At 46.3% G+C, this 250,229-nt stretch overlaps 6 protein-coding genes across 8 annotated transcripts in view; 2 read left to right on the forward strand and 4 right to left on the reverse strand.

Annotated features, from left to right (window-relative positions):
• Window positions 1-1,843: 1,843 nt before the first annotated feature.
• Window positions 1,844-55,759, reverse strand: LOC139390795 (transcriptional regulator ATRX-like). Its single transcript, XM_071138188.1, has 30 exons — window positions 55,603-55,759; window positions 49,165-49,322; window positions 48,792-48,939; window positions 46,298-46,407; window positions 40,795-40,862; window positions 38,688-39,182; window positions 36,989-38,577; window positions 34,548-35,675; window positions 33,247-33,313; window positions 31,444-31,568; window positions 31,151-31,318; window positions 29,745-29,983; window positions 29,012-29,197; window positions 27,852-27,993; window positions 26,492-26,561; window positions 23,256-23,380; window positions 22,968-23,132; window positions 22,498-22,745; window positions 20,204-20,389; window positions 18,653-18,794; window positions 16,678-16,747; window positions 13,499-13,623; window positions 13,209-13,373; window positions 12,733-12,968; window positions 10,399-10,584; window positions 9,420-9,561; window positions 7,845-7,954; window positions 6,284-6,430; window positions 6,015-6,192; window positions 1,844-5,923 (listed from the first exon to the last, which is right to left on the reverse strand). Exons 2-30 carry the CDS (start codon window positions 49,315-49,317, stop codon window positions 5,727-5,729), a joined length of 7,110 nt encoding a protein of 2,369 aa, XP_070994289.1. The 5' UTR covers window positions 49,318-49,322; window positions 55,603-55,759; the 3' UTR covers window positions 1,844-5,726.
• Window positions 55,760-63,275: 7,516 nt separating this feature from the next.
• Window positions 63,276-65,875, forward strand: LOC139391024 (transforming growth factor beta activator LRRC32-like). Of its 2 annotated transcripts, none has more exons than XM_071138491.1 (2): window positions 63,276-63,394; window positions 63,844-65,875. In XM_071138491.1, exons 1-2 carry the CDS (start codon window positions 63,384-63,386, stop codon window positions 65,762-65,764), a joined length of 1,932 nt encoding a protein of 643 aa, XP_070994592.1. In that variant the 5' UTR covers window positions 63,276-63,383; the 3' UTR covers window positions 65,765-65,875. The 2 variants fall into 2 exon arrangements, with proteins under 2 accessions (XP_070994592.1, XP_070994591.1); XM_071138490.1 differs by having other exon boundaries at window positions 63,281-63,394; window positions 63,869-65,875.
• An 8,597-nt stretch (window positions 65,876-74,472) lies between these two features.
• LOC139391142 (transforming growth factor beta activator LRRC32-like) lies at window positions 74,473-77,108 on the reverse strand. The gene is made up of 2 exons (XM_071138701.1): window positions 76,995-77,108; window positions 74,473-76,485 (listed from the first exon to the last, which is right to left on the reverse strand). The coding sequence occupies exons 1-2, from the start codon at window positions 77,106-77,108 to the stop codon at window positions 74,590-74,592; spliced, it is 2,010 nt and encodes a 669-aa protein (XP_070994802.1). The 3' UTR covers window positions 74,473-74,589.
• Window positions 77,109-77,892: 784 nt separating this feature from the next.
• LOC139390797 (tumor necrosis factor ligand superfamily member 13B-like) lies at window positions 77,893-84,158 on the reverse strand. Its single transcript, XM_071138192.1, has 6 exons — window positions 83,705-84,158; window positions 83,272-83,407; window positions 83,123-83,179; window positions 82,787-82,899; window positions 80,554-80,689; window positions 77,893-78,333 (listed from the first exon to the last, which is right to left on the reverse strand). Exons 1-6 carry the CDS (start codon window positions 83,885-83,887, stop codon window positions 78,218-78,220), a joined length of 741 nt encoding a protein of 246 aa, XP_070994293.1. The 5' UTR covers window positions 83,888-84,158; the 3' UTR covers window positions 77,893-78,217.
• A 15,791-nt stretch (window positions 84,159-99,949) lies between these two features.
• LOC139390796 (ATRX chromatin remodeler) lies at window positions 99,950-209,747 on the forward strand. 2 transcript variants are annotated; one of them, XM_071138190.1, is made up of 33 exons: window positions 99,950-100,353; window positions 107,545-107,693; window positions 107,970-108,117; window positions 110,463-110,537; window positions 113,194-113,303; window positions 121,486-121,553; window positions 121,904-122,407; window positions 122,756-124,560; window positions 126,906-126,972; window positions 129,683-129,810; window positions 129,936-130,124; window positions 130,431-130,681; window positions 132,504-132,689; window positions 134,289-134,454; window positions 136,223-136,332; window positions 139,925-140,071; window positions 140,182-140,359; window positions 140,447-140,584; window positions 144,287-144,462; window positions 145,472-145,589; window positions 148,898-149,028; window positions 151,928-152,022; window positions 161,637-161,773; window positions 166,723-166,870; window positions 169,300-169,400; window positions 183,853-183,961; window positions 189,929-190,106; window positions 193,153-193,344; window positions 200,379-200,528; window positions 201,721-201,840; window positions 205,808-205,903; window positions 206,515-206,643; window positions 209,270-209,747. In XM_071138190.1, the coding sequence occupies exons 2-33, from the start codon at window positions 107,550-107,552 to the stop codon at window positions 209,498-209,500; spliced, it is 6,525 nt and encodes a 2,174-aa protein (XP_070994291.1). In that variant the 5' UTR covers window positions 99,950-100,353; window positions 107,545-107,549; the 3' UTR covers window positions 209,501-209,747. The 2 variants fall into 2 exon arrangements, with proteins under 2 accessions (XP_070994291.1, XP_070994290.1); XM_071138189.1 differs by having other exon boundaries at window positions 99,950-100,349.
• Window positions 209,748-228,369: 18,622 nt separating this feature from the next.
• The window catches only part of LOC139391015 (fibroblast growth factor 16), a 24,824-nt gene continuing 2,964 nt past the window's right edge, over window positions 228,370-250,229 (reverse strand). The window contains exons 2-3 of the mRNA XM_071138478.1: window positions 237,296-237,399; window positions 228,370-229,721 (exon numbers count right to left, since the gene is read on the reverse strand). Of these exons, the coding sequence (XP_070994579.1) occupies window positions 229,476-229,721; window positions 237,296-237,399 (350 nt within the window). The 3' untranslated portion in view covers window positions 228,370-229,475. The remainder of the gene's footprint in view (window positions 229,722-237,295; window positions 237,400-250,229) is intronic.

Consider the following 250,229-nt stretch of genomic DNA (forward strand, 5'->3'; position numbering starts at 1 on the left):
TCGGAGAGGAACTCGAGGGAAGATGGGGAGAGAGGGTCGGAGAGGACCTCGAGGAGGGAAGATGGGGAGAGAGGGTCGGAGAGGAACTCGAGGAGGAAAGACTGGGAGAGAGGGTCGGAGAGGAACTCGAGGGAAGATGGGGAGAGAGGGTCGGAGAGGAACTAGAGGAGGGAAGACAGGGAGAGAGAGTCGGAGAGAAACTCGAGGAGGGAAGATGGGGAGAGAGGGTCGGAGAGGAACTCTAGGAGGGAAGACTGGGAGAAGCCTTGACTGACTGAAGAGTGAAAACAGGAGTGTGTTGGTGTGTCCCGTAGTGTGGAATGGTCTTGTGGCCAGCGGTGGGCTGGTCTGGTGTTTCCTGTTAATTCAAGGGCATTGCTGGGGCCTGGAGAGGAATGCCACAGAGGCCTCACTGGGTTGGAGAGGGACTGAGGAGGAGGGGCCACATGGTCTCAGTACCACAGGGAGCTACTCTTCTGGGGACAGTTGACTGACAAGGTAGGCACTTCCATATTCTACTTTTTGTTTCAGTCTAACACTCATTTCATGACCCCAATGACGTTGCTGTGGCAGTTTGGAACTCAGTGAGTTGCATTTGAGGACAGACAATTTTTATGCGCTACACACTTCAGCGGTCCCGTTCTGCGAGCTTGTTTGGCCTACCACTTCACGGCTGAGCCGTTGTTGCTCCTAGACGTTTCCACTTACAGTTGACTGGTGCAGCTCGAGCAGAGCAGAAATTTGACGAACTGACTTGTTGGTAAGGTAGCATCTTATGACGTTGAAAGTCACTGAGCTCTTCAGTGAGGCCATTCTACTGCCAATGTTTGTCTATGGAGATTTCATGGTGTGCTTGATTTTATACACCTGTCAGCAACGGGTGTGGCTTAAATAGCCGAATCCACTAATTTGAAGGGGTCTCCACATACTGCTGTGTGTATATTGTGAATCATTCTGGGGAAAAAATACCTGGATGTGTAGCTAGCTATGTAGCCGATCTGTGTATTGACCCAAACGTTTGGTATACATATTAGTTCAGAACCGAGCTATGAACATCAGCTATCATAGCCAGTTGTATCAACTTCAAAACAGCCTGAATGACATTAATGAAGCCTATGGATTGAGTAGAATATAATATAACTTTGTGCCAAGGATGCAAGTCGTATGTACATGTAGTTATTACCATGCATGAGATCCCCACATTGTGGCCTGTACATTTAATATATTCACTGATCATGTACTGTAGTTATTACCATGCATGAGATCCCCACATTGTGGCCTGTACATTTAATATATTCACTGATCATGTACTGTAGTTATTACCATGCATGAGATCCCCACATTGTGGCCTGTACATTTAATATATTCACTGATCATGTACTGTAGTTATTACCATGCATGAGATCCCCACATTGTGGCCTGTACATTTAATATATTCACTGATCGTGTACTCTACCTTGGCAAATAAAGGTGTGGTTCAGGTATGAATGTCTTTGAGATGGTTTTTCAGTCATATCCAATACCAGGAGTATCAAATTCCAGTCTTTGAATGACTCTGTCTACATGTATGTATTACAATTATAGACTTCAACAGTGTTTACCTCTCCTGGTCCTGGGACATCAATGGTTACTCATTGGAACTAATAGACTACAAACAGGATTGAACTAGTTAAAAGGCTGATTTGTAATTGTTTTATACAGATATATTTTAAACAGTACACTACACTTCCTATGTATGTAAATACTGTAAAACCGGTTCATCTCAATCCCTTCATCTGCATTGATATGATAAACACAGGATAGCTGGAGTATTTCATCAAATTAGAGACTTAATATCAACCAGTAGAGAATGTAGCATGCTTTATTGAAATAAGCTCATTATCCAAGTGTTATAAATACAAGTTTGATCTGTACTTCATTATAAAACAGAGGAAGAAAGAGGTGTAAAAAGACCAAAGGAAAGAGGTCAAACAGAGGAGCAGGGAAGGCGGCATATTATTAATGAATCGCAGTGCTACCTAAATATTCTCAGTTCATCACAATTACATAAGCATTTCTCGACAGCACAAAGCTTATCTTAAAAGCGGGTGAGGTGGCGATGATAGGACTGGGGGTTGGCATCCTGAGTTGATCAACTGTGACGTGCCGAGGGAAAAACAACAATGTGCCCCTCTTTTGAGTCCCCAGGACTGAGAACCACTGCTCTTCATATGTAGACAGGCTTTCATAGCTCTCTTTATCTGAGGACAGAAAACCTCCCAAGAAACACACTTCATTATAGTCAAATTACACCACACTGAATATGATGTTTCTATTATCTCTGTCCTCACTTCTAGGGCCAGGAACTACACACAAGTACCTGCTCTTTCCAGAATAGCCTCCTCTCTCACTGACAGTTGGGGCTGTTATCATTCACCCTCCATGGTTGTGAACTAGCTACCTACAAATTCATTTGGAGTTTGTTTTTTACAGTGATAAATACACCTAGCTGCTGATATTTAATTCACTTGGCTAGCTATCTATACAGTATTTTGAGTTAGCCTGCACTGTAGCTAATAATTCATCGTTGTTTTTTTTTTTTACATTTCTGAAATATATTTACTTGAATAGGTTATCCCAGCCATGGGGACAATTGAAAACAGGGCAGCAGTTTGTTCATCACCAGAGCGTTTTAGAGGATATTACTATCTACCCATTTAATAACCAGACCTTCATACAAACTGGCTCTGCTGAATTGTTGATGCACACTCGAAAATGTACCGCTAATATTTAAGTTAATGTTAGCTACTTCTGTGGCTTGAGACTGCTAGCTAACAGTAAACGGACGTATGCCAAACCACCGCTATCCATGAATCTCTAGTGACGTCGCTGATTTGAATGCAGCCTAACATGCTGACCAGACCGGACACGTCGCGTGCTCGAGCGTCGCAAAATAAATTTAGAAAGTCACGTTATTCAATAATTGCGCTCGCCAAAGGGCGTCTGTGACGCCAACGGCTAAAATAGAACTCATTCCTATTTCTGACGAAGATCGCGCTGAAAGTCCCGCCTCTCCCATCTCATTGGTTTATAGAAGCAGGTACCCACGTCTCATCTCCTCATTGGCTATACCCACGTGGGTGAATGAAAGACAACTGTTTTGCCGGTAGTCGTGGTAATACAATGAAAGTTTTGATGCGATCACCATAAACGATAAGACGGAGAGATGACTAGAAACGATTCGGTTGGCCGTTTTATGTGTGGATTAATTGTTGGAGTAGAGGTCCTTGTGCATTTCAGGTAAAATAACAACTCAATGTTTATATCCCAGGACAAATTAGCTAGCAACAGCAAGCTAGCTAAATAGGACAAATGAACGTTAGCTAGCAAAAGTGCAAGCTATCTAGCTAAATAGCCATACATGTTTAATGCTTTTCGACCTGTCCCCAAATGAATGTCATTGGTTCAGTTTGTTTTGATATTTTAACCTGCGTGTGTCGTGATCGCGTTTGGTGTTGGGGGGGGGGGACAAAATAAATGCATGACGACGCACCGAGCAGCCGGTTTGGGTTCCGTGTAATCCACGCTGTGTTCCAGTTATCTTGGGTTTGACGAGTCGCTAACTAACCTGCACCGAGGTTGACTGTACACCAACCTGTCCTTTAGATAGCAGTCCACTGGGGGTCAGTGTTGTCTGTGTCCCTAGGGCAGTCAAATGAGGGTTGTGTTGATGTTGTATGTCCCGGGTGTAGGCTGACAGAGCGGTCAAGGGCTGTGTGGTTATATTGAGGTTTTGTCCAAAGGTCAAAGCAAAGGTTATTGGTCGACTAAACAGTTTAGCAGATGTTATAGCGGGGCTGCGAAATGCTTATGTTACAGCGCCTAACAATGCATTAAAATGTCAAACTGGCACACAAATAATCAATTTAAAAAAGAAATGTCAGAAAGAATCTAATTAACAACCCAAATAACACTAACAGTAATCCATATGTATCTACACAAGATATACTATGAATGATATGTACAGCAGATATACTAATAATGGCAGGTATCCTAGTGGTTAGAGCGTTGGACTAGTAACTGAAAGGTTGCTGGATCGAATCCCTGAGCTGATAAGGTAAAATCTGTTGTTCTGCCCCTGAACAAGGCAGTTAACCCACTGTTTGGCTAAAGTGTATGTACACTTCCTAGGCCGTCATTGAACAACAGCAAAGGACCATGTGAAGATGCTGGAGGACACAGGTACAAAAGTATCTATAATCACAGTAAAACGAGTCCTATATCGACATAACCTGAAAGGTCACTCAGCAAGGATGAAGCCACTGCTCCAAAACCACCATAAAAAAAGCCAGAATACGGTTTGCAACTGCACATGGGGACAAAGATCATACTTTTTGGAGAAATGTCCTCTGGTCTGATAAAACATAAATAGAACTGTTTGGTCATAATGACCATCGTTATATTTGGAGGAAAAAGGGGGAGGCTTGCAAGCCGAAGAACACCATCCCAACCATGAAGCACGGGGATGGCAGTATCATGTTGTGGGGGTGCTTTACTGCAGGAGGGACTGGTGCACTTCACAAAATAGATGGCATCATGAGGTTGGAAAATTATGTGGATATATTGAAGCAACCTCATAAGACATCAGTCAGGAAGTTCAAGCTTGGTCGCAAATTGGTCTTCCAAATGGACAATGACCCCAAGCGTACTTCCAAAGTTGTGGCAAAATGGCTTAAGGACAACAAAGTCAAGGTATTGGAGTGGCCTTCACAAAGCCCTGACCTCAAACCTATAGAACATTTGTGGGCAGAACTGAAAAGGCGTGTGTGAGCAAGGAGGCCTACAAACCTGACTCAGTTACATCAGCCCTGTCAGGAGGAACAGGCCAAAATTCACCTAACTTATTGTGGGAAGCTTGTGGAAGGCTACCCGAAACTTTTGGCCCAAGTTACACTCAATTAGCATTGCCTATAAATTGTTTATGTAAACTTCTGACCCACTGGGAATGTGATGAAAGAAATAAAAGCTGAAATAAATCATTCCCTCCTATTATTCTGACATTTCACATTCTTAAAATAAACTGGTGATCCTAACTGACCTAAGAGACTTTTTACTAGGATTCAATATCAGGAATTGTGAAAAAAATGAGTTTAAATGTATTTGGCTAAAGTGTATGTAAACTTCCAACTTCAACTATATGTATGGGGGACAAAGGTAGTCATGAAAAAAATGGTCAACCCCTGCTATTTAACACAAGAGTCCATATAACTTACTATATTGAACAAAATCAACATGCAACAATTTCTAATATTTTACTGAGATAGAAAGAAAATTAGTCAATTTAAATTAATTAATTAGGCCCTAATCCATGGATTTCACTTGACTGGGCAGGGGCACAGTCATGGGTGGATCTGGGAGGGCTTAGGCCCTCCACCAACCAAAGAGGATCTGCAGAGAAGAATGGGAGAAACTCCCCAAATACAGGTGTGCCAAGCTTGTAGCGTCATACCCAAGAATACTTGAGGCTGTAATCGCTGCCAACGATGCTTCAACAAAGTACTGAGTAAAGGGTCTGAATACTAAATGTACTTGTGATTTTTCAGTTTTGTATTTTTTTATGAATTATCAAAAATGTCTAAACCTGTTTTTGCTTAGTCATTATGTGTAGATTGATGAGGGGGGGGGGGACTTTTTTAAAATCCATTTTAGAGAAAGGCTGTAATGTGTTAAAAGTCCAGGGGTCTGAATTATTTCCGAATGCCCTGTAGGCCAGCGGTCTGGATATAACAGGAAGTAACGGACATACACTCTATGAGGTTGTTCTGCAGCGGTGTGCCGGTGAGCACCACTCTCCGTCGGGTCTTGATGGAGTTCATGGCTTTAGAGATGGCCGACACCTCGTTCTTCAAGATGTGGCCCTCATCACAGATCACAAAGTCTGGGCCTGGGGAGGGAGACAACACAGAGCAGAGAGAGTTGAGAAGAAACTGGATACAAGAAATAACCATGTGTGTGTGTGTGTGTCCTCTACCTACCTGGGTCAACCAGGGTCTTCTGGAAGGTCTCTTTGAGTTTCTTGCTCTTGATGTTTCTACCCTGTGTGAGGTTACGGTACATCTCATAGCCAATGATCATGATTCCTCCATCCTCCTGCCACTGCTGCAGAGCAGACGCTCTCTCCTGAGGACGCTTCACCGTGGCCAGCTCCGTCACCTAGTGACAGACAGCGTAAAGACACACAGACAGCGTAAAGACACACAGACAGCGTAAAGACACACACAGGTATATGAGAGTAAGTGTGTACCTTTAAACTCTCCTTGTCCTTGAAGCCGTACTGCCACTTCTCAAACTCATTGAGCCAGTTGAGAACGGTGTTGAGAGGACAGACGATCAGAGCCGTGGAGAAGTCTAACTTTTCACACAGCAGTAGTGTGTGGAGTTGGGTTACCACCTAGTGATATAAACAGGGTTAGATACAGTATAGATATACACATAGAGAGAGAAGTCTAACTTGTCACACAGCAGTAGTGTGTGGAGTAGGGTTACCACCTAGTGATATAGGCAGGTTTAGATACAGTATAGATATATACACACATAGAGAGAGAAGTCTAACTTGTCACACAGCAGTAGTGTGGAGTAGGGTTACCACCTAGTGGTCAAAGTACATAATGAGGGTCAGATGAGATAAATGGTTGGGATTGGAGGGAAACATTATGCTCCTCCCACAACCCAGAAACATCCCGTTCTATAGGAAGACATCCGGCCAGAGACCCCAGTCCACCGGCCAGAGACCCCAGCAGTCTACCGGCCAGGGACCCCAGTCTACCACAGTCCACCGGCCAGAGACCACAGTCCACCGGCCAGAGACCACAGTCCACCGGCCAGAGACCACAGTCCACCGGCCAGAGACCACAGTCCACCGGCCAGAGACCCCAGTCTACCACAGTCCACCGGCCAGAGACCCCAGTCTACCACAGTCCACCGGCCAGAGACCCCAGTCTACCACAGTCCACCGGCCAGAGACCCCAGCAGTCCACCGGCCAGAGACCACAGTCCACCGGCCAGAGACCCCAGTCTACCACAGTCCACCGGCCAGAGACCCCAGCAGTCCACCGGCCAGAGACCACAGTCCACCGGCCAGAGACCCCAGTCTACCGGCCAGAGCTCCCAGTCTACCAGAGTCTACCGGCCAGAGCTCCCAGTCTACCAGAATCTACCGGCCAGAGCTCCCAGTCTACCACAGTCCACCGGCCAGAGACCCCAGTCCACCAGCCAGAGACCCCAAGAGTCTACCGGCCAGAGACCCCAAGAGTCTACCGGCCAGGGAACCCAGCAGTCTACCGGCCAGGGAACCCAGCAGTCTACCGGCCAGGGAACCCAGCAGTCTACCGGCCAGGGACCCCAGTGAGTGGTACAGACCAGCAGTGTTTTTCCCAGACCCAGACAGTGAGTGGTACAGACCTGCAATGTTTTGGTCCTAAGTGGTACCAAGAACGAGATTAGAACCTTGTCAAAGAGAGCAAACTGAACGATAATTTATAGCGAATGCTGTCTGGCTATGGGATACTCCTCTCTCAAGTAAAGTCTTCCTTTGTAATGTTCATAAGATCTGTGTTTCGTCATGTGACTTGAGATGGGTGTGTCTTGGCTATAAATGATACTAACAACTGTTTTGTAAGCACTCTCAGAGAATTCATTTATAGACACCGAATTGATCTGAGAGTCAAACAGGGCTATGGTGAAGCTCATATAGAATTAAAGATGGACTTTATGATATAACTCTGACTTGTGTGTGCTTTGCTCTCTCAATGTTTAGTAATACAGGAAATGACCACGACACAGGTAAAGGGATGAGTGGTACAGACCTGCAGTGTTTTTCCCAGGCCCATACAGTGAGCCAGGATACATCCAGAACCAGAGTTCTTGTTGGTTTTCTTCACCGACTCACAACAGCAGTCCCACATGAACTGGACCCCTAGAGAGACAGAAAGCTCAGACTACAGAAATCCTTCCATTGTTGGCAGCACTGAACCCATGAAGCATGGCATTGACTTGGTAAGTGAGTAAAAGACAAACACCCTTGTTTTCACCATAAAAAATCAACATGATTAAAGACAAACATTGATACTACTACTAGAACAACTATTACTACTACTACTGTTACTACTACTGCTACTACAACAACTACTACTACTGCTACTGCTACTACGACTGTTACTACTACTACTACTGCTACTGCTACTACCACTGTTACTACTGATACTACCACTGTTACTGCTGCTACTACAACTGCTGCTACTGTTACTAATACTGCTGCTACTACTACTACTACCACTACTACTACTACTGTTACTACTACTGTTACTACTGCTACTGTTACTACTACTACTACTACTACTGCTACTACGACTGTTACTACTGATACTACCACTGTTGCTACTACTACTACTGCTACTATTGCTGCTGCTACTACTGCTACTACTACTGCTGCTACTACTACTGCTACTACTACTACTGCTACTACTACTACTACTGCTACTACCACTGTTACTACTACTACTACTACTACTACTACTACTACTACTACTACTACTACTGTTACTACTGATACTACCACTGTTACTGCTGCTACTACAACTGCTGCTACTGTTACTAATACTGCTGCTACTACTACTACTACCACTACTACTACTACTGTTACTACTACTGTTAATACTACTACTGTTACTACAGCTGTTACTACTACTACTACTACTACTGCTACTACGACTGTTACTACTGATACTACCACTGTTACTACTACTACTGCTGCTAATACGACTGTTGTTACTACTGCTACTGTTACTACTACTACTACTACTACTACTGCTACTACGACTGTTACTACTGATACTACTACTACTACTACTGCTACTATTGCTGCTGCTACTACTACTACTACTGCTACTACTACTACTACTGCTACTATTACTACTGCTGCTACTACTACTGCTACTACTACTACTACTACTGCTACTACTACTACTACTACTACTACTACTACTACTACCACTGTTACTACTGATACTACCACTGTTACTGCTGCTACTACAACTGCTGCTACTGTTACTAATACTGCTGCTACTACTACTACTACCACTACTACTACTACTGTTACTACTACTGTTAATACTACTACTGTTACTACAGCTGTTAATACTACTGTTACTACTACTGTTAATACTACTACTGTTACTACAGCTGTTAATACTACTGTTACTACTACTACTACTACTACTGATACTACCACTGTTACTACTACTACTACTACTACTGATACTACCACTGTTGCTACTACTACTGCTGCTAATACGACTGTTGTTACTACTGCTACTGTTGCTACTACTACTACTATTCCACCTTCACCATGGGCTCCACTACTACAACAACATGTCTCTCACCGTCAACCTGGTGTGGTTTGAGCTTAGTGACCAGATTGCGGTGAACCTGCACCATGGGCTCCTTGGTCTCCTCGTCTACATCCAGCACCAGCTTGGTTGTGATTGGACAAGCCACGGCGGTCGCCTCCTCCACCACGAGTACCTGGTCGGGAGGGACATATAGAGTCTAGTCTAAAAGCATTACAGTCTGCACATAAAAATACATACATTTATTCTGCTGGTTGGGACAGGTTATGTTCCTAGGAGTATAGGGCAGCTGGGAGACTGTTCTGCTGGTTGGGACAGGTTATGTTCCTAGGAGTATAGGGCAGCTAGGAGACTGTTCTGCTGGTTGAGACAGGTTTAGTTCCTAGCAGTATAGGGCAGCTGGTTGGGACAGGTTATGTTCCTAGGAATTTAGGGCAGCTGGGAGACTGTTCTACTGGTTGGGACGGGTTTAGTTCCTAGCAGTATAGGGCAGCTGGTTGGTACAGGTTATGTTCCTAGGAGTTTAGGGCAGCTGGGAGACTGTTCTACTGGTTGGGACGGGTTTAGTTCCTAGCAGTATAGGGCAGCTGGTTGGGACAGGTTATGTTCCTAGGAGTATAGGGCAGCTGGGAGACTGTTCTGCTGGTTGGGACAGGTTTAGTTCCTAGAAGTATAGGGCAGCTGGGAGACTGTTCTGCTGGTTTGGACAGGTTATGTTCCTAGGTGTATAGGGCAGCTGATCTTCTAGTCCACAAGCATTCAAACCTTAATACTAAGGAAATGCTAAGCAACTTCCACTCTATTCAAAGAGCCCATTCAGTACATTTATGTGATCACCGTGGAAACATGGCATAGCTGGTACCATGCTCTTATCTGAACCACACATCCATCTGGCTCCTTAGCGAACCATCGGGCAGAAGGAGTAGTTGACTTATTGATAGACTGAGTCTAACTTCATTTCCATCCCATTAGCAGATGCCATGACAACAGCGCACACACAGTTGACTTTTACCTCTCTGAGTTTCTCCCTGAGCTGCTCCTTTTCAGCGATGCGTCTCCTCCTCTCCTCCTCCTCCTTCAGGGCATCCCTCGTTTCCGTCCTCAGCTCATCGTACTTGAGGATTTTTCTGATCTTCTTCCTCTGTCCTCTAGGAGTGTCTCCATCCTCCTTACCCGAGACGTCCTCTCCTGACCCACTCTGGAGGTGAGAATGAGGCTTAACCTCTCAACTTCAACCCCCAGGGGTCAACTGACCAATCCAATCACACATTGTGACCAATGATGTGGTAACAATCAAACATTGACCAATCAATGAATTCCAGACCAAATTCACAAATTTTCAATTGTTTAGGAGTGTCACGGCTCCTCATCTGCATTGCAGGGGCGGTTCCTCCTGCAGGTAGAGGAGGATCGTTAGTGATTGGAGTCACCTGGGATCAGAGTATTTAAAACTGTCACTAATCACCTCTCTCCGCTCCTCCAGGTATGAACCCGTTTTGTTTGTTTTTAAATCAAATTTTCATGAATGCATACATGAGTTTAAAACCACAGGGAATTCTCCAGTTTGAATTGTTGTACCTATAACTTAGATCTCTTGCATGAAAGCTCTTTTCTCTGTTTAGATATTCTAGCTCACTCTTGCTGTGATCTTGAAGTGCACGTAGAGGATTTAAACACTCTCTGTTTGTTGCTGGCCAGCCTTGCCTCCTTGCTGCAGGTCTCCCCCCTCATTCCCCACAGACAGGGCTTCCGCTCCCAATAGTCCAGGGCCCTGACATGCTCAGATGGGTCCACTATTTTGTGCTTACCGACAGTTGAAACACGCCTCCCCACACACTCTTCCTTCCTCGACTGATTTTCTGCTTCATCGATCTGTTGCCAGTCTGCATCCTTTTTGGTTTTGACTTTTGGGTGCACTTTAAAGAACACCTTGTTTTCGGCCAACTGGAGCAGGACTCCTCAATACCAAAACAGGCAACCATTTTTTTTGTCTTCTAGAATGTTCATGACTTTGGTCTTTTATGGAGTGATTTGAAGCATGTGAGCTTTGGGCCAAATAGCATTATTTGTCTTATAACGTCGGCGTCTATCTAATGAATTCCTTGACAAATAAAAATGCCATACTTTATTAGCACTACTAGAGGATTGGCTAGAGGCTGACCGCTCGGTCAACATTATCTAGTTGTTCTTGGCAGTCAACTGGAATTCCTGTCAGAACGCCAAGTCTGCCATGCTTCTCTCCACCCTGACAATCATTTATCTGTTGAATGTGTCCTTAAATGCTTTAAACTTGTCCCAGACAATAGTATGAGCAAATCATTTAGGATGTCCGGTTGGCTACATCACGGTATGGAATGTGTAATATATGCACTCTTATACCCAGGCTCATTCTACAGTATACTGTACCAACAGGACGGCTTTGGTGGTTAGAATTCCCTGTGGTTTTAAACTCATGTATGCATTCATGAAAATTTGATTTAAAAACAAAACGGGTTCATACCTGGAGGAGCGGAGAGAGAGAGAGGTGATTAGTGACAGTTTAAATACTCTGATCCCAGGTGGCTCCAATCACTAACGATCCTCCTCTACCTGCAGGAGGAACCGCCCCTGCAATGCAGAGGAGGAGCTGTGACAGGAGTAAGGAGAAAATCCTCTCCTTCCCTATTTTATTTTATTTGACCAGGCAAGTCAGTTAAGAACAAATTCCTATTTGCAATGACGGCCTAGGAACAGTGGGTTAACTGCCTGTTCAGGGGCAGATTTGTACCTTGTCAGCTCAGGGGTTTGAACTTGCAACCTTCCGGTTACTAGTCCAACGCTCTAACCACTAGGCTACCCTGCCTCCCCTCCACTCTAACCACTAGGCTACCCTGCCTCCACTCCACTCTAACCACTAGGCTACCCTGCCGCCCCTCCACTCTAACCACTAGGCTACCCTGCCGCCCCTCCACTCTAACCACTAGGCTACCCTGCCGCCCCTCCACTCTAACCACTAGGCTACCCTGCCGCCCCTCCACTCTAACCACTAGGCTACCCTGCCGCCCCTCCACTCTAACCACTAGGCTACCCTGCCGCCCCTCCACTCTAACCACTAACCAACCCTGCCGCCCCTCCACTCTAACCACTAGGCTACCCTGCCGCCCCTCCACTCTAACCACAAGGTTACCCTGCCGCCCCTCCACTCTAACCACTAGACTACCCTGCCGCCCCTCCACTCTAACCACTAGGCTACCCTGCCGCCCCTCCACTCTAACCACTAGGCTACCCTGCCGCCCCTCCACTCTAACCACTAGGCTACCCTGCCGCCCCTCCACTCTAACCACTAGGCTACCCTGCCTCCCTATACCTTGTCGTCGGATGAAGAATCCTGGGCCTTGATGAGGCGCCGTTTCTTCGTCTGGGCGTAGCTCCTCTTCTTCTTCACGGAGGAGCGCGTGGTCCTCCTGTGTCTACTGCCTTCCTTCTCAGACTCCAACTCCTCCTCTGACGACGATTCCTTCTCACTGATCTCCTCACTAACTCCTGACTCACTGCTGCTAGCTGACTCCTTAAAGTCTGAGTCTGCTGAGTCATCACTATCCACTGGAGAGGTGGAGGGAGGAAGAGAGAAGAGAAGACGGGGAGAGGAGAGGGAGGAAGAGGAGGATAGAGAGAAAGGCGGGAGGTTGATTGAAAACAGTCATCAGCTTGCAGAGTAGGACTTTCGTTCTGTTGCATAGGTGTTAATACACAGGCCTAGACAGACCAGGCCAGCTAGAGACCAGGCCAGCTAGAGACCAGGCCAGCTAGAGACCAGGCCAGCCCGCCAGACAGCCCTCGTACCTTTCCGTCTGGTCCTCTTGGTCTCCTTCTTCTTCCCCTTGCTGGCTGGTTTCTCCTTCTCCTCTCCCGACTCCACTTCGTACAGCGTCAGTTGGTGGCGACGCCCCACACTCGTCTTCACGTCCACATCAGAGCCAGAGCCCCCTTCATCATCATCGTCGTCGTCTGTTGAGGGGAACAAGCAGTTATTTCTACATCTAGTCTACTGACATAAACCATTAGTGGTGGAAAGAGGCACTGCAGAATCACTGTATCAACGAGTATGAAATGAAAAAGTGAATGTAGCTCACCCTCCTCCTGCTCCTCTCCTCCCTTCCCCTTCTTCTGTTCCTTCTCTTCTCCGTCCTCGTCAGAGCTCTCCTCTGCTCCTGAAGAGTAGTTAGCCTTGATCTGGGCCAGCATCTTCTTGGCAATTCTATTGAGGAAGAAATTTAAATCAATGTTATTTGTCACATGCTCCGAATACAACAGGTGTAGTGAAATGCTTACTTACAAGCCCTTAACAAACAATGCAATTCAAGAAATAGAGTTAAGATATTTACTATAATTATAGCAAGGCTATAAACAGGGGGTACTGAGTCAATATGCAGGGGTACAGGTTAGTTGATGTAAAGTGTTTATGCATAGATAATAAACAGCGTGTAGCAGCAGTGTAAATACAGCCTTTCAAAGCACTTCATGGCTACTGACGTGAGTGCTACAGGGCGGTAGTCATTTAGGCAGGTTTACTTCGCTTTCTTGGGCACAGGGACTATGGTGTATCTGCTTGAAACATGTAGGTATTATAGGCTTGGTCAGGGAAAAGTTGAAAATGTTAGTTAAGACACTTGCCAGTTGGTCAGCGCGTGCACGGAGAACACGTTGTGGTAATCCATCTTGCCCAGCGGCCTTGTGAATGTTGACCCGTTTAAAGGTCTTGCTTAAATCGGCTACGGAGAGCGTGATCAAAGTCGTCCGGAACAGCTGGTGTTCTCATGCATGCTTCAGTGTTGCTTGCCTCGAAGAGAGCATAAAATGCATGAAGCCCGGCTGGTAGGCTCGCGTCACTGGGCAGATCGCGGCTGGGTTCCCCACTGTAGTTGTAAATTGTTTGCAAGCCCTGCAACATCCGACGAGTATCAGAGCCGGTGTAGTTGGATTCAATCTTAGTCCTGTATTGAAGCTTTACGTGTTTGATGGTTTGTCTGAGGGCATAGCGGGATTTCATATAGGCGTCCTTGAAAGCGGCAGCTCTAGCCTTTAGCTCAGTGCGGATGATGCCTGTAATACATGGCTTCTGGTTGGGATATGTACGTACGATCACTGTGGGGACGGCGTCGTCAATGCACTTATTGACTGAGTTGGTATACTCCTCAATCCCATTGGATGAATCCTGGAAAACAGTCCTCTAGCGTAGCATTCGCGTCATCTGAACACTTCCGTAATGAGCAAGTCACTGGTACTTCCTGCTTTAGTTTTTGCTTGTAAGCAGGAATCAGGAGGATAGAATTATGGTCAGATTTGCCAAATGGAGGGCGGGGGAGAGCTTTGTATGTGGAGTAAAGGTGGTCTAGAGTTTTTAAAGTACCCAGCCAGCAGGAGCACAGCATATTCTTGTTTGCTTATGGCCTTATACAACTCGCTGAGTGCAGTCGTGAACGGTACCGTTGTCATCATCTGACACTAATTAGCATAACGCAACGGACATAAATCTTCCTAGAAAATATTCCTATTCATGAAAATCACAAGTGAAATATATTGGAACACAGCTTAGCCTTTTGTTAATCACCCTGTCATCTCAGATTTTCAAAATATGCTTTACAGCCAAAGCTAGACAAGCATTTGTGTACGTTTATCGATAGCCTAGCATAGCATTATGCCTTGCTAGCAGCAGGCAACGTTGTCACGAAAATCAGAAAAGCAATCAAATGAAATCGTTTACCTTTGATGAACTTTGGATGTTTTCACTCACGAGACTCCCAGGTAGATAGCCAACGTTAAAAATATTATTTTTGTAGGCGAAATTAGCTCCGTTTGGCTGAGAAATCGACCAGAAATTGCGGTCACGACAACGCCAAAAAATATTCCAAATTAGCTCCATAATATTGACAGAAACATGGCAAACGTTGTTTATAATCAATCCTCAAGGTGTTTTTCAAATATCTATTCGATAATATATCAACCGGGACAATTGGTTTCTCAGTAGAAGCGATTGGAGTAATGGCTACCTCTGTATTTTACGCGAGAATTTCTCTGGGAGCCTCATGTGACAACTTGCGCAATGAAGCCGCTTACGGGTATTCTTCAACATAAATGCGTAAAACTACGTCACAATGCTGTAGACACCTTGGGGAATACGTAGAAAGCGTAATCTGGTTGATAGGGCATTCACAGCTCAATAGGGACGCATCGGAACGCAGGGCTTTCAAAAGATGAGTCACTTCCAGACTGGATTTTTCTCAGGCTTTCGCCTGTAACATCAGTTCTGTTATACTCACAGACAATATTTTTACAGTTTTGGAAACTTTAGAGTGTTTTCTATCCTAAGCTTTCAATTATATGCATATTCTAGCATCTTGTCCTGACAAAATATCCTGTTTAATTTGGGAACGTTATTTTTCCAAAAATGAAAATACTGCCCCAGAGTACCAACAGGTTTAGTACCCAGCCACCAGGAGTGCAGCATATTCTTGTTTGCTATTGGCCTTATACAACTCGCTGAGTGCAGTCTTAGTGCCAGCATCGGTTTGTGGTGGTAAATAAACAGCTACGAAAAATATAGATTAAAACTCTTGGTAGATAGTGTGGTCTACAGTTTATCATGAGGTACTCTACCTCAGACGAGCAATACTTCGAGACTTCTTTAATATTAGACATCTTGCACCAGCTGTTGACAAATACACACCACCCTCGTCTTGCCGGGCTTAGCTATTCTGTCCTGCCGATGCACGGAACACCCAGCCAACTGTATATTATCCATCTCGTCGTTGAGCCACGACTCTGTGAAACAAGATATTACAGTTTTGAATGTCCCGTTGGTAGGCTAGTCTTGAACGGAGCTCATCCAGTTTATTCTCCAGTGATTACACGTTGGCCAATAGGAAAGATGGATTACCCACTCGCAGACGAATTCTCACAAGGCACCCAGATCTCCACCCCCTGTACCTACATCTTTTTTTAACACGAATTATGAGGATTTGGGCCGTTCTCGGAAAAGCAGTACATCCTTTGCGTCGGACTCATTAAAAAGTCTTTGTCCAGTCGAGGAATGTGATCGCTGTTCTGATATCCAGAAGCTCATTTCGATCATAAGAGAAATAAGTTACAATGTGAAAAAACACAAAATAAAACAACTGGTTAGGAGCCCGTAAAACAGCAGCCATCCCGTAAGGAAATAAGGAAAAGGATTGAAGGATGTTCGTCAGCTGGTTGAGAAGCATGCAGTTCAGGACATATTTGGTTTGTCTTGAATGAAAATACTTTGAAATACCTGTTCTCAGGCTCATCATCATCGTCCTCCTCATCAGCCATCTGGGAAGCGTCATGGTTACCTTCATCTCCTTCAGACACACAGAGAAGGGTCAGGGGTTAGAGACCGTGTTTTCCCATAAGAGACGGATGTCAGTTACATTTTCCACTTCAGATAAACTAGGATACTTTTCATTTAAGTCTTAGTTTGCCAGTCTGTAAGACCGTCTCCTGCTATATATAATAATATGCATCTGCTAGCCATCTATTGATAGGATAGTCCTGTCCATCACAAAGCGAGAGATAACACGTCCCGCCCCCAGGTAACACGTCCCGCCCCCAGGTACAATTTCTGCACACTGTGGTTGCAGTTTAATTTCCTTACAGAGCTGGTGAATTAGAATGTAACGTAAATGGTCATGACGAGTGAAAATCCACTTGGCCTAATTGTTTTCTGGCACATTTATTTTCTTTGTCCTGTTTCACATAGCAAACCACGCAGAGTCACGGCGTTACGGTAGTCTGTTTACTGTGCTTTGACAACTGACCAGCAAGTGTTGACTATTTTATAAAAGGTGTAGAACTGAATAAAGTTGATCTCCTATACGCCTTTGCCGTTTATAAATCATGCAACGTGGTTATATGTCCATGGTATTGCTAGGCTCGCCGCTAAACAGGCTCGCCGCTCAACAGCCTCGCCGCTCAACAGCCTCGCCGCTAAACAGCCTCGCCGCTAAACAGCCTCGCCGCTAAACAGCCTCGCCGCTAAACAGCCTCGCCGCTAAACAGCCTCTCGCTAGGTTCACCATAAACAGCCTCTTGCCAGGCTACTGCTGCTGCTGTTACTACCACTGCTACTATTGTTACTGCTACTATTGTTACTACTATTACTACCACTACTAATACTACTGCTATTGTTACTACTATTACTACCACTACTAATACTACTGCTATTGTTACTACTATTACTACCACTGCTACTGCCGCTATTGTTACTACTATTACTAACACTACTAATACTACTGCTATTGTTACTACTACTGTAACTACTATTGTTACTGCTACTACTACTATTGTTACTACTACTACTAATGTCACTACTAATGTTACAACTACTACTATTGTTACTACTAATGTTACAACTACTACTATTGTTACTACTAATGTTACAACTACTACTATTGTTACTACTAATACTACTACTACTACTACTACTACTATTGTTACTACTACCACTACTAATACTACTGCTATTGTTACTACTGATACTACTACTACTACTACTACTACCACTGTTACTACTACTGTTACTAATACTACTACTATTGTTACTACTACTGTTACCACTAATACTACTACTGCTATTGTTACTACTACTACTGCTACTGTAACTACTACTACTACTGTAACTACTACTATTATTACTGCTACTACTACTACTACTGTAACTACTACTACTACTACTACTACTACTACTACTACTACTACTACTACTACTACTACTACTACTACTACTACTATTGTTACTGCTACTACTACTACTACTACTACTACTACTGCTACTTCACCATGGGCTCTACTACTACTGCTACTACTACTACTACTACTACTGCTACTACTACCACCACTGCTACTACTGCTACTTCACCATGGGCTCTACTACTACTGTTACTACTACTACTACTACTACTGCTACTACTACCACCACTGCTACTACTACCACTACTACTACCACTACTGCTAATACTACTACTTCACCATGGGCTCTACTACTACTACTACTACTACCACCACTACTGCTAATACTACTACTACTACTGCTACTTCACCATGGGCTCTACTACTACTGTTACTGCTACTACTACCACTACTGCTAATATTACTACTACTACTTCACAATGGGCTCTACTACTACTACTACTAATGCTGCTACTACTACTACTCCTACTATTCCACCTTCACCATGGGCTCCACTACTACTACAACATGTCTCTCACCGTCGACCTGGTGTGGTTTGAGCTTAGTGACCAGATTGCGGTGAACCTGCACCATGGGCTCCTTGGTCTCCTCGTCTTCATCCAGCACCAGCTTGGTTGTGATTGGACGAGCCACGGAGGACGCCTCCTCCACCACGAGTACCTGGTCGGGAAGGACATATAGAGTCTAGTCTAAATGCATCACAGTCTGCACATAAAAATACATACATTTATTCTGCTGGTTGGGACAGGTTATGTTCCTAGGAGTATAGGGCAGCTGGGAGACTGTTCTGCTGGTTGGGACAGGTTATGTTCCTAGGAGTATAGGGCAGCTGAGAGACTGTTCTGCTGGTTGGGACAGGTTATGTTCCTAGGATTATAGGGCACCTGGGAGACTGTTCTGCTGGTTGGGACAGGTTATGTTCCTAGGAGTATAGGGCACCTGGGAGACTGTGCTGCTGGTTGGGACAGGTTATGTTCCTAGGAGTCTGTGCTGCTGGTTGGGACAGGTTATGTTCCTAGGAGTATAGGGCAGCTGGGAGACTGTTCTGCTGGTTGGGACAGGTTATGTTCCTAGGAGTATAGGGCAGCTGGTTGGGACAGGTTATGTTCCAAGGAGTTTAGGGCAGCTGGGAGACTGTTCTGCTGGTTGGGACAGGTTATGTTCCTAGGAGTTTAGGGCAGCTGGGAGACTGTTCTACTGGTTGGGACAGGTTTAGTTCCTAGGAGTATAGGGCAGCTGGTTGGGACAGGTTATGTTCCTAGGAATTTAGGGCAGCTGGGAGACTGTTCTGCTGGTTGGGACAGGTTATGTTCCTAGGAATTTAGGGCAGCTGGGAGACTGTTCTGCTGGTTGGGACAGGTTATGTTCCTAGGAGTTTAGGGCAGCTGGGAGACTGTTCTACTGGTTGGGACAGGTTTAGTTCCTAGGAGTATAGGGCAGCTGGTTGGGACAGGTTATGTTCCTAGGAATTTAGGGCAGCTGGGAGACTGTTCTGCTGGTTGGGACAGGTTATGTTCCTAGGAATTTAGGGCAGCTGGGAGACTGTTCTGCTGGTTGGGACAGGTTATGTTCCTAGGAGTTTAGGGCAGCTGGGAGACTGTTCTACTGGTTGGGACAGGTTTAGTTCCTAGGAGTATAGGGCAGCTGGTTGGGACAGGTTATGTTCCTAGGAATTTAGGGCAGCTGGGAGACTGTTCTGCTGGTTGGGACAGGTTATGTTCCTAGGAGTTTAGGGCAGCTGGGAGACTGTTCTACTGGTTGGGACAGGTTATGTTCCTATGAGTATAGGGCAGCTGATCTTCTAGTCCACAAGCATTCAAACCTTAATACTAAGGAAATGCTAAGCAACTTCCACTCTATTCAAAGAGCCCATTCAGTACATTTATGTGATCACCGTGGAAACATGGCATAGCTGGTACCATGCTCTTATCTGAACCACACATCCATCTGGCTCCTTAGCGAACCATCGGGCAGAAGGAGTAGTTGACTTATTGATAGACTGAGTCTAACTTAATTTCCATCCCATTAGCAGATGCCATGACAACAGCGCACACACAGTTGACTTTTACCTCTCTGAGTTTCTCCCTGAGCTGCTCCTTTTCAGCGATGCGTCTCCTCCTCTCCTCCTCCTCCTTCAGGGCATCCCTCGTTTCCGTCCTCAGCTCATCGTACTTGAGGATTTTTCTGATCTTCTTCCTCTGTCCTCTAGGAGTGTCTCCATCCTCCTTACCCGAGACGTCCTCTCCTGACCCACTCTGGAGGTGAGAATGAGGCTTAACCTCTCAACTTCAACCCCCAGGGGTCAACTGACCAATCCAATCACACATTGTGACCAATGATGTGGTAACAATCAAACATTGACCAATCAATGAATTCCAGACCAAATTCACAAATTTTCAATTGTTTAGGAGTGTCACGGCTCCTCATCTGCATTGCAGGGGCGGTTCCTCCTGCAGGTAGAGGAGGATCGTTAGTGATTGGAGTCACCTGGGATCAGAGTATTTAAAACTGTCACTAATCACCTCTCTCCGCTCCTCCAGGTATGAACCCGTTTTGTTTGTTTTTAAATCAAATTTTCATGAATGCATACATGAGTTTAAAACCACAGGGAATTCTCCAGTTTGAATTGTTGTACCTATAACTTAGATCTCTTGCATGAAAGCTCTTTTCTCTGTTTAGATATTCTAGCTCACTCTTGCTGTGATCTTGAAGTACACGTAGAGGATTTAAACACTCTCTGTTTGTTTGCTGGCCAGCCTTGCCTCCTTGCTGCAGGTCTCCCCCTCATTCCCCACAGACAGGGCTTCCGCTCCCAATAGTCCAGGGCCCTGACATGCTCAGATGGGTCCACTATTTTGTGCTTACCGACAGTTGAAACACGCCTCCCCACACACTCTTCCTTCCTCGACTGATTTTCTGCTTCATCGATCTGTTGCCAGTCTGCATCCTTTTTGGTTTTGACTTTTGAGTGCACTTTAAAGAACACATTGGCCAACTGGAGCAGGACTCCTCAATACCAAAACAGGCAACCATTTTTTTTGTCTTCTAGAATGTTCATGACTTTGGTCTTTTATGGAGTGATTTGAAGCATGTGAGCTTTGGGCCAAATAGCATTATTTGTCTTATAACGTCGGCGTCTATCTAATGAATTCCTTGACAAATCAAAATGCCATACTTTATTAGCACTACTAGAGGATTGGCTAGAGGCTGACCGCTCGGTCAACATTATCTAGTTGTTCTTGGCAGTCAACTGGAATTCCTGTCAGAACGCCAAGTCTGCCATGCTTCTCTCCACCCTGACAATCATTTATCTGTTGAATGTGTCCTTAAATGCTTTAAACTTGTCCCAGACAATAGTATGAGCAAATCATTTAGGATGTCCGGTTGGCTACATCACGGTATGGAATGTGTAATATATGCACTCTTATACCCAGGCTCATTCTACAGTATACTGTACCAACAGGACGGCTTTGGTGGTTAGAATTCCCTGTGGTTTTAAACTCATGTATGCATTCATGAAAATTTGATTTAAAAACAAAACGGGTTCATACCTGGAGGAGCGGAGAGAGAGAGAGGTGATTAGTGACAGTTTAAATACTCTGATCCCAGGTGGCTCCAATCACTAACGATCCTCCTCTACCTGCAGGAGGAACCGCCCCTGCAATGCAGAGGAGGAGCTGTGACAGGAGTAAGGAGAAAATCCTCTCCTTCCCTATTTTATTTTATTTGACCAGGCAAGTCAGTTAAGAACAAATTCCTATTTGCAATGACGGCCTAGGAACAGTGGGTTAACTGCCTGTTCAGGGGCAGATGTGTACCTTGTCAGCTCAGGGGTTTGAACTTGCAACCTTCCGGTTACTAGTCCAACGCTCTAACCACTAGGCTACCCTGCCGCCCCTCCACTCTAACCACTAGGCTACCCTTCCTCCCCTCCACTCTAACCACTAGGCTACCCTGCCGCCCCTCCACTCTAACCACTAGGCTACCCTGCCGTCCCTCCACTCTAACCACTAACCAACCCTGCCGCCCCTCCACTCTAACCACTAACCAACCCTGCCGCCCCTCCACTCTAACCACTAGGCTACCCTGCCGCCCTCCACTCTAACCACTAGGCTACCCTGCCGCCCCTCCACTCTAACCACTAGGCTACCCTGCCGCCCCTCCACTCTAACCACTAGGCTACCCTGCCGCCCCTCCACTCTAACCACTAGGCTACCCTGCCGCCCCTCCACTCTAACCACTAGACTACCCTGCCGCCCCTCCACTCTAACCACTAGGCTACCCTGCCGCCCCTCCACTCTAACCACTAGGCTACCCTGCCGCCCCTCCACTCTAACCACTAGGCTACTCTGCCTCCCTATACCTTGTCGTCGGATGAAGAATCCTGGGCCTTGATGAGGTGCCGTTTCTTCGTCTGGGCGTAGCTCCTCTCCTCCTTCTTCTTCTTCTTCACGGAGGAGCGCGTGGTCCTCCTGTGTCTACTGCCTTCCTTCTCAGACTCCGACTCCTCCTCTGACCACGATTCCTTCTCACTGATCTCCTCACTAACTCCTGACTCACTGCTGCTAGCTGATTCCTTAAAGTCTGAGTCTGCTGAGTCATCACTATCCACTGGAGAGGTGGAGGGAGGAAGAGAGAAGAGAAGACGGGGAGAGGAGAGGGAGGAAGAGGAGGATAGAGAGAAAGGCGGGAGGTAGAGTTGATTGAAAACAGTTTGCAGAGTAGGACTTCTATTCTGTTCCAAAGGTGTTAATACACAGGCCTAGACAGACCAGGCCAGCTAGAGACCAGGCCAGCTAGAGACCAGGCCAGCCCGCCAGACAGCCCTCGTACCTTTCCGTCTGGTCCTCTTGGTCTCCTTCTTCTTCCCCTTGCTGGCTGGTTTCTCCTTCTCCTCTCCCGACTCCACTTCGTACAGCGTCAGTTGGTGGCGACGCCCCACACTCGTCTTCACGTCCACATCAGAGCCAGAGCCCCCTTCATCATCATCGTCGTCGTCTGTTGAGGGGAACAAGCAGTTATTTCTACATAGTCTAGTGACATAAACCATTAGTGGTGGAAAGAGGCACTGCAGAATCACTGTATCAACGAGTATGAAATGAAAAAGTGAATGTAGCTCACCCTCCTCCTGCTCCTCTCCTCCCTTCCCCTTCTTCTGTTCCTTCTCTTCTCCGTCCTCGTCAGAGCTCTCCTCTGCTCCTGAAGAGTAGTTAGCCTTGATCTGGGCCAGCATCTTCTTGGCAATTCTATTGAGGAAGAAATTTAAATCAATGTTATTTGTCACATGCTCCGAATACAACAGGTGTAGTGAAATGCTTACTTACAAGCCCTTAACAAACAATGCAATTCAAGAAATAGAGTTAAGATATTTACTATAATTATAACAAGGCTATAAACAGGGGGTACTGAGTCAATATGCAGGGGTACAGGTTAGTTGATGTAATTTGTACCAGAAGGTAGGGGTAAAGTGTTTATGCATAGATAATAAACAGCGTGTAGCAGCAGTGTAAATACAGCCTTTCAAAGCACTTCATGGCTACTGACGTGAGTGCTACAGGGCAGTAGTCATTTAGGCAGGTTTACTTCGCTTTCTTGGGCACAGGGACTATGGTGTATCTGCTTGAAACATGTAGGTATTATAGGCTTGGTCAGGGAAAAGTTGAAAATGTTAGTTAAGACACTTGCCAGTTGGTCAGCGCGTGCTCGGAGAACACGTTGTGGTAATCCATCTTGCCCAGCGGCCTTGTGAATGTTGACCCGTTTAAAGGTCTTGCTTAAATCGGCTACGGAGAGCGTGATCAAAGTCGTCCGGAACAGCTGGTGTTCTCATGCATGCTTCAGTGTTGCTTGCCTCGAAGAGAGCATAAAATGCATGAAGCCCGGCTGGTAGGCTCGCGTCACTGGGCAGATCGCGGCTGGGTTCCCCACTGTAGTTGTAAATTGTTTGCAAGCCCTGCAACATCCGACGAGTATCAGAGCCGGTGTAGTTGGATTCAATCTTAGTCCTGTATTGAAGCTTTACGTGTTTGATGGTTTGTCTGAGGGCATAGCGGGATTTCATATAGGCGTCCTTGAAAGCGGCAGCTCTAGCCTTTAGCTCAGTGCGGATGATGCCTGTAATACACGGCTTCTGGTTGGGATATGTACGTACGGTCACTGTGGGGACGGCGTCGTCAATGCACTTATTGACTGAGTTGGTATACTCCTCAATCCCATTGGATGAATCCTGGAAAACAGTCCTCTAGCGTAGCATTCGCGTCATCTGAACACTTCCGTAATGAGCAAGTCACTGGTACTTCCTGCTTTAGTTTTTGCTTGTAAGCAGGAATCAGGAGGATAGAATTATGGTCAGATTTGCCAAATGGAGGGCGGGGGAGAGCTTTGTATGTGGAGTAAAGGTGGTCTAGAGTTTAAAGTACCCAGCCAGCAGGAGCACAGCATATTCTTGTTTGCTTATGGCCTTATACAACTCGCTGAGTGCAGTCGTGAACGGTACCGTTGTCATCATCTGACACTAATTAGCATAACGCAACCGACATAAATCTTCCTAGGAAATATTCCTATTCATGAAAATCACAAGTGAAATATATTGGAACACAGCTTAGCCTTTTGTTAATCACCCTGTCATCTCAGATTTTCAAAATATGCTTTACAGCCAAAGCTAGACAAGCATTTGTGTACGTTTATCGATAGCCTAGCATAGCATTATGCCTTGCTAGCAGCAGGCAACCTTGTCACGAAAATCAGAAAAGCAATCAAATTAAATCGTTTACCTTTGATGAACTTCAGATGTTTCCACTCACAAAACTCCCAGGTAGATAGCCAACGTTAATTTTTTCCCAAAATATTATTTTTGTGGGCAAAATAGCTCCGTTTGGCTGAGAAATCGACCAGACATTGCGGTCAAGACAACGCCGAAAAATATTCCAAATTAGCTCCATAATATCGACAGAAACATGGCAAACGTTTATAATCAATCCTCAGTGTTTTTCAAATATCTATTCGATAATATATCAACCGGGACAATTGGTTTCTCAGTAGAAGCGATTGGAGTAATGGCTACCTCTGTATTTTACGCAATAATTTCTCTGGGAGCCTCAGGTGACCAGTTGCGCAATGAAGCCGCATACGGGTATTCTTCAACATAAATGCGTAAAACTACGTCACAATGCTGTAGACACCTTGGGGAATACGGAGAAAGAGTAATCTGGTTGATAGGGCATTCACAGCTCAATAGGGACGCATCGGAACGCAGGGCTTTCAAAAGATGAGTCACTTCCAGATTGGATTTTTCTCAGGCTTTCGCCTGTAACATCAGTTCTGTTATACTCACAGACAATATTTTTACAGTTTTGGAAACTTTAGAGTGTTTTCTATCCTAAGCTGTCAATTATATGCATATTCTAGCATATTGTCCTGACAAAATATCCCGTTTAATTTGGGAACGTTATTTTTCCAAAAATGAAAATACTGCCCCCGAGTACCAACATTAAAGTACCCAGCCACCAGGAGTGCAGCATATTCTTGTTTGCTATTGGCCTTATGCAACTCGCTGAGTGCAGTCTTAGTGCCAGCATTGGTTTGTGGTGGTAAATAAACGGCTACGAAAAATATAGATCAAAACTCTTGGTAGATAGTGTGGTCTACAGCTTATCATGAGGTACTCTACCTCAGGCGAGCAATACTTCGAGACTTCTTTAATATTAGACATCTTGCACTAGCTGTTGACAAATACACACCACCCTCGTCTTGCCGGGCTTAGCTATTCTGTCCTGCCGATGCACGGAACACCCAGCCAACTGTATATTATCCATCTCGTCGTTGAGCCACGACTCTGTGAAACATAAGATATTACAGTTTTGAATGTCCCGTTGGTAGGCTAGTCTTGAACGGAGCTCATCCAGTTTATTCTCCAGTGATTACACGTTGGCCAATAGGAAGGATGGTAGAGGCGGATTACCCACTCGCAGACAAATTCTCACAAGGCACCCAGATCTCCACCCCCTGTACCTACATCTTTTCTTAACACGAGGATTTGGGCCGTTCTCAGAAAAGCAGTACATCCTTTGCGTCGGACTCATTAAAAAGTCTTTGTCCAGTCGAGGAATGTGATCGCTGTTCTGATATCCAGAAGCTCATTTCGATCATAAGAGAAAGTAGCAGCAACATGATGTACAAAATAAGTTTTAAAAAAAAGTTAAAAAACACAAAATAAAACAACTGGTTAGGAGCCCGTAAAACAGCAGCCATCCCGTAAGGAAATAAGGAAAAGGATTGAAGGATGTTCGTCAGCTGGTTGAGAAGCATGCAGTTCAGGACATATTTGGTTTGTCTTGAATGAAAATACTTTGAAATACCTGTTCTCAGGCTCATCATCATCGTCCTCCTCATCAGCCATCTGGGAAGCGTCATGGTTACCTTCATCTCCTTCAGACACACAGAGAAGGGTCAGGGGTTAGAGACCGTGTTTTCCCATAAGAGACGGATGTCAGTTACATTTTCCACTTCAGATAAACTAGGATACTTTTCATTTAAGTCTTAGTTTGCCAGTCTGTCAGACCGTCTCCTGCTATATAGAATAATATGCATCTGCTAGCCATCTATTGATAGGATAGTCCTGTCCGTCACAAAGCGAGAGATAACACGTCCCGCCCCCAGGTAACACGTCCCGCCCCCAGGTAACACGTCCCGCCCCCAGGTACAATTTCTGCACACTGTGGTTGCAGTTTAATTTCCTTACAGAGCTGGTGAATTAGAATGTAACGTAAATGGTCATGACGAGTGAAAATCCACTTGGCCTAATTGTTTTCTGGCACATTTATTTTCTTTGTCCTGTTTCACATAGCAAACCACGCGGAGTCACGGCGTTACGGTAGTCTGTTTACTGTGCTTTGACAACTGACCAGCAAGTGTTGACTATTTTATAAAAGGTGTAGAACTGAATAAAGTTGATCTCCTATACGCCTTTGCCGTTTATAAATCATGCAACGTGGTTATATGTCCATGGTATTGCTAGGCTCGTCGCTAAACAGCCTCTTGACAGGCTACTGCTGCTACTGTTACTACTGCTGCTGTTACTACCACTGCTACTATTGTTACTACTACTGCTACTGCTACTATTGTTACTACTATTACTACAACTACTAATACTACTGCTAGTGTTACTACTATTACTACCACTACTACTACTGCAACTACTATTGTTACTACTACTACTAATGTCACTAATGTTACAACTACTACTATTGTTACTACTACCACTACTAATACTACTGCTATTGTTACTACTGATACTAATACTACTACTACTACTATTGTTACTACTACCATTGTTACTACTACTACGCATGTTACTACTACTGTTACTATTACTACTACTACTACTGTTACTTCTACTACAACTACTGTTACTACTACTACTATTATTACTACTACTACTACTGTTACTACTACTACTACTGTTACTTCACCATGGGCTCTACTACTACTACTACTACTACTACTACCACTACTGCTAATACTACTACTACTTCACCATGGGCTCTACTACCTACTACTTCTACTACTACTACTACTGCTACTACTACTACTACTGTTACTACTACTACTACTGTTACTACTACTACTACTGTTACTACTACTACTACTGCTACTACTACTACTCCTTCTATTCCACCTTCACCATGGGCTCCACCCCTACAACAACATGTCTCTCACCGTCGACCTGGTGTGGTTTGAGCTTAGTGACCAGATTGCGGTGAACCTGCACCATGGGCTCTTTGGTCTCCTCGTCTACATCCAGCACCAGCTTGGTTGTGATTGGACAAGCCACGGCGGTCGCCTCCTCCACCACGAGTACCTGGTCGGGAGGGACATATAGAGTCTAGTCTAAAAGCATTACAGTCTGCACATAAAAATACATACATTTATTCTGCTGGTTGGGACAGGTTATGTTCCTAGGAGTATAGGGCAGCTGGGAGACTGTTCTGCTGGTTGGGACAGGTTATGTTCCTAGGAGTATAGGGCAGCTGGGAGACTGTTCTGCTGGTTGGGACAGGTTATGTTCTTAGGAGTATAGGGCAGCTGGGAGACTGTTCTGCTGGTTGGGACAGGTTATGTTCCTAGGAGTATAGGGCAGCTGGGAGACTGTGCTGCTGGTTGGGACAGGTTATGTTCCTAGGAGTATAGGGTAGCTGGGAGACTGTTCTGCTGGTTGGGACAGGTTATGTTCTTAGGAGTATAGGGCAGCTGAGAGACTGTTCTGCTGGTTGAGACAGGTTAGGTTCCTAGGAGTATAGGGCACCTGGGAGACTGTGCTGCTGGTTGGGACAGGTTATGTTCCTAGGAGTATAGGGCAGCTGGGAGACTGTTCTGCTGGTTGGGACAGGTTATGTTCCTAGGAGTATAGGGCAGCTGGTTGGGACAGGTTAGGTTCCTAGGAGTATAGGGCACCTGGGAGACTGTGCTGCTGGTTGGGACAGGTTTAGTTCCTAGGAGTATAGGGCACCTGGGAGACTGTTCTACCGGTTGGGAAAGGTTTAGTTCCTAGGAGTATAGGGCAGCTGGTTGGGACAGGTTATGTTCCTTAGAGTTTAGGGCAGCTGATCTTCTAGTCCACAAGCATTCAAACCTTAATACTAAGGAAATGCTAAGCAACTTCCACTCTATTCAAAGAGCCCATTCAGTACATTTATGTGATCACCGTGGAAACATGGCATAGCTGGTACCATGCTCTTATCTGAACCACACATCCATCTGGCTCCTTAGCGAACCATCGGGCAGAAGGAGTAGTTGACTTATTGATAGACTGAGTCTATCTTCATTTCCATCCCATTAGCAGATGCCATGACAACAGCGCACACACAGTTTACTTTTACCTCTCTGAGTTTCTCCCTGAGCTGCTCCTTTTCAGCGATGCGTCTCCTCCTCTCCTCCTCCTCCTTCAGGGCATCCCTCGTTTCCGTCCTCAGCTCATCGTACTTGAGGATTTTTCTGATCTTCTTCCTCTGTCCTCTAGGAGTGTCTCCATCCTCCTTACCCGAGACATCTTCTCCTGACCCGCTCTGGAGGAGAGAATGAGGGTTAACCTCTCAACTTCAACCCCCAGGGGTCAACTGACCAATCCAATCACACATTGTGGCCAATGATGTGGTAACAATCAAACTTTGACCAATCAATGAATTCCAGACCAAATTCACAAATATAGAATTGTTTAGGAGTAAGGAGAAAATCCTCTCCTTCCCTATACCTTGTCGTCAGATGAAGAATCCTGGGCCTCCACTCTAACCACTAGGCTACCCTGCCACCCCTCCACTCTAACCACTAGGCTACCCTGCCTCCCCTCCACTCTAACCACTAGGCTACCCTGCCACCCCTCCACTCTAACCACTAGGCTACCCTGCCTCCCCTCCACTCTAACCACTAGGCTACCCTGCCGCCCCTCCACTCTAACCACTAGGCTACCCTGCCACCCCTCCACTCTAACCACTAGGCTACCCTGCCTCCCCTCCACTCTAACCACTAGGCTACCCTGCCACCCCTCCACTCTAACCACTAGGCTACCCTGCCACCCCTCCACTCTAACCACTAGGCTACCCTGCCTCCCTATACCTTGTCGTCAGATGAAGAATCCTGGGCCTTGATGCGGCGCCGTTTCTTCTTCTGGGCGTAGCTCCTCTCCTTCTTCTTCACGGAGGAGCGCGTGGTCCTCCTGTGTCTACTGCCTTCCTTCTCAGACTCCGACTCCTCCTCTGACGACGATTCCTTCTCACTGATCTCCTCACTAACTCCTGACTCACTGCTGCTAGCTGACTCCTTAAAGTCTGGGTCTGCTGAGTCATCACTATCCACTGGAGAGGTGGAGGGAGGAAGAGAGAAGAGAAGACAGGGAGAGGTTAATTAACCTCTTGAAGCTAGGGGGCACCATTTTTATGTTTGGAAAAATTACGTTCCCAAAGTAAACGGCCTATTTCTCAGGACCAGATGCTAGAATATGCATATAATTGACAGATTAGGATAGAAAAAACACTAAAGTTTCCAAAACTGTCCAAATATTGTCTGTGAGTATAACAGAACTGATATTGCAAGTGAAAACCCTGAGGAAAATCAAACCAGGAAGTGGCTTCTATTTTGAAAACTCCATGTTAAATAGCCTGCCTTTGCTCCATTTTAAAGGGATATCAACCAGATTCCTTTTCCTATCGCTTCCTCAAGGTGTCAACAGTGTTTAGACATAGTTTCAGGCTTGTATTTTGAAAAATTTGCGAGAAAGATAACATCGCTTCATTGTATGGCCGGGTGCCAGACAAACGGAGGTATTTTGGATGTAAAAATAATCTTTATGGAACAAAAGGAACATTTATTGTGTAACTGGGAGTCTCTTGAGTGAAAACATCCGAAGATCAACAAAGGTAAACGATTAATTTGATTGCTTTTCTGATTTTCGTGACCAAGCTACTTAATGCTAAGTGTACATCATGTTTTGTCTAGTGATCGATAAACTTACACAAACGCTTGGATTGCTTTCGCTGTAAAGCATATTTTCAAAATCTGACACGACAGGTGGATTAACAAAAGGCTAAGCTGTGTTTTGCTATATTGCACTTGATGAATATATATAAATGAATATAAATATTTTTTGTAATATTATTTGAATGTGGCACTATGCAATTCAGCGGTTGTTGATGACAATTATCCCGCTAAAGGGATGTGTAGCGTCAAGAAGTTTTAAGGGGAGTGGGGAAAGAAAGAGGGGAGAGAGAGAAAGGCGGGAGGTAGAGTTGATTGAAAACAGTCATCAGTTTGCAGAGTAGGACTTTCATTCTGTTCCATAGGTGTTAATACACAGGCCTAGACAGACCAGGCCAGCTAGAGACCAGGCCAGCTAGAGACCAGGCCAGCTAGAGACCAGGCCAGCTAGAGACCAGGCCAGCTAGAGACCAGGCCAGCTAGAGACCAGGCCAGCTAGAGACCAGGTCAGCTAGAGACCAGGCCAGCCCGCCAGACAGCCCTCGTACCTTTCCGTCTGGTCCTCTTGGTCTCCTTCTTCTTCCCCTTGCTGGCTGGTTTCTCCTTCTCCTCTCCTGACTCCACTTCGTACAGCGTCAGTTTGTGGCGGAGCAGTCGGTGGCAACGCCCCACGTCCACATCAGAGCCAGAGCCCCCTTCATCCTCATCGTCGTCGTCTGTTGAGGGGAACAAGCAGTTATTTCTACATCTAGTCTACTGACATAAACCATTAGTGGTGGAAAGAGGCACTGCAGAATCACTGTATCAACGAGTATGAAATGAAAAAGTGAATGTAGCTCACCCTCCTCCTGCTCCTCTCCTCCCTTCCCCTTCTTCTGTTCCTTCTCTTCTCCGTCCTCGTCAGAGCTCTCCTCTGCTCCTGAAGAGTAGTTAGCCTTGATCTGGGCCAGCATCTTCTTGGCAATTCTATTGAGGAAGAAATTTAAATCAATGTTATTTGTTACATGCTCCGAATACAACAGTTGTAGTGAAATGCTTACTTACAAGCCCTTAACAAACAATGCAATTCAAGAAATAGAGTTAAGATATTTACTATAATTATAACAAGGCTATATACAGGGGGTGCCGGTACCGAGTCAATATGCAGGGGTACAGGTTAGTTGATGTAATTTGCACCAGAAGGTAGGGAGGGGTAAAGTGTTTATGCATAGATAATAAACAGCGTGTAGCAGCAGTGTAAATACAGCCTTTCAAAGCACTTCATGGCTACTGACGTGAGTGCTACAGGGCAGTAGTCATTTAGGCAGGTTACCTTCGCTTTCTTGGGCACAGGGACTATGGTGTATCTGCTTGAAACATGTAGGTATTACAGGCTTGGTCAGGGAAAAGTTGAAAATGTTAGTTAAGACACTTGCCAGTTGGTCAGCGCGTGCTTGCCCAGCGGCCTTGTGAATGTTGACCCGTTTAAAGGTCTTGCTCAAATCGGCTACGGAGAGCGTGATCACAGTCGGCTTCTGGTTGGGATACGGTCACTGTGGGGATGACGTCGTCGATGCACTTATTGATGAAGCCGATGAATGAGTTGGTATACTCCTCAATCCCCATTGGATGCATCCTGGAAAACAGTCCTGTAGCGTAGCATTCGCGTCATCTGACCACTTCCGTATTGAGCGAGTCACTGGTACTTCCTGCTTTAGTTTTTGCTTGTAAGCAGGAATCAGGAGGATAGAATTGTGGTCATATTTGCCAAATGGAGGGCGGGGGAGAGCTTTGTATGTGGAGTAAAGGTGGTCTAGAGTTTAAAGTACCCAGCCAGCAGGAGCACAGCATATTCTTGTTTGCTAATGGCCTTATACAACTCGCTGAGTGCAGTCTTAGTGCCAGCATCGGTTTGTGGTGGTAAATAAACAGCTACGAAAAATATAGATTAAAACTCTTGGTAGATAGTGTGGTCTACAGCTTATCATGAGGTACTCTACCTCAGGCGAGCAATACTTTGAGACTTCTTTAATATTAGACATCTTGCACCATCTGTTGACAAATACACACCACCCTCGTCTTGCCGGGCTTAGCTATTCTGTCCTGCCGATGCACGGAACACCCAGCCAACTGTATATTATCCATCTCGTCATTGAGCCACGACTCTGTGAAACAAGATATTACAGTTTTGAATGTCCCGTTGGTAGGCTAGTCTTGAACGGAGCTCATCCAGTTTATTCTTCAGTGATTACACGTTGGCCAATAGGAAGGATGGTAGATGCGGATTACCCACTCGCAGACGAATTCTCACAAGGCACCCAGATCTTCACCCCCTGTACCTACATCTTTTCTTAACACGAGTTACGAGGATTTGGACCCATTCTCGGAGAAGCAGTATATCCTTTGCGTCGGACTCATTAAAAAGTCTTTGTCCAGTCGAGGAATGTGATCGCTGTTCTGATATCCAGAAGCTCATTTCGATCATAAGAGAAATAAGTTACAATGTGAAAAAACACAAAATAAAACAACTGGTTAGGAGCCCGTAAAACAGCAGCCATCCCGTAAGGAAATAAGGAAAAGGATTGAAGGATGTTCGTCAGCTGGTTGAGAAGCATGCAGTTCAGGACATATTTGGTTTGTCTTGAATGAAAATACTTTGAAATACCTGTTCTCAGGCTCATCATCGTCCTCCTCATCAGCCATCTGGGAAGCGTCATGGTTACCTTCATCTCCTTCAGACACACAGAGAAGGGTCAGGGGTTAGAGACCGTGTTTTCCCATAAGAGACGGACGTCAAAATAAAAGCCTGAAACTATGTCTTGTGACACTAGACACATTAGGGAAGCCATAGAAAAAGGAATCTGGTTGATATCCCTTTCACTGCTCAATAAGAGGTTTCTAAATAAGAGTCACTTCCTGATTGGATTTTTCTCAGGCTTTCGCCTGCAATATCAGTTCTGTTATACTCACAGACAATATTTTTACAGTTTTGGAAACGTTAGAGTGTTTTCTATCCTAAGTTGTCAATTATATGCATATTCTAGCATCTGGTCCTGAGAAATAGGCTGTTTACTTTGGGAACGTTCTTTTTCCAAAAATGAAAATAGTGCCCCCTAGTTTCAAGAGGTTAAACAGTAACCAGAAAACGGAATTTGGGAAATAACTAAATGGAATCAGACAAAAATAAAAAACACATTTTATAGGGTCCAAACTAATGATCATTTCAAATGAATTAAGGATATGTAAAATCAGAACGATGCAACCTTAATTTTTGTATTTTTTATGATGTGGGCAACTTAATTAATATCTTGTAGTAACACTTTAAAGACATTTAAACTCAAGAGAAGACAGGTTTAATTGAGTCTTATTTAGAAAATAATCCTGATCATATAGGCCCAGATCATATTCAAAACAACTAACAATAAACTGAATTCATACAATTCATTTAAATTGTAGTCTTTCGTTACCAGAGCTCTCGATCTCTGTTCCTGGAGAGCTACAGGCCTGTAGGTTTTCACTCAAACCCTAATCTAGTGCAACTGACTAATAATGAACTGGTTGATAAACTGAATCCTGTTAGGTTACAACTGAGGTTCGAGTTACAACCTACAGGAGGGTATCTCTCGTGGAATAAAGGTTGGAGAGCCCTGTTCTACACAAAACCACAACTAATGTTTCCAATCTGGGAGGTAAACTCGATAAGGTATAAAATAATTTCACTGTCTATTTCGGATGGAATCTTCAGACATAAACTCTTTGGCCAAAAAATGTCAAACCCTGCGGGTCAAGCCTCAGACCCCGGGGGCGCCTGGCTGGCTACTCTATGTACTTGTGGAAAACACTGCAGAGGCCAGGTGTTAAATCAGTGGAGTTTAGGTCGAGTTGTATTGACAACACAGTGTACCGTCTGCCTTGTAGAAACAGAGCGCTCAATATACCGCTTTCAGAAACAACAGCTCTACTCACCTGAGGACTGGTGAAAGGTTCCCCTCCCTGCTACCAACGTCTCCTCCACGATGGGTTTAATCTTCTGCTGGTCTCCACTCTCCTCTCCAGACCCTCCTCCCTCCTCCTCGTCATCAGACGATGAATCTTGCTGCTTGGCTCCTCTACTTCTGGCTTTGCGTTTCAGTTCGTATGACCGTCTCCGATCTCCGCCCTTGTTCTCCTTCTCCTCTCTTTCTTTCTTCACACGGCTGCTCCTCCGTTTCCCCGTCGCCAGTTTGCTGAGTCCATTCATCTCCTTCTCCAGGTCCGAGTCGGAGTTAGAGGAGCCGTCCGAGCCCTTCTTCTTGGATGTCTTTTTGGCAGAAGCTGTGGAGGACTTCTTCTTCTTCTTCGCGTCTTCGTCTGAGTCGGACTCTGAGTTGTCTGAATCGTCAGCTTTCAGTTTGCGTTTGGCCGCCAGCTTCTTGTCAGTCTTCACCTTGTCATTCTCCTCCTCCTCTCCATCTTTCTTGCTGAGTTTGAACAGGCACCTTTTGAAGCTCCTGTTGCCCTGGTTACCATCGGCGTCCTGATGCGCATCCTCGTCCGAGCTGTGTTCTGCCGCTGCAGTCTGGAGCAGGATGTCCAGAACCTCGTCAGAGTCCACTTCTTGTTTAGAAGGGTCAGCGGTCACCTTGGAGGAGGCATTTCTCTGCTGCTCCTCCTCCTCCTTCTCACATTCCTTCTCCGAGCTGCCTTTGGTTCTATTCTTCAGCCTGCTGGGACTCTTGCCCTCTGAGTCGCTGTTCTCCGGAGAGGATTCGGCCATCTTGTTCTTCCCGGCCGGTGACTTCCTGAGGGGTGTGGTCTTTGTGCGGCTGGAGCGGCGGCTGTCCTCCTCAGAGCCCCCACCTTCCTCCACACTCTTCTCCCTCCCTCCATCCTTACTCCTCTCCTTCTCCTTCCCTCCATCCTTATCCTTGCTCATAGACCTGGAGGTGCGTGTGGTAACCACTGGAACAGGCGTCAGCTTCACGATCGGGTTCTTCACCTTGGGCATGGCCTTCTCCTTATGGGTTTCAAGTGACTTCCTGTTTGAGCCGGCGGCGGGGCTCTCGGATTGGCTAGCAGCGGTGGTTTCCATGCCGTCGTTGCCGGGGTTTAACCCTGCGGAGTCGATAATATATCAACCGGGTCAGTTGGCTTCTTAGTTGGAGCGAGAGAAACAATTTGTCTATTACGCACAAATCACTCAGAGCCACCAGGTGACCACTTACGCAATGTTGTCGCTCACACTCATTTTTCAAAATAAAAGCCTGAAACTATGTCTTGTGACACTAGACACATTAGGGAAGCCATAGAAAAAGGAATCTGGTTGATATCCCTTTCACTGCTTAATAGGGACGCAGAGGTTTCTAAATAAGAGTCACTTCCTGATTGGATTTTTCTCAGGCTTTCGCCTGCAATATCAGTTCTGTTATACTCACAGACAATATTTTTACAGTTTTGGAAACGTTAGTGTTTTCTATCCTAAGTTGTCAATTATATGCATATTCTAGCATCTGGTCCTGAGAAATAGGCTGTTTACTTTGGGAACGTTCTTTTTCCAAAAATGAAAATAGTGCCCCCTAGTTTCAAGAGGTTAAACAGTAACCAGAAAACGAAATTTGGGAAATAACTAAATGGAATCAGACAAAAAAAAAAACACATTTTATAGGGTCCAAACTAATGATCATTTCAAATGAATTAAGGATATGTAAAATCAGAACGATGCAACCTTAATTTTTGTATTTTTTATGATGTGGGCAACTTAATTAATATCTTGTAGTAACACTTTAAAGACATTTAAACTCAAGAGAAGACAGGTTTAATTGAGTCTTATTTAGAAAATAATCCTGATCATATAGGCCCAGATCATATTCAAAACAACTAACAATAAACTGAATTCATACAATTCATTTAAATTGTAGTCTTTCGTTACCAGAGCTCTCGATCTCTGTTCCTGGAGAGCTACAGGCCTGTAGGTTTTCACTCAAACCCTAATCTAGTGCAACTGACTAATAATGAACTGGTTGATAAACTGAATCCTGTTAGGTTACAACTGAGGTTCGAGTTACAACCTACAGGAGGGTATCTCTCGTGGAATAAAGGTTGGAGAGCCCTGTTCTACACAAAACCACAACTAATGTTTCCAATCTGGGAGGTAAACTCGATAAGGTATAAAATAATTTCACTGTCTATTTCGGATGGAATCTTCAGACATAAACTCTTTGGCCAAAAAATGTCAAACCCTGCGGGTCAAGCCTCAGACCCCGGGGGCGCCTGGCTGGCTACTCTATGTACTTGTGGAAAACACTGCAGAGGCCAGGTGTTAAATCAGTGGAGTTTAGGTCGAGTTGTATTGACAACACAGTGTACCGTCTGCCTTGTAGAAACAGAGCGCTCAATATACCGCTTTCAGAAACAACAGCTCTACTCACCTGAGGACTGGTGGAAGGTTCCCCTCCCTGCTACCAACGTCTCCTCCACGATGGGTTTAATCTTCTGCTGGTCTCCACTCTCCTCTCCAGACCCTCCTCCCTCCTCCTCGTCATCAGACGATGAATCTTGCTGCTTGGCTCCTCTACTTCTGGCTTTGCGTTTGAGTTCGTACGACCGCCTCCGATCTCCGCCCTTGTTCTCCTTCTCCTCTCTTTCTTTCTTCACACGGCTGCTCCTCCGTTTCCCCGTCGCCAGTTTGCTGAGTCCATTCATCTCCTTCTCCAGGTCCGAGTCGGAGTTAGAGGAGCCGTCCGAGCCCTTCTTCTTGGATGTCTTTTTGGCAGAAGCTGTGGAGGACTTCTTCTTCTTCTTCGCGTCTTCGTCTGAGTCGGACTCTGAGTTGTCTGAATCGTCAGCTTTCAGTTTGCGTTTGGCCGCCAGCTTCTTGTCAGTCTTCACCTTGTCATTCTCCTCCTCCTCTCCATCTTTCTTGCTGAGTTTGAACAGGCACCTTTTGAAGCTCCTGTTGCCCTGGTTACCATCGGCGTCCTGATGCGCATCCTCGTCCGAGCTGTGTTCTGCCGCTGCAGTCTGGAGCAGGATGTCCAGAACCTCGTCAGAGTCCACTTCTTGTTTAGAAGGGTCAGCGGTCACCTTGGAGGAGGCATTTCTCTGCTGCTCCTCCTTCTCCTTCTCACATTCCTTCTCCGAGCTGCCTTTGGTTCTATTCTTCAGCCTGCTGGGACTCTTGCCCTCTGAGTCGCTGTTCTCCGGAGAGGATTCGGCCATCTTGTTCTTCCCGGCCGGTGACTTCCTGAGGGGTGTGGTCTTTGTGCGGCTGGAGCGGCGGCTGTCCTCCTCAGAGCCCCCACCTTCCTCCACACTCTTCTCCCTCCCTCCATCCTTACTCCTCTCCTTCTCCTTCCCTCCATCCTTATCCTTGCTCATAGACCTGGAGGTGCGTGTGGTAACCACTGGAACAGGCGTCAGCTTCACGATCGGGTTCTTCACCTTGGGCATGGCCTTCTCCTTATGGGTTTCAAGTGACTTCCTGTTTGAGCCGCCGGCGGGGCTCTCGGATTGGCTAGCAGCGGTGGTTTCCATGGCGTCGTTGCCGGGCGTTAACCCTGCGGAGTCCGCCAGACTCTCTACCATTTGGAAGAGCTCGTCAGGGACGGCCGGCCCGACGGACACAATGTCTTTATCCCGGTCACCCTCCTCCTCCTCTCCATCCTCCTCTTCTTCTTCTTCCTCCTCCCCCTCCACTGCTGTCTGGTCTTTGGCCTGGCTGTCTGTCTCTGTGTCTGAGTGGTCCTGAGGCGCGGGGGCGGGGCTCCCCTCCATCTCTGCGTCCTCTGACAAGCCCCCATCCTCCTCTAGCTCCTCCCCATCCTCAGTGTCGGCCATTTTATCCTCTTCTGCCTCCTGTCCATCCTCAACTATGTTGTCAATCTGATCGTGGCAATCATGGCCGTCGGTGTTGGAAACAGCATCCCCGTTCTGCATCCCCTGGTCCTGGGAAGTGAACTGTGACTCCAAGTCCTCCTCTAGGGCAGCATGGGCCTTCTTCATATCAGCCAGAACAGACCTAGAGAGAGAGAGAGAGAGATGGACGAATGGATAGATTAGGCAAAAGAACAGAATTGGGTTGCCTCACTTACTTTGTAGCAGTCATAATATTAACATGTGTTAGGATACCTGAAGGCCTTGAGGTGTCTGGTCCCGCTGCCACCTCCTCCTGCTCCCTGCTCCTCCTCAGCCTGCTGGATGAAGGTGCTGTTGAGCCCTGTGGTCGTCTCAATCAGCTTCTTGGTCCTCTTCACCAGCTCCTTGAGGACCTTCAGGGTCTTATAGGAGAAGGTGAGGGTCCCTGACCCGTCTGAATGTTCCTTACCGTTCACCACAGCTTTACCATGGTGGTGGTGACCTTTACCCTTACTGTGCCCTTTCACCTCCTTCCTCTCTTTCTTGCGTCCCGTGCGCCAGAAGCTCTCCAGCTTGGTCAAGATGTTGGAGCAGTTGGAGGCGATGTCTGAGAGAGGCTGAGGCCTGCAGATGTAGCAGGACCATTTACTGTCGTCGTCGGTGATCATGGACAGCTCCTTGCGCCCCAGGTTACGCAGGACGCACTTCTTACAGAAGGCGTTGTGGCAGTAGTCACAGCAGATCAGGTTGCCACCTTCAGCACACCACCTTGGGGCGTAGTTAAGATAGCAAGGAAAGTCAACTTCTAAACGTGACGTATCTTAATTGGGATTTGCAGCTGTTGTTGGGAAGTAATGAATCATTCTAAAAAATGACAAAAATAGTGCACTATATAGGAAATAGGGTGGCAGTTGGGACGTAGCCCCTGGCGTGGACTAAAATAGGTGCCGGGACTCTTCGAAAGTCGGTACTCATAATCAAGAGCCAATATTGTACAAGAGGTGGCGACACTCAAGCAGTAGAACAGGGACCTTACGGCAGCTAGAACAATGGCGACCGTTTGAGGGGACCTACCTGCACTGTTCGTCCATGTTTCTGTGTTCTGTGAGGGGACCTACCTGCACTGTTCGTCCATGTTTCTGTGTTCTGTGAGGGGACCTACCTGCACTGTTCGTCCATGTTTCTGTGTTCTGTGAGGCGACTTACCTGCACTGTTCGTCCATGTTTCTGTGTTCTGTGAGGGGACCTACCTGCACTGTTTGTCCATGTTTCTGTGAGGGGACCTACCTGCACTGTTCGTCCATGTTTCTGTGTTCTGTGAGGCGACCTACCTGCACTGTTCGTCCATGTTTCTGTGTTCTGTGAGGGGACCTACCTGCACTGTTCGTCCATGTTTCTGTGTTCTGTGAGGGGACCTACCTGCACTGTTTGTCCATGTTTCTGTGTTCTGTGAGGGGACCTACCTGCACTGTTCGTCCATGTTTCTGTGTTCTGTGAGGGGACCTACCTGCACTGTTCGTCCATGTTTCTGTGTTCTGTGAGGCGACTTACCTGCACTGTTCGTCCATGTTTCTGTGTTCTGTGAGGGGACCTACCTGCACTGTTTGTCCATGTTTCTGTGAGGGGACCTACCTGCACTGTTCGTCCATGTTTCTGTGTTCTGTGAGGCGACCTACCTGCACTGTTCGTCCATGTTTCTGTGTTCTGTGAGGGGACCTACCTGCACTGTTCGTCCATGTTTCTGTGTTCTGTGAGGGGACCTACCTGCACTGTTTGTCCATGTTTCTGTGTTCTGTGAGGGGACCTACCTGCACTGTTCGTCCATGTTTCTGTGTTCTGTGAGGGGACCTACCTGCACTGTTTGTCCATGTTTCTGTGTTCTGTGAGGGGACCTACCTGCACTGTTCGTCCATGTTTCTGTGTTCTGTGAGGGGACCTACCTGCACTGTTCGTCCATGTTTCTGTGTTCTGTGAGGGGACCTACCTGCACTGTTCGTCCATGTTTCTGTGTTCTGTGAGGGGACCTACCTGCACTGTTTGTCCATGTTTCTGTGTTCTGTGAGGCGACTTACCTGCACTGTTCGTCCATGTTTCTGTGTTCTGTGAGGGGACCTACCTGCACTGTTCGTCCATGTTTCTGTGTTCTGTGAGGGGACCTACCTGCACTGTTTGTCCATGTTTCTGTGTTCTGTGAGGGGACCTACCTGCACTGTTCGTCCATGTTTCTGTGTTCTGTGAGGGGACCTACCTGCACTGTTCGTCCATGTTTCTGTGTTCTGTGAGGGGACCTACCTGCACTGTTCGTCCATGTTTCTGTGTTCTGTGAGGGGACCTACCTGCACTGTTCGTCCATGTTTCTGTGTTCTGTGAGGGGACCTACCTGCACTGTTCGTCCATGCCGTCCTCGTCTTTATTGATGTCATCGCTGGTGTAATACTTATAACACGACTAAAGGGAGAGGAAACAACAGTGATGCACAGATATTACGTTTTTGGCTGATACCGATATTGTCCTTGCCAAAATAAAACAATACCGATAACCGATATTTAACATTTTAGCAGCCTTTGAAGCATTTTAGCACAGTTAAATAGTTGCAGCGGTCTAAGGCACTGCATCTCAGTGCAAGAGGCGTCACTACAGTCCCTGGTTTGACTCCAGGCTGTATCACATCCGGCTGTGATTGGGAGTCCCATAGGGCGGCGCACAATCGGCCCAGCGTCATCCAGGTTTGGCCGGTGTAGGTCGTCTTTGTAAATAATAATTTGTTCTTAACTGACTTGCCTAGTTAAATAAAAGGTTACACACACACACACACACAAAATATACACTAATTGACGTGCTTGTTGACCAATCAGGACCTGAATATGAATCTAGGCGTTATCTAATAATTTAACCATAAAAAATATATGTAGTTACTACACATTGATTATCACTCATGTGTCACAGCGATTCATCGATACGCTTATGATGCTGGTCAAGTTGTCTCGCGCACCTACGGTGCTGGACATAAAAAAAGCTAGCTAGCTGATGGAGGCAAACAATGTTCTAGGTGTCATAAAATAACCCAAATGTATTTAGATTAATGGTGGTCTGACTATATAGCTAGGTGACTATATAGCTAGGTGACTATATAGCTAGGTGACTATATAGCTAGGTGGCTATATAGCTAGGTGACTATATAGCTAGGTGACATCATCTAAGACAGTTCTTATTTGATTAATGGTGGTTTGGACCAATCTATGTGAAGCTAGTCACAAAAAAGATTAGCCACAAGTGGAATTTGCGGTTAGCCTTCAAAATAAGGGTATGGCATAATTCTACTATTTGTATTAATTTGCATCACTGTCAATTACATACTTTTATTTTGAAGTCAAAACACAAATTCCACTATTTTGCATAATCCTTATTGGGGCTAGCTAAACAACACAGAACTCAGACTGGTCGAGCCTCGCTAGCTGGCTGCTTATAACGTTATATCTTTCCACGAACTGAAGTTCAATTTCAATTGGCGAACCCCAATACAACAATACTTACTCACAAGGATTCCTAAATCATTGCTAAGAATAATAAAAATGACTACAATTTCTACTGGTCATTGTTATCAGGCTGGTTGTATTGGTGCTAGCTAGGTACTAAGCTAAAGCTAGCTACCCCAGAAGTTGCGGTCGAACAAATGATGCTTTATTACCAATGCGGTATTGTAAACACACCGTTCGTGGCCGGTATTTGCTTGTTTGCAGACGTTTTAGTACAGCTTTGACAGTGCTACTGTATCTTTTTTGACAGGCAAAGACCCAAACGGCGTTACGCTATTAATGTGTAACTCCGGTAGAGCAACATCTGAAAAAATAGCGCACTTGGTAGTGTGTACCGGTGATCGGCCAGTCGGCGAAAGCCAACACCACCCACGACAGAGAACGGTTGATTGTCAAGGGCAATGAATTCCATTATCTTGGAGTTTAATGGATTTCGCCTTTGAGTTGTTACTCTTTCAAATGAGGGTTGATCCACACAGCAGACATTGTGGGCTTCAGTTAGTAGTTCAGGAATGCTGTGTGAACGTATAGAGCAACATTTTACGCACCGTCATCTACCTACGTTATATAGGTACGTACCGTCATTACGTCATCTACCTACGTTATATAGGTACGTACCGTCATCTACCTACGTTATATAGGAACGCAGGTCATTACGTCATCTACCTACGTTATATAGGTACGGACCGTCATTACGTCATCTACCTACGTTATATAGGTACGCACCGTCATCTACCTACGTTATATAGGTACGTACCGTCATTACGTCATCTACCTACGTTATATAGGGTAGGCACCGTCATTACGTCATCTACCTACGTTATATAGGTACGTACCGTCATTACGTCATCTACCTACGTTATATAGGGTAGGCACCGTCATTACGTCATCTACCTACGTTATATAGGTACGTACCGTCATCTACCTACGCTATATAGGTACGTACCGTCATCTACCTACGTTATATAGGTACGTACCGTCATTACGTCATCTACCTACGTTATATAGGAACACACCGTCATCTACCTACGTTATATAGGTACGTACCATCATTACGTCATCTACCTACGTTATATAGGAACACACCGTCATCTATCTACGTTATATAGGTACGCACCGTCATTACGTCATCTACCTACGTTATATAGGTACGCACCGTCATCTACCTACGTTATATAGGTACGGACCGTCATTACGTCATCTACCTACGTTATATAGGTACGCACCGTCATCTACCTACGCTATATAGGTACGCACCGTCATCTACCTACGTTATATAGGAACGCACCGTCATTACACCATCTACCTACGTTATATAGGTATGTAGGTCATCTACCTACGTTATATAGGTACGCACCGTCATTACATCATCTACCTACGTTATATAGGTATGTAGGTCATCTACCTACGTTATATAGGTATGTAGGTCATCTACCTACGTTATATAGGTACGTACCGTCATCTACCTACGCTATATAGGTACGTACCGTCATCTACCTACGTTATATAGGGTAGGCACCGTCATCTACCTACGTTATATAGGTACGCACCGTCATTACACCATCTACCTACGTTATATAGGTACGCTCCGTCATCTACCTACGTTATATAGGTACGCTCCGTCATCTACCTACGTTATATAGGTACGCACCGTCATCTACCTACGTTATATAGGTACGCTCCGTCATCTACCTACGTTATATAGGTACGCTCCGTCATCTACCTACGTTATATAGGTACGCACCGTCATCTACCTACGTTATATAGGTACGCACCTTCATTACATCATCTACCTACGTTATATAGGTACGTACCGTCATTACGCCATCTACCTACGTTATATAGGGTAGGCACCGTCATTACGTCATCTACCTACGTTATATAGGTACGGAGGGGGCTTAGGGGCTTAGTGTGAGGGGCAGGGGCTTAGTGTGAGTGGCAGGGGCTTGGTGTGAGTGGCAGGGGCTTGGTGTGAGTGGCAGGGGCTTGGTGTGAGGGGCAGGGGCTTGGTGTGAGGGGCAGGGGCTTGGTGTGAGGGGCAGGGGCTTGGTGTGAGGGGCAGGGGCTTGGTGTGAGGGGCAGGGGCTTGGTGTGAGTGGCAGGGGCAGGGGCTTGGTGTGAGTGGCAGGGGCAGGGGCTTGGTGTGAGTGGCAGGGGCAGGGGCTTGGTGTGAGTGGCAGGGGCAGGGGCTTGGTGTGAGTGGCAGGGGCTTGGTGTGAGGGGCAGAGGCTTGGTGTGAGGGGCAGGGGCTTGGTGTGAGTGGCAGGGGCAGGGGCTTGGTGTGAGTGGCAGGGGCTTGGTGTGAGGGGCAGGGGCAGGGGCAGGGGCTTGGTGTGAGTGGCAGGGGCAGGGGCTTGGTGTGAGTGGCAGGGGCAGGGGCTTGGTGTGAGTGGCAGGGGCTTGGTGTGAGGGGCAGGGGCTTGGTGTGAGGGGCAGGGGCTTGGTGTGAGGGGCAGGGGCTTGGTGTGAGGGGCAGGGGCTTGGTGTGAGGGGCAGGGGCAGGGGCTTGGTGTGAGGGGCAGGGGCTTGGTGTGAGGGGCAGGGGCAGGGGCTTGGTGTGAGGGGCAGGGGCTTGGTGTGAGGGGCAGGGGCAGGGGCTTGGTGTGAGTGGCAGGGGCAGGGGCTTGGTGTGAGTGGCAGGGGCAGGGGCTTGGTGTGAGTGGCAGGGGCTTGGTGTGAGTGGCAGGGGCTTGGTGTGAGTGGCAGGGGCTTGGTGTGAGTGGCAGGGGCTTGGTGTGAGTGGCAGGGGCTTGGTGTGAGTGGCAGGGGCTTGGTGTGAGTGGCAGGGGCTTGGTGTGAGTGGCAGGGGCTTGGTGTGAGTGGCAGGGGAGGGGCTTGGTGTAAGTGGCAGGGGAGGGGCTTGGTGTAAGTGGCAGGGGAGGGGCTTGGTGTGAGTGGCAGGGGCTTGGTGTGAGTGGCAGGGGAGGGGCTTGGTGTAAGTGGCAGGGGCTTGGTGTGTGTGGCAGGGGGAGGGGCTTGGTGTGTGTGGCAGGGGGAGGGGCTTGGTGTGTGTGGCAGGGGGAGGGGCTTGGTGTGTGTGTGTAAACAGAGGAGGAAACGAAGTGAGAGGTTTCACTCTCGCCCAAATCTGTTCAAAATCATCCCAATGTGTTTCTATGGGCGTATTTTGGTCCTAAGCTTGTCGCCTTTGGGACGACTCCCATTGTTAAGGGGACATTAGCATCTCATCATTATATTCAGATCTCTGGTGTAAACGGGAAGGAGACGAGAGAAAAAAGACATGAGAACATGCGGACATAAACGCTAAAAACTATTCTTGTGATATTGGCATTTCAAATCAAATCAAATTTTATTTGTCACATACACATGGTTAGCAGATGTTAATGCGAGTGTAGTGAAATGCTTGTGCTTCTAGTTCCGACAATGCAGTAACACACACCATTTGGAATATCTCGCAAAAACATAAATTCAAATGAATCATATATATATGGCCCAACCCTAAAGGAGCATGGTGGAGCTCAGACAGAGAGAGAGACAGGCAGAGAGAGAGAGAGAGAGAGACAGGCAGAGAGAGAGAGAGAGACAGGCAGAGAGAGAGAGACAGACAGGCAGAGAGAGAGAGAGAGACAGGCAGAGAGAGAGAGACAGACAGGCAGAGAGAGAGAGACAGACAGGCAGAGAGAGAGAGACAGACAGGCAGAGAGAGACAGGCAGAGAGAGAGAGACAGGCAGAGAGAGAGAGAGAGACAGGCAGAGAGAGAGAGAGAGAGAGAGACAGGCAGAGAGGGCCGTCAGTCCCATAGGGCGGCGCACAATCGTCCATGAGAGAGACCGGCAGAGAGAGAGAGAGAGAGAGAGAGACAGGCAGAGAGAGAGAGACAGAGAGACAGGCAGAGAGAGAGAGACAGAGAGAGACAGGCAGACAGAGAGAGAGACAGAGACAGACAGGCAGACAGACAGGCAGACAGAGAGAGACAGACAGACAGACAGGCAGAGAGACAGAGAGACAGAGAGACAGAGAGACAGAGAGACAGAGACAGAGACAGACAGACAGACAGACAGACAGACAGACAGACAGACAGACAGACAGAGAGACAGAGAGAGAGAGAGAGGCAGACAGAGAGACAGGCAGACAGAGACAGAGAGAGAGACAGGCAGACAGAGAGAGAGAGACAGGCAGACAGAGAGAGAGAGACAGGCAGACAGAGAGAGAGAGACAGGCAGACAGAGAGAGAGAGACAGGCAGACAGAGAGAGACAGAGAGAAACAGACAGAGAGACAGAATTTGATAGAGAGACAGACAGATGGATGGAAAGATGTAGAGCCCGATAGGAGACAAATAGACAGATGGAAGATAGACAGAGAGGGTGTTGCAGGTGTATCTACCTTGCAGAGGAGCACATGGAGCATTGGGTGCTCAAACGCTGAGTGGCGCTGGAAGTGGTTGACCTGCTGTCCACAGGCGGTGCAGTCTATCCTCTCCTGCAAAGTGGTATCTGGATATAAACAGAGGAAGACCGAGAGACAAACATGTTTAGTTTACATCCAATATCAATCCCAAACTGAATGATTTCATTAAACTGGCAGCGGGTCTGGATATTAGGCTGTAGGAAGACAAAATCCTGGTCAAAACCTTTTATTTAACGATGGGAGGATTCAAACCGTTTATCTGACTATTCCCTATATAGTGCACTACTTTAGACCAGGACCCTATGGAACCCTATTCCCTATATAGTGCACTACTTTAGACCAGAGCCCTATTCCCTATATAGTGCACTACTATAGACCAGAGCCCTATTCCCTATATAGTGCACTACTTTAGACCAGAACCCTATGGAACCCTATTCCCTATATAGTGCACTACTTTAGACCAGGACCCTATGGCTCCCTATATAGTGCACTACTTTAGACCAGAGCCCTGTGGCTCCCTATATAGTGCACTACTATAGACCAGAGCCCTATTCCCTATATAGTGCACTACTTTAGACCAGAGCCCTATTCCCTACATAGTGCACTACTTTAGACCAGAGCCCTATTCCCTATATAGTGCACTACTTTAGACCAGAGCCCTATTCCCTATATAGTGCACTACTTTAGACCAGAGCCCTATGGCTCCCTATATAGTGCACTACTTTAGACCAGAGCCCTATGGAACCCTATTCCCTATATAGTGCACTACTTTAGACCAGAGCCCTATGGCTCCCTATATAGTGCACTACTTTAGACCAGAGCCCTATGGCTCCCTATATAGTGCACTACTTTAGACCAGAGCTCTATGGCTCCCTATATAGTGCACTACTTTAGACCAGAGACCTATGGCTCCCTATTCCCTATATAGTGCACTACTTTAGACCAGAGGCCTATTACCTATATAGTGCACTACTTTAGACCAGAGCCCTATGGAACCCTATTCCCTATATAGTGCACTACTTTAGACCAGAGCCCTATTCCCTATATAGTGCACTACTTCAGACCAGAGCCCTATTCCCTATATAGTGCACTACTTTAGACCAGAGCCCTATTCCCTATATAGTGCACTACTTTAGATCAGAGCCCTATTCCCTATATAGTGCACTACTTTAGACCAGAGCCCTATTCCCTATATAGTGCACTACTTTAGACCAGAGCCCTATTCCCTATATAGTGCACTACTTTAGACCAGGGCTCATTACTCTCAACAAGTCTTTCACCACCACATAAACCTTGAACATCAACTCAGAATAAACCAGCAACAACAACAGTATCATCCACCTTGAACATCAACTCAGAATAGACCAACAACAACAACAGTATCATCCACCTTGAACATCAACTCAGAATAGACCAACAACAACAACAGTATTATCCACCTTGAACATCAACTCAGAATAGACCAACAACAACAGTTATCTACCTTGAACATCAACTCAGAATAGACCAGCAACAACAACAGTATTATCTACCTTGAACATCAACTCAGAATAGACCAACAACAACAACAGTATTATCTACCTTGAACATCAACTCAGAATAGACCAGCAACAACAACAGTATTATCTACCTTGAACATCAACTCAGAATAAACCAACAACAACAGTATTATCTACCTTGAACATCAACTCAGAATAGACCAACAACAACAACAGTATTATCTACCTTGAACATCAACTCAGAATAGACCAACAACAACAACAATATTATCTACCTTGAACATCAACTCAGAATAGACCAACAACAACAGTATTATCCACCTTGAACATCAACTCAGAATAGACCAACAACAACAGTATCATCCACCTTGAACATCAACTCAGAATAGACCAACAACAACAGTATTATCTACCTTGAACATCAACTCAGAATAGACCAACAACAACAACAGTATTATCTACCTTGAACATCAACTCAGAATAAACCAACAACAACAACAGTATTATCTACCTTGAACATCAACTCAGAATAGACCAACAACAACAGTATTATCTACCTTGAACATCAACTCAGAATAGACCAACAACAACAGTATTATCTACCTTGAACATCAACTCAGAATAGACCAACAACAACAACAGTATTATCTACCTTGAACATCAACTCAGAATAAACCAACAACAACAACAGTATTATCTACCTTGAACATCAACTCAGAATAGACCAACAACAACAGTATTATCTACCTTGAACATCAACTCAGAATAGACCAACAACAACAGTATTATCTACCTTGAACATCAACTCAGAATAGACCAACAACAACAGTATTATCTACCTTGAACATCAACTCAGAATAGACCAGCAGCAACAATATTATCCACAAAGTGTAGAAATGCACCTTCTGGCTCCACAATGATATGAAGAGGTATTAAAACACGTGCTGGCCCCAGGTCGTGGTAGACCTTACCATCTGAGGGGTTGTCAGAGGCGCCATCTTCCTGTCCACTCTCGTCCGAGGTGTCAGACTCATTCCCTCCGGTGTGCTTGGCTGTAACAGCAGGCTTCCTCTTGGTGTGAGAAGAGGAGGGTCTCTCAGTCTCTGCTGAGCTCCCAGGCTGAGGAGTAAACAAGAGTCAACATGAGTCTAATGACAAACCTCAGAATAGACCCTGAGTGATCGTCCTGTTATCTGCTACAGAAGCTACAGTCCAGCTGTGTCCCATATTGCACCCTATCTAGTGCACTACGTTCAACCAGCTCTGGTAAGACATTCATGAAGTTCACAGGTGGATACATCTGAAAAAGTAAGCAGGTAAATAGACAATCTGATGTTGACCTACCTCCTCCTCCTCCTCCTCCTCCATCTGGTCTGTAATCGGGAGTTGACCTACCTCCTCCTCCTCCTCCTCCTCCTCCATCTGGTCTGTAATCGGAAGTTGACCTACTTCCTGCTCCATCATTTGGTCTGTAGATTCAGCTGAGGTTATACTCATTTAACCTGCCAACAACAAGAAATGCCACTATTAGGTCGGACATTAGACAATTTAAAAGGACGGGGGAGATGAAGAGCGGACTAAATTACCAGGTTACAGGCTCTTTCCTTGTTGTAAGTAAAAGCAAAACAGCCTGATCTTAATCAAAATCTAGGGCTTTGTCCCAAATGACACCCTGTTCCCTATAGGCCCTGGTCAAATGTAGTGCACTATTTAGGGAAAAGGGTGCGAATTCAGATGCAACACTAGATATAACGTTGGCTGTTAGAAACTAAGTTCACTAACAGCAAGGCTAGAATCTAAATTATAACTACTGTTCACTGTATTCAGTACAGTACTCAACAAGCAGCCCAGCAGCACTAATGGAGCAGCCCAGTAGCACTAATGGAGCAGCCCAGCAGCACTAATGGAGCAGCCCAGCAGCACTAATCGAGCAGCCCAGCAGCACTAATGGAGCAGCCCAGCAGCACTAATGGAGCAGCCCAGCAGCACTAATGGAGCAGCCCAGCAGCACTAATGGAGCAGCCCAGCAGCACTAATGGAGCAGCCCAGCAGCACTAATGGAGCAGCCCAGTAGCACTAATGGAGCAGCCCAGCAGCACTAATGGAGCAGCCCAGCAGCACTAATGGAGCAGCCCAGCAGCACTAATGGAGCAGCCCAGTAGCACTAATGGAGCAGCCCAGCAGCACTAATGGAGCAGCCCAGCAGCACTAATGGAGCAGCCCAGCAGCACTAATGGAGCAGCCCAGCAGCACTAACGGAGCAGCCCAGCAGCACTAACGGAGCAGCCCAGCAGCACTAACGGAGCAGCCCAGCAGCACTAATGGAGCAGCCCAGCAGCACTAATGGGAGTTTGAGTGGAACTTTGGCTCTATTAAATTTGGTACATATTCATTATCCCCTTACACTGTGTATAAGACAGTAGTTTTGGAATTGTTAGTTAGATTACTTGTTGGTTAATACTGCATTGTCGGAACTAGAAGCACAAGCATTTTGCTACACTCGCATTAACATCTGCTAACCATGTGTATGTGACAAATACATTTTACTTGATTTAGACTAACAGTGAAATGCTGACTGACGGCCCTTCCCAACAATGAAGAGAAAGAAAACAGAGAAAAAATAGAAAAGGGAAAAAACATAATAAAAGTAATAATAAATACACAATGAGTAACCTGACTATATACACAGTACTGAGTCAATGAGTAACCTGACTATATACACAGAGTACCAGTACTGAGTCAATGAGTAACCTGACTATATACACAGAGTACCAGTACTGAGTCAATGAGTAACCTGACTATATACACAGAGTACCAGTACTGAGTCAATGACTAACCTGACTATATACACAGAGTACCAGTACTGAGTCAATGAGTAACCTGACTATATACACAGAGTACCAGTACTGAGTCAATGAGTAACCTGACTATATACACAGAGTACCAGTACTGAGTCAATGAGTAACCTGACTATATACACAGAGTACCAGTACTGAGTCAATGAGTAACCTGACTATATACACAGAGTACCAGTACTGAGTCAATGACTAACCTGACTATATACACAGAGTACCAGTACTGAGTCAATGAGTAACCTGACTATATACACAGAGTACCAGTACTGAGTCAATGAGTAACCTGACTATATACACAGAGTACCAGTACTGAGTCAATGAGTAACCTGACTATATACACAGAGTACCAGTACTGAGTCAATGAGTAACCTGACTATATACACAGAGTACCAGTACTGAGTCAATGACTAACCTGACTATATACACAGAGTACCAGTACTGAGTCAATGAGTAACCTGACTATATACACAGGGTACCAGTACTGAGTCAATGAGTAACCTGACTATATACACAGGGTACCAGTACTGAGTCAATGAGTAACCTGACTATATACACAGGGTACCAGTACTGAGTCAATGAGTAACCTGACTATATACACAGAGTACCAGTACTGAGTCAATGAGTAACCTGACTATATACACAGGGTACCAGTACTGAGTCAATGAGTAAACTGACTATATACACAGAGTACCAGTACTGAGTCAATGAGTAACCTGACTATATACACAGGGTACCAGTACTGAGTCAATGAGTAAACTGACTATATACACAGAGTACCAGTACTGAGTCAATGACTAACCTGACTATATACACAGAGTACCAGTACTGAGTCAATGACTAACCTGACTATACACACAGAGTACCAGTACTGAGTCAATGACTAACCTGACTATATACACAGAGTACCAGTACTGAGTCAATGACTAACCTGACTATATACACAGAGTACCAGTACTGAGTCAATGACTAACCTGACTATATACACAGAGTACCAGTACTGAGTCAATGACTAACCTGACTATATACACAGAGAGTACCAGTACTGAGTCAATGAGTAACCTGACTATATACACAGAGAGTACCAGTACTGAGTCAATGAGTACCCTGACTATATACACAGAGTACCAGTACTGAGTCAATGAGTACCCTGACTATATACACAGAGTACCAGTACTGAGTCAATGAGTACCCTGACTATATACACAGAGTACCAGTACTGAGTCAATGAGCAACCTGACTATATACACAGAGTACCAGTACTGAGTCAATGAGTAACCTGACTATATACACAGAGTACCAGTACTGAGTCAATGAGTACCCTGACTATATACACAGGGTACCAGTACTGAGTCAATGACTAACCTGACTATATACACAGAGTACCAGTATTGAGTCAATGAGTAACCTGACTATATACACAGAGTACCAGTACTGAGTCAATGAGTACCCTGACTATATACACAGAGTACCAGTACTGAGTCAATGAGTAACCTGACTATATACACAGAGTACCAGTACTGAGTCAATGACTAACCTGACTATATACACACAGAGTACCAGTACTGAGTCAATGACTAACCTGACTATATACACAGAGTACCAGTACTGAGTCAATGAGTAACCTGACTATATACACAGAGTACCAGTACTGAGTCAATGAGTAACCTGACTATATACACAGAGTACCAGTACTGAGTCAATGCGTAACCTGACTATATACACAGAGTACCAGTACTGAGTCAATGAGTAACCTGGCTATATACACAGAGTACCAGTACTGAGTCAATGAGTAACCTGGCTATATACACAGAGTACCAGTACTGAGTCAATGAGTAACCTGACTATATACACAGAGTACCAGTACTGAGTCAATGACTAACCTGACTATATACACAGAGTACCAGTACTGAGTCAATGAGTACCCTGACTATATACACAGGGTACCAGTACTGAGTCAATGACTAACCTGACTATATACACAGAGTACCAGTATTGAGTCAATGAGTAACCTGACTATATACACAGAGTACCAGTACTGAGTCAATGAGTAACCTGGCTATATACACAGAGTACCAGTACTGAGTCAATGAGTAACCTGACTATATACACAGAGTACCAGTACTGAGTCAATGAGTAACCCGACTATATACACAGAGTACCAGTACTGAGTCAATGAGTAACCTGACTATAGACACAGAGTACCAGTACTGAGTCAATGAGTAACCTGACTATATACACAGGGTACCAGTACTGAGTCAATGAGTAACCCGACTATATACACAGAGTACCAGTACTGAGTCAATGAGTAACCTGACTATATACACAGAGTACCAGTACTGAGTCAATGAGTAACCCGACTATATACACAGAGTACCAGTACTGAGTCAATGAGTAACCCGGCTATATACACAGAGTACCACTACTGAGTCAATGAGTAACCCGGCTATATACACAGAGTACCAGTACTGAGTCAATGAGTAACCTGGCTATATACACAGAGTACCAGTACTGAGTCAATGAGTAACCTGACTATATACACAGAGTACCAGTACTGAGTCAATGAGTAACCTGACTATATACACAGAGTACCAGTACTGAGTCAATGAGTAACCTGACTATATACACAGAGTACCAGTACTGAGTCAATGAGTAACCTGACTATATATACAGAGTACCAGTACTGAGTCAATGAGTAACCTGACTATATACACAGAGTACCAGTACTGAGTCAATGAGTAACCTGACTATATACACAGAGTACCAGTACTGAGTCAATGAGTAACCTGACTATATACACAGCGTACCAGTACTGAGTCAATGAGTAACCTGACTATATACACAGAGTACCAGTACTGAGTCAATGAGTAACCTGACTATATACACAGAGTACCAGTACTGAGTCAATGACTAACCTGACTATATACACACAGAGTACCAGTACTGAGTCAATGACTAACCTGACTATATACACAGAGTACCAGTACTGAGTCAATGAGTAAACTGACTATATACACAGGATACCAGTACTGAGTCAATGAGTAACCTGACTATATACACAGAGTACCAGTACTGAGTCAATGAGTAACCTGACTATATACACAGAGTACCAGTACTGAGTCAATGAGTAACCTGACTATATACACAGAGTACCAGTACTGAGTCAATGAGTAACCTGACTATATACACAGAGTACCAGTACTGAGTCAATGAGTAACCTGGCTATATACACAGAGTACCAGTACTGAGTCAATGAGTAACCTGGCTATATACACAGAGTACCAGTACTGAGTCAATGAGTAACCTGACTATATACACAGGGTACCAGTACTGAGTCAATGTGCAGGAGTACGAGGTAATAACATGGCTATATTCAAGGCGGCAGGTACCCTAGTGATCACAGCCAGTTGTGATACAGCCTGGGATCGAACATGGGTCTGTAGTGACGCCTCTAGCGCTGCGATGCAGTGCCTTATGCTGACCATGCGATACGAGTAGTGCAAAATATATTTCCACATACATGTTATTCAATCATTTCACCCACACTACTCGTGCGCGTCATTTGAGTGTCTGCGTAGTTGGGCACAAGCATCTCGCTACACTCGCATTAACATCTGCTAACCATGTGTATTTGATTTGATTTGAAATAGAACTTGGTTCCATTTGTGATGCATGACGTGCTGCAAATCCCGCCTCTCCATCTCCTCATTGGGTTTTTAGGAGCATTGAAAAATGAACTGAGGTCCACAGTCCAGTTGGTGGTGGTAAAGCACCTTCAAGTTGGTTGCCAACCGCCATATAAAGTTCAAAGAAGAAGAAGCCTGATGGAGGAGAGATGACTAGAAATTAACTTGGTTTACCCTTTTATGGGAGGATTCATTTGTCGGAGTAGAGGACCTTGTGCATTTCAGGTAAAATAACAACCCAATGTTTATATCCCAGGACAAATTAGCTAGCTAGCTACATTTCCATAAATGTTTAATGCTTTTCGACCCGTCCCCAAATATAATATATATAATATTAGTTGATTCAGAGTTAATTTTGATATTTCAACCTGTGTGGGTGGAAAACCTCAACATGCGAATGTCTCGGGCGGACGATGTCTCATGCGGAAGCGCATGGTAGACCGCTGCACCACTCAGGATCACAAAACATAAGAATAAAGTGACGATTACACATATCCAACCCAAAAGGTCGTGTACTGTCTGCTAATCTAACGGAACAGACGACAGGATGGTAAACATTGAAAAACTAAAGTAGCTATTTGAGCTAAAAATGCAGTTACAACAGCTCGTTGTAAAGAGAAAAGGCCTGTGTGTGAGCGACCTAAAGGTTTAACTCCAGCATTATTTATTGACGTTTTTCATCTCCATCGTGCGTTTCTGTTGAGCATCGGGTTCCTGTCTGGTGCGAATGAACTAACTAACATGGACCTTGTCTGCTACAATTAATGCTTTCTGACATGAACAGAGTACAGAAATCAGGCAAACCGGAAGAACAACATACTACAAAAACCGGACATCTTCCCATCAAAGGCGAACTAACTAACCGGAGTGTCTGTGCACTAAGTCAACCTGACTCGTATCAAAACCACCTTTTATTTATCTCACGGGCCGAATTACAACAGTTTAGACCCTTACCGAGAAATGCTGACTTTTAAGAAAATAAGAGTTAAGAAAATATCTACTAAATAAACCACCTAAAAAAAGTGAAACAACAAGAACCAGGCGATATACAAGGTGTACCGTTATCGAGTCCATGTGGGGGGTGCAGGTTAGTCGAGGTAAACAAACGTTTATTATCTGATTTCACCTTTATTTAACCAGGTTGGCCAGTTGAGAACTGGGACCTGGTCAAGATAAAGCAAAGCAGTGAGACACACGTGGAATAAACATACAGTCAATAATACAATAGAAAAGATAATACCTACTGTACTCTTTTGTCATTTCTTGAATGATTGACACACGTGTAGTTCTTGGCACGTCGTCCCGGAGATGTAACACAGATAATTCTCAGTCATTTGTATTTTAGAAAAATGTTAGACTATTGAATAGTTGACACAAAGCAATGGCGCCATTTTACCGGATGGTTTGAGACGCACTAAAATGGCGCATCTAGCCCAAATCCTATCTGTTGTCCTATTGGTTGTTGAGTCAGGAAATTATGGCTTTCTGATTGGCCAAATCGTTTTGAGCGTTTCCATAGGCTTAGTGTGAACGTATTCTCTCAATCTACTGGTGATTTTTTTTGTGTCCCACCTCTTTGCTCTGGTTTTTATTTTTGATTAATTCACACGTTCCACAATGGAAATGCCACATGGAAATGACACATGGAAATGACACTGTTTTCTCTGATCATCTGAGCCTCCCATAGAGGCAGGCTGCATTCTGGTCTGTCTTGAATTCTAAACTCTATTGCTTAGTAAACTCTAAACTTTAGTCGATTGCGCTGCCAAACGTATTCCTCACTCAGAGCCTGTCCTGTCCCCTCAGGTAGGTCTATGTATTACCCACTCAGAGCCTGTCCTGTCCCCTGTAAGAATTATAAGAATTTCTAGCTTAAAGTATGCCTAGCAATGTAATAACCTTATTAATATAATGTAGCTGCCATAACACATATAACTCAACCTATTTTCATTTAGACTATGCTCATACAAAGGAACAGAGCTGGCTTACTGCTGAGCACTGATAACAGTATCTCATGACAAACACCAGCTGCATGTACACTCCCAACCTTGAGAAACAGGAGCAGATGTAACAGTATAATTTTAAACCGTCCCTCGCCCATACCCGGGCGCGAACCAGGGACCTTCTGCACACATCAACAACTGACACCCACGAAGCGTCGTTACCCATCGCTCCACAAAAGCCGCGGCCCTTGCAGAGCAAGGGGAACTACTACTTTAAGGTCTCAGAGCAAGTGACGTCACTGATTGAAACGCTATTTAGCGCCCACGCTAACTAAGCTAGCCGTTTCACATCTGTTACACAGACAAGCACACACACATAATCTCCTTCTTAGCTGAACATTGTGTGACAAAGAACGGCACGACAAGACTCAGAGGGATGACGGACGGCCCAACAGGACCAACCAGAAGACCAGAACTTCTAGACTCAACCTACTTTCTGTACTGTATATAACATACATGCACTCTGTTATCGGGGCTTCTTTTCTGCTGGTTCCTTATGAGCTGAATGAAATGGGCCCGTATACGTTGTACCAGATATCTTTACTCATAATTAAACTGTCGCTTGTCATACAATTTACCACCTTGTCTGAATCGATCCTTGACCGGCTCACCCTCCTACATATCCCATTATCAACACCCCTCAGGTAGGCTAAACATATTCCCCACTCAGAGCCTGTCCTGTCCCCTCAGGTAGGTCAACATATTACCCACTCAGAGCCTGTCCTGTCCCCTCAGGTAGGTCAACATATTACCCACTCAGAGCCTGTCCTGTCCCCTCAGGTAGGTCAACATATTACCCACTCAGAGCCTGTCCTGTCCCCTCAGGTAGGTCAACATATTCCCCACTCAGAGCCTGTCCTGTCCCCTCCGGTAGGTCTATGTATTCCCCACTCAGAGCCTGTCCTGTCCCCTCAGGTAGGCCAAACATATTCCCCACTCAGAGCCTGTCCTGTCCCCTCAGGTAGGTCAACATATTACCCACTCAGAGCCTGTCCTGTCCCCTCAGGTAGGTCTATGTATTCCCCACTCAGAGCCTGTCCTGTCCCCTCAGGTAGGCCAAACATATTCCCCACTCAGAGCCTGTCCTGTCCCCTCAGGTAGGCTAAACATATTACCCACTCAGAGCCTGTCCTGTCCCCTCAGGTAGTCCAACATATTCCCCACTCAGAGCCTGTCCTGTCCCCTCAGGTAGGTCTATGTATTCCCCACTCAGAGCCTGTCCTGTCCCCTCAGGTAGGTCTATGTATTCCCCACTCAGAGCCTGTCCTGTCCCCTCAGGTAGGTCTACGTATTCCTCACTCAGAGCCTGTCCTGTCCCCTCAGGTAGGTCTATGTATTCCTCACTCAGAGCCTGTCCTGTCCCCTCAGGTAGGCCTGCAAAAAGTATGTTATAAAACCAGGACACACTATTGAGAGGGATGCTTGGAAAGCCTAAAAACCTACTCTGGACTAGCAACCAACCACACTGAGCTCAATCAAATTGCATTGAGTTTGCAGAGAGTCTGAACTATTTTTATTGCAGATTTGAGATTCTGGCTGACCTCCAGAGTCGTGCAGAGGTCTAAGGCACTGCATCGCAGAGCTAGAGGCGTCACTACAGACCCGGGTTCAATCACAGGCTGTGTCGCAGATCCATGAAGCACAAATGGCCCAGCGTCGTCCTGGAGGGTTTGGCCGGTTGGGATGTCCTTGTCCCGTCGCCTGTCCTGTCCCCTCCGGTAGGTCTATGTATTCCCCACTCAGAGCCTGTCCTGTCCCCTCAGGTAGGCCAAACATATTCCCCACTCAGAGCCTGTCCTGTCCCCTCAGGTAGGTCAACATATTACCCACTCAGAGCCTGTCCTGTCCCCTCAGGTAGGTCTATGTATTCCCCACTCAGAGCCTGTCCTGTCCCCTCAGGTAGGTCTATGTATTCCCCACTCAGAGCCTGTCCTGTCCCCTCAGGTAGGCCAAACATATTCCCCACTCAGAGCCTGTCCTGTCCCCTCAGGTAGGCTAAACATATTACCCACTCAGAGCCTGTCCTGTCCCCTCAGGTAGTCCAACATATTCCCCACTCAGAGCCTGTCCTGTCCCCTCAGGTAGGTCTATGTATTCCCCACTCAGAGCCTGTCCTGTCCCCTCAGGTAGGTCTACGTATTCCTCACTCAGAGCCTGTCCCCTCAGGTAGGTCAACATATTACCCACTCAGAGCCTGTCCCCTCAGGTAGGCCAAACATATTACCCACTCAGAGCCTGTCCTGTCCCCTCAGGTAGGTCTACGTATTCCTCACTCAGAGCCTGTCCTGTCCCCTCAGGTAGGTCTATGTATTCCTCACTCAGAGCCTGTCCTGTCCCCTCAGGTAGGTCTATGTATTCCTCACTCAGAGCCTGTCCTGTCCCCTCAGGTAGGCCTACAAAAAGTATGTTATAAAACCAGGACACACTATTGAGAGGGATGCTTGGAAAGCCTAAAAACCTACTCTGGACTAGCAACCAACCACACTGAGCTCAATCAAATTGCATTGAGTTTGCAGAGAGTCTGAACTATTTTTATTGCAGATTTGAGATTCTGGCTGACCTCCAGAGTCGTGCAGAGGTCTAAGGCACTGCATCGCAGAGCTAGAGGCGTCACTACAGACCCGGGTTCAATCACAGGCTGTGTCGCAGCCTGCCGCAAATGGGAGATCCATGAAGCACAAATGGCCCAGCGTCGTCCTGGTTATGGGAGGGTTTGGCCGGTTGGGATGTCCTTGTCCCGTCGCTCTCTAGCGACTCCTTATGGCGGACCGGGCGCATGCACGCAAACTTCGGTTGCCAGCTGTACGGTGTTTGGTGCAGCTGGTTTCCGGGTTAAGTGAGAAGTGTGTCAAGAAGCAGTGTGGCTTGGCGGGGTCGTGTTTTCGGAGGACGTATGGCTCTCGACCTTCGACCTCTCCCAAGTTGGTACGGGAGTTGCAGCGATGGGACTGTAACTTCCAATTGGATATCACAAAATTGGGGAGAAAAAGGGTAAAATGTACGAAAAAATAAAATAAAAAAAATAAACAAGATGGAGGGAAATAACAAATATATAAATATGAGTCTGGACTTCAGTAAGAAGTTGTGTAAACTGTTATCTTTATCACAAGGTGAAGCTGATTTGGTTAAATAGGAAGCAGATGTTGGCAGGGTATTAAAACGAATATCAGTCAACAAAGTCATTGACCCAGATATAGGTGCCAGTTCTATCCACTGGTACCTATATCTCTACTAGTGTTCTGTCCACTGGCACCTGTATCTCTACTAGTGTTCTGTCCACTGGTACCTATATCTCTACTAGTGTTCTGTCCACTGGCACCTATATCTCTACTAGTGTTCTATCCACTGGCACCTATATCTCTACTAGTGTTCTGTCCACTGGCACCTATATCTCTACTAGTGTTCTATCCACTGGCACCTATATCTCTACTAGTGTTCTATCCACTGGCACCTATATCTCTACTAGTGTTCTATCCACTGGCACCTATATCTCTACTAGTGTTCTATCCACTGGCACCTATATCTCTACTAGTGTTCTATCCACTGGCACCTATATCTCTACTAGTGTTCTATCCACTGGCACCTATATCTCTACTAGTGTTCTGTCCACTGGCACCTATATCTCTACTAGTGTTCTATCCACTGGCACCTATATCTTTACTAGTGTTCTATCCACTGGCACCTATATCTCTACTAGTGTTCTATCCACTGGCACCTATATCTCTACTAGTGTTCTGTCCACTGGCACCTATATCTCTACTAGTGTTCTATCCACTGGCACCTATATCTTTACTAGTGTTCTATCCACTGGCACCTATATCTTTACTAGTGTTCTATCCACTGGCACCTATATCTCTACTAGTGTTCTATCCACTGGCACCTATATCTCTACTAGTGTTCTGTCCACTGGCACCTATATCTCTACTAGTGTTCTATCCACTGGCACCTATATCTCTACTAGTGTTCTATCCACTGGCACCTATATCTCTACTAGTGTTCTATCCACTGGCACCTATATCTCTACTAGTGTTCTATCCACTGGCACCTATATCTCTACTAGTGTTCTATCCACTGGCACCTATATCTCTACTAGTGTTCTATCCACTGGCACCTATATCTTTACTAGTGTTCTATCCACTGGCACCTATATCTCTACTAGTGTTCTATCCACTGGCACCTATATCTCTACTAGTGTTCTATCCACTGGCACCTATATCTCTACTAGTGTTCTGTCCACTGGCACCTATATCTCTACTAGTGTTCTATCCACTGGCACCTATATCTTTACTAGTGTTCTATCCACTGGCACCTATATATCTACTAGTGTTCTGTCCACTGGCACCTATATCTCTACTGGTGTTCTGTCCACTGGCACCTATATCTCTACTAGTGTTCTGTCCACTGGAACCTATATCTTTACTAGTGTTCTATCCACTGGAACCTATATCTTTACTAGTGTTCTATCCACTGGCACCTATATCTCTACTAGTGTTCTATCCACTGGCACCTATATCTCTACTAGTGTTCTATCCACTGGCACCTATATCTCTACTAGTGTTATAGCCACTGGCACCTATATCTCTACTAGTGTTCTATACACTGGCACCTATATCTCTACTAGTGTTCTATCCACTGGCACCTATATCTTTACTAGTGTTCTATCCACTGGCACCTATATCTCTACTAGTGTTATAGCCACTGGCACCTATATCTCTACTAGTGTTCTATCCACTGGCACCTATATCTCTACTAGTGTTCTGTCCACTGGCACCTATATCTCTACTAGTTTTCTGTCCACTGGCACCTATATCTCTACTAGTGTTCTATCCACTGGCACCTATATCTCTACTAGTGTTCTATCCACTGGCACCTATATCTCTACTAGTGTTCTGTCCACTGGCACCTATATCTCTACTAGTTTTCTATCCACTGGCACCTATATCTCTACTAGTGTTCTATCCACTGGCACCTATATCTCTACTAGTGTTCTATCCACTGGCACCTATATCTCTACTAGTGTTCTATCCACTGGCACCTATATCTCTACTAGTGTTCTATCCACTGGCACCTATATCTCTACTAGTGTTCTATCCACTGGCACCTATATCTCTACTAGTGTTCTATCCACTGGCACCTATATCTCTACTAGTGTTCTATCCACTGGCACCTATATCTCTACTAGTGTTCTATCCACTGGCACCTATATCTCTACTAGTGTTCTATCCACTGGCACCTATATCTCTACTAGTGTTCTATCCACTGGCACCTATATCTCTACTAGTGTTCTATCCACTGGCACCTATATCTCTACTAGTGTTCTATCCACTGGCACCTATATCTCTACTAGTGTTCTGTCCACTGGCACCTATATCTCTACTAGTGTTCTATCCACTGGCACCTATATCTCTACTAGTGTTCTATCCACTGGCACCTATATCTCTACTAGTGTTCTATCCACTGGCACCTATATCTCTACTAGTGTTCTATCCACTGGCACCTATATCTCTACTAGTGTTCTATCCACTGGCACCTATATCTCTGATGTCCTCCTCTGACAGGATGATTTCTTCCTCTGACATCATGATGTCCTCCCCTGACAGGATGGTATCCTCTGACAGGATGATGTCTCTAGTGGATGTCCTCCTCTGACAGGATGACGTCCTCTGACAGGATGATGTCTCTAGTGGATGTCCTCATCTGACAGGATGATGTCCTCCTCTGACAGGATGATGTCCTCCTCTGACTGGATGATGTCCTCCTCTGACAGGATGATGTCTCTAGTGGATGTCCTCATCTGACAGGATGATGTACTCTTCTGACAGGATGATGTCCTCCTCTGACAGGATGATGTCCTCCTCTGACAGGATGATGTCTCTAGTGGATGTCCTTCCCTTACAGGATGATGTCCTCCTCTGACAGGATGATGTCTCTAGTGGATGTCCTTCCCTTACAGGATGATGTCCTCCCCTGACAGGATGATGTCCTCCTCTGACAGGATGATGTCCTCCCCTGACAGGATGATGTCCTCCCCTGACAGGATGATATCCTCCTCTGACAGGATGATGTCTCTAGTGGATGTCCTTCCCTGACAGGATGATGTCCTCCTCTGAGAGGATGATGTCCTCCTCTGAGAGGATGATGTCTTATTGTTGTACCAACTCCACAGCTTTTACACACAGCAGAGTTTCATCCATGGAGAGTTTCATCCATGGAGAGTTTCATCCATGGAGTGTGGAAGATGGCTGGGAGCAGAAATTTTATTTTTCTGAACTATTTTAATATGATTAATCTGACAATATGAAATCGAAGTGTGTGTGTGTGTGTGTGTTCTGTCATCACAGAGTATTTCTGTGTGTTTGTTGATACCTTTCAGGTTTTCCTTCCTCCCACTCTCCTTTCGTTTATTTATTCTTCCTTTCTATTTCAGAAAGGCTTCTGTTTTCCCAGGACTATAGCAGGAACAAACAGAGGATAAATATACCTGGCTCGGAGGGCAGATTTTCCAGACCGGTTGACATAATATCTAATCTAATGACACAATAATGGTGATGATCAAACATGTGACGTGTCTAAATCATGTTTAATGGTTATTTTGAATGCCACAGCCCATTTGTATTGTATTTAAAAATATATATTCTATAAAAGAGCTTATTCTTCTACACTAATAACAAACGTGTCAATAATAAGATGTGTAATTTCTGTCCGTCTCCAGACTTGTAGATATGTATCTCTGTGGTTTAACAACGTGTCATGAGTAATGAGTTCGTTGAGTTAACAGAAGGTCCACAAAGCGTATCTGGTGTCCACAGACTTTTTTGTCTCCTCTCTTTTTTTTATGACCGTCAGCTATAAATGGCCGAGAGGGGTGTTTGAGGACTGATGTAGCTCAGTGTCGTGTCGTTAGGACAGAGACAGGAGAATGATCAGACCTACAGCTACAACATTCAGCTTAGTGCTACTGCTGTACTGCTCTCTGTCTCACAGTCTCACACAGTTCAACACTGTGACTGGAAGGATACCTGATGACCAACAGGTAGGCTGGAGAAAATCCTTTCAATATAAAAGTCAGAGAAGTAATGTTGATTTACTGGAGCTGATTCAACTAACCATTCTCACCTGATGAGTAACCTTGCCTGAGACCTGAACACTTGTGTTCGCTCTCTGAGTAAATGTGAAGGGTTTAACTCAGAGGAATAACATGTTCTTGTGGCAGGTGGGAGACCAGTGTTTAAACCCAGTTGGTCTCACCTCTGACACGTGAACACAGAGCTCAGTAACACTGTACTGTCATGGCGTCTTAGGCTGATATTACATCTGTGGAATTCAACTGTTGAGTGACAGGTTTTGGTCACTGGAAGGCTTTTGGTTTGCTGAAATAGCGTGTCAAACAGACATTGTTATTTTGACGATGGATACTATATTTCTGCTTCATTTTATTTCATTCATCAAAACACTTTATCGACGGTGTTGAAAGCTTTGTAGTTTCTCTCATCTTTCTCGTTTCAAGGAGACGACTTCCTGGAGGTTCAGGAACCTAACATCTGTTCCTGAGGGGCTGGACGTGAGGCTGAGGGAGCTGGATCTGTCCAACAACGTTATAAGTCATATAAACAGCCAGAGTCTGGCTCTTCCATCCCTACTGAGACTGGACCTCAGCTACAACCAGCTAGAGATCATATCTGAAGGGGCTTTCAGAGATGTGGCCCAGCTTCAAGAGCTGAACTTGGCCAGGAATGCATTGAGCCACAATGTGGACAGTACCAGCCGAGCTCTTGGGTCTCTCCACAGACTGAGGAGGTTGGATCTCTCTCTGAACGGTCTGGATGATGACGCGGCGGGACTTTACCTTCGTGACAAATCAATTCTAGAACGCCTAGATCTCACGGGCAACGGTTTGACGCGACTCACGCCCAAGCTGTTTGCAGAGAGCCTGAGCGTGAGAAGCATTCGCATCGAGAACAATCTGATCACGGCAATAGAGGAGGGAACGTTTGAACCGTTGAAGAAACTCAAGATCTTAAATTTAGCCAGAAATAATCTAGTCTACATCTGTGATTTTAAACTCCATCAGGTGAAACTCTTGAATCTTAGCAGGAATTCCATAGAGTTCTTTGTCACCCGTGAAGACGGTCACCCATACGAGCTGGAGATCTTAGATCTGAGCTTCAACAACCTCCTCTATTTCCCCATGGTCCCCAAGACCAACCGGTTGAGATACCTCCACCTACAGAGCAACATGGTGGGGACCTTAGAGACAGACACCTTAATATCAGAGGCAGACTCTCTGTACAGAGAACTAGCAAGTGAAGATGAGGTAAATGATGCTGTAGACAACAACAACATATACTCTAACTGGAAACTGATGCCGTTAGTTTACATGGACCTCAGTAGTAACCACTTCAGGTCTCTACCTGTGGAGACTCTGAGCCATCTGACGTCTTTGGTGACGCTGAACCTCAGCAAGAACTGTCTACAGGACATCAGCGGCAACGGCCATGTTGGAGGCTACCACCAACCTTCCTTGACCTTTCCGTCTCTACGCTACTTCGACCTGCAGAACAACGGTCTTCGACAACTCTCCACCTTCTTCCTGGAAGCCCTACCAAACATAGAGACATTAAACCTGAAGGAGAACTCTGTGAGGCCTTGTGATCCAAAGGACCAACTGGGACCATCTGAGACAACGAGAGTTAGTCTTAATAGTATGTCCCCTTGTGTTTCCTTCTGGAATATCAAAACTCTGAGAAGTCTAGATCTCCAAGACAACGGGATCAAAACACTCCATCAGAACACATTTAAAGGAACCCCTTTGGTTTCTCTCAACCTGGCCAGTAATGTAGATATAATCTTTGATATTGGCGCTCTAGAAGGGTTGCAGAGTAGTCTCCAGTCTCTGAGTATCAGTGGGAACAGCATGACAACCTCTGCCTTGTCTCTGCCTTGTCTGAAAGCATTGAGACGACTCAACATGTCCAACAACAGCGTAGACGTCCTCCCGGGCATCATCAGCTGTTCTCCTTTGACGGAGCTTGACCTGAGAAATAACGGGCTAACGTCTATGAATGAATCTGTGGTTGATCGTTTGTCTCTATATCTTGATGTGTTGTATGTCAGTGGCAACTCTTTCAACTGCTGTGACACCAACTGGCTAAAAGCCCTAAACAAAGAGAAAGTGAATATTCCAGACCTTCACCATGCTGTGTGCCTCAGTGTCAATGGTACTCTGTTGACTGGCCTTCTGCGTAACCATTCACTGCACTGTTCATTGGAACTTAGCCCAAAGATAACAGAACCAAACCTTGGGCAAATAATGACAATACTTTTGTTTGTGTCAACAGTATTGATAACATTAGTTGTATTTGTGAAGAAGGTTTGTTGCAACACGGGGTCATTAATTGTGTAATGATTGTGCATGTAAAACCAAGAGCTGTGTTCGAATACCCATACTAACATACTGAATACTACATACTTAATGTGTATATACTACATATTATTAGTTCATGTTAGTATACTGTATACTACATACTTAATGTGTATATACTACATATTATTAGTTCATGTTAGTATACTGTATACTACATACTTAATGTGTATATATTATATACTATTAGTTCATGTTAGCATACTGTAAATTACATACTTAATGTGTATATTATATACTATTAGTTCATTTTAGTATACTGTAAACTACATACTTAATGTGTATATATTATATACTATTAGTTCATTTTAGTATACTGTATACTACATACTTAATGTGTATATATTATATACTATTAGTTCATGTTAGTATACTGTAAATTACATACTTAATGTGTATATATTATATACTATTAGTTCATTTTAGTATACTCTTGCTCCCGTGACATATTACTAGTTCGACCTACTGAAGAGGGAGGGACTACCAGAGAGGGAGGGGACTATCGGGAGAGGGAGTGACTACCGGAGAGGGAGGGGACTACCGGGAGAGGGAGTGACTACCGGAGAGGGAGGGGACTATCGGGAGAGGGAGTGACTACCGGAGAGGGAGGGGACTACCGGGAGATGGAGTGACTACCGGAGAGGGAGGGGACTACCGGAGAGGGAGGGACTACCGGAGAGGGAGGGGACTACCGGAGAGGGAGGGGACTACCGGAGAGGGAGGGACTACCGGAGAGGGAGGGGACTACCGGGAGAGGGAGTGACTACCGTAGAGGGAGTGAGCCGAGGAGTAGGCTTTCTGGTTAACGTTGGCTAGCTACTTCCAGAAACAAATGAGAGCACATCACTCTGACCGTTTTACTCACCCTAGCAGAGCTGTTTTCATGTGACTGTAACTGTGCTACTGGCAACAATTTAATTATGCTTTTTTCTCTCCAAAGTTTATCAGTTATTCTGCGCTCTGGCACACTGGGTGTGTTCGTAAATGCACTCTGGTGTACCAGAGTGTTGTCAGACTGTTACATTTAGAACAGACAAATTGACATGTAACATAACTTGTTTGAAAAGTCATTACTTTATTAAATTGCTCAACATTTCCGCTCTCCTATGACATCGGCTGCAAACTTTACACTCCCATTTCTGAAGAATTACATTATGGGACCTAAAAGCACGGAAATAGTGTCCACTGCTTGTATACCATGACCAATAAGCATACTACATACTCAAATGACGTCGCAAATAGTACGGTTAGTGTGTTTGTATGAGTATTCAAACATCGCTGTTTTGTTGTTGTTGGAAGTTATCTGCAGCTATTCAGCTCAGGTTATAACATCACTGCATTAGACTATTAGGTTTACTCCAGGTTATAACATCACTGCATTAGACTATTAGGTTTACTCCAGGTTATAACATCACTGCATTAGACTATTAGGTTTACTCCAGGTTATAACATCACTGTATTAGACTATTAGGTTTACTCCAGGTTATAACATCACTGTATTAGACTATTAGGTTCCAGGTTATAACATCACTGTATTAGACTATTAGGTTCCAGGTTATAACATCACTGTATTAGACTATTAGGTTCCAGGTTATAACATCACTGCATTAGACTATTAGGTTTACTCCAGGTTATAACATCACTGTATTAGACTATTAGGTTTACTGCAGGTTATAACATCACTGCATTAGACTATTAGGTTTACTCCAGGTTATAACATCACTGCATTAGACTATTAGGTTTACTCCAGGTTATAACATCACTGCATTAGACTATTAGGTTTACTCCAGGTTATAACATCACTGTATTAGACTATTAGGTTTACTCCAGGTTATAACATCACTGCATTAGACTATTAGGTTTACTCCAGGTTATAACATCACTGCATTAGACTATTAGGTTTACTCCAGGTTATAACATCACTGCATTAGACTATTAGGTTCCAGGTTATAACATCACTGTATTAGACTATTAGGTTTACTCCAGGTTATAACATCAATGCATTAGACTATTAGGTTTACTCCAGGTTATAACATCACTGTATTAGACTATTAGGTTTACTCCAGGTTATAACATCACTGTATTAGACTATTAGGTTTACTCCAGGTTATAACATCACTGTATTAGACTATTAGGTTTACTCCAGGTTATAACATCACTGTATTAGACTATTAGGTTTACTCCAGGTTATAACATCAATGCATTAGACTATTAGGTTTACTCCAGGTTATAACATCACTGTATTAGACTATTAGGTTTACTCCAGGTTATAACATCACTGTATTAGACTATTAGGTTCCAGGTTATAACATCACTGTATTAGACTATTAGGTTCCAGGTTATAACATCACTGTATTAGACTATTAGGTTCCAGGTTATAACATCACTGTATTAGACTATTAGGTTCCAGGTTATAACATCACTGCATTAGACTATTAGGTTTACTCCAGGTTATAACATCACTGTATTAGACTATTAGGTTTACTCCAGGTTATAACATCACTGTATTAGACTATTAGGTTTACTCCAGGTTATAACATCACTGTATTAGACTATTAGGTTTACTCCAGGTTATAACATCACTGTATTAGACTATTAGGTTCCAGGTTATAACATCAATGTATTAGACTATAAGGTTTACTCCAGGTTATAACATCACTGTATTAGACTATTAGGTTTACTCCAGGTTATAACATCACTGTATTAGACTATTAGGTTTACTCCAGGTTATAACATCACTGTATTAGACTATTAGGTTTACTCCAGGTTATAACATCACTGTATTAGACTATTAGGTTTACTCCAGGTTATAACATCACTGCATTAGACTATAAGGTTTACTCCAGGTTATAACATCACTGTATTAGACTATTAGGTTCCAGGTTATAACATCACTGTATTAGACTATTAGGTTCCAGGTTATAACATCACTGTATTAGACTATTAGGTTCCAGGTTATAACATCACTGCATTAGACTATTAGGTTTACTCCAGGTTATAACATCACTGTATTAGACTATTAGGTTTACTCCAGGTTATAACATCACTGTATTAGACTATTAGGTTTACTCCAGGTTATAACATCACTGTATTAGACTATTAGGTTTACTCCAGGTTATAACATCACTGTATTAGACTATTAGGTTTACTCCAGGTTATAACATCACTGTATTAGACTATTAGGTTTACTCCAGGTTATAACATCACTGCATTAGACTATAAGGTTTACTCCAGGTTATAACATCACTGTATTAGACTATTAGGTTCCAGGTTATAACATCACTGTATTAGACTATTAGGTTCCAGGTTATAACATCACTGTATTAGACTATTAGGTTCCAGGTTATAACATCACTGCATTAGACTATTAGGTTTACTCCAGGTTATAACATCACTGTATTAGACTATTAGGTTTACTCCAGGTTATAACATCACTGTATTAGACTATTAGGTTTACTCCAGGTTATAACATCACTGTATTAGACTATTAGGTTTACTCCAGGTTATAACATCACTGTATTAGACTATTAGGTTCCAGGTTATAACATCACTGCATTAGACTATTAGGTTTACTCCAGGTTATAACATCACTGTATTAGACTATTAGGTTTACTCCAGGTTATAACATCACTGTATTAGACTATTAGGTTCCAGGTTATAACATCACTGTATTAGACTATTAGGTTTACTCCAGGTTATAACATCACTGCATTAGACTATTAGGTTTACTCCAGGTTATAACATCAATGCATTAGACTAATGCCCACATCTCAGAGGTTGTTGTGGCTAAATATGCCACGCTAACATGTGTCCACTGATAGCCTAGAGATACATTCTGATCCATAGACACCATACTTCCTTAATGTCAGTCTTTCAACCACACGTCCTGTCACTCTGATAGTAATGAGCTCGTCTCCAGGCAGAGAGAGAGAGAGAGAGAGAGAGAGAGAGAGAGAGAGAGGAGTTTATCATCTCCTTCACTTGCTTTGGCCATGTTGACATATGTTTCCCATTTTGAAGATGAGAAGCTGAAGTTGCACATGCCAGTACCTTTTCACTGTGCATTTCTCCTCTCCTGTCTGTTGGTTTTTAGTAATGAAGCCCCGAGTCACAAAAACGTCCATTGATTTGCTCAAAGACTGGTGGATTCTGAAAAAAAATGTGGATGTTTTCAAGCAGGAGCTGCTGGTAGTAAATGCTGCGCATGCATGGGCAACCATCATAACGTTGCACCACAGACTGTCCAGGAGTCGGCGGATGCTTTAGTCCAGGTCTGGGAGGAGATGCCTCAGGAGACCATCCGCCACCTCATCAGGAGCATGCCCAGGCGTTGTAGGGAGGTCATACAGGCACGTGGAGGCCACACACACTACTGAGCCTCATTTGGACTTGTTTTAAGGACATTACATACAAAGTTGGATCAGCCTGTAGTGTGGTTTTCCACTTTAATTTTGAGTGTGACTCCAAATCCAGACCTCCATGGGTTGATAAATTTGATTTCCATTGATAATTTTTGTGTGATTTTGTTGTCAGCACATTCAACTATGTAAAGAAAAAAGTATTTAATAAGAATATTTCATTCATTCAGATCTAGGATGTGTTATTTTAGTGTTCCCTTTATTTTTTTGACCAGTGTATATATATTTTTCTTTCTTTCTGTTTGTTTGTTTTGTTGTTGCCTGTTTTGCATGTTATTTTGCCATTGATACGTGTCACATATCAGTTTACAAATAATGTAGAAAAGGGGGGAAAAGACTTAATAAAGCCACATATCTTCTTCTTCTTGTTTTCTAGAGGCAGCTCCAAAACGCAGGTGTTCCAGCTCAGTGATCTCTCTAGAGGTGGGGCAGCCAGAGGAAAATACGGAGCGTAGGCTTTGGTAATGTTCTCTAGTTGCGTCGTGATTGGCTCAGTGTTCTGTCACTCATGGGGACACTACGTCGCCGCAAAATCTACAGGGAGAGTTTGAAAATTCAAGCCCCTTGGGTGCTGTCATAGATTTACATTAGAAGTGCCCATCCAAGAAGACTCAATGTCATTGGCCACAGATAAAATGATGTCAAATCACGTTATATGTACAGTAGCTCTGATCATGTCAACATCTTACTTTCAAAATATTAGCTTGCAGTCCTCATCATCAATCATGTAGACAATCTTCTGGCAAATCCTCTTCAATCCTTGTCATATGAAGAGAAATTATCGATAAAACGTATCGGTGCTCATTAGACATTGGACATAAACATTACACAACAAGTTGGAAATCGTAAATCCAACAATGAGTTGTTTGGAAGGAATGAGTGTCAAACTTCAAGCTTTGCAAAGCAATCACTAGCCTGCTATTCAGTGGAGAGGGTGTGAGGTCCAGGTCTCCTAGCAGTACTATTTCTAGGGTCAAGTTTAGATCAATGCTATGCATTTTCAGCCATTCCTGAACCGGAGACCAGAAACAGGCTACTTGAGGGCAATACCAAAATAAATGGTCTATTGATTCACAACAAAATCAGCAGAGCTTCGATGATTTTATGCCCCAAATATTCAACATTTTGTTGGTGGGAAGAATTCTATAAAATACTTTTAGCTGAAAAGCACAAAGTCTTGAATCTTGCGTCGATTTATATATCAAGTCATACCATGGAATCGGTACATCAAAAATCTCTTCCCAACTATTTTGCAATCTGTATGGCACAGTTGTCAACATCCTGGTCCTCAAATGAAGCTGATATACTTTCCTATTTATGCTGTTTTTGTTCCTTCCACCAGTTTTGATCCTTTATATTGGGCAGACAGACCAGTTCCCTACCTCCTCCCGCTGCCACCTGCCTCCTCCATTTTTGAGGTAATGCTGTAATCAATTGGTTGTACTCTTGGATTGAGCAGACCTTCCCGTACAATTCTGATAACTCCATGAAGGACATAACTCTACCATTACAATTTACTATATAATTTAAGAACAAATACCATTTTCAAACATATTTGTTCTATCTTTTCAGGGGGATGAAATTGAAATTGTAGCCAGCTCTGCAATGCTTGTTTGAAAAAGAGAGATACTTTGAAAAAAGCATCATTTTCAATTAATTTGAAAATGAGACATGGCAATTTGCCTTTAGCCAGTTTTAGATAAATGTAATAATAAAATATTGTAAGAGCATTTATTGTCTGCTTATATGCACCCTTTATTTATCCTACAGTTGTGACTTGGTGTACAGGGAGAACACTGTAATAATGGCCCACAAATAGTTATATTGACTACGTCCATCCTACCGTGCTCATTAATGTCTTAATTGAAATTATGGATTGCCTCATCTGCTCGTCATCTCCTTATGGCATAGTTCATACATCTCAATTGTCAGTAGAAACCAAATTTGTTTATTAAGCAAGTCAGCCATATCAGCAATGTTTTTTTAAAGGCAGTAAATGAGGCTGAAGGAACTGTTTTGCTGCCAGACAAGGCTCCGCTGAGGCTCATGGGGTAGCAGTGGTAAGGAATTTTTGGGGATTGTGCCCCACCAAGATTTATAAGCTAAAATCGCCACTGAGTGAGAGTCTGATCAGTCACCATAATGCAGCTGCCGCTGAGTCCTGTGTGGCTTCCCACTGATCTCTGTAGCTTGGTTTCCATGCCGACACATTTTCATGGGAATATTATAAAATCAGCATGAAGAAAAGATGCACTTTTTCCCAACAGTGGTGTGTTTCCAAAACCAGTACAATATGGGGATGAGGTAGTTGGATGGGCTAATTACAGATGGGCTGTGTACAGGTGCAGTGATCTGTGAGCTGTTCTGACAGCTGGTTCTTAAAGCTAGTGAGGGAGATGTGAGTCTCCAGCTTCAGTGATTTTTGCAGTTCATTCCAGTCGTTGGCAGCAGAGAACTGGAAGGAAAGGCGGCCGAAGGAGGAATTGGCTTTGGGGGTGACAAGTCAGATATATCTGCTGCAGCGTGTGCTACGGAAGGTTGCTGCTATGGTGACCAGTGAGCTGAGATGAGGCAGGGCTTTACCTAGCAAAGACTTATGGATGACCTGGAGCCAGTGGGTTTGGCGACGAATATGAAACGAGGGCCAGTCAACAAGAGCGTACAGGTTGCAGTGGTGGGTAGTTTATGGGGCTTTGGTGACAAAACGGATGGCACTGTGATAGACTGCATCCAATTTGCTAAGTAGAGTGTTGGAGGCTATTTTGTAAATGACATTGCCGAAGTCAAGGATCAGTAGGATGGTCAGTTTTACGAGGGTATGTTTGGCAGCACGAGTGAAGGATGCTTTGTTGTGAAATAAGAAGGCAATTCTAGGTTTAATTTTGGATTGGAGATGCTTAATGTGAGTCTGGAAGGAGAGTTTACAGTCTAACCAGACACATAGAATATGTGGACAACTTCAAATACCTAGATCAAAACCGTCCAGAGTAGTGAGGCAAGATGGGCGGGCAGCGATCGGTTGAAGAGCATGCATTAAGTTTTACTTGCGTTTAAGAGCAGTTGGAGGCCACGGAAGGAGAGTTGTATGGCATTGAAGCTCGTCTGGAGGTTAGTTAACACAGTGTCCAAAGAAGGGCTAGATGTATACAGAATGGTGTCGTCTGCGTAGCGGTGGATCAGAAAATCACCAGCAGCAAGAGCGACATCATTGATATATACAGAGAAAGGAGTTGGTAGGCCTAATAATAGAGATGATATGATTATAATAATTTCTATCTGAACTTTCGACAATGTTGTTCTCTACTGAACACAACCCGGGTCAGACACACTTTACAATGACGGAGAGAGAGGTGAGTGACTACACCTAGATAGAACAAGACCAAACCAGGTTATCCCAGTCCTGTGGTGTGTGAATAATGGAGGAGGTGCATGTAAAACAAAACCACTTCTAGCACTCTCACCTGTTTAATAAGGATCCAACCTTTTTTAGGGTGAGTAAAATGGTCAGAGTGAGGTGCTCTCATTTGTTTCTGGAAGTAGCTAGCCAACGTTAACCAGCAAGCCTACTCCTCGGCCAGAGCGTCCAGTGTCCCCTCTGAATTTACACCAAGAGCACACTCTCTGGTAGTCCCCTCCCTCTCCGGTAGTCCCCTCCCTCTCCGGTAGTCCCCTCCCTCTCCGGTAGTCCCCTCCCTCTCCGGTAGTCCCTCCCTCTCCGGTAGTCCCCTCCCTCTCCGGTAGTCCCCTCCCTCTCCGGTAGTCCCTCCCTCTCCGGTAGTCCCCTCCCTCTCCGGTAGTCCCCTCCCTCTCCGGTAGTCCCCTCCCTCTCCGGTAGTCCCCTCCCTCTCCGGTAGTCCCTCCCTCTCCGGTAGTCCCCTCCCTCTCTGGTAGTCCCTCCCTCTTCAGTAGGTCGAACTAGTAATATGTCACGGGAGCAAGAGTATGCTAAAATGAACTAATAGTATATAATATATACACATTAAGTATGTAATTTACAGTATACTAACATGAACTAATAGTATATAATATATACACATTAAGTATGTATTTACAGTATACTAACATGAACTAATAATATGTAGTATATACACATTAAGTATGTATTTACAGTATACTAACATTAACTAATAATATGTAGTATATACACATTAAGTATGTAGTTTACAGTATACTAACATTAACTAATAGTATATAATATATACACATTAAGTATGTAATTTACAGTATACTAACATGAACTAATAGTATATAATATATACACATTAAGTATGTAATTTACAGTATACTAACATGAACTAATAATATGTAGTATATACACATTAAGTATGTAGTATACAGTATGTTAGTATGGGTATTCGAACACAGCTCTTGGTTTTACATGCACAATCATTACACAATTAATGACCCCGTGTTGCAACAAACCTTCTTCACAAATACAACTAATGTTATCAATACTGTTGACACAAACAAAAGTATTATCATTATTTGCCCAAGGTTTGGTTCTGTTATCTTTGGGCTAAGTTCCAATGAACAGTGCAGTGAATGGTTACGCAGAAGGCCAGTCAACAGAGTACCATTGACACTGAGGCACACAGCATGGTGAAGGTCTGGAATATTTACTTTCTCTTTGTTTAGGGCTTTTAGCCAGTTGGTGTCACAGCAGTTGAAAGAGTTGCCACTGACATACAACACATCAAGATATAGAGACAAACGATCAACCACAGATTCATTCATAGACGTTAGCTCGTTATTTCTCAGGTCAAGCTCCGTCAAAGGAGAACAGCTGATGATGCCCGGGAGGACGTCTACGCTGTTGTTGGACATGTTGAGTCGTCTCAATGCTTTCAGACAAGGCAGAGACAAGGCAGAGGTTGTCATGCTGTTCCCACTGATACTCAGAGACTGGAGACTACTCTGCAACCCTTCTAGAGCGCCAATATCAAAGATTATATCTACATTACTGGCCAGGTTGAGAGAAACCAAAGGGGTTCCTTTAAATGTGTTCTGATGGAGTGTTTTGATCCCGTTGTCTTGGAGATCTAGACTTCTCAGAGTTTTGATATTCCAGAAGGAAACACAAGGGGACATACTATTAAGACTAACTCTCGTTGTCTCAGATGGTCCCAGTTGGTCCTTTGGATCACAAGGCCTCACAGAGTTCTCCTTCAGGTTTAATATCTCTATGTTTGGTAGGGCTTCCAGGAAGAAGGTGGAGAGTTGTCGAAGACCGTTGTTCTGCAGGTCGAAGTAGCGTAGAGACGGAAAGGTCAAGGAAGGTTGGTGGTAGCCTCCAACATGGCCGTTGCCGCTGATGTCCTGTAGACAGTTCTTGCTGAGGTTCAGCGTCACCAAAGACGTCAGATGGCTCAGAGTCTCCACAGGTAGAGACCTGAAGTGGTTACTACTGAGGTCCATGTAAACTAACGGCATCAGTTTCCAGTTAGAGTATATGTTGTTGTTGTCTACAGCATCATTTACCTCATCTTCACTTGTTAGTTCTCTGTACAGAGAGTCTGCCTCTGATATTAAGGTGTCTGTCTCTAAGGTCCCCACCATGTTGCTCTGTAGGTGGAGGTATCTCAACCGGTTGGTCTTGGGGACCATGGGGAAATAGAGGAGGTTGTTGAAGCTCAGATCTAAGATCTCCAGCTCGTATGGGTGACCGTCTTCACGGGTGACAAAGAACTCTATGGAATTCCTGCTAAGATTCAAGAGTTTCACCTGATGGAGTTTAAAATCACAGATGTAGACTAGATTATTTCTCGCTAAATTTAAGATCTTGAGTTTCTTCAACGGTTCAAACGTTCCCTCCTCTATTGCTGTGATCAGATTGTTCTCGATGCGAATGCTTCTCACGCTCAGGCTCTCTGCAAACAGCTTGGGCGTGAGTCGCGTCAAACCGTTGCCCGTGAGATCTAGGCGTTCTAGAATTGATTTGTCACGAAGGTAAAGTCCCGCCGCGTCATCATCCAGACCGTTCAGAGAGAGATCCAACCTCCTCAGTCTGTGGAGAGACCCAAGAGCTCGGCTGGTACTGTCCACATTGTGGCTCAATGCATTCCTGGCCAAGTTCAGCTCTTGAAGCTGGGCCACATCTCTGAAAGCCCCTTCAGATATGATCTCTAGCTGGTTGTAGCTGAGGTCCAGTCTCAGTAGGGATGGAAGAGCCAGACTCTGGCTGTTTATATGTCTTATAACGTTGTTGGACAGATCCAGCTCCCTCAGCCTCACGTCCAGCCCCTCAGGAACAGATGTTAGGTTCCTGAACCTCCAGGAAGTCGTCTCCTTGAAACGAGAAAGATGAGAGAAACTACAAAGCTTTCAACACCGTCGATAAAGTGTTTTGATGAATGAAATAAAATGAAGCAGAAATATAAAGTGTTTGACGTATGAAAATGAAGCAGAAATATAGTATCCATCGTCAAAATAACAATGTCTGTTTGACATGCTATTTCAGCAAACCAAAATCCTTCCAGTGACCAAAACCTGTCACTCAACAGTTGAATTCCACAGATGTAATATCAGCCTAAGACGCCATGACAGTACAGTGTTACTGAGCTCTGTGTTCACGTGTCAGAGGTGAGACCAACTGGGTTTAAACACTGGTCTCCCACCTGCCACAAGAACATGTTATTCCTCTGAGTTAAACCCTTCACATTTACTCAGAGAGCGAACACAAGTGTTCAGGTCTCAGGCAAGGTTACTCATCAGGTGAGAATGGTTAGTTGAATCAGCTCCAGTAAATCAACATTACTTCTCTGACTTTTATATTGAAATGATTTTCTCCAGCCTACCTGTTGGTCATCAGGTATCCTTCCTGTCACAGTGTTGAACTGTGTGAGACTGTGAGACAGAGAGCAGTACAGCAGTAGCACTAAGCTGAATGTTGTAGCTGTAGGTCTGATCATTCTCCTGTCTCTGTCCTAACGACACGGCACTGAGCTACATCAGTCCTCAAACACCCCTCTCAGCCATTTATAGCTGACGGTCATAAAAAAAAGAGAGGAGACGAAAAAGTCTGTGGACACCAGATACGCTTTGTGGACCTTCTGTTAACTCAACGAACTCATTACTCATGACACGTTGTTAAACCACAGAGATACATATCTACAAGTCTGGAGACGGACATAAATTACACATCTTATTATTGACACGTTTGTTATTAGTGTAGAAGAATAAGCTCTTTTATAGAATATATATTTTTTAAATACAATACAAATGGGCTGTGGCATTCAAAATAACCATTAAACATGATTTAGACACGTCACATGTTTGATCATCACCATTATTGTGTCATTAGATTAGATATTATGTCAACCGGTCTGGAAAATCTGCCCTCCGAGCCAGGTATATTTATCCTCTGTTTGTTCCTGCTATAGTCCTGGGAAAACAGAAGCCTTTCTGAAATAGAAAGGAAGAATAAATAAACGAAAGGAGAGTGGGAGGAAGGAAAACCTGAAAGGTATCAACAAACACACAGAAATACTCTGTGATGACAGAACACACACACACACACACACACACACACACACACACACACACACACACACACACACACACACACACACACACACACACACACACACACACACACACACACACACACACACACACACACAGAGGAAGAACCCTACGTTGATGATGCGTGGCACACAACCAGCCAGGTGGATCAGGACAACCAGAATACTTTATTACACTTCAACTATTGACACATATGGAAACCAAACATTTAACGTACGCTGGACACCACCCGTACTCAGCACAACAGCATTCAAGGTCGATGTCATATTGTCAGATTAATCATATTAAAATAGTTCAGAAAAATAACATTTCTGCTCCCAGCCATCTTCCACACTCCATGGATGAAACTCTCCATGGATGAAACTCTCCATGGATGAAACTCTCCATGGATGAAAGTTGTTACAACAATAAGACATCATCCTGTCAGAGGAGGACATCATCCTGTTCATGACATCAAGTCCCACACCTCCTGCTGGTGACTTCTGTCTCCTGGTAGTCAGTTCAGCCGTATGATGCCAAAGAAGGTTGAGTCTGCATCCATGGAGACCTGGGCTTGGGGTCGATCTGGGATCACCAGCTCCAGCTCGTCTTCTCTCTCCAGCTTCACCATGCCTGAGACAGGACAGACAATCATACACAAGAAGACCTCATAGAGACACTGTACACAAAGAGGCATGGACGTAACTCTGCAGGACAGCACAGCCCCAGAAGTGACTCTTCGTACCAACTGCATTCAAGAATTTGCTATTACTGTAACTATAGTGTTGTATTACTGTAACTACAGTGTTCAATTACTGTAACTCAACTATAGTGGTCTATTACTGTAACTATAGTGTTATATTACTGTAACTATAGTGTTGTATTACTGTAACTATAGTGGTCTATTACTGTAACTATAGTGTTATATTACTGTAACTATAGTGGTCTATTACTGTAACTATAGTGTTATATTACTGTAACTATAGTGTTGATTTACTGTAACTATAGTGTTATATTACTGTAACTCAACTATAGTGTTGTATTACTGTAACTATAGTGTTATATTACTGTAACTATAGTGTTGTATTACTGTAACTATAGTGTTGTATTACTGTAACTATAGTGTTATATTACTGTAACTATAGTGTTGTATTACTGTAACTATAGTGTTATATTACTGTAACTATAGTGTTGTATTACTGTAACTATAGTGTTATATTACTGTAACTATAGTGTTATATTACTGTAACTCAACTATAGTGTTGTATTACTGTAACTATAGTGTTGTATTACTGTAACTATAGTGTTATATTACTGTAACTATAGTGTTGATTTACTGTAACTATAGTGTTATATTACTGTAACTATAGTGTTATATTACTCTAACTATAGTGTTGTATTACTCTAACTATAGTGGTCTATTACTGTAACTATAGTGGTCTATTACTGTAACTATAGTGTTATATTACTGTAACTATAGTGTTGTATTACTGTAACTATAGTGTTATATTACTGTAACTCTAGTGTTGTATTACTGTAACTATAGTGTTATATTACTGTAACTATAGTGTTGTATTACTGTAACTATAGTGTTATATTACTGTAACTATAGTGGTCTATAACTGTAACTATAGTGTTATATTACTGTAACTATAGTGTTGTATTACTGTAACTATAGTGTTGTATTACTGTAACTATAGTGTTCTATTACTGTAACTATAGTGTTGTATTACTGTAAATATAGTGTTATATTACTGTAACTCAACTATAGTGTTATATTACTGTAACTATAGTGTTATATTACTGTAACTATAGTGTTCTGTTACTGTAACTATAGTGTTATATTACTGTAACTCAACTATAGTGTTGTATTACTGTAACTATAGTGTTATATTACTGTAACTATAGTGTTGTATTACTGTAACTATAGTGTTATATTACTGTAACTCAACTATAGTGTTATATTACTGTAACTCAACTATAGTGTTATATTACTGTAACTATAGTGTTATATTACTGTAACTATAGTGTTGTATTACTGTAACTATAGTGTTGTATTACTGTAACTATAGTGTTATATTACTGTAACTATAGTGTTATATTACTGTAACTATAGTGTTGTATTACTGTAACTATAGTGTTATATTACTGTAACTCAACTATAGTGTTATATTACTGTAACTCAACTATAGTGTTATATTACTGTAACTATAGTGTTATATTACTGTAACTATAGTGTTGTATTACTGTAACTATAGTGTTGTATTACTGTAACTATAGTGTTATATTACTGTAACTATAGTGTTATATTACTGTAACTATAGTGTTATATTACTGTAACTATAGTGTTATATTACTGTAACTATAGTGTTATATTACTGTAACTATAGTGTTATATTACTGTAACTATAGTGTTATATTACTGTAACTATAGTGTTATATTACTGTAACTATAGTGTTATATTACTGTAACTATAGTGTTATATTACTGTAACTATAGTGTTATATTACTGTAACTCAACTATAGTGTTATATTACTGTAACTATAGTGTTATATTACTGTAACTATAGTGTTATATTACTGTAACTATAGTGTTCTATTACTGTAACTATAGTGTTATATTACTGTAATTCACCTAGTCTCTTGTATATTGCTTATTTTCTTTATGTAGTCAGATCAACATTTGAATATGCAAATTGCTGAGTCTCATTGCGAGTCACTTGAGGTATTTACAGTATCATACATGATAAATATTTTTGTCCACTACAACTCAACTCCCATTTTCACAACGTTGATGGAAGTACCACCAAAGGGTATCCCACTAGTGGAAACACCACAGGTGTTGGGTTCACCTCCAGTGTGGCAGGTATTGGCACAGTTGGTCTGGGGCATCTCCTGTAGACAGCGGAGCAGCTCTGTGGATCTCTGATCGGTTCCTCGACTACGCACTATGTGACCCATGATGGTGCCTGGACTTTGGAACAACACCTGGGAAACAACAGGACGAACCATGTAGTCATCGTAATGGGGCAGAATCCTCAGAGATCAATTGGTAAACTCTGATTTACCACCCCTAAGATATCCCCGCACAACGTCTATTTGCGCCTCTACTGGATGGGAACTACAAGTCTAAAGGCAATGGCACTTATACATGTAGATCCTTCAAACACCCCCAAACAGGGAAACAGATCCCAATTAAAGGTGTTATTACGTGCTCCACTAAGGCAGTTATTTATCTTGTAACGTGTCCTTGTGGTAAAAATGATGTGAGTAAAACAAAGCGTGAATTAAAAGTACGTATCTCAGAGCATCGTAGCACCATTAGGTGTAAAAACTTTACTTATCCAGTTGTGGCCCACTTTATGGAATCAAACGATCTCCCAAGCCCAGGGCCTCAAGCAAGGTTAGCATGGTGACCAAACCATCTCCCAAGCCCAGGGCCTCAAGCAAGGTTAGCATGGTGACCGAACCATCTCCCAAGCCCAGGGCCTCAAGCAAGGTTAGCATGGTGACCGAACCATCTCCCAAGCCCAGGGCCTCAAGCAAGGTTAGCATGGTGACCGAACCATCTCCCAAGCCCAGGGCCTCAAGCAAGGTTAGCATGGTGACCGAACCATCTCCCAAGTCTAAGGCCTCAAGCAAGGTTAGCATGGTGACCGAACCATCTCCCAAGCCCAGGGCCTCAAGCAAGGTTAGCATGGTGACCGAACCATCTCCCAAGCCCAGGGCCTCAAGCAAGGTTAGCATGGTGACCGAACCATCTCCCAAGCCCAGGGCCTCAAGCAAGGTTAGCATGGTGACCGAACCATCTCCCAAGCCCAGGGCCTCAAGCAAGGTTAGCATGGTGACCGAACCATCTCCCAAGCCCAGGGCCTCAAGCAAGGTTAGCATGGTGACCGAACCATCTCCCAAGCCCAGGGCCTCAAGCAAGGTTAGCATGGTGACCGAACCATCTCCCAAGCCCAGGGCCTCAAGCAAGGTTAGCATGGTGACCGAACCATCTCCCAAGCCCAGGGCCTCAAGCAAGGTTAGCATGGTGACCGAACCATCTCCCAAGCCCAGGGCCTCAAGCAAGGTTAGCATGGTGACCGAACCATCTCCCAAGCCCAGGGCCTCAAGCAAGGTTAGCATGGTGACCGAACCATCTCCCAAGCCCAGGGCCTCAAGCAAGGTTAGCATGGTGACCGAACCATCTCCCAAGCCCAGGGCCTCAAGCAAGGTTAGCATGGTGACCGAACCATCTCCCAAGCCCAGGGCCTCAAGCAAGGTTAGCATGGTGACCGAACCATCTCCCAAGCCCAGGGCCTCAAGCAAGGTTAGCATGGTGACCGAACCATCTCCCAAGCCCAGGGCCTCAAGCAAGGTTAGCATGGTGACCGAACCATCTCCCAAGCCCAGGGCCTCAAGCAAGGTTAGCATGGTGACCGAACCATCTCCCAAGCCCAGGGCCTCAAGCAAGGTTAGCATGGTGACCGAACCATCTCCCAAGCCCAGGGCCTCAAGCAAGGTTAGCATGGTGACCGAACCATCTCCCAAGCCTAAGGCCTCAAGCAAGGTTAGCATGGTGACCGAACCATCTCCCAAGCCCAGGGCCTCAAGCAAGGTTAGCATGGTGACCGAACCATCTCCCAAGCCCAGGGCCTCAAGCAAGGTTAGCATGGTGACCGAACCATCTCCCAAGCCCAGGGCCTCAAGCAAGGTTAGCATGGTGACCGAACCATCTCCCAAGCCCAGGGCCTCAAGCAAGGTTAGCATGGTGACCGAACCATCTCCCAAGCCCAGGGCCTCAAGCAAGGTTAGCATGGTGACCGAACCATCTCCCAAGCCCAGGGCCTCAAGCAAGGTTAGCATGGTGACCGAACCATCTCCCAAGCCCAGGGCCTCAAGCAAGGTTAGCATGGTGACCGAACCATCTCCCAAGCCCAGGGCCTCAAGCAAGGTTAGCATGGTGACCGAACCATCTCCCAAGCCCAGGGCCTCAAGCAAGGTTAGCATGGTGACCGAACCATCTCCCTTACATTTGCTGCATAAATCATTAAGTACATTGATATGCAAGACAAAGGGGTGGTATCTCTGACAATATACCTGGCCAAACACTATGAAGAAGCCTTCTTGTTGGATGATGATTCTGTCTCCAGTGGAAGAGATGGCCTCCCCTTGATGCAAGGCAACTATCCAAGGAATCACCGTCACATTTCCTGGGGAAGAAAAATAACATAAATCGCAAATTTGGGGCGGGGGGGGGGGGGGGGGGCGCATCTGGGACATGAACCAGCGACTAACAACCCAACACAATTATCTGTTACACCAAGAGATCCTAACTCCTTGGTGAGGTTGTTTGTTGTTTTGTTAAGGTTGTTAGAACACGTCTAGCTTGTGATGGAGATTGAAACAGAAAATGAAAATGAGTAAAGTATTTACCTCTAACAAATGGCTGTTCCTTTGTGTTGGCTGACAGCTGCAGAAACGACTGCTGAACTACTGACAGAAAAGTTAGTGAGTCACTTAAGGTGGCATAAAAACATGAACCGTCCTCAAGGACGTAAATGCTCAATGACACTAACTCATACCTACTGTCCCTCCACTACAGCCGGCCTGCTCCCGTTTCATTCTCAGAGAGGATGCTGTCGAGGAACACAGAGTCTGAGAGTCTTTCTCTGTCTGTCTCTGTTGCTGGGAATTTAGGGAAGCCACTTGCTTTGATCTCTGACAAGAAAACAGAAATTAAAGTATCTCCTTTTTACATGTCATCCTCAGAACACAAGACAATGTAATAAACATTATGTTCCTTAGAGTTTATAAACAACAGTGGAGTAACTGATCCCTATGTTCTACAAGCTATCCTCAGAACGTAAGACTGTGGAGTAACTGATCCCTATGTTATACAAGCTATCCTCAGAACATAAGACTGTGGAGTAGCTGATCCCTATGTTATACAAGCTATCCTCAGAACATAAGACTGTGGAGTAACTGATACCTAATATAGAATTTAAAATCACATACCTCCCATGTTCTGGACATACCAGTTATCATCCCATCTGGGGATTCTTTAGAATGTGGCTTTAGGTTTGAAATATCTCCTCTGAGTTTGTTGATGTCATCTTCTAGAACTGCTACTTTGTATACAAGGAAGAAGCTAAACGACACAGTTAATGTAGAGACTAAGAGTAAAGCATGGTACAGCATGGTTAGGCATAGAGATATGCCCTCACAACACACTGACAGGGTGTACTTCCCAATGGAACTCTATTCCCTATTTAGCGCACTACTTTTGCTCAGGGCCTATAGGCATTTGGGACGCATCCTAACATTTTCTTGACCCCGGAAGCTTAGAATGTGTTTCCGTTTCAGAATCAAAACATAAATGAGGAAGTCTTTTTAAGACAGCCACTGTTATTGTTTCTTTAGAATTGGCTCTGGTCAAAAGTAGTGAACTATAAAGTGGGAAGGGTGCATCAGGGAGGCACCCTCTATATCCTGTTCAGAGGGAGTTCAGATTAGGGCAGACAGCAGAGTGAGTTCAGATTAGGGCAGACAGCAGAGTGAGTTCAGATTAGGGCAGACAGCAGAGAGTTCAGATTAGGGCAGACAGCAGAGTGAGTTCAGATTAGGGCAGACAGCAGAGAGTTCAGATTAGGGCAGACAGCAGAGTTCAGATTAGGGCAGACAGCAGAGTGAGTTCACATTAGGGCAGACAGCAGAGTGAGTTCAGATTAGGGCAGACAGCAGAGTGAGTTCAGATTAGGGCAGACAGCAGAGAGTTCAGATTAGGGCAGACAGCAGAGTGAGTTCACATTAGGGCAGACAGCAGAGTGAGTTCAGATTAGGGCAGACAGCAGAGTGAATTCAGATTAGGGCAGACAGCAGAGTGAGTTCAGATTAGGGCAGACAGCAGAGAGTTCAGATTAGGGCAGACAGCAGTGTAAATTCAGATTAGGGCAGACAGCAGAGTGAGTTCAGATTAGGGCAGACAGTAGAGTGAGTTTGCAGTTGATTGTGAAACTCCCAGACTCACATCCAGAAAGTATTCAGACCCATTCCGTTTTTTCAAAATTTTACAGCCTTATTCTAAAATGGATTAAATAAAAAATAATCCTCATCAATCTACACACAACACCCCATAATGACAAAGAGAAAGCAGGTTTTTAGAAATATAAGTATTCCTTATTTACATAAGTATTCAGACCCTTTGCTAACCTCTACCAATCAATACCACAGGCTGGGAGAATTCAGGCACCATACAGATGTTATTTTCCAAAAGAATATCCCATTTGATGTGTACAGAGACATAAACATATGAACTGAATTACTTCAATGTGTACCCATTCATACAGTAACTCAGAACAACATCAGCATTATACCGGAACGACGTGCCTGTTACTCTGCTGCATGTGTGACATGGTGCAGCTGTGTTGAAACGCAGTGTGAATAAATACATTGCTAATACACACAGTGTGTGTCAGCGCAGTATCCTTCCTGTTTATAAATGAGTGTTCATTTTTCAGATTAGAGAACCAAGGCTACAGTGAATAAAAACATTTGACTGACTAGAACAAGAACTGGCTAAAATGGCCTCCTGTCTCTATCAGGGGGCTTAGGAAAGCATTATTAAACTAAAATGGCCTCCTGTCTTCATCAGGAAAGCATTATTTTGGGAAAAGTGAAAGTAATCAACTGGTCTTCGGCACTATGATGATCTGAATCAGGTGTTTCACGGCAGAGCGTGTCACGCCCTGGCCTTAGTATTCTGTGTTTTCTTTATTATGTTGGTTAGGCCAGGGGGTGACATGGGTGATTTATGTGTCTTGTTTTGTCTAGGGGTTTTGTAGTCTATGGGGTTGTGTTCAGTGTAGTATTCTAGGTAAGTCTATGGTTGCCTAGAGTGGTTCTCAATCAGAGGCAGGTGTTTATATCGTTGTCTCTGATTGGGAACCATATTTAGGCAGCCATATTCTTTAGGTATCTTGTGGTTGGTTGTTCCTGTCTCTGTGTTTTGCACCAGTTAGGACTGTTACGGTTTTTCCACGGTTTCTTATTTTGTATATTGTTCACGTTTTCATCTTTCATTAAAGATGTTTATAAATAACCATGCTGCATTTTGGTCCGCCTCTCCTTCCCAGGAAGAAAACCGTGACAGAATCACCCACCACAACAGGACCAAGCGGCGTGGTGACAGGCAGCGGCAGCAGGAGCAGCGCAAGGAGGAATGGACATGGGATGATGTGTTGGACGGCAAGGGTTGCAGAGGCAGCAGGAGAGAGGAGCCGGCGATACGAGGGAACACGGCTGGCAAGGAAGCCCGAGAGTCAGCCCCAAAAATGTCTTGGGGGGGGGGGAAACACAGGGAGTATGGCGAAGCCAGGTAGGAGACCTGCGCCAACTTCCTGTGCTTACCGGGGGGCTAGAGAGACGGAGCAGGCACCTTGTTATGCTGTGGAGCGCACAGTGTCCCCAGTGCGGGTGCATAGCCCAGTGCGGTACATACCAGCTCCTCGTATCGGCCGGGCTAGAGTGGGCATCGAGCCAGGTGCCATGAAGCCGGCTCTACGCATCTGGTCTCCAGTGGGCCGGCGTACATGGCACCAGCCTTATATATGGTGTCTCCGGTTTGCCTGCACAGCCCAGTGCGGGCTATTCCACCTTGCCGCACTGGCAGGGCAACCGGGAGCATTCAACCAGGTAAGGTTGGGCAGGCTCGGTGCTCAAGAGCTCCAGTGCGCCTGCACAGTCCGGTATATCCAGTACCACCTCCACGCACCAGCCCTCCGGTGGCAGCTCCCCGCACCAGGCTTCCTGTGCGTGTCCTTGGCCCAGTACCACCAGTGCCGACACCACGTACCAGGCCTGCAGTGCGCCTCGCCTGTCCAGCGCTGTCAGAGCCTTCCTCCTCTCCAGCGTCGCCTGAGCTGCTCGTCTGCCCAGCGCCGCCAGAGTCTCCCGCCTGTCATGAGCCGCCAGAGTCTCCCGCCTGTCATGAGCCGCCAGAGTCTCCCGCCTGTCATGAGCCGCCAGAGTCTCCCGCCTGTCATGAGCCGCCAGAGTCTCCCGCCTGTCATGAGCCGCCAGAGTCTCCCGCCTGTCATGAGCCGCCAGAGTCTCCCGCCTGCCAGGATCTGCCAGAGCCATCAACCTGCCTGAGCTATCTCTTAGTCTTGGGCTACCTATCAGTCCTGAGCTACCCCTCAGTCTTGAGCTACCCCTCAGTCTTGAGCTAACCCTCAGTCCCGAGCTGTCCCTCAGTCCGGAGCTGCCCCTCAGTCCAGTGGGGCCCTTTGTTAAGGTCGGCGGCGAGGGTCGCCACTCAAGGGATGCTAAGTAAGCTGACTAAGACTGTGTTGGAGTGGGTCCACGTCCCGCGCCAGAGCCGCCAACGTGGACAGATGCCCACCCAGACCCTCCCCTATGGGTTTAGGTGTGCGGCCGGGAGTCTGCACCTTTGGGGGGGGTACTGTCACGCCCTGGCCTTAGTATTCTGTGTTTTCTTTATTATTTTGGTTAGGCCAGGGGGTGACATGGGTGATTTATGTGTCTTGTTTTGTCTAGGGGTTTTGTAGTCTATGGGGTTGTGTTCAGTGTAGTATTCTAGGTAAGTCTATGGTTGCCTAGAGTGGTTCTCAATCAGAGGCAGGTGTTTATCGTTGTCTCTGATTGGGAACCATATTTAGGCAGCCATATTCTTTAGGTATCTGGTGGGTGATTGTTCCTGTCTCTGTGTTTTGCACCAGTTAGGACTGTTTCGGTTTTTCCACGTTTTCTTATTTTGTATATTGTTCACGTTTTCATCTTTCATTAAAGATGTTTATAAATAACCACGCTGCATTTTGGTCCGCCTCTCCTTCCCAGGAAGAAAACCGTTACAGAGCGGGGACAACGATCTGCTGTCGTACTGTAGTAGTATGGTCTGAATGCCAACATACTGTAATGACCCTGGGTTCATAAGCGCGGATATCGACTCTGCCGCTTGAGCATGTTTTGAGGGCACAGTCGATGGCGCGCTGAACTTCAGGCTAGAAGCTCCCTCCCTGCCTGTTTCATTACAATACTAACAACCAGGGACGTCTCTAGAGATTCATGGATAGGGGGGCTAACCCTCTTTTAGGGTGGTTTGGCATACTCCCTCCTGTCCGTTGACTGTTAGCTAGCAGTCTCAAGCCACAGAAGTAGCTACATTTAACCAAAATGTTAGCTACAAGTAGTTAGCTACAAGTAGTTAGCTACAAGTAGTTAGCTACAAGTAGTTAGCTACAAGTAGGCCTAACGGAACATGTACACTAGATAGCGGTAAAGTGCCGCGTAGGCCGCCCATTGTGACTTGCTTGTGGGCGTGCTGGCAGCATATGACAGCACGTTCGATGTTGCGTCAACAATTCAGCAGAGCAAGTTTGTATGAAGGTCAGGTTATTAAATGGGTAGATAGTTCTATAGTGATATCCTCTAAAACGCTCTGGTGATGAACAAACTGCTGCCCTGTTTTCAATTGTCCACATGACTGGGTGAACCTATTCAAGTAAATATATTTCAGAAATGTTTTAAAAAATTATGCATTATTAGCTAACTAGCTACAGAGCAGGCTAACTCAAATGAGCTAACGTAAACTCGCTCACTTTTGTACATCGCCTTGGTCTGTACAATTGACCTTATTTTAGCGCCCCAAAAACGTAATACTTCCAGATCAACTGTAATGTCAATACCATTGTAAAGCACAATTTCTCCACTTTCCAACAAAATCAATGACATGACCCCCACGCTGCCCGTTTCTGCATGATTCAAGAACGCAATGAGCTCCGTCGGGTCTTTTTAAAAATGGCGGGTGGGGTAGCGACACCTAATGCGTGATAGTGAGAAGAACATCTCAAGATGTTGTGTGGGAAAACAGCTTTTTTTCACTCGATCTGTCCAACTTATCACCTTATCGCCTCTAAAATGTAAATAAATCACTATAAAGAGTTTATATAATGTGTCATTACATACATATTTGAAGGTTTGTGTCGAATTTGAATCGGGTTATGAGGGCGGTGGGAAGGTGATCTTCAGAAGTAAACATTGTCTTTTGAGAGTCATGATAGTTTGCAGTGACGACGCAAAAAATGACTCGGTATTCCCCCCTTACCCTGTCTCTGTCCATGTCCCCTTACCCTGTCCCTGTCCCTGTCTTGTTTTTAAACGGTGAGAGAAGTGCTCTACCTGGTGGAGAGAGTCTGTAAGACAGAATTAGTTGCTTTACGAGTGCTGTACGTTACGCCATGACCCGTGTAATAACATATTAACACATGTAATAAAGCATTCACTGACTGTTGTCTGCCTGTGGCCTAACCATGCAATCATAGCCTGCACTAATAAATGCTCTCTGTCTCATAACCTCCCCTCCCCCTGTTCCCAGCAGATACTAACTGTACTGGCACCCCCCCCTAGCTAGCTATCTAGCCAACTTCACATACTGTATAGATAATGTTGGCTAGCTAAGTGAATTAAATATCACCAGCTAGCGATCTTGATGTATTTATCACTGTAAAAAACAAACTCCAAATGCATTTGTAGGTAGCTAGTTCACAACCATGGAGGGTGAATGGTAACAGCCCCAACTGTCAGTGAGAGAGGAGGCTATTCTGGATAGGGCAGGTACTTGTGTGTTGTTCCTGGCCCTAGAAGTGAGGACAGAGATAATAGAAACATAATATTCAGTGTGGTGTAATTTGAAGTGTGTTTCTTGTGAGATTTTCTGTCCTCAGATAAAAAGAGCTATGATATATCAAAGAGGCACATTGTTGTTTTTGCCTCAGCACTGCACAGCTGATTCAAATGATCAACTCATCATCAAGCTTCAAGTAGTATATATGTATTAACTTGTGATGCTGTCCTTGATATGATCCTGTTAGTGTCACATGCTACACATGTACATACAGTGGGGCAAAAAAGTATTTAGTCAGCCACCAATTGTGCAAGTTATCCCACTTAAAAAGATGAGAGGCCTGTAATTTTCATCATAGGTACACTTCAACTATGACAGACAAAAAATCACATTGTAGGATTTTTAATGAATTTATTTTGAAATTATGGTGGAAAATAAGTATTTGGTCACCTACAAACAAGCAAGATTTCTGGCTCTCACATACCTGTAACTTCTTCTTTAAGAGGCTCCTCTGTCCTCCACTCGTTACCTGTATTAATGGCACCTGTTTGAACTTGTTATCAGTATAAAAGACACCTGTCCACAACCTCAAACAGTCACACTCCAAACTCCACTATGGCCAAGACCAAAGAGCTGTCAAAGGACACCAGAAACAAAATTGTAGACCTGCACCAGACTGGGAAGACTGAATCTGCAATAGGTAAGCAGCTTGGTTTGAAGAAATCAACTGTGGGAGCAATTATTTTGAAATGGAAGACATACAAGACCACTGATAATCTCCCTCGATCTGGGGCTCCACACAAGATCTCACCCCGTGGGGTCAAAATGATCACAAGAACGGTGAGCAAAAATCCCAGAACCACACGGGGGGACCTAGTGAATGACCTGCAGAGAGCTGGGACCAAAGTAACAAAGCCTACCATCAGTAACACACTACGCCACCAGGGACTCAAATCCTGCAGTGCTAGACGTGTCCCCCTGCTTAAGCCAGTACATGTCCAGGCCCGTCTGAAGTTTGCTAGAGAGCATTTGGATGATCCAGAAGAAGATTGGGAGAATGTCATGTGGTCAGATGAAACCAAAATATAACTTTTTGGTAAAAACTCAACTCGTCGTGTTTGGAGGACAAAGAATGCTGAGTTGCATCCAAAGAACACTATACATACTGTGAAGCATGGGGGTGGAAACATCATGCTTTGGGGCTGTTTTTCTGCAAAGAGACCAGGACGACTGATCCGTGTGAAGGAAAGAATGAATGGGGCCATGTATCGTGAGATTTTGAGTGAAAACCTCCTTCCATACCTGTACAATTCAGGGGGGTATTCCCTTACATCAGCAAGGGCATTGAAGATGAAACGTGGCTGGGTCTTTCAGCATGACAATGATCCCAAACACACCGCCCGGGCAACGAAGGAGTGGCTTCGTAAGAAGCATTTCAAGGTCCTGGAGTGGCCTAGCCAGTCTCCAGACCTTAACCCCATAGAAAATCTTTGGAGGGAGTTGAAAGTCCGTGTTGCCCAGTAACAGCCCCAAAACATCACTGCTCTAGAGGAGATCTGCATGGAGGAATGGGCCAAAATATTAGCAACAGTGTTGTGCAGTAAGTAGGCTCAGGTGTATAACTGTGGCTCCTTCCACCTTCAAAGAATAGGCAAGAGTATCAACCATGGAGAATGGTAAGACATTTCTATAACTACGCTATATTGTTGGTCCTCGTGTGTCCGTTCAGGTTTTTTAGCATAAAGTACTCAGCAGCCACTTAGTGTGGTGTGGACACCAGGTGAGTCTACACACACAGATTCCTGTTGAACACTGTCACTTTAACTACCTTATTTTCTCAATAACGGTCTCTCTCCTTCACTTCATCCCTCTCTCCCCTTCTCCCTAAATCCTCTAGGTTATATCAGCTGTGTCGGTGAACCCCTCCTGCATCTGAACTGGCTACATAGAGGACACAGCATGATCAGAGGTGAGAGGTCACTTGGTCACGTCAACAGGGAGTATTATTAAAGAGATGCTTTACATTGAAATAGAGATAGAGATGCAGTAGTCCCAGAGTTAATGATCCAGGGTCAGTTTTGCATTTCACCTCCTGATGATTATGATGACTGACCGTGTTAGAATAAAAAACACAAGGCTTAATCATGCTCTCTCTATCCATCTGTCTCTCGTCTGCAGGTATGTTTTGATGTGAGAGAGGAAGCCAACCCCCAATTCCGTCATTGCCACCTCATCCGCTCTTAAGATAACCTTCGGGCCGACTAGACACTATTATGTAATTGTGATGAACTAAGATAATAGTTGGGTAGCACTGTGATTCATTAATCATATGCTGTCTGCCTCTGTTCTTACCTATTTCTCTGTATTTTACACCTCTCCTACCACCTTTCTTCCTGTTTTTATACTGCACAACAGATGTGCATTGAAGTACAGATTGAACTTATTTATAATATTACAATTATAATATGTATAATGCATGTATTATGTATTTATAACTGAGAATATTTAGGTAGCACTGTGATTCATTAATCATATGCTGCCTTCCCTGCTCCTCTGTTTTACCTCTTTCCTTTGGTCGTTTTTACACCTCTTTCTTCCTCTGTTTTATAATGAAGTACAGATCAAACTTGTATTTATAACACTTGGATAATGAGCTTATTTCAATAAAGCATGTTACATTCTCTACTGGTTGACATTAAGTCTCTAATTTGATGAAATACTCCAGCTATCCTGTGTTTCAAATCAAATCAAATCAAATTTTATTTGTCACATACACATGGTTAGCAGATGTTAATGCGAGTGTAGCGAAATGCTTGTGCTTCTAGTTCCGACAATGCAGTGATAACAAGTAATCTAACTAACAATTCCAAAACTACTGTCTTGTACACAGTGTAAGGGGATAAAGAATATGTACATAAGGATATATGAATGAGTGATGGTACAGAGCAGCATAGGCAAGATACAGTAGATGGTATCGGGTACAGTATGTACAAATGAGATGAGTATGTAAACAAAGTGGCATAGTATAGTATAAAGTGGCTAGTGATACATGTATTACATAAGGATACCGTCGATGATATAGAGTACAGTATATACGTATGCGTATGAGATGAATAATGTAGGGTAAGTAACATTTATATAAGGTAGCATTGTTTAAAGTGGCTAGTGATATATTTACATCATTTCCCATCAATTCCCATTATTAAAGTGGCTGGAGTTGAGTCAGTGTCAGTGTGTTGGCAGCAGCCACTCAGTGTTAGTGGTGGCTGTTTAACAGTCTGATGGCCTTGAGATAGAAGCTGTTTTTCAGTCTCTCGGTCCCAGCTTTGATGCACCTGTACTGACCTCGCCTTCTGGATGATAGCGGGGTGAACAGGCAGTGGCTCGGGTGGTTGATGTCCTTGATGATCTTTATGGCCTTCCTGTGACATCGGGTGGTGTAGGTGTCCTGGAGGGCAGGTAGTTTGCCCCCGGTGATGCGTTGTGCAGACCTCACTACCCTCTGGAGAGCCTTACGGTTGAGGGCGGTGCAGTTGCCATACCAGGCGGTGATACAGCCCGCCAGGATGCTCTCGATTGTGCATCTGTAGAAGTTTGTGAGTGCTTTTGGTGACAAGCCGAATTTCTTCAGCCTCCTGAGGTTGAAGAGGCGCTGCTGCGCCTTCTTCACGATGCTGTCTGTGTGAGTGGACCAATTCAGTTTGTCTGTGATGTGTATGCCGAGGAACTTAAAACTTGCTACCCTCTCCACTACTGTTCCATCGATGTGGATAGGGGGGTGTTCCCTCTGCTGTTTCCTGAAGTCCACATATCAATGCAGATGAAGGGATTTAGATGAACTGGTTTTAGGGTATTTACATGCATAGGAAGTGTAGTGTACCGTTTCAATTATATCTGTATAAAACAATTACAAATCAGCCTTTAACTAGTAAAATCCAGTTTCTAGTCTATTAGTTAGTCTTTTGGCCACGACTTGCATCCTTGCCACAAAGTTATATTATATTCTACTCAATCCATAGGCTTCATTAATGTCATTCAGACTGTTTTGAAGTTGATACAACTGGCTATGATAGCTGATGTTCATAGCTCGGTTCTGAACTAATATGTATACCAAACGTTTGGGTCAATACACAGATCGGCTCAATAGCTAGCTACACATCCATAGGCATACAGGTATTTGTATCCTCCATTGCACAATAAGCAAGACCATAGATAGTTACGTTATTTCAATAGCTACGTTATTTCAATAGTTGCGTTATTTCATCTATGCATTGCATGGCAAATATCAGCAAGACAAGCTAACAAAATGGTACATTGAATTTGCAGTAAATACTTTAGCTAGATTCTTTACATCCACTGTTTCACATGACGACAGCCTGGTTTGCTGGTTGTTTCAGGAGTCCCTAAAACATTAAACATCCAGAATTACACCCATAAAGCTAGCCAGCTAGCATGCTAAATTGCGATTTTCGTAAATGAACTTTATGATTAAAAAAAAATACATAAACTAACATATTCCTGTAAAACAAATTGCGTGATTCGTTATGACGTTATAATCACTTACATTTGCCTCCATCCTAGTATTTTTGAAGAGAGGAAAGAGAGGAATTAGGCAAGGTTGTCCTGTTAAATCAACCAACTTATTACAAATTCGTTAAATAAATAATAGTTCTGTAAAAAGGTATTTCCATAGCTGGTAAAGAAATTATTATAAGCCAGCTGGCTGACGATACTACACTTTTTCTGAAAGACGCTAACTAAAATCCCATATCGATCAATGTGATACAATCCTTTTCCAAAGCGTCTGGTCTATATCTTAACATTAATAAATGTGAACTCTGTCAAAGATTGTGACACTTTCATATTATAATATTCCAGTAAAATAATAAATAATAACTAAATAATGTAAGAAAACTGTGGCAAGACATCAGTAGATTTATAATTGAACACATTTATGAAGATCTTACACTATTTTGGAGAGATGTACTGCTTGGATTCTTTACCTACGATAGAAATAAGCTGAAACATTTTTATGTCATTAATTTCATTATTCTTTTGGCCAAATGTCATATTCACAAATGTAAATTTACAAACAAAACAACACATTTTCTTACCTTACAAAAATAAATTGAACTGTGTCTTAAAATAATTAAATACTCTACTAACAAAAAAGCTGTTAGAATTATAAGTGTATATATGTCCCTTAGCCCCGCCCCCTAGCCCAATTGTCATTTGTATATTATTTATATATACACTTGTGTTCCCACATGTACTTCCTGTATTGATTTGTTGTTAATAAAGTTCAACAAATATTATTATTTTTGTCAGCCATCTTCACTGAAGAAAGTCTAACAGTCAGTAGCATGTGCATCAGCCTCTGCAGCAGCAGCCTCCCCCAGGTCCTATAGTGCTGGCCAGGAAAGAAGTTTAAGATGCGATGGAACGGTTGACGTGATATATTGATGTATAAGTAAGGGGAGGGGGCAAATAGGCCTAGCGACGTCCCTGCTAACAACGATACTACATTCTCGGGTCAGTGCAAACTTCACACATCTCGTAGTCACACAAAATGTCTGAGTTCTGACAACCACGCCTCCGGAGTATATGATTGGTTCCCGCTTACTTTACAGTTGGGACTCCGCCCACATGGTGCGTGAAGGAAGCTGCCACCAGCCCGAGACAGACGCTCATCTGTGATCAGTTTGGCATTTTTCCCACCAAGGGTTAATGTTTGGCGTTGTTGAGAGTGAACTGATCCTAGAAAGGCAAACACTAAAGTTAAAGGAACATGTATGGCTCTGGTATCTACAGGACATTAGCGACATCTTCTGGACAATGGGCTTTCCTGCAACTAATGTGATTGTGCACTATTTTCATACAGGAAGCAAGGTGATCGATCTGAATCTGAATACTTCACTTCTCTCTTCTGTATGCTATCAATAATATAACTCTGTATAGCACTGACCGTACTCAACATGGGTGACCAAATATTCATTTTTAGTAGTCCAGTTAGGATCAACCTGGTCATAGGCATTTAGCCTAGCGGTTAGACTAGAGTGGCTCGTAACAGAAAAGTCACTCGTTTGAATCCCCGAGCCGACAAGGTGAAAAATCAGCCGATGTGCCCCGTGAGCACTTAACCCGAACTGCTCCAAGAACGCCGTTGATAATGATCTCAAAATCAAATCTAAGTTTATTGGTCACAGATTCGCAGACGAAATGCTTGTGTTTCTAAACCCAACAGCGCAGTAATAATACCTTGCAATACAAAACAATACACACACGATAAAAAAAAGTAAAAAGAAAATTGTCCGGAATATGAATATATATATATAAAAATATATATAAAAATATATATATATATATAAAAATATATATATATAAAAAAATATATATATATAAAAATATATATATAAAAAAAAATATATAAAAAAATATATATATAAAAAAAAATATATATATATATATACACAGTTGAAGTCGGAAATTTACATACACCTTATCCAACTACATTTAAACTCAGTTTTTCACAATTACTGACATTTAATCCTTGCAAAAATTCCCTGTCCTAGGTCAGTTAGGATCACCAGTTTATTTTAAGAATGTGAAATGTCAGAATAATAGCAGAGAGAATTATTTATTTCAGCTTTTATTTCTTTCATCACATTCCCAGTGGGTCAGATGTTTACATACTCTCAATAAGTATTTGGTAACATTGCATTTAAATTGTTTAACTTGGGTCAAATGTGTCGGGTACCCTTCCGCAAGCTTCCCACAATAAATTGGGTGAATTTTGGTCCATTCCTCCTGACAGAGTTGGTGTAACTGAGTCAGATTGTAGGCCTCCTTGCTCGCACATGCTTTTTCAGTTCTGCACACAAATGTTCTATAGGATTGAGTTCAGGGCTTTGTGATGGCCACTCCAATACCTTGACTTTGTTGTCCTTAAGCCATTTTGCCACAACTTGTGAAGTATGCTTGGGGTCATTGTCCATTTGGAAGACCCATTTGCGACCAAGCTTTAACTTCCTGACTGATGTCTTGAGATGTTGCTTCAATATATCCACGTAATTTTCCATCCTCATGATGCCATCTATTTTGTGAAGTGCATCAGTCCCTCCTGCAGCAAAGCACCCCCTGAGCAGTATGACGGCTGCAGGGTCCCATGGTGTTTATACTTGCGTACTATTGTTTGTACAGATGAACGTGGTACCTTCAGGCATTTGGCAATTGCTCCCAAGGATAAACCAGACATGTGGACGTCTACAATGTTTTTTTCTGAGGTCTTGGCTGATTTCTTTGAATTTTCCCATGATGTCAAGCAAAGAGGCACTGAGTTTGAAGGTAGGCCTTGAAATACATCCACAGGTACACCTCCAATTGACACAAATGATGTCAGTTAGCCTATCAGAAGCTTCTAAAGCCATGACATTTTCTGGAATTTTCCAAGCTGTTGAAAGGAACAGTCAACTTAGTGTATGTAAACTTCTGACCCACTGGAATTGTGATACAGTGCATTATAAGTGAAATAATCTGTCTGTAAACAATTGTTGGAAAAAATGGCTTGTGTCATGCAGAAGGTAGATGTCCTAACCAACTTGCCAAAACTTTAGTTTGTTATCAAGAAATTTGTGGAGTGGTTGAGAAATGAGTTTTAATGACTCCAACCTAAGTGTATGTAAACTTCCGACTTCAACTTTATCTCTATAAGGTCCTTCAGTGAATTATTGAATTCTAAATTCACATAGAGTTGTGAGTTCTAGATATGTCACTGATATTGCTGAAAAGTATTCAGACCCCTTGACTTTTCCCACATTTTATTACATTACAGACTTTTTCTAAAAACTATAAGAAATACATAACAATAACGAGGTTATATACAAGGGGTACCTAGTAAATGTGCGGGGGTACAGGTTAGTCAAGGTAATTTGTACATGTAGGTACGGGTACAGTGACTATGCATAGATGATAGATGATAAACAGCGAGTAGCAGCAGTGTAAAAACAAAGGGGGGGGGGTAAATGTAAATAGTCTCTGTGTTCATTTGATCAATTGTTCAGCAGTCTTATAGCTTGGTTGTCGAAGCTGTTAAGGAGCCTCTTGGACCAAGACTTGTACCGCTTGCCGTGCGGTAGCAGATAGAACAGTCTATGACTTCGGTGACTGGAGTCTTTGACAATTTTTTGGGCCTTCCTCTGACACCGCCTGGTATAGAGGTCCTGGATGGCAGGAAGCTTGTTCCCAGTAATGTACTGTAATGCACACTACCCCTGTAGTGCCTTATGGTCGGAGGCCGAGCAGTTGCCATACCAGCCAGTGGTTCATGCTCTCGATGGTGCAGCTATAGAACCTTTTGAGGATCTGCGGATCCACGGCAAATCTTTTCAGTCTCCTGAGGGGAAATAGGTTTTGTCGTGCCCTCTTCACAACTGTCTTGGTGTGCTTGGACCATGTTAGTTTGTTGGTGACGTGTACACCAAGGAAGTTGAAGCTCTAAACCTGCTCCACGACAGCCCCATCCATGAGAATGGGGGTGTTCTCGGTCCCCCCTTTTCCTGTAGTCCACAACCATCTCCTTTATCTTGATCACGTTGAGGGAGAAGTTGTTCTTCTGTTATTAAGTTATTCTGGCACCACAAGACCAGGTCTCCGACCTCCTCCCTATAGGCTGTTTCGTTATTGTTGGTGATCAGGCCTCCACTGTTGTGTCATCGGCAAACTTGATGATGGTGTTGGAGTCGTGCCTGGCCATGCAGTCATGGGTGAACAGGGAGTACAGGAGGGGGCTGAGTACGCACCCCTGATGGGCCCCTGTGTGTTGAGGATCAGCGTGGCGGATGTGTTGTTACCTACTCTTACCACATGGGGGCGGCCCATCAGGAAGTCCAGGATCCAGTTGCAGAGGGAGGTGTTTAGTCCCAGGGTCCTTAGCTTAGTGATGAGCTTTGAGGGCACTATGGTGTTGAACGCTGAGCTGTAGTCAATGAATAGCATTCTCACGTAGGTGTTCCTTTTGTCCAGGTGGGAAAGGGCAGTGTGGAGTGCGATTGAGATTGAGTCATCTGTGGATCTGTTGGAGCGGTATGCAGATTGGAGTGGGTCTAGGGTTTCTGGGATAATGGTGTTGATGTGAGCCATGACCAGCCTTTCAAAGCACTTCATGGCTACGGACGTGAGTGCTACGGGTCGGTAGTCATTTAGGCAGGTTACCTTAGTGTTCTTGGGCACATGGACTATGGTGGTCTGCTTGAAACATGTTGGTATTACAGACTCAATCAGGGACATGTTGAAAATGTCAGTGACGACATCTGACAGTTGGTCAGCACAGTGTTCTCCCTCAGTGAGCGACAGGATTTTTCAGAACATGGTTGTTGATGTTATCTGGGCCAATGACTTTGTTGACTGATATTCGTTTTAATACCCTGCCAACATCTGCTTCCTATTTAACCAAATCAGCTTTACCTTGTGATAAAGATAACAGTTTACACAACTTCTTACTGAAGTCCAGACTCATATTTATATATTTGTTATTTCCCTCCATCTTGTTTATTGTTTTTTATTTTTTACATTTTACCCCTTTTTCTCCCCAATTTCGTGATATCCAATTGGAAGTTACAGTCCCATCGCTGCAACTCCCGTACCAACTCGGGAGAGGTCGAAGGTCGAGAACTATGCGTCCCCCGAAAACACGACCCCGCCAAGCCGCACTGGTTCTTGACACAGTGCTCGCTTAACCTGGATGCCAGAATAGCCAGACCCGGAGACAAAAATAGTTCAGACTCTCTGCAAGCTCAATGCTTGGACATGAATGGACATTGAGCTCAGTGTGGTTGGTTGCTAGTCCAGAGTAGGTTTTTAGGCTTTCCAAGCATCCCTCTCAACAGTGTGTCCTGGTTTTATAACATACTTTTTGTAGACCTACCTGAGGGGACAGGACAGGCTCTGAGTGGGGAATATGTTGACCTACCTGAGGGGACAGGACAGGCTCTGAGTGGGGAATACATAGACCTACCTGAGGGGACAGGACAGGCTCTGAGTGGGGAATACATAGACCTACCTGAGGGGACAGGACAGGCTCTGAGTGGGGAATACATAGACCTACCTGAGGGGACAGGACAGGCTCTGAGTGGGGAATACATAGACCTACCTGAGGGGACAGGACAGGCTCTGAGTGGGGAATATGTTGGACTACCTGAGGGGACAGGACAGGCTCTGAGTGGGGAATATGTTTGGCCTACCTGAGGGGACAGGACAGGCTCTGAGTGAGGAATACATAGACCTACCTGAGGGGACAGGACAGGCTCTGAGTGGGGAATACATAGACCTACCTGAGGGGACAGGACAGGCTCTGAGTGGGGAATATGTTGGACTACCTGAGGGGACAGGACAGGCTCTGAGTGGGGAATACATAGACCTACCTGAGGGGACAGGACAGGCTCTGAGTGGGGAATATGTTTGGCCTACCTGAGGGGACAGGACAGGCTCTGAGTGGGGAATATGTTTGGCAGCGCAATTGACTAAAGTTTTGAGTCTAGCACAATAGAGTTTACTAAGCAATAGAGTTTAGAATTCAAGACAGACCAGAATGCAGCCTGCAGCCTGAGGCTCAGATTATCAGAGAAAACATTTCCATGTGGCATTTCCATTGTGGAACGTGTGAATTAATCAAAAATAAAAACCAGAGCAAAGAGGTGGGACACAAAAAAAATCGCCAGTAGATTGAGAGAATACGTTCACACTAAGCCTATGGAAACGCTCAAAACGATTTGGCCAATCAGAAAGCCATAATTTCCTGACTCAACAACCAATAGGACAACAGATAGGATTTGGGCTAGATGCGCCATTTTAGTGCGTCTCAAACCATCCGGTAAAATGGCGCCTTTGCTTTGTGTCCACTATTCAATATTCTAACATTTTTCTAAAATACAAATGACTGAGAATTATCTGTTTTACATCTCCGGGACGACGTGCCAAGAACTACACGTGTGTCAATCATTCAAGAAATGACAAAAGAGTACAGTAGGTATTATCTTTTCCTCAAAGCAGTGCCTAACGTTAGCATCTTTGCATTGATGCTCTGGGCTCGTTAGCGATGTACCGGTGTTACGCAGCGGAACCGGCTCGGTTTCCCACGGTACCAACTACACTATGAAAACGACTACTGCTGTTATAACGGAGGATTTATAACCTAGCTAGCTAACTCAACCACTATTACTAAGTTAGTATTTGTTTGTTGAAAAGGTAAAAGGTTGTAAAACAAAACATGTCAGCGGGTTTTGGTCGATTTCCACCTGTGTTTTGGCCCGGAATGTATGAGCTAGCTACCTAGCATGCTAACTAATGTGGGATCTGACATATCTGGCGAGGGGGGATAAACTGATGCATTTCGTTGCATGTCTCTGAATGCTCTGGACCATTGAAACGGTATTGCAGGGTTGTCCGGGAATCTGATGTCTGAAATGTGGACATACTGCAGAGATGTTGGATTTTTATATGTACAGTTTGATCACACTTTTCTATTGTGTTATTAACTATGTTTATTCCATGTGTGACTGTGTGTCTCACTGCTTTGCTTTATCTTGACCAGGTCCCAGTTCTCAACTGGCCAACCTGGTTAAATAAAGGTGAAATCAGATAATACATGTTTGTTTACCTCGACTAACCTGCACCCCCCACATGGACTCGATACCGGTACACCTTGTATATCGCCTGGTTCTTGTTGTTTCACTTTTTTTAGGTGGTTTATTTAGTAGATATTTTCTTAACTCTTATTTTCTTAAAACGGCATTGTTGGTTAAGGGTTTGTAAGTCAGCATTTCTCGGTAAGGGTCTAAACTGTTGTAATTCGGCCCGTGAGATAAATAAAAGGTGGTTTTGATAAGAGTCAGGTTGACTTAGTGCACAGACACTCCGGTTAGTTAGTTCGCCTTTGATGGGAAGATGTCCGGTTTTTGTAGTATGTTGTTCTTCCGGTTTGCCTGATTTCTGTACTCTGTTCATGTCAGAAAGCATTAATTGTAGCAGACAAGGTCCATGTTAGTTAGTTCATTCGCACCAGACAGGAACCCGATGCTCAACAGAAACGCACGATGGAGATGAAAAACGTCAATAAATAATGCTGGAGTTAAACCTTTAGGTCGCTCACACACGGGCCTTTTCTCTTTACAACGAGCTGTTGTAACTGCATTTTTAGCTCAAATAGCTACTGTTCATCAGTCACTTTATTATTATGTTTTGGGATCCTGAGTGGTGCAGCGGTCTAACATGCGCTTCCACATGAGACATCGTCCGCCCGATCCACCGTCCCCCGAGACACCGTCCGCCCGAGACATTCGCATGTTGAGGTTTTCCACCCACACAGGTTGAAATATCAAAATTAACTCTGAATCAACTATATTAATTTGGGGACAGGTCGAAAAGCATTAAACATTTATGGAAATGTAGCTAGCTAGCTAATTTGTCCTGGGATATAAACATTGGGTTGTTATTTTACCTGAAATGCACAAGGTCCTCTACTCCGACAAATGAATCCTCCCATAAAAGGGTAAACCAAGTTAATTTCTAGTCATCTCTCCTCCATCAGCCTTCTTCTTCTTTGGACTTTATATGGCGGTTGGCAACCAACTTGAAGGTGCTTTACCACCACCAACTGGACTGTGGACCTCAGTTCATCTTTCAATGCTCCTAAAAACCAATGAGGAGATGGAGAGGCGGGATTTGCAGCACGTCATGCATCACAAATGGAACCAAGTTCTATTTTAGCACCCAACTACGCAGACACTCAAATGACGCGCACGAGTAGTGTGGGTGAAATGATTGAATAACATGTATGTGTAAATATATTTTGCACTACTCGCGTCGCATGGTCAGCATAAGGCACTGCATTGCAGCGCTAGAGGCGTCACTACAGACCCATGTTCGATCCCAGGCTGTATCACAACCGGCTGTGATCACTAGGGTACCTGCCGCCTTGAATATAGCCATGTTATTACCTCGTACTCCTGCACATTGACTCAGTACTGGTACCCTGTGTATATAGCCAGGTTACTCATTGACTCAGTACCGGTACTCTGTGTATATAGTCAGGTTACTCATTGACTCAGTACTGGTACCCTGTGTATATAGTCAGGTTACTCATTGACTCAGTACTGGTACTCTGTGTATATAGTCAGGTTACTCATTGACTCAGTACTCATACTCTGTGTATATAGTCAGGTTACTCATTGACTCAGTACTGGTACCCTGTGTATATAGTCAGGTTACTCATTGACTCAGTACTGGTACTCTGTGTATATAGCCAGTTTACTCATTGACTCAGTACTGGTACTCTGTGTATATAGTCAGGTTACTCATTGACTCAGTACTGGTACTCTGTGTATATAGCCAGGTTACTCATTGACTCAGTACTGGTACTCTGTGTATATAGTCAGGTTACTCATTGACTCAGTACTGGTACTCTGTGTATATAGCCAGGTTACTCATTGACTCAGTACTGGTACTCTGTGTATATAGTCAGGTTACTCATTGGCTCAGTACTGGTACTCTGTGTATATAGTCAGGTTACTCATTGACTCAGTACTGGTACTCTGTGTATATAGTCAGGTTACTCAATGACTCAGTACTGGTACTCTGTGTATATAGTCAGGTTACTCATTGACTCAGTACTGGTACTCTGTGTATATAGTCAGGTTACTCATTGACTCAGTACTGGTACCCTGTGTATATAGTCAGGGTACTCATTGACTCAGTACTGGTACTCTGTGTATATAGTCAGGGTACTCATTGACTCAGTACTGGTACTCTGTGTATATAGTCAGGTTACTCATTGACTCAGTACTGGTACTCTGTGTATATAGTCAGGTTACTCATTGACTCAGTACTGGTACTCTGTGTATATAGTCAGGGTACTCATTGACTCAGTACTGGTACTCTGTGTATATAGTCAGGTTAGTCATTGACTCAGTACTGGTACTCTGTGTATATAGTCAGGTTACTCATTGACTCAGTACTGGTACTCTGTGTATATAGTCAGGTTACTAATTGACTCAGTACTGGTACTCTGTGTATATAGTCGGGTTACTCATTGACTCAGTACTGGTACTCTGTGTATATAGTCAGGTTACTCATTGACTCAGTACTGGTACTCTGTGTATATAGTCAGGTTACTCATTGACTCAGTACTGGTACTCTGTGTATATAGTCAGGTTACTCATTGACTCAGTACTGGTACTCTGTGTATATAGTCAGGTTACTCATTGACTCAGTACTGGTACTCTGTGTATATAGTCAGGTTAGTCATTGACTCAGTACTGGTACTCTGTGTATATAGTCAGGTTACTCATTGACTCAGTACTGATACTCTGTGTATATAGTCAGGTTACTCATTGACTCAGTACTGGTACTCTGTGTATATAGTCAGGTTAGTCATTGACTCAGTACTGGTACTCTGTGTATATAGTCAGGTTACTCATTGACTCAGTACTGGTACTCTGTGTATATAGCCAGGTTACTCATTGACTCAGTACTGGTACTCTGTGTATATAGTCAGGTTACTCATTGACTCAGTACTGGTACTCTGTGTATATAGTCAGGTTACTCATTGACTCAGTACTGGTACTCTGTATATATAGTCAGGTTACTCATTGACTCAGTACTGGTACTCTGTGTATATAGTCAGGTTACTCATTGACTCAGTACTGGTACTCTGTGTATATAGTCAGGTTACTCATTGACTCAGTACTGGTACTCTGTGTATATAGTCAGGTTACTCATTGACTCAGTACTGGTACTCTGTGTATATAGTCAGGTTACTCATTGACTCAGTACTGGTACTCTGTGTATATAGTCAGGTTACTCATTGACTCAGTACTGGTACTCTGTGTATATAGTCAGGTTAGTCATTGACTCAGTACTGGTACTCTGTGTATATAGTCAGGTTACTCATTGACTCAGTACTGGTACTCTGTGTATATAGTCAGGTTAGTCATTGACTCAGTACTGATACTCTGTGTATATAGTCAGGTTACTCATTGACTCAGTACTGGTACTCTGTGTATATAGTCAGGTTACTCATTGACTCAGTACTGGTACTCTGTGTATATAGTCAGGTTACTCATTGACTCAGTACTGGTACTCTGTATATATAGTCAGGTTACTCATTGACTCAGTACTGGTACTCTGTGTATATAGTCAGGTTAGTCATTGACTCAGTACTGGTACTCTGTGTATATAGTCAGGTTAGTCATTGACTCAGTACTGGTACTCTGTGTATATAGTCAGGTTACTCATTGACTCAGTACTGGTACTCTGTGTATATAGTCAGGTTACTCATTGACTCAGTACTGGTACTCTGTGTATATAGTCAGGTTACTCATTGACTCAGTACTGGTACTCTGTGTATATAGTCAGGGTAGTCATTGACTCAGTACTGATACTCTGTGTATATAGTCAGGTTACTCATTGACTCAGTACTGGTACTCTGTGTATATAGTCAGGGTAGTCATTGACTCAGTACTGATACTCTGTGTATATAGTCAGGTTACTCATTGACTCAGTACTGGTACTCTGTGTATATAGTCAGGTTACTCATTGACTCAGTACTGGTACTCTGTGTATATAGTCAGGGTAGTCATTGACTCAGTACTGATACTCTGTGTATATAGTCAGGTTACTCATTGACTCAGTACTGGTACTCTGTGTATATAGTCAGGGTACTCATTGACTCAGTACTGGTACTCTGTGTATATAGTCAGGGTACTCATTGTGTATTTATTATTACTTTTATTATGTTTTTTCCCTTTTCTATTATTTCTCTGTTTTCTTTCTCTTCATTGTTGGGAAGGGCCGTCAGTCAGCATTTCACTGTTAGTCTAAATCAAGTAAAATGTATTTGTCACATACACATGGTTAGCAGATGTTAATGCGAGTGTAGCAAAATGCTTCTACACCTGTTGTTTATGAAGCATTTCACTGTTAGTCTACACCTGTTGTTTATGAAGCATTTCACTGTTAGTCTACACCTGTTGTTTATGAAGCATTTCACTGTTAGTCTACACCTGTTGTTGATGAAGCATTTCACTGTTAGTCTACACCTGTTGTTTATGAAGCATTTCACTGTTAGTCTACACCTGTTGTTGATGAAGCATTTCACTGTTAGTCTACACCTGTTGTTTATGAAGCATTTCACTGTTAGTCTACACCTGTTGTTGATGAAGCATTTCACTGTTAGTCTACAGCTGTTGTTGATGAAGCATTTCACTGTTAGTCTACACCTGTTGTTGATGAAGCATTTCACTGTTAGTCTACACCTGTTGTTGATGAAGCATTTCACTGTTAGTCTACACCTGTTGTTGATGAAGCATTTCGCTGGTAGTCTACACCTGTTGTTTATGAAGCATTTCACTGGTAGTCTACACCTGTTATTTTTGAAGCATTTCACTGGTAGTCTACACCTGTTGTTTATGAAGCATTTCACTGTTAGTCTACACCTGTTGTTGATGAAGCATTTCACTGGTAGTCTACAGCTGTTGTTGATGAAGCATTTCACTGGTAGTCTACACCTGTTGTTTTCTGAAGCATTTCACTGGTAGTCTACACCTGTTATTTTTGAAGCATTTCACTGGTAGTCTACACCTGTTGTTTATGAAGCATTTCACTGTTAGTCTACAGCTGTTGTTGATTAAGCATTTCACTGGTAGTCTACACCTGTTGTTTATGAAGCATTTCACTGGTAGTCTACAGCTGTTGTTGATGAAGCATTTCACTGGTAGTCTACACCTGTTGTTTATGAAGCATTTCCCTGGTAGTCTACAGCTGTTGTTGATGAAGCATTTCACTGGTAGTCTACAGCTGTTGTTGATGAAGCATTTCACTGGTAGTCTACAGCTGTTGTTGATGAAGCATTTCACTGGTAGTCTACAGCTGTTGTTGATGAAGCATTTCACTGGTAGTCTACACCTGTTGTTTATGAAGCATTTCACTGGTAGTCTACACCTGTTGTTGATGAAGCATTTCACTGGTAGTCTACAGCTGTTGTTGATGAAGCATTTCACTGGTAGTCTACACCTGTTGTTTATGAAAGCATGTGACAAATAACATCTGATTTGAACTATCTAGTTACTGCCCATGGTTGCTAATTTCACATGTTCACACTATAGAAACAATGGCGGAAGCCCGATTTTTTGTTGAAACAGTAGGCCTAGCTAATCTGGCTTATTTAGGTCCCGTGTCCAAATTTAATAGAGCCAAAGTTCCACTCAAACTCCCATAAGTGCTACTGGGCTGCTCCGTTAGTGCTGCTGGGCTGCTCCGTTAGTGCTGCTGGGCTGCTCCGTTAGTGCTGCTGGGCTGCTCCGTTAGTGCTGCTGGGCTGCTCCGTTAGTGCTGCTGGGCTGCTCCTTTAGTGCTGCTGGGCTGCTACTTTAGTGCTGCTGGGCTGCTCCATTAGTGCTGCTGGGCTGCTCCGTTAGTGCTGCTGGGCTGCTCCGTTAGTGCTGCTGGGCTGCTCCGTTAGTGCTGCTGGGCTGCTCCGTTAGTGCTGCTCCATTAGTGCTGCTGGGCTGCTCCATTGGTGCTGCTGGGCTGCTCCATTAGTGCTACTCCATTAGTGCTGCTGGGCTGCTCCATTAGTGCTGCTCCATTAGTGCTGCTCCGTTAGTGCTGCTGGGCTGCTCCATTAGTGCTGCTCCATTAGTGCTTCTGGGCTGCTCCATTAGTGCTACTGGGCTGCTCCATTAGTGCTGCTGGGCTGCTCCATTAGTGCTGCTGGGCTGCTCCATTAGTGCTGCTGGGCTGCTCCATTAGTGCTGCTGGGCTGCTACATTAGTGCTGCTGGGCTGCTCCATTAGTGCTGCTCCATTGGTGCTGCTGGGCTGCTTGTTGAGTACTGTACTGAATACAGTTAACAGTAGTTATAATTTAGATTCTAGCCTTGCTGTTAGTGAACTTAGTTTTTAACAGCCAACGTTCTATCTAGTGTTGCATCTGAATTCGCACCCTTTTCCCTAAATAGTGCACTACATTTGACCAGGGCCTATAGGGAACAGGGTGTCATTTGGGACAAAGCCCTAGATTTTGATTAAGATCAGGCTGTTTTGCTTTTACTTACAACAAGGAAAGAGCCTGTAACCTGGTAATTTAGTCCGCTCTTCATCTCCCCCGTCCTTTTAAATTGTCTAATGTCCGACCTAATAGTGGCATTTCTTGTTGTTGGCAGGTTAAATGAGTAGAACCTCAGCTGAATCTACAGACCAAATGATGGAGCAGGAAGTAGGTCAACTTCCGATTACAGACCAGATGATGGAGGAGGAGGAAGGTCAACTTCCGATTACAGACCAGATGATGGAGGAGGAGGAGGAGGAGGAGGTAGGTCAACTTCCGATTACAGACCAGATGGAGGAGGAGGAGGAGGAGGAGGTAGGTCAACATCAGATTGTCTATTTACCTGCTTACTTTTTCAGATGTATCCACCTGTGAACTTCATGAATGTCTTACCAGAGCTGGTTGAACGTAGTGCACTAGATAGGGTGCAATATGGGACACAGCTGGACTGTAGCTTCTGTAGCAGATAACAGGACGATCACTCAGGGTCTATTCTGAGGTTTGTCATTAGACTCATGTTGACTCTTGTTTACTCCTCAGCCTGGGAGCTCAGCAGAGACTGAGAGACCCTCCTCTTCTCACACCAAGAGGAAGCCTGCTGTTACAGCCAAGCACACCGGAGGGAATGAGTCTGACACCTCGGACGAGAGTGGACAGGAAGATGGTGCCTCTGACAACCCCTCAGATGGTAAGGTCTACCACGACCTGGGGCCAGCACGTGTTTTAATACCTCTTCATATCATTGTGGAGCCAGAAGGTGCATTTCTACACTTTGTGGATAATATTGTTGCTGCTGGTCTATTCTGAGTTGATGTTCAAGGTAGATGATACTGTTGTTGTTGCTGGTCTATTCTGAGTTGATGTTCAAGGTGGATGATACTGTTGTTGGTCTATTCTGAGTTGATGTTCAAGGTAGATGATACTGTTGCTGGTCTATTCTGAGTTGATGTTCAAGGTAGTCTATTCTGAGTTGATGTTCAAGGTAGATAATACTGTTGCTGGTCTATTCTGAGTTGATGTTCAAGGTAGATAATACTGTTGTTGTTGGTCTATTCTGAGTTGATGTTCAAGGTAGATAATGCTGTTGTTGTTGTTGCTGGTCTATTCTGAGTTGATGTTCAAGGTAGATAATACTGTTGCTGGTCTATTCTGAGTTGATGTTCAAGGTAGATAATACTGTTGTTGTTGGTCTATTCTGAGTTGATGTTCAAGGTAGATAATACTGTTGTTGTTGGTTTATTCTGAGTTGATGTTCAAGGTGGATAATACTGTTGTTGTTGGTCTATTCTGAGTTGATGTTCAAGGTAGATAATACTGTTGTTGTTGGTCTATTCTGAGTTGATGTTCAAGGTAGATAATACTGTTGTTGTTGGTCTATTCTGAGTTGATGTTCAAGGTAGATGATACTGTTGTTGTTGGTTTATTCTGAGTTGATGTTCAAGGTAGATAATACTGTTGTTGTTGTTGGTCTATTCTGAGTTGATGTTCAAGGTTGTGGTTCAAGGTATGTGGTGGTGAAAGACTTGTTGAGAGTTATGAGCCCTGGTCTAAAGTAGTGCACTATATAGAGAGCCACAGGGCTCTGGTCTAAAGTAGTGCACTATAATAGGGAATAGGGCTCTGGTCTAAAGTAGTGCACTATATAGGGAATAGGGCTCTGGTCTAAAGTAGTGTACTATATAGGGAATAGGGAGCCACAGGGCTCTGGTCTAAAGTAGTGCACTATATAGGGAATAGGGCTCTGGTCTAAAGTAGTGCACTATATAGGGAATAGGGCCCTGGTCTAAAGTAGTGCACTATATAGGGAATAGGGCTCTGGTCTAAAGTAGTGCACTATATAGGGAGCCACAGGGCTCTGGTCTAAAGTAGTGCACTATAATAGGGAATAGAGCTCTGGTCTAAAGTAGTGCACTATATAGGGAATAGGGCTCTGGTCTAAAGTAGTGCACTATATAGTGAATAGGGTTCCATAGGGCCCTGGTCTAAAGTAGTGCACTATATAGGGAGCCATAGGGTTCTGGTCTAAAGTAGTGCACTATATAGGGAATAGGGCTCTGGTCTAAAGTAGTGCACTATATAGGGAATAGGGCTCTGGTCTAAAGTAGTGCACTATATAGTAAATAGGGTTCCATAGGGCCCTGGTCTAAAGTAGTGCACTATATAGGGAGCCATAGGGTTCTGGTCTAAAGTAGTGCACTATATAGGGAATAGGGCTCTGGTCTAAAGTAGTGCACTATATAGGGAATAGGGAGCCACAGGGCTCTGGTCTAAAGTAGTGCACTATATAGGGAATAGTGTACCATAGGTCTCTGGTCTAAAGTAGTGCACTATATAGGGAATAGTGTACCATAGGGCTCTGGTCTAAAGTAGTGTACTATATAGGGAATAGGGCTCTGGTCTAAAGTAGTGCACTATATAGGGAATAGGGAGCCATAGGGCTCTGGTCTAAAGTAGTGCACTATATAGGGAATAGGGCTCTGGTCTAAAGTAGTGCACTATATAGGGAATAGGGAGCCATAGGGCTCTGGTCTAAAGTAGTGCACTATGTAGGGAATAGGGCTCTGGTCTAAAGTAGTGCACTATATAGGGAATAGGGCTCTGGTCTAAAGTAGTGCACTATATAGGGAGCCACAGGGCTCTGGTCTAAAGTAGTGCACTATATAGGGAATAGGGCTCTGGTCTAAAGTAGTGCACTATATAGGGAATAGGGTGCCATTTGGGATGCAAAGTAGTGCACTATATAGGGAATAGGGAGCCATAGGGCTCTGGTCTAAAGTAGTGCACTATATAGGGAATAGGGCTCTGGTCTAAAGTAGTGCACTATATAGGGAGCCACAGGGCTCTGGTCTAAAGTAGTGCACTATATAGGGAATAGGGCTCTGGTCGAAAGTAGTGCACTATATAGGGAGCCACAGGGCTCTGGTCTAAAGTAGTGCACTATATAGGGAATAGGGTTCTGGTCTAAAGTAGTGCACTATATAGGGAATAGGGTGCCATTTGGGATGCACAGTAAGTGCTTGTCCTCTACTTCAGGCATGTTGGTGGTACGGCCTGACAACAAGGAGAGCAGAGGAGCCATGAAGCTGGACCTCTCAAGGAAAAAGACAGGTTTGTCTCTCACACACAGGCCATGTCTAAAATCTGACCTACTTTGTCCTTAAATGGAATTTTTCAAGCATACTCAATTTATACATTTCACATACTATAAAACTTGTTTAGCATTTGGGATGCAATTACAGGTACTCAGATACGGCCCCCACACACCACACAGACACAGGGGGGGACCCCCTCCAGGGGGGACCCCTCAGTCAAAAACACAGGTTGGTCTCCTCACTGTGTATATCTCACTACTAGTCATATAAACACCTACAAACTGTTTGAATATATATATAGAGAGCCATAGGGCTCTGGTCTAAAGTAGTGTACTATATAGGGAATAGGGCTCTGGTCTAAAGTAGTGCACTATATAGGGAATAGGGCTCTGGTCTAAAGTAGTGCACTATATAGGGAATAGGGAGCCATAGGGCTCTGGTCTAAAGTAGTGCACTATATAGGGAATAGGCCTCTGGTCTAAAGTAGTGCACTATATAGGGAATAGGGCTCTGGTCTAAAGTAGTGCACTATATAGGGAGCCATAGGGCTCTGGTCTAAAGTAGTGCACTATATAGGGAATAGGGCTCTGGCCTAAAGTAGTGCACTATATAGGGAATAGGGCTCTGGTCTAAAGTAGTGCACTATATAGGGAGCCATAGGGCTCTGGTCTAAAGTAGTGCACTATATAGGGAGCCATAGGGTCATGGTCTAAAGTAGTGCACTATATAGGGAATAGGGCTCTGGTCTAAAGTAGTGCACTATATAGGGAGCCATAGGGCTCTGGTCTAAAGTAGTGCACTATATAGGGAATAGGGCTCTGGCCTAAAGTAGTGCACTATATAGGGAATAGGGCTCTGGTCTAAAGTAGTGCACTATATAGGGAGCCATAGGGTCCTGGTCTAAAGTAGTGCACTATATAGGGAATAGGGTTCTGGTCTAAAGTAGTGCACTATATAGGGAACCATAGGGCTCTGGTGTAAAGTAGTGCACTATATAGGGAGCCACAGGGCTCTGGTCTAAAGTAGTGCACTATATAGGGAATAGGGCTCTGGTCTAAAGTAGTGCACTATATAGGGAATAGGGCTCTGGTCTAAAGTAGTGCACTATATAGGGAGCCATAGGGCTCTGGTCTAAAGTAGTGCACTATATAGGGAATAGGGCTCTGGCCTAAAGTAGTGCACTATATAGGGAATAGGGCTCTGGCCTAAAGTAGTGCACTATATAGGGAATAGGGCTCTGGTCTAAAGTAGTGCACTATTTAGGGAGCCATAGGGTCCTGGTCTAAAGTAGTGCACTATATAGGGAATAGGGTTCCATAGAGTCCTGGTCTAAAGTAGTGCACTATATAGGGAGCCATAGGGTCCTGGTCTAAAGTAGTGCACTATATAGGGAATAGGGCTCTGGTCTAAAGTAGTGCACTATATAGGGAGCCATAGGGCTCTGGTCTAAAGTAGTGCACTATATAGGGAATAGGGCTCTGGCCTAAAGTAGTGCACTATATAGGGAATAGGGCTCTGGTCTAAAGTAGTGCACTATATAGGGAGCCATAGGGTCCTGGTCTAAAGTAGTGCACTATATAGGGAATAGGGTTCTGGTCTAAAGTAGTGCACTATATAGGGAACCATAGGGCTCTGGTGTAAAGTAGTGCACTATATAGGGAGCCACAGGGCTCTGGTCTAAAGTAGTGCACTATATAGGGAATAGGGCTCTGGTCTAAAGTAGTGCACTATATAGGGAATAGGGCTCTGGTCTAAAGTAGTGCACTATATAGGGAGCCATAGGGCTCTGGTCTAAAGTAGTGCACTATATAGGGAATAGGGCTCTGGCCTAAAGTAGTGCACTATATAGGGAATAGGGCTCTGGCCTAAAGTAGTGCACTATATAGGGAATAGGGCTCTGGTCTAAAGTAGTGCACTATTTAGGGAGCCATAGGGTCCTGGTCTAAAGTAGTGCACTATATAGGGAATAGGGTTCCATAGAGTCCTGGTCTAAAGTAGTGCACTATATAGGGAGCCATAGGGTCCTGGTCTAAAGTAGTGCACTATATAGGGAATAGGGTTCCATAGGGTCCTGGTCTAAAGTAGTGCACTATATAGGGAATAGGGTTCCATAGGGCTCTGGTCTAAAGTAGTGCACTATATAGGGAATAGGGTTCCATAGGGCTCTGGTCTAAAGTAGTGCACTATATAGGGAATAAGGCTCTGGTCTAAAGTAGTGCACTATATAGGGAATAGGGCTCTGGTCTAAAGTAGTGCACTATGTAGGGAATAGGGCTCTGGTCTATAGTAGTGCACTATATAGGGAATAGGGCTCTGGTCTATAGTAGTGCACTATATAGGGAATAGGGCTCTGGTCTAAAGTAGTACCACTATATAGGGAATAGGGCTCTGGTCTAAAGTAGTGCACTATATAGGGAATAGGGCTCTGGTCTAAAGTAGTGCACTATATAGGGAATAGGGCTCTGGTCTAAAGTAGTGCACTATTTAGGGAATAGTCAGATAAACGGTTTGAATCCTCCCATCGTTAAATAAAAGGTTTTGACCAGGATTTTGTCTTCCTACAGCCTAATATCCAGACCCGCTGCCAGTTTAATGAAATCATTCAGTTTGGGATTGATATTGGATGTAAACTAAACATGTTTGTCTCTCGGTCTTCCTCTGTTTATATCCAGATACCACTTTGCAGGAGAGGATAGACTGCACCGCCTGTGGACAGCAGGTCAACCACTTCCAGCGCCACTCAGTGTTTGAGCACCCAATGCTCCATGTGCTCCTCTGCAAGGTAGATACACCTGCAACACCCTCTCTGTCTATCTTCCATCTGTCTATTTGTCTCCTATCGGGCTCTACATCTTTCCATCCATCTGTCTGTCTCTCTATCAAATTCTGTCTCTCTGTCTGTCTGTCTGTCTGTCTCTCTGTCTGTCTGTCTGTCTGTCTGTCTGTCTGTCTGTCTGTCTCTCTGTCTGCCTGTCTGTCTCTCTCTCTGTCTGCCTGTCTCTCTCTGTCTGCCTGTCTGTCTCTCTCTGTCTGCCTGTCTCTCTCTCTCTGCCTCTCTCTCTCTCTCTGCCTGTCTCTCTCTCTCTGCCTGTCTCTCTCTCTCTGCCTGTCTCTCTCTCTCTCTGCCTCTCTCTCTCTCTCTGCCTGTCTCTCTCTCTCTCTCTGCCTGTCTCTCTCTCTCTCTCTGCCTGTCTCTCTCTCTCTCTCTGCCTGTCTCTCTCTCTCTCTCTGCCTGTCTCTCTCTCTCTGCCTGTCTCTCTCTCTGTCTGAGCTCCACCATGCTCCTTTAGGGTTGGGCCATATATATGATTCATTTGAATTTATGTTTTTGCGAGATATTCCAAATGCCAATATTGCAAGAATCGTTTTTTTTTTTCTCCATTTTTTTTGTTTGTGTCCGCATGTTCTCATGTCTTTTTTCTCTCGTCTCCTTCCCGTTTACACCAGAGATCTGAATATAATGATGAGATGCTAATGTCCCCTTAACAATGGGAGTCGTCCCAAAGGCGCCAAGCTTAGGACCAAAATACGCCCATAGAAACACATTGGGATGATTTTGAACAGATTTGGGCGAGAGTGAAACCTCTCACTTCGTTTCCTCCTCTGTTTACACACACACACCAAGCCCCTCCCCCTGCCACACACACCAAGCCCCTCCCCCCGCCACACACACCAAGCCCCTTCCCCTGCCACACACACCAAGCCCCTGCCACACACACCAAGCCCCTTCCCCCGCCACACACACCAAGCCCCTCCCCCTGCCACACACACCAAGCCCCTCCCCCTGCCACACACACCAAGCCCCTCCCCCTGCTACACACACCGAGCCCCTGCCACTCACACCGAGCCCCTGCCACTCACACCGAGCCCCTCCCCCTGCCACTCACACCGAGCCCCTGCCCCTCACACCGAGCCCCTCGCACCTAGCCCCTCCCCCTCACACCAAGCCCCCGCCCCTCACAAAAACAAATATGAGAGATCACTTCTTCATCTGACCAGCGGTTTCAACTTGGTATTTGCATTTGAGGTTTGGTGGAACAGAATGGGTCATATGGAGACCGAAACACACTGAGAGATTATTTTACTGTAATAGAGAAATCTACCTTTCTAATCCTGTTTATGTCTCAACTCCTTAAATTGCGTGCAGTTCTCTACTAAAACAAGATTATCAATCAACATTGATTCTGTAAATGGTCAGTTTGTCGCCCGCAGCATTGGGGTTCCACCTACCACTAGCAGCATATTAGCCAAAGACTGCTTATACGAGCTGTCTAGTCTGTGTTTTAGAAAAGAGACAATTATATAATACATTTAAAGTGGACAGGCTAGCATGCTGTTCCAACAGTTGGAGACAGACAGGAGGTCGTGTTCCTAATTCAACTGTTTTGCCTTTTTCGCTGTATTCCAGAGCTTATCAAATTAAACCTTGATCCAAGTTGGCTGAACTTGAAGTCTAAATATTAGCTGGTTTATGAGACCGGTGTTCATTTACGATATTAGTAAATGTGCATCATGCATGGTTCTGGTTAAATTTAAACAAAATATAATTTTTAAAGAAGACCTGAAAGCCAGATCAGTGATTATTGCAAAAAAAAGCAGGTACAACTATTTTGATAAAATAATTAAATTAGTGGTTCATAAAACGTGTTATAACGGTAGACGGTAGACAGTAGACGGTAGCGTCCCACCTGGCCAACATCCAGTGAAATTGCAGTGCAAAATTAAAAAAATATTAAATTTAATTATTTAACTTTCTTGAAAATATGTGTTCTACATCAAAATAAAGCTTAACTTCTTGTTAATCCAGCCGCTGTGTCAGATTTCAAAAAGGCTTTTACGGCGAAAGCATACCATGCGATTATCTGACAGCACCCAGCAGACAAATCATTACATACAGTTACCAGCCAAGTAGACTAATCACAAAAGTCAGAAATAGCAATAAAATGTATCACTTACCTTTGATCTTCGTATGGTTGCACTCACAAGACTCCCAGTTACACAATAAATGTTCGTTTTGTTCGATAAAGTCCCTCTTTCTATCCAAAAACCTCAATTGTGTTGGCGCGTTTTGTTCAGTAATCCAATGGCCCAAAGGCAGTCACAACAGGAAAAATCCAAGAAGTATCAGTAAAGTTCGAAGAAACATGTCAAACGATGTTTAATTTAAGGTTGTTTTTAATAATCGATAATATTTCAATCGGACAAAAGCTTCATCAATATAAAAGAAAAACAAGAAAGGCTCTCAGTCGGGCAAACCGGTCTGGGGACTACTATCCACTTACTCAGAGTGGTCTTACTCCCTCAGTTTTCAGAATACAAGCTTGAAACAATTTCTATAGACTGTTGGCCTCTAGTGGAAGCTATAGGAAGTGCAATTTGAGTCCTAGGTCAATGGATACTGTGATGGCATTCAATAGAAAACTATAAACATGACAAAAAAAACATCTCAGGTTTTTGCCTGCCATATCAGTTCTGTTCTACTCACAGACATTATTTTAACAGTTTTGGAAACTAGAGTTTTCTATTTTTCAAATCTAACAATTATATGCATATCCTAGCTTCTGGGCCTGAGTAACAGGCAGTTTACTTTGGGCCCGCTATTCATCCGGAGGTGAAAATAGTGCCCCCTACCCTAGTGAGGTTAAGGTTGTAAAAGTCTTATATTTAGCCAAGATATAATTTACCATGACCTGCATTCATTAAATTGTAGTTTGAAATGCAGTGTATTTGATCTTTAATTGTCAGACCACCATTAATCTAAATCTAGATGACGGTGCGTACCTATATAACGTAGGTAGATGGTGTAATGACGGTGCGTACCTATATAACGTAGGTAGATGACGGTGCGTACCTATATAACGTAGGTAGATGATGGTGCGTACCTATATAACGTAGGTAGATGACGTAATGACGGTGCGTACCTATATAACGTAGGTAGATGACGGTGCGTACATATATAACGTAGGTAGATGACGGTGCGTACCTATATAACGTAGGTAGATGACGGTGCGTACCTATATAACGTAGGTAGATGACGGAGCATACCTATATAACGTAGGTAGATGGTGTAATGACGGTGCGTACCTATATAACGTAGGTAGATGACGGTGCGTACCTATATAACGTAGGTAGATGATGGTGCGTACCTATATAACGTAGGTAGATGACGTAATGACGGTGCGTACCTATATAACGTAGGTAGATGACGGTGCGTACATATATAACGTAGGTAGATGACGGTGCGTACCTATATAACGTAGGTAGATGACGGTGCGTACCTATATAACGTAGGTAGATGACGGAGCATACCTATATAACGTAGGTAGATGATGTAATGACGGTACATACCTATATAACGTAGGTAGATGACCTACATACCTATATAACGTAGGTAGATGGTGTAATGACGGTGCGTACCTATATAACGTAGGTAGATGGTGTAATGACGGTGCGTACCTATATAACGTAGGTAGATGACGTAATGACGGTGCGTACCTATATAACGTAGGTAGATGACGGTACGTACCTATATAACGTAGGTAGATGATGTAATGACGGTGCGTACCTATATAACGTAGGTAGATGACGGTGCGTACCTATATAACGTAGGTAGATGATGTAATGACGGTGCGTACCTATATAACGTAGGTAGATGACGGTACGTACCTATATAACGTAGGTAGATGACGTAATGACGGTGCGTACCTATATAACGTAGGTAGATGACGGAGCATACCTATATAACGTAGGTAGATGATGTAATGACGGTACGTACCTATATAACGTAGGTAGATGACCTACATACCTATATAACGTAGGTAGATGGTGTAATGACGGTACGTACCTATATAACGTAGGTAGATGACGGTGCGTTCCTATATAACGTAGGTAGATGGTGTAATGACGGTGCGTACCTATATAACGTAGGTAGATGACGTAATGACGGTGCGTACCTATATAGCGTAGGTAGATGACGGTACGTACCTATATAACGTAGGTAGATGACGTAATGACGGTGCGTACCTATATAACGTAGGTAGATGACGGTGCGTACCTATATAACGTAGGTAGATGATGTAATGACGGTGCGTACCTATATAACGTAGGTAGATGACCTACATACCTATATAACGTAGGTAGATGACGGTGCGTACCTATATAGCGTAGGTAGATGACGGTACGTACCTATATAGCGTAGGTAGATGATGGTACGTACCTATATAACGTAGGTAGATGACGGTACGTACCTATATAGCGTAGGTAGATGACGGTACGTACCTATATAACGTAGGTAGATGACGTAATGACGGTACGTACCTATATAGCGTAGGTAGATGACGGTACGTACCTATATAACGTAGGTAGATGACGGTGCGTACCTATATAGCGTAGGTAGATGACGGTACGTACCTATATAGCGTAGGTAGATGACGGTACGTACCTATATAACGTAGGTAGATGACGTAATGACGGTGCGTACCTATATAGCGTAGGTAGATGACGTTGCGTACCTATATAACGTAGGTAGATGACGTAATGACGGTATGTACCTATATAGCGTAGGTAGATGACGGTACGTACCTATATAACGTAGGTAGATGACGGTGCGTACCTATATAGCGTAGGTAGATGACGGTACGTACCTATATAGCGTAGGTAGATGACGGTACGTACCTATATAACGTAGGTAGATGACGGTACGTACCTATATAACGTAGGTAGATGGTGTAATGACGGTGCGTTCCTATATAACGTAGGTAGATGACGTAATGACGGTGCGTACCTATATAGCGTAGGTAGATGACGGTACGTACCTATATAACGTAGGTAGATGGCGGTGCGTACCTATATAACGTAGGTAGATGACGGTGCGTACCTATATAGCGTAGGTAGATGACGGTACGTACCTATATAACGTAGGTAGATGACGGTACGTACCTATATAACGTAGGTAGATGACGGTGCGTACCTATATAGCGTAGGTAGATGACGGTACGTACCTATATAACGTAGGTAGATGACGTAATGACGGTACGTACCTATATAACGTAGGTAGATGACGGTGCGTACCTATATAACGTAGGTAGATGACGGTACGTACCTATATAACGTAGGTAGATGACGGTACGTACCTATATAACGTAGGTAGATGACGTAATTACGGTGCGTACCTATATAACGTAGGTAGATGACGGTACGTACCTATATAACGTAGGTAGATGACGGTACGTACCTATATAACGTAGGTAGATGACGGTACGTACCTATATAACGTAGGTAGATGACGTAATGACGGTACTTACCTATATAGCGTAGGTAGATGACGGTACGTACCTATATAACGTAGGTAGATGACGTAATGACGGTGCGTACCTATATAACGTAGGTAGATGACGGTACGTACCTATATAGCGTAGGTAGATGACGGTACGTACCTATATAGCGTAGGTAGATGACGGTACGTACCTATATAACGTAGGTAGATGACGTAATGACGGTACTTACCTATATAACGTAGGTAGATGACGGTGCGTACCTATATAACGTAGGTAGATGACGGTACGTACCTATATAACGTAGGTAGATGACGGTACGTACCTATATAACGTAGGTAGATGACGGTACGTACCTATATAACGTAAGTAGATGACGGTACGTACCTATATAACGTAGGTAGATGACGGTGCGTACCTATATAACGTAGGTAGATGACGGTGCGTACCTATATAACGTAGGTAGATGACGGTACGTACCTATATAGCGTAGGTAGATGACGGTACGTACCTATATAGCGTAGGTAGATGACGGTGCGTACCTATATAACGTAGGTAGATGACGGTACGTACCTATATAACGTAGGTAGATGATGTAATGACGGTACGTACCTATATAACGTAGGTAGATGACGGTGCGTTCCTATATAACGTAGGTAGATGACGGTACGTACCTATATAACGTAGGTAGATGACGGTGCGTACCTATATAGCGTAGGTAGATGACGGTACGTACCTATATAACGTAGGTAGATGACGGTGCGTACCTATATAACGTAGGTAGATGACGGTACGTACCTATATAACGTAGGTAGATGATGTAATGACGGTACGTACCTATATAACGTAGGTAGATGACGTAATGACGGTACGTACCTATATAACGTAGGTAGATGACGGTACGTACCTATATAACGTAGGTAGATGATGTAATGACGGTACGTACCTATATAACGTAGGTAGATGACGTAATGACGGTACGTACCTATATAACGTAGGTAGATGACGGTGCGTTCCTATATAACGTAGGTAGATGACGGTACGTACCTATATAACGTAGGTAGATGACGGTGCGTACCTACCTATATAGCGTAGGTAGATGACGGTACGTACCTATATAACGTAGGTAGATGACGGTGCGTACCTATATAACGTAGGTAGATGATGGTACGTACCTATATAACGTAGGTAGATGACGGTACGTACCTATATAACGTAGGTAGATGACCTACGTACCTATATAACGTAGGTAGATGACGGTACGTACCTATATAACGTAGGTAGATGACGGTACGTACCTATATAACGTAGGTAGATGACGGAGCGTAAAATGTTGCTCTATACGTTCACACAGCATTCCTGAACTACTAACTGAAGCCCACAATGTCTGCTGTGTGGATCAACCCTCATTTGAAAGAGTAACAACTCAAAGGCGAAATCCATTAAACTCCAAGATAATGGAATTCATTGCCCTTGACAATCAACCGTTCTCTGTCGTGGGTGGTGTTGGCTTTCGCCGACTGGCCGATCACCGGTACACACTACCAAGTGCGCTATTTTTTCAGATGTTGCTCTACCGGAGTTACACATTAATAGCGTAACGCCGTTTGGGTCTTTGCCTGTCAAAAAAGATACAGTAGCACTGTCAAAGCTGTACTAAAACGTCTGCAAACAAGCAAATACCGTCCACGAACGGTGTGTTTACAATACCGCATTGGTAATAAAGCATCATTTGTTCGACCGCAACTTCTGGGGTAGCTAGCTTTAGCTTAGTACCTAGCTAGCACCAATACAACCAGCCTGATAACAATGACCAGTAGAAATTGTAGTCATTTTTATTATTCTTAGCAATGATTTAGGAATCCTTGTGAGTAAGTATTGTTGTATTGGGGTTCGCCAATTGAAATTGAACTTCAGTTCGTGGAAAGATATAACGTTATAAGCAGCCATCTAGCGAGGCTCGACCAGTCTGGGTTCTGTGTTGTTTAGCTAGCCCCAATAAGGATTATGCAAAATAGTGGAATTTGTGTTTTGACTTCAAAATAAAAGTATGTAATTGACAGTGATGCAAATTAATACAAATAGTAGAATTATGCCATACCCTTATTTTGAAGGCTAACCGCAAATTCCACTTGTGGCTAATCCTTTTTGTGGCTAGCTTCACATAGATTGGTCCAAACCACCATTAATCAAATAAGAACTGTCTTAGATGATGTCACCTAGCTATATAGTCACCTAGCTATATAGTCAGACCACCATTAATCTAATCGCCTAGATTCATATTCAGGTCCTGATTGGTCAACAAGCACGTCAATTAGTGTATATTTTGTGTGTGTGTGTAACCTTTTATTTAACTAGGCAAGTCAGTTAAGAACAAATTATTATTTACAAAGACGACCTACACCGGCCAAACCTGGATGACGCTGGGCCGATTGTGCGCCGCCCTATGGGACTCCCAATCACAGCCGGATGTGATACAGCCTGGAGTCAAACCAGGGACTGTAGTGACGCCTCTTGCACTGAGATGCAGTGCCTTGGACCGCTGCAACTATTTAACTGTGCTAAAATGCTTCAAAGGCTGCTAAAATGTTAAATATCGGTTATCGGTATTGTTTTATTTTGGCAAGGACAATATCGGTATCAGCCAAAAACGTAATATCTGTGCATCACTGTTGTTTCCTCTCCCTTTAGTCGTGTTATAAGTATTACACCAGCGATGACATCAATAAAGACGAGGACGGCATGGACGAACAGTGCAGGTAGGTCCCCTCACAGAACACAGAAACATGGACGAACAGTGCAGGTAGGTCCCCTCAAACGGTCGCCATTGTTCTAGCTGCCGTAAGGTCCCTGTTCTACTGCTTGAGTGTTACCACCTCTTGTACAATATTGGCTCTCGATTATGAGTACCTACTTTCGAAGAGTCCCGGCACCTATTTTAGTCCACGCCAGGGGCTACGTCCCAACTGCCACCCTATTTCCTATATAGTGCACTATTTTTGTCATTTTTTAGAATGATTCATTACTTCCCAACAACAGCTGCAAATCCCAATTAAGATACGTCACGTTTTGAAGTTGACTTTCCTCGCTATCTTAACTACGCCCCAAGGTGGTGTGCTGAAGGTGGCAACCTGATCTGCTGTGACTACTGCCACAACGCCTTCTGTAAGAAGTGCATCCTGCGTAACCTGGGGCGCAAGGAGCTGTCCATGATCACCGACGACAACAGTAAATGGTCCTGCTACATCTGCAGCCCTCAGCCTCTCTCAGACATCGCCGCCAACTGCTCCAACATCTTGACCAAGCTGGAGAGCTTCTGGCGCACGGGACGCAAGAAAGAGAGGAAGGAGGTGAAAGGGCACAGTAAGGGTAAAGGTCACCACCACTATGGTAAAGCTGTGGTGAACGGTAAGGAACATTCAGATGGGTCAGGGACCCTCACCTTCTCCTATAAGACCCTGAAGGTCCCCAAGGAGCTGGTGAAGAGGACCAAGAAGCTGATTGAGACGACCACAGGGCTCAACAGCACCTTCATCCATTTCATCCAGCAGGCTGAGGAGGAGCAGGGAGCAGGAGGAGGTGGCAGCGGGACCAGACACCTCAAGGCCTTCAGGTATCCTAACATGTTAATATTATGACTGCTACAAAGTACAGTGCCTTGCGAAAGTATTCGGCCCCCTTGAACTTTGCGACCTTTTGCCACATTTCAGGCTTCAAACATGAAGATATAAAACTGTATTTTTAACTGTATTCTTGTGAAGAATCAACAACAAGTGGGACACAATCATGAAGTGGAACGACATTTATTGGATATTTCAAACTTTTTTAACAAATCAAAAACTGAAAAATCCCTGCTGAAGTTCAAGGGGGCCGAATACTTTCGCAAGGCACTGTAAGTGAGGCAACCCAATTCTGTTCTTTTGCCTAATCTATCCATTCATCCATCTATCTATCTCTCTAGGTCTGTTCTGGCTGATCTGAAGAAGGCCCATGCTGCCCTAGAGGAGGACTTGGAGTCACAGTTCACTTCCCAGGACCAGGGGATGCAGAACGGGGATGCTGTTTCCAACACCGACGGCCATGATTGCCACGATCAGATTGACATGGTTGAGGATGGACAGGAGGCAGAAGAGGATAAAATGGCCGACACTGAGGATGGGGAGGAGCTAGAGGAGGATGGCGGCTTGTCAGAGGACGCAGAGATGGAGGGGAGCCCCGCCCCCGCGCCTCAGGACCACTCAGACACAGAGACAGACAGCCAGGCCAAAGACCAGACAGCAGTGAAAGTGGAGGGGGAGGAGGAAGAAGAAGAAGAAGAAGAGGAGGAGGAGGAGGAGGAGGATGGAGAGGAGGAGGAGGGTGACCGGGATAAAGACATTGTGTCCGTCGGGCCGGCCGTCCCTGACGAGCTCTTCCAAATGGTAGAGAGTCTGGCGGACTCCACAGGGTTAACGCCCGGCAACGACGCCATGGAAACCACCGCTGCTAGCCAATCCGAGAGCCCCGCCGCCGGCTCAAACAGGAAGTCACTTGAAACCCATAAGGAGAAGGCCATGCCCAAGGTGAAGAACCTGATCGTGAAGCTGACGCCTGTTCCAGTGGTTACCACACGCACCTCCAGGTCTAAGAGTAAGGATGGAGGGAAGGAGAGGAGTAAGGAGAAGGAGAGGAGTAAGGATGGAGGGAAGGAGAGGAGTAAGGAGAAGGAGAGGAGTAAGGATGGAGGGAAGGAGAGGAGTAAGGATGGAGGGAAGGAGAGGAGTAAGGATGGAGGGAAGGAGAGGAGTAAGGATGGAGGGAAGGAGAGGAGTAAGGATGGAGGGAAGGAGAGGAGTAAGGATGGAGGGAAGCAGAGGCGTAAGGATGGAGGGAGGGAGAAGAGTAAGGAGGAGGTGGAGGAAGGTGGGGGCTCTGAGGAGGACAGCCGCCGCTCCAGCCGCACAAAGACCACACCCCTCAGGAAGTCACCGGACGGGAAGAACAAGTTGGCCGAATCCTCTCCGGAGAACAGCGACTCAGAGGGAAAGAGTCCCAGCAGGCTGAAGAGTAGAACCAAAGGCAGCTCGGAGAAGGAACGTGAGGAGGAGGAGGAGCAGCAGAGCAATGCCTCATCCAAGGTGACCGCTGACCCGTCTAAACAAGAAGTGGACTCTGACGAGGTTCTGGACATCCTGCTCCAGACTGCAGCGGCAGAACACAGCTCGGACGAGGATGCGCAACAGGACGCCGATGGTAACCAGGGCAACAGGAGCTTCAAAAGTTGCCTGTTCAAAATCAGCAAGAAAGATGGAGAGGAGGAGGAGAATGACAAGGTGAAGACTGACAAGAAGCTGGCGGCCAAACGCAAACTGAAAGCTTCAGACAACTCAGAGTCCGACTCAGACGAAGACGCGAAGAAGAAGAAGAAGTCCTCCACAGCTTCTGCCAAAAAGACATCCAAGAAGAAGGGCTCGGACGGCTCCTCTAACTCTGACTCGGACCTGGAGAAGGAGATGAAGGGACTCAGCAAACTGGCGACGGGGAAACGGAGGAGCAGCCGTGTGAAGAAAGAAAGAGAGGAGAAGGAGAACAAGGGCGGAGATCGGAGGCGGTCGTACGAACTCAAACGCAAAGCCAGAAGTAGAGGAGCCAAGCAGCAAGATTCATCGTCTGATGACGAGGAGGAGGGAGGAGGGTCTGGAGAGGAGAGTGGAGACCAGCAGAAGATTAAACCCATCGTGGAGGAGACGTTGGTAGCAGGGAGGGGAACCTTCCACCAGTCCTCAGGTGAGTAGAGCTGTTGTTTCTGAAAGCGGTATATTGAGCTCTCCGTTTCTTCAAGGCAGACGGTACACTGTGTTGTCAATACAACTCGACCTAAACTCCACTGATTTAACACCTGACCTCTGCAGTGTTTTCCACAAGTACATAGAGTAGCCAGCCAGGCACCCCCGGGCTGTGAGGCTTGACCCCTGGGGTGTGAGGCTTGACCCCTGGGGTGTGAGGCTTGACCTCCAGGATTTGACATTTTTTGGCCAAAGAGTTTATTTCTGAAGATTCCATCCGAAATAGACAGTGAAATTATTTGATACCTTATCGAGTTTACCTCCCAGATTGGAAACATTAGTTGTGGTTTTGTGTAGAACAGGGCTCTCCAACCTTTATTCCACGAGAGATACCCTCCTGTAGGTTGTAACTCGAACCTCAGTTGTAACCTAACAGGATTCAGTTTATCAACCAGTTCATTATTAGTCAGTTGCACTAGATTAGGGTTTGAGTGAAAACCTACAGGCCTGTAGCTCTCCAGGAACAGAGATCGAGAGCTCTGGTAACGAAAGACTACAATTTAAATGAATTGTATGAATTCAGTTTATTGTTAGTTGTTTTGAATATGATCTGGGCCTATATGGTCAGGATTATTTTCTAAATGAGACTCAATTAAACCTGTCTTTTGAGTTTAAGTGTCTTTAAAGTTTTACTGCAAGATATGAATTAGCCCAATATTTTTTGTTCTTTAAACTATGTATTAAATTAGAAATTAAGTAGCCCACATCATAAAAAAAAAAAAAAATGTCCACAACAATGAACCTCATCAGGAGACCGCTTTGATATCTGGGATATCGGATCGGATCCAAAAAACCGGATCCATTAAAATGTTTGGGTGTTGGCCTCAAATTCAATGGCGCGCCTAGCAAGAGGCTGTTTATGGTGAATCTGGCAAGAGGCTGTTTATGGTGAATCTGGCAAGAGGCTGTTTATGGTGAATCTGGCAAGAGGCTGTTTATGGTGAATCTTGCAAGATGCTGTTTATGGTGAATCTGGCAAGATGCTGTTTATGGTGAATCTGGCAAGATGCTGTTTATGGTGAATCTGGCAAGAGGCTGTTTATGGTGAATCTGGCAAGAGGCTGTTTATGGTGAATCTGGCAAGAGGCTGTTTATGGTGAATCTGGCAAGAGGCTGTTTATGGTGAATCAAACAAGAGGCTGTTTAGCGGCGAGCCTAGCGAGAGGCTGTTTAGCGGCGAGCCTGGCGAGAGGCTGTTTAGCGGCGAGCCTGGCGAGAGGCTGTTTAGCGGCGAGCCTGGCGAGGGGCTGTTTAGCGGCGAGCCTGGCGAGGGGCTGTTTAGCGGCGAGCCTGGCGAGGGGCTGTTTAGCGGCGAGCCTGGCGAGGGGCTGTTTAGCGGCGAGCCTGGCGAGGGGCTGTTTAGCGGCGAGCCTGGCGAGGGGCTGTTTAGCGGCGAGCCTGGCGAGGGGCTGTTTAGCGGCGAGCCTGGCGAGGGGCTGTTTAGCGGCGAGCCTGGCGAGGGGCTGTTTAGCGGCGAGCCTGGCGAGGGGCTGTTTAGCGGCGAGCCTGGCGAGGGGCTGTTTAGCGGCGAGCCTGGCGGGGGGCTGTTTAGCGGCGAGCCTGGCGGGGGGCTGTTTAGCGGCGAGCCTGGCGGGGGGCTGTTTAGCGGCGAGCCTGGCGGGGGGCTGTTTAGCGGCGAGCCTGGCGGGGGGCTGTTTAGCGGCGAGCCTGGCGCGGGGCTGTTTAGCGGCGAGGCTGTTTAGCGGCGAGCCTAGCAATACCATGGACATATAACCACGTTGCATGATTTATAAACGTGAAAGGCGTATAGGAGATCAACTTTATTCAGTTCTACACCTTTTATTAAATAGTCAACACTTGCTGGTCAGTTGTCAAAGCACAGTAAACAGACTACCGTAACGCCGTGACTCCGCGTGGTTTGCTATGTGAAACAGGACAAAGAAAATAAATGTGCCAGAAAACAATTAGGCCAAGTGGATTTTCACTCGTCATGACCATTTACGTTACATTCTAATTCACCAGCTCTGTAAGGAAATTAAACTGCAACCACAGTGTGCAGAAATTGTACCTGGGGGCGGGACGTGTTACCTGGGGGCGGGACGTGTTACCTCTCGCTTTGTGATGGACAGGACTATCCTATCAATAGATGGCTAGCAGATGCATATTATTCTATATAGCAGGAGACGGTCCGACAGACTGGCAAACTAAGACTTTTAAATTAAAAGTATCCTAGTTTATCTGAAGTGGAAAATGTAGCTGATTAACTGACGTCTCTTATGGGAAAACACGGTCTCTAACCCCTGACCCTTCTCTGTGTGTCTGAAGGAGATGAAGGTAACCATGACGCTTCCCAGATGGCCGATGAGGAGGACGATGATGATCCAGAGAACAGGTATTAAAAAGTATTTTAATTCAAGACAAACCAAATATGTCCTGAACTGCATGCTTCTCAACCAGCTGACGAACATCCTTCAATCCTTTTCCTTATTTCCTTACGGGATGGCTGCTGTTTTACGGGCTCCTAACCAGTTGTTTTATTTTGTGTTTTTTCACATTGTAACTTATTTCTCTTATGATCGAAATGAGCTTCTGGATATCAGAACAGCGATCACATTCCTCGACTGGACAAAGACTTTTTAATGAGTCCGACGCAAAGGATATACTGCTTCTCCGAGAATGGGTCCAAATCCTCGTAACTCGTGTTAAGAAAAGATGTAGGTACAGGGGGTGGAGATCTGGGTGCCTTGTGAGAATTTGTCTGCGAGTGGTTAACCTCCTCCTCTACCATCTTTTCTATTGGCCAACGTGTAATCACTGGAGAATAAACTGGATGAGCTCCGTTCGAGACTATCCTACCAACGGGACATTCAAAACTGTAATATCTTATGTTTCACAGAGTCGTGGCTTAACGACGAGATGGATAATATACAGTTGGCTGGGTTTTCCGTGCATCGGCAGGACAGAATAGCTAAGCCCGGCAAGACGAGGGTGGTGTGTATTTGTCAACAGCTGGTGCAAGATGTCTAATATTAAAGAAGTCTTGAGGTATTGCTCGCCTGAGGTAGAGTACCTCATGATAAGCTGTAGACCACACTATCTACCTGAAGTTTTAATCTATATTTTTCGTAGCTGTTTATTTACCACCACAAACCGATGCTGGCACTAAGATTGCACTCAGCGAGTTGTATAAGGCCATTAGCAAACAAGAATATGCTGTGCTCCTGCTGGCTGGGTACTTTAAACTCTTGACCACCTTTACTCCACATACAAAGCTCTCCCCCGCCCTCCATTTGGCAAATATGACCACAATTTTATCCTTCTGATTCCTGCTTACAAGCAAAAACTAAAGCAGGGAGTACCAGTGACTCGCTCAATACGGAAGTGGTCAGATGACGCGAATGCTACGCTACAGGACTGTTTTCCAGGATTCATCCAATGGGGATTGAGGAGTATACCACCTCAGTCATCGACTTCATCAATAAGTGCATCGACGACGTTGTCCCCACAGTGACCGTATCCCAACCAGAAGCCATGGATTAACTTCTTACGTGCAGGTGGGACGGTAGCGTCCCACATGGCCAACATCCGGTGAAATTGCAGAGCACGAAATTGAAATTACAGAAATTGTTAACATTCATGAAAATGTAACTTCTTTTTAATCCAGCCACTGTGTCAGATTTCAAAAAGGCTTTACGGCGATAGCACACCATGTGATTATCTGAGGACAGCGCCCCGCACACAAAGCATTTAAAAACATTTTTCAACCAGGCAGGTGCGCCTCGAAAGTCAGAAATAGCGATAAAATAAATGCCTTACCTTTGAAGATCTTCTTCTGCTGGCACTCCAAAAGGTCCCAGCTACATTGCAAATTGTGCTTTTGTTCGATATCCCCAAAAACTCAGTTTAGTGTGGCGCGCTTCATTGAATAATCCACCGGTTTCCCTCCTTCAAAATGCATACAAAATGAATCCCAAACGTTACCAACGTTTATAATCAAACCTCAGGTACCCTAATACGTAACTAAACGATACAATTTAAGACAGAGAATCGTTATTGTCTTTACCGGAGATAAACAACAAAGCATGCGCTCCTATCCACGCGCATGAAAACACTACAGCCAAAATGGGAGCCACTTAGAAAAATTACAAATTCAAACTCATTTTTCCAAGCAAGCCTGAAACTCTTTCTAAAGACTGTTGACATCTAGTGGAAGCCTTAGGAACTGCAACCTGGGAGGTTTTTGCCTCCCACAAAACATGGAAATTTTGTTTCCATTGGAAACAGTGGTGGCTGAAGATTTTTTGGATGGTTTGTCCTCGGGGTTTCACCTGCCATATCAGTTCTGTTATACTCACAGACTTTATTTTTACAGTTTTCGAAACTTCAGTGTTTTCTATCCAAATCGACTAATTATATGCATATCCTAGCTTCTGGGCCTGAGTAACAGGCAGTTTACTTTGGGCACGCTTTTCATCCAGACATCAAAATACTGCCCCATATCCCAAAGAGGTTAAAGGCTAGAGCTGCCGCTTTCAAGGAGCAGGACACTAATCCGGACGCCTATATGAAATCCCGCTATGCCCTCAGACAAACCATCAAACACGTAAAGCTTCAATACAGGACTAAGATTGAATCCAACTACACCGGCTCTGATACTCGTCGGATGTTGCAGGGCTTGCAAACAATTTACAACTACAGTGGGGAACCCAGCCGCGATCTGCCCAGTGACGCGAGCCTACCAGCCGGGCTTAATGCATTTTATGCTCTCTTCGAGGCAAGCAACACTGATGCATGCATGAGAACACCAGCTGTTCCGGATGACTGTGATCACGCTCTCCGTAGCTAATATTATCTATGCATAAACACTTTACCCCTACCTTCTGGTACAAATTACATCAACTAACCTGTACCCCTGCATATTGACTCGGTACCGGCACCCCCTGTATATAGCCTCGTTATAATTGTTTTTTTTACAGTAAATATCTTAACTCTATTTCTTGAATTGCATTGTTTGTTAAGGGCTTGTAAGTAAGCATTTCACTACACCTGTTTTATTCGGAGCATGTGACAAATAACATTGATTTAAATTTCTTCCTCAATAGAATTGCCAAGAAGATGCTGCTGGCCCAGATCAAGGCTAACTACTCTTCAGGAGCAGAGGAGAGCTCTGACGAGGACGGAGAAGAGAAGGAACAGAAGAAGGGGAAGGGAGGAGAGGAGCAGGAGGAGGGTGAGCTACATTCACTTTTTCATTTCATACTCGTTGATACAGTGATTCTGCAGTGCCTCTTTCCACCACTAATGGTTTATGTCAGTAGACTAGATGTAGAAATAACTGCTTGTTCCCCTCAACAGACGACGACGATGATGATGAAGATGATGAAGGGGGCTCTGGCTCTGATGTGGACGTGAAGACGAGTGTGGGGCGTCGCCACCGGCTGCTCCGCCACAAACTGACGCTGTACAAAGTGGAGTCGGGAGAGGAGAAGGAGAAACCAGCCAGCAAGGGGAAGAAGAAGGAGACCAAGAGGACCAGACGGAAAGGTACGAGGGCTGTCTGGCTGACTGGCCTGGCCTCTAGCTGGCCTGGCCTCTAGCTGGCCTGGTCTCTAGCTGGCCTGGTCTCTAGCTGGCCTGGTCTCTAGCTGGCCTGGTCTGTCTAGGCCTGTGTATTAACACCTATGCAACAGAACGAAAGTCCTACTCTGCAAGCTGATGACTGTTTTCAATCAACTCTACCTCCCGCCTTTCTCTCTATCCTCCTCTTTCTCCCTCTCTTCTCTTTCTTTCTCCTTCTCCCCTCTCCCTGTCTTTTCTTCTCCTCCCCTCTTCCTCCCTCCACCTCTCCAGTGGGTAGTGATGACTCAGCAGACTCAGACTTTAAGGAGTCAGCTAGCAGCAGTGAGTCAGGAGTTAGTGAGGAGATCAGTGAGAAGGAATCGTCGTCAGAGGAGGAGTCGGAGTCTGAGAAGGAAGGCAGTAGACACAGGAGGACCACGCGCTCCTCCAAGAAGAAGAAGAAGAAGAAGGAGGAGAGGAGCTACGCCCAGAAGAAGAAACGGCGCCGCATCAAGGCCCAGGATTCTTCATCTGACGACAAGGTATAGGGAGGCAGGGTAGCCTAGTGGTTAGAGTGGAGGGGTGGCAGGGTAGCCTAGTGGTTAGAGTGGAGGGGTGGCAGGGTAGCCTAGTGGTTAGAGTGGAGGGGAGGCAGGGTAGCCTAGTGGTTAGAGTGGAGGGGAGGCAGGTAGCCTAGTGGTTAGAGTGGAGGGGTGGCAGGGTAGCCTAGTGGTTAGAGTGGAGGGGTGGCAGGGTAGCCTAGTGGTTAGAGTGGAGGGGCGGCAGGGTAGCCTAGTGGTTAGAGTGGAGGGGCGGCAGGGTAGCCTAGTGGTTAGAGTGGAGGGGTGGCAGGGTAGCCTAGTGGTTAGAGTGGAGGGGCGGCAGGGTAGCCTAGTGGTTAGAGTGGAGGGGTGGCAGGGTAGCCTAGTGGTTAGAGTGGAGGGGCGGCATGTTAGCCTAGTGGTTAGAGTGGAGGGGCGGCAGGGTAGCCTAGTGGTTAGAGTGGAGGGGCGGCAGGGTAGCCTAGTGGTTAGAGTGGAGGGGCGGCAGGGTAGCCTAGTGGTTAGAGTGGAGGGGTGGCAGGGTAGCCTATTGGTTAGAGTGGAGGGGTGGCAGGGTAGCCTAGTGGTTAGAGTGGAGGGGCGGCAGGGTAGCCTAGTGGTTAGAGTGGAGGGGTGGCAGGGTAGCCTAGTGGTTAGAGTGGAGGGGTGGCAGGGTAGCCTAGTGGTTAGAGTGGAGGGGTGGCAGGGTAGCCTAGTGGTTAGAGTGGAGGGGCGGCAGGGTAGCCTAGTGGTTAGAGTGGAGGGGCGGCAGGGTAGCCTAGTGGTTAGAGTGGAGGGGCGGCAGGGTAGCCTAGTGGTTAGAGTGGAGGGGTGGCAGGGTAGCCTAGTGGTTAGAGTGGAGGGGCGGCAGGGTAGCCTAGTGGTTAGAGTGGAGGGGCGGCAGGGTAGCCTAGTGGTTAGAGTGGAGGGGTGGCAGGGTAGCCTAGTGGTTAGAGTGGAGGGGTGGCAGGGTAGCCTAGTGGTTAGAGTGGAGGGGTGGCAGGGTAGCCTAGTGGTTAGAGTGGAGGGGTGGCAGGGTAGCCTAGTTGTTAGAGTGGAGGGGCGGCAGGGTAGCCTAGTGGTTAGAGTGGAGGGGCGGCATGGTAGCCTAGTGGTTAGAGTGGAGGGGTGGCAGGGTAGCCTAGTGGTTAGAGTGGAGGGGCGGCAGGGTAGCCTAGTGGTTAGAGTGGAGGGGCGGCATGGTATCCTAGTGGTTAGAGTGGAGGGGCGGCAGGGTGGCCTAGTGGTTAGAGTGGAGGGGTGGCAGGGTGGCCTAGTGGTTAGAGTGGAGTGGTGGCAGGGTAGCCTAGTGGTTAGAGTGGAGGGGTGGCAGGGTAGCCTAGTGGTTAGAGTGGAGGGGTGGCAGGGTAGCCTAGTGGTTAGAGTGGAGGGGAGGCAGGGTAGCCTAGTGGTTAGAGTGGAGGGGCGGCAGGGTAGCCTAGTGGTTAGAGTGGAGGGGCGGCAGGGTAGCCTAGTGGTTAGAGTGGAGGGGTGGCAGGGTAGCCTAGTGGTTAGAGTGGAGGGGTGGCAGGGTAGCCTAGTGGTTAGAGTGGAGGGGCGGCAGGGTAGCCTAGTGGTTAGAGTGGAGGGGAGGCAGGGTAGCCTAGTGGTTAGAGTGGAGGCCCAGGATTCTTCATCTGACGACAAGGTATAGGGAAGGAGAGGATTTTCAATTCTATATTTGTGAATTTGGTCTGGAATTCATTGATTTGTCGATGTTTGATTGTTACCACATCATAGGTCACACACAATGTGTGATTGGATTGGTCAGTTGACCCCTGGGGGTTGAAGTTGAGAGGTTAAGCCTCATTCTCTCCTCCAGAGCGGGTCAGGAGAGGATGGCTCGGGGAAGGAGGATGGAGACACTCCTAAAGGACAGAGGAAGAAGATCAGAAAAATCCTCAAGGACGACAAGCTGAGGACGGAAACGAGGGATGCCCTGAAGGAGGAGGAGGAGAGGAGGAGACGCATCGCTGAGAGGGAGCAGCTCAGGGAGAAACTCAGAGAGGTAGAAGTCAACTGTCTGTGCACTGTTGTCATGGCATCTGCTAATGGGATGGAAATGAAGTTAGACTCAGTCTATCAATGAGTCAACTACTCCTTCTGCCCGATGGTTCGCTAAGGAGCCAGATGGATGTGTGGTCAGATATGAGCATGGTACCAGCTATGCCATGTTTCCACGGTGATCACATAAATGTACTGAATGGGCTCTTTGAATAGAGTGGAAGTTGCTTAGCATTTCCTTAATATTAAGGTTTGAATGCTTGTGGACTAGAAGATCAGCTGCCCTAAACTCTAAGGAACATAACCTGTCCCAACCAGCAGAACAGTCCCCCAGCTGCCCTATACTTCTAGGAACTAAACCTGTCCCAACCAGCAGAACAGTCTCCCAGCTGCCCTATACTCCTAGGAACATAACCTGTCCCAACCAGCAGAACAGTCTCCCAGCTGCCCTATACTCCTAGGAACCTAACCTGTCCCAACCAGCAGAACAGTCTCCCAGGTGCCCTATACTCCTACGAACATAACCTGTCCCAACCGGCAGAACAGTCTCCCAGGTGCCCTATACTCCTTGGAACCTAACCTGTCCCAACCAGCAGAACAGTCTCCCAGCTGCCCTATACTCCTAGGAACATAACCTGTCTCAACCTGTCCCAACCAGCAGAACAGTCTCCCAGCTGCCCTAAACTCCTAGGAACATAACCTGTCCCAACCAGCAGAACAGTCTCCCAGCTGCCCTATACTCCTAGGAACATAACCTGTCCCAACCAGCAGAACAGTCTCCCAGCTGCCCTAAACTCCTAGGAACATAACCTGTCCCAACCAGCAGAACAGTCTCTCAGCTGCCCTATACTCCTAGGAACGTAACCTGTCTCAACCTGTCCCAACCAGCAGAACAGTCTCCCAGCTGCCCTAAACTCCTAGGAACATAACCTGTCCCAACCAGCAGAACAGTCTCCCAGCTGCCCTATACTCCTTTGAACCTAACCTGTCCCAACCAGCAGAACAGTTTCCTAGCTGCCCTAAACTCCTAGGAACATAACCTGTCCCAACCAGCAGAACAGTCTCCCAGCTGCCCTAAACTCCTAGGAACATAACCTGTCCCAACCAGCAGAACAGTCTCCCAGCTGCCCTAAACTCCTAGGAACATAACCTGTCCCAACCAGCAGAACAGTCTCCCAGCTGCCCTAAACTCCTAGGAACATAACCTGTCCCAACCAGCAGAACAGTCTCTCTGCTGCCCTAAACTCCTAGGAACCTAACCTGTCTCAACCTGTCCCAACCAGCAGAACAGTCTCTCAGCTACCCTAAACTCCTAGGAACATAACCTGTCTCAACCTGTCCCAACCAGCAGAACAGTCTCTCAGCTGCCCTATACTCCTAGGAACATAACCTGTCCCAACCAGCAGAACAGTCTCCCAGCTGCCCTATACTCCTAGGAACATAACCTGTCCCAACCAGCAGAACAGTCTCCCAGCTGCCCTATACTCCTAGGAACATAACCTGTCCCAACCAGCTGCCCTATACTCCTAGGAACATAACCTGTCCCAACCAGCAGAATAAATGTATTTATTTTTATGTGCAGACTGTAATGCTTTTAGACTAGACTCTATATGTCCCTCCCGACCAGGTACTCGTGGTGGAGGAGGCGACCGCCGTGGCTTGTCCAATCACAACCAAGCTGGTGCTGGATGTAGACGAGGAGACCAAGGAGCCCATGGTGCAGGTTCACCGCAATCTGGTCACTAAGCTCAAACCACACCAGGTTGACGGTGAGAGACATGTTGTTGTAGTAGTGGAGCCCATGGTGAAGGTGGAATAGTAGTAGTAGTAGCAACAGTAGCAGTAGTAACAACAGTCGTATTAGCAGCAGTAGTAGTAGCAACAGTGGTAGTATTAACAGCTGTAGTAACAGTAGTAGTATTAACAGTAGTAGTAACAGTAGTAGTAGTAGTGGTAGTAGTAGTAGTAGCAGCAGTATTAGTAACAGTAGCAGCAGTTGTAGTAGCAGCAGTAACAGTGGTAGTATCAGTAGTAACAGTGGTAGTAGTAGTAGTAGCAGTAGTAGTAGCAGTAGTAGTAGTAGCAGCAGTAGTAATAGTAGCAGTAGTAGTAGTAGTAGCAGTAGTAGTAGTAGTAGCAGTAGTAATAGTAGTAGCAGTAGTAGCAGTAGTAGTAGTAGTAGCAGTAGTAGCAGCAGCAATAGTAGTAGTAGTAGTAGTAACAGTCGTATTAGCAGCAGTAGTAGTAGTAACAGTGGTAGTATCAGTAGTAACAGTCGTAGTAGCAGTAGCATTAGTAACAGTAGTATTAGTAGTATTAACAGTAGTAGTAACAGTAGTAGTAGTAGTGGTAGTAGTAGTAGTAGCAGCAGTATTAGTAACAGTAGCAGCAGTTGTAGTAGCAGCAGTAACAGTGGTAGTATCTGTAGTAACAGTGGTAGTAGTAGTAGTAGTAGTAGTAGTAGTAGTAGTAGTAGTAGTAGTAGTAGTAACAGTGGTAGTAGCAGTAGTAGTAGTTGTTGTAGTAGCAGTAGTAGTAATAGTAGCAGTAGTAGCAGTAGTAGTAGTAGTAGCAGTAGTAGTAGCAGTAGTAGTAGTAGCAGTAGTAGTAGTAGTAGTAGTAGCAGTAGTAGTAGTAGCAGTAGTAGTAGTAGTAGCAGTAGTAGTAGTAGCAGTAGTAGTAGCAGCAGTAGTAGTAGTAGCAGTAGTAGTAGTAGCAGTAGTAGTAGTAGCAGTAGTAGTAGTAGTAGCAGTAGTAGCAGTAGTAGTAGTAGTAGTAGCAACAGTGGTAGTATCAGTAGTAACAGTCGTAGTAGCAGTAGTAGTAGTAGTGGTAGTAGTAGTAGTAGTAGCAGCAGTATTAGTAACAGTAGCAGCAGTTGTAGTAGTAGTAGTAGTAGTAACAGTAGCAGTAGTAGTAGCAGCAGTATTAGTAACAGTAGCAGCAGTAGTAGTAGTAGTAGTAGTAGTAACAGTAGCAGTAGTAACAGTAGTAGTAACAGTAGCAGTAGTAACAGTAGTAGTAACAGTAGCAGTAGTAGTAGTAGTAGCAGTAGTAGCAGTAGTAGTAGTAGTAGTAGCAACAGTGGTAGTATCAGTAGTAACAGTCGTAGTAGCAGTAGTAGTAGTAGTGGTAGTAGTAGTAGTAGTAGCAGCAGTATTAGTAACAGTAGCAGCAGTTGTAGTAGCAGCAGTAACAGTGGTAGTATCAGTAGTAGTAACAGTCGTAGTAGCAGTAGTAGTAGTAGTATCAGTAGTAACAGTGGTAGTAACAGTGGTAGTAGCAGTAGTAGTAACAGTCGTAGTAGCAGTAGCAGTAGTAGTAGTTGTTGTTGTAGTAGCAGTAGTAGTAACAGTAGTAGTAGTAATAGTTGTTCTAGTAGTAGTATCAATGTTTGTCTTTAATCATGTTGATTTTTTATGGTGAAAACAAGGGTGTTTGTCTTTTACTCACTTACCAAGTCAATGCCATGCTTCATGGGTTCAGTGCTGCCAACAATGGAAGGATTTCTGTAGTCTGAGCTTTCTGTCTCTCTAGGGGTCCAGTTCATGTGGGACTGCTGTTGTGAGTCGGTGAAGAAAACCAACAAGAACTCTGGTTCTGGATGTATCCTGGCTCACTGTATGGGCCTGGGAAAAACACTGCAGGTCTGTACCACTCATCCCTTTACCTGTGTCGTGGTCATTTCCTGTATTACTAAACATTGAGAGAGCAAAGCACACACAAGTCAGAGTTATATCATAAAGTCCATCTTTAATTCTATATGAGCTTCACCATAGCCCTGTTTGACTCTCAGATCAATTCGGTGTCTATAAATGAATTCTCTGAGAGTGCTTACAAAACAGTTGTTAGTATCATTTATAGCCAAGACACACCCACCTCAAGTCACATGACGAAACACAGATCTTAGTAACATTACAAAGGAAGACTTTACTTGAGAGAGGAGTATCCCATAGCCAGACAGCATTAGCTATAAATTATCGTTCAGTTTGCTCTCTTTGACAAGGTTCTAATCTCGTTCTTGGTACCACTTAGGACCAAAACATTACCTCATCCAATGGCATATATCAATTGTCAATTCTAGATACTCCCATCTCAAATACACTCCCTCCTGGACAAGCTCACTGAGACAGTGAGCCTCTTAGGTCATTTACTAGATCAAGATAAGGCCAACCTCAGAGGGGACATACAATAGTTACAGACACATTCCCATAAGAAGAGGAGCCTCCATTCTGTCCTCCCCTTCTGATATTATTCATAGCATCACATGGTTTAACAGATACATTGACATTTTCACACTGTTGCTGGTATTTTGGCCCATTCCTCCATGCAGATCTCCTTTAGAGCAGTGATGTTTTGGGGCTGTTACTGGGCAACACGGACTTTCAACTCCCTCCAAAGATTTTCTATGGGGTTGAGATCTGGAGACTGGCTAGGCCACTCCAGGACAAGCCTGACCTCTCCCCTCTCTGGGCCCCTAGTGACTAAGCCCTAGCAGAGAAGAAGGGATAACTACAAACTTCCAACATTATTATCCAAAAGAAGACATCCGAATGACATACCTCACATAAGCATTATTATGTAAATAAAACATCTTATTTATCAATGTTACCCAACTATTTCTGATTCTGACGCAACACCTGTTTCCCTGGCCGGTGGACTGTGGTAGACTGGGGTCTCTGGCCGGTGGACTGTGGTAGACTGGGGTCTCTGGCCGGTGGACTGTGGTAGACTGGGGTCTCTGGCCGGTGGACTGTGGTAGACTGGGGTTTCTGGCCGGTAGACTGCTGGGGTCCCTGGCCGGTGGACTGTGGTCTCTGGCCGGTAGACTGCTGGGGTCCCTGGCCGGTGGACTGGGGTCCCTGGCCGGTGGACTGGGGTCCCTGGCCGGTGGACTGTGGTCTCTGGCCGGTGGACTGCTGGGGTCCCAGGCCGGTGGACTGGGGTCCCTGGCCGGTGGACTGCTGGGGTCCCTGGCCGGTGGACTGCTGGGGTCCCTGGCCGGTGGACTGCTGGGGTCCCTGGCCGGTGGACTGCTGGGGTCCCTGGCCGGTGGACTGCAGGGGGTCCCTGGCCGGTGGACTGCTGGGGTCCCTGGCCGGTGGACTGCTGGGGGTCCCTGGCCGGTGGACTGCTGGGGTCCCTGGCCGGTGGACTGGGGTCCCTGGCCGGTGGACTGGGGTCTCTGGCTGGTGGACTGTGGTCTCTGGCCGGTAGACTGCTGGGGTCTCTGGCCGGTGGACTGTGGTCTCTGGCCGGTAGACTGCTGGGGTCTCTGGCTGGTGGACTGGGGTCTCTGGCCGGTGGACTGGGGTCTCTGGCCAGTTGTCTTCCTATAGAACGGGATGTTTCTGGGTTGTGGGAGGAGCATAATGTTTCCCTCCAATCCCAACCATTTATCTCATCTGACCCTCATTACGTACTTTGACCACTAGATGGTAACCCTACTCCACACTACTGCTGTGTGACAAGTTACACTTCTCTCTCTATGTGTATATATCTATACTGTATCTAACCTTGTCTATACCACTAGGTGGTAACCCTACTCCACACTACTGCTGTGTGACAAGTTAGACTTCTCTCTCTGTGTATATACAGTAGGGCAAAAAAGTATTTAGTCAGCCACCGATTGTGCAAGTTCTCCCACTTAGAAAGATGAGAGAGGCCTGTAATTTTCATCATAGGTACACTTCAACTATTACAGACAAAATGAGAAAAAAAATCCTGAAAATCTAAATTGTAGGATTTTTAATGAATTTATTTGCTTATTATGGTGGAAAATAAGTATTTGGTCAATAACAAAAGTTTCTCAATACTTTGTTATATACCCTTTGTTGGCAATGACAGAGGTCAAACATTTTCTGTAAGTCTTCACAAGGTTTTCACACACTGTTGCTGGTATTTTGGCCCATTCCTCCATGCAGATCTCCTTTAGAGCAGTGATGTTTTGGGGCTGTTACTGGGCAACACGGACTTTCAACTCCCTCCAAAGATTTTCTATGGAGTTGAGATCTGGAGACTGGCTAGGCCACTCCAGGACCTTTAAATGCTATTTACGAAGCCACTCCTTCGTTGCCCGGGCGGTGTGTTTGGGATCATTGTCATGCTGAAAGACCCAGCCACGTTTCATCTTCAATGCCCTTGCTGATGGAAGGAGGTTTTCACTCAAAATCTCACGATACATGGCCCCATTCATTCTTTCCTTTACACGGATCAGTCGTCCTGGTCCCTTTGCAGAAAAACAGCCCCAAAGCATGATGTTTCCACCCCCATGCTCCACAGTAGGTATGGTGTTCTTTGGATGCAACTCAGCATTCTTTGTCCTCCAAACACGACGAGTTGAGTTTTTACCAAAAAGTTATATTTTGGTTTCATCTGACCATATGACATTCTCCCAATCTTCTTCTGGATCATCCAAATGCTCTCTAGCAAACTTCAGACGGGCCTGGACATGTACTGGCTTAAGCAGGGGGACACGTCTGGCACTGCAGGATTTGAGTCCCTGGCGGCGTAGTGTGTTACTGATGGTAGGCTTTGTTACTTTGGTCCCAGCTCTCTGCAGGTCATTCACTAGGTCTCCCCGTGTGGTTCTGGGATTTTTGCTCACCGTTCTTGTGATCATTTTGACCCACCCCACGGGGTGAGATCTTGTGTGGAGCCCCAGATCGAGGGAGATTATCAGTGGTCTTGTATGTCTTCCATTTCCTAATAATTGCTCCCACAGTTGATTTCTTCAAACCAGGCTGCTTACCTATTGCAGATTCAGTCTTCCCAGTCTGGTGCAGGTCTACAATTTTGTTTCTGGTGTCCTTTGACAGCTCTTTGGTCTTGGCCATAGTGGAGTTTGGAGTGTGACTGTTTGAGGTTGTGGACAGGTGTCTTTTATACTGATAACAAGTTCAAACAGGTGCCATTAATACAGGTAACGAGTGGAGGACAGAGGAGCCTCTTAAAGAAGAAGTTACAGGTCTGTGAGAGCCAGAAATCTTGCTTGTTTGTAGGTGACCAAATACTTATTCTCCACCATAATTTGCAAATAAATTCATTACAAATCCTACAATGTGATTTTTTTTGATTTTTTTCCCTCATTTTGTCTGTCATAGTTGAAGTGTACCTATGATGAAAATGACAGGCCTTACTCATCTTTTTAAGTGGGAGAACTTGCACAATTGGTGGCTGACTAAATACTTTTTTGCCCCACTGTATCTATACTGTATCTTACCCTGTCTATATCACTAGGTGGTAACCCTACTCCACACACTACTGCTGTGTGAAAAGTTAGACTTCTCCACGGCTCTGATCGTCTGTCCTCTCAACACCGTTCTCAACTGGCTCAATGAGTTTGAGAAGTGGCAGTACGGCTTCAAGGACGAGGAGAGTTTAGAGGTACACACTTACTCTCATATACCTGTGTGTGTCTTTACGCTGTCTGTGTGTCTTTACGCTGTCTGTGTGTCTTTACGCTGTCTGTGTGTCTTTACGCTGTCTGTCACTAGGTGACGGAGCTGGCCACGGTGAAGCGTCCTCAGGAGAGAGCGTCTGCTCTGCAGCAGTGGCAGGAGGATGGAGGAATCATGATCATTGGCTATGAGATGTACCGTAACCTCACACAGGGTAGAAACATCAAGAGCAAGAAACTCAAAGAGACCTTCCAGAAGACCCTGGTTGACCCAGGTAGGTAGAGGACACACACACACATGGTTATTTCTTGTATCCAGTTTCTTCTCAACTCTCTCTGCTCTGTGTTGTCTCCCTCCCCAGGCCCAGACTTTGTGATCTGTGATGAGGGCCACATCTTGAAGAACGAGGTGTCGGCCATCTCTAAAGCCATGAACTCCATCAAGACCCGACGGAGAGTGGTGCTCACCGGCACACCGCTGCAGAACAACCTCATAGAGTGTATGTCCGTTACTTCCTGTTATATCCAGACCGCTGGCCTACAGGGCATTCGGAAATAATTCAGACCCCTGGACTTAACACATTACAGCCTTTCTCTAAAATTGATTTAAAAAAAGTCCCCCCCCCCCCTCATCAATCTACACATAATGACTAAGCAAAAACAGGTTTAGAAATGTTTGCTAATTCATAAAAAAATACAAAACTGAAAAATCACAAGTACATTTAGTATTCAGACCCTTTACTCAGTACTTTGTTGAAGCACCTTTGGCAGCGATTACAGCCTCTGGTCTTCTTGGGTATGACGCTACAAGCTTGGCACACCTGTATTTGGGGAGTTTCTCCCATTCTTCTCTGCAGATCCTCTTTGGTTGGTGGAGGGCCTAAGCCCTCCCAGGTCCACCCATGACTGTGCCCCTGCCCAGTCAAGTGTTGTCCTTAAGCCATTTTGCCACAACTTTGGAAGTATGCTTGGGGTCATTGTCCATTTGGAAGACCCATTTGCGACCAAGCTTTAACTTCCTGACTGATGTCTTGAGATGTTGCTTCAATATATCCACATAATTGTCATTTTTCATGATGCCATCTATTTTGTGAGGTGCACTTCCCTCCTGCAGCAAAGCACCCCCACAACATGATGCTGCCACCCCCGTGCTTCACGGTTGGGATGGTGTTCTTCGGCCTGCAAGCCTCCCCCTTTTTCCTCCAAATATAACGATGGTCATTATGACCAAACAGTTCTATTTATGTTTTATCAGACCAGAGGACATTTCTCCAAAAAGTATGATCTTTGTCCCCATGTGCAGTTGCAAACCGTAGTCTGGCTTTTTTTTATGGCGGTTTAGGAGCAGTGGCTTCTTCCTTGCTGAGCGGCCTTTCAGGTTTGTCGATATAGGACTCGTTTTACTGTGGATATAGATACTTTTGTACCTGTTTCCTCCAGCATCTTCACAAGGTCCTTCGCTGTTGTTCTGGGATTGATTTGCACCTTTCGCACCAACGCACATTCATCTCTAGGAGACAGAAGGCGTACCCTTCCTGAGCAGTATGACGGCTGCAGGGTCCCATGGTGTTTATACTTGCGTACTATTGTTTGTACAGATGATCGTGGTATATTCAGGCGTTTGGAAATTGCTCCCAGACTTGTGGACGTCTACAATGTTTTTTTTCTGAGGTCTTGGCTGATTTCTTTGAATTTTCCCATGATGTCAAGCAAAGAGGCACTGAGTTTGAAGGTAGGCCTTGAAATACATCCACAGGTACACCTCCAATTGACACAAATGATGTCAATTAGCCTATCAGAAGCTTCTAAGGCCATGACATCATTTTCTGGAATTTTCCAAGCTGTTTAAAGGCACAGTCAACTTAGTGTATGTAAACTTCTGACCCACTGGAATTGTGATACAGTGAATTAATTATAAGTGAAATAATCTGTCTGTAAACAATTGTTGGAAAAAATGACTTGTGTCATGCAGAAAGTAGATGTCCTTACCGACTTGCCAAACCTATAGTTTGTTATCAAGAAATTTGTGGAGTGGTTGAGAAATGAGTTTTAATGACTCCAACCTAAGTGTATGTAAACTTCCGACTTCAACTTTATCTCTATAAGGTCCTTCAGTGAATTATTGAATTCTAAATTCACATAGAGTTGTGAGTTCTAGATATGTCACTGAAAGCAAGTCTGAGCAGATCTGTTCTATGTGAGATAATTCTACGCCTTCGCTAGATTTTTTTTCCACCTTTTTACTTGAGTTTTTTTTGTACAACAGCTGAATAATACAATATTTTTTTGGGTTATGGTTATATTTGGTTATATTTGGTTATATTTGGTTATATTTGGTTATATTTTACAGCAGTTTTTAGATGGTACAGTGATTTTCTGCGCAATGACGTTTTGTGCAGAGAATTTTGGAAAGATGAAATGGGAAAATACAGTGTTGTACAATCCAGGAGAGGAGACTCCCAGCTGTAGTCGCTGCCAAAGATGATACCAATCCAGGTGTGATATCTCTTATGAGAGGAGACTCCCAGCTGTAGTCGCTGACAAAGATGATACCAATCCAGGTGTGATATCTCTTATGAGAGGACACTCCCAGCTGTAGTCGCTGACAAAGATGATACCAATCCAGGTGTGATATCTCTTATGAGAGGAGACTCCCCGCTGTAGTCGCTGACAAAGATGATACCAATCCAGGTGTGAAATCTCTTATGAGAGGAGACTCCCAGCTGTAGTCGCTGCCAAAGATGATACCAATCCAAGTGTGAAATCTCTTATGAGAGGAGACTCCCCGCTGTAGTCGCTGCCAAAGATGATACCAATCCAGGTGTGATATCTCTTATGAGAGGAGACTCCCAGCTGTAGTCGCTGACAAAGATGATACCAATCCAGGTGTGATATCTCTTATGAGAGGAGACTCCCAGCTGTAGTCGCTGACAAAGATGATACCAATCCAGGTGTGATATCTCTTATGAGAGGAGACTCCCAGCTGTAGTCGCTGACAAAGATGATACCAATCCAGGTGTGATATCTCTTATGAGAGGACACTCCCAGCTGTAGTCGCTGACAAAGATGATACCAATCCAGGTGTGAAATCTCTTATGAGAGGAGACTCCCAGCTGTAGTCGCTGACAAAGATGATACCAATCCAGGTGTGATATCTCTTATGAGAGGACACTCCCAGCTGTAGTCGCTGACAAAGATGATACCAATCCAGGTGTGAAATCTCTTATGAGAGGAGACTCCCAGCTGTAGTCGCTGCCAAAGATGATACCAATCCAGGTGTGAAATCTCTTATGAGAGGAGACTCCCAGCTGTAGTCGCTGACAAAGATGATACCAATCCAGGTGTGATATCTCTTATGAGAGGACACTCCCAGCTGTAGTCGCTGACAAAGATGATACCAATCCAGGTGTGAAATCTCTTATGAGAGGAGACTCCCAGCTGTAGTCGCTGCCAAAGATGATACCAATCCAGGTGTGAAATCTCTTATGAGAGGAGACTCCCAGCTGTAGTCGCTGCCAAAGATGATACCAATCCAGGTGTGAAATCTCTTATGAGAGGAGACTCCCAGCTGTAGTCGCTGACAAAGATGATACCAATCCAGGTGTGAAATCTCTTATGAGAGGAGACTCCCAGCTGTAGTCGCTGCCAAAGATGATACCAATCCAGGTGTGAAATCTCTTATGAGAGGAGACTCCCAGCTGTAGTCGCTGCCAAAGATGATACCAATCCAGGTGTGATATCTCTTATGAGAGGAGACTCCCAGCTGTAGTCGCTGACAAAGATGATACCAATCCAGGTGTGATATCTCTTATGAGAGGAGACTCCCAGCTGTAGTCGCTGACAAAGATGATACCAATCCAGGTGTGATATCTCTTATGAGAGGAGACTCCCAGCTGTAGTCGCTGCCAAAGATGATACCAATCCAGGTGTGATATCTCTTATGAGAGGACACTCCCAGCTGTAGTCGCTGACAAAGATGATTCTAACATGTATTGATTCGGGTGAATACTTATAAAATCAAGATAGATTACGGTTTCATTTTTTATTTTTATTTTAGGGATATAATTCTACTTTGACATTACCAAGATTGTTGACAAAAAAATGACAGTGGAATTAACTTTAATGCCACTTCGTAACACAACAAAATGTGAAGAAATCTGAGGGGAGGGGGAATACTTATGTTGTGTGTTTGCCCTGTCCAGACCACTGCATGGTGAACTTCATCAAGGAGAACCTGCTGGGGTCAGTGAAGGAGTTCAGGAACCGCTTCGTCAACCCCATCCAGAACGGGCAGGCAGCAGACTCCACAGACCAGGATGTACGGATCATGAAGAAGAGGGCTCACATCCTCTACGAGATGCTCAATGGATGTGTTCAGGTAACACTGTTGTAACACTATATAACACTGTGATGTTCGCCTCATCACGCCCTCTACAACATGGATGTGTTCAGGTAACACTGTGTGATGTTCGCCTCATGATGGAGAGCTCAATGGTAGGATTTGGCTTTTAAACTGTGCCTCTCGCCACAGAGAAGCCACAATTGTGTTAACCTCTCTCTCTGCTCTCTTTCTGCTCTCTGCTCTCTTTCTGCTCTCTCTCTCTCTCTCTCTCTGCTCTCTCTCTCTGCTCTCTCTCTCTGCTCTCTCTCTGCTCTCTCTCTCTCTCTGCTCTCTCTCTCTCTCTCTGCTCTCTCTCTCTCTGCTCTCTCTCTCTCTCTGCTCTCTCTCTTTCTCTCTGCTCTCTCTCTCTCTCTCTGCTCTCTCTCTCTCTCTGCTCTCTCTCTTTCTCTGCTCTCTCTCTTTCTCTGCTCTCTCTCTTTCTCTGCTCTCTCTCTTTCTCTCTGCTCTCTCTCTCGCGCTCTCTCCTGCTCTCTCTCTGCTCTCTCTCTCTGCTCTCTCTCTCTCTGCTCTCTCTCTCTCTGCTCTCTCTCTTTCTCTCTGCTCTCTCTCTCGCTCTCTCTCCTGCTCTCTCTCTCGCTCTCTCTCCTGCTCTCTCTCTGCTCTCTCTCTCTCTCTGCTCTCTCTCTCTTTCTCTCTGCTCTCTCTCTTTCTCTCTGCTCTCTCTCTCCTGCTCTCTCTCCTGCTCTCTCTCTCTACTCTCTCTCTCTGCTCTCTCTCTCTGCTCTCTCTCTCCCTCTCTCTGCTCTCTCTTTCTCTCTGCTCCCTCTCTCTGCTCTCTCTCTTTCTCTCTGCTCTCTCTCCTCTTTCTCTCTGCTCTCTCTGCTCTTTCTCCTCTATCTCTGCTCTCTCTCCTCTGCTCTTTCTCCTCTCTTTCTCTCCTCTCTCTCCTCTTTCTCTGCTCTCTCTCCTCTCTGCTCTCTCTCTCTGCTCTCTCTCTCTCTGCTCTTTCTCCTCTTTCTCTCCTCTTTCTCTGCTCTCTCTCCAGAGAAGAGACTACTCTGCCCTGACCAAGTTCCTGCCTCCTAAACATGAGTACGTTGTGTCCGTCAGAGTCACGCCCATCCAGTGTACTCTATACCGACACTACCTGGAGCACTTAACAGGTACACACTAACCCCTACCTTACCTAGTGTACACTACAGATCCTACCTGGAGGATTGTACTTCTGTGTGTTTTAAGAGGGAGAGAAGGAGGTTACCAGAGGTCTGGTCTCTAATCTAAACAGTTCAATATGACCCAGAGGTCTGGTCTCTAGGCTAAACGGTTCAATATGACCCATATTACCAGAGGTCTGGTCTCTAGTCTAAACAGTTCAATATGACCCAGAGGTCTGGTCTCTAGGCTAAACGGTTCAATATGACCCATATTACCAGAGGTCTGGTCTCTAGTCTAAACGGTTCAACATGACCCATATTACCAGAGGTCTGGTCTCTAGTGTAAACGGTTCAACATGACCCATATTTCCAGAGGTCTGGTCTCTAGTCTAAACAGTTCAACATGACCCAGAGGTCTGGTCTCTAGTCTAAACGGTTCAATATGACCCATATTACCAGAGGTCTGGTCTCTTGTGTAAACGGTTCAATATGACCCATATTACCAGAGGTCTGGTCTCTAGTCTAAACGGTTCAATATGACCCATATTACCAGAGGTCTGGTCTCTAGTCTAAACGGTTCAACATGACCCATATTACCAGAGGTCTGGTCTCTAGTCTAAACGGTTCAATATGACCCAGAGGTCTGGTCTCTAGTCTAAACGGTTCAATATGACCCAGAGGTCTGGTCTCTAGTCTAAACGGTTCAATTTGACCCAGAGGTCTGGTCTCTAGTCTAAACGGTTCAATATGACCCATATTACCAGAGGTCTGGTCTCTAGTCTAAACAGTTCAATATGACCCAGAGGTCTGGTCTCTAGTCTAAACGGTTCAATATGACCCAGAGGTCTGGTTTCTTGTGTAAACGGTTCAATATGACCCAGAGGTCTGGTCTCTAGTCTAAACGGTTCAATATAACCCAGAGGTCTGGTCTCTAGTCTAAACAGTTCATTATGACCCAGAGGTCTGGTCTCTAGTCTAAACAGTTCAATATGACCCAGAGGTCTGGTCTCTAGTCTAAACGGTTCAATATGACCCATATTACCAGAGGTCTGGTCTGGTCTCTAGTCTAAACGGTTCAATATGACCCAGAGGTCTGGTCTCTAGTCTAAACGGTTCAATATGACCCATATTACCAGAGGTCTGGTCTCTAGTCTAAACGGTTCAATATGACCCATATTACCAGAGGTCTGGTCTCTAGTCTAAACGGTTCAATATGACCCATATTACCAGAGGTCTGGTCTCTAGTCTAAACAGTTCAATATGACCCATATTACCAGAGGTCTGGTCTCTAGTCTAAACGGTTCAATATGACCCATATTACCAGAGGTCTGGTCTCTAGTCTAAACAGTTCAATATTACCCAGAGGTCTGGTCTCTTGTCTAAACGGTTCAACATGACCCATGCTACCAGAGATCTGGTCTCTAGCCTAAACAGTTCAATATGGCCCATATTACCAGTGGTCTGGTCTCTAGTCTAAACGGTTCAACATGACCCAGAGATCTGGTCTCTAATCTAAACGGTTCAACATGACCCATATTACCAGAGGTCTGGTCTCTAGTCTAAACGGTTCAACATGACCCAGAGATCTGGTCTCTAGTCTAAACATTTCAATATGACCCATATTACCAGAGGTCTGGTCTCTAGTCTAAACGGTTCAATATGACCCATATTACCAGAGGTCTGGTCTCTAGTCTAAACGGTTCAATATGACCCATATTTCCAGAGGTCTGGTCTCTAGTCTAAACAGTTCAATATGACCCATATTACCAGAGGTCTGGTCTCTAGTCTAAACGGTTCAATATGACCCATATTACCAGAGGTCTGGTCTCTAGTCTAAACGGTTCATTCTGACCCATATTACCAGAGGTCTGGTCTCTAGTCTAAACGGTTCAATATGACCCATATTACCAGAGGTCTGGTCTCTAGGCTAAATGGTTCAATATGACCCATATTACCAGAGGTCTGGTCTCTAGTCTAAACGGTTCAATATGACCCAGAGGTCTGCTCTCTAGTCTAAACGGTTCAATATGACCCATATTACCAGAGATCTGGTCTCTAGTCTAAACGGTTCAATATGACCCATATTACCAGAGGTCTGGTCTCTAGTCTAAACGGTTTAATATGACCCATATTACCAGAGGTCTGGTCTCTAGTCTAAACGGTTCAATATGACCCATATTACCAGAGGTCTGGTCTCTAGTCTAAACGGTTCAATATGACCCATATTACCAGAGGTCTGGTCTCTTGTGTAAACGGTTCAATATGACCCAGAGGTCTGGTCTCTAGGCTAAATGGTTCAATATGTTCCCACAGCATGATGCTGCCACCACCATGCTTCACCGTAGGGATGTTGCAAGGTTTCGTTCTGACGTGATGCTTGGCATTCAGGCCAAAGAGCTCGATCTTGGTTTCATCAGACCAGAGAATCTTGTTTCTCATGGTCTGAGATTCCTTTAGGTGCCTTTTGGCAAACTCCAAGTGGGTTGTCATGTGCCTTTTACTGAGCAGTGGCTTCCGTCTGGCCACTCTACCATAAAAGCCTGATTGGTGGAGTGCTGGAGAGATGATTGTCCTTATGGAAGGTTCTCCCATCTCCACAGAGGAATTCTAGAGCTCTGTCAGAGTGACCATCGGGTTCTTGGTCACCTCCTTGACCAAGGCCCTTCTCCCCCGATCGCGCAGTTTGGCCAGGCGACCAGCTCTAGGAAGAGTCTTGGTGGTTCCAAACTTCTTCCATTTAAGAATGATTGAGGCTATTGTGTTCTCGGAGGACCTTCAATGCTGCAGAAATGTTTTGGTACCCTTCCCCAGATCTGCGCCTCGACACAATCCTGTCTCGGAGCTCTACGGACAATTCCTTCGACCTCATGACTTGGTTTTTGCTCGGACATGCACTGTCAACTGTGAGACCTTCTATAGACAGATGTGTGCCTTTCCAAATCAAGTCCAATCAATTGAATTTACTACAGTTGCACTCCAAGTTGTAGAAACATCTCAATGATCAATGGAAACAGGATGCACCTGAGCTCAAATACAAGTCTCAAAGGAAAGGGTCTGAATACTTATGGAAATAAGATATTTCTGTTTTTTATTTGAAATTTGCGTAACATTTGAAACCTGTTTCTTTTCATTAGTGTAGATTGAGGAATACATTTAATTTAATCCATTTTAGAATAAGGCTGTAACGTGTAACAATCCAGGTTTCTGTCTCTTACGTTGTTCTGGTGTTGATGTGAAGAAGTGGTACCTTACTCAGCTGTGGTTGGTTTGACACACACGTTCTCTCTCTCCTCTCTCTCTGCGTGTGTCTGGGGCAGGTACGGGGAACGTGGTGGAGGGGGGTCGGGGTCGAGCCGGGACCAAACTCTTCCAGGACTTCCAGATGCTCAGTAGAATCTGGACCCATCCCTGGTGCCTGCAGCTGGACTACATCAGCAAGGAAAACAAGGTACACACAGACGGACTCACACACACTCATCAGCTAAGAAAACAGGTTGAGGGGAACGAGACGGGTCTGTATCAGCTGCCCCAACCCCACTAACAGACACGCTTCTCTAAACCCCAGGAGAACATATTAACACGCTTCTCTAAACCCCAGGAGAACATATTAACACGCTACACTAAACCCCAGGAGAACATACTAACACGCTTCACTAAACCCCAGGAGAACATACTAACACGCACTTTACTAAACCCCAGGAGAACATACTAACACGCTTCTCTAAACCCCAGGAGAACATACTAACACGCTTCACTAAACCCTGGGAGAACATACTAACACGCTACACTAAACCCCAGGAGAACATACTAACACGCTTCACTAAACCCCAGGAGAACATACTAACACGCTACACTAAACCCCAGGAGAACATACTAACACGCACTTTACTAAACCCCAGGAGAACATACTAACACGCACTTTACTAAACCCCAGGAGAACATACTAACACGCTTCTCTAAACCCCAGGAGAACATACTAACACGCTTCACTAAACCCTGGGAGAACATACTAACACGCTACACTAAACCCCAGGAGAACATACTAACACGCTTCACTAAACCCCAGGAGAACATACTAACACGCTACACTAAACCCTGGGAGAACATACTAACGCGCTTCACTAAACCCCAGGAGAACATACTAACACGCTTCACTAAACCCCGGGAGAACATACTAACACGCTTCACTAAACCCCAGGAGAACATACTAACACGCTTCACTAAACCCCAGGAGAACATACTAACACGCTACACTAAACCCCAGGAGAACATACTAACACGCTACACTAAACCCCAGGAGAACATACTAACACGCTTCACTAAACCCCAGGAGAACATACTAACACGCTACACTAAACCCCAGGAGAACATACTGACACGCACTTTACTAAACCCCAGGAGAACATACTAACACGCACTTTACTAAACCCCGGGAGAACATACTAACACGCTTCACTAAACCCCAGGAGAACATACTAACACGCTTCACTAAACCCCAGGAGAACATACTAACACGCTTCACTAAACCCCAGGAGAACATACTAACACGCTTCACTAAACCCCAAGAGAACATATTAACACGCTTCACTAAACCCCAAGAGAACATACTAACACGCTTCACTAAACCCCAGGAGAACATACTAACACGCTTCACTAAACCCCAGGAGAACATACTAACACGCTTCACTAAACCCCAGGAGAACATACTAACACGCTTCACTAAACCCCAGGAGAACATATTAACACGCTACACTAAACCCCAGGAGAACATACTAACACGCTTCACTAAACCCCAGGAGAACATACTAACACGCTACACTAAACCCCGGGAGAACATACTAACACGCTTCACTAAACCCCAGGAGAACATACTAACACACGCTTCACTAAACCCCAGGAGAACATACTAACACACGCTTCACTAAACCCCAGGAGAACATATTAACACGCTTCACTAAACCCCAGGAGAACATACTAACACACTTCACTAAACCCCAGGAGAACATACTAACACGCTTCACTAAACCCCGGGAGAACATATTAACACGCTTCACTAAACCCCGGGAGAACATATTAACACGCTTCACTAAACCCCGGGAGAACATACTAACACGCTACACTAAACCCCAGGAGAACATACTAACACACGCTTCACTAAACCCCGGGAGAACATACTAACACGCTTCACTAAACCCCGGGAGAACATACTAACACGCTTCACTAAACCCCAGGAGAACATACTAACACGCTTCACTAAACCCCAGGAGAACATATCTTGGGGGGGGCTGACTGTCTTGGGGGGGCTGACTGTCTTGGGGGGGCTGACTGTCTTGGGGGGGCTGACTGTCTTGGGGGGGCTGACTGTCTTGGGGGGGCTGACTGTCTTGGGGGGGGCTGACTGTCTTGGGGAGGGCCTGACTGTCTTGTGGGGGGGGGGACTGTGTCTTGGGGGGAGGGGGCGGACTGTGTCTTGGGGGGGCTGACTGTCTTGGGGGGTTGCTGACTGTCTTGGGGGGGGGGGCTGACTGTCTTGGGGGGGGCTGACTGTCTTGGGGGGGCTGACTGTCTTGGGGGGGGCTGACTGTCTTAGGGGGGGGGGGCTGATTCTGTCTTGGGGGGGGGCTGACTCTGTCTTGGGGGAGGGGCTGACTCTGTCTTGGGGGAGGGGCTGACTCTGTCTTGGGGGAGGGGCTGACTCTGTCTTGGGGGGGGGGCTGACTCTGTCTTGGGGGGGGCTGACTCTGTCTTGGGGGGGGGCTGACTCTGTCTTGGGGGGGGGCTGACTCTGTCTTGGGGGGGGGCTGACTCTGTCTTGGGGGGGGGCTGACTCTGTCTTGGGGGGGGCTGACTCTGTCTTAGGAAGGGGGGCTGACTCTGTCTTAGGGGGGGGCTGACTGTGTCTTAGGGGGGGGGCTGACTGTGTCTTAGGGGGGGGGCTGACTGTGTCTTAGGGGGGGGGCTGACTGTGTCTTAGGGGGGGGCTGACTGTGTCTTAGGGGGGGGGGGGCTGACTGTGTCTTAGGAGGGGGGGCTGACTGTGTCTTAGGAGGGGGGGCTGACTCTGTCTTGGGGGGGGCTGACCGTGTCTTAGGGGGCTGACCGTGTCTTAGGGGGGGGCTGACCGTGTCTTAGGGGGGGGCTGACTGTGTCTTAGGGGGGTGCAGACTGTCTTATTGGGGGGCTGACTGTGTCTTGGGGGGGGGGGGGGGGGGGCTGACTGTGTCTTAGGGGGGGGGGGCTGACTGTGTCTTGGGGGGGCTGACTGTGTCTTGGGGGGGCTGACTGTGTCTTAGAGGGGGGCTGACTGTGTCTTGGGGGGGGGGCTGACTGTGTGTCTTGTGTTTTAGGGGTACTTTGACGAGGACAGCATGGAGGAGTTCATCGCCTCGGAGACCGAGGAATCTTCTTTAAGCATGACCTCTGAGGACGAGAAACAGAAAAAGTAATTTTCAGGGACACAAACTCGTCACTTTTCGGCGATATTTGCCATTGTGTTGCTCCATGAAAAATAACGGTGCATCACCCATCAAACTATAAGAGACCCAGAGTATCACCCATCAAGCTATAAGAGGCCCAGAGAATCACCCATCAAGCTATAAGAGGCCCAGAGTATCATCCATCAAGCTATAAGAGGCCCAGAGTATCACCCATCAAGCTATAACAGAGGCCCAGAGTATCACCCATTGAGCTATAACAGAGGCCCAGAGTATCACCCATTGAGCTATACCAGAGGCCCAGAGTATCACCCATTGAGCTATAAGAGGCCCAGAGTATCACCCATTGAGCTATAAGAGGCCCAGAGTATCACTCATTGAGCTATAACAGAGGCCCAGAGTATCACCCATTGAGCTATAACAGAGGCCCAGAGTATCACCCATTGAGCTATAACAGAGGCCCAGAGTATCACCCATTGAGCTATAAGAGGCCCAGAGTATCACCCATTGAGCTATAACAGAGGCCCAGAGTATCACCCATTGAGCTATAACAGAGGCCCAGAGTATCACCCATTGAGCTATAACAGAGGCCCAGAGTATCACCCATTGAGCTATAACAGAGGCCCAGAGAATCACCCATTGAGCTATAACAGAGGCCCAGAGTATCACCCATTGAGCTATAAGAGGCCCAGAGTATCACCCATTGAGCTATAAGAGGCCCAGAGTATCACCCATTGAGCTATAAGAGGCCCAGAGTATCACCCATTGAGCTATAAGAGGCCCAGAGTATCACCCATTGAGCTATAACAGAGGCCCAGAGTATCACCCATTGAGATATAACAGAGGCCCAGAGTATCACCCATTGAGCTATAACAGAGGCCCAGAGTATCACCCATTGAGCTATAACAGAGGCCCAGAGTATCACCCATTGAGCTATAAGAGGCCCAGAGTATCACCCATTGAGCTATAAGAGGCCCAGAGTATCACCCATTGAGCTATAACAGAGGCCCAGAGGGTGAATAGGCAACAAAATATTGAAGTGCCTTTGAACGGGGTATGGTAGTAGGTGCCAGGCGCACCGGTTTGTGTCAAGAACTGCAACGATACTGGGTTTTTCACACTCAACAGTTTCCTGTGTGTATCAAGAATGATCCACCACCCGAAGGACATTCAGCCAACTTCACACAACTTTGGGAAGCATTGGGGTCAACGCTTTCGACACCTTGTAGAGTTCTTGCCCCGACAAATTGAGGCTGTTCTGAGGAGCAAAAGGGAGCGCAACTCAATATTAGGAAGGTGTTCTTAATGTTTCGTACACTCGTACACTCCTTACCACGTTCATCCTGCCCAATCACAGGTAGGCATTTGGATATGAGCGTTCATCCTGCCCAATCACAGGTAGGCATTTGGATATGAGCGTTCATCCTGCCCAATCACAGGTAGGCATTTGGATATGAGCGTTCATCCTGCCCAATCACAGGTAGGCATTTGGATATGAGCGTTCATCCTGCCCAATCACAGGTAGGCATTTGGATATGAGCGTTCATCCTGCCCAATCACAGGTAGGCATTTGGATATGAGCGTTCATCCTGCCCAATCACAGGTAGGCATTTGGATATGAGCGTTCATCCTGCCCAATCACAGGTAGGCATTTGGATATGAGCGTTCATCCTGCCCAATCACAGGTAGGCATTTGGATATGAGCGTTCATCCTGCCCAATCACAGGTAGGCATTTGGATATGAGCGTTCATCCTGCCCAATCACAGGTAGGCATTTGGATATGAGCGTTCATCCTGCCCAATCACAGGTAGGCATTTGGATATGAGCGTTCATCCTGCCCAATCACAGGTAGGCATTTGGATATGAGCGTTCATCCTGCCCAATCACAGGTAGGCATTTGGATATGAGCGTTCATCCTGCCCAATCACAGGTAGGCATTTGGATATGAGCGTTCATCCTGCCCAATCACAGGTAGGCATTTGGATATGAGCGAATCATCCTGCCCAATCACAGGTAGGCATTTGGATATGAGCGTTCATCCTGCCCAATCATCCTGCCCAATCACAGGTAGGCATTTGGATATGAGCGTTCATCCTGCCCAATCACAGGTAGGCATTTGGATATGAGCGTTCATCCTGCCCAATCACAGGTAGGCATTTGGATATGAGCGTTCATCCTGCCCAATCACAGGTAGGCATTTGGATATGAGCGTTCATCCTGCCCAATCACAGGTAGGCATTTGGATATGAGCGTTCATCCTGCCCAATCACAGGTAGGCATTTGGATATGAGCGTTCATCCTGCCCAATCACAGGTAGGCATTTGGATATGAGCGTTCATCCTGCCCAATCACAGGTAGGCATTTGGATATGAGCGTTCATCCTGCCCAATCACAGGTAGGCATTTGGATATGAGCGTTCATCCTGCCCAATCACAGGTAGGCATTTGGATATGAGCGTTCATCCTGCCCAATCACAGGTAGGCATTTGGATATGAGCGTTCATCCTGCCCAATCACAGGTAGGCATTTGGATATGAGCGTTCATCCTAGCCGTTCAATCACAGGTAGGCATTTGGATATGAGCGTTCATCCTGCCCAATCACAGGTAGGCATTTGGATATGAGCGTTCATCCTGCCCAATCACAGGTAGCATTTGTTCATCCTGCCCAATCACAGGTAGGCATTTGGATATGAGCGTTCATCCTGCCCAATCACAGGTAGGCATTTGGATATGAGCGTTCATCCTGCCCAATCACAGGTAGGCATTTGGATATGAGCGTTCATCCTGCCCAATCACAGGTAGGCATTTGGATATGAGCGTTCATCCTGCCCAATCACAGGTAGGCATTTGGATATGAGCGGATATGAGCGTTCATCCTGCCCAATCACAGGTAGGCATTTGGATATGAGCGTTCATCCTGCCCAATCACAGGTAGGCATTTGGATATGAGCGTTCATCCTGCCCAATCACAGGTAGGCATTTGGATATGAGCGTTCATCCTGCCCAATCACAGGTAGGCATTTGGATATGAGCGTTCATCCTGCCCAATCACAGGTAGGCATTTGGATATGAGCGTTCATCCTGCCCAATCACAGGTAGGCATTTGGATATGAGCGTTCATCCTGCCCAATCACAGGTAGGCATTTGGATATGAGCGTTCATCCTGCCCAATCACAGGTAGGCATTTGGATATGAGCGTTCATCCTGCCCAATCACAGGTAGGCATTTGGATATGAGCGTTCATCCTGCCCAATCACAGGTAGGCATTTGGATATGAGCGTTCATCCTGCCCAATCACAGGTAGGCATTTGGATATGAGCGTTCATCCTGCCCAATCACAGGTAGGCATTTGGATATGAGCGTTCATCCTGCCCAATCACAGGTAGGCATTTGGATATGAGCGTTCATCCTGCCCAATCACAGGTAGGCATTTGGATATGAGCGTTCATCCTGCCCAATCACAGGTAGGCATTTGGATATGAGCGTTCATCCTGCCCAATCACAGGTAGGCATTTGGATATGAGCGTTCATCCTGCCCAATCACAGGTAGGCATTTGGATATGAGCGTTCATCCTGCCCAATCACAGGTAGGCATTTGGATATGAGCTTCATCCTGCCCAATCACAGGTAGGCATTTGGATATGAGCGTTCATCCTGCCCAATCACAGGTAGGCATTTGGATATGAGCGTTCATCCTGCCCAATCACAGGTAGGCATTTGGATATGAGCGTTCATCCTGCCCAATCACAGGTAGGCATTTGGATATGAGCGTTCATCCTGCCCAATCACAGGTAGGCATTTGGATATGAGCATCCGTTCATCCTGCCCAATCACAGGTAGGCATTTGGATATGAGCGTTCATCCTGCCCAATCACAGGTAGGCATTTGGATATGAGCGTTCATCCTGCCCAATCACAGGTAGGCATTTGGATATGAGCGTTCATCCTGCCCAATCACAGGTAGGCATTTGGATATGAGCGTTCATCCTGCCCAATCACAGGTAGGCATTTGGATATGAGCGTTCATCCTGCCCAATCACAGGTAGGCATTTGGATATGAGCGTTCATCCTGCCCAATCACAGGTAGGCATTTGGATATGAGCGTTCATCCTGCCCAATCACAGGTAGGCATTTGGATATGAGCGTTCATCCTGCCCAATCACAGGTAGGCATTTGGATATGAGCGTTCATCCTGCCCAATCACAGGTAGGCATTTGGATATGAGCGTTCATCCTGCCCAATCACAGGTAGGCATTTGGATATGAGCGTTCATCCTGCCCAATCACAGGTAGGCATTTGGATATGAGCGTTCATCCTGCCCAATCACAGGTAGGCATTTGGATATGAGCGTTCATCCTGCCCAATCACAGGTAGGCATTTGGATATGAGCGTTCATCCTGCCCAATCACAGGTAGGCATTTGGATATGAGCGTTCATCCTGCCCAATCACAGGTAGGCATTTGGATATGAGCGTTCATCCTGCCCAATCACAGGTAGGCATTTGGATATGAGCGTTCATCCTGCCCAATCACAGGTAGGCATTTGGATATGAGCGTTCATCCTGCCCAATCACAGGTAGGCATTTGGATATGAGCGTTCATCCTGCCCAATCACAGGTAGGCATTTGGATATGAGCGTTCATCCTGCCCAATCACAGGTAGGCATTTGGATATGAGCGTTCATCCTGCCCAATCACAGGTAGGCATTTGGATATGAGCGTTCATCCTGCCCAATCACAGGTAGGCATTTGGATATGAGCGTTCATCCTGCCCAATCACAGGTAGGCATTTGGATATGAGCGTTCATCCTGCCCAATCACAGGTAGGCATTTGGATATGAGCGTTCATCCTGCCCAATCACAGGTAGGCATTTGGATATGAGCGTTCATCCTGCCCAATCACAGGTAGGCATTTGGATATGAGCGTTCATCCTGCCCAATCACAGGTAGGCATTTGGATATGAGCGTTCATCCTGCCCAATCACAGGTAGGCATTTGGATATGAGCGTTCATCCTGCCCAATCACAGGTAGGCATTTGGATATGAGCGTTCATCCTGCCCAATCACAGGTAGGCATTTGGATATGAGCGTTCATCCTGCCCAATCACAGGTAGGCATTTGGATATGAGCGTTCATCCGTTTTCTGCATTAGCCTCTTTGTATTATACTGTAAAGTGTGAAGGTACATCGAAGTGTGTTGAGTAGAGGTGTGAAGATCAGAGCTTTGTGCAGCGCACGGGCAGAACCAATAGGAAACGGGGACAGGCATCCTGAGGGGGCGGGGCCAACTCCGTGGTATCACCATATTACTCTGTATCGTGATACTTGGTCTGGCATCACTTTGTCGGGGAAAATAGGTACATTTTCTAGCAAGTTTACAGGTTGTTTCTTGTCTGACATTTATCACCTTTTCTAGGTCCCTCACCAGTTATGATCTCTGATTTAACGTTACAGTATCGATCATACTGTAATATACGGCCTGACTGTCTTATCATACTGTAATATACGGCCTGACTGTCTTATCATGCTGTAATATACGGCCTGACTGTCCTATCATACTGTAATATACGGCCTGACTGTCTTATCATACTGCAATATACGGCCTTGCACTGCTGACTGTCTTATCATACTGTAATATACAACCTGACTGTCTTATCATACTGTAGTGTACAACCTGACTGTCTTATCATACTGTAATATACAACCTGACTGTCTTATCATACTGCAATATACAACCTGACTGTCTTATCGTACTGTAATGTACAACCTGACTGTCTTATCATACTGCAATATACAACCTGACTGTCTTATCATACTGTAATATACAACCTGACTGTCTTATCATACTGTAATATACAACCTGACTGTCTTATCATACTGCAATATACAACCTGACTGTCTTATCATACTGCAATATACAACCTGACTGTCTTATCATACTGTAATATACGGCCTTGCACTGCTGACTGTCTTATCATACTGTAATATACAACCTGACTGTCTTATCATACTGTAATATACGGCCTTGCACTGCTGACTGTCTTATCATACTGTAATATACAACCTGACTGTCTTATCATACTGTAATATACGGCCTTGCACTGCTGACTGTCTTATCATACTGTAATATACAACCTGACTGTCTTATCATACTGTAATATACGGCCTTGCACTGCTGACTGTCTTATCATACTGTAATATACAACCTGACTGTCTTATCATACTGTAGTGTACAACCTGACTGTCTTATCATACTGTAATATACAACCTGACTGTCTTATCATACTGCAATATACAACCTGACTGTCTTATCGTACTGTAATGTACAACCTGACTGTCTTATCATACTGCAATATACAACCTGACTGTCTTATCATACTGTAATATACAACCTGACTGTCTTATCATACTGTAATATACAACCTGACTGTCTTATCATACTGCAATATACAACCTGACTGTCTTATCATACTGCAATATACAACCTGACTGTCTTATCATACTGCAATATACAACCTGACTGTCTTATCATACTGCAATATACGGCCTTGCACTGCTGACTGTCTTATCATACTGTAATATACAACCTGACTGTCTTATCATACTGTAATATACAACCTGACTGTCTTATCATACTGTAATATACAACCTGACTGTCTTATCATACTGTAATATACGGCCTTGCACTGCTGACTGTCTTATCATACTGTAATATACGGCCTTGCACTGATGACTGTCTTATCATACTGTAATATACAACCTGACTGTCTTATCATACTGCAATATACAGCCTGACTGTCTTATCATACTGCAATATACAACCTGACTGTCTTATCATACTGCAATATACAACTTGACTGTCTTATCATACTGTAATATACAACTTGACTGTCTTATCATACTGTAATATACAACCTGGCTGTCTTATCATACTGCAATATACAACCTGACTGTCTTATCATACTGTAATATACGGCCTTGCACTGCTGACTGTCTTATCATACTGTAATATACAACCTGACTGTCTTATCATACTGTAATATACGGCCTTGCACTGCTGACTGTCTTATCATACTGTAATATACGGCCTTGCACTGCTGACTGTCTTATCATACTGTAATATACAACCTGACTGTCCTATCATACTGTAATATACGGCCTGACTGTCTTATCATACTGTAATATACGGCCTGACTGTCTTATCATACTGTAATATACGGCCTGACTGTCTTATCATGCTGTAATATACGGCCTGACTGTCCTATCATACTGTAATATACGGCCTGACTGTCTTATCATACTGCAATATACGGCCTTGCACTGCTGACTGTCTTATCATACTGTAATATACAACCTGACTGTCTTATCATACTGTAGTGTACAACCTGACTGTCTTATCATACTGTAATATACAACCTGACTGTCTTATCATACTGCAATATACAACCTGACTGTCTTATCGTACTGTAATGTACAACCTGACTGTCTTATCATACTGCAATATACAACCTGACTGTCTTATCATACTGTAATATACAACCTGACTGTCTTATCATACTGTAATATACAACCTGACTGTCTTATCATACTGCAATATACAACCTGACTGTCTTATCATACTGCAATATACAACCTGACTGTCTTATCATACTGTAATATACGGCCTTGCACTGCTGACTGTCTTATCATACTGTAATATACAACCTGACTGTCTTATCATACTGTAATATACGGCCTTGCACTGCTGACTGTCTTATCATACTGTAATATACAACCTGACTGTCTTATCATACTGTAATATACGGCCTTGCACTGCTGACTGTCTTATCATACTGTAATATACAACCTGACTGTCTTATCATACTGTAATATACGGCCTTGCACTGCTGACTGTCTTATCATACTGTAATATACAACCTGACTGTCTTATCATACTGTAGTGTACAACCTGACTGTCTTATCATACTGTAATATACAACCTGACTGTCTTATCATACTGCAATATACAACCTGACTGTCTTATCGTACTGTAATGTACAACCTGACTGTCTTATCATACTGCAATATACAACCTGACTGTCTTATCATACTGTAATATACAACCTGACTGTCTTATCATACTGTAATATACAACCTGACTGTCTTATCATACTGCAATATACAACCTGACTGTCTTATCATACTGCAATATACAACCTGACTGTCTTATCATACTGCAATATACAACCTGACTGTCTTATCATACTGCAATATACGGCCTTGCACTGCTGACTGTCTTATCATACTGTAATATACAACCTGACTGTCTTATCATACTGTAATATACAACCTGACTGTCTTATCATACTGTAATATACAACCTGACTGTCTTATCATACTGTAATATACGGCCTTGCACTGCTGACTGTCTTATCATACTGTAATATACGGCCTTGCACTGATGACTGTCTTATCATACTGTAATATACAACCTGACTGTCTTATCATACTGCAATATACAGCCTGACTGTCTTATCATACTGCAATATACAACCTGACTGTCTTATCATACTGCAATATACAATTTGACTGTCTTATCATACTGTAATATACAACTTGACTGTCTTATCATACTGTAATATACAACCTGGCTGTCTTATCATACTGCAATATACAACCTGACTGTCTTATCATACTGTAATATACGGCCTTGCACTGCTGACTGTCTTATCATACTGTAATATACAACCTGACTGTCTTATCATACTGTAATATACGGCCTTGCACTGCTGACTGTCTTATCATACTGTAATATACGGCCTTGCACTGCTGACTGTCTTATCATACTATAATATACGGCCTTGCACTGCTGACTGTCTTATCATACTGTAATATACGGCCTTGCACTGCTGACTGTCTTATCATACTGTAATATACGGCCTTGCACTGCTGACTGTCTTATCATACTGTAATATACGGCCTTGCACTGCTGACTGTCTTATCATACTGTAATATACGGCCTTGCACTGCTGACTGTCTTATCATACTGTAATATACGGCCTTGCACTGCTGACTGTCTTATCATACTGTAATATACGGCCTTGCACTGCTGACTGTCTTATCATACTTTAATATACAACCTGACTGTCTTATCATACTGTAATATACAACCTGACTGTCTTATCATACTGTAATATACGGCCTTGCACTGCTGACTGTCTTATCATACTGTAATATACAACCTGACTGTCTTATCATACTGTAATATACGGCCTTGCACTGCTGACTGTCTTATCATACTGTAATATACAACCTTGTACTGTTGACTGTCTTATCATACTGTAATATACAACCTGACTGTCTTATCATACTGTAATATACGGCCTTGCACTGCTGACTGTCTTATCATACTGTAGTAAACAACCTGACTGTCTAATCATACTGTAGTATACAACCTGACTGTCTTATCGTACTGTAATATACAACCTTTCACTGCTGACTGTCTTATCATACTGTAATCTACAACCTGACTGTCTTATCATACTGTAGTGTACAACCTGACTGTCTTATCATACTCTAATATACAACCTGACTGTCTTATCATACTGTAATATACAACCTTGCTCTGCTCTGTCCCCCCTGTAGGAAGAAGAAGCGAGGGAAGGCCAGGAAGAAGGACAGTGACTCAGACAGTGATGCTCTAGAGGTGATAAAGGAGTGGAACACCAGCTCCCGAGGGGGAGACCCTTCCAGCCGCAACCGGGCGGAGCCAGAGGAGGAAGGTATAGAAATACAATTATATAGAGCCTGTAGATTGTTACCTGACTAGAAATGTACAGTTATAATGTTACGGTGTTATATATAATGTGTGTGTTTTATTTTTTTGAAGGTTAATACATATTAAATAACTAAAATTGTCATTGTCATAAGTGTTCAGCTGCCTGAGTCAATACAGGTTAGAAACACCGTTGGTAGCGACTACAGCTGGGAGTCTCCTTGGTTAATTCTCACAAGAGCGTTGCACACCTGGATTGTACAATTTTGTATTCGCCCATATAATCTATTCGAAATTCTTCAAGCTCAGTCAAATTGGTTGTTGATCAGATAGATTTTCAACGAGATGTAAGTCAAAACTGCCAGTCAGGGACATTCACTGTCTTGGTAAGCAACTCCAGTGTAGAATTGGCCTGTCATGCTGAAAGGTGAATTAATCACCCAGTGTCTGGTGGAAAGCAGACTGAAGCAGATTTTCCTCTAGGAATTTGCGCTTAGCTCCATTCCGTTTCCTTTTTATCCTAAAAAAACTTCCCGGTGTTGTCCACTTACAAGCATAGCCATAACATGATGCAGCCACCGCCATGCTTGAAAACATGGAGAGTGGTACTCAGTGATGTTGGATTTACCCCAAACATAAGCCTTTGCACTTTGGCCGAAGAGCGTTCCTTTTCTGTGTTTTGTTGCACACCAGATTCATGTTGTGGAATATTTTTTATTCCCTGTATGTGTATTCTTTTCACTCTGTCATTGAGGTCATTCTTGTGTAGTCACTACAATGTTGATCCATCCTCAGTTTTCTCCCATCACATCCATTGAACTCTGGTAGATGTTTTAAAATGACCAATGGCCTCATGGTGACATCTCAGAGCTGTTTCCTTCCTCTCCTGCAGCTCAGTTCAGGAGGACTGTTGTCTCTTTGATTTGCCTGGTTGGTTTTTAATATACTGAACGAAAATATAAACGCATCAAGGTTTTTACTGAGTTACAGTTCATAGAAGGAAATCAGTCAATTGAAATAAATTCATTACACCCTAATCAATGATTACACATGACTGGGTGCTGGTGGGCACCGGGAGGGCATAGACCTTGTCCTTGTGAGCCAGGCCCAACCAATCAGAATGAGTTCTTCTCCACAAAAGTCCTTATTACAGACAGAAACATCGCCCAGATGCCACCTGTGTAATGATCATGCTGTTTAATCAGCTTCTTGATATTCCACACCTTCTCAGGTGGATGGATTATATTAAGGTATCTATACTTCTACTCAAGTATGACAATTGGTTACCGGAAATGTCTGGCATCTTTTATTTCAGCTCATGAAACATGTTGGTCAGTGTACATAATCCGCGGCATCATTATGAACCTTAAAGATATTAAATGTCTGATTTGTTGTTACCCATCTACCAATCAGCTTGAAATTCAATACTTGACTGGTGAACCTTACAGATGTGTGTATGGGGGACAGAGGAAGGGGAATTCATAAAAAACATGTCAAATCATTATAGTCCATTTAACTTGTGATTTGTTTAGCCAAATGTTCCTCCTGAACTAAGGCCTGCCTTAACAAGGGGCGGATGTTCCTCCTGAACCAAGGTCTGCCTTAAATAGGTGTGGGGGGGTGGGAATTATTGATATCGATCAATAATGAAAAACCTTCTGGCATTGACAATTTAGGAGTGACTATAGAGTCAGCTACCATCCTCAGTAGCTTTCCATCTATCTGCCATACCTTTTAATCTGAGCCTAGAGCCGTCTTTGTCCTGGAGGGAAGCCAAGGTCATTCTGCTACCCGACCTGCCTAGCTGCGAGCTCGTAGCAAACTGTTGGACATTTTTTTGGACCAAATATAATGCTATTTCTCTAAACAATTTAACAGACTTTCAGCGTTCTTATAGAGAAGGGCACTCGACATGGCACTGGCAGAAATGACAGATTATTGGTTAAAAGGAATTGATAATAAGAAGATTGTGGGAGCTGTACTGTTACATTTCAGTGCAGCCTTTGATATTGACCATATTATTGACCAGAACCTGTTGTTGAGGAAACATATATGTTATGGCTTTTCAACCTCTGCCATAGCGTGGATTCAGAGCTATCTATCTAATAGAACTGTGGGTTTTCTTTAATGGAAGCTTCTCTATTGTCAAACGTTAAGTGTGGTGTACCACAGGGAAGCTCTCTAGGCCCTCTACTCTTTTCTATTTTTACCAATGACCTGCCACTGGCATTAAACACAGAATGTGTGTCCATGTATGCTGATGATTCAACGATATGCACATCAGCAACCACAGCTAATGAAGTCACTGAAACCATTAACAAAGAGTTGAGGTCTGTTTTGGAATGGGTGGCCAGTAATGAACTTGTCCTGAACATCTCTAAAACTAAGAGCATTGTATTTGGTACAAATCATTCCCTAAGTTCTAGACCTCAGCTGAATCTGGTAATGAATGTTGTGGCTGTTGAATAAATTGAGGAGACTAAATGACTTGGCGTCACCTTAGATTGTAAACTGTCATGGTCAAAACATATAGATTCAATGGTTGTAAAGATGGGGAGAGGTCTGTCTGTAATGAAGAGATGGGGAGAGGTCTGTCAGTAATATAGAGATGGGGAGAGGTCTGTCAGTAATATAGAGATGGGGAGAGGTCTGTCAGTAATATAGAGATGGGGAGAGGTCTGTTTGTAATGAAGAGATGGGGAGAGGTCTGGTCGTAATAAAGAGATGGGGAGAGGTCTCACTGTAATAAAGAGATGGGGAGAGGTCTGTCTGTAATGAAGAGATGGGGAGAGGTCTGTCAGTAATATAGAGATGGGGAGAGGTCTGTCAGTAATATAGAGATGGGGAGAGGTCTGTCAGTAATATAGAGATGGGGAGAGGTCTGTTTGTAATGAAGAGATGGGGAGAGGTCTGGTCGTAATAAAGAGATGGGGAGAGGTCTGTCTGTAATAAAGAGATGGGGAGAGGTCTGTCTGTAATATAGAGATGCTCTACTTTTTTGACGCCACACTCCAAAAAGCAAGTTCTGCAGGCTCTAGTTTTGTCTTATCTTGATTATTGTCCAGTCGTGGTCCAGTGCTGCAAGGAAAGACCAAGTTAACCTCTCTAGGGTACGTGGGACGGCAGGGCGTCAAATTCAAAACAACAGATATCCCATAATTAAAATTCCTCAAACATACATGTATTTTAAAGATAAACTTGTTGTAAATCCAGCCACAGTGTCCGATTTCAAATAGGCTTTACGACGAAAGCAAACCAAACGATTATGTTAGGTGAGTGCCTATTCACAGAATAACAGCCATTTTTCCAGCCAAAGAGAGGATTCACAAAAAGCAGAAATATAGATAAAATGAATCACTAACCTTTGATGATCTTCATCAGATGACACTCATAGGACTTCATGTTACACATACATGTATGTTTTGTTCGGTAAAGTTCATATTTATATCCAAAAATCCGAGTTTACATTGGCGCGTTGTGGTCAGAAATGCGTGGTCTCAAACAAACATCCGGTGAAAGTGCAGAGAGCCACATCAAATAACATAAATACTCATCATAAACATTGATAAACTATACGAGTGTTTTCATGGAAATAAAGATAAACTTCTCCTTAATGCAACCGCTGTGTCAGATTTCAAAAACGCTTTACGGCGAAAGCACACTTTGCGATTATCCACAGAAACGCATACATGCATTTTCCAGCCAAGGAGTGTCACAAAAGTCAGAAATAGCATTAAAATTAATCACATACCCTTGATGATCTTCATCTGGTGGCACTCCCAGGTCTTCATGTTAGACAATAAATGTTTGTTTTGTTCGATAATGTCCCTCTTTATGACCAAAAACCTCCTTTTTGTTTGCACGGTTTGTCCAGTAATCCGAATGCAGAAGGCGCGTGCACTAAAAGTTTTTAAAAAGTACAATAAAAGTTAGTAGAAACATGCCAAACGATGTCTAAAATCAATCCTCCGGTTGTTTTTGTCATAAATAATAATATTTCAACCGGACAAAAGCTTCGTCAATAGGAAAGGAGAAACAAGAAAGGCGCGTTCCTAAACAGGAAATTTCCACTGGCCACTGATTGAAAGTGCTGTATCTCCCTCATTTTTCAGAGTAAAAGCCTGAAACATTGCCTAAAGACTGGTCACATGAAGAGGAAGGCACAGAGCTCGTGAACTGGGTCCTAAGTCTTTGTATGGTGGATAGGCTTTCAATGAAAAAACAGCCTTTCAAAATAATAGTACTTCCTGGATGGATTTTCCTCAGGTTTTCACCTGCCATATCAGTTATGTTATACTCGCAGACGTTATTTTTAACAGTTTTGGAAACTTTAGAGTGTTTTCTATCCAAATCTACAAATTATATGCATATCCTATATTCTGGGACTGAGTAGCAGACAGTTTAATTTGGGCATGCTTTTCATCCAAAATTCCGAACGCTGCCCCCTACCCTAGGGAAGTTAAACTACAGCTGGCCCAGAACAGAGCTGCACACTCTTTATTGGAACTAGAAAGTTAATATAAATACTACACATGTCAGTGTCTTGGCTGAGAGTTGAGGAAAGACTGACTGTGTCACTACTTGTTAAAATAAACATAGTTGGAAATTCAAAATTGCGTTTTGAAAAAAAAGCGTAATCAACTTACACACGCACTGACACCACCAGCATTGACACTTATCCCACCAGCATTGCCACCAGGGGTCTTTTCCAGAAAAAATTCATGGAAACATACAGTATTATACAGAGCCGAACTCAATTCCATCTTATCTAGCGCAAGTGAACAGCAAACCTGGTTTCAAAAAACAAATGAAGAAACACAACTCCTCTCCCCTATGTGACCTTCTTGTTGTGTTTATGTACTGACATGTATGTGCAACTGACCCCAGTAAGACTAGCTGTCACTATTGGGGATCCTAATCAAAAAAATATAAATTCTTACCCTCTGCCCTCCCCAGTGCGTCCGGCCTCCAGCCCTGGCACCAGGAGTCCTGACTGGCACAAGGAGTTTGTTACGGAGGCTGACTCTGAGATCCTGGAGCATTCTGGGAAAATGGTGCTGCTGTTTGAGATCCTCCGCATGGCCGAGGAGGTGGAGGACAAAATGTAAGTAACTATAATATACATTTGAGGTGGAGGAAGAACCAGAAACCCACCAATTCAGACAGAGATGGAATTTTACATAAAAAAAAAGCTTAATTGTTAAATTTCTTTGTATTATTTTCACTGCATCAGGGACAGATGTTTCGGCTTTACAGACTTCAGTGTACAATTTTACAATTTTATTTAAATTCAAAACGATGTGAAGAACATCCTTTGATCACCACCTTCATAAATACGTTTATCGACGACGTCATCCCCACGGTGACCGTACGTACATATCCCAACCAGAAGCTATGGTTTACAGGCAACATCATCACGAGCTAAAGGCTAGAGCTGCAACTTTCAAGGTGCAGGACACTCCGGACGTTTGTAAGAAATCCCGCTATGCCCTCAGACGAACCATCGAATGGGCAAAGCATCAATACAGGACTAAGATCAAAATCCTACGACACCGGCTCTGACGCTCAGCGACGTGACAGGGCTTGCAAACTATTACAGACTACAAAGGGAAACCTGCCGTGAGCTGCACAGTGACGCAAGCCTACCAGACGGGCTAAATGCCCTTTTTTGCTCGCTTTGAGGAAAGCAATACAGAAGCATGCATGAGAGCACCAGCTGTTCCGGACGACTGTGTGATCACTCTCTCTGTAGCCGATGTGAGCAAGACCTTTAAACAGGTCAACAACGGTGCCAGACGGATTACCAGGACGTTACTTTTATGCTCGCTTCGAGGCAAGCAACACCGAAGCATATATGAGAGCACCAGCTGTTCCGGACGACTGTGTGATCACGCTCTCCGTAGCTTTTTAAACAGATCAACTTTCACAGGTTGCGGGATAGCACGGATTACCAGAACGTGTACTCTGAGCATGCGCGGACCAACTGGCAAGTGTCTTCACTGACAGGTTCAACCTGGCCGAGTCTGTAATACCAAGATATTTCAAACAGACCACCACAGTCCCTCTGCCCAAGAATGCGAAGGTAACCTGCCTAAATGACTACTGCCCCGTAGCACTCACGTTGGTAACCATGAAGTTCTTTGAAAGACTGGTCATGGCTCACATCAACACCATTATCCCAGAAACCCTAGACCCACTCCAATTTGCATACCACCCCAACAGATCCACAGATGATTGCAATCCACACTGCCCTTTCCCATCTGGACAAAAGGGAACACCTATGTGAGAATGCTGTTCATTGACGACAGCTCAGCGTTCAACACCATAGTGCCCTCAAACCTCATTAATAAGCTAAGGACCCTGGGACTTAACACCTCCCTCTCCAACTGGATCCTGGACTTTCTGACGGGCCGCCCCCAGGTGGTAAGGGTAGGGAACAACACATCTGCCACGTTGATCCTCAACACAGGGGCCCCTCAGGGGTGCATACTCAGTCCCCTCCAGAACTCCCTGTTCACTCACGACTGGGTGGCTTGGCATGACTCCAACACCATCATTAAGTTTGTTGACAACATCAAGGGTCAGAGACCTGGCAGTGTGGTGGCAGGACAACAACCTCTCCCTCAATGTGATCAAGACAAAAGAGCTGATCGTGGACTATAGGAAAATGAGGGCCAAACAGGCACATCGACAGGGCTTTTGTGGGTCGAGATTTGAAAGTTTCCACATCACCAAAAAACTATCATGGTCCAGACAGTTATGAAGCGGGCATGACAAAACCTATTCCCCTTCAGGAGACTGAAAAGATTTGGCATGGGTCCCCACATCTTCAAAAAGCTCTACAGCTGCACCGTCGAGAGCGTCCTGACCGGTCCTGACCGGTTGCATCACCGCGCTCGGCCTCCAACTGCAAGGCACTACGGAGGGTAGTGCGTACGGCCCAGTACATCACTGGGGACAAGCTTCCTGCCATCCAGGAACTCAATACCAGGCGGTGTCAGAGGCAGGCCATAAAAATTGTCAAAGACTCCAGCCAGTCATAGACTGTTCTCTCTGCTACTTCACGGAAAATGGTACTGGAGCGCCATGTCTAGGTCCAAGAGGCTTCTAAACAGCTTCTACCCCCCAAGACATAAGACTGCTGAACAATGAATCAAATTGCCACCTGGACTATATACATTGAATGTGACATAAGATTTGTTTTGCTTCTAATCTGCCAATCAGGAATGGGGTTTTTAGTCACAAAGAAATACTGAATGACACGAAGGACAACTCTCAAGTCATCCGCTCCAGGTGTCCGCTCACCTAAATACATCATATCAGTTCATCACCACGAAGGAGGAGGTTGGGGACAAAGTGTAAGGAGACAAGCTCTGAAAACACTTTGAGACAAGAAGTGCAGAATTGATCAATGCTAAGTGCTTGAATGAAACGCTTAAATGGCACATTTTTCATGTTTTCAAATGTCCTGTTAACTTGACAGACAGTCCAGTGATGATGTGATGTTGACAGTGTCTTTTGTCCCCTCATCAGTCTGGTGTTCAGTCAGTCTCTCATCTCTCTGGACCTGATTGAAGACTTCCTGGAGCTGTCTGGCCGAGCCAAAGAGGAGGAGAAACCCTCTCCCTACAAAGGTACTGTACTGCCCTACACCCTAACCCCTCCCCCCTAGAAGAGAGGGACAACCCTCTCATTACTGAGGTAGTCCCTGGACACACTGTCCACAAACAACCCCTAGCCTAGTGTTTCCCAACCTTGTCCATTATGTGCACCACCACTGGACCATGACATGCTGACCACACCGCTGACCACACCGCTGACCACACTGTTGACCACACCGCTGACCACACCGCTCGTGTTGCGTGTGTTGTAAAGTAAATGTACACATACATGTTATTCCATCCTTGCACCTACACTGCTCTCCCACATCAATGACTGTCTGCGTAGCCAGTCGCTAAAATACGACTCGGTTCTATTTGTGATGCATGACGTGCTGCAATTCCCGTCTCTCCCATCTCCTCGTTGGTTTTTAGGAGCATATACCCACGTGGGTGATTGAAAGATGAACTGAGGTCCACACTCCAGTCCAGTTGGTGGTGGTAAAGCACCTTCAAGTTGGTTGCCAACCACCATATAAAGTTCAAATAAGAAGAAGCCTGATGGAGGAGAGATGACCAGGACAAATTAGCTAGCTAGCTACATTTCCATAAATGTTTAATGCTTTTCGACCCGTCCCCAAATTAATATAGTTGATTCAGAGTTAATTTTCATATTTCAACCTGCATGTCCTGATCTCCTCTGGTGTGGGAGGACAACCTCAACATGCGGAAGGTGTCTCGGGGGGACGGTGTCTCGGGGGGACGGTGTCTCGGGGGGACGGTGTCTCATGCGGAAGCGCATGTTAGACCGCTGCACCACTCAGGATCCCAAAACATAAGAATCAAGTGACTGATGGTCTAAAGTAGTGTACTACCCCCATGGGCCTTGGTCTAAAGTAGTGTACTACCCCCATGGGCCCTGGTCTAAAGTAGTGTACTACCCCCATGGGCCCTGGTCTAAAGTAGTGTACTACCCCCATGGGCCTTGGTCTAAAGTAGTGTACTACCCCCATGGGCCCTGGTCTAAAGTAGTGCACTACCCCATGGGTCCTGGTCTAAAGTAGTGTACTACCCCCATGGGCCTTGGTCTAAAGTAGTGTACTACCCCCATGGGTCCTGGTCTAAAGTAGTGCACTACCCTATGGGCCCTGGTCTAAAGTAGTGTACTACCCCCATGGGCCCTGGTCTAAAGTAGTGCACTACCCTATGGGCCCTGGTCTAAAGTAGTGTACTACCCCCATGGGCCCTGGTCTAAAGTAGTGCACTACGCTATGGGCCCTGGTCTAAAGTAGTGCACTACCCTATGGGCCCTGGTCTAAAGTAGTGTACTACCCCCATGGGCCCTGGTCTAATGTAGTGCACTACCCGTATGGGTCCTGGTCTAATGTAGTGCACTACCCCTATGGGTCCTGGTCTAATGTAGTGCACTACCCCTATGGGTCCTGGTCTAATGTAGTGCACTACCCCTATGGGCCCTGGTCTAATGTAGTGCACTACCCCTATGGGTCCTGGTCTAATGTAGTGCACTACCCCTATGGGCCCTGGTCTAATGTAGTGCACTACCCCTATGGTCCCTGGTCTAATGTAGTGCACTACCCCTATGGGCCCTGGTCTAATGTAGTGCACTACCCCTATGGGTCCTGGTCTAATGTAGTGCACTACCCCTATGGGTCCTGGTCTAATGTAGTGCACTACCCCTATGGGCCCTGGTCTAATGTAGTGCACTACCCCTATGGGTCTTGGTCTAATGTAGTGCACTACCTCTATGGGTCCTGGTCTAATGTTGTGCACTACCCCTATGGGTCCTGGTCTAATGTAGTGCACTACCCCTATGGGCCCTGGTCTAATGTTGTGCACTACCCCTATGGGTCCTAGTCTAATGTAGTGCACTACCCTATGGGCCCTGGTCTAATGTAGTGCACTACCCCTATGGGTCCTGGTCTAATGTAGTGCACTACCCCTATGGGTCCTGGTCTAATGTAGTGCACTACCCCTATGGGTCCTGGTCTAATGTAGTGCACTACCCCTATGGGACCTGGTCTAATGTAGTGCACTACCCCTATGGGTCCTGGTCTAATGTAGTGCACTACCCCTATGGGTCCTGGTCTAATGTAGTGCACTACCCTATGGGCCCTGGTCTAATGTAGTGCACTACCCCTATGGGCCCTGGTCTAATGTAGTGCACTACCCCTATGGGCCCTGGTCTAATGTAGTGCACTACCCCTATGGGTCCTGGTCTAATGTAGTGCACTACCCCTATGGGTCCTGGTCTAATGTAGTGCACTACCCCTATGGGTCCTGGTCTAAAGTAGTGCACTACCCTATGGGCCCTGGTCTAAAGTAGTGTACTACCCCCATGGGCCCTGGTCTAATGTAGTGCACTACCCGTATGGGTCCTGGTCTAATGTAGTGCACTACCCCTATGGGTCCTGGTCTAATGTAGTGCACTACCCCTATGGGTCCTGGTCTAATGTAGTGCACTACCCCTATGGGCCCTGGTCTAATGTAGTGCACTACCCCTATGGGTCCTGGTCTAATGTAGTGCACTACCCCTATGGGCCCTGGTCTAATGTAGTGCACTACCCCTATGGTCCCTGGTCTAATGTAGTGCACTACCCCTATGGGCCCTGGTCTAATGTAGTGCACTACCCCTATGGGTCCTGGTCTAATGTAGTGCACTACCCCTATGGGTCCTGGTCTAATGTAGTGCACTACCCCTATGGGCCCTGGTCTAATGTAGTGCACTACCCCTATGGGTCTTGGTCTAATGTAGTGCACTACCTCTATGGGTCCTGGTCTAATGTTGTGCACTACCCCTATGGGTCCTGGTCTAATGTAGTGCACTACCCCTATGGGCCCTGGTCTAATGTTGTGCACTACCCCTATGGGTCCTAGTCTAATGTAGTGCACTACCCTATGGGCCCTGGTCTAATGTAGTGCACTACCCCTATGGGTCCTGGTCTAATGTAGTGCACTACCCCTATGGGTCCTGGTCTAATGTAGTGCACTACCCCTATGGGTCCTGGTCTAATGTAGTGCACTACCCCTATGGGACCTGGTCTAATGTAGTGCACTACCCCTATGGGTCCTGGTCTAATGTAGTGCACTACCCCTATGGGTCCTGGTCTAATGTAGTGCACTACCCCTATGGGTCCTGGTCTAATGTAGTGCACTACCCCTATGGGACCTGGTCTAATGTAGTGCACTACCCCTATGGGTCCTGGTCTAATGTAGTGCACTACCCCTATGGGTCCTGGTCTAATGTAGTGCACTACCCTATGGGCCCTGGTCTAATGTAGTGCACTACCCCTATGGGCCCTGGTCTAATGTAGTGCACTACCCCTATGGGCCCTGGTCTAATGTAGTGCACTACCCCTATGGGTCCTGGTCTAATGTAGTGCACTACCCCTATGGGTCCTGGTCTAATGTAGTGCACTACCCCTATGGGTCCTGGTCTAAAGTAGTGCACTACCCCTATGGGTCCTGGTCTAATGTAGTGCACTACCCCTATGGGTCCTGGTCTAATGTAGTGCACTACCCCTATGGGTCCTGGTCTAATGTAGTGCACTACCCCTATGGGTCCTGGTCTAATGTAGTGCACTACCCCTATGGGTCCTGGTCTAATGTAGTGCACTACCCCTATGGGTCCTGGTCTAATGTAGTGCACTACCCGTATGGGTCCTGGTATAATGTAGTGCACTACCCCTATGGGTCCTGGTCTAATGTAGTGCACTACCTCTATGGGTCCTGGTCTAATGTAGTGCACTACCCCTATGGGTCCTGGTTTAATGTAGTGCACTACCCCTATGGGTCCTGGTATAATGTAGTGCACTACCCCTATGGGTCCTGGTCTAATGTAGTGCACTACCCCTATGGGTCCTGGTCTAATGTAGTGCACTACCCCTATGGGCCCTGGTCTAATGTAGTGCACTACCCCTATGGGTCCTGGTCTAATGTAGTGCAATACCCCTATGGGCCCTGGTCTAATGTAGTGCACTACCCCTATGGGTCCTGGTCTAATGTAGTGCACTACCCCTATGGGTCCTGGTCTAATGTAGTGCACTACCCCTATGGGTCCTGGTCTAATGTAGTGCACTACCCCTATGGGTCCTGGTCTAATGTAGTGCACTACCCCTATGGGTCCTGGTCTAATGTAGTGCACTACCCCTATGGGTCCTGGTCTAATGTAGTGCACTACCCCTATGGGTCCTGGTCTAATGTAGTGCACTACCCCTATGGGCCCTGGTCTAATGTAGTGCACTACCCCTATGGGTCTTGGTCTAATGTAGTGCACTACCCCTATGGGCCCTGGTCTAATGTAGTGCACTACCCCTATGGGTCTTGGTCTAATGTAGTGCACTACCCCTATGGGTCCTGGTCTAATGTAGTGCACTACCCCTATGGGTCCTGGTCTAATGTAGTGCACTACCCCTATGGGCCCTGGTCTAATGTAGTGCACTACCCCTATGGGCCCTGGTCTAATGTAGTGCACTACCCCTATGGGTCCTGGTCTAATGTAGTGCACTGTATTGGGAATATGATGCTCTTTGAGATGCTTTATCTCCAGTTGTCTCTGTGGTTTTGCACTCCAACAGGCTTTAAAGTCTCCAGTAACCCCGTGGTGGGGTTACTGGAGGAGACCGTGGTGGGGTTACTGGAGGAGACCGTGGTGGGGTTACTGGAGGAGACCGTGGTGGGGTTACTGGAGGAGACCGTGGCGGGGTTACTGGAGGAGACCGTGGCGGGATTACTGGAGGAGACCGTGGTGGGGTTACTGGAGGAGACCGTGGCGGGGTTACTGGAGGAGACCGTGGCGGGGTTACTGGAGGAGACCGTGGCGGGGTTACTGGAGGAGACCGTGGCGGGGTTACTGGAGGAGACCGTGGCGGGGTTACTGGAGGAGACCGTGGCGGGGTTACTGGAGGAGACCGTGGCGGGGTTACTGGAGGAGACCGTGGCGGGGTTACTGGAGGAGACCGTGGCGGGGTTACTGGAGGAGACCGTGGCGGGGTTACTGGAGGAGATCGTGGCGGGGTTACTGGAGGAGACCGTGGCGGGGTTACTGGAGGAGACCGTGGCGGGGTTACTGGAGGAGACCGTGGCGGGGTTACTGGAGGAGACCGTGGCGGGGTTACTGGAGGAGACCGTGGCGGGGTTACTGGAGGAGACCGTGGCGGGGTTACTGGAGGAGACCGTGGCGGGGTTACTGGAGGAGACCGTGGCGGGGTTACTGGAGGAGACCGTGGCGGGGTTACTGGAGGAGACCGTGGCGGGGTTACTGGAGGAGACCGTGGCGGGGTTACTGGAGGAGACCGTGGCGGGGTTACTGGAGGAGACCGTGGCGGGGTTACTGGAGGAGACCGTGGCGGGGTTACTGGAGGAGATCGTGGCGGGGTTACTGGAGGAGACCGTGGCGGGGTTACTGGAGGAGACCGTGGCGGGGTTACTGGAGGAGAGCGTTGCGGGGTTACTGGAGGAGACCGTGGCGGGGTTACTGGAGGAGACCGTGGCGGGTTACCGGAGGAGACCCTGCAGTGCTGTTACCGGAGGAGACCGTGGCGTGCTGTTACCGGAGGAGACCGTGGCGTGTTGGTACCGGGGGAGACCGTGGCGTGTTGGTACCGGGGGAGACCGTGGCGTGTTGGTACCGGGGGAGAGCGTGGCGTGTTGGTACCGGAGGAGACCGTGGCGGGTTACCGGAGGAGACCGTGGAGTGCTGTTACCGGAGGAGACCGTGGTGTGCTGTTACCGGGGGAGACCGTGGCGTGTTGGTACCGGGGGAGACCGTGGCGTGTTGGTACCGGGGGAGACCGTGGCGTGTTGGTACCGGGGGAGAGCGTGGCGTGTTGGTACCGGGGGAGAGCGTGGCGTGTTGGTACCGGAGGAGACCGTGGCGGGTTACCGGAGGAGACCGTGGAGTGCTGTTACCGGAGGAGACCGTGGCGTGCTGTTACCGGAGGAGACCGTGGCGTGCTGTTACCGGAGGAGACCGTGGCGTGCTGTTACCGGAGGAGACCGTGGCGGGGTTACCGGAGGAGACCGTGGCGGGGTTACCGGAGGAGACCGTGGCGTGTTGGTACCGGAGGAGACCGTGGCGTGTTGGTACCGGGGGAGACCGTGGCGGGTTACCGGAGGAGACCGTGGAGTGTTGTTACCGGAGGAGACCGTGGTGTGCTGTTACCGGAGGAGACCGTGGCGTGCTGTTACCGGAGGAGACCGTGGCGTGCTGTTACCGGAGGAGACCGTGGCGTGCTGTTACCGGAAGAGACCGTGGCGTGCTGTTACCGGAGGAGACCGTGGCGGGGTTACCGGAGGAGACCGTGGCGGGGTTACCGGAGGAGACCGTGGCGGGGTTACCGGAGGAGACCGTGGCGTGATGGTACCGGGGGAGACCGTGGCGTGTTGGTACCGGGGGAGACCGTGGCGTGTTGGTACCGGGGGAGACCGTGGCGTGTTGGTACCGGGGGAGACCGTGGCGTGTTGGTACCGGGGGAGACCGTGGCGGGTTGGTACCGGGGGAGACCGTGGCGGGTTGGTACCGGGGGAGACCGTGGCGGGTTGGTACCGGGGGAGACCGTGGCGGGTTGGTACCGGGGGAGACTGTGGCGTGTTGGTACCGGAGGAGAGCGTGGCGTGTTGGTACCGGAGGAGAGTCTGGCGTGTTGGTACCTGAGGAGAGCGTGGCGGGTTGGTACCGGATTAGACCGTGGCATGTTGGTACCGGAGGAGAGCGTGACGGGTTGGTACCGGGGGAGAGCGTGGCGTGTTGGTACCGGAGGAGACCGTGGCGTGTTACCGGAGGAGACCGTGGCGTGTTGGTACCGGAGGAGACCGTGGCGTGTTACCGGGGGAGAGCGTGGCGTGTTGGTACCGAAGGAGACCGTGGCGTGTTACCGGAGGAGACCGTGGCGTGTTACCGGAGGAGACCGTGGTGGGTTGGTACCGGGGAGACCGTGGCGTGTTACCGGAGGAGAGCGTGGCGTGTTACCGGAGGAGACCGTGGCGTGTTGGTACCGGAGGAGACCGTGGCGTGTTACCGGAGGAGACCGTGGCGTGTTGGTACCGGAGGAGACCGTGGCGTGTTACCGGAGGAGACCGTGGCGTGTTACCGGAGGAGACCGTGGTGGGTTGGTACCGGGGGAGACCGTGGCGTGTTACCGGAGGAGACCGTGGTGGGTTGGTACCGGGGAGACCGTGGCGTGTTACCGGAGGAGAGCGTGGCGTGTTACCGGAGGAGACCGTGGCGTGTTGGTACCGGAGGAGACCGTGGCGTGTTACCGGAGGAGACCGTGGCGTGTTGGTACCGGAGGAGACCGTGGCGTGTTACCGGAGGAGACCGTGGCGTGTTACCGGAGGAGACCGTGGTGGGTTGGTACCGGGGGAGACCGTGGCGTGTTACCGGAGGAGACCGTGGTGGGTTGGTACCGGGGAGACCGTGGCGTGTTACCGGAGGAGAGCGTGGCGTGCTACCGGAGGAGACCGTGGCGTGTTGGTACCGGAGGAGACCGTGGCGTGTTACCGGAGGAGACCGTGGCGTGTTGGTACCGGAGGAGACCGTGGCGTGTTACCGGAGGAGACCGTGGTGGGTTGGTACCGGGGGAGAGCGTGGCGTGTTGGTACCGGGGGAGACCGTGGCGGGTTGGTACCGGGGGAGACCGTGGCGGGTTGGTACCGGGGGAGACTGTGGCGTGTTGGTACCGGAGGAGAGCGTGGCGTGTTGGTACCGGAGGAGAGTCTGGCGTGTTGGTACCTGAGGAGAGCGTGGCGGGTTGGTACCGGATTAGACCGTGGCATGTTGGTACCGGAGGAGAGCGTGACGAGTTGGTACCGGGGGAGAGCGTGGCGTGTTGGTACCGGAGGAGACCGTGGCGTGTTACCGGAGGAGACCGTGGCGTGTTGGTACCGGAGGAGACCGTGGCGTGTTACCGGGGGAGAGCGTGGCGTGTTGGTACCGAAGGAGACCGTGGCGTGTTACCGGAGGAGACCGTGGCGTGTTACCGGAGGAGACCGTGGTGGGTTGGTACCGGGGAGACCGTGGCGTGTTACCGGAGGAGAGCGTGGCGTGTTACCGGAGGAGACCGTGGCGTGTTGGTACCGGAGGAGACCGTGGCGTGTTACCGGAGGAGACCGTGGCGTGTTGGTACCGGAGGAGACCGTGGCGTGTTACCGGAGGAGACCGTGGCGTGTTACCGGAGGAGACCGTGGTGGGTTGGTACCGGGGGAGACCGTGGCGTGTTACCGGAGGAGACCGTGGTGGGTTGGTACCGGGGAGACCGTGGCGTGTTACCGGAGGAGAGCGTGGCGTGTTACCGGAGGAGACCGTGGCGTGTTGGTACCGGAGGAGACCGTGGCGTGTTACCGGAGGAGACCGTGGCGTGTTGGTACCGGAGGAGACCGTGGCGTGTTACCGGAGGAGACCGTGGTGGGTTGGTACCGGGGGAGAGCGTGGCGTGTTACCGGAGGAGACCGTGGCGTGTTGGTACCGGGGGAGAGCGTGGCGTGTTGGTAACGGGGGAGAGTGTGGCGGGGTCGTAATGAGAGAAAACAACACACTCTGAAGACATGCAACATGTGTACTGGTACATGCACACAGTATTTCTCTCTGCCCCTCTCAACAAACACAGCCTCTGGCGTTAGGTCATGTTCTTAATTAAGCCTTGGCATCTGGTTTTGCTTACGTTTTGAAAATGATTAGACCTTGACTCTTTAAAAAAAAAAAAAAAAAAAGATATAACACAAAAAAATGTTTGCTTAAGGGTTAGCAATTTGTAATGAAAAGATCAGTGAAGTAATTGGACCCATACTGAATGTTAGTTGTGAAGCAGGCAGCATGCGTGTGTGTTTAGCAGGCTATATTAAAAGGCTGATCACTTGTGCCTGAGAGGCCTCGTTTGGCCTGGCCTCCACTATCGCTGTTCTCTCAGTACTTTAGTTTACATCTCTCAAATCAATTTCAATTCAAGGGGCTGTATTGGCATGGGAAACACATGTTAACATTGCCAAAGCAAGTGAGGTAGACAATATACAAAAGTGAAATAAACAATAAAAATGAACCGTAAACATTACACTCTCAAAAGTTCCAAAAGAACAGAGACATTTAAAATGTCATATTATGTCTTTATACGGTGTTGTAACAATGTGCAAATAATTACAAAAGGGAATTTACAATGGTGTTTGTTCTTCATTGGTTGCCCTTTTCTTGTGGCAACAGGTCACACATCTTGCTGCCGTGAGTTGATCAACATTTAATTGGTTTTCTAATTCTTTGTGGATCTGTGTAATCTGTGGGAAATGTGTGTCTCTACTATGGACATACATTTGTCAGGTTAGGAAGTGCATCTCAGTTTCCACCTCATTTTGTGGGCATTGTGCACATAGGCTGTCTTCTCTTGAGAGCCAGGTCTGCCTACGCCGGCCTTTCTTAATTACAAGGCTATGCTCACTGAGTCTTCTCTCTCTCAGTACTTTTAACTTGTATCTGTCCTCTCTCCGTTCACCTCTCTCCGTTCTCCCCTCTCCGTTCTCCTCTCTGTTCTCCTCTCTCCGTTCTCCTCTCTCCGTTCTCCCCTCTCCGTTCTCCTCTCTGTTCTCCTCTCTCCGTTCTCCTCTCTCTGTTCTCCTCTCTCCGTTCTCCCCTCTCCGTTCTCCTCTCTGTTCTCCTCTCTCCGTTCTCCTCTCTCTGTTCTCCCCTCTCCGTTCTCCTCTCTCTGTTCTCCTCTCTCTGTTCTCCTCTCTCTGTTCTCCTCTCTCCGTTCTCCCCTCTGTTCTCCCCTCTCCGTTCTCCTCTCTCTGTTCTCTGTTCTCCCCTCTCCGTTCTCCTCCTCTATCCGTTTTCCCCTCTGTTCTCCTCTCTCCGTTCTCCCCTCTCCGTTCTCCTCTCTCCGTTCTCCCCTCTCCGTTTTCCTCTCTCTGTTCTCCTCTCTCTGTTCTCCTCTCTCTGTTCTCCTCTCTCCGTTCTCCCCTCTGTTCTCCCCTCTCCGTTCTCCTCCCTCTGTTCTCTGTTCTCCCCTCTCCGTTCTCCTCCTCTATCAGTTTTCCCCTCTGTTCTCCTCTCTCCGTTCTCCCCTCTCCGTTCACCTCTCTCCGTTCTCCCCTCTCCGTTCTCCTCTCTGTTCTCCTCTCTCCGTTCTCCTCTCTCCGTTCTCCCCTCTCCGTTTTCCTCTCTCCGTTCTCCTCTCTCTGTTCTCCTCTCTCTGTTCTCCTCTCTCTGTTCTCCTCTCTCCGTTCTCCCCTCTGTTCTCCGTTCTCCTCTCTCTGTTCTCTGTTCTCCCCTCTCCGTTCTCCTCCTCTATCCGTTTTCCCCTCTGTTCTCCTCTCTCCGTTCTCCCCTCTCCGTTCTCCTCTCTCCGTTCTCCTCTCTCCGTTCTCCTCTCTCCGTTCTCCTCTCTCCGTTCTCCTCTCTCCGTTCTCCCCTCTCCGTTCTCCCCTCTCTGTTCTCCGCTCTCCGTTCTCCTCTCTGTTCTCCCCTCTCCGTTCTCCCCTCTCTGTTCTCCGCTCTCCGTTCTCCTCTCTGTTCTCCCCTCTCCGTTCTCCTCTCTCCGTTCTCCGCTCTCCGTTCTCCGCTCTCCGTTCTCCGCTCTCCGTTCTCCTCTCTCCGTTCTCCCCTCTCCGTTCTCCCCTCTCTGTTCTCCCCTCTCTGTTCTCCTCTCTGTTCTCCTCATGGAACGTTGGAACGTTCTCCTCCTCTATCCGTTTTCCCCTCTGTTCTCCTCTCTCCGTTCTCCCCTCTCCGTTCTCCTCTCTCTGTTCTCCTCTCTCCGTTCTCCTCTCTCCGTTCTCCTCTCTCCGTTCTCCTCTCTCCGTTCTCCCCTCTCCGTTCTCCCCTCTCTGTTCTCCGCTCTCCGTTCTCCTCTCTGTTCTCCCCTCTCCGTTCTCCCCTCTCTGTTCTCCGCTCTCCGTTCTCCTCTCTGTTCTCCCCTCTCCGTTCTCCTCTCTCCGTTCTCCGCTCTCCGTTCTCCGCTTTCCGTTCTCCTCTCTCCGTTCTCCCCTCTCCGTTCTCCCCTCTCCGTTCTCCCCTCTCCGTTCTCCCCTCTCCGTTCTCCTCTCTCCGTTCTCCCCTCCGTTCTCCCCTCTGTTCTCCCCTTTCTGTTCTCCCCTCTCTGTTCTCCCCTCTCTGTTCTCCTCTCTGTTCTCCTCTCTCCGTTCTCCCCTCTGTTCTCCTCTCACCGTACTCCCTTCTGTTCTCCTCGCTCCGTTCTCCCCTCTCCGTTCTCCCCTCTCCGTTCTCCCCTCTCCGTTCTCCCCTCCGTTCTCCCCTCTCCGTTCTCCCCTCCGTTCTCCCCTCTCCCCTCTCCGTTCTCCCCTCTCCGTTCTCCCCTTTCCGTTCTCCCCTTTCCGTTCTCCTCTCTCTGTTCTCCTCTCTCTGTTCTCCTCTCTCTGTTCTCCTTTCTCTGTTCTCCTCTCTTCGTTCTCCCCTCTCCGTTCTCCCCTTTCCGTTCTCCTCTCTCCGTTCTCCCCTCTCTGTTCTCCCCTCTCTGTTTCTCCCCTCCTCTCTCCGTTCTCCTCTCTTCTCTCTCAGCACTTACATCTCCATATGGTGTCATGCTCAGTTTGATCTACTCCAGGAAGTGATGTTACTGATTTTCTCAGTGCTGCCTTCTCTCATTGAGTACACTACGTGACCAAAAGTATGTGGACTGCTCGTCCAACATCTCCTCCCCCTTCGCCTCTATAACAGCCTCCACTCTCCTGGGAAGGCTTTCCACTAGATGTTGGAACATTGCTGCTATAGCAGTCTCCACTCTTCTGGGAAGGCTTTCCACTAGATGTAGGAACATTGCTGCTATAACAGCCTCCACTCTCCTGGGAAGGCTTTCCACTAGATGTATGAACATTGCTGCTATAACAGCCTCCACTCTTCTGGGAAGGCTTTCCACTAGATGTTGGAACATTGCTGCTATAACAGCCTCCACTCTTCTGGGAAGGTTTTCCATTAGATGTTGGAACAATGCTGCTATAACAGCCTCCACTCTTCTGGGAAGGCTTTCCACTAGATGTTGGAACATTTCTGCAGGGACTTAGTGAGGTCTGGCACTGATGTTAGGCGATTAGGCCTGGCTCGCAGTTGCCGTTCCAATTAATCCCAAAAGTGTACGATGGGTTTGAGGTCAAGGCTCTGTCCATTTCTGTATGGACCTCGCTTTGTGCATGGGGGCATTATCATGCTGAAATACGAAAGACCCTTGGAAGCACAGAATTGTCTAGAATGTAATTGTATGCTGTAGCATTAATATTTCCCTTCACTGGAAATAAGAGGCCTAGCCTGAACCATGAAAAACAGCCCCAGACAATTATTCTTCCACCAAACTTTACAGTTGGCAGTTGGGGTGTTCAAACCCAGATTCGTCCGTCAGACAGCCAGATGGTGAAGCGTGATTCATTACTCCAGAGAACACCTTTCCACTGCTCCAGAGTCCAATGGCGACGAGCTTTACACCACTCCAGCTGACGCTTGGCTTTGCGCACGGTGATCTTAGGCTTGTGTGTGGCTGCTCTGCCATGGAAACCCATTTCATGAAGCTCCCAACGAGCAGTTGTTGTGCTGACGTTGCTTCCAAAGGCAGTATGGAACTCGTTAGTGAGAGTTGCAACAGAGGACACTTCAGCACTCGGAGGTCCTAGTCTTGGCTCCTAGACGTTTCCACTTCACAGTAACAGCCCTGACAGTTGACCAGGGCAGCTCTAGCAGGGAAGACATTTGACCCCTGACTTGTTGGAAAGGTGGCATCCCATTAGCCACTAAATGGTGCTCATGACATCATCAGGACATCTGGTGTAATAGAAGTGTGTTATTTACAGGAAGATCACCAGTCTCCCTTCCGCTATAATGGGGATCCTGTTTACTACCAATTATGCCTGCAGTGCCGTGGTTGTCCTTTGAACTTTGTGGCTTCAGTGAGAGGGCAGTCATTCTCCCCTGGCCATTTTTTTGTGATTTGTTTTGGAACTGGGCCTGTCTAGGGATTGGTCTGGAACTGGGCCTGTCTAGGGATTGGTTTGGAACTGGGCCTGTCTAGGGATTGGTCTGGAACTGGGCCTGTCTAGGGATTGGTTTGGAACTGGGCCTGTCTAGGGATTGGTTTGGAACTGGGCCTGTCTAGGGATTGGTTTGGAAGTGGGCCTGTCTAGGGATTGGTTTGGAAGTGGTCATGTCTAGGGATTGGTTTAGAACTAGGCCTGTCTAGGGATTGGTTTGGAAGTGGGCCTGTCTAGGGATTGGTTTGGACATAGGCCTGTCTAGGGATTGGTTTAGAACTAGGCCTGTGTAGGGATTGGTTTGGAACTAAACCTGTCAAGGGATTGATTTGGAACTGGGCCTGTCTAAGGATTGGTTTAGAACTAGGCCTGTGTAGGGATTGGTTTGGAACTGGGCCTGTCTAGGGATTGGTTTGGAACTGGGCCTGTCTAGGGATTGGTTTAGAACTAGGCCTGTGTAGGGATTGGTCTGGAACTGGGCCTGTCTAGGGATTGGTTTGGAACTGGGCCTGTCTAGGGATTGGTCTGGAACTGGGCCTGTCTAGAGATTGGTTTGGAACTGGGCCTGTCTAGGGATTGGTTTGGAACTGGGCCTGTCTAGGGATTGGTTTGGAAGTGGGCCTGTGTAGGGATTGGTCTGGAACTGGGCCTGTCTAGGGATTGGTTTGGAACTGGGCCTGTCTAGGGATTGGTTTGGAAGTGGGCCTGTCTAGGGATTGGTTTGGAAGTGGTCATGTCTAGGGATTGGTTTAGAACTAGGCCTGTCTAGGGATTGGTTTGGAAGTGGGCCTGTCTAGGGATTGGTTTGGACATAGGCCTGTCTAGGGATTGGTTTGGAACTAGGCCTGTCTAGGGCTTGGTTTGGAACTAGGCCTGTCTAGGGATTGGTTTGGACCTAGGCCTGTCTAGGGATTGGTTTGGACCTAGGCCTGTCTAGGGATTGGTTTGGACATAGGCCTGTCTAGGGATTGGTCTGGAACTGGGCCTGTCTAGGGATTGGTTTGGACCTAGGCCTGTCTAGGGATTGGTTTGGACCTAGGCCTGTCTAGGGATTGGTTTGGACCTAGGCCTGTCTAGGGATTGGTTTGGACCTAGGCCTGTCTAGGGATTGGTTTGGACCTAGGCCTGTCTAGGGATTGGTTTGGACCTAGGCCTGTCTAGGGATTGGTTTGGACCTAGGCCTGTCTAGGGATTTGTTTGGAACTGGGCCTGTCTAGGGATTGGTTTGGAACTGGGCGTGTCTATTGGCTACCTAAACTGAAGCTGACAGGAGAGTAAGGTCTCCCGAGTGGTGCAGTGGTACTAGAGGCGTCACTACAGACCCTGGTTTCAATCCAGGCTGTATCAACCGTCCCATTGGCTCAGCGTCGTCCGGCTTAGGGTTTGGCTGGTGTAGGTTGACGTTTTACATGAGAATTTGTTCTTAACTGACTTGCCTAGTAAAATAAAGCCAAACTGTATGATTACTTTTTGAAGACTGTCGTCTAACTACACTATGTGTTTACCTGTGCAGGTGAGGGGAAGTGGTTCCGGAACATAGACTACTACCGGTTGGACGGCTCCACCAACGCCCTGAACCGGAAGAAGTGGGCAGAAGAGTTCAATGACTCCAGCAATGTCCGGTAAACTACACCTCGCTCTCCACACCTCTACTACGCCCTGCTCTCCACACCTCTACTACACCCTTCTCTCCACACCTCTACTACGCCCCGCTCTCCACACCTCTACTACACCTCTACTACACCCCTCTCTCCACACCTCTACTACACCCCTCTCTCCACACCTCTACTACACCTCTACTACACCCCTCTCTCCACACCTCTACTACACCCCTCTCTCCACACCTCTACTACACCCCTCTCTCCACACCTCTACTACACCCCTCTCTCCACACCTCTACTACACCCCTCTCTCCACACCTCTACTACACCCATCTCTCCACACCTCTACTACACCCCTCTCTCCACACCTCTACTACACCCCTCTCTCCACACCTCTACTACACCCCTCTCTCCACACCTCTACTACACCCCTCTCTCCACACCTCTACTACACCTCTATTACACCTCTCTCTCCACACCTCTACTACACCCCTTTCTCCACACCTCTACTACGCCCCTCTCTCCACACCTCTACTACGCCCTCTCTCCACACCTCTACTACGCCCCTCTCTCCACAGCTCTACTACACCCCTCTCTCCACACCTCTACTACGCCCCTCTCTCCACACCTCTACTACGCCCTCTCTCCACACCTCTACTTCGCCCCTCTCTCCACACCTCTACTACACCCCTCTCTCCACACCTCTACTACACCCCGCTCTCCACACCTCTACTACACCTCTACTACACCCCTCTCTCCACACCTCTACTACACCCCTCTCTTCACACCTCTACTACACCTCTACTACACCCCTCTCTCCACACCTCTACTACACCCCTCTCTTCACACCTCTACTACACCTCTACTACACCCCTCTCTCCACACCTCTACTACGCCCTCTCTCCACACCTCTACTACACCCCTCTCTCCACACCTCTACTACACCCCTCTCTTCACACCTCTACTACACCTCTACTACACCCCTCTACTACACCTCTACTACACCCCTCTCTCCACACCTCTACTACACCTCTACTACACCCGTTCTCCACACCTCTACTACACCCCTCTCTTCACACCTCTACTACATCTCTACTACACCCCTCTCTCCACACCTCTACTACACCCCTCTCTCCACACCTCTACTACACCTCTACTACACCCTTCTCTCCACACCTCTACTACGCCCCGCTCTCCACACCTCTACTACACCTCTACTACACCCCTCTCTCCACACCTCTACTACACCCCTCTCTCCACACCTCTACTACACCCATCTCTCCACACCTCTACTACACCCCTCTCTCCACACCTCTACTACACCCCTCTCTCCACACCTCTACTACACCCCTCTCTCCACACCTCTACTACACCCCTCTCTCCACACCTCTACTACACCTCTATTACACCTCTCTCTCCACACCTCTACTACACCCCTTTCTCCACACCTCTACTACGCCCCTCTCTCCACACCTCTACTACGCCCTCTCTCCACACCTCTACTACGCCCCTCTCTCCACAGCTCTACTACACCCCTCTCTCCACACCTCTACTACGCCCCTCTCTCCACACCTCTACTACGCCCTCTCTCCACACCTCTACTTCGCCCCTCTCTCCACACCTCTACTACACCCCTCTCTCCACACCTCTACTACACCCCGCTCTCCACACCTCTACTACACCTCTACTACACCCCTCTCTCCACACCTCTACTACACCCCTCTCTTCACACCTCTACTACACCTCTACTACACCCCTCTCTCCACACCTCTACTACACCCCTCTCTTCACACCTCTACTACACCTCTACTACACCCCTCTCTCCACACCTCTACTACGCCCTCTCTCCACACCTCTACTACACCCCTCTCTCCACACCTCTACTACACCCCTCTCTCCACATCTCTACTACGCCCCTCTCTCCACACCTCTACTACACCCCTCTCTCCACACCTCTACTACACCCCTCTCTTCACACCTCTACTACACCTCTACTACACCCCTCTACTACACCTCTACTACACCCCTCTCTCCACACCTCTACTACACCTCTACTACACCCGTTCTCCACACCTCTACTACACCCCTCTCTTCACACCTCTACTACATCTCTACTACACCCCTCTCTCCACACCTCTACTACACCCCTCTCTCCACACCTCTACTACACCCCTCTCTTCACACCTCTACTACACCTCTACTACACCCCTCTCTCCACACCTCTACTACACCTCTACTACACCCGTTCTCCACACCTCTACTACACCCCTCTCTTCACACCTCTACTACATCTCTACTACACCCCTCTCTCCACACCTCTACTACACCTCTGCTACACCCCTCTCTCCACACCTCTACTACACCCCTCTCTCCACACCTCTACTACACCCCTCTCTTCACACCTCTACTACACCCCTCTCTCCACACCTCTACTACACCCCTCTCTCCACACATCTACTACACCCCTCTCTTCACACCTCTACTACACCCCTCTCTCCACACCTCTACTACACCCCTCTCTTCACACCTCTACTACACCTCTACTACACCCCTCTCTCCACACCTCTACTACACCCCTCTCTTCACACCTCTACTACACCCCTCTCTCCACACCTCTAGTACACCTCTACTACACCTCTCTATCCACACCTCTACTACACCCCTCTCTCCACACCTCTACTACGCCCCTCTCTCCACACCTCTACTACACCCCTCTCTCCACACCTCTACTACGCCCCTCTCTCCACACCTCTACTACGCCCTCTCTCCACACCTCTACTTCGCCCCTCTCTCCACACCTCTACTACACCCCTCTCTCCACACCTCTACTACACCCCGCTCTCCACACCTCTACTACACCTCTACTACACCCCTCTCTCCACACCTCTACTACACCACTCTCTTCACACCTCTACTACACCTCTACTACACCCCTCTCTCCACACCTCTACTACACCCCTCTCTTCACACCTCTACTACACCTCTACTACACCCCTCTCTCCACACCTCTACTACGCCCTCTCTCCACACCTCTACTACACCCCTCTCTCCACACCTCTACTACACCCCTCTCTCCACATCTCTACTACGCCCCTCTCTCCACACCTCTACTACACCCCTCTCTCCACACCTCTACTACGCCCCGCTCTCCACACCTCTACTACACCTCTACTACACCCCTCTCTCCACACCTCTACTACACCCCTCTCTTCACACCTCTACTACACCTCTACTACACCCCTCTACTACACCTCTACTACACCCCTCTCTCCACACCTCTACTACACCTCTACTACACCCGCTCTCCACACCTCTACTACACCCCTCTCTTCACACCTCTACTACACCTCTACTACACCCCTCTCTCCACACCTCTACTACACCCCTCTCTTCACACCTCTACTACACCTCTACTACACCCCTCTCTCCACACCTCTACTACACCCCTCTCTCCACACCTCTACTACACCTCTACTACACCCCTCTCTTCACACCTCTACTACACCCCTCTCTCCACACCTCTACTACACCCCTCTCTTCACACCTCTACTACACCTCTGCTACACCCCTCTCTCCACACCTCTACTACACCCCTCTCTCCACACCTCTACTACACCCCTCTCTTCACACCTCTACTACACCCCTCTCTCCACACCTCTACTACACCCCTCTCTCCACACATCTACTACACCCCTCTCTTCACACCTCTACTACACCCCTCTCTCCACACCTCTACTACACCCCTCTCTTCACACCTCTACTACACCTCTACTACACCCCTCTCTCCACACCTCTACTACACCCCTCTCTTCACACCTCTACTACACCCCTCTCTTCACACCTCTACTACACCCCTCTCTCCACACCTCTACTACACCCCTCTCTCCACACATCTACTACACCCCTCTCTTCACACCTCTACTACACCCCTCTCTCCACACCTCTACTACACCCCTCTCTTCACACCTCTACTACACCTCTACTACACCCCTCTCTCCACACCTCTACTACACCCCTCTCTCCACACCTCTACTACACCCCTCTCTTCACACCTCTACTACACCTCTACTACACCCCTCTCTCCACACCTCTACTACACCCTTCTCTCCACACCTCTACTACACCCTTCTCTCCACACCTCTACTACACCCCTCTCTCCACACCTCTACTACACCTCTATTACACCCTTCTCTCCACACCTCTATTACACCCTTCTCTCCACACCTCTACTACACCTCTACTACACCCCTCTCTCCACACCTCTACTACACCCCTCTCTCCACACCTCTATTACACCCTTCTCTCCACACCTCTACTACACCACGCTCTCCACTAAACATTTAAAGTCAAAGTAGTTTTGAATTTAAACATACCCTGATATTTGGTAGTCCTGTACCTTGATATTGGAGCTTAGACATGTTCCATCGCCTCTAACTCTCTCCCTCTCTAACTCTCTCCCTCTCTCCCTCCCTCTCTAACTCTCTCCCTCTCTCCCTCCCTCTCTAACTCTCTCCCTCCCTCTCTCCCTCTCTAACTCTCTCCATCTCTAACTCTCTCCCTCTCTCCCTCCCTCTCTAACTCTCTCCCTCTCTAACTCTCTCCCTCTCTCTCTAACTCTCTCCCTCTCTCTCTCCCTCTCTCTCTCCCTCTCTAACTCTCTCCCTCTCTCCCTCCCTCTCTAACTCTCTCCCTCTCTAACTCTCTCCCTCTCTCCCTCCCTCTCTAACTCTCTCCCTCTCTAACTCCCTCCCTCTCTAACTCTCTCCCTCTCTAACTCTCTCCCTCCCTCTCTCCCTCTCTAATTCTCTCCCTCTCTAACTCTCTCCCTCTCTCCCTCCCTCTCTAACTCTCTCCCTCTCTCCCTCTCTCCCTCTCTCTCTAACTCTCTCCCTCTCTCTCTCCCTCTCTAACTCTCTCCCTCTCTCCCTCCCTCTCGAACTCTCTCCCTCTCTCCCTCCCTCTCTAACTCTCTCCCTCTCTAACTCTCTCCCTCTCTCCCTCCCTCTCTAACTCTCTCCCTCTCTAACTCTCTCCCTCTCTCCCTCCCTCTCGAACTCTCTCCCTCTCTAACTCTCTCCCCCTCTAACTCTCTCCCCCTCTAACTCTCTCCCTCTCTCTAACTCTCTCCCTCTCTCTAACTCTCTCCCTCTCTCTAACTCTCTCCCTCTCTCTAACTCTCTCTCCCTCTCTAACTCTCTCCCTCTCTAACTCTCTCTCCCTCTCTAACTCTCTCTCCCTCTCTAACTCTCTCTCCCTCTCTAACTCTCTCTCCCTCTCTAACTCTCTCCCTCTCTAACTCTCTCCCTCTCTAACTCTCTCCCTCTCTAACTCTCTCCCTCTCTAACTCTCTCCCTCTAACTCTCTCTCCCTCTAACTCTCTCCCTCTCTAACTCTCTAACTCTCTCCCTCTCTCCCTCTAACTGTCTCCCTCTCTCTCCCTCTCTCCCTCTCTAACTCTCTCCCTCCCTCTCTCCCTCTCTAACTCTCTCCCTCTCTAACTCTCTCCCTCTCTAACTCTCTCCCTCTCTAACTCTCTCTCTCCCTCTAACTGTCTCCCTCTCTCTCCCTCTCTCCCTCTCTAACTCTCTCCCTCCCTCTCTCCCTCTCTAACTCTCTCCCTCTCTAACTCTCTCCCTCTCTAACTCTCTCCCTCTCTAACTCTCTCCCTCTCTAACTCTCTAACTCTCTCCCTCTCTAACTCTCTCCCTCTCTCCCTCCCTCTCTAACTCTCTCCCTCTCTAACTCTCTCCCTCTCTAACTCTCTCCCTCTCTAACTCTCTCTCTCCCTCTAACTGTCTCCCTCTCTCTCCCTCTCTAACTCTCTCCCTCTCTGTCTCCCTCTCTCTCCCTCTCTAACTCTCTCCCTCTCTAACTCTCTCCCTCTCTAACTCTCTCCCTCTCTAACTCTCTCTCTCTCCCTCTAACTGTCTCCCTCTCTCTCCCTCTCTAACTCTCTCCCTCTCCAACTCTCCTTCTCTCCCTCTGTAGAGGTCGGTTGTTCCTGATCTCGACCAGGGCTGGTTCTCTGGGCATCAACCTGATAGGAGCTAACAGGGTCATCATCTTCGACGCGTCCTGGAACCCGTCGTACGACATCCAGAGTATCTTCAGGCTCTACCGCTTCGGACAGCTCAAGACCTGCTACGTTTACCGATTCCTGGCTCAGGTAACCAGCCAGCAAGCCAGTCAGCCAGCCAGCCAGTCAGCCAGCCAGCCAGTCAGCCAGCCAGTCAGTCAGTCAACCAGCCAGCCAGTCAGTCAACCAGCCAGCCAGCCAGCCAGCCAGTCAGTCAGTCAGTCAGTCAGTCAGTCAGCCAGCCAGCCAGTCACGTAATACCCAGCAGAGTTCAGACAATATCCACGACAACAAAGTAGGAACTCCATAGTTAGAAAATGTGTATTGTAGCTGGACAGTTAGTGATGTAGTCCCGTGTTTAGCTGGACAGTTAGTGACGTAGTGCTGTGTTTAGCTGGACAGTGACGTAGTGTCGTGTGTAGCTGGACAGTTAGTGACGTAGTGGCTTGTGTAGCTGGACAGTTAGTGACGTAGTGGCGTGTGTAGCTGGACAGTTAGTGACGTAGTGGCGTGTGTAGCTGGACAGTTAGTGATGTAGTGGCGTGTGTAGCTGGACAGTTAGTGACGTAGTGGCGTGTGTAGCTGGATAGTTAGTGACGTAGTGGCATGTGTAGCTGGTCAGTGACATAGTGGCGTGTGTAGCTGGACAGTGACGTAGTGGCGTGTGTAGCTGGACAGTTAGTGACATAGTGGCGTGTGTAGCTGGACAGTTAGTGACGTAGTGGCGTGTGTAGCTGGACAGTTAGTGACGTAGTGGCGTGTGTAGATGGACAGTGATATAGTGGTGTGTGTAGCTGGACAGTTAGTGATGTAGTGTCGTGTGTAGCTGGACAGTGACATAGTGGTGTGTGTAGCTGGACAGTTAGTGACGTAGTGGCGTGTGTAGCTGGACAGTGACGTAGTGCCATTTGTAGCTGGACAGTGACGTAGTGGCGTGTGTAGCTGGACAGTTAGTGACGTAGTGGCGTGTGTAGCTGGACAGTTAGTGACGTAGTGGCGTGTGTAGCTGGACAGTGACGTAGTGGCGTGTGTAGCTGGATAGTTAGTGGCGTGTGTAGCTGGACAGTTAGTGACGTAGTGCCGTGTTTAGCTGGACAGTTAGTGACGTAGTGGCGTGTGTAGCTGGACAGTTAGTGACGTAGTGGCGTGTGTAGCTGGACAGTTAGTGACGTAGTGGCGTGTGTAGCTGGACAGTTAGTGACGTAGTGGCGTGTGTAGCTGGACAGTGACGTAGTGGCGTGTGTAGCTGGATAGTTAGTGGCGTGTGTAGCTGGACAGTTAGTGACGTAGTGCCGTGTTTAGCTGGACAGTTAGTGACGTAGTGGCGTGTGTAGCTGGATAGTTAGTGATGTAGTGGCATGTGTAGCTGGACAGTGACGTAGTGGCGTGTGTAGCTGGATAGTTAGTGATGTAGTGGCATGTGTAGCTGGACAGTGACGTAGTGGCGTGTGTAGCTGGACAGTTAGTGACATAGTGGCGTGTGTAGCTGGACAGTTAGTGATGTAGTGTCGTGTTTAGCTGGACAGTGACGTAGTGGTGTGTGTAGCTGGACAGTGACGTAGTGGCGTGTGTAGCTGGACAGTTAGTGAAATAGTGGTGTGTGTAGCTGGACAGTTAGTGATATAGTGGTGTGTGTAGCTGGACAGTTAGTGACGTAGTGGCGTGTTTAGCTGGACAGTTAGTGATGTAGTGTCGTGTGTAGCTGGACAGTGACGTAGTGCCATTTGTAGCTGGACAGTGACGTAGTGGCGTGTGTAGCTGGACAGTGACGTAGTGGCGTGTGTAGCTGGACAGTTAGTGATGTAGTGTCGTGTGTAGTTGGACAGTGACATAGTGGTGTGTGTAGCTGGACAGTTAGTGACGTAGTGGCGTGTTTAGCTGGACAGTTAGTGATGTAGTGTCGTGTGTAGCTGGACAGTGACATAGTGGTGTGTGTAGCTGGACAGTTAGTGACGTAGGGGCGTGTGTAGCTGGACAGTTAGTGACGTAGTGGCGTGTGTAGCTGGACAGTGACGTAGTGGCGTGTGTAGCTGGACAGTGACGTAGTGCCGTTTGTAGCTGGACAGTGACGTAGTGGCGTGTGTAGCTGGACAGTGACGTAGTGGCGTGTGTAGCTGGACAGTGACGTAGTGGCGTGTGTAGCTGGACAGTGACATAGTGGTGTGTGTAGCTGGACAGTTAGTGACTTAGGGGCGTGTGTAGCTGGACAGTTAGTGACGTAGTGGCGTGTGTAGCTGGACAGTTAGTGACGTAGTGGCGTGTGTAGCTGGACAGTGACGTAGTGGCGTGTGTAGCTGGACAGTGACGTAGTGGCGTGTGTAGCTGGACAGTGACGTAGTGGCGTGTGTAGCTGGACAGTGACGTAGTGGCGTGTGTAGCTGGACAGTGACGTAGTGTCGTGTGTAGCTGGACAGTGACGTAGTGGCGTGTGTAGCTGGACAGTTAGTGACGTAGTGGCGTGTGTAGCTGGACAGTTAGTGACGTAGTGGCGTGTTTAGCTGGACAGTTAGTGATGTAGTGGCGTATTTAGCTGGACAGTTAGTGATGTAGTGGCGTATTTACCTGGACAGTTAGTGATGTAGTGGCGTGTGTAGCTGGACAGTTAGTGATGTAGTGGCGTGTGTAGCTGAATAGTGACGTAGTGGCGTGTGTAGCTGGACAGTGACGTAGTGGCGTGTGTAGCTGGACACCTGTCCTCTTCCCCTCTCAGGGTACTATAGATGTCAACCTGTCCTCTGACCTGTCCTCTTCCCCTCTCAGGGTACTATAGATGTAAACCTGTCCTCTTCCTCTCTCAGGGTACTATAGATGTAAACCTGTCCTCTGACCTGTCCTCTTTCCCTCTCAGGGTACTATAGATGTAAACCTGTCCTCTTCCTCTCTCAGGGTACTATAGATGGAAACCTGTCCTCTGACTTGTCTTCTTTCCCTCTCAGGGTACTATAGATGTAAACCTGTCCTCTGACTTGTCTTCTTTCCCTCTCAGGGTACTATAGATGTAAACCTGTCCTCTGACTTGTCTTCTTTCCCTCTCAGGGTACTATAGATGTAAACCTGTCCTCTGACTTGTCTTCTTTCCCTCTCAGGGTACTATAGATGTAAACCTGTCCTCTGACCTGTCCTCTTTCCCTCTCAGGGTACTATGGAAGAGAAGATCTATGACCGCCAGGTGGCTAAACAGTCTCTGTCCTTCCGAGTGGTGGATCAACAGCAGATAGAGAGACATTTCACCATGAATGAGCTGACGGAGCTCTACGCCTTTGAACCTGACCTTCTGGATGATCCCACTGGCAAGAAGAGCAAGAGGACCACGCCTATGCTGCCAAAGGTACCGAGGCTGGATGGGATGGCTGGGGGGTATAATCTCTCTAGGACAGGCTTCGGTAACATAGATGTATGTAACTTCTGTCACAGGACGATGGGATGTGACTAATAACGAGGAACCATTGTCACTGGTTATTTGGACAAATCACGGTTTTGTGTGTGTGCACGCTCACCTGGCACATTCTCATAAATCTGTGTAGTGGAGGGAACTTGCGGCCCATCTGGCCCCCTGCCCACCGAGCCCCTGCAGAGGAACAGGTCCAACCCTCGTTACTGTGTTTAAACCCTCTCATTATAGACACACCGCAATATCCTTCACTGGAACAACGATGAACCAAATAACCTTTAAATGCCAAGATGCTCTCTGTTAACCTGCTCCCTCTGTGCATATGTACCCTGGAGTGTGTGTGTGTGTGTGTGTGTGTGTGTGTGTGTGTGTGTGTGTGTGTGTGTGTGTGTGTGTGTGTGTGTGTGTGTGTGTGTGTGTGTGTGTGTGTGTGTGTGTGTGTGTGTGTGTGTGTGTATAACAGGTTAGTGTGCAGCCAGCTGCCTTTGATCTTTAGAGATGTCATAAACCCTGTTGTTTATCCCTCCCTTGGTCTGTCCGGCCTGCGTCCACCCTCCAGCTCTCTCTGTCTCGTTCCATTGTTTCCTCTCTTCATGGGTGCAGGTGCTGTGTGACAGGCTGGTTTGGCCCCCGAGGGCCCCACCATGCCGTTTAATGATCTCAGCACAGCCTTTAGAGAGGCTGTCTAACAGCACAACACAGCTGCTCCGACATTAATCTGTTTACTGCCTTTTACCAAATACATGGATGAATCCGTTGGCGAGGAGAGATGGATGAATCTTTTAGAGAGATGGATGAATCTTTTAGAGAGATGGATGAATCTTTTAGAGAGATGGATGAATCTTTTAGAGAGATGGATGAATCTTTTAGAGAGATGGGTGAATCTTTTAGAGAGATGGGTGAATCTTTTAGAGAGATGGATGAATCTGTTGGAGAGGAGAGGTGGATGAGTCTGTTGGAGAGGAGAGATGGATGAGTCTGTTGGAGAGGAGAGATGGATGAGTCTGTTGGAGAGGAGAGATGGATGAGTCTGTTGGAGAGGAGAGATGGATGAGTCTGTTGGAGAGGAGAGATGGATGAGTCTGTTGGAGAGGAGAGATGGATGAGTGTTGGAGAGGAGAGATGGATGAGTCTGTTGGAGAGGAGAGGTGGATGAGTCTGTTGGAGAGGAGAGGTGGATGAGTCTGTTGGAGAGGAGAGGTGGATGAGTCTGTTGGAGAGGAGAGGTGGATGAGTGTGTTGGAGAGGAGAGGTGGATGAGTCTGTTGGAGAGGAGAGGTGGATGAGTCTGTTGGAGAGGAGAGATGGATGAGTCTGTTGGAGAGGTGGATGAGTCTGTTGGAGAGGTGGATGAGTCTGTTGGAGAGGAGAGGTGGATGAGTCTGTTGGAGAGGAGAGGTGGATGAGTCTGTTGGAGAGGAGAGATGGATGAGTCTGTTGGAAAGGTGGATGAGTCTGTTGGAGAGGTGGATGAGTCTGTTGGAGAGGTGGATGAGTCTGTTGGAGAGGTGGATGAGTATGTTGGAGAGGTGGATGAGTCTGTTGGAGAGGTGAGATGGATGAGTCTGTTGGAGAGGAGAGATGGATGAGTCTGTTGGAGAGGAGAGATGGATGAGTCTGTTGGAGAGGTGGATGAGTCTGTTGGTGAGGTGGATGAGTCTGTTGGAGAGGTGGATGAGTCTGTTGGAGAGGAGAGGTGAATGAGTCTGTTGGAGAGGAGAGATGGATGAGTCTGTTGGAGAGGAGAGATGGATGAGTCTGTTGGAGAGGAGAGATGGATGAGTCTGTTGGAGAGGAGAGATGGATGAGTCTGTTGGAGAGGAGAGATGGATGAGTCTGTTGGAGAGGTGGATGAGTCTGTTGGAGAGGTGGATGAGTCTGTTGGAGAGGAGAGGTGGATGAGTCTGTTGGAGAGGAGAGGTGAATGAGTCTGTTGGAGAGGAGAGATGGATGAGTCTGTTGGAGAGGTGGATGAGTCTGTTGGCGAGATGGATGAGTCTGTTGGAGAGGAGAGATGGATGAGTCTGTTGGAGAGGAGAGATGGATGAGTCTGTTGGAGAGGAGAGATGGATGAGTCTGTTGGAGAGGTGGATGAGTCTGTTGGAGAGGTGGATGAGTCTGTTGGAGAGGAGAGGTGGATGAGTCTGTTGGAGAGGAGAGGTGGATGAGTCTGTTGGCGAGATGGATGAGTCTGTTGGAGAGGAGAGATGGATGAGTCTGTTGGAGAGGAGAGATGGATGAGTCTGTTGGAGAGGAGAGATGGATGAGTCTGTTGGAGAGGAGAGATGGATGAGTCTGTTGGAGAGGAGAGATGGATTAGTCTGTTGGAGAGGAGAGATGGATTAGTCTGTTGGAGAGGAGAGATTGATGAGTCTGTTGGAGAGGAGAGATGGATGAGTTTGTTGGAGAGGAGAGATGGATGAGTCTGTTGGAGAGGAGAGATGGATGAGTCTGTTGGAGAGGAGAGATGGATTAGTCTGTTGGAGAGGAGAGATTGATGAGTCTGTTGGAGAGGAGAGATGGATGAGTTTGTTGGAGAGGAGAGATGGATGAGTCTGTTGGAGAGGAGAGATGGATGAGTCTGTTGGAGAGGAGAGATGGATGAGTCTGTTGGAGAGGAGAGATGGATGAGTCTGTTGGAGAGGAGAGATGGATGAGTCTGTTGGAGAGGAGAGGTGGATGAGTCTGTTGGAGAGGAGAGATGGATGAGTCTGTTGGAGAGGAGAGATGGATGAGTCTGTTGGAGAGGAGAGATGGATAAGTCAGTTGGAGAGGAGGAAGTGTTGGTTGGAGAAGAGAGAGTGTGGGATGTGTATTGATGTTTAACTAGCCATCTAAACCCAGTGATGTTTATATGACAGGGTTTACTGCCCACTATTAAAGATGTCTAGCTGACCGCCTCTTAAACCAGATGACCTGCTCTGTTCTGGCCACAGACTAGTACAGCTGTTAGCTGTACCTGAACCCAGCAGTACTGTTATTTCTGCTGGGTTCAGTACAGCTGTTGGTTCAGGTACAGCTGTTAGTTCTGCTGGGTTCAGGTACAGCTGTTAGTTCTGCTGGGTTCAGGGACAGCTGTTAGTTCTGCTGGGTTCAGGGACAGCTGTTAGTTCTGCTGGGTTCAGGGACAGCTGTTAGTTCTGCTGGGTTCAGGGACAGCTGTTAGTTCTGCTGGGTTCAGGGACAGCTGTTAGTTCTGCTGGGTTCAGGGACAGCTGTTAGTTCTGCTGGGTTCAGGGACAGCTGTTAGTTCTGCTGGGTTCAGGGACAGCTGTTAGTTCTGCTGGGTTCAGGGACAGCTGTTGGTTCAGGGACAGCTGTTAGTTCTGCTGGGTTCAGGGACAGCTGTTAGTTCTGCTGGGTTCAGGGACAGCTGTTAGTTCTGCTGGGTTCAGGGACAGCTGTTAGTTCTGCTGGGTTCAGGGACAGCTGTTAGTTCTGCTGGGTTCAGGGACAGCTGTTAGTTCTGCTGGGTTCAGGGACAGCTGTTAGTTCTGCTGGGTTCAGGGACAGCTGTTAGTTCTGCTGGGTTCAGGGACAGCTGTTAGTTCTGCTGGGTTCAGGGACAGCTGTTGGTTCAGGTACAGCTGTTAGTTCTGCTGGGTTCAGGGACAGCTGTTAGTTCTGCTGGGTTCAGGGACAGCTGTTAGTTCTGCTGGGTTCAGGGACAGCTGTTAGTTCTGCTGGGTTCAGGGACAGCTGTTAGTTCTGCTGGGTTCAGGGACAGCTGTTAGTTCTGCTGGGTTCAGGGACAGCTGTTAGTTCTGCTGGGTTCAGGGACTCTCCCCTCACCCTCTCTCTCCCCTCACCCGCTCTCTCCTCACCCTCTCTCTCCTCACCCTCTCTCTCCTCACCCTCTCTCCCCTCACCCTCTCTCTCTCCTCACCCTCTCTCCCCTCACCCTCTCTCTCCTCACCCTCTCTCTCCTCACCCTCTCTCCCCTCACCCTCTCTCTCTCCTCACCCTCTCTCCCCTCACCCTCTCTCTCCTCACCCTCTCTCTCCTCACCCTCTCTCTCCCCTCACCCTCTCTCTCTCCTCACCCTCTCTCTCCTCACCCTCTCTCTCCTCACCCTCTCTCTCCTCACCCTCTCTCTCCTCACCCTCTCTCTCCCCTCACCCTCTCTCCCCTCACCCTCTCTCTCCTCACCCTCTCTCCCCCCTCACCCTCTCTCTCTCCTCACCCTCTCTCCCCTCACCCTCTCTCCCCTCACCCTCTCTCTCCCCTCACCCTCTCTCCCCTCACCCTCTCTCCCCTCACCCTCTCTCTCCTCACCCTCTCTCTCCTCACCCTCTCTCTCCTCACCCTCTCTCTCCTCACCCTCTCTCTCCTCACCCTCTCTCTCCCCTCACCCTCTCTCTCCCCTCACCCTCTCTCCCCTCACCCTCTCTCCCCTCACCCTCTCTCCCCTCACCCTCTCTCTCCCCTCACCCTCTCTCTCCTCACCCTCTCTCTCTCCTCACCCTCTCTCTCTCCTCACCCTCTCTCTCTCCTCACCCTCTCTCTCCCCTCACCCTCTCTCTCTCCTCACTCTCTCTCTCCTCAACCTCTCTCTCCCCTCACCCTCTCTCTCTCCTCACTCTCTCTCTCCTCACCCTCTCTCTCGTCACCCTCTCTCTCCTCACCCTCTCCACCCCTCACCCTCTCTCCCCTCACCCTCTCCCCTCACCCTCTCTCTCCCCTCACCCTCTCTCCCCTCACCCTCTCTCCCCTCACCCTCTCTCCCCCTCACCCTCTCTCCCCTCACCCTCTCTCTCCTCACCCTCTCTCTCCTTACCCTCTCTCTCCCCTCACCCTCTCTCCCCTCACCCTCTCTCCCCTCACCCTCTCTCCCCTCACCCTCTCTCCCCTCACCCTCTCTCTCCCCTCACCCTCACCCTCTCTCTCCCCTCACCCTCACCCTCTCTCTCCCCTCACCCTCTCTCTCCCCTCACCCTCTCTCTCTCCTCACCCTCTCTCCCCTCACCCTCTCTCTCCTCACCCTCTCTCTCTCCTCACCCTCTCTCCCCTCACCCTCTCTCTCCCCTCACCCTCTCTCTCCTCACCCTCTCTCCCCTCACCCTCTCTCTCCTCACCCTCTCCACCCCAGTTGTTTTCCTTGTCTCCCTCCGTCAGTCTACCTGATGGTGTAATTACTCCATCCCTCTCTTTAAGATACTCATTGTTTGTGTCCCAAATGGCAAACTATTCCCTATGTAGTGCACTACTTTAGACCCTATTCCCTATTTAGTGCACTACTTTAGACCCTATTCCCTATGTAGTTCACTACTTTAGACCCTATTCCCTATGTAGTGCACTACTTTAGACCCTATTCCCTATGTAGTGCACTACTTTAGACCCTATTCCCTATGCAGTGCACTACTTTAGACCCTATTTCCTATGTAGTGCACTACTTTAGACCCTATTCCCTATTTAGTGCACTACTTTAGACCAGAGCCCTTTGGGCCAAGGAAGCAGCTTGTTTCCTCTTGACAGGGAGACAATGGAGCAGCCATGGGCCCCACTAACCCCAGACACAGGAGAAGCCCCCCCCCCTCCCCACCCACACACACACACACACACACACTGACAGGCTCTACTGTCTGACTGACAGGCTCTACTGTCTGACTGGAGCTGTACAGGACTGACAGGCTCTACTGTCTGACTGACAGGCTCTACTGTCTGACTGACAGGCTCTACTGTCTGACTGACAGGCTCTACTGTCTAACTGACAGGCTCTACTGTCTGACTGACAGGCTCTACTGTCTGACTGACAGGCTCTACTGTCTAACTGACAGGCTCTACTGTCTGACTGACAGGCTCTACTGTCTGACTGACAGGCTCTACTGTCTGACTGACAGGCTCTACTGTCTGACTGACAGGTTCTACTGTCTGACTGACAGGCTCTACTGTCTGACTGACAGGTTCTACTGTCTCACTTGAGCTGTACAGGACTGACAGGCTCTACTGTCTAACTGACAGGCTCTACTCTCTAACTGACAGGCTCTACTGTCTGACTGACAGGCTCTACTGTCTAACTGACAGGCTCTACTGTCTGACTGACAGGCTCTACTGTCTGACTGGAGCTGTACAGGACTGACAGGCTCTACTGTCTGACTGACAGGCTCTACTGTCTGACTGACAGGCTCTACTGTCTGACTGACAGGCTCTACTGTCTGACTGACAGGCTCTACTCTCTAACTGACAGGCTCTACTCTCTGACTGACAGGCTCTACTCTCTAACTGACAGGCTCTACTCTCTAACTGACAGGCTCTACTGTCTGACTGACAGGCTCTACTGTCTGACTGACAGGCTCTACTCTCTAACTGACAGGCTCTACTCTCTAACTGACAGGCTCTACTGTCTGACTGACAGGCTCTACTGTCTGACTGACAGGCTCTACTCTCTAACTGACAGGCTCTACTCTCTGACTGACAGGCTCTACTGTCTGACTGACAGGCTCTACTGTCTGACTGACAGGCTCTACTGTCTGACTGACAGGCTCTACTCTCTAACTGAGGCTCTACTCTCTAACCCCCCCCCCCACACACACACACACACACACACACACTGACAGGCTCTACTGTCTGACTGGAGCTGTACAGGACTGACAGGCTCTATTGTCTGACTGACAGGCTCTATTGTCTGACTGACAGGCTCTACTCTCTAACTGACAGGCTCTACTGTCTAACTGACAGGCTCTACTGTCTGACTGACAGGCTCTACTCTCTAACTGACAGGCTCTACTGTCTGACTGACAGGCTCTACTCTCTAACTGACAGGCTCTACTGTCTAACTGACAGGCTCTACTGTCTGACTGGAGCTTGTCACTTTTACTCAGGTATTATTTTCAATAACAGTGTTGCCACGGAAACTGAAGAGTCTCATGAACGCCCCTGAACATGTCCACTTCTGCCCCCTAACCTAACCTTAACCTGACCTAATCTTAACCTGACCTTAACCTGACCGTGTTGTAACTTCTCTCGTGTAGGACCCCTTCCTAGCTGAGCTGCTCCACAGCAATAAGGAGCAGATTGTGGGCTATCATGAACATGACTCCCTGCTGGATCACAAGGAAGAGGAGGCTCTCAGCGAGGAGGACCGCAAAGCAGCCTGGGCCGAGTACGAGGCGGAGAAGAAGGTACAGTCAGTCAGACCTCAAAGCTTTTGACCTCCACTGCGGTCCCGTCGATGTGATAGGGGGGTGCTCCCCCTCCTCTCCCTCTGAGTCCACGATCAGCTCCTACCTTTTGTTGTTTGAAGGAGAGGATGTTTTCCTGACACCACACTGCTAAGTTCCTCACCTCCTCCACACTGCTAAGTTCCTCACCTCCTCCCTGTAGGCCGTCTCGTCATTGTTGGTAATCAGGCCTACTACTGCTGTGCCGTCAGTAAACTTGATGATTGAGTTGGAGACGTGCGTGGCCACGCAGTCATGGGTGAACAGGGAGGACAGGAGAGGGCTCAGAACGCACTCTGTCCCAGGGTCTGTCTCTATAACCCTCTCTGTCTCTGTCCCAGGGTCTGTCTCTATAACCCTCTCTGTCCCAGGGTCTGTGTCTATAACCCTCTCTGTCTCTGTCCCAGGGTCTGTCTCTGTCCCAGGGTCTGTCTCTATAACCCTCTCTGTCCCAGGGTCTGTCTCTATAACCCTCTCTGTCTCTGTCCCAGGGTCTGTCTCTGTCCCAGGGTCTGTCTCTATAACCCTCTCTGTCTCTGTCCCAGGGTCTGTCTCTATAACCCTCTCTGTCCCAGGGTCTGTCTCTATAACCCTCTCTGTCTCTGTCCCAGGGTCTGTCTCTATAACCCTCTCTGTCCCAGGGTCTGTCTCTATAACCCTCTCTGTCTCTGTCCCAGGGTCTGTCTCTGTCCCAGGGTCTGTCTCTATAACCCTCTCTGTCTCTGTCCCAGGGTCTGTCTCTATAACCCTCTCTGTCCCAGGGTCTGTCTCTATAACCCTCTCTGTCTCTGTCCCAGGGTCTGTCTCTATAACCCTCTCTGTCCCAGGGTCTGTCTCTATAACCCTCTCTGTCTCTGTCCCAGGGTCTGTCTCTATAACCCTCTCTGTCCCAGGGTCTGTCTCTAACCCTCTCTGTCCCAGGATCTGTCTCTATAACCCTCTCTGTCTCTGTCCCAGGGTCTGTCTCTATAACCCTCTCTGTCCCAGGGTCTGTCTCTAACCCTCTCTGTCCCAGGGTCTGTCTCTGTGTGTATCTATAACCCTCTCTGTCTCTGTCCCAGGGTCTGTCTCTGTGTGTCTCTATAACCCTCTCTGTCTCTGTCCCAGGGTCTGTCTCTGTGTGTCTCTATAACCCTCTCTGTCTCTGTCCCAGGGTCTGTCTCTGCGTGTGAACCATGGAGCGTACGGAGGACAGATGGACATGGGAGGAGCTAACAGCTACTTCCCCTTCAACGTTGCCGCACTGGCCTCTATGTCCAACCCTCAGCTGGAGGTACCACACACACACACACTGCCCTGTCACACACACACACCCTGTCCTGTCACACACACACACACACACACACACACACACACACACACACACACACACACACACTATATAGTTAACCCTGTCCTCTAAGTAGTGGTTCTATATAGTTAACCCAGTCCTCTAAGTAGTGGTTCTATGTAGTGGTTCTATATAGTTAACCCAGTCCTCTAAGTAGTGGTTCTATGTAGTTAACCCAGTCCTCTAAGTAGTGGTTCTATGTAGTTAACCCAGTCCTCTAAGTAGTGGTTCTATGTAGTTAACCCAGTCCTCTATGTAGTGGTTCTATGTAGTGGTTCTATGTAGTTAACCCAGTCTTCTATGTAGTGGTTCTAAGTAGTGGTTCTATATAGTTAACCCAGTCCTCTATGTAGTGGTTCTATGTAGTGGTTCTATGTAGTTAACCCAGTCTTCTATGTAGTGGTTCTAAGTAGTGGTTCTATATAGTTAACCCAGTCCTCTAAGTAGTGGTTCTATATAGTTAACCCAGTCCTCTATGTAGTGGTTCTATGTAGTGGTTCTATATAGTTAACCCAGTCCTCTAAGTAGTGGTTCTATGTAGTTAACCCAGTCCTCTAAGTAGTGGTTCTATGTAGTTAACCCAGTCCTCTAAGTAGTGGTTCTATGTAGTTAACCCAGTCCTCTATGTAGTGGTTCTATGTAGTGGTTCTATGTAGTTAACCCAGTCTTCTATGTAGTGGTTCTAAGTAGTGGTTCTATATAGTTAACCCAGTCCTCTATGTAGTGGTTCTATGTAGTGGTTCTATGTAGTTAACCCAGTCTTCTATGTAGTGGTTCTAAGTAGTGGTTCTATATAGTTAACCCAGTCCTCTAAGTAGTGGTTCTATATAGTTAACCCAGTCCTCTATGTAGTGGTTCTATGTAGTGGTTCTATATAGTTAACCCAGTCCTCTATGTCGTGGTTCTATATAGTTAAACCATTCCTCTATGTAGTGGTTCTATATAGTTAACCCAGTCCTCTATGTAGTGGTTCTATATAGTGGTTCTATGTAGTTAACCCAGTCCTCTATGTAGTGGTTCTATATAGTTAACCCAGTCCTCTATGTAGTGGTTCTATATAGTTAACCCAGTCCTCTATGTAGTGGTTCTATATAGTTAGCCCAGTCCTCTATGTAGTGGTTCTATATAGTTAGCCCAGTCCTCTATGTAGTGGTTCTATATAGTTAACCCAGTCCTCTATGTAGTGGTTCTATGTAGTTAACCCAGTCCTCTATGTAGTGGTTCTAAGTAGTGGTTCTATATAGTTAACCCAGTCCTCTAAGTAGTGGTTCTATATAGTTAACCCAGTCCTCTATGTAGTGGTTCTATATAGTTAACCCAGTCCTCTATGTAGTGGTTCTGTGTAGTGGTTCTATATAGTTAACCCAGTCCTCTATGTAGTGGTTCTATGTAGTTAACCCAGTCCTCTATGTTGTGGTTCCATGTAGTGTTTCTCTATAGTTAACCCAGTCCTCTATGTAGTTGTTCTATGTAGTTAACCCAGTCCTCTATATAGTGGTTCTATGTAGTGGTTCTATATAGTTAACCCAGTCCTCTATGTAGTGGTTCTATGTAGTGGTTCTATATAGTTAACCCAGTCCTCTATGTAGTGGTTCTATATAGTTAACCCTGTCCTCTATGTAGTGGTTCTATATAGTTAACCCAGTCCTCTAAGTAGTGGTTCTATGTAGTTAACCCAGTCCTCTAAGTAGTGATTCTATGTAGTTAACCAAGTCCTCTAAGTAGTGGTTCTATGTAGTTAATCCAGTCCTCTAAGTAGTGGTTCTATGTAGTTAACCCAGTCCTCTAAGTAGTGGTTCTATGTAGTGGTTCTATATAGTTAACCCAGTCCTCTATGTAGTGGTTCTATGTAGTTAACCCAGTCCTCTATGTTGTGGTTCTATGTAGTTAATCCAGTCCTCTAAGTAGTGGTTCTATGTAGTTAACCCAGTCCTCTAAGTAGTGGTTCTATGTAGTTAACCCAGTCCTCTAAGTTGTGGTTCTATGTAGTGGTTCTTTATAGTTAACCCAGTCCTCTATGTAGTGGTTCTATGTAGTTAATCCAGTCCTCTAAGTAGTGGTTCTATGTAGTGGTTCTATATAGTTAACCCAGTCCTCTATGTAGTGGTTCTATCTAGTTAACCCAGTCCTCTATGTAGTGGTTCTATCTAGTTAACCCAGTCCTCTAAGTAGTGGTTCTATATAGTTAACCCAGTAACTCTAAGTAGGCGTTCTATATACACTGCTCAAAAAAATAAAGGGAACACTTAAACAACACAATGTAACTCCAAGTCAATCACACTTCTGTGAAATCAAACTGTCCACTTAGGAAGCAACACTGATTGACAATAAATTTCACATGCTGTTGTGCAAATGGAATAGACAACAGATGTAAATTATAGGCAATTAGCAAGACACCCCCAATAAAGGAGTGGTTCTGCAGGTGATAACCACAGACCACTTCTCAGTTCCTATGCTTCCTGGCTGATGTTTTGGTCACTTTTGAATGCTGGTGGTGCTTTCACTCTAGTGGTAGCATGAGACGGAGTCTACAACCCACACAAGTGGCTCAGGTAGTGCAGCTCATCCAGGATGGCACATCAATGCGAGCTGTGGCAAGAAGGTTTGCTGTGTCTGTCAGCGTAGTGTCCAGAGCATGGAGGCGCTACCAGGAGACAGGCCAGTACATCAGGAGACGTGGAGGAGGCCAACAACCCAGCAGCAGGACCTCTACCTCCGCCTTTGTGCAAGGAGGAGCAGGAGGAGCACTGCCAGAGCCCTGCAAAATGACCTCCAGCAGGCCACAAATGTGCATATATCTGCTCAAACGGTCAGAAACAGACTCCATGAGGGTGGTATGAGGGCCCGACGTCCACAGGTGGGGGTTGTGCTTACAGTCAAACACCGTGCAGGACGTTTGGTATTTGCCAGAGAACACCAAGATTGGCAAATTCACCACTGGTGCCCTGTGCTCTTCACAGATGAAAGCAGGTTCACACTAAGCACATGTGACAGACGTGACAGTCTGGAGACGCTGTGGAGAACGTTCTGCTGCCTGCAACATCCTCCAGCATGACCGGTTTGGCGGTGGGTCAGTCATTTATTTGGGGGGCCGCACAGCCCTCCATGTGCTCGCCAGAGGTTGCCTGACTGCCATTAGGTACCGAGATGAGATCCTCAGACCCCTTGTGAGACCATATGCTGGTGCGGTTGGCCCTGGGTTCCTCCTAATGTAAGACAATGCTAGACCTCATGTTGCTGGAGTGTGTCAGCAGTTCCTGCAAGAGGAAGGCATTGATGCTATGGACTGGCCCGCCCGTTCCCCGGACCTGAATCCAATTGAGCACACCTGGGACATCATGTCTCGCTCCATCCACCAACGCCACGTTGCATCACAGACTGTCCAGGAGTTGGCGGATGCTTTAGTCCAGGTCTGGGAGGAGATGCCTCAGGAGACCATCCGTCACCTCATCAGGAGCATGCCCAGGCGTTGTAGGGAGGTCATACAGGCAGTTGCAGGCCACACACACTACTGAGCCTCATTTGGACTTGTTTTAAGGACATTACATCAAAGTTGGATCAGCCTGTAGTGTGGTTTTCCACTTTAATTTTGAGTGTGACTCCAAATCCAGACCTCCATGGGTTGATAAATTTGATTTCCATTGATAATTTTTGTGTGATTTTGTTGTCAGCACATTCAACTATGTAAAGAAAAATGTATTTAATAAGAATATTTCATTCATTCAGATCTAGGATGTGTTATTTTAGTGTTCCCTTTATTTTTTTGAGCAGTGTATTTAGAGGGTTAAATAGGGCCGGACCACTGGAATGTGTGTTTTGATGTTTCTATTGGATCTGGTTTTAATTGGGATTTCCCAGCATCCCTTGAGATAGGCTGGGGCAGAAACGTTACCCTTTCCTATGTCTGTAGGAGTTGATCAACCAGGGCCGTCAGAAGGTGATGGAGGCCACCAACGCTCTCAAGTTCCTCCCCAGAGAATCTCTAGAGGACACCATCGGGATAGTGGTGAGTGGAGGGAGGGAGGGATGTAGAGAGGGAGGGAGAGAGAGCGAGAGGGAGGGATGGATGGAGAGAGGGAGGGATGGAGAGGGAGGGATGGAGAGAGGGTGAGCGGAGGGGGGGGGTGTCATGTTTTGTATTGCTGCTGGAGTCCTACCTACCGTCACTTCCTGCTGGAGTCCTACCTACCGTCACTTCCTGCTGGAGTCCTACCTACCGTCACTTCCTGCTGGAGTCCTACCTACCGTCACTTCCTGCTGGAGTCCTACCTACCGTCACTCCCTGCTGGAGTCCTACCTACCGTCACTTCCTGCTGGAGTCCTACCTACCGTCACTTCCTGCTGGAGTCCTACCTACCGTCACTTCCTGCTGGAGTCCTACCTACCGTCACTTCCTGCTGGAGTCCTACCTACCGTCACTTCCTGCTGGAGTCCTACCTACCGTCACTTCCTGCTGGAGTCCTACCTACCGTCACTTCAGCGTTTATTCTCCCCCGTAGAACCTGTGTTGAAGATGTTAAATGGTTTGTTAGGACTGTGTGTTGTCCGTGCTGTGACCAGTCTCCTCTTCCTCTCCCCACTCTCCTCTTCCTCTCCCCGCTCTCCTCTCTTCTTCAGTGGAAGGAGAACCCAGCCCTAACGGAGTCCCAGGTCCAGGCCATGGCTCTGGGGAGACAGGCCAGTGTAGAGATGGAGCTCAAACACAGAGAAGCTGTCTACAGAGACGTCCTCAATAAGCAACAGACTGTAAGATCACAACTTTACACATTTTCTTTCCACCTGCTATCTTAATCTCTCCTACTTATTTTTCTAATGTTCAGGCTGACCACCACCTAGCCTCTCTCTCCATCTCTCTCTGATGGAACCTGAGAAGTCCTAACCTCTCTCTCTCCATCTGTCTCTCTCTGATGGAACCTGAGAAGTCCTGACCTCTCTCTCCATCTCTCTCTGATGGAACCTGAGAAGTCCTGACCTCTCTCTCCATCTCTCTCTGATGGAACCTGAGAAGTCCTAACCTCTCTCTCTCCATCTGTCTCTCTCTGATGGAACCTGAGAAGTCCTGACCTCTCTCTCCATCTCTCTCTGATGGAACCTGAGAAGTCCTGACCTCTCTCTCCATCTGTCTCTCTCTGATGGAACTTCAGAAGTCTTAACCTCTCCCTCCATCTGTCTCTCTCTGATGGAACCTGAGAAGTCCTGACCTCTCCCTCCATCTGTCTCTCTCTGATGGAACCTGAGAAGTCCTAACCTCTCTCTCTCCATCTGTCTCTCTCTGATGGAACCTGAGAAGTCCTGACCTCTCTCTCCATCTCTCTCTGATGGAACCTGAGAAGTCCTGACCTCACTCTCTCCATCTGTCTCTCTCTGATGGAACCTGAGAAGTCCTGACCTCTCACTCTCCATCTGTCTCTCTCTGATGGAACCTGAGAAGTCCTGACCTCTCCCTCCATCTGTCTCTCTCTGATGGAACTTCAGAAGTCTTAACCTCTCCCTCCATCTGTCTCTCTCTGATGGAACCTGAGAAGTCCTGACCTCTCCCTCCATCTGTCTCTCTCTCATGGAACCTGAGAAGTCCTGACCTCTCTCTCTCCATCTGTCTCTCTCTGATGGAACTTCAGAAGTCTTAACCTCTCCCTCCATCTGTCTCTCTCTGTTGGAACCTGAGAAGTACTGACCTCTCTCTCTCCATCTGTCTCTCTCTGATGGAACTTCGGAAGTCTTAACCTCTCTCTCCATCTGTCTCTCTGATGGAACTTCAGAAGTCCTGACCTCTCTCTCTCCATCTGTCTCTCTCTGATGGAACTTCAGAAGTCTTAACCTCTCCCTCCATCTGTCTCTCTCTGATGGAACCTGAGAAGTACTGACCTCTCTCTCTCCATCTCTCTCTCTGATGGAACCTGAGAAGTCCTGCCCTCTCTCTCCATCTCTCTCTCTGATGGAACTTCAGAAGTCCTGACCTCTCTCTCTCCATCTGTCTCTCTCTGATGGAACCTGAGAAGTCCTGACCTCTCTCTCTACATCTGTCTCTCTCTGATGGAACCTGAGAAGTCCTGACCTCTCTCTCTCCATCTGTCTCTCTCTGATGGAACTTCAGAAGTCCTGACCTCTCTCTCTCCATCTGTCTCTCTCTGATGGAACCTGAGAAGTCCTGACCTCTCCCTCCATCTGTCTCTCTCTGATGGAACTTCAGAAGTCTTAACCTCTCCCTCCATCTGTCTCTCTCTGATGGAACCTGAGAAGTCCTGACCTCTCTCTCTCCATCTGTCTCTCTCTGATGGAACCTGAGAAGTCCTGACCTCTCCCTCCATCTGTCTCTCTGATGGAACCTGAGAAGTCCTGACCTCTCTCTCTCCATCTGTCTCTCTCTGATGGAACTTCAGAAGTCCTGACCTCTCTCTCTCCATCTATCTCTCTCTGATGGAACCTGAGAAGTCCTGACCTCTCTCTCTACACCTGTCTCTCTCTGATGGAACCTGAGAAGTCCTGACCTCTCCCTCCATCTGTCTCTCTCTGATGGAACTTCAGAAGTCTTAACCTCTCCCTCCATCTGTCTCTCTCTGATGGAACCTGAGAAGTCCTGACCTCTCCCTCCATCTGTCTCTCTCTGATGGAACTTCAGAAGTCCTAACCTCTCTCTCTCCATCTGTCTCTCTCTGATGGAACCTGAGAAGTCCTGACCTCTCTCTCTACATCTGTCTCTCTCTGATGGAACCTGAGAAGTCCTGACCTCTCTCTCTCCATCTGTCTCTCTCTGATGGAACTTCAGAAGTCCTGACCTCTCTCTCTCCATCTGTCTCTCTCTGATGGAACCTGAGAAGTCCTGACCTCTCTCTCTACATCTGTCTCTCTCTGATGGAACCTGAGAAGTCCTGACCTCTCCCTCATCTGTCTCTCTCTGATGGAACTTCAGAAGTCTTAACCTCTCCCTCCATCTGTCTCTCTCTGATGGAACCTGAGAAGTCCTGACCTCTCTCTCTCCATCTGTCTCTCTCTGATGGAACCTGAGAAGTCCTGACCTCTCCCTCCATCTGTCTCTCTGATGGAACCTGAGAAGTCCTGACCTCTCTCTCTCCATCTGTCTCTCTCTGATGGAACTTCAGAAGTCCTGACCTCTCTCTCTCCATCTGTCTCTCTCTGATGGAACCTGAGAAGTCCTGACCTCTCTCTCTACATCTGTCTCTCTCTGATGGAACCTGAGAAGTCCTGACCTCTCCCTCCATCTGTCTCTCTCTGATGGAACTTCAGAAGTCTTAACCTCTCCCTCTATCTGTCTCTCTCTGATGGAACCTGAGAAGTCCTGACCTCTCTCTCCATCTGTCTCTCTCTGATGGAACTTCAGAAGTCTTAACCTCTCCCTCCCTCCCCTCCACAGCTAATGATGTACGTTCAGAAGGTGATCACCAACAGGAAGGTGAGAGAGCAGCAGATCGCCATGGCCAACCAGGCCCAGCTGATGAGCCAGATGAACGGCATGCTGGGAGCTGGAGGGATGAGCCAGATGGAACTCTTGGGGTTGTACCAACAGCTGGGGGCGCTACAGGGTCATCCCACCCACCCCTCCATGGGCGGCAAGAACCCCGGCCCCTCCAAGGGCAACCTGTAAGGGGAGGGGGACCCAGGGCGTGCCCTACATAGTGCACTATCCATATTGGCTGAGTGCGCAACGTTAGACCAATGTAGCGAATATGGTTCCATTGTGACCCAGACTGCCCCCTCGATGTCTCAGTAGGCTGCTCCCTAATGCTGCTCTGTCTCTTATGTAGTGCACTAGATGGAGCCCGGAGCCCTAGGGTTTTGGTTAGAAGTAGTGCACTATGTAGGGGATAGAGGTGTGATCTGGGAACGTAGCCGCTGCCTTACAACCCTTCTTCACTGGGGAGGTGAGAGACGACACAGAGAGAAGGGTCTCGGAGCCCCTCACCACTCCCTCCAGCTCTCCTGTCTCCTGAAGCAGGGAATGACATGACTTGTATAGGGACTATATGAAGGGGTTTTAGCAATTTCATTTGAGATTCTGTATATACCGCATTAATGTTATTCAACTTCTCTTCTATAGTTCACATGTATTTAAAGGAAAAACGTTAAGCATTGCGTTATTCTTTCCCCTTTAAAAGGAGGGTTTGTTTAATGAATTGTTTATTCTGTAAGTTGTGTTTTTTATACAGTTTTAATGAATGCCTGTCTATCTAAAGAACCCCCAGAGTGGGACCATAGTGCTGACTAATTGGTGACAGGACTATTTTAGGATGTTAAACAGCTACACGCAGGCTAGCGGACGGGCACGCAGGCTAGCGGACGGGCACGCAGGCTAGCGGACGGGCACGCAGGCTAGCGGACGGGCACGCAGGCTAGCGGACGGGCACGCAGGCTAGCGGACGGGCACGCAGGCTAGCGGACGGACACGCAGGCTAGCGGACGGGCACGCAGGCTAGCGGACGGGCACGCAGGCTAGCGGACGGGCACGCAGGCTAGCGGACGGGCACGCAGGCTAGCGGACGGGCACGCAGGCTAGCGGACGGGCACGCAGGCTAGCGGACGGGCACGCAGGCTAGCGGACGGGCACGCAGGCTAGCGGACGGGCACGCAGGCTAGCGGACGGGCACGCAGGCTAGCGGACGGGCACGCAGGAGCTCATGCTCTTGTTGTCAAGTTGTTGCCTAGCGTAGCTCCATATCCCAGGGTGCTGTTCTCTTTCTGTTCCACTTGTTGCATCCTAATCCCGCCCTGGTGGAGGACTGAGTCGACAGGAGGTTGTCTGACCTGGTCGACAGGAGGTTGTCTGACCTGGTCGACTGGGTAGTGGAGGGGGAGGTCGGGGTGCTTCACCAAGCAAGGTCATGTCCAGCTCTTTTATTTCATTATGGGTGAGCCCAGCGGGAATCAAATTCACCGTCTTGACGTTGCAGTTGCCCGGATCTACTGAGCCACAAAGGACTGAAGTTTGACACCGTGTAGCTTTTAAATCAGGACCCGATCCTTTCAAAACATTTTGAACCTTCTAATTGAGATTCCAGTGGGCCATTCCTTATCCAGACCTGGGTTAGCTGGTTAGCAGCACCAGACCGGGGTTAGCTGGTTAGCAGCACTTGACCGGGGTTAGCTGGCTAGCAGCACCAGACCTGGGTTAGCTGGCTAGCAGCACCAGACCTGGGTTAGCTGGTTAGCAGCACCAGACCTGGGTTAGCTGGTTAGCAGCACCAGACCGGGGTTAGCTGGTTAGCAGCACCAGACCTGGGTTAGCTGGTTAGCAGCACCAGGCTACCTGTTCTCTACTATAGTCTCCACCCAGGCTACCTGTTCTCTACTATAGTCTCCACCCAGGCTACCTGTTCTCTACTATAGTCTCCACCCAGGCTACCTGTTCTCCACTATAGTCTCCACCCAGGCTACTTGTTCTCCACTATAGTCTCCACCCAGGCTACCTGTTCTCTACTATAGTCTCCACCCAGGCTACCTGTTCTCCACTATAGTCTCCACCCAGGCTACCTGTTCTCTACTAAGGCACATGTTTATTTTCCTAAATAAAAGTCAGTGTTGTCAGTGTTAAGAGGAGGAAGTGATGTCTGACCTGATCGACTGGAGACGGAGTTCCTCCGTTTGCACAGTGAGGCACAGTGAGGCACAGTAAGGCACAGTGAGACACAGTGAGGCACAGTGAGGTGTAATTCTGAAATGTAGCCTGTCGCCCTCCCACTCCACTCTACCAAGAATGTTCTTCTCATGTTTAGCAAATTCATCAACTAGTTTTTGTTGCCATTCATTGATTGATCTGACTGGCTACTATCTTGAAAAGTATTTAAAATAACATTTAATAAAGTGACCAAAAGGGTGACCACCTTTTTTGTTTTTGTGGGTTTTCTTTCACTGACCACACCACAGGGAATGCTGACTACACCACAGGGAATGCTGACTACACCACAGGGAATGCTGACTACACCACAGGGAATGCTGACTACACCACAGGGAATACTGACCACACCACAGGGAATGCTGACTACACCACAGGGAATACTGACTACACCACAGGGAATACTGACTACACCACAGGGAATACTGACTACACCACAGGGAATACTGACTACACCACAGGGAATGCTGACTACACCACAGGGAATGCTGACTACACCACAGGGAATACTGACTACACCACAGGGAATGCTGACTACACCACAGGGAATACTGACTACACCACAGGGAATGCTGACTACACCACAGGGAATACTGACTACACCACAGGGAATACTGACTACACCACAGGGAATACTGACTACACAACAGGGAATGCTGACTACACCACAGGGAATACTGACTACACCACAGGGAATGCTGACTACACCACAGGGAATGCTGACTACACCACAGGGAATGCTGACTACACCACAGGGAATACTGACTACACCACAGGGAATGCTGACTACACCACAGGGAATGCTGACTACACCACAGGGAATACTGACTACATCACAGGGAATACTGACTACACCACAGGGAATACTGACTACACCACAGGGAATGCTGACTACACCACAGGGAATACTGACTACACCACAGGGAATGCTGACTACACCACAGGGAATACTGACTACACCACAGGGAATACTGACTACACCACAGGGAATACTGACTACACAACAGGGAATGCTGACTACACCACAGGGAATACTGACTACACCACAGGGAATGCTGACTACACCACAGGGAATGCTGACTACACCACAGGGAATGCTGACTACACCACAGGGAATACTGACTACACCACAGGGAATGCTGACTACACCACAGGGAATGCTGACTACACCACAGGGAATACTGACTACACCACAGGGAATACTGACTACACCACAGGGAATACTGACTACACCACAGGGAATGCTGACTACACCACAGGGAATACTGACTACACCACAGGGAATACTGACTACACCACAGGGAATACTGACTACACCACAGGGAATGCTGGCTACACCACAGGGAATGCTGGCTACACCACAGGGAATACTGACTACACCACAGGGAATACTGACTACACCACATGGAATACTGACTACACCACAGGGAATGCTGACTACACCACAGGGAATGCTGACTACACCACAGGGAATGCTGACTACACCACAGGGAATACTGACTACACCACAGGGAATACTGACTACACCACAGGGAGTACCGACTACACCACAGGGAATGCCGACTACACCACAGGGAATACTGACTACACCACAGGGAATGCTGACTACACCACAGGGAATACTGACTACACCACAGGGAATGCTGACTACACCACAGGGAATGCTGACTACACCACAGGGAATGCTGACTACACCACAGGGAATACTGACTACACCACAGGGAATACTGACTACACCACAGGGAATGCTGACTACACCACAGGAAGTACCGACTACACCACAGGGAATGCTGACTACACCACAGGGAATGCTGACTACACCACAGGGAATGCTGACTACACCACAGGGAATACTGACTACACCACAGGGAATACTGACTACACCACAGGGAATGCTGACTACACCACAGGGAGTACCGACTACACCACAGGGAATGCTGACTACACCACAGGGAATACTGACTACACCACAGGGAATGCTGACTACACCACAGGGAATACTGACTACACCACAGGGAATGCTGACTACACCACAGGGAATGCTGACTACACCACAGGGAATGCTGACTACACCACAGGGAATACTGACTACACCACAGGGAATACTGACTACACCACAGGGAATGCTGACTACACCACAGGAAGTACCGACTACACCACAGGGAATGCTGACTACACCACAGGGAATACTGACTACACCACAGGGAATGCTGACTACACCACAGGGAATACTGACTACACCACAGGGAATACTGACTACACCACAGGGAATGCTGACTACACCACAGGGAATGCTGACTACACCACAGGGAATACTGACTACACCACAGGGAATGCTGACCTCCCTATCCCCCCTCCCCAGTCCTCTCTATCCCCTCTCCCCAGTCCTCTCTATCCCCCTCCCCAGTCCTCTCTATCCCCCTCCCCAGTCCTCTCTATCCCCCTCCCCAGGCCTCTCTATCCCCCCTCCCCAGGCCTCTCTATCCCCCTCCCCAGTCCTCTCTATCCCCCCTCCCCAGGCCTCTCTATCCCCTCTCCCCAGGCCTCTCTATCCCCTCTCCCCAGGCCTCTCTATCCCCTCTCCCCAGGCCTCTCTATCCCTCTCCCCAGTCCTCTCTATCCCTCTCCCCAGTCCTCTCTATCCCTCTCCCCAGTCCTCTCTATCCCTCTCCCCAGTCCTCTCTATCCCTCTCCCCAGGCCTCTCTATCCCCTCGCCCCATTCCTCTCTATCCCCCTCCCCAGTCCTCTCTATCCCTCTCCCCAGTCCTCTCTATCCCTCTCCCCAGTCCTCTCTATCCCTCTCCCCAGTCCTCTCTATCCCTCTCCCCAGTCCTCTCTATCCCCCTTCCCAGTCCTCTCTACCCCCCTCCCCAGTCCTCTCTATCCCCCTCCCCAGTCCTCTCTATCCCCCTCCCCAGTCCTCTCTATCCCCCTCCCCAGTCCTCTCTATCCCCCTCCCCAGTCCTCTCTATACCCCTCCCCAGTCCTCTCTATCCCCCTCCCCAGGCCTCTCTATCCCCTCTCCCCAGGCCTCTCTATCCCCTCTCCCCAGGCCTCTCTATCCCCTCTCCCCAGGCCTCTCTATCCCCTCTCCCCAGGCCTCTCTATCCCCTCTCCCCAGGCCTCTCTATCCCTCTCCCCAGTCCTCTCTATCCCTCTCCCCAGTCCTCTCTATCCCTCTCCCCAGTCCTCTCTATCCCTCTCCCCAGGCCTCTCTATCCCCTCGCCCCATTCCTCTCTATCCCCCTCCCCAGTCCTCTCTATCCCTCTCCCCAGTCCTCTCTATCCCTCTCCCCAGTCCTCTCTATCCCTCTCCCCAGTCCTCTCTATCCCCCTTCCCAGTCCTCTCTATCCCCCTCCCCAGTCCTCTCTATCCCCCTCCCCAGTCCTCTCTATCCCCCTCCCCAGTCCTCTCTATACCCCTCCCCAGTCCTCTCTATCCCCCTCCCCAGTCCTCTCTATCCCCTCTCCCTAGTCCTCTCTATCCCCCTCCCCAGTCCTCTCTATCCCCTCTCCCTAGTCCTCTCTATCCCCCCTCCCCAGGCCTCTCTATCCCCCCTCCCCAGGCCTCTCTATCCCCTCTCCCCAGGCCTCTCTATCCCCTCTCCCCAGGCCTCTCTATCCCCTCTCCCCAGGCCTCTCTATCCCCTCTCCCTAGTCCTCTCTATCCCCCTCCCCAGTCCTCTCTATCCCCTCTCCCTAGTCCTCTCTATCCCCCCTCCCCAGGCCTCTCTATCCCCCCTCCCCAGGCCTCTCTATCCCCTCTCCCCAGGCCTCTCTATCCCCCCTCCCCAGGCCTCTCTATCCCCTCTCCCCAGGCCTCTCTATCCCCTCTCCCTAGTCCTCTCTATCCCCCTCCCCAGTCCTCTCTATCCCCCTCCCCAGTCCTCTCTATCCCTCTCCCCAGTCCTCTCTATCCCTCTCCCCAGTCATCTCTATCCCTCTCCCCAGTCCTCTCTATCCCTCTCCCCAGTCCTCTCTATCCCTCTCCCCAGGCCTCTCTATCCCCTCGCCCCAGTCCTCTCTATCCCCCTCCCCAGTCCTCTCTATCCCTCTCCCCAGTCCTCTCTATCCCTCTCCCCAGTCCTCTCTATCCCTCTCCCCAGTCCTCTCTATCCCTCTCCCCAGTCCTCTCTATCCCCCTCCCCAGTCCTCTCTATCCCCCTCCCCAGTCCTCTCTATCCCTCTCCCCAGTCCTCTCTATCCCTCTCCCCAGTCCTCTCTATCCCTCTCCCCAGTCCTCTCTATCCCCTCTCCCCAGTCCTCTCTATCCCCTCTCCCCAGTCCTCTATCCCTCTCCCCAGTCCTCTCTATCCCCTCTCCCCAGTCCTCTCTATCCCTCTCCCAGTCCCCAGCTTTTAACGGACCTCTGAGACTATCACAGTGCAGGTGCATTTATACGGAGACTTGATTACACACAGGTGGATTGTATTTATCATCATTAGTCATTTAGGTCAACATTGGATCATTCAGAGATCCTCACTGAACTTCTGGAGAGAGTTTGCTGCACTGAAAGTAAAGGGACTGAATAATTTAGCACGCCCAATTTTTCAGTTTTTTATTTGTTAAAAAAGTTTGAAATATCCAATAAATGTCGTTCCACTTCATGATTGTGTCCCACTTGTTGTTGATTCTTCACAAAAAAATACAGTTTTATATCTTTATGTTTGAAGCCTGAAATGTGTCAAAAGGTCGCAAAGTTCAAGGGGGCCGAATACTTTCGCAAGGCACTGTATATACACTCACTAGACTAGACTATATACACACTCACTAGACTATATACACGTGATATACACACTCACATGCTGTTGTGCAAATGGACTAAACAGGTGGAAATTATAGGCAATTAGCAAGACACCCCCAATAAAGGCGTGGTTCTACAGGTGATTAACCACAGACCACTTCTCAGTTCCTATGCTTCCTGGCTGATGTTTTCGTCAGTTTTGAATGCTGGCGGTGCTTTCACTCTAGTGGTAGCAAGGGATGGAGTCTACAACCCACACAAGTGGCTCAGGTAGTGCAGCTCATCCAGGATGGCACATCAATGCGAGCTGTGGCAAGAAGGTTTGCTGTGTCTGTCAGCGTGGTGTCCAGAGCATGGAGGCGCTACCAGGAGACAGGCCAGTACATCAGGAGACGTGGAGGAGGCCGTAGGAGGGCAACAACCCACCAGCAGGACCGCTACCTCCGCCTTTGTGCAAGGAGGAGCACTGCCAGAGCCCTGCAAAATGACCTCCAGCAGGCCACAAATGTGCATATGTCTGCTCAAACGGTCAGAAACACACTCCATGAGGGTGGTATGAGGGCCTGACGTCCACAGGTGGGGGTTGTGCTTACAGTCAAACACCGTGCAGGACGTTTGGCATTTGCCAGAGAACACCAAGATTGGCAAATTCGCCACTGGCGCCCTGTGCTCTTCACAGATGAAAGCAGGTTCACACTGAGCACATGTGACAGTCTGGAGACGCCGTGGAGAACGTTCTGCTGCCTGCAACATCCTCCAGCATGACCGGTTTGGCGGTGGGTCAGTCATGGTGTGGGGTGGCATTTCTTTGGGGGGTCGCACAGCCCTCCATGTGCTCGCCAGAGGTAGCCTGACTGCCATTAGGTACCGAGATGAGATCCTCAGACCCCTTGTGTGACCATATGCTGGTGCGGTTGGCCCTGGGTTCCTCCTAATGCAAGACAATGCTAGACCTCATGTGGCTGGAGTGTGTCAGCAGTTCCTGCAAGAGGAAGGCATTGATGCTATGGACTGGCCCGCCCATTCCCCAGACCTGAATCCAATTGAGCACATCTGGGACATCATGTCTCGCTCCATCCACTAACGCCACGTTGCATCACAGACTGTCCAGGAGTTGGCGGATGCTTTAGTCCAGGTCTGGGAGCAGATCCCTCAGGAGACCATCCGCCACCTCATCAGGAGCATGCCCAGGCGTTGTAGGGAGGTCATACAGGCACGTGGAGGCCACACACACTACTGAGCCTCATTTGGACTTGTTTTAAGGACATTACATCAAAGTTGGATCAGCCTGTAGTGTGGTTTTCCACTTTAATTTTGAGTGTGACTCCAAATCCAGAGCTCCATGGGTTGATCAATTTGATTTCCATTGATCATTTTTGTGTGATTTTGTTGTCAGCACATTCAACTATGTAAAGAAAAAAGTATTTAAAAAGAATATTTCATTCATTCAGATCTAGCATGTGTTATTTTAGTGTTCCCTTTATTTTTTTGAGCAGTGTATATATATATATTTTCTTGTGCATTTAGCTATTTGCCTCATGACTCCTGTAATACTTTAACTACAAACCTTGTTTACCCAACCGTGGGACAGACTATGTTAGTTCCCACACTCGGGACTCTGACTCTCTATTGGTTACACAGACTCTTGGCCTCCCTTCCTATTTTAACCACCTCTCGCCGGCTCTGTATTCATGTTACCTGATGAAATTGCTGTTCAATATGATCTTGTTGCCATCTAATGCACATTCAGATGTCATAAATCAACACTGCAGAGCTCTCCCTGTCCTCTGCCGTGCCCTGACTGTATTACTGTGCTGTTATGTTGAAACCCTCTCTGTTCCATTGCCTGCCTTCCCTCCATTTAAAGGGATATCAACCAGATTCCTTTCCCTATGGCTTCCACATGGTGTGAACAGTCTTTAGACATAGTTTCAGGCTTTTATTCTGAAAAATGAGCGAAAAGGATCACATCGCGTCAGTGCATAGCTGGGTGTCCCCAGAGTTTTGCATGCGCCTGGAGCAGACCTTTTCTCTCTCTCTACTATTGAAAAAGCGACCGTACGGTTGAAATGTTATCAATTATTTATTGTAAAAACAACCTGAGGATTGATTATAAAAAACGTTTGACATGTTTCTACGAACTTTACTTTATTTGAAATGTTCGTCTGCACGAGCCTGTGGATTACTGAACAAAACGCGCCAACCAAATGGAGATTTTTGGATATAAAAATTATCTTTATGAAACAAAACAAACATTTATTGTGTAACTGGGAGTCTCGTGAGTGCAACCATATGAAGATCATCAAAGGTAAGCGATTCATTATTGCTTTTCTGACTTTCGTGACCAATCTACTTTGCTGCTAGCTGTTTGTAATGTTTAGTTTGCTGAGAGAGCTGTCCTAACATAAACGCTTGGATAGCTTTCGCTGTAAAGCTTTTTTGAAAATTTGACATGCCAGGTGGGTTAACAACAAGCTAAACTGTGTTTTGCAATACTTGCACTTGTGATTTCATGAAAATTAAATATTTTTGTAATTTAATTTGAATTTGGCGCTCTGCAATTCAGTGGATGTTGACGAAAATTATCTAAAGGGATGGGTGCGCCAAGAAGTCAAACACAAGAAGCTTATTACCTAAAATGGATCAATTGAAAGTGTGGGTTCACAGCTCCAATCCAGATGTGTTGGTCATTACTGAGACGTGGTTAAAGGAAGAGTGTTTTGAATACTGATGTTAACCTTTCTGGTTATAACCTTTTTCGGCAAGACAGATGCAGGTGCACTGTCCTTCTCTCAGCACATATCAAATCTGCAGGCTTAAGTTAAATCTAGACTTTGGTTTCCTCTATCATAACTGCTTCTCTTTCACCCCAGCTGCCAAACTAACCCTGATTCAGATGACCATCCTTGCCATGCTATATTACGGAGACATAATTTTTAGCTCGGCAGGTCAGGGTGCTCTCGAGCAGCGAGATGTTCTTTACCATCCAGCCATCAGATTTGCCACCAATTCTCCTTATAGGACACATCACTGCAGAGGAGTATAGAGTGTAAACTGGTCATCTCTGTATACCCGTCGCAAGACCCATTGGTTGATGCTTATTTATAAAACCCACTTAGGCCTCACTCTCCCCTATCTGAGATACCTACTGCAGCCCTCATCCTCCACATACAACACTCGTTCTGCCAGTCACATTCTGTCAAAGGTCCCCAAAGCACACATCCCTGGGTCGCTCCTCTTTTCAGTTCACTGCAGCATGCGACTGGAACGAGCTGCAACAAACACTCAAACTGGACAGTTTTATCTCCATCTCTTCATTCAAAGACTCAATCATGGACTCTTACTGACAGTTGTGTCTGCTTTGTGTGATGTATTGTTGTCTCTACTTTCTTGCTCTCTGTGCTGTTGTCTGGGTCCAATAATGTTTGTACCATGTTTTGTGCTGCTGCCATGTTGTGTTGCTACCATGTGTTGTCATGTCGTGTTGCTACCATGTTGTTGTCATGTTGTGCTGCTACCATGTTGTTGTCATGTTGTGTTGCTACCATGTTGTTGTCATGTTGTGTTGCTACCATGTTGTTGTCATGTTGTGCTGCTACCATGTTGTTGTCATGTTGTGTTGCTACCATGTTGTTGTCATGTTGTGTTGCTACCATGGTGTGTTGTCATGTGTTGCTACCATGTTGTTGTCATATTGTGTTGCTACCATGCTGTGTCATGTTGTGTTGCTACCATGTTGTTGTCATGTTGTGCTGCTACCATGTTGTTGTCATGTTGTGTTGCTACCATGTTGTTGTCATGTTGTGTTGCTACCATGGTGTGTTGTCATGTGTTGCTGCCATGTTGTTGTCATGTTGTGTTGCTGCCATGTTGTTGTCATGTTGTGTTGCTACCATGGTGTGTTGTCATGTGTTGCTGCCATGTTGTTGTCATGTTGTGTTGCTACCATGGTGTGTTGTCATGTGTTGCTGCCATGTTGTTGTCATGTTGTGTTGCTACCATGTTGTTGTCATGTTGTGTTGCTACCATGTTGTTGTCATGTTGTGTTGCTACCATGTTGTTGTCATGTTGTGTTGCTACCATGGTGTGTTGTCATGTGTTGCTGCTTTGGTATGTTGTCTTCGGTCTCTCTCTATGTAGTGCTGTGTCTCTCTTGGTGTGATGTCAAAAAGGTATGCATTACAAGGTGAATGGAGGAAGTTATTTAAGAACTCATCGATAGACTCTCATGGATTGGAAATGCAGAACATCTTTATCCAAGCTCTCACAGTGAACAACACAACGGGACAATTTTATTGCCAAATTCATTTAATAGCGGTTTTCAGTAGAATCTACAGTTGTGATAACTTCAAGTTCATTACAAAATAGAGTCTTTGCAATAAATAAATAGAATATAGATTTATACTTTATATGTAATAAAATAAATATATAGTACATCTCATAAATAGGATCATTCATATGTACATCTCAGCTGGTTGTATTTTAATAATGTTCCTCTGTACAGGCTGAACATTACAAGTCCCTTTCTCTCTCCCGACTGTCTGTTCTACAGCTCTCCCTCTGTACAGGCTGAACATTACAAGTCCCTTTCTCTCTCCCGTCTGTCCGTTCCAAAGCTCTCCCTCTGTTCGACAGCTCTCCCTCTGCTCTACAGCTCTCCCTCTGCTCTACAGCTCTCCCTCTGCTCTACAGCTCTCCCTCTGCTCTACAGCTCTCCCTCTGTTCGACAGCTCTCCCTCTGTTCGACAGCTCTCCCTCTGTTCAACAGCTCTCCCTCTGCTCGACAGCTCTCCCTCTGCTCGACAGCTCTCCCTCTGTTCGACAGCTCTCCCTCTGTTCGACAGCTCTCCCTCTGCTCTACAGCTCTCCCTCTGCTCTACAGCTCTCACTCTGCTTTACAGCTCTCCCTCTGCTCTACAGCTCTCACTCTGCTTTAAAGCTCTCCCTCTGCTCTACAGCTCTCCCTCTGCTCTACAGCTCTCACTCTGCTTTACAGCTCTCACTCTGCTCTACAGCTCTCCCTCTGTTCTACAACTCTCCCTCTGTTCTACAACTCTCCCTCTGCTCTACAGCTCTCCCTCTGCTCTACAGCTCTCCCTCTGTTCTACAGCTCTCCCTCTGCTCTACAGGTCACCCTCTGCTCTACAGCTCTCCCTCTGTTCTACAGCTCTTCTACAGTAACCTCACTGTAGTGTAACCTCACTGCAGTCTGGTAGTGTAACCTCACTGTAGTGTAACCTCACTGTAGTCTGGTAGTGTAACCTCACTGTAGTCTGGTAGTGTAACCTCACTGTAGTCTGATAGTGTAACCTCACTGTAGTCTGATAGTGTAACCTCAGTGTAGTGTAACCTCACTGTAGTCTGGTAGTGTAACCTCACTGTAGTCTAGTAGTGTAACCTCACTGTAGTCTGGTAGTGTAACCTCCCTGTAGTCTGGTAGTGTAACCTCACTGTAGTCTAGTAGTGTAACCTCACTGTAGTCTGGTAGTGTAACCTCACTGTAGTCTGGTAGTGTAACCTCACTGTCGTCTGGTAGTGTAACCTCACTGTAGTCTGATAGTGTAACCTCAGTGTAGTGTAACCTCACTGTAGTCTGGTAGTGTAACCTCACTGTAGTCTAGTAGTGTAACCTCACTGTAGTCTGGTAGTGTAACCTCCCTGTAGTCTGGTAGTGTAACCTCACTGTAGTCTAGTAGTGTAACCTCACTGTAGTCTGGTAGTGTAACCTCACTGTCGTCTGGTAGTGTAACCTCACTGTCGTCTGGTAGTGTAACCTCACTGTCGTCTGGTAGTGTAACCTCACTGTAGTCTAGTAGTGTAAACGCACTGTAGTCTAGTAGTGTAACTTCACTGTAGTCTGGTAGTGTAACCTCACTGTAGTCTGGTAGTGTAACCTCACTGTAGTCTGGTAGTGTAACCTCACTGCAGTCTGGTAGTGTAACCTCACTGTAATGTAACCTCACTGTAGTGTAACCTCACTGTAGTCTGGTAGTGTAAACTCACTGTAGTGTAACCTCACTGTAGTCTGGTGGTGTAACCTCACTGTATTCTGCTAGTGTAACCTCACTGTAGTGTAACCTCACTGTAGTCTGGCAGTGTAACCTCACTGTAGTCTGATAGTGTAACCTCACTGTAGTCTAGTAGTGTAACCTCAGTGTAGTCTGATAGTGTAACCTCACTGTAGTCTGATAGTGTAACCTCACTGTAGTCTAGTAGTGTAACCTCACTGTAGTCTGGTAGTGTAACCTCACTGTAGTATGGTAGTGTAACCTCACTGTAGTCTGGTAGTGTAACCTCACTGTAGTCTGGTAGTGTAACCTCACTGTAGTGTAACCTCACTGTAGTCTAGTAGTGTAACCTCACTGTAGTCTGGTAGTGTAACCTCACTGTAGTCTGGTAGTGTAACCTCACTGTAGTCTGGTAGTGTAACCTCACTGTAGTCTGGTAGTGTAACCTCACTGTATTCTAGTGGTGTAACCTCAGTGTAGTGTAACCTCACTGTAGTCTAGTAGTGTAACCTCAGTGTAGTGTAACCTCACTGTAGTCTGGTAGTGTAACCTCACTGTAGTATGGTAGTGTAACCTCACTGTAGTCTGGTGGTGTAACCTCACTGTAGTCTGGTAGTGTAACCTCACTGTAGTGTAACCTCACTGTAGTCTGGTAGTGTAACCTCACTGTAGTGTAACCTCACTGTAGTCTGGTAGTGTAACCTCACTGTAGTCTGGTAGTGTAACCTCACTGTAGTCTGATAGTGTAACCTCACTGTAGTCTAGTGGTGTAACCTCAGTGTAGTGTAACCTCACTGTAGTCTAGTAGTGTAACCTCACTGTAGTCTGGTAGTGTAACCTCACTGTAGTCTGGTAGTGTAACCTCCCTGTAGTCTGGTAGTGTAACCTCACTGTCGTCTGGTAGTTTAACCTCACTGTCGTCTGATAGTGTAACCTCACTGTCGTCTGGTAGTGTAACCTCACTGTAGTCTGGTAGTGTAATCTCACTGTAGTCTAGTAGTGTAACCGCACTGTAGTCTAGTAGTGTAACTTCACTGTAGTCTGGTAGTGTAACCTCACTGTAGTCTGGTAGTGTAACCTCACTGTAGTCTGGTAGTGTAACCTCACTGCAGTCTGGTAGTGTAACCTCACTGTAATGTAACCTCACTGTAGTGTAACCTCACTGTAGTCTGGTAGTGTAAACTCACTGTAGTGTAACCTCACTGTCGTCTGGTAGTGTAACCTCACTGTCGTCTGGTAGTGTAACCTCACTGTAGTCTAGTAGTGTAAACGCACTGTAGTCTAGTAGTGTAACTTCACTGTAGTCTGGTAGTGTAACCTCACTGTAGTCTGGTAGTGTAACCTCACTGTAGTCTGGTAGTGTAACCTCACTGCAGTCTGGTAGTGTAACCTCACTGTAATGTAACCTCACTGTAGTCTGGTAGTGTAAACTCACTGTAGTGTAACCTCACTGTAGTCTGGTGGTGTAACCTCACTGTATTCTGCTAGTGTAACCTCACTGTAGTGTAACCTCACTGTAGTCTGGCAGTGTAACCTCACTGTAGTCTGATAGTGTAACCTCACTGTAGTCTAGTAGTGTAACCTCAGTGTAGTCTGATAGTGTAACCTCACTGTAGTCTGATAGTGTAACCTCACTGTAGTCTAGTAGTGTAACCTCACTGTAGTCTGGTAGTGTAACCTCACTGTAGTATGGTAGTGTAACCTCACTGTAGTCTGGTAGTGTAACCTCACTGTAGTCTGGTAGTGTAACCTCACTGTAGTGTAACCTCACTGTAGTCTAGTAGTGTAACCTCACTGTAGTCTGGTAGTGTAACCTCACTGTAGTCTGGTAGTGTAACCTCACTGTAGTCTGGTAGTGTAACCTCACTGTAGTCTGGTAGTGTAACCTCACTGTATTCTAGTGGTGTAACCTCAGTGTAGTGTAACCTCACTGTAGTCTGATAGTGTAACCTCACTGTAGTCTAGTAGTGTAACCTCAGTGTAGTGTAACCTCACTGTAGTCTGGTAGTGTAACCTCACTGTAGTATGGTAGTGTAACCTCACTGTAGTCTGGTGGTGTAACCTCACTGTAGTCTGGTAGTGTAACCTCACTGTAGTGTAACCTCACTGTAGTCTGGTAGTGTAACCTCACTGTAGTGTAACCTCACTGTAGTCTGGTAGTGTAACCTCACTGTAGTCTGGTAGTGTAACCTCACTGTAGTCTGATAGTGTAACCTCACTGTAGTCTAGTGGTGTAACCTCAGTGTAGTGTAACCTCACTGTAGTCTGGTAGTGTAACCTCACTGTAGTCTAGTAGTGTAACCTCACTGTAGTCTGGTAGTGTAACCTCACTGTAGTCTGGTAGTGTAACCTCCCTGTAGTCTGGTAGTGTAACCTCACTGTCGTCTGGTAGTTTAACCTCACTGTCGTCTGATAGTGTAACCTCACTGTCGTCTGGTAGTGTAACCTCACTGTAGTCTGGTAGTGTAATCTCACTGTAGTCTAGTAGTGTAACCGCACTGTAGTCTAGTGGTGTAACCTCACTGTAGTCTGGTAGTGTAACCTCACTGTAGTCTGGTAGTGTAACCTCACTGCAGTCTGGTAGTGTAACCTCACTGTAATGTAACCTCACTGTAGTGTAACCTCACTGTAGTCTGGTAGTGTAAACTCACTGTAGTGTAACCTCACTGTAGTCTGGTGGTGTAACCTCACTGTAGTGTAACCTCACTGTAGTCTGGTAGTGTAACCTCACTGTAGTCTGATAGTGTAACCTCACTGTAGTCTAGTAGTGTAACCTCAGTGTAGTCTGATAGTGTAACCTCACTGTAGTCTGATAGTGTAACCTCACTGTAGTCTAGTAGTGTAACCTCACTGTAGTGTAACCTCACTGTAGTCTAGTAGTGTAACCTCACTGTAGTCTGGTAGTGTAACCTCACTGTAGTCTGGTAGTGTAACCTCACTGTAGTCTGGTAGTGTAACCTCACTGTAGTCTGGTAGTGTAACCTCACTGTATTCTAGTGGTGTAACCTCAGTGTAGTGTAACCTCACTGTAGTCTGATAGTGTAACCTCACTGTAGTCTAGTAGTGTAACCTCAGTGTAGTGTAACCTCACTGTAGTCTGGTAGTGTAACCTCACTGTAGTATGGTAGTGTAACCTCACTGTAGTCTGGTGGTGTAACCTCACTGTAGTCTGGTAGTGTAACCTCACTGTAGTGTAACCTCACTGTAGTCTGGTAGTGTAACCTCACTGTAGTGTAACCTCACTGTAGTCTGGTAGTGTAACCTCACTGTAGTCTGATAGTGTAACCTCACTGTAGTCTAGTGGTGTAACCTCAGTGTAGTGTAACCTCACTGTAGTCTGGTAGTGTAACCTCACTGTAGTCTAGTAGTGTAACCTCACTGTAGTCTGGTAGTGTAACCTCACTGTAGTCTGGTAGTGTAACCTCCCTGTAGTCTGGTAGTGTAACCTCACTGTCGTCTGGTAGTTTAACCTCACTGTCGTCTGATAGTGTAACCTCACTGTCGTCTGGTAGTGTAACCTCACTGTAGTCTGGTAGTGTAATCTCACTGTAGTCTAGTAGTGTAACCGCACTGTAGTCTAGTAGTGTAACTTCACTGTAGTCTGGTAGTGTAACCTCACTGTAGTCTGGTAGTGTAACCTCACTGCAGTCTGGTAGTGTAACCTCACTGTAATGTAACCTCACTGTAGTGTAACCTCACTGTAGTCTGGTAGTGTAAACTCACTGTAGTGTAACCTCACTGTAGTCTGGTGGTGTAACCTCACTGTATTCTCCTAGTGTAACCTCACTGTAGTGTAACCTCACCGTAGTCTGGTAGTGTAACCTCACTGTAGTCTGATAGTGTAACCTCACTGTAGTCTAGTAGTGTAACCTCAGTGTAGTGTAACCTCACTGTAGTCTGGTAGTGTAACCTCACTGTAGTATGGTAGTGTAACCTCACTGTAGTCTGGTGGTGTAACCTCACTGTAGTCTGGTAGTGTAACCTCACTGTAGTGTAACCTCACTGTAGTCTGGTAGTGTAACCTCACTGTAGTGTAACCTCACTGTAGTCTGGTAGTGTAACCTCACTGTAGTCTGGTAGTGTAACCTCACTGTAGTCTGATAGTGTAACCTCACTGTAGTCTAGTGGTGTAACCTCAGTGTAGTGTAACCTCACTGTAGTCTGGTAGTGTAACCTCACTGTAGTCTAGTAGTGTAACCTCACTGTAGTCTGGTAGTGTAACCTCACTGTAGTCTGGTAGTGTAACCTCCCTGTAGTCTGGTAGTGTAACCTCACTGTCGTCTGGTAGTTTAACCTCACTGTCGTCTGATAGTGTAACCTCACTGTCGTCTGGTAGTGTAACCTCACTGTAGTCTGGTAGTGTAATCTCACTGTAGTCTAGTAGTGTAACCGCACTGTAGTCTAGTAGTGTAACTTCACTGTAGTCTGGTAGTGTAACCTCACTGTAGTCTGGTAGTGTAACCTCACTGCAGTCTGGTAGTGTAACCTCACTGTAATGTAACCTCACTGTAGTGTAACCTCACTGTAGTCTGGTAGTGTAAACTCACTGTAGTGTAACCTCACTGTAGTCTGGTGGTGTAACCTCACTGTATTCTCCTAGTGTAACCTCACTGTAGTGTAACCTCACCGTAGTCTGGTAGTGTAACCTCACTGTAGTCTGATAGTGTAACCTCACTGTAGTCTAGTAGTGTAACCTCAGTGTAGTGTAACCTCACTGTAGTCTGGTAGTGTAACCTCACTGTAGTATGGTAGTGTAACCTCACTGTAGTCTGGTGGTGTAACCTCACTGTAGTCTGGTAGTGTAACCTCACTGTAGTGTAACCTCACTGTAGTCTAGTAGTGTAACCTCACTGTAGTCTGGTAGTGTAACCTCACTGTAGTCTGGTAGTGTAACCTCACTGTAGTCTGGTAGTGTAACCTCACTGTAGTCTGGTAGTGTAACCTCACTGTAGTCTGGTAGTGTAACCTCACTGTAGTCTGGTAGTGTAACCTCACTGTAGTCTAGTAGTGTAACCTCACTGTAGTGTAACCTCACTGTAGTCTGATAGTGTAACCTCATTGTAGTCTGGTAGTGTAACCTCACTGTAGTCAGGTAGTGTAACCTCCCTGTAGTCTGGTAGTGTAACCTCACTGTAGTCTGGTAGTGTAAGCTCACTGTAGTCTGATAGTGTAACCTCACTGTAGTCTGGTAGTGTAACCTCACTGTCGTCTGGTAGTGTAACCTCACTGTAATGTAACCTCACTGTAGTGTAACCTCACTGTAGTCTGGTAGTGTAAACTCACTGTAGTGTAAACTCACTGTAGTCTGGTGGTGTAACCTCACTGTATTCTGGTAGTGTAACCTCCCTGTAGTCTGGTAGTGTAACCTCACTGTCGTCTGGTAGTGTAACCTCACTGTCGTCTGGTAGTGTAACCTCACTGTAGTGTAATCTCACTGTAGTCTGGTAGTGTAAACTCACTGTAGTGTAAACTCACTGTAGTCTGGTGCTGTAACCTCACTGTATTCTGGTAGTGTAACCTCACTGTCGTCTGGTAGTGTAACCTCACTGTAGTGTAACCTCACTAGTCTGGTAGTGTAAACTCACTGTAGTCTGGTAGTGTAACCTCCCTGTAGTCTGGTAGTGTAACCTCACTGTCGTCTGGTAGTGTAACCTCACTGTAGTCTGGTAGTGTCACCTCACTGTAGTCTGGTAGTGTAACCTCACTGTAGTCTAGTAGTGTAAACTCACTGTAGTCTGGTGGTGTAACCTCACTGTAGTCTAGTAGTGTAACCTCACTGTAGTGTAACCTCCCTAGTCTGGTAGTGTAACCTCACTGTAGTCTACATACAGCATCTGCTAGTCTTTCTTGATGCCACAACATCTGCTACTCTTATGAGTGTGAGGATAGTCTGTATCAGGGAGGAGAAGGCTGTTTGGTTGGCCTGCTAGGGGGGCAGTCAATTTGACCATGTAGAGGCAAATAGTAAGTGCTCTTTCATATTCCTATGTCTTACATTGTCAGATTTGTTATCTTTGTCTGTTCCTTAAAGTTAGGAACTATCTTTAGTTTGTCTCAATACAAGCCTATTCTTTTCATGATGTCTCATTCATTGTACTGCAATCTAGCTGCACCATCCATGTCCTTGACTGTCCTACTGTATTAATGTTTTACATTTATCACATAGTCAATAAGTTTTACATGTCTCTCAGCTTATCACATCTCTTTACATTGATCATATCACTTATGTGCCAAGTTCTGCCAACCCTGTTTCTCCCTCATGGCCAATCTGTCTCCATCACATATACATACATACTAGGTAGTAGTGTACTCTCTAGTCAGAAGATGAGTTCTCTCCACCTTGATTTAGAACACTGACATCACAATGACTAGTCAGAAGATGAGTTCTCTACACATTGATTTAGAACACTCTGACATCACAATGACTAGTCAGAAGATGAGTTCTCAACACGTTGATTTAGAACACTGACATCACAATGACTAGTCAGAAGATGAGTTCTCTCTACACGTTGCTTTAGAACACTGTGACATCACAATGACTAGTCAGAAGATGAGTTCTCTCTACACGTTGCTTTAGAACATTCTGACATTCTCTCAACTTCCATTGGTCAATCCCTCCCTCGCTCCCTGGAGTTCTCTGGTTGCTGTGGTGAATGGCTTGGCTAGAGTAGTGTCCACTGGTCATCTCAGTTAGTCTGATCAACTTTCCATTACTTGTTCATTACTAGTCCTCAGACCCCCTACTCGAACTGATGAGGACTAACCCCAAACCCTTTTTATATTTGCAGTGAATGCTGGTTAAGTATCTTATGTATAAAAGTGGTTCTCATCAGGAAAAGTCTTTGTCTTCTTCAGGTGGTTAGTGGTTCAGGTGGTTTTAACCTGCGGTTATCCCAGGGTGGGTTAGGCAGTCATACAGGCCTGACGCCAGTCCAGTCTCTCTCCATCTCTCCTATCCGTTTAGTGAAGAGATTATCTCCTCCGCTCGACTCTGTACTCTCCTCCAGAGTGAGGTCTTATGGGCCTAGTGACACCTCCCTGTAGAAGGACAATTCATAAACACCTTTGTTGGGGGTCGGGGCTGGAGACAGGTGAGCGAGGTCAGTGGGAGTACTGAGTCCTGTCCTTTAGTGCCAAACATCCACCTCTCTCCTCCCTTTCCTCCTCCTCATCCCTCTCTCCCAGGCTCAGCCCTGGTCACCTGTATTGGAACAGATCTCTGTAAGCCTGGGGGATCTTCTCTATCTCCACAGGCCGAGGCAGGAAGTGCGTTAGTTTCTGGTGTTTCTTCGTCCTCCCCCCCTCCCGTGGCGAGCCGTCCTTGTTGAGCGCTACGTAGTAGAAGCGTCCGGTGTCGGTGTGTTTGTAGAGCGTAGAGGCGTATGTGTTGTACCAATTCTCCTCAAACTGCTCTCTGAACACACACTCCGCTGTTAATTTCTTCTGCGGAAGAGAGGGAGAGATGGTTGAGTGTGGTGTCCATACAGTAGCTTCATTAGGATACAATTCATGGATTAGTTCATTTATATTTAATTCACATTTTGCCAACAGTTTCAACAAATTCACAGCAACAAATTTGCTACACAATAATCAACAACAAAGAAAGTAAGACAGGGGTACTAAGGGAGAGAGAAGGTAAGAAGGGGTACTAAGGGAGAGAGAAGGTAAGAAGGGGTACTAGGGGAGAGAGAAGGTAAGAAGGGGTACTATGGGAGAGAGAAGGTAAGAAGGGGTACTATGGGAGAGAGAAGGTAAAAAGGGGTACTAAGGGAGAGAGAAGGTAAGAAGGGGGACTAAGGGAGAGAGAAGGTAAGAAGGAGGACTAAGGGAGAGAGAAGGTAAGAAGGAGGACTAAGGGAGAGAGAAGGTAAGAAGGGGTACTAAGGGAGAGAGAAGGTAAGAAGGGAGAGAGAAGGTAAGAAGGGGTACTAAGGGAGAGAGAAGGTAAGAAGGGGGACTAAGGGAGAGAGAAGGTAAGAAGGGGTACTAAGGGAGAGAGAAGGTAAGAAGGGGTACTAAGGGAGAGAGAAGGTAAGAAGGGGTACTAAGGGAGAGATAAGGTAAGAAGGGGTACTAAGGGAGAGAGAAGGGGTACTAAGGGAGAGAGAAGGTAAGAAGGGGTACTAAGGGAGAGAGAAGGGGGAGGGTAGTGTGATGTTATTGGTCACAGGGGAGGGTAGTGCGTTTCTATTGGTCACAGGGGAGGGTAGTGTGTTGTTATTGGTCACAGGGGATGGTAGTGTGTTTATATTGGTCACAGGGGAAGGTAGTGTGTTGTTATTGGTCACAGGGGAGGGTAGTGTGTTGTTATTGGTCACAGGGGAGGGTAGTGTGGGTCTATTGGTCACGGGGGAGGGTAGTGTGATGTTATTGTTCACAGGGGAGGGTAGTGTGTTTCTATTGGTCACAGAGGAGGGTAGTGATGTTATTGGTCACAGGGGAGGGTAGTGTGTTTCTATTGGTCACAGGGGAGGGTAGTGTGATGTTATTGGTAATAGGGGAGGGTAGTGTGATGTTATTGGTCACAGACGAGGGTGGTGTGATGTTATTGGCCGGCTAAGGAGTATTGGTGTCTCTGAGGAGTCTTTGGCCTGGTTTGCTAACTACCTCTCTCAAAGAGGTCAGTGTATAAAGTCATAAAATCTGCTGTCTCAGCCATTGCCCGTCAACAAGGGAGTACCCCAAGGCTCGATCCTAGGCCCCACGCTCTTTCTCAATTTACATCAACAACATAGCTCAGGCAGTAGGAAACTCTCATCCATTTATATGCAGATGATACAGTCTTATACTCAGCTGGCCGCTCCCCGGATATTGTGTTAAATGCTCTACAATAAAGCTGTGTCCAACAAGCTTTCTCTGCCCTTAACCTTGTTCTGAACACCTCCAAAACAAAGGTCATGTGGTTTTGTAAGAAGAATGCTACAGTAAGCCTTTATACAAACAAGCCATTTGCCACACAGGCCTGTCATCATTCACTTTGAACTGGACTGTGTGTTTACAGGCAGTAGGGCCTGCCATCATTCACTATGAACTGGACTGTGTGTTTACAGGAAGCAGGGCCTGCCATCATTCACTTTGAACTGGACTGTGTGTTTACAGGCAGTAGGGCCTGCCATCATTCACTATGATCTGGACTGTGTGTTTACAGGCAGTAGGGCCTGCCATCATTCACTTTGAACTGGACTGTGTGTTTACAGGAAGTATCAACAGTGTGACTTTAGATCATTGGAACACATTCGCCAAAAGCCATAAAATGCACCTGAATGGATTTCTGCAAATATGTAAATACCACTGGAGTCCTCTTACATTTGGGAACTTTACAGTCCTATTGATCGTACAACCATGAAAAGGTAGGCTCTCTCATCAACAACAACAAGATAAACAACTAATGCTAGCCAGAGCAAGATGAGCTTAAATCTAATGAAGGAACATTAGATAAACCCTATCAAACAGTTTCAGCAAGATGGCTGTCAAAATTGTACTGATGAACGATGGCATCAAAATTGTACTCATAAACGAAGGCATCAAAATTTCACTAAAACGATGGGGAATTGTAGCCTACTCGTCCTTCTGCAGCTTGCCTTCAACCAAGCACCAAAGCTAACTGGCTAAAGTTGACCAGCTTGCTACTTCCAGACACAAATGAGAGAACACCTCACTCTGACCATTTTACTCATCGTAGCAGAGCTGGTTAGGCTGTTACCATGTTATCTAGAACATTCTTGACTATGACTTTTTTTGTCTACGTTTACTGACACCAGGTCATATTCAGCCGGTGTTGCACGTTCGTAAATAAAGCAGTTCTATGTTCTGGCACACTCAGACGAGCGTGTTCTGAAATTTGAGTAGATGGCCAGAATTTGCAAACGCAATAGATATGCTAAATGGATAAGTCGTTCAATTTCTTTCTAGCTAATCAAATGACACCTGCATCTCTAGCAAACAGAAAAACGATATGGGGGGGAAAAGTCATTCACTCCTCCAATGGCATCCTCCTGGCAGCTAGCTAGCTAACGGTAGGCTCTGTGTTTTTAGCTTGCTACATAAATAGATACGCTAGCCTATTAGCAACATTATGACTGACTTGTGATCATTGCCCTTGCTAGTTTGATTGTATTGACATTAGTTACGTTGGTCCGTTTTTGTCCAAAATATTGAGTAATTGAAACTGAAGCAGTGCATCCTGAATGGAGGCAGCTGGGATTTACAACCTGATAGCAATATTATTCGGACTACCAAGTAATGTATTGGTGAATTATATTAATCATGCATTGAACTGCATCCATCTATTATGCCAACAATGTCTTACTGTACATTATGGAACGTTGAGTCAAATGGAACCTATTTTTAAAAATGTATAAAGTTGGTTTTGTAGCATAAACTAGGAATTTGATCTCTTTGACTGATATTATGATTGTGTGTTTGTTTCATATCTGCAAAGTAGTTAAAAATGCTGTCAGTTCCACTTTAAAAAAAGCAGTGTAGCCTGACCGTGTAACTTAACCTTCTTCAAGGAAAGAAAGGGAAGACCATTAGAGCCTCTGAAACTCAAGGAGCCGACAGAGAAGAGCAACAAGCATAAGGACACCAACTCAGGAGCAGAGGAGACACCTGAAGGAGGATTTGTATTTATTAAAGGGTCCCACTCTTCCTGGGGTCCAGCAACATTAAGGCATTTCAATTTAACAACACTTCTCACAACACTTTAAGTGTGTTCCCTCAGGCCACTACTCTTACCACACATCTACAATACAACATCCATGTCTATGTGTGTGTAGTGTGTCTTATCATGTGTACAGTACATTCTGAAAGTTTTCAGACCCCTTAACTTTTTACACATTTTGTTACGTTAGCCTTATTCTAAAATTTATTAAATTATGTTTGTTGTTGTTTTCCTTGAGATATTTCTACAACTTGATTGGAGTCCACCTGTGGTAAATTCAATTGATTGGACATGATTTGGAAAGACACACACCTGTCTATATAAGGTCCCACAGTTGACAGTGCATGTCAGAGCAAAAACTAAGCCATGAGTTTGAGGAATTGTCTGTGGAGCTCCTAGACAGGATTGTCGAGGCGCAGATCTGGGGAAGGGTACCAAAACATTTCTTAAGAATTTAAGGTTCCCAAGAACACAGTGGCCTCCATCATTCTTAAATGGAAGAAGTTTGGAAGCACCAAGACTCTTCCTAAAGCTGGCTTCCCTGCCAAACGGAGCAATCGGGGGAGAAGAACCTTAGTCAGGGAGGTGACCAAGAACCCCGATGGTCACTCTGACAGAGCTCCAGAGTTCCTCTGTGGAGATGGGAGAACCTTCCAGAAGGACAATCATCTCTGCAGCACTCCACCAATCAGGCCTTTATGGTAGTGGCCAGACGGAATCCACTCTTCAGTAAAAGGCACATGACAGCCCACTTGGAGTTTGTCAAAAGGCACCTAAAGGACTCAGGCCATGATAAACAAGATTCTCTTCTGCCTGAATGCCAAGCATCACGTCTGGAGGAAATCTGGCACCATCCCTACGGTGAAGCATAGTGGTGGCAGCATCATGTTGTGGGGATGTTTTTCAGCGGCAGGGAGACTAGTCAGCATCGAGGGAAAGATGAACGGAGCAAAGTACAGAGAGATCCTTGATTAAAACCTGCTCCAGAGCGCTCAGGATCTCAGACTGGGGAAAGGTTCACGAGCTTTCAACGAGGTTCAACGAGCCTAAGCACACAGCCAAGACAAGAGTGGCTTCGGGACAAGTCTCCAAATGTCCTTGAGTGGCCCAGCTGGAACCCGAGAGAAGAATTTGGAGAAGCTCCCCAAATACAGGTGTGCCAAGCTTGTAGCGTCATTCCCAAGAAGACACGAGGCTATAATCGCTGCCAAAGGTGCTTCAACAAAGTACTAAGTAAAGTGTCTGAATATTCATGTAAATGTGATATTTCAGTTTTTTTATTTGTGTTTTTGCTTTGTCATTGTGTGCAGATTGATGAGTACATAATACATTTTTTTAAATTAAGAATTAATTTATACTTAAGAATGTAATGTAATAAAATGGGTAAAAAAGTCAAGGGGTCTGAATATTTTCCGAGTGCACTTTGTGTGTGACTGTGCCCGTGTGTGCGTCTCTTCACAGCCCCCGCTTTTCCATAAGGTGTTTTTATCCGTTTTTTTTATCTGATTTTATTGCCTACGTCAGTTACCTGATGTGGTATAGAGTTCCATGTAGGCATGGCTCTATAGTCTGTTCTAGACTTGGGGACTGAAGAGACCTCTGGTGGCATGTCTTGTGGGGTATGCATGGGTCACCGAGCTGTGTGCAAGTATTTTAAACTTGGTACCTTCAGCATGTCAACACTTCTTACAAAAACAAGTAGTGATGAAGTCAACCTCTCCTCCACTTTGAGCCATGAGAGATTTGGGTGCAATATCATTCATGTTAGCTCTCCGTGTACATTTAAGGGCCAGCCGCGCTGCTCTGTTCTGAGACAATTGTATCAACAGGTTTTGACCATGACAGTTTACAATCCAGAGTTACTCCAAGCAGTTAGTCACGTCAACTTGGTCAATTTCCACAATATTTATTACAAGGTTTAGTTGAGGTTTAGGGTTTAGTGAACGATATGTCCCAAATACAATGCTTTTAGTTTTAGAAATATTTAGGACTAACTTATTCCTTGGCATCCATTCTGAAACGAACTGCAGCTATTTGTTAAGTGTTGCAGTCATTTCAGTCGCTGTGGTAGCTGACGTGTATAGTGTTGAGTCATCCTCATACATATAGACACACTTGCTTTACTCAAAGCCAGTGGCATGTCATTTGTAAAGATTGAAAAAAGTAAGGGGCCTAGACAGCTGCCCTGGGGAATTCCGGATTCTAACTGGATTATGTTGGAGAGGCTTCAATTAAAGAACGCCCTCTGTTCTGTTAGACGGGTAACTCTTTATCCACATTATAGCAGGGGGTGTAAAGCCATAATACATGCATTTTTCCAGCAGCAGACTATGATCAATAATGTCAAAAGCCGTACTGAAGTCTAACAAAACAGCTCCCACAATGTTTTTATCATCAATTTCTCTCAGCCAATCATCAGTCATTTGTGTAAGTGCTGTTCTTGTTGAATGTCCTTCCCTGTAAGCGTGCTGAAAGTCTGTTGTCAATTTGTTTACTGTAAAATAGCACTGTATCCGGTCAAACAAACATTTTTTCAGGAAGCGGAATGACTTTTGCTTCCCTCCAGGGCACGTACTTTCTACTAGGCTTAGATTGAAGATATGGCAAATAGGATGATATCGTCCACTATTATCCTCAGTCATTCCCCATCCAAGTTGTCAGACCCCGGTGGCTTGTCATTGTTGACAACAATCATTGTTAACCTCTTCCACACTCACTTTACGGAATTCAAAATTACAATGCTTGTCTTTCATAATTTGTTCAGATATACTTGGATGTGTAGTGTCAGGGTTTGTTGCTGGCATGTCATGCCTAAATTTGCTAATCTTGCCAATGAAAAAATAATTGAAGTGATTGGCTGTGGGTTTTGTGATGAATGAGCCATCTGATTCAATGAATGATGGAGCCGAGTTTGCCTTTTTGCACAAAATGTCATTTAAGGTGCTCCAAGGCTTTGGTTCATAGTGTATATATATATAATTTCTTAATTTGCTTATTGGCTGTGTAGCCAGACTTAATTGGCTTGTCTCAGTATAGTAAATTGTTGGTCTGTTGATATCCCTCTTGTGGTGTGGGGGCTGTGCTTTGGCAAAGTGGGTGGGGTTATATCCTGCCTGTTTGGCCCTCTCCGGGGGTATCATTGGATGGGGCCACAGTGTCTTCTGACCCCTTCTGTCTCAGCCTCCAGTATTTATGCTGCAGTAGTTTATGTGTCGGGGGGCTAGGGTCAGTCTGTTATATCTGGAGTATTTCTCCTGTCTTATCCGGTGTCCTGTGTGAAATTAAGTATGCTCTCTCTAATTCTCTCTTTCTCTCTTTCGGAGGACCTGAGCCCTAGGACCATGCCTCAGGACTACCTGGCATGATGACTCCTTGCTGTCCCCAGTCCACCTGGCCGTGCTGCTGCTCCAGTTTCAACTGTTCTGCCTGCGGCTATGGAACCCTGACCTGTTCATCGGACGTGCTACCTTGTCCCAGACCTGCTGTTTTCGACTCTCTGTCTCTACCACACCTGCTGTCTCGACTTCTGAATGCTCGGCTATGAAAAGCCAACTGACATTTACTCCTGAGGTACTGACCTGTTGCACCCTCTACAATCACTGTGATTATTATTATTTGACCCTGCTGGTCATTTATGAACGTTTGAACATCTTGGCCAAATACTGTTTTAATCTCCAACCGGCACAGCCAGAAGAGGACTGGCCACCCCTCATAGCCTGGTTCCTCTCCATGTTTCTTCCTAGATTCCTGCATTTCTAGGGAGTTTTTCCTAGCCAACGGGGTTCTATATCTGCATTGCTTGCTGTTTGGGGTTTTAGGCTGTGTTTCTGTACAGCCCTTTGAGATATCAGCTGATGTAAAAAGGGCTTTATAAATCAATATGATTGATTGAATGAATAGAGGGTGTAGAGGAGGGGAGAGGAGGGAGTATAGGAGAGGGGGGGTAGAGACGAGGATAGAGGACAGGAGAGTCAAGGAGAGGAGGGAGTAGAGGAGAGGAGAAGAGAGGTAGAGGTGAGGAGGGAGTAGAAGAGAGAGGAGAGGAGGAATGTGTAGAGGTGGGTAGAGGAGAGGAGGGGTAGAGACTAGGATAGAGGACAGGAGAGTCAAGGAGAGGAGGGAGTAGAGGAGAGAGGAGAGGAGGAATGTGTAGAGGTGGGAAGAGGAGAGGAGGAATGTGTATATGTGGGTAAAGGAGAGGAGAGGTAGAGGAGAGGAGAAGAAAGGAGAGAGGAGAGGAGGAATGTGTAGAGGTGGGTAAAGGATATGAGAGGTAGAGGAGAGGAGAAGAGAGGAGAGAGGAGAGGAGGAATGTGTAGAGGTGGGTAGAAGAGAGGAGGAGTGTTTAACTTACCGACCCATAGAGCTCTCCTCTCTCGTTCATGCCTAGGTAGAGTCCTGCGTCCACTCCTCTAATACTGACCAGCCCTACAGCCAGACTGATGAACTCTAGGATACCTGGAGAAGACAGAGACAACACCTGTCAGAGATATAGACCAGCCCTACAGCCAGACTGATGAACTCCACGATGGGGAGGACAGAGACAACACCTGTCAGAGATATAGACCAGCCCTACAGCCAGACTGATGAACTCCACGATGGGGAGGACAGAGACATAGACCAGCCCCAGAACCAGACTGATGAACTCCACGATGGGGAGGACAGAGACATAGACCAGCCCTACAGCCAGACTGATGAACTCCACGATGGGGAGGACAGAGACATAGACCAGCCCTACAGCCAGACTGATGAACTCCACAATGGGGAGGACAGAGACAACACCTGTCAGAGATATAGACCAGCCCTACAGCCAAACTGATGAACTCCACGATGGGGAGGACAGAGACAACACCTGTCAGAGATTTGGACCAGCCCTACAGCCAGACTGATGAACTCTAGGATACCTGGACGGGCAACACCTGTCAGAGATATAGACCAGCCCTACAGCCAGACTGATGAACTCTAGGATACCTGGACAGACAACACCTGTCAGAGATTTGGACCAGCCCTACAGCCAGATTGATGAACTCTAGGATACCTGGATGGGCAACACCTGTCAGAGATATAGACCAGCCCTACAGCCAGACTGATGAACTCTAGGATACCTGGACAGACAACACCTGTCAGAGATTTGGACCAGCCCTACAGCCAGATTGATGAACTCTAGGATACCTGGACGGGCAACACCTGTCAGAGATATAGACCAGCCCTACATCCAGATTGATGAACTCTAGGATACCTGGACAGACAACACCTGTCAGAGATATAGACCAGCCCTACAGCCAGACTGATGAACTCCACGATGGGGAGGACAGAGACAACACCTGTCAGAGATATAGACCAGCCCTACAGCCAGACTGATGAACTCCACGATGGGGAGGACAGAGACAACACCTGTCAGAGATATAGACCAGCCCTACAGCCAGACTGATGAACTCCACGATGGGGAGGACAGAGACAACACCTGTCAGAGATATAGACCAGCCCTACAGCCAGACTGATGAACTCTAGGATACCTGGACAGACAACACCTGTCAGAGATATAGACCAGCCCTACAGCCAGACTGATGAACTCCACGATGGGGAGGACAGAGACAACACCTGTCAGAGATATAGACCAGCCCTACAGCCAGACTGATGAACTCCACGATGGGGAGGACAGAGACAACACCTGTCAGAGATATAGACCAGCCCTACAGCCAGACTGATGAACTCCACGATGGGGAGGACAGAGACAACACCTGTCAGAGATATAGACCAGCCCTACAGCCAGACTGATGAACTCTAGGATACCTGGACAGACAACACCTGTCAGAGATATAGACCAGCCCTACAGCCAGACTGATGAACTCCACGATGGGGAGGACAGAGACAACACCTGTCAGAGATATAGACCAGCCCTACAGCCAGACTGATGAACTCCACGATGGGGAGGACAGAGACAACACCTGTCAGAGATTTGGACCAGCCCTACAGCCAGACTGATGAACTCCACGATGGGGAGGACAGAGACAACACCTGTCAGAGATATAGACCAGCCCTACAGCCAGACTGATGAACTCCACGATGGGGAGGACAGAGACAACACCTGTCAGAGATATAGACCAGCCCTACAGCCAGACTGATGAACTCCACGATGGGGAGGACAGAGACAACACCTGTCAGAGATATAGACCAGCCCTACAGCCAGACTGATGAACTCCACGATGGGGAGGACAGAGACAACACCTGTCAGAGATATAGACCAGCCCTACAGCCAGACTGATAAACTCCACGATGGGGAGGACAGAGACAACACCTGTCAGAGATATAGACAAGCCCTACAGCCAGACTGATGAACTCTAGGATACCTGGACGGGCAACACCTGTCAGAGATATAGACCAGCCCTACAGCCAGACTGATGAACTCTAGGATACCTGGACAGACAACACCTGTCAGAGATTTGGACCAGCCCTACAGCCAGACTGATGAACTCTAGGATACCTGGACAGACAACACATACTAGGTTTGGGCGATATACTGTTTACACCACATAGCGGGGTATTTTGAAATACAGACGGAATGATTTTCAACAGAAATAAGTGCACGCCACTGCTTATTAAGTTATAGAAGTATAACTAAGTTGTATAATTATAACTAATTATAAGAAATATAATGATAACTCTAAGTTATATAAGTACAACTCTAAGTTATATAAGTACAACTCTAAGTTATATTAGTCTAGCTACAGTGGCAAGTATGTGAACCCTTTGGAATGACCTGGACTTCTGTATAAATTGGTCATAAAATGTGATCTGATCTTCATCTAAGTCACAACACCAGACAAACCCAGTCTGCTTAAACTAATAAACACACACATTATTGTAATTTTCTTGTCTATATTGAATGTGTCACTTAAACATTCACAGTGTAGGTTGTGAATGCATGTGAACCCCAAGGCTAATGACTTCTCCAAAAGCTAATTGGAGTCAATATAATATATATAACTATAGGTTCTATTAGTATACTGTAACTATAATATATATAACTATAGGTTCTAGTAGTATACTGTAACTATAATATATATAACAATAGGTTATATTAGTATACTGTAACTATAATATATATAACAATAGGTTATATTAGTATACTGTAACTATAATATATATAACAATAGGTTATATTAGTACACTGTAACTATAATATATATAACTATAGGTTATATTAGTATACTGTAACTATAATATATATAACTATAGGTGCTATTAGTATACTGTAACTATAATATATATAACTATAGATTATATTAGTACACTGACACACCTACAGGACTCTGCATTGTGTTGCTAACTAGCTAAGTGGCTAGATGTTATATTAGGACACTGACACACCTACAGGACTCTGCATTGTGTTGCTAACTAGCTAAGTGGCTAGATGTTATATTAGGACACTGACACACCTATAGGACTCTGCATTGTGTTGCTAACTAGCTAAGTGGCTAGATGTTATATTAGGACACTGACACACCTATAGGACTCTGCATTGTGTTGCTAACTAGCTAAGTGGCTAGATGTTATATTAGGACACTGACACACCTATAGGACTCTGCATTGTGTTGCTAACTAGCTAAGTGGCTAGATGTTATATTAGGACACTGACACACCTATAGGACTCTGCATTGTGTTGCTAACTAGCTAAGTGGCTAGATGTTATATTAGGACACTGACACACCTATAGGACTCTGCATTGTGTTGCTAACTAGCTAAGTGGCTAGATGTTATATTAGGACACTGACACACCTATAGGACTCTGCATTGTGTTGCTAACTAGCTAAGTGGCTAGATGTTATATTAGGACACTGACACACCTATAGGACTCTGCATTGTGTTGCTAACTAGCTAAGTGGCTAGATGTTATATTAGGACACTGACACACCTATAGGACTCTGCATTGTGTTGCTAACTAGCTAAGTGGCTAGATGTTATATTAGGACACTGACACACCTATAGGACTCTGCATTGTGTTGCTAACTAGCTAAGTGGCTAGATGTCAATATCTTCTTGGTTACGTTGTTTTATGCATCAACATTTTTTTTTAGTAACCAAAAAAGTATTAAACAAATCTAAATATATATTTTATATTTGAGATTCTTCAAATACTACTCAACAAATTGGATGCAGTCTATCACAGTGCAATCCGTTTTGTCACCAAAGCCCCATATACTACCCACCATTGCGACCTGTACGCCAAACCCACTGGCTCCATGTCATCTACAAGACCCTGCTAGGTAAAGTCCCCCCTTATCTCAGCTCGCTGGTCACCATAGCATCTCCCACCTGTAGCACACGCTCTAGCAGGTATATATATCTCTCTAGTCACCCCCAAAACCAATTCTTTCTTTGGCCGCCTCTCCTTCCAGTTCTCTGCTGCCAATGACTGGAACGAACTACAAAAATCTCTGACACTGGAAACACTTATCTCCCTCACTAGCTTTAAGCACCAACTGTCAGAGCAGCTCACAGATTACTGCACCTGTACATAGCCCACCTATAATTTAGCCCAAACAACTACCTCTTTCCCTACTGTATTTAATTTATTTATTTATTTTGCTCCTTTGCACCCCATTATTTTTATTTCTACTTTGCACATTCTCCCATTGCAAATCTACCATTCCAGTGTTTTACTTGCTATATTGTATTTACTTTGCCACCATGGCCTTTTTTTGCCTTTACCTCCCTTATCTCACCTCATTTTCTCAGATCGTATATAGACTTGTTTATACCGTACTATTGACTGTATGTCTGTTTTACTCCATGTGTAACTCTGTGTCGTTGTATCTGTCGAACTGCTTTGCTTTATCTTGGCCAGGTCGCAATTGTAAATGAGAACTTGTTCTCAACTAGCCTACCTGGTTAAATAAAGGTGTTCTCAACTAGCCTACCTGGTTAAATAAAGGTGTTCTCAACTAGCCTACCTGGTTAAATAAAGGTGTTCTCAACTAGCCTACCTGGTTAAATAAAGGTGTTCTCAACTAGCCTCCCTGGTTAAATAAAGGTGTTCTCAACTAGCCTACCTGGTTAAATAAAGGTGTTCTCAACTAGCCTACCTGGTTAAATAAAGGTGTTCTCAACTAGCCTACCTGGTTAAATAAAGGTGTTCTCAACTAGCCTCCCTGGTTAAATAAAGGTGAAATAAAAATAAAATAAATAAATAAAATAGCCACCCTTTGCCTTGATGACAGCTTTGCACACTCTTGGCATTCTCTCAACCAGCAACATAAGCTAGTCAGCTGGAATGCATTTCAATTAACAGGTGTGCCTTCTTAAAAGTTAATTTGACGAATTTCTTTCCTTCTTAATACGTTTGAGTCATTCAGTTGTGTTGTGACAAGGTAGGGGTGGTATATAGAAGATAGCCCTAATTGGTAAAAGACCAAGTCCATATTATGGCAAGAACAGCTCAAATAAGCAAAGAGAAGAGACAGTCCATCATTACTTGAAGACATGAAGGTCAGTCCATCATTACTTTAAGACATGAAGGTCAGTCCATCATTACTATAAGACATGAAGGTCAGTCCATCATTACTTTAAGACATGAAGGTCAGTCCATCATTACTTTAAGACATGAAGGTCAGTCCATCATTACTTTAAGACATGAAGGTCAGTCCATCATTACTTGAAGACATGAAGGTCAGTCCATCATTACTTTAAGACATGAAGGTCAGTCCATCATTACTTTAAGACATGAAGGTCAGTCCATCATTACTATAAGACATGAAGGTCAGTCCATCATTACTTTAAGACATGAAGGACAGTCCATCATTACTTTAAGACATGAAGGTCAGTCCATCATTACTATAAGACATGAAGGTCAGTCCATCATTACTTTAAGACATGAAGGACAGTCCATCATTACTTTAAGACATGAAGGTCAGTCCATCATTACTATAAGACATGAAGGTCAGTCCATCATTACTATAAGACATGAAGGTCAGTCCATCATTACTTTAAGACATGAAGGTCAGTCCATCATTACTATAAGACATGAAGGTCAGTCCATCATTACTTTAAGACATGAAGGTCAGTCCATCATTACTTTAAGACATGAAGGTCAGTCCATCATTACTATAAGACATGAAGGTCAGTCCATCATTACTTTAAGACATGAAGGTCAGTCCATCATTACTATAAGACATGAAGGTCAGTCCATCATTACTATAAGACATGAAGGTCAGTCCATCATTACTTTAAGACATGAAGGTCAGTCCATCATTACTTGAAGACATGAAGGTCAGTCCATCATTACTTTAAGACATGAAGGTCAGTCCATCATTACTATAAGACATGAAGGTCAGTCCATCATTACTTTAAGACATGAAGGTCAGTCCATCATTACTTTAAGACATGAAGGTCAGTCCATCATTACTATAAGACATGAAGGTCAGTCCATCATTACTTTAAGACATGAAGGTCAGTCCATCATTACTATAAGACATGAAGGTCAGTCCATCATTACTTGAAGACATGAAGGTCAGTCCATCATTACTTTAAGACATGAAGGTCAGTCCATCATTACTATAAGACATGAAGGTCAGCCCATCATTACTATAAGACATGAAGGTCAGTCCATCATTACTTTAAGACATGAAGGTCAGTCCATCATTACTTTAAGACATGAAGGACAGTCCATCATTACTATAAGACATGAAGGTCAGTCCATCATTACTTTAAGACATGAAGGTCAGTCCATCATTACTTTAAGACATGAAGGTCAGTCCATCATTACTATAAGACCTGAAGGTCAGTCCATCATTACTTTAAGACATGAAGGTCAGTCCATCATTACTTTAAGACATGAAGGACAGTCCATCATTACTTTAAGACATGAAGGTCCATCATTACTTTAAGACATGAAGGTCAGTCCATCATTACTTTAAGACATGAAGGTCAGTCCATCATTACTATAAGACATGAAGGTCAGCCCATCATTACTATAAGACATGAAGGTCAGTCCATCATTACTATAAGACATGAAGGTCAGCCCATCATTACTATAAGACATGAAGGTCAGTCCATCATTACTTTAAGACATGAAGGTCAGTCAATTACGGAACATTTCAAGAACTTTGAAAGTTTCTTCAAGTGCAGTCGCAAAAACCATCAAGTGCTGTGATGAAACGGGCTCTCATGAGGACTGCCACAGTAAAGGAAGACCCAGAGTTACCTCTGCTGCAAAGGATAAGTTCATTAGAGTTACCAGCCTCAGAAATTGCAGCCCAAATACAATCTTCAGAGTTCAAGTAACAGACACATCTCAACATCAACTGTTCAAAGGAGACTGTGTGAATTAGGCCTTCATGGTCGAATTGCTGCAAAGAAACCACTACTAGACACCAATAAGGAGAAGAGACTTGCTTGGGCAAAGAAACACATTAGGACATTAGGTCGGTGAAAATCTGTCCTTCGGTCTGATGAGTCCAAATGTGAGGTTTTTGGTTCCAACCGCCGTGTCTTTGTAAGACGCAGAGGTGAACGGATGATCTCAGCATGTGTGGTTCCCACCATGAAGCATGGAGGAGGAGGTGTGATGGTGCTTTGCTGGTGACACTGTCAGTGATTTATTTAGAATTCAAGGCACACTTAACCAGCATGGCTACCACAGCATTCTGCAGTGATACGCCATCCATCTGGTTTGGGTTTAGTGGGACTATCATTTGTTATTCAACAGAACAATGACCCAACACACCTCCAGGTTGTGTACGGGCTATTTGACCAAGAAGGAGAGTGATGGAGTGCTGCATCAGATGACCTGGCCTCCACAATCACCCGACCTCAACCTAATTGAGATGGTTTAGGATGAGTTAGACCGCAAAGGAAAAGCAGCCAACAAATGCTCCATATGTAGGAACTCCTTCAAGACTGTTGGAGAAGCATTCCAGGTGAAGCTGGTTGAGAGAATGCCAAGAGTGTGCAAAGCTGTCATCAAGGCAAAAGGGTGGCTACTTTGAAGAATCTAAAATCTATTTTGATTTGTTTAACACTTTTTTGGTTACTACAGTATTCCATATGTGTTATTTCATAGTTTTGATGTCTTCATTATTATTCTACAATGTAGAAAATAGTAAAAATAAAGAAAAACCCTTGAATGAGTAGGTGTTCTAAAACTTTTGACTGGTACTGTATATTTGTGCTTTTACCCATTTACTACACAATGTTGTGATATCCAATTGGTAGTTACAGTCTTGTTCCATCGCTGCAACTCCCGTACGGGAAACACGACCCTGCTAAGACGCTTCTTGACACACTGCTCCCTTACCCGGAAGCCAGCCGTACCAATGGGTCAGAGGACACACTGCTCCCTTACCCGGAAGCCAGCCGTACCAATGGGTCAGAGGACACACTGCTCCCTTACCCGGAAGCCAGCCGTACCAATGGGTCAGAGGACACACTGCTCCCTTACCCGGAAGCCAGCCGTACCAATGGGTCAGAGGACACACTGCTCCCTTACCCGGAAGCCAGCCGTACCAATGGGTCAGAGGACACACTGCTCCCTTACCCGGAAGCCAGCCGTACCAATGGGTCAGAGGACACACTATCCAACTGGCGACTGAATTCAGCTTGCAGGCACCCGGCCCACCACAAGGAGTCACTAGAGCGCAATGGGACAAGGAAATCCCGGCTGGCCAAACCCTCCTTTAACCTGGACGACACTGGGCCAATTGTGCACCTCCTCATGGGTCTCCTGGTCACAGCCTGGGATCGAACCCGGGGCTGTAGTGACGCCTCAAGCACTGCGCCACTCGGGAGGCCAGAAGCAAGCAAATATTCAAAGGAGAACGTTGAAGGCTGAAGGCTTGTGCTCCAAATGGCACCCTATTCCCTATTTAGTGCACTACTTTATACCAGAGCGCTATGGGTCCTGGTCAAAAGTAGTGCATTAAAGTAGTGCACTATTCTTTCACTCTGCAGTGCCATTGGGGACGAGCCAATGATTGGGACTGGGTTGGGGACAGCTGATCTCTGACCAGTTGTTATGGGAAGCAGAGACATCTCGATGAGGTGCGTCTCACTCGTTCTAGATGTTTCTCTCCATGATGTGCATCCCAAATGGCACCCTATAATTCCCTTTATAGTGTGCTACTTTTGACCAGAGCCCATAGACAGAACATATTGAATGTTTTCCCACAGTATTTGGACTCTACCTGAGGTGAAGCCAGAACAGGGATGTTTTCTAATAGTGGATAGAAACTGTAGATAAACACCACCACAGCTGATGCAGAATACAGATGCTATTAGTGCTTAGTTCGTGTTTACCATGCGGTCCGCCCCTGGCCAGGACACGGCTGGGTTGTATTCCAAATGTAGTGCACTATAATGACCAGGGCGCATAGGGTGCCATTTGGGACTCAGCCAGCCTCCTAGGCTCTGATCCTCTAGGCCAGTGGTTCCCAAACATTTTATAGTATATAGTATCACCATAGTATATAGTATCACCATAGTATGTAGTATCACCATAGTATATAGTATCACCATAGTATATAGTATCACCATAGTATGTAGTATCACCATAGTATGTAGTATCACCATAGTATATAGTATCACCATAGTATATAGTATCACCATAGTATGTAGTATCACCATAGTATATAGTATCACCATAGTATATAGTATCACCATAGTATATAGTATCACCATAGTATGTAGTATCACCATAGTATATAGTATCACCATAGTATATAGTATCACCATAGTATATAGTATCACCATAGTATATAGTATCACCATAGTATGTAGTATCACCATAGTATGTAGTATCACCATAGTATATAGTATCACCATAGTATATAGTATCACCATAGTATGTAGTATCACCATAGTATATAGTATCACCATAGTATATAGTATCACCATAGTATGTAGTATCACCATAGTATGTAGTATCACCATAGTATGTAGTATCACCATAGTATATAGTATCACCATAGTATATAGTATCACCATAGTATATAGTATCACCATAGTATATAGTATCACCATAGTATGTAGTATCACCATAGTATGTAGTATCACCATAGTATATAGTATCACCATAGTATTTAGCAGTGGTTCCCAAACGTTTTATAGTCCATTCAAACGTTCAACCTCCAGCTGCGTACCCCCTCTAGCACCAGGGTCACCTGTACCCCCTCTAGCACCAGGGTCATCTGTACCCCCTCTAGCACCAGGGTCAGCTGTACCCCCTCTAGCACCAGGGTCAGCTGTACCCCCTCTAGCACCAGGGTCAGCTGTACCCCCTCTAGCACCAGGGTCAGCTGTACCCCCTCTAGCACCAGGGTCAGCTGTACCCCCTCTAGCACCAGGGTCAGCTGTACCCCCTCTAGCACCAGGGTCAGCTGTACCCCCTCTAGCACCAGGGTCAGCTGTACCCCTTCTAGCACCAGGGTCAGCTGTACCCCTTCTAGCACCAGGGTCAGCTGTACCCCCTCTAGCACCAGGGTCAGCTGTACCCCCTCTAGCACCAGGGTCATCTGTACCCTCTCTAGCACCAGGGTCAGCTGTACCCCCTCTAGCACCAGGGTCAGCTGTACCCCCTCTAGCACCAGGGTCATCTGTACCCCCTCTAGCACCAGGGTCAGCTATACCCCCTCTAGCACCAGGGTCAGCTGTACCCCCTCTAGCACCAGGGTCAGCTGTACCCCCTCTAGCACCAGGGTCAGCTGCGTACCCCCTCTAGCACCAGGGTCAGCTGCGTACCCCCTCTAGCACCAGGGTCAGCTGCGTACCCCCTCTAGCACCAGGGTCAGCTGCGTACCCCCTCTAGCACCAGGGTCAGCTGCGTACCCCCTCTAGCACCAGGGTCAGCTGCGTACCCCCTCTAGCACCAGGGTCAGCTGCGTACCCCCTCTAGCACCAGGGTCAGCTGTAACCCCTCTAGCACCAGGGTCAGCTGTACCCCCTCTAGCACCAGGGTCAGCTGTACCCCCTTTAGCACCAGGGTCAGCGCACTCTCATATGTTGTTGTTTGCCATCATTGTAAGCCTGCCACACACAAACACTATACAATAAATGTATTAAACATAAGAATTAGTGTGAGTTTGTCACAACCTGGCTCGTGGGAAGTGACAAAGAGCTCTTATAGACCAGGGCACAAATAATAATAATAATGAATCATTTTGCTCTTTATTTAACCATCTTACATATAAAACCTTATTTGTTCATCTAAAATTGTGAATAACTCACCACAGGTTAATGAGAAGGGTGTGCTTGAAAGGATGCACATAACGCTGCAATGTTGGGTTGTATTGGAGAGAGACTCAGTCTTAAATCATTTTCCACACACAGTCTGTGCCTGTATTTAGTTTTCATGCTAGTGAGGGCCGAGAATCCACTCTCACATCAAAAAAAGTGTCAATACATTGCCCCTTGATAACCAGCGCACTTCTGTATGTTGTAAAAGCGTTACATGGTCACTGTCCCTATCAGTGCATAGTGCAGAAAATACAGAAGAGCTCAGAGGTCTTGCTTTAACAAAGTTAACCATTTTCACTGTGGTGACAAAAACGTCTTTCAAGCTGTCAGACATTCCCTTGGCAGCAAGAGCCTCTTGGTGGATGCTGCAGTGTACCCAAGAGCCTCTAGGTGGATGCTACAGTGTACCCAAGAGCCTCTTGGTGGATGCTGCAGTGTACCCAAGAGCCTCTAGGTGGATGCTACAGTGTACCCAAGAGCCTCTAGGTGGATGCTACAGTGTACACAAGTGGCGTCGGGAGCAACTGTTGCAGGCGTGTTACCACTCCACTATGTCTCCCTGTTATGGCTTTGGCGCCGTCAGTACAGATACCAACATGAGCAGCAGCTACGTTTGGCAACATAAGGACCGTTAGTGGAATTCCCGCGAGAGAGTAACGGTTAATGTGATTGGATGTTCATTATTTGACATTGTGTTGTTATTTCGCTGAACACTGGATGGTTGAATATTACTTTTGGCAGAGAAACTCAGGCGGGAAAAACTCACCCCTTTGGAAAATATAAATGGGGGAAAAAAGTGAATCACATTATTATTTGGCGTACCCCCAACGGCATTGGGAATACCTGCTCTCCGATAATGCTGTCAGGGAATGAAACACCAGCTCTCTCTGATCCTGGCCACCTTTTAATCAAACCCATCTCCTCCCAGCACTGACACCTGCTCTGCATTCTAACCCAAAGTGAAGCCAGAAATAAACACTACCCAAACCTCTCCAGGCCTGTTCCACCCTCCTCAGCCTTGTTCATCCCTCCCCAGTCCTCTCCAGCCCTCCCCAGCCCTCTCCAGTCCTTTCCCGCCTCCTCAGTCCCCTCCAGCCCTCTCCAGCCTTCCTCAGTCCTCTCCAGCCCTCTCCAGCCTTCCTCAGTCCTCTCCAGCCCTCCTCAGTCCTCTCCAGCCCTCTCCAGCCCTCCTCAGTCCTCTCCAGCCCTCTCCAGCCCTCTCCAGTCCTCTCCCGCCCTCCTCAGTCCTCTCCAGCCCTCCTCAGTCCTCTCCAGCCCTCTCCAGTCCTCTCCAGCCCTCTCCAGCCCTCCCCAGCCCTCTCCAGTCCTTCCCAGCCCTCTCCAGTCCTGTTCAGCCCTCCCCAGTCCTCTCGAGCCCTGTTCAGCCCTCCCCAGTCCTCTCCAGCCCTGTTCAGCCCTCTCCAGCCCTGTTCAGCCCTCCTCAGTCCTCTCCAGTCCTGTTCAGCCCTCCCCAGTCCTCTCCAGCCCTGTTCAACCCTCCCCAGTCCTCTCCAGCCCTGTTCAGCCCTCCCCAGTCCTCTCCAGCCCTGTTCAGCCCTCCTCAGTCCTCTCCAGTCCTGTTCAGCCCTCCCCAGTCCTCTCCAGCCCTCCCCAGTCCTCTCCAGCCCTCCCCAGCCCTCCTCAGTCCTCTCCAGCCCTGTACAGCCCTCCTCAGTCCTCTCCAGCCCTGTACAGCCCTCCTCAGTCCTCTCCAGCCCTGTTCAGCTCTCCTCAGTCCTCTCCAGCCCTGTTCAGCCCTGTTCAGACATAAAAAACCATTGGCTTGTCTTGACTGCAGACCGCCAGCTTTAATCCATCTCTAGATTCTCCCTGGTCATGGTTAAATTTACAGCTATTCTCTCTCTCTCTCTCTCTCTCTCTCAAATCAAATCAAATGTATTTGTCACATACACATGGTTAGCAGATGTTAATGCACCCCCCCTCTCTCTCTCCCCATCTCTCTCTCTCCCTCCCTCTCCCCATCTCTCTCCCTCCCTCTCCCCATCTCTCTCTCTCCCTCCCTCCCTCTCCCCATCTCTCCCTCTCCCTCCCTCTCCCCA

Source organism: Oncorhynchus clarkii, chromosome 31 (genome assembly GCF_045791955.1).
Source record: "Oncorhynchus clarkii lewisi isolate Uvic-CL-2024 chromosome 31, UVic_Ocla_1.0, whole genome shotgun sequence".
Taxonomy (NCBI): domain Eukaryota; kingdom Metazoa; phylum Chordata; class Actinopteri; order Salmoniformes; family Salmonidae; genus Oncorhynchus; species Oncorhynchus clarkii.

Excerpts from the sequence above, each read along its gene's own strand:
- LOC139390795 (XM_071138188.1), bottom strand. The coding sequence starts at position 49,317 with ATGAGTATAACCTCAGCTGAATCTACAGACCAAATGATGGAGCAGGAA. Across the intron at positions 48,940-49,164 it reads AGGAGGAGGAGGAGGAGGAG|CCTGGGAGCTCAGCAGAGAC; the intron begins GTAGGTCAACAT and ends TTTACTCCTCAG. Across the intron at positions 46,408-48,791 it reads CTCTGACAACCCCTCAGATG|ATACCACTTTGCAGGAGAGG; the intron begins GTAAGGTCTACC and ends GTTTATATCCAG.
- LOC139390796 (XM_071138190.1), top strand. The coding sequence starts at position 107,550 with ATGAGTAGAACCTCAGCTGAATCTACAGACCAAATGATGGAGCAGGAA. Across the intron at positions 129,811-129,935 it reads AGGAGAGGAGCAGGAGGAGG|ACGACGACGATGATGATGAA; the intron begins GTGAGCTACATT and ends TCCCCTCAACAG. Across the intron at positions 140,360-140,446 it reads GAAGACCCTGGTTGACCCAG|GCCCAGACTTTGTGATCTGT; the intron begins GTAGGTAGAGGA and ends CTCCCTCCCCAG.
- LOC139391024 (XM_071138490.1), top strand. The coding sequence starts at position 63,281 with ATGATCAGACCTACAGCTACAACATTCAGCTTAGTGCTACTGCTGTAC. Across the intron at positions 63,395-63,868 it reads GGATACCTGATGACCAACAG|GAGACGACTTCCTGGAGGTT; the intron begins GTAGGCTGGAGA and ends TCTCGTTTCAAG.
- LOC139391142 (XM_071138701.1), bottom strand. The coding sequence starts at position 77,108 with ATGATCAGACCTACAGCTACAACATTCAGCTTAGTGCTACTGCTGTAC. Across the intron at positions 76,486-76,994 it reads GGATACCTGATGACCAACAG|GAGACGACTTCCTGGAGGTT; the intron begins GTAGGCTGGAGA and ends TCTCGTTTCAAG.
- LOC139390797 (XM_071138192.1), bottom strand. The coding sequence starts at position 83,887 with ATGCTGTACCATGCTTTACTCTTAGTCTCTACATTAACTGTGTCGTTT. Across the intron at positions 83,180-83,271 it reads CTGTAGTGGAGGGACAGTAG|TTCAGCAGTCGTTTCTGCAG; the intron begins GTATGAGTTAGT and ends TTCTGTCAGTAG. Across the intron at positions 80,690-82,786 it reads TCTTCATAGTGTTTGGCCAG|GTGTTGTTCCAAAGTCCAGG; the intron begins GTATATTGTCAG and ends GTTGTTTCCCAG.